At 47.4% G+C, this 282250-nt stretch overlaps 11 protein-coding genes, 7 long non-coding RNA genes and 2 pseudogenes across 19 annotated transcripts in view; 7 read left to right on the top strand and 13 right to left on the bottom strand.

The window, feature by feature from the left end:
* Positions 1-4287: 4287 nt before the first annotated feature.
* Positions 4288-8194, bottom strand: LOC150065304 (serine/threonine-protein kinase PAK 1-like). Its single transcript, XM_090329879.1, has 4 exons — positions 7993-8194; positions 7398-7493; positions 5731-5924; positions 4288-5471 (listed from the first exon to the last, which is right to left on the bottom strand). Exons 1-4 carry the CDS (start codon positions 8160-8162, stop codon positions 4432-4434), a joined length of 1500 nt encoding a protein of 499 aa, XP_090186005.1. The 5' UTR covers positions 8163-8194; the 3' UTR covers positions 4288-4431.
* Positions 8195-11058: 2864 nt separating this feature from the next.
* On the top strand, positions 11059-17969 carry LOC150065303 (uncharacterized). Its single transcript, XR_016534753.1, has 3 exons — positions 11059-11148; positions 15095-15220; positions 17891-17969. It is a non-coding gene; the product is annotated as an uncharacterized LOC150065303 (long non-coding RNA).
* Positions 17970-27103: 9134 nt separating this feature from the next.
* On the bottom strand, positions 27104-28925 carry LOC150065302 (serine/threonine-protein kinase PAK 1 pseudogene; annotated as a pseudogene).
* Positions 28926-30279: 1354 nt separating this feature from the next.
* On the bottom strand, positions 30280-31179 carry LOC150065301 (ral guanine nucleotide dissociation stimulator-like). Its single transcript, XM_090329878.1, has 2 exons — positions 30925-31179; positions 30280-30425 (listed from the first exon to the last, which is right to left on the bottom strand). The coding sequence occupies exons 1-2, from the start codon at positions 31092-31094 to the stop codon at positions 30326-30328; spliced, it is 270 nt and encodes an 89-aa protein (XP_090186004.1). The 5' UTR covers positions 31095-31179; the 3' UTR covers positions 30280-30325.
* Positions 31180-33979: 2800 nt separating this feature from the next.
* Positions 33980-40883, top strand: LOC150065300 (uncharacterized). Its single transcript, XR_016534752.1, has 3 exons — positions 33980-34069; positions 38021-38146; positions 40805-40883. It is a non-coding gene; the product is annotated as an uncharacterized LOC150065300 (long non-coding RNA).
* A 9113-nt stretch (positions 40884-49996) lies between these two features.
* On the bottom strand, positions 49997-54020 carry LOC150065299 (serine/threonine-protein kinase PAK 1-like). Its single transcript, XM_090329877.1, has 4 exons — positions 53818-54020; positions 53223-53318; positions 51566-51759; positions 49997-51306 (listed from the first exon to the last, which is right to left on the bottom strand). Exons 1-4 carry the CDS (start codon positions 53985-53987, stop codon positions 50267-50269), a joined length of 1500 nt encoding a protein of 499 aa, XP_090186003.1. The 5' UTR covers positions 53988-54020; the 3' UTR covers positions 49997-50266.
* An 18887-nt stretch (positions 54021-72907) lies between these two features.
* Positions 72908-74567, bottom strand: LOC150065298 (serine/threonine-protein kinase PAK 1-like). Its single transcript, XM_090329876.1, has 2 exons — positions 74477-74567; positions 72908-74217 (listed from the first exon to the last, which is right to left on the bottom strand). The coding sequence occupies exons 1-2, from the start codon at positions 74559-74561 to the stop codon at positions 73178-73180; spliced, it is 1125 nt and encodes a 374-aa protein (XP_090186002.1). The 5' UTR covers positions 74562-74567; the 3' UTR covers positions 72908-73177.
* Positions 74568-86628: 12061 nt separating this feature from the next.
* On the top strand, positions 86629-109519 carry LOC150065295 (uncharacterized). Its single transcript, XR_016534750.1, has 3 exons — positions 86629-86743; positions 106757-106882; positions 109495-109519. It is a non-coding gene; the product is annotated as an uncharacterized LOC150065295 (long non-coding RNA).
* Positions 95821-98778, bottom strand: LOC150065297 (serine/threonine-protein kinase PAK 1 pseudogene; annotated as a pseudogene).
* On the bottom strand, positions 98965-99840 carry LOC150065296 (ral guanine nucleotide dissociation stimulator-like). Its single transcript, XM_090329875.1, has 2 exons — positions 99652-99840; positions 98965-99152 (listed from the first exon to the last, which is right to left on the bottom strand). Exons 1-2 carry the CDS (start codon positions 99819-99821, stop codon positions 99053-99055), a joined length of 270 nt encoding a protein of 89 aa, XP_090186001.1. The 5' UTR covers positions 99822-99840; the 3' UTR covers positions 98965-99052.
* LOC150065293 (uncharacterized) lies at positions 109514-132405 on the top strand. The gene is made up of 3 exons (XR_016534751.1): positions 109514-109628; positions 129623-129748; positions 132381-132405. It is a non-coding gene; the product is annotated as an uncharacterized LOC150065293 (long non-coding RNA).
* On the bottom strand, positions 118707-122741 carry LOC150065294 (serine/threonine-protein kinase PAK 1-like). The gene is made up of 4 exons (XM_090329874.1): positions 122540-122741; positions 121945-122040; positions 120276-120469; positions 118707-120016 (listed from the first exon to the last, which is right to left on the bottom strand). Exons 1-4 carry the CDS (start codon positions 122707-122709, stop codon positions 118977-118979), a joined length of 1500 nt encoding a protein of 499 aa, XP_090186000.1. The 5' UTR covers positions 122710-122741; the 3' UTR covers positions 118707-118976.
* A 9190-nt stretch (positions 132406-141595) lies between the features above and the next one.
* Positions 141596-145630, bottom strand: LOC150065292 (serine/threonine-protein kinase PAK 1-like). The gene is made up of 4 exons (XM_090329873.1): positions 145429-145630; positions 144834-144929; positions 143165-143358; positions 141596-142905 (listed from the first exon to the last, which is right to left on the bottom strand). Exons 1-4 carry the CDS (start codon positions 145596-145598, stop codon positions 141866-141868), a joined length of 1500 nt encoding a protein of 499 aa, XP_090185999.1. The 5' UTR covers positions 145599-145630; the 3' UTR covers positions 141596-141865.
* Positions 145631-148495: 2865 nt separating this feature from the next.
* Positions 148496-155307, top strand: LOC150065291 (uncharacterized). The gene is made up of 3 exons (XR_016534749.1): positions 148496-148585; positions 152524-152649; positions 155283-155307. It is a non-coding gene; the product is annotated as an uncharacterized LOC150065291 (long non-coding RNA).
* On the top strand, positions 155302-178197 carry LOC150065289 (uncharacterized). 2 transcript variants are annotated; one of them, XR_016534747.1, is made up of 3 exons: positions 155302-155416; positions 175426-175551; positions 178173-178197. It is a non-coding gene; the product is annotated as an uncharacterized LOC150065289 (long non-coding RNA). The 2 variants fall into 2 exon arrangements; XR_016534748.1 differs by lacking the exon at positions 155302-155416 and adding an exon at positions 171396-171485.
* Positions 164499-168532, bottom strand: LOC150065290 (serine/threonine-protein kinase PAK 1-like). The gene is made up of 4 exons (XM_090329872.1): positions 168330-168532; positions 167735-167830; positions 166068-166261; positions 164499-165808 (listed from the first exon to the last, which is right to left on the bottom strand). Exons 1-4 carry the CDS (start codon positions 168497-168499, stop codon positions 164769-164771), a joined length of 1500 nt encoding a protein of 499 aa, XP_090185998.1. The 5' UTR covers positions 168500-168532; the 3' UTR covers positions 164499-164768.
* A 9189-nt stretch (positions 178198-187386) lies between the features above and the next one.
* On the bottom strand, positions 187387-191421 carry LOC150065288 (serine/threonine-protein kinase PAK 1-like). Its single transcript, XM_090329870.1, has 4 exons — positions 191220-191421; positions 190625-190720; positions 188956-189149; positions 187387-188696 (listed from the first exon to the last, which is right to left on the bottom strand). Exons 1-4 carry the CDS (start codon positions 191387-191389, stop codon positions 187657-187659), a joined length of 1500 nt encoding a protein of 499 aa, XP_090185996.1. The 5' UTR covers positions 191390-191421; the 3' UTR covers positions 187387-187656.
* Positions 191422-210288: 18867 nt separating this feature from the next.
* On the bottom strand, positions 210289-214322 carry LOC150065287 (serine/threonine-protein kinase PAK 1-like). The gene is made up of 4 exons (XM_090329869.1): positions 214120-214322; positions 213525-213620; positions 211858-212051; positions 210289-211598 (listed from the first exon to the last, which is right to left on the bottom strand). Exons 1-4 carry the CDS (start codon positions 214287-214289, stop codon positions 210559-210561), a joined length of 1500 nt encoding a protein of 499 aa, XP_090185995.1. The 5' UTR covers positions 214290-214322; the 3' UTR covers positions 210289-210558.
* A 40981-nt stretch (positions 214323-255303) lies between these two features.
* LOC150065286 (uncharacterized) lies at positions 255304-257274 on the top strand. The gene is made up of 3 exons (XR_016534938.1): positions 255304-255320; positions 255528-255759; positions 256077-257274. It is a non-coding gene; the product is annotated as an uncharacterized LOC150065286 (long non-coding RNA).
* A 23113-nt stretch (positions 257275-280387) lies between these two features.
* Positions 280388-282250, bottom strand: part of LOC150065285 (semaphorin-4D-like) — a 19705-nt gene continuing 17842 nt past the window's right edge. The window contains exons 14-15 of the mRNA XM_090329868.1: positions 281654-281928; positions 280388-280920 (exon numbers count right to left, since the gene is read on the bottom strand). Of these exons, the coding sequence (XP_090185994.1) occupies positions 280876-280920; positions 281654-281928 (320 nt within the window). The 3' untranslated portion in view covers positions 280388-280875. The remainder of the gene's footprint in view (positions 280921-281653; positions 281929-282250) is intronic.

The following is a 282250-nucleotide window of genomic DNA, read 5'->3' as shown; positions in this document are numbered from 1 at the left end:
ATAATTGGCCCAAGCAATGGCCCAAGAATCGCAATGGGCGAATAGCCAATCTTGTTGTTGTAAATTATATGGGACACAGATAAAATGAGGTTCCTGACCTAAATATTTACGGGAATCCACTCGGCACATATGTATCAGATTAGCTACCAATTCGTAGTAGGGGGTCAGCACTTTGCCGGGTGTTGATGGTAGATAAAGCCATAAATGTGGGCCATCCTGCCACAGTACAGCAGTTGGGGAGTGAGAAGTAGCTAAAATGTAAACTCCCCATGGTTTAGAGTAGTCACAATAGGTCACTTGTTGCTGGGAAATTGCCTTTTCTACGATTTGGATGGCCCTCCTGGCGTTGGGATTTAAATTGCGCAAGGATGTAGGGTTGGTATCTCCTTTTAAGAGATCAAAGAGGGGTTTTAACTCTCCTGTGGACAGCTTTAAATAAGGCCGAAGCCAATTTATATCTCCTAAAAATTGCTGAAAATCATGAAGAGTTCTTAAGTGTGAAGTTTTTAATTGTATTTTTTGGCTTTTAAAATAGTGTGGGCCTACTATATGGCCTAAATACGTAAAAGGGGGGTGTTCCTGAACCTTTTCAGCTGCTATTAGAAGGCCAAAGAGGCTCAGATCTTGCTTTAGTTGTCCAAAGGCTTGTCGTACGACGATAGGGTCAGAACAAGCCAACAAGATGCCGTCCATATAATGAACAATATAAACAGAAGAGAATTTTTCACGGGTGGAAGAAATGGCTCTAGCTACAAAACTTTGACATAAAGTTGGGCTATTTGCCATGCCCTGTGGGAGCACAAGCCAATGATATCGCTTCACGGGTTCTTTAAAATTAACAGAGGGGACGCTGAAGGCAAAGCGCTTACAGTCTTGAGGTGCCAGGGGTATAGTATAGAAACAATCCTTCAAATCTATAATAATCTTATAAGTATCCTTTGGGATTGCCATGGGGGAAGGCAAGCCGGGCTGTAAGGCCCCCATCAGTTCCATAGTTGCATTTACCTTTCTCAGATCCTGTAACAGCCTCCATTTACCTGACTTTTTCTTTATAACAAAAATTGGAGAATTCCATGGAGAGTTAGAAGGGGCCACATGCCCCAAGTCCAGCTGTTCCTGTACCAGGGGCTGTACTGCAATGATCTTTTCTAGAGAGAGAGGCCACTGTTCGACCCACACCGGTTCTTCAGAGAGCCAATTTATGGGATCAGCATGAGGGGCAGGACAAACAACAGCCTCCGTTAAAGAATACCCTAATCCTTGTCTCGGGGGGGTGAGACTGGGGTTGGAGTGGCTCTGGCTCCCCCTGTGCTGCTCGGCCTAGTCCCCTAAAGGGGAGGAGGCCTTGATCAAGTAACTGCTTAGTGACCGCAGCACTAGGACTAAACATATACACTCCCATTTTTTCCATGATATCACGACCCCATAAATTAATTGGCAGATGATCCAGGACAAATGGCTGAAAATGACCAGAGTGCCCTTCCTTATCTCTCCAAACAAGGATCGCACTGCTCTGCTGCGGGTCAGTTGCTTGCCCAATCCCCTGTAGGGAAGTCATAGAGGTTGTCAGGGGCCATTGGGCTGGCCAATGCTTTTTAGATATTACAGACACAACCGCTCCTATGTCTAATATTCCTTTAAAGGGTTTTTCTTGTATAAATATAGTCATCTCAGGCCTCTCTTGTTTTATGCTTTGTACTCAATAGATATCAGAGATCCAAATCCTCTCTGTCCGCATGGGGCAGAAGAATTAGCAGTCTCCCCGTGAGGTAAAGGCACAAGTATTGACCGGCTGGGATCGATACCACGTGTTTCGGGGCAGAGGCCATAACTTTGATTTCTCCAGTAAAATCCTGGTCAATTTTGCCAGGTGTAATCTGTATTCCTTTAAGGGCTGAGCTACTTCGCCCTAACAGCAATCCAGCCACTCCCAGGGGAAGGGGACCGAAGACCCTCGTGGGGAGAGCTTGTGTCCCCATCTCTGGGGTCAATACTGAGCAGGTGGAGGAACAGAGGTCCAATCCTGCGCTGCCTGGGGTGGCACGGAAGAGGCTGCAGACTGATTTTGGGGGGTTGTTAGAAGATGTACTTGTGGCCGAGAAGAGGGAGGGACTGCCCCATGGTTTTGCGGGGCCAGAGGCTGGCCCCTTCTCCAGTTTCCCGAAAACGGGCGGCCATTGTGATTTGTTGCGGACTTGCAATCTTTAGCCCAGTGCTTCCCTTTACCACAGCGTGGACATGTGCCAGGTGATTTTTCTCTCTTTAACCTGCTCTGGCGTGGGCATTGTGTCATCCAATGTCCTACTTGACCACAAGAGAAGCAACTCCCCGGGGGACTAGCAACCCGAGAATGCCGCTGACCTCTATAGTTTAGAAATTCAGTAATAGTCTTTCCTTGAGGAGCGGCGGCTAAAGTAAGGCCTGGTACATGGGAGGTTCCAATACCAGCACACAGTGAAATAAAGTCCGTGATTCCTCCCTTATTCCTATGGGGTCTGATAGCCGCCTGACAGGCGGCGTTGGCATTTTCATAGGTTATGTGTCTAACTATAATCTTCCTTGCGTTCTCATCTTGTACTAGGCGGTCTGCAGTCTCCATTAATCGAGACAAAAATTCTAGACAAGGTTCATTCGGTCCCTGTTTAATTTCTACTAAATTTTTTGTACGATTGGAATTACGTAATCTTTTCCAAGCCTCTTTCGCTGCAGCATTTATTTGTAAATAGGCTTCCTTTGCATAACCCAATTGATCTTCGGTGTTTTTATAGGTTCCCTCTCCTACCTCTCCGACCTCATCCAAGCTGCCTTCATTTATCCTGGAGTCCTACCTGGACACATTGCTCTTGGTTCCTTCCTGGTTTTCTTTACTGCCTCCATTTCTTCCTTGGCTATGATTGTAACTCGAAGAGAGATCTTAGGCCGAAGCTCAACCGTGGCCTGATGTGGCCCTGCGTGCAGAGAGCCCCAAGCACTCAACTAGCCGTGCCTCTACTGCTGACTCTTCTGCTCCCCAGTTACCTGTGTCCACGGGTGTCCTATCAACTAACTCTAGAGTGTACTCAGCTCTTGCCCACATTCTGGTTTCTCTTTCACATTCAGTCGCCTCCCCAAGGCTCTGAGTTGGTTTCTGGCAAGAAGGGAACGCATGCCACTGTGACATAGGAAAAAATTTTGGGGGGTGGGGTTCAGGACTCCTCCCAGAATATCGTTGAGGGGCAAAAGGATATTATTAGGCAATTTTAAATAAGGCCTGAGCCATTGAATATCTACTAGAAGATTTGGAAATCATTAAGGGTATGGAGGCAGTCAACACGAAATTGAATGTGAGGTGTTAAATCTAATTCCTGTTGTAGATTTAAACCCAAATAGGTCAAGGGATCTTGTCACTGGACTTTTATCAGGAGTTACTTGCAAGCCAAGGTTAAGGAAGGCTTTAGAAAGTTCCACAAAACAATTCTGTAGATCTGGCCTGTCCTGAGCCACCAACAAAATATCATCAGGGTGTAGGGGAATTGTATAAAAGCAGTCTTTGAGATCAATGATCACTTTAGCCACATAAAAACAATTCCTTGCAAACACATTTGGTAAAGGCTATTTACGCTGTACATGGCCAAGCGCAAGCGTGCACTATTTATAGTATCAAGCAGAAAATGTTCCTTATGTGACCACAATTGCAATCCTTACATGAAAATTCTTATAAAAACATGAATCTTCTTAATAAACAATCTCCAACTCTCTGCCAGTTAATCTTATTAATGGTTCCCTCCTTGGGGAACCAAGGATATAATTCTTCCCCATGATCAAAAAATGCCTTTAAATCTTTCCTTTTAACGCGAGTTCCTCGTGTCTTGAGGGCCTCTTAAACCTGAGATGAGCAATTCCTGTGACGATGATACCTGTGCCATGGCCAGTCACTTACCTTGCGCCGTCTTCACTGCTCAGCGTTGACCGAAACTGATGTCTTGGGTGGGTAGCTCCGAGCCGGTCACACAATCACTTGGATCCAAGTTTTCCTGGAAGACAGCGTTCCTCAGCCTCGCTGGCTCCCGGGCCCCACGTTGGGCGGCATTTGTCCCGTCCAGCGGGACGTCGACTAGGGCCAAGAACCTAGAGGGAGGAATGAAAGGGACAGGAGACACGAAGAAGGCAGCAAGACAAGCGTCCTGATTAAGCCGCAGATTTTATTTTTCACACAGGGGTTTATATGCCTCTTCAGGAGAGGCAGGAGGGGGTGGGGTATAGGAACTGCTTGGGGTAGGGGGTCGGGTAGTAGGATGTTTACTCGGGGTAGAGGCCAGGTGGTAGGATGTTTGCACATCAACGCAAGCAGGCACGTGTTGCTACGTGACGTAATCCCAAGATGCAGGCGCGTTCTTACACTAAGAATTCAGGGCGTGGGAGAATGTCCCCGACCCTGGGGTGGGCAGCATCTTAGGGCTTGTTCTTGGTTGCCTCCCTTGCTGCAGCAATCAATGGAATGAGGCAGGAGAGGGGCTTGGCAACCTCGAGGAATGGATGCTGCAGGAGCTCTTTAGCTGAGCCTCTCTTTTCCACATCCATCTCCAGACAGCGGTTTAAAAAGTCCCGGAAGATAGCCGACACCTTCTCTGGGTTCTGAAGTTCCGGAGTGCCACTGGTGGCAATGAGGCACAAGGCCCTCAGAGGGTTTTCATTGAAGTATGGGGGCTCTCCTTCCATCATTTCAATAGCCACGATGCCCAGGGACCAGATGTCAACCTCGGGTCCATAGGGCTTTCTTGTTACCACCTCGGGTGCCATCCAATATGGCGTTCCCACCATGGTGCTCCTTTTGCTCTGTTCTGGAGTTATCTGTGCACAGAATCCAAAATCGGTTAACTTGACAGAGCCATCCTTTCCCAACAGTATATTGTCGCTCTTGATGTCTCTGTGAATGACTTGATTCGAATGTAGGAACTCTAGGGCCTGCAGACACTCACGGCACACAGCAGCAATCTGTCCTTCATCCATACAGATTTTTGTTACCACATCTGACAAGGGACCTCCAGCCAAGTATTCCATGACAACCCATAGCTCATCTCCTACAAGGTAATTGTCCAAGTAGTTTGCAATATTTGGGTTCTTGTTTTCCCTCATGACCAGGATCTCATTAATAACCAGCCCTTTCTCCGGATGCTGCTGCAGATTCATCTGCTTAATGGCCACCTCCTGTCCTGTGGCTACATCCATGGCGGTATACACAGTTCCCAAAGCACCGTGTCCAATCTTCTCAAAGCGCGTATACTTCTTCTTAGGATCACCCACACTCACTATGCTCCGTAATTTCTCTAAGATCTCCTCATCAGACATGTTGGGTTTCTTCTGCTGCTTCTCAATATGCCGGGTCAATGGATCTGGTGGAGTGGTGGTATTCTCAGTAGGTGAAATGGGAGATGTAGCCACGTCCCGAGTTGGAGTGACAGGAAGTGGTTCAGTCACAGCTCCTGCTGGAGCTGCAGGACAGGACGACACAAGAGCTTCTCCGTGCCTGCTTGCTTGGGACTCTTGGAGAAGCGCCACCACCCCCTCCTCCCTGAGCTTTGCCCGCCTGGGAACTTCCACCTAGCCTATTGCTCAAGCAGCCAGCACCCACGCTAGGCTTCAGGCTTCTCTTGCTCCCAGCCCATGGCTACTTCCGGGGTCTCCACCACCCAGTGGTGCCCTGCGACCTCCACCCCTTCCCAGGCTGTGGGTCAGTCCCAGGCTGCGCACCCATAGCCTCTGCCTGGCTGGGCTCCCGGATCCCCAACTGTGCGAGCATGTGGGAGACCCGGCACTCCAGGTCAGAGCCACACATGTAGAGCCTCAGGTGTGCGCGCAGGCGCTGCAGGCAGGCATGCTGTGATGGTGCCAAGAAGTCCTGCGGGTGGTAGTCCAGCCAGGTGCTCAGGAGGCAGGAGATGGCCCTGGAGGCGAATGGGTGGGAAGCAGAGTGTGAATGAAGGCCAGCCCCTCCCGGGGTCATCCTCACACCCCTGTGATGTTGGCTGCCCTTTCAGAGAGCAGCACATCCCAACAGGGGCACCTTTGAGCTGTGCCATCCCTGGCCAGCCAACCTAAGCTAGGCTGGCAGAGAAACTCCAAGGAGGGATCCAAGACCAAATGCTGGGAGCAGTTCTGGCCCCTTCTGTTGGGGCCTAGCCTCCATCCCTGAAGCCTGATTCTGGCTCAGCTGCAATTAAAGGGCTTTGTCTAGGCATTCGGTCCTTTGCATACCTCTCTTAAGGCATCTCTGTGTACGTGACTCCATTGAACCCCCCGCAGTTTCGCGGGTCTCGCAGCAGCTCAAGTCTCGAGAGCTTTCCTGCACCTGTCCTGCCCAGTACCTGACAGCCCCACCCAGACCCTTAGTGGTAGCACAGAGGCCCTCTTTCTATTGGATAGCTTCCCAGTGCCCACCTTCTCCTACCCTAACAGTATATAACTAATTGTCTGACGCAATAAAGAGAGGAGAGCATCAGAGAGCATCAGAGATCAGCAGAGATCAGCAGAGATCAGCAGAGAGATCTGATGCGCTTTCATGGTTAACACTGCTTCTGACTCAGCGTGGTTCTTTCTTCCCCGGTGATTGGGGGAGGGCTGGGTCTTCGACACTTACCATCTCGCTCAGCTCCCGGGGGACTACAGGCTGGCCCTGTGTGTCCCTCCCTGTTCCCGTGTTGCTGCCCCGGAGAGGAGCAACACCCTTCTGCTCTTTCCAGTGCCTTCCTCCTCTCCCCCCTGGGCCACTCTCTCCATGCTAGACTCCAAGATGGCTTGCTATCCGGCCTGATATGTAGAGGGGTGTGACACACATCCTCAGGCGCTCTGCTGCCTCATTTCCTAGCATGCTCACCAGGGCTGTCTGCCTTCCAGAACACCCTTGAGCGTGGCGCTGAGCTCTCCCTCACACCTAGCAGCATGTCAGGCCCACTGACCAAGCAAAGATGTGTCTTGGCCTTTTGTGGAGCTCAAGGTGAGTTGAGCAAACCTGCTTGGTAAGGTGTGTGGGGAGCATGCCTTCTCGTGGGGCTCAGCCGTGGACCCAGCCTCTAGTGGTCCTCATATGAGTAGCCCTTGCCTGGGGTTTTCCCTCTGCTGCCGAGGATGCCCAGATCCCATGACTCCCTTGATAATCATAGGTGTTCAGAGCTCCTGATTGGGCCGTGTCTCACTCACAGCCCCAACTCCAGCACACACACACACAGAGGAGTGTGTGCGAGTGCGCCCACGCGCATGCGCAGACCTTCACACTCGAAATCAAGCACACACTCGCAACCATGCAGACACACATAAAGATGAGCACGAGAGTAACACACACATACACACAAACACACACCCATGGATTTTTCTCCAATGTGGAGCATGCCCTAGCTGGAGATCGAATCCCACTCACTCACTTGTAGAGCTTGTTTCCAGGGATGACATCCTCGCTGGAATGCGGGAGGATGTCAGTCTGTCCAGAGGAGCCCATGGGGGCTTCCAAACTCCTGAACCTGTTGAGGATTTGAAGCATCACTGGCTAGCCCAGGTCAGCCAGTCCATGTCTGCCCTTCTTGTACCACCAAGCACATTGCCTGCATATTGGCCCTCCATGAGCACTACTTCCCATTGGTGCCATGCATGAGGACAGTAGCCCCTGGGTGATGAGCTTAGGAGTACAGTGCCTTGGCACTTGCCCCAGCCAGCCCTGCTCTGTCTCTATCTAGGTGGACGAGGTCATGCAGAGAAAACGGGTTGCCTTCTTGTTGAAGAGAGACAGTGCTTTGTTGGAGGTCTCAGAGATACATAGCCCGAGAGGAGAGCCTGCGGGCCTAGACAGGACAGTGCAGCATGTGTGCCTGTGCCAGTGTAGCCGAGGACTTCCCTGCTTTGATCCCCAGGCAGTGGCAAGTGCCAAAGAGGAAGTCTGTGTGAGCAGCCCACGTTGCAGGCTCCACTGCCAAGGCTTCCACTGCAGCTCAGGAATCCTGTGCTATTGGAATTGGCACTCACCTTGTAAACAGCAGGTCCAGGACCTGAAGGGTGTCTGCACACCTTCTGTAGCTGTTGAAGAAGGTGTGGATGAAGGTGGAGTTGTCGAGCAGCTGGGCAAGCACCAGGTGGTCCACCTGCTCCTGCAGTGTGCCTGCCGTGGGGAACTCTGACCCGCAGGCATCGGGCATGCCTGGGGACAAGTCCCCTTCAGTCTGGAGGAGAACCACACAGGGACAGTTCAAGTGCCATGTGCAACACTACAGGAACATTCATGGACACACACAAATAACTGCAAACATTTGACCACTCACAGCAACACACACAGGGACACTCACAGGGACACACCCCCACACACACCCCTGCCCCCCCTCCACACACGTGGGAAGGAAAAGTGGTGATGCACAGGGAGATGAGGGTGGAAGGCGTCCTAGCCATTTCCTGCCCTGGTCTGTCCCATGTTACCCTAGAATTCCTCCGGAAAAATCTCCAGAGGCGTCGGTGGCGGAGGCCAGGGCGCACAAAGCATGGACACAGGCGCCCCAGGAACCCTCTCCGCCCATCACTCAGGCCTGAGCCTCGACCACTTTGCCAGCAACAACGAAACATCTTTGCAATGGACACGATCCACACAAGTGCACTCTCCGAGGCTTGTGTGGACTGTGAATTCCTGGGAGGACCCCGGGGTTCTGAGTCCTCTGAGCCATTGTGATGTCACCTCTGCACAGCTCTTCCCTTGAGCCCTTGATTATGACCCAAGCTTTGCAAGGTGCCCTGTTCAGGCCTTTTTCTGCCTTGCCCAGGCCGACCACTGGCCATTGTGACCCAAAGCCCCTGGACCAGTGGCCCCTCATAGAGCTAGGTCAGAGGCTCTGGCTGAAGGGGATCTATCAAGGTGGGGTCTTAAGCACACAGCCTTGCCCTATCCAGATGTGACCCTGGATAGGAGAGGATGACTCTCACCACTCCAAAGACTCCCAGAACTCTCAGGGATTCAACATCCTGATTCCTTGTCTCACCAAAGTCAGAAAGTGACACACATCTCTGAGGGACTGCCTTGACAGGGAACACTTGCTAGGAGATCAGATGCACTGAAACAAATGCAACTCCACCAACTCTTCTAGTCCTGCAGAAGGGTTCAGAAAATGCTACTTGATGGTTGACCACGTGCTCCTCTGCTCCACAGATAGATGCAGGTAACTGAGCCTCAGAGATCGTGCCCTGGGTCCTAGAACCTGCCGCAGCCCTCCCACGACCCACAGAACCAAGCCCTCTATGTCCTTTCTGTAGACAGCCATGGAGCTAGGGCTCAGACTCACTGGAGCCTGTAGGTGCCCAATTCTGAAAAGCCCTCCCCTGGACCTAGCCTGACCACAGCACCTGACTTCGGAAAAGTGAATCCCAGTGTGGGAGCTCCATTACCCAGTAGATTGAACTTGTGATTTGGGGTGACTCTGTGCATTCCACATTGCTCTCTTCTTCTAGCCGGCCTCCCCTCACAACTCCTAATGACTCATCTGACACAGTCATGGCTGTCCCCTGGGCCAGACTCTGGTTTAAAGATGCACCAATGCCATCCAACAGATAAGAGAAAGAAGAGAAAAGAGACTAAAGGAAATAATAGGACTGAGATTCAGCAAAGCGGGTCACTCTCATTGTCCCCCTTTCTGTCTCAGTACTATCAGTGCCACCATGAGTGCCTCCTCCAGCCAGGAAAGTTGAGGCCTGGTTACGGCATGCCCCAGTGTGGGAACACAGGTGATTGCACTTGCTCTTTGTGTGGTTCTGTATCGGGGTGGCTGAGAAAAAGGCTGTGTTGCCATATGGGCAGCTCCGGCCATCCCCAGACCCTGTGTCCTATCTTGACCGACCACATCCAAGCTGTCTTCATCTACCCTGACTCCTAGCTGGACAGAGAGCTCGTGGTTCCTTCTTGGATTTCTTTCCCGCCTCCATTTCTTCCTTGGCAGTGGTTGTAACTCCAAGAGAGATCTTAGGTGTGGTGACTGGATGGGGGGCCTCCTCCTTGTCCATGCACAGGACATGGGCCTGTTGCATGGAGGCAGTGTCAGGGTAGCCTAGATGTCAAGCACACCGGAACATAGCCAAGCTCCCTTTAAACACTGTATAGACAGCATTGGATAGCTACTTCTCATGCTTTCTTTGACGCTCAAGACTGCTGTGCCTTAGAGCTTAGGGGCCACCCCTCTTTTTCAGCACTAATGAATCTGGGAGATGTGTGTGCCTGTGCGTGCAGAGCAGAGATCATCCCCCTTCTGCTTCACTCATCGGCCAGGACACAAGCTGGGCCCACCCTTCTGAGCATCCACTTCTCCCTGCTTTACCACAAGCCCCACACTCATCATGAGCAATGAGGGCTCTCCCTGAGCCCATATCTAAGCCAGGAAACTGAGAGTCTGAGAAGTCCAGCAGAGGGTGCGGCCGTCCTTCCTGGATGGAGGGTGTGGGTCCTGCCCTAACCTCAGTGACTTGAACAGTTCCCTTGTCTCAGAAGGTGCCTCTGTTCACCAGTGGCCCACAGGGGCCAGCTGAAGGTCTAGGTTGATGCCATTGACTGGTGAGGCAGCTCAGGAAAATCTGCAGTGTGGCCTACTTGGTCACATCCTCAGTCCCCAGGGCTGTGAGGCGTTCACAAGGCAGTCTTCTGGCTGATGGGGCCTGGGTGTGTATGAGCAGGAACGCTTGGTCAATTTCAGACAGGCTGGCTTCGCGGGCCTGGAGCTGGTTTGCGGCATGATGTTCAACAATTTGGGGAAGATCCTTTTGTCAGGGCAAAAGGACAGTGAGCCCTGCTTTGGGACCTTCAACAGCCTCTTGCTGTTCTCCTTGTTCACTCACGCTTCTCCGATTCTAGATTTCTCGAACCCCAAGCACACAATGAGCTGTACCTCTACTCCTGACTCCTGCTCCCCAGTTAACCTCTGTCCACGAGTGTCGTGTCACCTAAGTGTAGAGTGTACTCCTGCCTAGATTCTGGTTTCTCTTTCACATTCATTAGCCTCCCCAGGGCTCTGAGTTATTTTCTGGCAAGATGAAAACACATGCCACTGTGACACAGAACTGGAGTCTGAAGATTTAACGGCTTACCCCAAAGGTACTGATACATTAGGTGGTGAGGCCAGGATTCTGACTGAGGCCATCTGATCTGAAGTTCAGGTGAGAGGACCAAAGGTTGGGGAATGCCCTGATGCAGAGACATCCCAGGCAGGAGTGAAAATACCTTCACCAGACTATTTGTCACCACTATTTAGGACCCCTATTGTGTACTCAGGAGGACTCATAGCTCCACCAGAACTGTTTACTATTTCGCATTTAACCAATGGAAAATGACTTAGTCTCCTTTGCTTCCTACTGAAAAAATTGAAGGAGGCTATTTGGTGAATAAAAAAAATTAGGCTTCTGTAATTAGTGTTTAAAATTAGTAGTAGTAGTATTATTTGATTGTGAGGATTGAACTCTGGGCTTGGGTATTGTCTCTGAACTCTAAAGCTCAGTGATAGTGCTCTATCACTTTGAGCCACAGCACTTCTGGTTTTCTGGTAGTTAATTGGATATATTTATCCCATAGTCTTTTGTGCCCCAGCTGTCTTTGAACATCAGTCCTCATATCTCAGCTTCCTGAGTAGCTGGATTACAGGTATGAGCCATTGTGCCTGGGAAAATGATTCTTAAAAACCTAAGCAGAGGGCCAAGACTGTGGCCTAGTGGCCCAATATGTACAAAACCCTTGGTACCACATATACAGAAAAGGCTGGAAGTGGTGGCTCAAGTGGTTGAATGATAGCTTGAGCAAAAAAAAACTCCAGGATAGTGCTCAGGCCCTTAGCTCAAGCCCCAATAGTGACAGTAAACAAAAACAAACAAACAAAAAACTAGACTGCTGGAGGCTCATGCCTGTAATCCTAACTACTCTGAAATCTGAGACCTGAAGCCTGAGGTTCAAAGCCAGCACAAGCAGGAAAGTCTATGAGACTCATATATCTAGTTACTCAGGAAAAGCTGAATGGCACTGTGGCTCCAGTGGGACAGTGCTAGCCTTGAACAAAAGTAGCTTAGGAACAGCACCTAGGCCAAGAGTTCAAGCCCCAGGATTGGGGGGGAAAAAAACAAAAAGAAAAACCCTAATGGGAAAGAAAAGTCCTTGGTTAGGGACACTGAATTTGATGTCAGAGCTTTTCCCTGTTTACCATTGCTGTCTGTTAGTAAAACTCCTGGCCCTATGTTCAGGGTTTTTTTTTTTTTTGGTTTTATTTTGGTGGGTCATGGGGCTCGAACTTGGCCTGGGTGCTGTCCCGAGCTCTTCAGCTCAATGTTACTACCGTACCCCTGTGCCTGCACAGTGTCCCTGAGCTCTTCAGCTCTAGGCTATCACACTATCTTTGAGCCAGACTGCACTTCCCTTTTTCTAGAGGTTAATTGGATCAGAATCTCTGGTCCTTTTGTGCTCTCAGCTGGCTTTGAATCTTGATCCTCAGATCTCAGCCTCCTGATTTGTTAGGATTACAGGCTTGAGCCACCTTGCCAGCTGGTTTTGTGCATTTCTTGCTTGATATTCAGTTTTTGGATCCATTCATCGGTGTAGGCCAACTTTTGGCTTTGAGATCCTCAGATCTCAGCCTCCTAAGTAGCTAGGATTCTAGGTACCACTGGTGCCTGGCAAGAGCTCTGGACCTGGGCAGTGTTCCTGAGCTCTTCAGCTCAAGGCTAACACCCTACTGCTTGAGCCATAGAGCCACTTCTTGCTTTCTAGTGGTTAATTGGAGATGAGTCTTAGAGTCTTTAGTGCCTGGGCTGACTTTGAACCTCGATCCTCAGATCTCCCGAGTAGCCAGGATTACAGGCATGAGCCACAGCCCCCAGCTGAGAATTGACTTTTATGTGCCATCTTAAAAAGGAATCCAAGCTTATTTTTCTCCCATGTGGATTCCCTCTACTCCTTCACTGAGTGCATCTTTGTTTAGCGTTGATGAGTGAATATATGTGGGTCTTCATCAGAGCCTTCTACTTTTTAATCTTTTTGCCTTTGCTTTCTCAGTACCATTTTTATTATCATTTGCTTAAATAATTGATGACACTTTTCTTTCTAACTACCCGATTTTTTTCCCATTTAGTACAGTCTCAGTCTGCAAGAAAAAGTGTCCCTGAATAGGGATGATGTCTGCTGGAGGGTTTTTAAAATGCCTTTAATCAGATAAACATTCCAATCAATACTAGTAAATTAACTCTTTTCTTTTTTTTCTTTTTTTTTTTGCAGTCCTGAGGCTTGAACTTAGAGCCTGAACACTGCCCTTGGACTTTTCTCAAGGCCATTGCTCTAACACTAGAGCCACAGCACCATTTCCAGCTTTTTTGTATGTATATGGTACCAAGGAATCGAACCTGGGTCTTCATGCATGCTAGGAAGCACTCTACCACTAAGCCAAGCTCCCAGCCCTGACACATAAATGAAATCTTAACTAAAATCAATAACATGCCAGGTGCAGTGACCACTGCTGTAATCCTAGCCACCTAGAAGACTGAGATCTGATGATCTTGGTTCAAAAGCCAGGCTCTTATCTCCAATTAGCCACTAGAAGTTGGGCTGTGGCTGGCTCATGGGCGCTAGGGCAGTAGTCATGAGCTGAAGAGCTCAGGGACAGTGCCTAGGCTCAGAGTTCAAGCCCCACAACAACAACAATCAAAAAACAGGTTTGGACTCAGGGCTTTTGCTTGCCTGCCAAGCTCTGTACCACTTGAACAATTCCTCTGTGCCTTTTTGCTTTAGGTTAATTTTCAGATCAAATGTTGTACTTCTTGCTTAGGTAGCTTTGGATTGTCATCCTACTTACACCTTCACATAGCTGGGATTATAAATGTGAATCCCCATGCTCAGCTTATTTGTTGAGATGGAATCTCACTTCTGTGTGTGTGTGTGTGTGTGTGTGTGTGTGTGTGTGTGTGTGTGTGTGTCAGTCATGGAGCTTAAACTCTGGCCTGGGCACTGTCCCTGAGGTTTTCAGCTCAAGGCTACCACCCTAACCCTGGGTCTTAGCCTTGTCCCTGAGCTCTTGAGTGCAACGCTACCACCCTACCCTTGAGCCAAACCCCACTTCCTGTTTTCTAGGGGTTCATAGGAGATAAGAGTCTCAGGTCCTTTAGTGCCAGGGCCAGCTTTGAACCTTGATCCTCAGATCTCAGCCTCCTGAGTAGCTAGGATTACAGGTATGAGCCACAACCTTGGCTCTCACTTCTTTTTTACCAGCTGCTTGAAACCATGATCCTCCCCGATAATTGGGATGAGCCATTGTGCCCGAAACAAAAAAAAAGTATTTTTTTGTCTTGATTTTGGTATAATGAAGTTTAAATATGAAAAATCACATTTCTTCTACTTTGCAACATGTGGAGAGACATTAAATTATAGGTATCTACAGACAGTTACGGCTGTGGCCTTGACTGGTTGAGGACATGGACACCAACAGCATCTGAAATGCTGTCAAGGCAGAACATTACCAATAGCAGTGAAAGCTTATAAGTGGCACTCTGACTCAGAATGTTACAGCAGTAGTGAAATAGTTCAGGGACAGCACCCAGGGTCTGAGTTCAAGTCCTAATATTGACCCCCCCACCAAAAAAAAGATGAAATATTTGACTGATGAGAAAGTTTGCTGGACACAGTGGCTGATGCCTGTAATCCTAGCTACTCAGGAAGCTGAGATCTGAGGATAGTTCAAAGCCAGCCCAGGCACTAAAGACCAGGAGACTCATCTCCCGTTCACCACCAGAAAACCAGAAGTGGCGCTGTGACTTCAGGGGTAGGGTGGTAGCCTTGAGCTGAAGAGCTCAGTGACAGCTCCCAGGCCCCCAAAAAGAAAGGATGTGGCTTAGTGTTAAGAATACTTGCCTAGCACACATGAGGCCCTGGGTTCGATTCCTCAGTACCGTATAAACAAAAACTGGATATGATGCTGTGTGTCAAGTGGCAGAGTGCTATCCTTGAGCAAAAACTGAAACTACATCACTCCAAAAGCCTATACTCTGCTGTATACAGTCATTAGGTGTAAGCCACCAGCGTGTGACAAATACTCTTAATGCTCTTTTTTTCCCCCCATATGCTTTGGTACAGATGGTCATCATGTCTGAATACTAAAAATAACACACACATATATATGACTGCGTTTGAAAATGGCAGAGGGAAATAACAATGAAGAGATAATTCACTTGAACAACTTTCACTGCCACAGGAGACAAGGTAAGTTGTTTATTCTACTTGGCCAAGAATCTAGCCTGCTTTAGAATCCAGAAGTATTTTATTTTTAGATCTGAGAACATCAGGCATAAAAAGCATTTGTTAGACTAGTAGTGTGCCAGCTTACACATATAGTCATGAATGAATTTTATCAATCCTCCCTCATACCGAGCATGGTGGCAAATGCCTAAATTCCCAGTTACTCAGGAAGCAGAGGTAGGAGACCAGTGCTTTGAGGCTAGCCTGGGAGAGGTTAGTTAGAACCCCAAGAGACAAAGCATGGTATTATATGCTTGTAGTTAGCTACTCAAGTGGTAAAGGTAAAATCATTACCCAGCTGGGCGAGCTGGCTCACACCTATAATCCTAGCTACTCAGGAGGCTGAGCTCTGAAAATCATGGTTCAGGAGTCAAAGCCAGCCCAGGGACTTTAGTTAGTGCCTCTTCAATTAACCACCCGAAAGGGAAGTGGTGTTGTGGCTTAAGGGGTAGGGCAGTAGCCTTCAGCTGAAGAGCTCAGGGATAACGTCCATGCCCAGAGTTCAAGTCCCATAACCACACACACACACACACACACACACACACACACACACACACACACACACACACACACACATACATAAAAAGCATGACCCCAGGCAGCCTGGACAAAAGTGTTAGATCCTTTCTATAAACAAACTAAAGCTAAAAGGGCTGAGGCATGGCTCATTGGTACTGCATTTGCCTAGGAAGGAAGAGTCCCTGTGTATACCAGCCAGAAAAGGAAGAAATGAAATCTTACATAAGTAGATTAATATGCTAGTAATCCAACCTGTGAGTAGACAGTCATTGGATCTATAGAGATGGGATTAGGAGTGCTCCTGTGAGCTTATTTTTCCTACAACAGTTATAGGTACTAGTAAGTTTGCTTGCCCTCACGTGATACTTCTTTTCTGTGTTTTTTGTTGTTGTTGTTGTTTCTCTCCCCTCCCCCCACTTTTCACACCTGCTTTCCCTCCCTCCCTCCCTCCCTTCCTCCCTTCCTCCCTCCCTTCTTTGCTTCTTCCTCCGTTTCCTTCTTTTCCCCATGCCAGGGCTTGAACTACAGGATTCTCCTTCTTGCTCAGCTTCTTCAAGCCTGGTGTTCTACCACTTGAGCCACATCTTTGTCCTGGCTTTTTTCTGTACATGGAATGCTATGGACTTTCTGGCCTGGAATGACATCAAATTTTGATCCTCCAGATCTCAAGTCACCTGAGTATCTAGAATTATAGGTTTGAGATCACTCAACTAGTTTCGATTTTTTTTCCAGCCCTGGCTTGAACTCAGGGCCGAAGCAATGTCCTTGGGCTTTCTCAAGGCCAGCACTTTAACACTTGAGCCTCAGCACCATTTCCAGCTTTTTCTATGTATGTGGTACCGAGGGATTGAACCCGGGTCTTCCTGCGTGCTAGGCAAGCACCCTACCACTAGGCCAAAGTCCCAGGTCCCAAGTTTGGTTTTTTTGAGACAGGGTCTCACTATGAAGCATTGATTAGCCTGGAGTTTGGCCTAGTGGTAGAGTGCTTTCCTAACATGCACGAAGATCTGGGTTCCATTCCTTGGTACCACATACATAGAAAAAGCCAGAAATGGACCTGTGGCTAAAGGGGTAGAGCTCTATCCTTGAGAAAATCCAAGGACAGTGCCCAGGCTCTGAGTTGAATCACTGGAACTGGCCAAACAACAAACAAAACAACAAAAACATTCTTAGCAGCTTTGTAATATGACATTCAGGGCAAGACTCAAAGCAAGACAGAACCTTCAACTGTTTTGTTGTTGTTGTTGTTGTTGTTGGTGGTGGTGGTGGTGGTGGTGGTGGTGGTGGTAGTTGTGGTGGTGGTGGTGGTGGTGATGGTGGTGTGTGTGTGTGTGTGTGTGTGTGTGTGTGTGTGTGTGTGATAATTGCTGTCCTTAGAATCTCTGCAGCTCAGTGAATGAGATCATTGATTTGGGGGGGTCTTTTTTTTGGTGTGGGGGGAGTCCTAGGGTTTGAACTCAGGGCTTGAACATGGATGGTCCTTGGGCCTTCTCAAGGCTAATGCTCTAACACTTGAGCCACTGTACCACTTCTGTCTTTTTCTATGTATATGGTACTGAGAAATCGAACTCAGGTCTTTGTACATGCTAGGCAAGCATTGTACCACTGGGTTAAACTCCTGCTCTTTTGCTTTTTTTTTGGTGGGTCATGGGTTGCTATGTCTAAACTCTTCAACTCAAGGCTACTGCGCTACCCCTTAAGCCACAGCCCTACTTTCTGCTTTCTAATGCTTAATTGGAGGTAAGAATCTCACATTCTTTAATGCCTGACTGGCTATGAACTTCAGTACTCAGATCTCAGCCTCCTGAGTAACTAGGATTACAGGTGTGAGCCACTGAGTTAAAGCCCTGGGACCAGCACCAAAAAAGAGAGGGAAAAAAAAGAAAAAGTTGATAATCTTTAGCATATACTCTAGCACAATTAAGGGAAAACAAAACAAAAGGAAACATGGAAACATAGCTGTTACTGCTTTAGTGTATGTGCTTTCAGTTGGTAAGTTAATAGTAGTTATGATAAAGGTTAGACTGTTAACACTCTTTGGGCCAAAATTGAATTTGCAAGAGTGAACGTGATTGTGTCAGTGTTCTAATAACAGTGTTGTTTGCCTCCTTTTAGACTGGATTAGTCTCAGAGAAGGGCCTATTACCATATCAGATTCTTCTGATGAAGAAGGGATTCCAATGCTGGTCACCCCAGCTCCTCAGCAACATGAAGAAGAGGACCTCGATGATGATGTCATCTTGACAGAAGTGAGTTTTGTTCTACTTTCCCTGACAGCTCCAGAGCAGCTCTAAGATCTCTTTAACCTGCCTCTGTGACTGCTTGCCCTTCACAGAGATAAGTCATTGAGTCCAACCTGCCTGCAGCAATGAGTATAGCTAACAATCTCCTATTCTCTTCCCTCAAAGTGAGGTGGGAACCTTTGCCCGCAGGGCAGGCAATGTCTTGCTCCTCACACAAAATGTGATTTAGAATTAGAGATGTGTACTGATTCATCAAAGATTTTCCATTCTATGACTAATTATCCTCCCTCAGTTAGAAGAGTGAGATATACCCTTATTCTATTCTTTTCAAAGGAGACATCCATTTCAGGTTTTGTAATTCATATGATTGTATTCTGCATAGAAATGGATGAGCAGGGGGCATGCCCCAGTGTGGGAGGACAGGTGATAGCACTTGCTCTTGTGTGGGTTCTTCATCAGGGGTGGCTGAGAAAAAGGCTGTGTTGTCACATGGGCAGCTCAGGCCATCCCCAGACTCTGTGTCCTGTCTTGACCAGCCACATCCAAACTGTCTTCATCTCCCCTGGACTCCTACCTGGACACATTGCTCCTGGTTTCTTCCTGGTTTTCTTGCCTGCCTCCATTTCTTCCTTGTCAGTGTTTGTAACTGGAAGGGAGATCTTAGGCCAAAGGTCAACCGTGGCCTGGTGTGGTGACTGGATAGGGAGCCTCCTCCTTGTCCATGCACAGGAAGCAGCTGGTGTGGGGACATGGGCCTCTTGCATGGAGGCAGTGACAGGGTAGCCTAGATGTCAAGCACACAGGAACAGAGCCAAGCTCCCTTTATACACTGTGTAGACTGCATTGGACACCTACTTCTCAAGAATGCTGTGCCTGAGAGCTTAGGGGCCACCCCTCTTTTTCAGCACTAATGAGTCTGAGAGATGTGTGTGCCTGTGCGTGCAGAGCAGAGATCATCCCCCTTCTGCTTCATTCATCGGCCAGGACACAAGCTGGGCCCACCCTTCTGAGCATCCACCCCTCCCTGCTTTACCACAAGCCCCACACTCATCATGAGCAATGAGGGCTCTCCCTGAGCCCATATCTAAGCCAGGAAACTGAGAGTCTGAGAAGTCCAGCGGAGGGTGCTGCCATCCCTGCCGGATGGAGGATGTGGGTCCTGCCCTAACTTCAGTGACTTGTCCAGTTCCCTTGTCTCAGAAGGTGCCTCTGTTCACCAGTGGCCCACAGGGGCCAGCTGAAGGTCTAGGTTGATGCCATTGACTGGTGAGGCAGCTCAGGAAAATCTGCAGTGTGGCCTTCTTGGTCACATCCTCAGTCCCCAGGGCTGTGAGGCCTTCACAAGGCAGTCTTCTGGCTGGTGGGGCCTGGGTGAGTATGAGCAGGAGGACTTGGTGAACTTCAGACAGGCTGGCCTCGCAGGCCTGGAGCTGGCTTCCGGCCTGATGTTCATTCAACTCTTTGGGGAGGATCATTTTGTCAGGGAGAAGCCACAGTGAGCCATGGGTTTGGGACCTTCAACAGCCTCATGCTGTTCTCCTTGTTCACTCACCCTTCTCCAATTCAAGATTTCTCGAACCCCAAGCCCACAACAAGCTGTGCCTCTACTCCTGACTCTTCTGCACCCCAGTTAACCTCTGTCCACGACTGTCGTGTCACCTAAGTGTAGAGTGTACACTTGCCCACATTCTGGTTTCTTTTTCACATTTATTAGTCTCCCCGGGCCTCTGATTTATTTTCTGGCAAGATGGGAACACGTGCCACTACACAGAAGAAAATTGCAAGAAGCAAATAATGGGTTCACACACCACGGGCAATCAATGCTCATCATTGAATCCAAGCACCCGTGTGGGTCTTGAGATCAAAGAAAAGACAAGTACATGGGCTGGGAGTTGGCCTAGTGGTAGAGTGCTTGCCTAGCATGCACGAAGACCCAGGTTCGATTCCTCAGTACCACATACATAGAAAAAAAAAGCTGGAAGTGGTGCTAAGGCTCAAGTAGTAGAGCTCTAGCCTTGAGAAAGTCCAAGGACAGTGCTCAGGCCCCGAGCTCAAGCCCAGGAATGGCAAAAAAAAAAAAAATAAGACAACTGCACATCCACAACTACACAACTGACTCCATGTATATTTCCCTTGTTGCCGGGGCTAGGCCGCAGCAAACCAGGGTTCGCAGATTGGGATTCCTGAAATAGGGGCAAGGACTAGGGAAAATTAATAGAGAGACAAACAGATGGAGTTCGGGAGGACTACAGCCCAAGTCAGCAGTCCAAGAGGGCTGTGAGCTCCAGACTGCTGCCTAAGACTGTCCTGTTTATTTTAAGTTCCGACCTTAAATACTCTTCTTAAAACTAGGGAACTGCCAGAGGCTACATTCATACAAAATAGTAAACAAGTCACATATAGGATAAATGAGAAAGGATTAACATTGCTTAAAGTCATCCTGATAAAAACTGATTAACATTGCTTAAAGTTATCCTGATAAGAACTGATTGACATTGCTTAAAGTTATCCTGATAAGAGTTACTTCCTTGTGTATACAGTTGTGTAGGTCCAAGGTCAGGTCCAAGGTCATTGACCCCACAGTCGGTCCCCAACATCTCCCCCGTCTTTCTTTTAAAAAATGCAGACTTGCTTGTCTTAGGTTGGGTGAATCGCTGACTCTGCCTTACCCGTCATGGGGAACTTCTTCAGATCAAGCTGAAGGCCCTGTCTTAGGTTGGTCAGAGAGCATCCCCTCTTATCCTGTCCTTGACTGCGATTCCTCTCGTGGGGGGGGGGGGAATTCATCCATCTGGGGCTTAGATCTGCGAGTTGTTCTATTGGTGACTGTTGAAGATGTGACCATTGGACGGGTACTGGCCATAGGCGTTGATTTGTTCCCAGCCATAGCTTCAGTTGTCACTTTACTTGGAGTAGAAACAACAGGAGTTGGCTTGATATTGGCTGTTGGTGGATCTGAAGTGCTGGCAATTCCTTGTTCTTCAGAAGCTGCAGTAGTTTTCAACGTGATCTGTCTCTGCTGTTCTGGGACCTTACTAGTAGGTTCTTGAGGCTCTTTCCTCTGCTCTAAGTGCCTCCCTTGATGCTCTCGGAGTTCTCTCTCCAATCTGCTGATTCGACCTTCTTAATGGGACTTAAGAGCTGTTATACGAACATCAAGTTCATTTTTTTTTTGCTGATCTAATGTTCCCTTCTTTAAAACAATGCAATAATTCAAACCTAAATGATTTTCTTCATTAAACCTTGAATATGTTCACTCACTCATTCACACACATCCATACTCAAAGATTTTAAAGTGCACAAAATTAATATTGGCCATTCATTTTCCGGAAGTTTGTGTCAAGAGAGCTTTGCCAATTTTACCCTTGCAGGTGAGAACCAGGTTCAAAACAAAACTTTAGAAAAACCATAAGGATCCATATTTAAAACTGGTACCAATTTCAAAGACAAAACTGGACAAGAAAAAATATGTAACACGAACAAGACAAAGAAACAGAGACTTTTACACTTAACACAAAAACATGAATTCAGGTCTTTTCCCCATTACTGGATGCATTACTGGAGGGTTGGGGGTGAAGGTCCAGTGAGTCGCTCCTTGGATGACCAGTCACTCTCCAGAATCCGAACATAGCGTTCGGGCAGCCAGCGGGCATCATTTTCTTCCTGTGAAAAAACACATACATGCCCTCTACCCCAGGTTAGAACAGGATCTGGTCCGTGCCAAGCACCAGTTAGGGGATCCTTCCATTTTACTAAGGCAAAAGCACGCTGCTCTCTTTTTTCCCAGAATCGCTGAGCAGCAGATAAATTATTTGAATCCAGATTCAAAAAATTTAAAACACATAAAGCATGATTAAGTATATTCACAGGGGTACCAGGATATGACTCTCCTTTCTGTATTTTAGCAATTTGACGTTTTAATAATCCATTAGCTCTCTCCACGATGCCTTGACCTTGAGGATTGTAAGGAATGCCTGTAATATGAGTGATATTATAAGAATGGCAGAAGGATTGAAATGCTCGGCCTGCATAGCCAGGGCCATTATCTGTTTTTATTTGCGAGGGAATCCCCATCACAGCAAAACATCGAATGCAGTGAGAAATACAATGTTTAGTAGCTTCCCCGGCAAGGGGGGTGGCCAGGATAAAATTAGAATAAGTATCTACAGTAACATGAACATATTTTAATCGGCCAAATGATGGAACATGTGTGACATCCATCTGCCAAATGTGATTAGAAAGCAGTCCTCGTGGATTTATACCTAAATGAGGAGCTGGTGAGAAGGGCACACAGTTGGAGCAGGTTTTAACTATTTGACGTGCCACTTGTCTAGGTAATTTAAACTGTCGGCGCAAGGCTCGGCTGTTTTGATGATGGATGGCATGTGACTGCTTAGCAAGTTCAACTTGAGTTAAATAAACTCTGGTGGCAGAATCAGTAACTGCGTTACCCTCACTTAAAGGGCCAGGAAGATTAGTGTGAGCTCGAACGAAGCCAAAAAAACAGGGGTGGTTGCGAGAACAAAACAAAGTTTGTACTTGGCGAAATTGGGTCTGGATATTGGAGTTAGTAGTTCCAATAAAGGGAACAGTTTCTATGACTTGAAGAGCACGAATTACATATTGACTGTCTGAGTATAAGTTAAAGGGCTCGTCTTGTAACAGGACGAGTGCTTGTAAAACAGCCTCTAATTCTATCTCTTGGGCGGAGGAAAAACCTGTAACCCAAGATTGAATTTTCCTATTAATGGTCAAAGCAGCCGTTCCATTGGAGGATCCATCTGTAAATACTAAAGCGGCAGAAGATAAAGGCAGGCGAGGCCCGTACTATGGAAGGAAATAGGAACTTATGACACGCAGCAAATTGGAGAAGTTTGTTAGACAGGTAGTGATGCAAAATTTTTCCCGTATAATTGGCCCAAGCAATGGCCCAAGAATCGCAATGGGCGAATAGCCAATCTTGTTGTTGTAAATTATATGGGACACAGATAAAATGAGGTTCCTGACCTAAATATTTACGGGAATCCACTCGGCACATATGTATCAGATTAGCTACCAATTCGTAGTAGGGGGTCAGCACTTTGCCGGGTGTTGATGGTAGATAAAGCCATAAATGTGGGCCATCCTGCCACAGTACAGCAGTTGGGGAGTGAGAAGTAGCTAAAATGTAAACTCCCCATGGTTTAGAGTAGTCACAATAGGTCACTTGTTGCTGGGAAATTGCCTTTTCTACGATTTGGATGGCCCTCCTGGCGTTGGGATTTAAATTGCGCAAGGATGTAGGGTTGGTATCTCCTTTTAAGAGATCAAAGAGGGGTTTTAACTCTCCTGTGGACATCTTTAAATAAGGTCGAAGCCAATTTATATCTCCTAAAAATTGCTGAAAATCATGAAGAGTTCTTAAGTGTGAAGTTTTTAATTGTATTTTTTGGCTTTTAAAATAGTGTGGGCCTACTATATGGCCTAAATACGTAAAAGGGGGGTGTTCCTGAACCTTTTCAGCTGCTATTATAAGGCCAAAGAGGCTCAGATCTTGCTTTAGTTGTCCAAAGGCTTGTCGTACGACGATAGGGTCAGAACAAGCCAACAAGATGCCGTCCATATAATGAACAATATAAACAGAAGAGAATTTTTCACGGGTGGAAGAAATGGCTCTAGCTACAAAACTTTGACATAAAGTTGGGCTATTTGCCATGCCCTGTGGGAGCACAAGCCAATGATATCGCTTCACGGGTTCTTTAAAATTAACAAAGGGGACGCTGAAGGCAAAGCGCTTACAGTCTTGAGGTGCCAGGGGTATAGTATAGAAACAATCCTTCAAATCTATAATAATCTTATAAGTATCCTTTGGGATTGCCATGGGGGAAGGCAAGCCGGGCTGTAAGGCCCCCATCAGTTCCATAGTTGCATTTACCTTTCTCAGATCCTGTAACAGCCTCCATTTACCTGACTTTTTCTTTATAACAAAAATTGGAGAATTCCATGGAGAGTTAGAAGGGTCACATGCCCCAAGTCCAGCTGTTCCTGTACCAGGGGCTGTACTGCAATGATCTTTTCTAGAGAGAGAGGCCACTGTTCGACCCACACCGGTTCTTCAGAGAGCCAATTTATGGGATCAGCATGAGGGGCAGGACAAACAACAGCCTCCGTTAAAGAATACCCTAATCCTTGTCTCGGGGGGGTGAGACTGGGGTTGGAGTGGCTCTGGCTCCCCCTGTGCTGCTCGGCCTAGTCCCCTAAAGGGGAGGAGGCCTTGATCAAGTAACTGCTTAGTGACCGCAGCACTAGGACTAAACATATACACTCCCATTTTTTCCATGATATCACGACCCCATAAATTAATTGGCAGATGATCCAGGACAAATGGCTGAAAATGACCAGAGTGCCCTTCCTTATCTCTCCAAACAAGGATCGCACTGCTCTGCTGCGGGTCAGTTGCTTGCCCAATCCCCTGTAGGGAAGTCATAGAGGTTGTCAGGGGCCATTGGGCTGGCCAATGCTTTTTAGATATTACAGACACATCCGCTCCTGTGTCTAATATTCCTTTAAAGGGTTTTTCTTGTATAAATATAGTCATCTCAGGCCTCTCTTGTTTTATGCTTTGTACTCAATAGATATCAGAGATCCAAATCCTCTCTGTCCGCATGGGGCAGAAGAATTAGCAGTCTCCCCGTGAGGTAAAGGCACAAGTATTAGTTGTGCTAATTTTTGACCGGCTGGAATCGATACCACGTGTTTCGGGGCAGAGGCCATAACTTTGATTTCTCCAGTAAAATCCTGGTCAATTTTGCCAGGTGTAATCTGTATTCCTTTAAGGGCTGAGCTACTTCGCCCTAACAGCAATCCAGCCACTCCCAGGGGAAGGGGACCGAAGACCCTCGTGGGGAGAGCTTGTGTCCCCATCTCTGGGGTCAATACTGAGCAGGTGGAGGAACAGAGGTCCAATCCTGCGCTGCCTGGGGTGGCACGGAAGAGGCTGCAGACTGATTTTGGGGGGTTGTTAGAAGATGTACTTGTGGCCGAGAAGAGGGAGGGACTGCCCCATGGTTTTGCGGGGCCAGAGGCTGGCCCCTTCTCCAGTTTCCCGAAAACGGGCGGCCATTGTGATTTGTTGCGGACTTGCAATCTTTAGCCCAGTGCTTCCCTTTACCACAGCGTGGACATGTGCCAGGTGATTTTTCTCTCTTTAACCTGCTCTGGCGTGGGCATTGTGTCATCCAATGTCCTACTTGACCACAAGAGAAGCAACTCCCCGGGGGACTAGCAACCCGAGAATGCCGCTGACCTCTATAGTTTAGAAATTCAGTAATAGTCTTTCCTTGAGGAGCGGCGGCTAAAGTAAGGCCTGGTACATGGGAGGTTCCAATACCAGCACACAGTGAAATAAAGTCCGTGATTCCTCCCTTATTCCTATGGGGTCTGATAGCCGCCTGACAGGCGGCGTTGGCATTTTCATAGGTTATGTGTCTAACTATAATCTTCCTTGCGTTCTCATCTTGTACTAGGCGGTCTGCAGTCTCCATTAATCGAGACAAAAATTCTAGACAAGGTTCATTCGGTCCCTGTTTAATTTCTACTAAATTTTTTGTACGATTGGAATTACGTAATCTTTTCCAAGCCTCTTTCGCTGCAGCATTTATTTGTAAATAGGCTTCCTTTGCATAACCCAATTGATCTTCGGTGTTTTTATAGGTTCCCTCTCCTACCTCTCCGACCTCATCCAAGCTGCCTTCATTTATCCTGGAGTCCTACCTGGACACATTGCTCTTGGTTCCTTCCTGGTTTTCTTTACTGCCTCCATTTCTTCCTTGGCTATGATTGTAACTCGAAGAGAGATCTTAGGCCGAAGCTCAACCGTGGCCTGATGTGGCCCTGCGTGCAGAGAGCCCCAAGCACTCAACTAGCCGTGCCTCTACTGCTGACTCTTCTGCTCCCCAGTTACCTGTGTCCACGGGTGTCCTATCAACTAACTCTAGAGTGTACTCAGCTCTTGCCCACATTCTGGTTTCTCTTTCACATTCAGTCGCCTCCCCAAGGCTCTGAGTTGGTTTCTGGCAAGAAGGGAACGCATGCCACTGTGACATAGGAAAAAATTTTGGGGGGTGGGGTTCAGGACTCCTCCCAGAATATCGTTGAGGGGCAAAAGGATATTATTAGGCAATTTTAAATAAGGCCTGAGCCATTGAATATCTACTAGAGGATTTGGAAATCATTAAGGGTATGGAGGCAGTCAACACGAAATTGAATGTGAGGTGTTAAATCTAATTCCTGTTGTAGATTTAAACCCAAATAGGTCAAGGGATCTTGTCACTGGACTTTTATCAGGAGTTACTTGCAAGCCAAGGTTAAGGAAGGCTTTAGAAAGTTCCACAAAACAATTCTGTAGATCTGGCCTGTCCTGAGCCACCAACAAAATATCATCAGGGTGTAGGGGAATTGTATAAAAGCAGTCTTTGAGATCAATGATCACTTTAGCCACATAAAAACAATTTCTTGCAAACACATTTGGTAAAGGCTATTTACGCTGTACATGGCCAAGCGCAAGCGTGCACTATTTATAGTTTCAAGCAGAAAATGTTCCTTATGTGACCACAATTGCAATCCTTACATGAAAATTCTTATAAAAACATGAATCTTCTTAATAAACAATCTCCAACTCTCTGCCAGTTAATCTTATTAATGGTTCCCTCCTTGGGGAACCAAGGATATAATTCTTCCCCATGATCAAAAAATGCCTTTAAATCTTTCCTTTTAACGCGAGTTCCTCGTGTCTTGAGGGCCTCTTAAACCTGAGATGAGCAATTCCTGTGACGATGATACCTGTGCCATGGCCAGTCACTTACCTTGCGCCGTCTTCACTGCTCAGCGTTGACCGAAACTGATGTCTTGGGTGGGTAGCTCCGAGCCGGTCACACAATCACTTGGATCCAAGTTTTCCTGGAAGACAGCGTTCCTCAGCCTCGCTGGCTCCCGGGCCCCACGTTGGGCGGCATTTGTCCCGTCCAGCGGGACGTCGACTAGGGCCAAGAACCTAGAGGGAGGAATGAAAGGGACAGGAGACACGAAGAAGGCAGCAAGACAAGCGTCCTGATTAAGCCGCAGATTTTATTTTTCACACAGGGGTTTATATGCCTCTTCAGGAGAGGCAGGAGGGGGTGGGGTATAGGAACTGCTTGGGGTAGGGGGTCGGGTAGTAGGATGTTTGCTCGGGGTAGAGGCCAGGTGGTAGGATGTTTGCACATCAACGCAAGCAGGCACGTGTTGCTACGTGACGTAATCCCAAGATGCAGGCGCGTTCTTACACTAAGAATTCAGGGCGTGGGAGAATGTCCCCGACCCTGGGGTGGGCAGCATCTTAGGGCTTGTTCTTGGTTGCCTCCCTTGCTGCAGCAATCAATGGAATGAGGCAGGAGAGGGGCTTGGCAACCTCGAGGAATGGATGCTGCAGGAGCTCTTTAGCTGAGCCTCTCTTTTCCACATCCATCTCCAGACAGCGGTTTAAAAAGTCCCGGAAGATAGCCGACACCTTCTCTGGGTTCTGAAGTTCCGGAGTGCCACTGGTGGCAATGAGGCACAAGGCCCTCAGAGGGTTTTCATTGAAGTATGGGGGCTCTCCTTCCATCATTTCAATAGCCACGATGCCCAGGGACCAGATGTCAACCTCGGGTCCATAGGGCTTTCTTGTTACCACCTCGGGTGCCATCCAATATGGCGTTCCCACCATGGTGCTCCTTTTGCTCTGTTCTGGAGTTATCTGTGCACAGAATCCAAAATCGGTTAACTTGACAGAGCCATCCTTTCCCAACAGTATATTGTCGCTCTTGATGTCTCTGTGAATGACTTGATTCGAATGTAGGAACTCTAGGGCCTGCAGACACTCACGGCACACAGCAGCAATCTGTCCTTCATCCATACAGATTTTTGTTACCACATCTGACAAGGGACCTCCAGCCAAGTATTCCATGACAACCCATAGCTCATCTCCTACAAGGTAATTGTCCAAGTAGTTTGCAATATTTGGGTTCTTGTTTTCCCTCATGACCAGGATCTCATTAATAACCAGCCCTTTCTCCGGATGCTGCTGCAGATTCATCTGCTTAATGGCCACCTCCTGTCCTGTGGCTACATCCATGGCGGTATACACAGTTCCCAAAGCACCGTGTCCAATCTTCTCAAAGCGCGTATACTTCTTCTTAGGATCACCCACACTCACTATGCTCCGTAATTTCTCTAAGATCTCCTCATCAGACATGTTGGGTTTCTTCTGCTGCTTCTCAATATGCCGGGTCAATGGATCTGGTGGAGTGGTGGTATTCTCAGTAGGTGAAATGGGAGATGTAGCCACGTCCCGAGTTGGAGTGACAGGAAGTGGTTCAGTCACAGCTCCTGCTGGAGCTGCAGGACAGGACGACACAAGAGCTTCTCCGTGCCTGCTTGCTTGGGACTCTTGGAGAAGCGCCACCACCCCCTCCTCCCTGAGCTTTGCCCGCCTGGGAACTTCCACCTAGCCTATTGCTCAAGCAGCCAGCACCCACGCTAGGCTTCAGGCTTCTCTTGCTCACAGCCCATGGCTACTTCCGGGGTCTCCACCACCCAGTGGTGCCCTGCGACCTCCACCCCTTCCCAGGCTGTGGGTCAGTCCCAGGCTGCGCACCCATAGCCTCTGCCTGGCTGGGCTCCCGGATCCCCAACTGTGCGAGCATGTGGGAGACCCGGCGCTCCAGGTCAGAGCCACACATGTAGAGCCTCAGGTGTGCGCGCAGGCGCTGCAGGCAGGCATGCTGCGATGGTGCCAAGAAGTCCTGCGGGTGGTAGTCCAGCCAGGTGCTCAGGAGGCAGCAGATGGCCCTGGAGGCGAATGGGTGGGAAGCAGAGTGTGAATGAAGGCCAGCCCCTCCCGGGGTCATCCTCACACCCCTGTGATGTTGGCTGCCCTTTCAGAGAGCAGCACATCCCAACAGGGGCACCTTTGAGCTGTGCCACCCCTGGCCAGCCAACCTAAGCTAGGCTGGCAGAGAAACTCCAAGGAGGGATCCAAGACCAAATGCTGGGAGCAGTTCTGGCCCCTTCTGTTGGGGCCTAGCCTCCATCCCTGAAGCCTGATTCTGGCTCAGCTGCAATTAAAGGGCTTTGTCTAGGCATTCGGTCCTTTGCATACCTCTCTTAAGGCATCTCTGTGTACGTGACTCCATTGAACCCCCCGCAGTTTCGCGGGTCTCGCAGCAGCTCAAGTCTCGAGAGCTTTCCTGCACCTGTCCTGCCCAGTACCTGACAGCCCCACCCAGACCCTTAGTGGTAGCACAGAGGCCCTCTTTCTATTGGGTAGCTTCCCAGTGCCCACCTTCTCCTACCCTAACAGTATATAACTAATTGTCTGATGCAATAAAGAGAGGAGAGCATCAGAGAGCATCAGAGATCAGCAGAGATCAGCAGAGAGATCTGAAGCGCTTTCATGGTTAACACTGCTTCTGACTCAGCGTGGTTCTTTCTTCCCCGGTGATTGGGGGAGGGCTGGGTCTTCGACACTTACCATCTCGCTCGGCTCCCCGGGGACTACAGGCTGGCCCTGTGTGTCCCTCCCCGTTCCCGTGTTGCTGCCCCGGAGAGGAGCAACACCCTTCTGCTCTTTCCAGTGCCTTCCTCCTCTCCCCCCTGGGCCACTCTCTCCATGCTAGACTCCAAGATGGCTTGCTATCTGGCCTGATATGTAGAGGGGTGTGACACACATCCTCAGGCGCTCTGCTGCCTCATTTCCTAGCATGCTCACCAGGGCTGTCTGCCTTCCAGAACACCCTTGAGCGTGGCGCTGAGCTCTCCCTCACACCTAGCAGCATGTCAGGCCCACTGACCAAGCAAAGATGTGTCTTGGCCTTTTTTGGAGCTCAAGGTGAGTTGAGCAAACCTGCTTGGTAAGGTGTGTGGGGAGCATGCCTTCTCGTGGGGCTCAGCCGTGGACCCAGCCTCTAGTGGTCCTCATATGAGTAGCCCTTGCCTGGGGTTTTCCCTCTGCTGCCGAGGATGCCCAGATCCCATGACTCCCTTGATAATCATAGGTGTTCAGAGCTCCTGATTGGGCCGTGTCTCACTCACAGCCCCAACTCCAGCACACACACACACAGAGGAGTGTGTGCGAGTGCGCCCACGCGCATGCGCAGACCTTCACACTCGAAATCAAGCACACACTCGCAACCATGCAGACACACATAAAGATGAGCACAAGAGTAACACACACATACACACAAACACACACCCATGGATTTTTCTCCAATGTGGAGCATGCCCTAGCTGGAGATCGAATCCCACTCACTCACTTGTAGAGCTTGTTTCCAGGGATGACATCCTCGCTGGAATGCGGGAGGATGTCAGTCTGTCCAGAGGAGCCCATGGGGGCTTCCAAACTCCTGAACCTGTTGAGGATTTGAAGCATCACTGGCTAGCCCAGGTCAGCCAGTCCATGTCTGCCCTTCTTGTACCACCAAGCACATTGCCTGCATATTGGCCCTCCATGAGCACTACTTCCCATTGGTGCCATGCATGAGGACAGTAGCCCCTGGGTGATGAGCTTAGGAGTACAGTGCCTTGGCACTTGCCCCAGCCAGCCCTGCTCTGTCTCTATCTAGGTGGACGAGGTCATGCAGAGAAAACGGGTTGCCTTCTTGTTGAAGAGAGACAGTGCTTTGTTGGAGGTCTCAGAGATACATAGCCCGAGAGGAGAGCCTGCAGGCCTAGACAGGACAGTGCAGCATGTGTGCCTGTGCCAGTGTAGCCGAGGACTTCCCTGCTTTGATCCCCAGGCAGTGGCAAGTGCCAAAGAGGAAGTCTGTGTGAGCAGCCCACGTTGCAGGCTCCACTGCCAAGGCTTCCACTGCAGCTCAGGAATCCTGTGCTATTGGAATTGGCACTCACCTTGTAAACAGCAGGTCCAGGACCTGAAGGGTGTCTGCACACCTTCTGTAGCTGTTGAAGAAGGTGTGGATGAAGGTGGAGTTGTCGAGCAGCTGGGCAAGCACCAGGTGGTCCACCTGCTCCTGCAGTGTGCCTGCCGTGGGGAACTCTGACCCGCAGGCATCGGGCATGCCTGGGGACAAGTCCCCTTCAGTCTGGAGGAGAACCACACAGGGACAGTTCAAGTGCCATGTGCAACACTACAGGAACATTCATGGACACACACAAATAACTGCAAACATTTGACCACTCACAGCAACACACACAGGGACACTCACAGGGACACACCCCCACACACACCCCTGCCCCCCCTCCACACACGTGGGAAGGAAAAGTGGTGATGCACAGGGAGATGAGGGTGGAAGGCGTCCTAGCCATTTCCTGCCCTGGTCTGTCCCATGTTACCCTAGAATTCCTCCGGAAAAATCTCCAGAGGCGTCGGTGGCGGAGGCCAGGGCGCACAAAGCATGGACACAGGCGCCCCAGGAACCCTCTCCGCCCATCACTCAGGCCTGAGCCTCGACCACTTTGCCAGCAACAACGAAACATCTTTGCAATGGACACGATCCACACAAGTGCACTCTCCGAGGCTTGTGTGGACTGTGAATTCCTGGGAGGACCCCGGGGTTCTGAGTCCTCTGAGCCATTGTGATGTCACCTCTGCACAGCTCTTCCCTTGAGCCCTTGATTATGACCCAAGCTTTGCAAGGTGCCCTGTTCAGGCCTTTTTCTGCCTTGCCCAGGCCGACCACTGGCCATTGTGACCCAAAGCCCCTGGACCAGTGGCCCCTCATAGAGCTAGGTCAGAGGCTCTGGCTGAAGGGGATCTATCAAGGTGGGGTCTTAAGCACACAGCCTTGCCCTATCCAGATGTGACCCTGGATAGGAGAGGATGACTCTCACCACTCCAAAGACTCCCAGAACTCTCAGGGATTCAACCTCCTCATTCCTTGTCTCACCAAAGTCAGAAAGTGACACACATCTCTGAGGGACTGCCTTGACAGGGAACACTTGCTAGGAGATCAGATGCACTGAAACAAATGCAACTCCACCAACTCTTCTAGTCCTGCAGAAGGGTTCAGAAAATGCTACTTGATGGTTGACCACGTGCTCCTCTGCTCCACAGATAGATGCAGGTAACTGAGCCTCAGAGATCGTGCCCTGGGTCCTAGAACCTGCCGCAGCCCTCCCACGACCCACAGAACCAAGCCCTCTATGTCCTTTCTGTAGACAGCCATGGAGCTAGGGCTCAGACTCACTGGAGCCTGTAGGTGCCCAATTCTGAAAAGCCCTCCCCTGGACCTAGCCTGACCACAGCACCTGACTTCGGAAAAGTGAATCCCAGTGTGGGAGCTCCATTACCCAGTAGATTGAACTTGTGATTTGGGGTGACTCTGTGCATTCCACATTGCTCTCTTCTTCTAGCCGGCCTCCCCTCACAACTCCTAATGACTCATCTGACACAATCATGGCTGTCCCCTGGGCCAGACTCTGGTTTAAAGATGCACCAATGCCATCCAACAGATAAGAGAAAGAAGAGAAAAGAGACTAAAGGAAATAATAGGACTGAGATTCAGCAAAGCGGGTCACTCTCATTGTCCCCCTTTCTGTCTCAGTACTATCAGTGCCACCATGAGTGCCTCCTCCAGCCAGGAAAGTTGAGGCCTGGTTACGGCATGCCCCAGTGTGGGAACACAGGTGATTGCACTTGCTCTTTGTGTGGTTCTGTATCGGGGTGGCTGAGAAAAAGGCTGCGTTGCCATATGGGCAGCTCCGGCCATCCCCAGACCCTGTGTCCTATCTTGACCGACCACATCCAAGCTGTCTTCATCTACCCTGACTCCTAGCTGGACAGAGAGCTCGTGGTTCCTTCTTGGATTTCTTTCCCGCCTCCATTTCTTCCTTGGCAGTGGTTGTAACTCCAAGAGAGATCTTAGGTGTGGTGACTGGATGGGGGGCCTCCTCCTTGTCCATGCACAGGACATGGGCCTGTTGCATGGAGGCAGTGTCAGGGTAGCCTAGATGTCAAGCACACCGGAACATAGCCAATCTCCCTTTAAACACTGTATAGACAGCATTGGATAGCTACTTCTCATGCTTTCTTTGACGCTCAAGACTGCTGTGCCTTAGAGCTTAGGGGCCACCCCTCTTTTTCAGCACTAATGAATCTGGGAGATGTGTGTGCCTGTGCGTGCAGAGCAGAGATCATCCCCCTTCTGCTTCACTCATCGGCCAGGACACAAGCTGGGCCCACCCTTCTGAGCATCCACTTCTCCCTGCTTTACCACAAGCCCCACACTCATCATGAGCAATGAGGGCTCTCCCTGAGCCCATATCTAAGCCAGGAAACTGAGAGTCTGAGAAGTCCAGCAGAGGGTGCGGCCGTCCTTCCTGGATGGAGGGTGTGGGTCCTGCCCTAACCTCAGTGACTTGAACAGTTCCCTTGTCTCAGAAGGTGCCTCTGTTCACCAGTGGCCCACAGGGGCCAGCTGAAGGTCTAGGTTGATGCCATTGACTGGTGAGGCAGCTCAGGAAAATCTGCAGTGTGGCCTACTTGGTCACATCCTCAGTCCCCAGGGCTGTGAGGCGTTCACAAGGCAGTCTTCTGGCTGATGGGGCCTGGGTGTGTATGAGCAGGAACGCTTGGTCAATTTCAGACAGGCTGGCTTCGCGGGCCTGGAGCTGGTTTGCGGCATGATGTTCAACAATTTGGGGAAGATCCTTTTGTCAGGGCAAAAGGACAGTGAGCCCTGCTTTGGGACCTTCAACAGCCTCTTGCTGTTCTCCTTGTTCTCCGATTCTAGATTTCTCGAACCCCAAGCACACAATGAGCTGTACCTCTACTCCTGACTCCTGCTCCCCAGTTAACCTCTGTCCACGAGTGTCGTGTCACCTAAGTGTAGAGTGTACTCCTGCCTAGATTCTGGTTTCTCTTTCACATTCATTAGCCTCCCCAGGGCTCTGAGTTATTTTCTGGCAAGATGAAAACACATGCCACTGTGACACAGAACTGGAGTCTGAAGATTTAACGGCTTACCCCAAAGGTACTGATACATTAGGTGGTGAGGCCAGGATTCTGACTGAGGCCATCTGATCTGAAGTTCAGGTGAGAGGACCAAAGGTTGGGGAATGCCCTGATGCAGAGACATCCCAGGCAGGAGTGAAAATACCTTCACCAGACTATTTGTCACCACTATTTAGGACCCCTATTGTGTACTCAGGAGGACTCATAGCTCCACCAGAACTGTTTACTATTTCGCATTTAACCAATGGGAAATGACTTAGTCTCCTTTGCTTCCTACTGAAAAAATTGAAGGAGGCTATTTGGTGAATAAAAAAAATTAGGCTTCTGTAATTAGTGTTTAAAATTAGTAGTAGTAGTAGTATTTGATTGTGAGGATTGAACTCTGGGCTTGGATATTGTCTCTGAACTCTAAAGCTCAGTGATAGTGCTCTATCACTTTGAGCCACAGCACTTCTGGTTTTCTGGTAGTTAATTGGATATATTTATCCCATAGTCTTTTGTGCCCCAGCTGTCTTTGAACATCAGTCCTCATATCTCAGTTTCCTGAGTAGCTGGATTACAGGTATGAGCCATTGTGCCTGGGAAAATGATTCTTAAAAACCTAAGCAGAGGGCCAAGACTGTGGCCTAGTGGCCCAATATGTACAAAACCCTTGGTACCACATATACAGAAAAGGCTGGAAGTGGTGGCTCAAGTGGTTGAATGATAGCTTGAGCAAAAAAAAACTCCAGGATAGTGCTCAGGCCCTTAGCTCAAGCCCCAATAGTGACAGTAAACAAAAACAAACAAACAAAAAACTAGACTGCTGGAGGCTCATGCCTGTAATCCTAACTACTCTGAAATCTGAGACCTGAAGCCTGAGGTTCAAAGCCAGCACAAGCAGGAAAGTCTATGAGACTCATATATCTAGTTACTCAGGAAAAGCTGAATGGCACTGTGGCTCCAGTGGGACAGTGCTAGCCTTGAACAAAAGTAGCTTAGGAACAGCACCTAGGCCAAGAGTTCAAGCCCCAGGATTGGGGGGGAAAAAAACAAAAAGAAAAACCCTAATGGGAAAGAAAAGTCCTTGGTTAGGGACACTGAATTTGATGTCAGAGCTTTTCCCTGTTTACCATTGCTGTCTGTTAGTAAAACTCCTGGCCCTATGTTCAGGGTTTTTTTTTTTTTTTTTTTTTGGTTTTATTTTGGTGGGTCATGGGGCTCGAACTTGGCCTGGGTGCTGTCCCGAGCTCTTCAGCTCAATGTTACTACCGTACCCCTGTGCCTGCACAGTGTCCCTGAGCTCTTCAGCTCTAGGCTATCACACTATCTTTGAGCCAGACTGCACTTCCCTTTTTCTAGAGGTTAATTGGATCAGAATCTCTGGTCCTTTTGTGCTCTCAGCTGGCTTTGAATCTTGATCCTCAGATCTCAGCCTCCTGATTTGTTAGGATTACAGGCTTGAGCCACCTTGCCAGCTGGTTTTGTGCATTTCTTGCTTGATATTCAGTTTTTGGATCCATTCATCGGTGTAGGCCAACTTTGGGCTTTGAGATCCTCAGATCTCAGCCTCCTAAGTAGCTAGGATTCTAGGTACCACTGGTGCCTGGCAAGAGCTCTGGACCTGGGCAGTGTTCCTGAGCTCTTCAGCTCAAGGCTAACACTCTACTGCTTGAGCCATAGAGCCACTTCTTGCTTTCTAGTGGTTAATTGGAGATGAGTCTCAGAGTCTTTAGTGCCTGGGCTGACTTTGAACCTCGATCCTCAGATCTCCCGAGTAGCCAGGATTACAGGCATGAGCCACAGCCCCCAGCTGAGAATTGACTTTTATGTGCCATCTTAAAAAGGAATCCAAGCTTATTTTTCTCCCATGTGGATTCCCTCTACTCCTTCACTGAGTGCATCTTTGTTTAGCGTTGATGAGTGAATATATGTGGGTCTTCATCAGAGCCTTCTACTTTTTAATCTTTTTGCCTTTGCTTTCTCAGTACCATTTTTTATTATCATTTGCTTAAATAATTGATGACACTTTTCTTTCTAACTACCCGATTTTTTTCCCATTTAGTACAGTCGCAGTCTGCAAGAAAAAGTGTCCCTGAATAGGGATGATGTCTGCTGGAGGGTTTTTAAAATGCCTTTAATCAGATAAACATTCCCATCAATACTAGTAAATTAACTCTTTTCTTTTTTTTCTTTTTTTTTTTGCAGTCCTGAGGCTTGAACTTAGAGCCTGAACACTGCCCTTGGACTTTCTCAAGGCCATTGCTCTAACACTAGAGCCACAGCACCATTTCCAGCTTTTTTGTATGTATATGGTACCAAGGAATCGAACCTGGGTCTTCATGCATGCTAGGAAGCACTCTACCACTAAGCCAAGCTCCCAGCCCTGACACATAAATGAAATCTTAACTAAAATCAATAACATGCCAGGTGCAGTGACCACTGCTGTAATCCTAGCCACCTAGAAGACTGAGATCTGATGATCTTGGTTCAAAAGCCAGGCTCTTATCTCCAATTAGCCACTAGAAGTTGGGCTGTGGCTGGCTCATGGGCGCTAGGGCAGTAGTCATGAGCTGAAGAGCTCAGGGACAGTGCCTAGGCTCAGAGTTCAAGCCCCACAACAACAACAATCAAAAAACAGGTTTGGACTCAGGGCTTTTGCTTGCCTGCCAAGCTCTGTACCACTTGAACAATTCCTCTGTGCCTTTTTGCTTTAGGTTAATTTTCAGATCAAATGTTGTACTTCTTGCTTAGGTAGCTTTGGATTGTCATCCTACTTACACCTTCACATAGCTGGGATTATAAATGTGAATCCCCATGCTCAGCTTATTTGTTGAGATGGAATCTCACTTCTGTGTGTGTGTGTGTGTGTGTGTGTGTGTGTGTGTGTGTGTGTGTGTCAGTCATGGAGCTTAAACTCTGGCCTGGGCACTGTCCCTGAGGTTTTCAGCTCAAGGCTACCACCCTAACCCTGGGTCTTAGCCTTGTCCCTGAGCTCTTGAGTGCAACGCTACCACCCTACCCTTGAGCCAAACCCCACTTCCTGTTTTCTAGGGGTTCATAGGAGATAAGAGTCTCAGGTCCTTTAGTGCCAGGGCCAGCTTTGAACCTTGATCCTCAGATCTCAGCCTCCTGAGTAGCTAGGATTACAGGTATGAGCCACAACCTTGGCTCTCACTTCTTTTTTACCAGCTGCTTGAAACCATGATCCTCCCAGATAATTGGGATGAGCCATTGTGCCCGAAACAAAAAAAAAGTATTTTTTTGTCTTGATTTTGGTATAATGAAGTTTAAATATGAAAAATCACATTTCTTCTACTTTGCAACATGTGGAGAGACATTAAATTATAGGTATATACAGACAGTTACGGCTGTGGCCTTGACTGGTTGAGGACATGGACACCAACAGCATCTGAAATGCTGTCAAGGCAGAACATTACCAATAGCAGTGAAAGCTTATAAGTGGCACTCTGACTCAGAATGTTACAGCAGTAGTGAAATAGTTCAGGGACAGCACCCAGGGTCTGAGTTCAAGTCCTAATATTGACCCCCCCACCAAAAAAAAGATGAAATATTTGACTGATGAGAAAGTTTGCTGGACACAGTGGCTGATGCCTGTAATCCTAGCTACTCAGGAAGCTGAGATCTGAGGATAGTTCAAAGCCAGCCCAGGCACTAAAGACCAGGAGACTCATCTCCCGTTCACCACCAGAAAACCAGAAGTGGCGCTGTGACTTCAGGGGTAGGGTGGTAGCCTTGAGCTGAAGAGCTCAGTGACAGCTCCCAGGCCCCCAAAAAGAAAGGATGTGGCTTAGTGTTAAGAATACTTGCCTAGCACACATGAGGCCCTGGGTTCGATTCCTCAGTACCGTATAAACAAAAACTGGATATGATGCTGTGTGTCAAGTGGCAGAGTGCTATCCTTGAGCAAAAACTGAAACTACATCACTCCAAAAGCCTATACTCTGCTGTATACAGTCATTAGGTGTAAGCCACCAGCGTGTGACAAATACTCTTAATGCTCTTTTTTTCCCCCCATATGCTTTGGTACAGATGGTCATCATGTCTGAATACTAAAAATAACACACACATATATATGACTGCGTTTGAAAATGGCAGAGGGAAATAACAATGAAGAGATAATTCACTTGAACAACTTTCACTGCCACAGGAGACAAGGTAAGTTGTTTATTCTACTTGGCCAAGAATCTAGCCTGCTTTAGAATCCAGAAGTATTTTATTTTTAGATCTGAGAACATCAGGCATAAAAAGCATTTGTTAGACTAGTAGTGTGCCAGCTTACACATATAGTCATGAATGAATTTTATCAATCCTCCCTCATACCGAGCATGGTGGCAAATGCCTAAATTCCCAGTTACTCAGGAAGCAGAGGTAGGAGACCAGTGCTTTGAGGCTAGCCTGGGAGAGGTTAGTTAGAACCCCAAGAGACAAAGCATGGTATTATATGCTTGTAGTTAGCTACTCAAGTGGTAAAGGTAAAATCATTACCCAGCTGGGCGAGCTGGCTCACACCTATAATCCTAGCTACTCAGGAGGCTGAGCTCTGAAAATCATGGTTCAGGAGTCAAAGCCAGCCCAGGGACTTTAGTTAGTGCCTCTTCAATTAACCACCAGAAAACAGGGGAAGTGGTGTTGTGGCTTAAGGGGTAGGGCAGTAGCCTTCAGCTGAAGAGCTCAGGGATAACGTCCATGCCCAGAGTTCAAGTCCCATAACCACACACACACACACACACACACACACACACACACACACACACACACACATACATAAAAAGCATGACCCCAGGCAGCCTGGACAAAAGTGTTAGATCCTTTCTATAAACAAACTAAAGCTAAAAGGGCTGAGGCATGGCTCATTGGTACTGCATTTGCCTAGGAAGGAAGAGTCCCTGTGTATACCAGCCAGAAAAGGAAGAAATGAAATCTTACATAAGTAGATTAATATGCTAGTAATCCAACCTGTGAGTAGACAGTCATTGGATCTATAGAGATGGGATTAGGAGTGCTCCTGTGAGCTTATTTTTCCTACAACAGTTATAGGTACTAGTAAGTTTGCTTGCCCTCACGTGATACTTCTTTTCTGTGTTTTTTGTTGTTGTTGTTGTTTCTCTCCCCTCCCCCCACTTTTCACACCTGCTTTCCCTCCCTCCCTCCCTCCCTCCCTTCCTCCCTTCCTCCCTCCCTTCTTTGCTTCTTCCTCCGTTTCCTTCTTTTCCCCATGCCAGGGCTTGAACTACAGGATTCTCCTTCTTGCTCAGCTTCTTCAAGCCTGGTGTTCTACCACTTGAGCCACATCTTTGTCCTGGCTTTTTTCTGTACATGGAATGCTATGGACTTTCTGGCCTGGAATGACATCAAATTTTGATCCTCCAGATCTCAAGTCACCTGAGTATCTAGAATTATAGGTTTGAGATCACTCAACTAGTTTCGATTTTTTTTCCAGCCCTGGCTTGAACTCAGGGCCGAAGCAATGTCCTTGGGCTTTCTCAAGGCCAGCACTTTAACACTTGAGCCTCAGCACCATTTCCAGCTTTTTCTATGTATGTGGTACCGAGGGATTGAACCCGGGTCTTCCTGCGTGCTAGGCAAGCACCCTACCACTAGGCCAAAGTCCCAGGTCCCAAGTTTGGTTTTTTTGAGACAGGGTCTCACTATGAAGCATTGATTAGCCTGGAGTTTGGCCTAGTGGTAGAGTGCTTTCCTAACATGCACGAAGATCTGGGTTCCATTCCTTGGTACCACATACATAGAAAAAGCCAGAAATGGACCTGTGGCTAAAGGGGTAGAGCTCTATCCTTGAGAAAATCCAAGGACAGTGCCCAGGCTCTGAGTTGAATCACTGGAACTGGCCAAACAACAAACAAAACAACAAAAACATTCTTAGCAGCTTTGTAATATGACATTCAGGGCAAGACTCAAAGCAAGACAGAACCTTCAACTGTTTTGTTGTTGTTGTTGTTGTTGGTGGTGGTGGTGGTGGTGGTGGTAGTTGTGGTGGTGGTGGTGGTGGTGATGGTGGTGTGTGTGTGTGTGTGTGTGTGTGTGTGTGTGTGTGTGTGTGATAATTGCTGTCCTTAGAATCTCTGCAGCTCAGTAAATGAGATCATTGATTTGGGGGGGGTTCTTTTTTTGGTGTGGGGGGAGTCCTAGGGCTTGAACTCAGGGCTTGAACATGGATGGTCCTTGGGCCTTCTCAAGGCTAATGCTCTAACACTTGAGCCACTGTACCACTTCTGTCTTTTTCTATGTATATGGTACTGAGAAATCGAACTCAGGTCTTTGTACATGCTAGGCAAGCATTGTACCACTGGGTTAAACTCCTGATCTTTTGCTTTTTTTTGGTGGGTCATGGGTTGCTATGTCTAAACTCTTCAACTCAAGGCTACTGCGCTACCCCTTAAGCCACAGCCCTACTTTCTGTTTTCTAATGCTTAATTGGAGGTAAGAATCTCACATCCTTTAATGCCTGGCTGGCTATGAACTTCAGTACTCAGATCTCAGCTTCCTGAGTAACTAGGATTACAGGTATGAGCCACTGAGTTAAAGCCCTGGGACCAGCACCAAAAAAGAGAGGGAAAAAAAAGAAAAAGTTGATAATCTTTAGCATATACTCTAGCACAATTAAGGGAAAACAAAACAAAAGGAAACATGGAAACATAGCTGTTACTGCTTTAGTGTATGTGCTTTCAGTTGGTAAGTTAATAGTAGTTATGATAAACGTTAGACTGTTAACACTCTTTGGGCCAAAATTGAATTTGCAAGAGTGAATGTGATTGTGTCAGTGTTCTAATAACAGTGTTGTTTGCCTCCTTTTAGACTGGATTAGTCTCAGAGAAGGGCCTATTACCATATCAGATTCTTCTGATGAAGAAGGGATTCCAATGCTGGTCACCCCAGCTCCTCAGCAACATGAAGAAGAGGACCTCGATGATGATGTCATCTTGACAGAAGTGAGTTTTGTTCTACTTTCCCTGACAGCTCCAGAGCAGCTCTAAGATCTCTTTAACCTGCCTCTGTGACTGCTTGCCCTTCACAGAGATAAGTCATTGAGTCCAACCTGCCTGCAGCAATGAGTATAGCTAACAATCTCCTATTCTCTTCCCTCAAAGTGAGGTGGGAACCTTTGCCCGCAGGGCAGGCAATGTCTTGCTCCTCACACAAAATGTGATTTAGAATTAGAGATGTGTACTGATTCATCAAAGATTTTCCATTCTATGACTAATTATCCTCCCTCAGTTAGAAGAGTGAGATATACCCTTATTCTATTCTTTTCAAAGGAGACATCCATTTCAGGTTTTGTAATTCATATGATTGTATTCTGCATAGAAATGGATGAGCAGGGGGCATGCCCCAGTGTGGGAGGACAGGTGATAGCACTTGCTCTTGTGTGGGTTCTTCATCAGGGGTGGCTGAGAAAAAGGCTGTGTTGTCACATGGGCAGCTCAGGCCATCCCCAGACTCTGTGTCCTGTCTTGACCAGCCACATCCAAACTGTCTTCATCTCCCCTGGACTCCTACCTGGACACATTGCTCCTGGTTTCTTCCTGGTTTTCTTGCCTGCCTCCATTTCTTCCTTGTCAGTGTTTGTAACTGGAAGGGAGATCTTAGGCCAAAGGTCAACCGTGGCCTGGTGTGGTGACTGGATAGGGAGCCTCCTCCTTGTCCATGCACAGGAAGCAGCTGGTGTGGGGACATGGGCCTCTTGCATGGAGGCAGTGACAGGGTAGCCTAGATGTCAAGCACACAGGAACAGAGCCAAGCTCCCTTTATACACTGTGTAGACTGCATTGGACACCTACTTCTCAAGAATGCTGTGCCTGAGAGCTTAGGGGCCACCCCTCTTTTTCAGCACTAATGAGTCTGAGAGATGTGTGTGCCTGTGCGTGCAGAGCAGAGATCATCCCCCTTCTGCTTCATTCATCGGCCAGGACACAAGCTGGGCCCACCCTTCTGAGCATCCACCCCTCCCTGCTTTACCACAAGCCCCACACTCATCATGAGCAATGAGGGCTCTCCCTGAGCCCATATCTAAGCCAGGAAACTGAGAGTCTGAGAAGTCCAGCGGAGGGTGCTGCCATCCCTGCCGGATGGAGGGTATGGGTCCTGCCCTAACTTCAGTGACTTGTCCAGTTCCCTTGTCTCAGAAGGTGCCTCTGTTCACCAGTGTCCCACAGGGGCCAGCTGAAGGTCTAGGTTGATGCCATTGACTGGTGAGGCAGCTCAGGAAAATCGGCAGTGTGGCCTTCTTGGTCACATCCTCAGTCCCCAGGGCTGTGAGGCCTTCACAAGGCAGTCTTCTGGCTGGTGGGGCCTGGGTGAGTATGAGCAGGAGGACTTGGTGAACTTCAGACAGGCTGGCCTCGCAGGCCTGGAGCTGGCTTCCGGCCTGATGTTCATTCAACTCTTTGGGGAGGATCATTTTGTCAGGGAGAAGCCACAGTGAGCCATGGGTTTGGGACCTTCTACAGCCTCATGCTGTTCTCCTTGTTCACTCACCCTTCTCCAATTCAAGATTTCTCGAACCCCAAGCCCACAACAAGCTGTGCCTCTACTCCTGACTCTTCTGCACCCCAGTTAACCTCTGTCCACGACTGTCGTGTCACCTAAGTGTAGAGTGTACACTTGCCCACATTCTGGTTTCTTTTTCACATTTATTAGTCTCCCCGGGCCTCTGATTTATTTTCTGGCAAGATGGGAACACGTGCCACTACACAGAAGAAAATTGCAAGAAGCAAATAATGGGTTCACACACCACGGGCAATCAATGCTCATCATTGAATCCAAGCACCCGTGTGGGTCTTGAGATCAAAGAAAAGACAAGTACATGGGCTGGGAGTTGGCCTAGTGGTAGAGTGCTTGCCTAGCATGCACGAAGACCCAGGTTCGATTCCTCAGTACCACATACATAGAAAAAAAAAGCTGGAAGTGGTGCTAAGGCTCAAGTAGTAGAGCTCTAGCCTTGAGAAAGTCCAAGGACAGTGCTCAGGCCCCGAGCTCAAGCCCAGGAATGGCAAAAAAAAAAAAATAAGACAACTGCACATCCACAACTACACAACTGACTCCATGTACATTTCCCTTGTTGCCGGGGCTAGGCCGCAGCAAACCAGGGTTCGCAGATTGGGATTCCTGAAATAGGGGCAAGGACTAGGGAAAATTAATAGAGAGACAAACAGATGGAGTTCGGGAGGACTACAGCCCAAGTCAGCAGTCCAAGAGGGCTGTGAGCTCCAGACTGCTGCCTAAGACTGTCCTGTTTATTTTAAGTTCCGACCTTAAATACTCTTCTTAAAACTAGGGAACTGCCAGAGGCTACATTCATACAAAATAGTAAACAAGTCACATATAGGATAAATGAGAAAGGATTAACATTGCTTAAAGTCATCCTGATAAAAACTGATTAACATTGCTTAAAGTTATCCTGATAAGAACTGATTGACATTGCTTAAAGTTATCCTGATAAGAGTTACTATCTTGTGTATACAGTTGTGTAGGTCCAAGGTCAGGTCCAAGGTCATTGACCCCACAGTCGGTCCCCAACATCTCCCCTGTCTTTCTTTTAAAAAATGCAGACTTGCTTGTCTTAGGTTGGGTGAATCGCTGACTCTGCCTTACCCGTCATGGGGAACTTCTTCAGATCAAGCTGAAGGCCCTGTCTTAGGTTGGTCAGAGAGCATCCCCTCTTATCCTGTCCTTGACTGCGATTCCTCTCGTGGGGGGGGGGGAATTCATCCATCTGGGGCTTAGATCTGCGAGTTGTTCTATTGGTGACTGTTGAAGATGTGACCATTGGACGGGTACTGGCCATAGGCGTTGATTTGTTCCCAGCCATAGCTTCAGTTGTCACTTTACTTGGAGTAGAAACAACAGGAGTTGGCTTGATATTGGCTGTTGGTGGATCTGAAGTGCTGGCAATTCCTTGTTCTTCAGAAGCTGCAGTAGTTTTCAACGTGATCTGTCTCTGCTGTTCTGGGACCTTACTAGTAGGTTCTTGAGGCTCTTTCCTCTGCTCTAAGTGCCTCCCTTGATGCTCTCGGAGTTCTCTCTCCAATCTGCTGATTCGACCTTCTTAATAGGACTTAAGAGCTGTTATACGAACATCAAGTTCATTTTTTTTTTTGCTGATCTAATGTTCCCTTCTTTAAAACAATGCAATAATTCAAACCTAAATGATTTTCTTGATTAAACCTTGAATATGTTCACTCACTCATTCACACACATCCATACTCAAAGATTTTAAAGTGCACAAAATTAATATTGGCCATTCATTTTCCGGAAGTTTGTGTCAAGAGAGCTTTGCCAATTTTACCCTTGCAGGTGAGAACCAGGTTCAAAACAAAACTTTAGAAAAACCATAAGGATCCATATTTAAAACTGGTACCAATTTCAAAGACAAAACTGGACAAGAAAAAATATGTAACATGAACAAGACAAAGAAACAGAGACTTTTACACTTAACACAAAAACATGAATTCAGGTCTTTTCCCCATTACTGGATGCATTACTGGAGGGTTGGGGGTGAAGGTCCAGTGAGTCGCTCCTTGGATGACCAGTCACTCTCCAGAATCCGAACATAGCGTTCGGGCAGCCAGCGGGCATCATTTTCTTCCTGTGAAAAAACACATACATGCCCTCTACCCCAGGTTAGAACAGGATCTGGTCCGTGCCAAGCACCAGTTAGGGGATCCTTCCATTTTACTAAGGCAAAAGCACGCTGCTCTCTTTTTTCCCAGAATCGCTGAGCAGCAGATAAATTATTTGAATCCAGATTCAAAAAATTTAAAACAAATAAAGCATGATTAAGTATATTCACAGGGGTAGCGGGATATGACTCTCCTTTCTGTATTTTAGCAATTTGATGTTTTAATAATCCATTAGCTCTCTCCACGATGCCTTGACCTTGAGGATTGTAAGGAATGCCTGTAATATGAGTGATATTATAAGAATGGCAGAAGGATTGAAATGCTCGGCCTGCATAGCCAGGGCCATTATCTGTTTTTATTTGCGAGGGAATCCCCATCACAGCAAAACATCCAATGCAGTGAGAAATACAATGTTTAGTAGCCAGGATAAAATTAGAATAAGTATCTACAGTAACATGAACATATTTTAATCGGCCAAATGATGGAACATGTGTGACATCCATCTGCCAAATGTGATTAGAAAGCAGTCCTCGTGGATTTATACCTAAATGAGGAGCTGGTGAGAAGGGCACACAGTTGGAGCAGGTTTTAACTTTTTGACGTGCCACTTGTCTAGGTAATTTAAACTGTCGGCGCAAGGCTCGGGTGTTTTGATGATGGATGGCATGTGACTGCTTAGCAAGTTCAACTTGAGTTAAATAAACTCTGGTGGCAGAATCAGTAACTGCGTTACCCTCACTTAAAGGGCCAGGAAGATTAGTGTGAGCTCGAACGAAGCCAAAAAAACAGGGGTGGTTGCGAGAACAAAACAAAGTTTGTACTTGGCGAAATTAGGTCTGGATATTGGAGTTAGTAGTTCCAATAAAGGGAACAGTTTCTATGACTTGAAGAGCACGAATTACATATTGACTGTCTGAGTATAAGTTAAAGGGCTCGTCTTGTAACAGGACGAGTGCTTGTAAAACAGCCTCTAATTCTATCTCTTGGGCGGAGGAAAAACCCGTAACCCAAGATTGAATTTTCCTATTAATGGTCAAAGCAGCCGTTCCATTGGAGGATCCATCTGTAAATACTAAAGCGGCAGAAGATAAAGGCAGGCGAGGCCCGTACTATGGAAGGAAATAGGAACTTATGACACGCAGCAAATTGGAGAAGTTTGTTAGACAGGTAGTGATGCAAAATTTTTCCCGTATAATTGGCCCAAGCAATGGCCCAAGAATCGCAATGGGCGAATAGCCAATCTTGTTGTTGTAAATTATATGGGACACAGATAAAATGAGGTTCCTGACCTAAATATTTACGGGAATCCACTCGGCACATATGTATCAGATTAGCTACCAATTCGTAGTAGGGGGTCAGCACTTTGCTGGGTGTTGATGGTAGATAAAGCCATAAATGTGGGCCATCCTGCCACAATACAGCAGTTGGGGAGTGAGAAGTAGCTAAAATGTAAACTCCCCATGGTTTAGAGTAGTCACAATAGGTCACTTGTTGCTGGGAAATTGCCTTTTCTACGATTTGGATGGCCCTCCTGGCGTCGGGATTTAAATTGCGCAAGGATGTAGGGTTGGTATCTCCTTTTAAGAGATCAAAGAGGGGTTTTAACTCTCCTGTGGACAGCTTTAAATAAGGCCGAAGCCAATTTATATCTCCTAAAAATTGCTGAAAATCATGAAGAGTTCTTAAGTGTGAAGTTTTTAATTGTATTTTTTGGCTTTTAAAATAGTGTGGGCCTACTATATGGCCTAAATACGTAAAAGGGGGGTGTTCCTGAACCTTTTCAGCTGCTATTATAAGGCCAAAGAGGCTCAGATCTTGCTTTAGTTGTCCAAAGGCTTGTCGTACGACGATAGGGTCAGAACAAGCCAACAAGATGCCGTCCATATAATGAACAATATAAACAGAAGAGAATTTTTCACGGGTGGAAGAAATGGCTCTAGCTACAAAACTTTGACATAAAGTTGGGCTATTTGCCATGCCCTGTGGGAGCACAAGCCAATGATATCGCTTCACGGGTTCTTTAAAATTAACAGAGGGGACGCTGAAGGCAAAGCGCTTACAGTCTTGAGGTGCCAGGGGTATAGTATAGAAACAATCCTTCAAATCTATAATAATCTTATAAGTATCCTTTGGGATTGCCATGGGGGAAGGCAAGCCGGGCTGTAAGGCCCCCATCAGTTCCATAGTTGCATTTACCTTTCTCAGATCCTGTAACAGCCTCCATTTACCTGACTTTTTCTTTATAACAAAAATTGGAGAATTCCATGGAGAGTTAGAAGGGGCCACATGCCCCAAGTCCAGCTGTTCCTGTACCAGCTGCTGTACTGCAATGATCTTTTCTAGAGAGAGAGGCCACTGTTCGACCCACACCGGTTCTTCAGAGAGCCAATTTATGGGATCAGCATGAGGGGCAGGACAAACAACAGCCTCCGTTAAAGAATACCCTAATCCTTGTCTCGGGGGGGTGAGACTGGGGTTGGAGTGGCTCTGGCTCCCCCTGTGCTGCTCGGCCTAGTCCCCTAAAGGGGAGGAGGCCTTGATCAAGTAACTGCTTAGTGACCGCAGCACTAGGACTAAACATATACACTCCCATTTTTTCCATGATATCACGACCCCATAAATTAATTGGCAGATGATCCAGGACAAATGGCTGAAAATGACCAGAGTGCCCTTCCTTATCTCTCCAAACAAGGATCGCACTGCTCTGCTGCGGGTCAGTTGCTTGCCCAATCCCCTGTAAGGAAGTCATAGAGGTTGTCAGGGGCCATTGGGCTGGCCAATGCTTTTTAGATATTACAGACACATCCGCTCCTGTGTCTAATATTCCTTTAAAGGGTTTTTCTTGTATAAATATAGTCATCTCAGGCCTCTCTTGTTTTATGCTTTGTACTCAATAGATATCAGAGATCCAAATCCTCTCTGTCCGCATGGGGCAGAAGAATTAGCAGTCTCCCCATGAGGTAAAGGCACAAGTATTAGTTGTGCTAATTTTTGACCGGCTGGGATCGATACCACGTGTTTCGGGGCAGAGGCCATAACTTTGATTTCTCCAGTAAAATCCTGGTCAATTTTGCCAGGTGTAATCTGTATTCCTTTAAGGGCTGAGCTACTTCGCCCTAACAGCAATCCAGCCACTCCCAGGGGAAGGGGACCGAAGACCCTCGTGGGGAGAGCTTGTGTCCCCATCTCTGGGGTCAATACTGAGCAGGTGGAGGAACAGAGGTCCAATCCTGCGCTGCCTGGGGTGGCACGGAAGAGGCTGCAGACTGATTTTGGGGGGTTGTTAGAAGATGTACTTGTGGCCGAGAAGAGGGAGGGACTGCCCCATGGTTTTGCGGGGCCAGAGGCTGGCCCCTTCTCCAGTTTCCCGAAAACGGGCGGCCATTGTGATTTGTTGCGGACTTGCAATCTTTAGCCCAGTGCTTCCCTTTACCACAGCGTGGACATGTGCCAGGTGATTTTTCTCTCTTTAACCTGCTCTGGCGTGGGCATTGTGTCATCCAATGTCCTACTTGACCACAAGAGAAGCAACTCCCCGGGGGACTAGCAACCCGAGAATGCCGCTGACCTCTATATTTTAGAAATTCAGTAATAGTCTTTCCTTGAGGAGCGGCGGCTAAAGTAAGGCCTGGTACATGGGAGGGTCCAATACCAGCACACAGTGAAATAAAGTCCGTGATTCCTCCCTTATTCCTATGGGGTCTGATAGCCGCCTGACAGGCGGCGTTGGCATTTTCATAGGTTATGTGTCTAACTATAATCTTCCTTGCGTTCTCATCTTGTACTAGGCGGTCTGCAGTCTCCATTAATCGAGACAAAAATTCTAGACAAGGTTCATTCGGTCCCTGTTTAATTTCTACTAAATTTTTTGTACGATTGGAATTACGTAATCTTTTCCAAGCCTCTTTCGCTGCAGCATTTATTTGTAAATAGGCTTCCTTTGCATAACCCAATTGATCTTCGGTGTTTTTATAGGTTCCCTCTCCTACCTCTCCGACCTCATCCAAGCTGCCTTCATTTATCCTGGAGTCCTACCTGGACACATTGCTCTTGGTTCCTTCCTGGTTTTCTTTACTGCCTCCATTTCTTCCTTGGCTATGATTGTAACTCGAAGAGAGATCTTAGGCCGAAGCTCAACCGTGGCCTGATGTGGCCCTGCGTGCAGAGAGCCCCAAGCACTCAACTAGCCGTGCCTCTACTGCTGACTCTTCTGCTCCCCAGTTACCTGTGTCCACGGGTGTCCTATCAACTAACTCTAGAGTGTACTCAGCTCTTGCCCACATTCTGGTTTCTCTTTCACATTCAGTCGCCTCCCCAAGGCTCTGAGTTGGTTTCTGGCAAGAAGGGAACGCATGCCACTGTGACATAGGAAAAAATTTTGGGGGGTGGGGTTCAGGACTCCTCCCAGAATATCGTTGAGGGGCAAAAGGATATTATTAGGCAATTTTAAATAAGGCCTGAGCCATTGAATATCTACTAGAGGATTTGGAAATCATTAAGGGTATGGAGGCAGTCAACACGAAATTGAATGTGAGGTGTTAAATCTAATTCCTGTTGTAGATTTAAACCCAAATAGGTCAAGGGATCTTGTCACTGGACTTTTATCAGGAGTTACTTGCAAGCCAAGGTTAAGGAAGGCTTTAGAAAGTTCCACAAAACAATTCTGTAGATCTGGCCTGTCCTGAGCCACCAACAAAATATCATCAGGGTGTAGGGGAATTGTATAAAAGCAGTCTTTGAGATCAATGATCACTTTAGCCACATAAAAACAATTTCTTGCAAACACATTTGGTAAAGGCTATTTACGCTGTACATGGCCAAGCGCAAGCGTGCACTATTTATAGTTTCAAGCAGAAAATGTTCCTTATGTGACCACAATTGCAATCCTTACATGAAAATTCTTATAAAAACATGAATCTTCTTAATAAACAATCTCCAACTCTCTGCCAGTTAATCTTATTAATGGTTCCCTCCTTGGGGAACCAAGGATATAATTCTTCCCCATGATCAAAAAATGCCTTTAAATCTTTCCTTTTAACGCGAGTTCCTCGTGTCTTGAGGGCCTCTTAAACCTGAGATGAGCAATTCCTGTGACGATGATACCTGTACCATGGCCAGTCACTTACCTTGCGCCGTCTTCACTGCTCAGCGTTGACCGAAACTGATGTCTTGGGTGGGTAGCTCCGAGCCGGTCACACAATCACTTGGATCCAAGTTTTCCTGGAAGACAGCGTTCCTCAGCCTCGCTGGCTCCCGGGCCCCACGTTGGGCGGCATTTGTCCCGTCCAGCGGGACGTCGACTAGGGCCAAGAACCTAGAGGGAGGAATGAAAGGGACAGGAGACACGAAGAAGGCAGCAAGACAAGCGTCCTGATTAAGCCGCAGATTTTATTTTTCACACAGGGGTTTATATGCCTCTTCAGGAGAGGCAGGAGGGGGTGGGGTATAGGAACTGCTTGGGGTAGGGGGTCGGGTAGTAGGATGTTTGCTCGGGGTAGAGGCCAGGTGGTAGGATGTTTGCACATCAACGCAAGCAGGCACGTGTTGCTACGTGACGTAATCCCAAGATGCAGGCGCGTTCTTACACTAAGAATTCAGGGCGTGGGAGAATGTCCCCGACCCTGGGGTGGGCAGCATCTTAGGGCTTGTTCTTGGTTGCCTCCCTTGCTGCAGCAATCAATGGAATGAGGCAGGAGAGGGGCTTGGCAACCTCGAGGAATGGATGCTGCAGGAGCTCTTTAGCTGAGCCTCTCTTTTCCACATCCATCTCCAGACAGCGGTTTAAAAAGTCCCGGAAGATAGCCGACACCTTCTCTGGGTTCTGAAGTTCCGGAGTGCCACTGGTGGCAATGAGGCACAAGGCCCTCAGAGGGTTTTCATTGAAGTATGGGGGCTCTCCTTCCATCATTTCAATAGCCACGATGCCCAGGGACCAGATGTCAACCTCGGGTCCATAGGGCTTTCTTGTTACCACCTCGGGTGCCATCCAATATGGCGTTCCCACCATGGTGCTCCTTTTGCTCTGTTCTGGAGTTATCTGTGCACAGAATCCAAAATCGGTTAACTTGACAGAGCCATCCTTTCCCAACAGTATATTGTCGCTCTTGATGTCTCTGTGAATGACTTGATTCGAATGTAGGAACTCTAGGGCCTGCAGACACTCACGGCACACAGCAGCAATCTGTCCTTCATCCATACAGATTTTTGTTACCACATCTGACAAGGGACCTCCAGCCAAGTATTCCATGACAACCCATAGCTCATCTCCTACAAGGTAATTGTCCAAGTAGTTTGCAATATTTGGGTTCTTGTTTTCCCTCATGACCAGGATCTCATTAATAACCAGCCCTTTCTCCGGATGCTGCTGCAGATTCATCTGCTTAATGGCCACCTCCTGTCCTGTGGCTACATCCATGGCGGTATACACAGTTCCCAAAGCACCGTGTCCAATCTTCTCAAAGCGCGTATACTTCTTCTTAGGATCACCCACACTCACTATGCTCCGTAATTTCTCTAAGATCTCCTCATCAGACATGTTGGGTTTCTTCTGCTGCTTCTCAATATGCCGGGTCAATGGATCTGGTGGAGTGGTGGTATTCTCAGTAGGTGAAATGGGAGATGTAGCCACGTCCCGAGTTGGAGTGACAGGAAGTGGTTCAGTCACAGCTCCTGCTGGAGCTGCAGGACAGGACGACACAAGAGCTTCTCCGTGCCTGCTTGCTTGGGACTCTTGGAGAAGCGCCACCACCCCCTCCTCCCTGAGCTTTGCCCGCCTGGGAACTTCCACCTAGCCTATTGCTCAAGCAGCCAGCACCCACGCTAGGCTTCAGGCTTCTCTTGCTCCCAGCCCATGGCTACTTCCGGGGTCTCCACCAGCCAGTGGTGCCCTGCGACCTCCACCCCTTCCCAGGCTGTGGGTCAGTCCCAGGCTGCGCACCCATAGCCTCTGCCTGGCTGGGCTCCCGGATCCCCAACTGTGCGAGCATGTGGGAGACCCGGCGCTCCAGGTCAGAGCCACACATGTAGAGCCTCAGGTGTGCGCGCAGGCGCTGCAGGCAGGCATGCTGCGATGGTGCCAAGAAGTCCTGCGGGTGGTAGTCCAGCCAGGTGCTCAGGAGGCAGGAGATGGCCCTGGAGGCGAATGGGTGGGAAGCAGAGTGTGAATGAAGGCCAGCCCCTCCCGGGGTCATCCTCACACCCCTGTGATGTTGGCTGCCCTTTCAGAGAGCAGCACATCCCAACAGGGGCACCTTTGAGCTGTGCCATCCCTGGCCAGCCAACCTAAGCTAGGCTGGCAGAGAAACTCCAAGGAGGGATCCAAGACCAAATGCTGGGAGCAGTTCTGGCCCCTTCTGTTGGGGCCTAGCCTCCATCCCTGAAGCCTGATTCTGGCTCAGCTGCAATTAAAGGGCTTTGTCTAGGCATTCGGTCCTTTGCATACCTCTCTTAAGGCATCTCTGTGTACGTGACTCCATTGAACCCCCCGCAGTTTCGCGGGTCTCGCAGCAGCTCAAGTCTCGAGAGCTTTCCTGCACCTGTCCTGCCCAGTACCTGACAGCCCCACCCAGACCCTTAGTGGTAGCACAGAGGCCCTCTTTCTATTGGGTAGCTTCCCAGTGCCCACCTTCTCCTACCCTAACAGTATATAACTAATTGTCTGATGCAATAAAGAGAGGAGAGCATCAGAGAGCATCAGAGATCAGCAGAGATCAGCAGAGAGATCTGAAGCGCTTTCATGGTTAACACTGCTTCTGACTCAGCGTGGTTCTTTCTTCCCCGGTGATTGGGGGAGGGCTGGGTCTTCGACACTTACCATCTCGCTCGGCTCCCGGGGGACTACAGGCTGGCCCTGTGTGTCCCTCCCCGTTCCCGTGTTGCTGCCCCGGAGAGGAGCAACACCCTTCTGCTCTTTCCAGTGCCTTCCTCCTCTCCCCCCTGGGCCACTCTCTCCATGCTAGACTCCAAGATGGCTTGCTATCTGGCCTGATATGTAGAGGGGTGTGACACACATCCTCAGGCGCTCTGCTGCCTCATTTCCTAGCATGCTCACCAGGGCTGTCTGCCTTCCAGAACACCCTTGAGCGTGGCGCTGAGCTCTCCCTCACACCTAGCAGCATGTCAGGCCCACTGACCAAGCAAAGATGTGTCTTGGCCTTTTTTGGAGCTCAAGGTGAGTTGAGCAAACCTGCTTGGTAAGGTGTGTGGGGAGCATGCCTTCTCGTGGGGCTCAGCCGTGGACCCAGCCTCTAGTGGTCCTCATATGAGTAGCCCTTGCCTGGGGTTTTCCCTCTGCTGCCGAGGATGCCCAGATCCCATGACTCCCTTGATAATCATAGGTGTTCAGAGCTCCTGATTGGGCCGTGTCTCACTCACAGCCCCAACTCCAGCACACACACACACAGAGGAGTGTGTGCGAGTGCGCCCACGCGCATGCGCAGACCTTCACACTCGAAATCAAGCACACACTCGCAACCATGCAGACACACATAAAGATGAGCACAAGAGTAACACACACATACACACAAACACACACCCATGGATTTTTCTCCAATGTGGAGCATGCCCTAGCTGGAGATCGAATCCCACTCACTCACTTGTAGAGCTTGTTTCCAGGGATGACATCCTCGCTGGAATGCGGGAGGATGTCAGTCTGTCCAGAGGAGCCCATGGGGGCTTCCAAACTCCTGAACCTGTTGAGGATTTGAAGCATCACTGGCTAGCCCAGGTCAGCCAGTCCATGTCTGCCCTTCTTGTACCACCAAGCACATTGCCTGCATATTGGCCCTCCATGAGCACTACTTCCCATTGGTGCCATGCATGAGGACAGTAGCCCCTGGGTGATGAGCTTAGGAGTACAGTGCCTTGGCACTTGCCCCAGCCAGCCCTGCTCTGTCTCTATCTAGGTGGACGAGGTCATGCAGAGAAAACGGGTTGCCTTCTTGTTGAAGAGAGACAGTGCTTTGTTGGAGGTCTCAGAGATACATAGCCCGAGAGGAGAGCCTGCAGGCCTAGACAGGACAGTGCAGCATGTGTGCCTGTGCCAGTGTAGCCGAGGACTTCCCTGCTTTGATCCCCAGGCAGTGGCAAGTGCCAAAGAGGAAGTCTGTGTGAGCAGCCCACGTTGCAGGCTCCACTGCCAAGGCTTCCACTGCAGCTCAGGAATCCTGTGCTATTGGAATTGGCACTCACCTTGTAAACAGCAGGTCCAGGACCTGAAGGGTGTCTGCACACCTTCTGTAGCTGTTGAAGAAGGTGTGGATGAAGGTGGAGTTGTCGAGCAGCTGGGCAAGCACCAGGTGGTCCACCTGCTCCTGCAGTGTGCCTGCCGTGGGGAACTCTGACCCGCAGGCATCGGGCATGCCTGGGGACAAGTCCCCTTCAGTCTGGAGGAGAACCACACAGGGACAGTTCAAGTGCCATGTGCAACACTACAGGAACATTCATGGACACACACAAATAACTGCAAACATTTGACCACTCACAGCAACACACACAGGGACACTCACAGGGACACACCCCCACACACACCCCTGCCCCCCCTCCACACACGTGGGAAGGAAAAGTGGTGATGCACAGGGAGATGAGGGTGGAAGGCGTCCTAGCCATTTCCTGCCCTGGTCTGTCCCATGTTACCCTAGAATTCCTCCGGAAAAATCTCCAGAGGCGTCGGTGGCGGAGGCCAGGGCGCACAAAGCATGGACACAGGCGCCCCAGGAACCCTCTCCGCCCATCACTCAGGCCTGAGCCTCGACCACTTTGCCAGCAACAACGAAACATCTTTGCAATGGACACGATCCACACAAGTGCACTCTCCGAGGCTTGTGTGGACTGTGAATTCCTGGGAGGACCCCGGGGTTCTGAGTCCTCTGAGCCATTGTGATGTCACCTCTGCACAGCTCTTCCCTTGAGCCCTTGATTATGACCCAAGCTTTGCAAGGTGCCCTGTTCAGGCCTTTTTCTGCCTTGCCCAGGCCGACCACTGGCCATTGTGACCCAAAGCCCCTGGACCAGTGGCCCCTCATAGAGCTAGGTCAGAGGCTCTGGCTGAAGGGGATCTATCAAGGTGGGGTCTTAAGCACACAGCCTTGCCCTATCCAGATGTGACCCTGGATAGGAGAGGATGACTCTCACCACTCCAAAGACTCCCAGAACTCTCAGGGATTCAACGTCCTGATTCCTTATCTCACCAAAGTCAGAAAGTGACACACATCTCTGAGGGACTGCCTTGACAGGGAACACTTGCTAGGAGATCAGATGCACTGAAACAAATGCAACTCCACCAACTCTTCTAGTCCTGCAGAAGGGTTCAGAAAATGCTACTTGATGGTTGACCACGTGCTCCTCTGCTCCACAGATAGATGCAGGTAACTGAGCCTCAGAGATCGTGCCCTGGGTCCTAGAACCTGCCGCAGCCCTCCCACGACCCACAGAACCAAGCCCTCTATGTCCTTTCTGTAGACAGCCATGGAGCTAGGGCTCAGACTCACTGGAGCCTGTAGGTGCCCAATTCTGAAAAGCCCTCCCCTGGACCTAGCCTGACCACAGCACCTGACTTCGGAAAAGTGAATCCCAGTGTGGGAGCTCCATTACCCAGTAGATTGAACTTGTGATTTGGGGTGACTCTGTGCATTCCACATTGCTCTCTTCTTCTAGCCGGCCTCCCCTCACAACTCCTAATGACTCATCTGACACAATCATGGCTGTCCCCTGGGCCAGACTCTGGTTTAAAGATGCACCAATGCCATCCAACAGATAAGAGAAAGAAGAGAAAAGAGACTAAAGGAAATAATAGGACTGAGATTCAGCAAAGCGGGTCACTCTCATTGTCCCCCTTTCTGTCTCAGTACTATCAGTGCCACCATGAGTGCCTCCTCCAGCCAGGAAAGTTGAGGCCTGGTTACGGCATGCCCCAGTGTGGGAACACAGGTGATTGCACTTGCTCTTTGTGTGGTTCTGTATCGGGGTGGCTGAGAAAAAGGCTGCGTTGCCATATGGGCAGCTCCGGCCATCCCCAGACCCTGTGTCCTATCTTGACCGACCACATCCAAGCTGTCTTCATCTACCCTGACTCCTAGCTGGACAGAGAGCTCGTGGTTCCTTCTTGGATTTCTTTCCCGCCTCCATTTCTTCCTTGGCAGTGGTTGTAACTCCAAGAGAGATCTTAGGTGTGGTGACTGGATGGGGGGCCTCCTCCTTGTCCATGCACAGGACATGGGCCTGTTGCATGGAGGCAGTGTCAGGGTAGCCTAGATGTCAAGCACACCGGAACATAGCCAAGCTCCCTTTAAACACTGTATAGACAGCATTGGATAGCTACTTCTCATGCTTTCTTTGACGCTCAAGACTGCTGTGCCTTAGAGCTTAGGGGCCACCCCTCTTTTTCAGCACTAATGAATCTGGGAGATGTGTGTGCCTGTGCGTGCAGAGCAGAGATCATCCCCCTTCTGCTTCACTCATCGGCCAGGACACAAGCTGGGCCCACCCTTCTGAGCATCCACTTCTCCCTGCTTTACCACAAGCCCCACACTCATCATGAGCAATGAGGGCTCTCCCTGAGCCCATATCTAAGCCAGGAAACTGAGAGTCTGAGAAGTCCAGCAGAGGGTGCGGCCGTCCTTCCTGGATGGAGGGTGTGGGTCCTGCCCTAACCTCAGTGACTTGAACAGTTCCCTTGTCTCAGAAGGTGCCTCTGTTCACCAGTGGCCCACAGGGGCCAGCTGAAGGTCTAGGTTGATGCCATTGACTGGTGAGGCAGCTCAGGAAAATCTGCAGTGTGGCCTACTTGGTCACATCCTCAGTCCCCAGGGCTGTGAGGCGTTCACAAGGCAGTCTTCTGGCTGATGGGGCCTGGGTGTGTATGAGCAGGAACGCTTGGTCAATTTCAGACAGGCTGGCTTCGCGGGCCTGGAGCTGGTTTGCGGCATGATGTTCAACAATTTGGGGAAGATCCTTTTGTCAGGGCAAAAGGACAGTGAGCCCTGCTTTGGGACCTTCAACAGCCTCTTGCTGTTCTCCTTGTTCTCCGATTCTAGATTTCTCGAACCCCAAGCACACAATGAGCTGTACCTCTACTCCTGACTCCTGCTCCCCAGTTAACCTCTGTCCACGAGTGTCGTGTCACCTAAGTGTAGAGTGTACTCCTGCCTAGATTCTGGTTTCTCTTTCACATTCATTAGCCTCCCCAGGGCTCTGAGTTATTTTCTGGCAAGATGAAAACACATGCCACTGTGACACAGAACTGGAGTCTGAAGATTTAACGGCTTACCCCAAAGGTACTGATACATTAGGTGGTGAGGCCAGGATTCTGACTGAGGCCATCTGATCTGAAGTTCAGGTGAGAGGACCAAAGGTTGGGGAATGCCCTGATGCAGAGACATCCCAGGCAGGAGTGAAAATACCTTCACCAGACTATTTGTCACCACTATTTAGGACCCCTATTGTGTACTCAGGAGGACTCATAGCTCCACCAGAACTGTTTACTATTTCGCATTTAACCAATGGGAAATGACTTAGTCTCCTTTGCTTCCTACTGAAAAAATTGAAGGAGGCTATTTGGTGAATAAAAAAAATTAGGCTTCTGTAATTAGTGTTTAAAATTAGTAGTAGTAGTAGTATTTGATTGTGAGGATTGAACTCTGGGCTTGGATATTGTCTCTGAACTCTAAAGCTCAGTGATAGTGCTCTATCACTTTGAGCCACAGCACTTCTGGTTTTCTGGTAGTTAATTGGATATATTTATCCCATAGTCTTTTGTGCCCCAGCTGTCTTTGAACATCAGTCCTCATATCTCAGTTTCCTGAGTAGCTGGATTACAGGTATGAGCCATTGTGCCTGGGAAAATGATTCTTAAAAACCTAAGCAGAGGGCCAAGACTGTGGCCTAGTGGCCCAATATGTACAAAACCCTTGGTACCACATATACAGAAAAGGCTGGAAGTGGTGGCTCAAGTGGTTGAATGATAGCTTGAGCAAAAAAAAACTCCAGGATAGTGCTCAGGCCCTTAGCTCAAGCCCCAATAGTGACAGTAAACAAAAACAAACAAACAAAAAACTAGACTGCTGGAGGCTCATGCCTGTAATCCTAACTACTCTGAAATCTGAGACCTGAAGCCTGAGGTTCAAAGCCAGCACAAGCAGGAAAGTCTATGAGACTCATATATCTAGTTACTCAGGAAAAGCTGAATGGCACTGTGGCTCCAGTGGGACAGTGCTAGCCTTGAACAAAAGTAGCTTAGGAACAGCACCTAGGCCAAGAGTTCAAGCCCCAGGATTGGGGGGGAAAAAAACAAAAAGAAAAACCCTAATGGGAAAGAAAAGTCCTTGGTTAGGGACACTGAATTTGATGTCAGAGCTTTTCCCTGTTTACCATTGCTGTCTGTTAGTAAAACTCCTGGCCCTATGTTCAGGGTTTTTTTTTTTTTTTTTTTTTTGGTTTTATTTTGGTGGGTCATGGGGCTCGAACTTGGCCTGGGTGCTGTCCCGAGCTCTTCAGCTCAATGTTACTACCGTACCCCTGTGCCTGCACAGTGTCCCTGAGCTCTTCAGCTCTAGGCTATCACACTATCTTTGAGCCAGACTGCACTTCCCTTTTTCTAGAGGTTAATTGGATCAGAATCTCTGGTCCTTTTGTGCTCTCAGCTGGCTTTGAATCTTGATCCTCAGATCTCAGCCTCCTGATTTGTTAGGATTACAGGCTTGAGCCACCTTGCCAGCTGGTTTTGTGCATTTCTTGCTTGATATTCAGTTTTTGGATCCATTCATCGGTGTAGGCCAACTTTGGGCTTTGAGATCCTCAGATCTCAGCCTCCTAAGTAGCTAGGATTCTAGGTACCACTGGTGCCTGGCAAGAGCTCTGGACCTGGGCAGTGTTCCTGAGCTCTTCAGCTCAAGGCTAACACTCTACTGCTTGAGCCATAGAGCCACTTCTTGCTTTCTAGTGGTTAATTGGAGATGAGTCTCAGAGTCTTTAGTGCCTGGGCTGACTTTGAACCTCGATCCTCAGATCTCCCGAGTAGCCAGGATTACAGGCATGAGCCACAGCCCCCAGCTGAGAATTGACTTTTATGTGCCATCTTAAAAAGGAATCCAAGCTTATTTTTCTCCCATGTGGATTCCCTCTACTCCTTCACTGAGTGCATCTTTGTTTAGCGTTGATGAGTGAATATATGTGGGTCTTCATCAGAGCCTTCTACTTTTTAATCTTTTTGCCTTTGCTTTCTCAGTACCATTTTTTATTATCATTTGCTTAAATAATTGATGACACTTTTCTTTCTAACTACCCGATTTTTTTCCCATTTAGTACAGTCGCAGTCTGCAAGAAAAAGTGTCCCTGAATAGGGATGATGTCTGCTGGAGGGTTTTTAAAATGCCTTTAATCAGATAAACATTCCCATCAATACTAGTAAATTAACTCTTTTCTTTTTTTTCTTTTTTTTTTTTGCAGTCCTGAGGCTTGAACTTAGAGCCTGAACACTGCCCTTGGACTTTCTCAAGGCCATTGCTCTAACACTAGAGCCACAGCACCATTTCCAGCTTTTTTGTATGTATATGGTACCAAGGAATCGAACCTGGGTCTTCATGCATGCTAGGAAGCACTCTACCACTAAGCCAAGCTCCCAGCCCTGACACATAAATGAAATCTTAACTAAAATCAATAACATGCCAGGTGCAGTGACCACTGCTGTAATCCTAGCCACCTAGAAGACTGAGATCTGATGATCTTGGTTCAAAAGCCAGGCTCTTATCTCCAATTAGCCACTAGAAGTTGGGCTGTGGCTGGCTCATGGGCGCTAGGGCAGTAGTCATGAGCTGAAGAGCTCAGGGACAGTGCCTAGGCTCAGAGTTCAAGCCCCACAACAACAACAATCAAAAAACAGGTTTGGACTCAGGGCTTTTGCTTGCCTGCCAAGCTCTGTACCACTTGAACAATTCCTCTGTGCCTTTTTGCTTTAGGTTAATTTTCAGATCAAATGTTGTACTTCTTGCTTAGGTAGCTTTGGATTGTCATCCTACTTACACCTTCACATAGCTGGGATTATAAATGTGAATCCCCATGCTCAGCTTATTTGTTGAGATGGAATCTCACTTCTGTGTGTGTGTGTGTGTGTGTGTGTGTGTGTGTGTGTGTGTGTGTGTCAGTCATGGAGCTTAAACTCTGGCCTGGGCACTGTCCCTGAGGTTTTCAGCTCAAGGCTACCACCCTAACCCTGGGTCTTAGCCTTGTCCCTGAGCTCTTGAGTGCAACGCTACCACCCTACCCTTGAGCCAAACCCCACTTCCTGTTTTCTAGGGGTTCATAGGAGATAAGAGTCTCAGGTCCTTTAGTGCCAGGGCCAGCTTTGAACCTTGATCCTCAGATCTCAGCCTCCTGAGTAGCTAGGATTACAGGTATGAGCCACAACCTTGGCTCTCACTTCTTTTTTACCAGCTGCTTGAAACCATGATCCTCCCAGATAATTGGGATGAGCCATTGTGCCCGAAACAAAAAAAAAGTATTTTTTTGTCTTGATTTTGGTATAATGAAGTTTAAATATGAAAAATCACATTTCTTCTACTTTGCAACATGTGGAGAGACATTAAATTATAGGTATATACAGACAGTTACGGCTGTGGCCTTGACTGGTTGAGGACATGGACACCAACAGCATCTGAAATGCTGTCAAGGCAGAACATTACCAATAGCAGTGAAAGCTTATAAGTGGCACTCTGACTCAGAATGTTACAGCAGTAGTGAAATAGTTCAGGGACAGCACCCAGGGTCTGAGTTCAAGTCCTAATATTGACCCCCCCACCAAAAAAAAGATGAAATATTTGACTGATGAGAAAGTTTGCTGGACACAGTGGCTGATGCCTGTAATCCTAGCTACTCAGGAAGCTGAGATCTGAGGATAGTTCAAAGCCAGCCCAGGCACTAAAGACCAGGAGACTCATCTCCCGTTCACCACCAGAAAACCAGAAGTGGCGCTGTGACTTCAGGGGTAGGGTGGTAGCCTTGAGCTGAAGAGCTCAGTGACAGCTCCCAGGCCCCCAAAAAGAAAGGATGTGGCTTAGTGTTAAGAATACTTGCCTAGCACACATGAGGCCCTGGGTTCGATTCCTCAGTACCGTATAAACAAAAACTGGATATGATGCTGTGTGTCAAGTGGCAGAGTGCTATCCTTGAGCAAAAACTGAAACTACATCACTCCAAAAGCCTATACTCTGCTGTATACAGTCATTAGGTGTAAGCCACCAGCGTGTGACAAATACTCTTAATGCTCTTTTTTTCCCCCCATATGCTTTGGTACAGATGGTCATCATGTCTGAATACTAAAAATAACACACACACATATATATGACTGCGTTTGAAAATGGCAGAGGGAAATAACAATGAAGAGATAATTCACTTGAACAACTTTCACTGCCACAGGAGACAAGGTAAGTTGTTTATTCTACTTGGCCAAGAATCTAGCCTGCTTTAGAATCCAGAAGTATTTTATTTTTAGATCTGAGAACATCAGGCATAAAAAGCATTTGTTAGACTAGTAGTGTGCCAGCTTACACATATAGTCATGAATGAATTTTATCAATCCTCCCTCATACCGAGCATGGTGGCAAATGCCTAAATTCCCAGTTACTCAGGAAGCAGAGGTAGGAGACCAGTGCTTTGAGGCTAGCCTGGGAGAGGTTAGTTAGAACCCCAAGAGACAAAGCATGGTATTATATGCTTGTAGTTAGCTACTCAAGTGGTAAAGGTAAAATCATTACCCAGCTGGGCGAGCTGGCTCACACCTATAATCCTAGCTACTCAGGAGGCTGAGCTCTGAAAATCATGGTTCAGGAGTCAAAGCCAGCCCAGGGACTTTAGTTAGTGCCTCTTCAATTAACCACCAGAAAACAGGGGAAGTGGTGTTGTGGCTTAAGGGGTAGGGCAGTAGCCTTCAGCTGAAGAGCTCAGGGATAACGTCCATGCCCAGAGTTCAAGTCCCATAACCACACACACACACACACACACACACACACACACACACACACACACACACACACACACACACACATACATAAAAAGCATGACCCCAGGCAGCCTGGACAAAAGTGTTAGATCCTTTCTATAAACAAACTAAAGCTAAAAGGGCTGAGGCATGGCTCATTGGTACTGCATTTGCCTAGGAAGGAAGAGTCCCTGTGTATACCAGCCAGAAAAGGAAGAAATGAAATCTTACATAAGTAGATTAATATGCTAGTAATCCAACCTGTGAGTAGACAGTCATTGGATCTATAGAGATGGGATTAGGAGTGCTCCTGTGAGCTTATTTTTCCTACAACAGTTATAGGTACTAGTAAGTTTGCTTGCCCTCACGTGATACTTCTTTTCTGTGTTTTTTGTTGTTGTTGTTGTTTCTCTCCCCTCCCCCCACTTTTCACACCTGCTTTCCCTCCCTCCCTCCCTCCCTCCCTTCCTCCCTTCCTCCCTCCCTTCTTTGCTTCTTCCTCCGTTTCCTTCTTTTCCCCATGCCAGGGCTTGAACTACAGGATTCTCCTTCTTGCTCAGCTTCTTCAAGCCTGGTGTTCTACCACTTGAGCCACATCTTTGTCCTGGCTTTTTTCTGTACATGGAATGCTATGGACTTTCTGGCCTGGAATGACATCAAATTTTGATCCTCCAGATCTCAAGTCACCTGAGTATCTAGAATTATAGGTTTGAGATCACTCAACTAGTTTCGATTTTTTTTCCAGCCCTGGCTTGAACTCAGGGCCGAAGCAATGTCCTTGGGCTTTCTCAAGGCCAGCACTTTAACACTTGAGCCTCAGCACCATTTCCAGCTTTTTCTATGTATGTGGTACCGAGGGATTGAACCCGGGTCTTCCTGCGTGCTAGGCAAGCACCCTACCACTAGGCCAAAGTCCCAGGTCCCAAGTTTGGTTTTTTTGAGACAGGGTCTCACTATGAAGCATTGATTAGCCTGGAGTTTGGCCTAGTGGTAGAGTGCTTTCCTAACATGCACGAAGATCTGGGTTCCATTCCTTGGTACCACATACATAGAAAAAGCCAGAAATGGACCTGTGGCTAAAGGGGTAGAGCTCTATCCTTGAGAAAATCCAAGGACAGTGCCCAGGCTCTGAGTTGAATCACTGGAACTGGCCAAACAACAAACAAAACAACAAAAACATTCTTAGCAGCTTTGTAATATGACATTCAGGGCAAGACTCAAAGCAAGACAGAACCTTCAACTGTTTTGTTGTTGTTGTTGTTGTTGTTGGTGGTGGTGGTGGTGGTGGTAGTTGTGGTGGTGGTGGTGGTGGTGATGGTGGTGTGTGTGTGTGTGTGTGTGTGTGTGTGTGTGTGTGTGTGTGATAATTGCTGTCCTTAGAATCTCTGCAGCTCAGTAAATGAGATCATTGATTTGGGGGGGGGTTCTTTTTTTGGTGTGGGGGGAGTCCTAGGGCTTGAACTCAGGGCTTGAACATGGATGGTCCTTGGGCCTTCTCAAGGCTAATGCTCTAACACTTGAGCCACTGTACCACTTCTGTCTTTTTCTATGTATATGGTACTGAGAAATCGAACTCAGGTCTTTGTACATGCTAGGCAAGCATTGTACCACTGGGTTAAACTCCTGATCTTTTGCTTTTTTTTGGTGGGTCATGGGTTGCTATGTCTAAACTCTTCAACTCAAGGCTACTGCGCTACCCCTTAAGCCACAGCCCTACTTTCTGTTTTCTAATGCTTAATTGGAGGTAAGAATCTCACATCCTTTAATGCCTGGCTGGCTATGAACTTCAGTACTCAGATCTCAGCTTCCTGAGTAACTAGGATTACAGGTATGAGCCACTGAGTTAAAGCCCTGGGACCAGCACCAAAAAAGAGAGGGAAAAAAAAGAAAAAGTTGATAATCTTTAGCATATACTCTAGCACAATTAAGGGAAAACAAAACAAAAGGAAACATGGAAACATAGCTGTTACTGCTTTAGTGTATGTGCTTTCAGTTGGTAAGTTAATAGTAGTTATGATAAACGTTAGACTGTTAACACTCTTTGGGCCAAAATTGAATTTGCAAGAGTGAACGTGATTGTGTCAGTGTTCTAATAACAGTGTTGTTTGCCTCCTTTTAGACTGGATTAGTCTCAGAGAAGGGCCTATTACCATATCAGATTCTTCTGATGAAGAAGGGATTCCAATGCTGGTCACCCCAGCTCCTCAGCAACATGAAGAAGAGGACCTCGATGATGATGTCATCTTGACAGAAGTGAGTTTTGTTCTACTTTCCCTGACAGCTCCAGAGCAGCTCTAAGATCTCTTTAACCTGCCTCTGTGACTGCTTGCCCTTCACAGAGATAAGTCATTGAGTCCAACCTGCCTGCAGCAATGAGTATAGCTAACAATCTCCTATTCTCTTCCCTCAAAGTGAGGTGGGAACCTTTGCCCGCAGGGCAGGCAATGTCTTGCTCCTCACACAAAATGTGATTTAGAATTAGAGATGTGTACTGATTCATCAAAGATTTTCCATTCTATGACTAATTATCCTCCCTCAGTTAGAAGAGTGAGATATACCCTTATTCTATTCTTTTCAAAGGAGACATCCATTTCAGGTTTTGTAATTCATATGATTGTATTCTGCATAGAAATGGATGAGCAGGGGGCATGCCCCAGTGTGGGAGGACAGGTGATAGCACTTGCTCTTGTGTGGGTTCTTCATCAGGGGTGGCTGAGAAAAAGGCTGTGTTGTCACATGGGCAGCTCAGGCCATCCCCAGACTCTGTGTCCTGTCTTGACCAGCCACATCCAAACTGTCTTCATCTCCCCTGGACTCCTACCTGGACACATTGCTCCTGGTTTCTTCCTGGTTTTCTTGCCTGCCTCCATTTCTTCCTTGTCAGTGTTTGTAACTGGAAGGGAGATCTTAGGCCAAAGGTCAACCGTGGCCTGGTGTGGTGACTGGATAGGGAGCCTCCTCCTTGTCCATGCACAGGAAGCAGCTGGTGTGGGGACATGGGCCTCTTGCATGGAGGCAGTGACAGGGTAGCCTAGATGTCAAGCACACAGGAACAGAGCCAAGCTCCCTTTATACACTGTGTAGACTGCATTGGACACCTACTTCTCAAGAATGCTGTGCCTGAGAGCTTAGGGGCCACCCCTCTTTTTCAGCACTAATGAGTCTGAGAGATGTGTGTGCCTGTGCGTGCAGAGCAGAGATCATCCCCCTTCTGCTTCATTCATCGGCCAGGACACAAGCTGGGCCCACCCTTCTGAGCATCCACCCCTCCCTGCTTTACCACAAGCCCCACACTCATCATGAGCAATGAGGGCTCTCCCTGAGCCCATATCTAAGCCAGGAAACTGAGAGTCTGAGAAGTCCAGCGGAGGGTGCTGCCATCCCTGCCGGATGGAGGGTATGGGTCCTGCCCTAACTTCAGTGACTTGTCCAGTTCCCTTGTCTCAGAAGGTGCCTCTGTTCACCAGTGTCCCACAGGGGCCAGCTGAAGGTCTAGGTTGATGCCATTGACTGGTGAGGCAGCTCAGGAAAATCGGCAGTGTGGCCTTCTTGGTCACATCCTCAGTCCCCAGGGCTGTGAGGCCTTCACAAGGCAGTCTTCTGGCTGGTGGGGCCTGGGTGAGTATGAGCAGGAGGACTTGGTGAACTTCAGACAGGCTGGCCTCGCAGGCCTGGAGCTGGCTTCCGGCCTGATGTTCATTCAACTCTTTGGGGAGGATCATTTTGTCAGGGAGAAGCCACAGTGAGCCATGGGTTTGGGACCTTCTACAGCCTCATGCTGTTCTCCTTGTTCACTCACCCTTCTCCAATTCAAGATTTCTCGAACCCCAAGCCCACAACAAGCTGTGCCTCTACTCCTGACTCTTCTGCACCCCAGTTAACCTCTGTCCACGACTGTCGTGTCACCTAAGTGTAGAGTGTACACTTGCCCACATTCTGGTTTCTTTTTCACATTTATTAGTCTCCCCGGGCCTCTGATTTATTTTCTGGCAAGATGGGAACACGTGCCACTACACAGAAGAAAATTGCAAGAAGCAAATAATGGGTTCACACACCACGGGCAATCAATGCTCATCATTGAATCCAAGCACCCGTGTGGGTCTTGAGATCAAAGAAAAGACAAGTACATGGGCTGGGAGTTGGCCTAGTGGTAGAGTGCTTGCCTAGCATGCACGAAGACCCAGGTTCGATTCCTCAGTACCACATACATAGAAAAAAAAAGCTGGAAGTGGTGCTAAGGCTCAAGTAGTAGAGCTCTAGCCTTGAGAAAGTCCAAGGACAGTGCTCAGGCCCCGAGCTCAAGCCCAGGAATGGCAAAAAAAAAAAAATAAGACAACTGCACATCCACAACTACACAACTGACTCCATGTACATTTCCCTTGTTGCCGGGGCTAGGCCGCAGCAAACCAGGGTTCGCAGATTGGGATTCCTGAAATAGGGGCAAGGACTAGGGAAAATTAATAGAGAGACAAACAGATGGAGTTCGGGAGGACTACAGCCCAAGTCAGCAGTCCAAGAGGGCTGTGAGCTCCAGACTGCTGCCTAAGACTGTCCTGTTTATTTTAAGTTCCGACCTTAAATACTCTTCTTAAAACTAGGGAACTGCCAGAGGCTACATTCATACAAAATAGTAAACAAGTCACATATAGGATAAATGAGAAAGGATTAACATTGCTTAAAGTCATCCTGATAAAAACTGATTAACATTGCTTAAAGTTATCCTGATAAGAACTGATTGACATTGCTTAAAGTTATCCTGATAAGAGGTACTATCTTGTGTATACAGTTGTGTAGGTCCAAGGTCAGGTCCAAGGTCATTGACCCCACAGTCGGTCCCCAACATCTCCCCTGTCTTTCTTTTAAAAAATGCAGACTTGCTTGTCTTAGGTTGGGTGAATCGCTGACTCTGCCTTACCCGTCATGGGGAACTTCTTCAGATCAAGCTGAAGGCCCTGTCTTAGGTTGGTCAGAGAGCATCCCCTCTTATCCTGTCCTTGACTGCGATTCCTCTCGTGGGGGGGGGGAATTCATCCATCTGGGGCTTAGATCTGCGAGTTGTTCTATTGGTGACTGTTGAAGATGTGACCATTGGACGGGTACTGGCCATAGGCGTTGATTTGTTCCCAGCCATAGCTTCAGTTGTCACTTTACTTGGAGTAGAAACAACAGGAGTTGGCTTGATATTGGCTGTTGGTGGATCTGAAGTGCTGGCAATTCCTTGTTCTTCAGAAGCTGCAGTAGTTTTCAACGTGATCTGTCTCTGCTGTTCTGGGACCTTACTAGTAGGTTCTTGAGGCTCTTTCCTCTGCTCTAAGTGCCTCCCTTGATGCTCTTGGAGTTCTCTCTCCAATCTGCTGATTCGACCTTCTTAATAGGACTTAAGAGCTGTTATACGAACATCAAGTTCATTTTTTTTTTTGCTGATCTAATGTTCCCTTCTTTAAAACAATGCAATAATTCAAACCTAAATGATTTTCTTGATTAAACCTTGAATATGTTCACTCACTCATTCACACACATCCATACTCAAAGATTTTAAAGTGCACAAAATTAATATTGGCCATTCATTTTCCGGAAGTTTGTGTCAAGAGAGCTTTGCCAATTTTACCCTTGCAGGTGAGAACCAGGTTCAAAACAAAACTTTAGAAAAACCATAAGGATCCATATTTAAAACTGGTACCAATTTCAAAGACAAAACTGGACAAGAAAAAATATGTAACATGAACAAGACAAAGAAACAGAGACTTTTACACTTAACACAAAAACATGAATTCAGGTCTTTTCCCCATTACTGGATGCATTACTGGAGGGTTGGGGGTGAAGGTCCAGTGAGTCGCTCCTTGGATGACCAGTCACTCTCCAGAATCCGAACATAGCGTTCGGGCAGCCAGCGGGCATCATTTTCTTCCTGTGAAAAAACACATACATGCCCTCTACCCCAGGTTAGAACAGGATCTGGTCCGTGCCAAGCACCAGTTAGGGGATCCTTCCATTTTACTAAGGCAAAAGCACGCTGCTCTCTTTTTTCCCAGAATCGCTGAGCAGCAGATAAATTATTTGAATCCAGATTCAAAAAATTTAAAACAAATAAAGCATGATTAAGTATATTCACAGGGGTAGCGGGATATGACTCTCCTTTCTGTATTTTAGCAATTTGATGTTTTAATAATCCATTAGCTCTCTCCACGATGCCTTGACCTTGAGGATTGTAAGGAATGCCTGTAATATGAGTGATATTATAAGAATGGCAGAAGGATTGAAATGCTCGGCCTGCATAGCCAGGGCCATTATCTGTTTTTATTTGCGAGGGAATCCCCATCACAGCAAAACATCCAATGCAGTGAGAAATACAATGTTTAGTAGCCAGGATAAAATTAGAATAAGTATCTACAGTAACATGAACATATTTTAATCGGCCAAATGATGGAACATGTGTGACATCCATCTGCCAAATGTGATTAGAAAGCAGTCCTCGTGGATTTATACCTAAATGAGGAGCTGGTGAGAAGGGCACACAGTTGGAGCAGGTTTTAACTATTTGACGTGCCACTTGTCTAGGTAATTTAAACTGTCGGCGCAAGGCTCGGGTGTTTTGATGATGGATGGCATGTGACTGCTTAGCAAGTTCAACTTGAGTTAAATAAACTCTGGTGGCAGAATCAGTAACTGCGTTACCCTCACTTAAAGGGCCAGGAAGATTAGTGTGAGCTCGAACGAAGCCAAAAAAACAGGGGTGGTTGCGAGAACAAAACAAAGTTTGTACTTGGCGAAATTAGGTCTGGATATTGGAGTTAGTAGTTCCAATAAAGGGAACAGTTTCTATGACTTGAAGAGCACGAATTACATATTGACTGTCTGAGTATAAGTTAAAGGGCTCGTCTTGTAACAGGACGAGTGCTTGTAAAACAGCCTCTAATTCTATCTCTTGGGCGGAGGAAAAACCCGTAACCCAAGATTGAATTTTCCTATTAATGGTCAAAGCAGCCGTTCCATTGGAGGATCCATCTGTAAATACTAAAGCGGCAGAAGATAAAGGCAGGCGAGGCCCGTACTATGGAAGGAAATAGGAACTTATGACACGCAGCAAATTGGAGAAGTTTGTTAGACAGGTAGTGATGCAAAATTTTTCCCGTATAATTGGCCCAAGCAATGGCCCAAGAATCGCAATGGGCGAATAGCCAATCTTGTTGTTGTAAATTATATGGGACACAGATAAAATGAGGTTCCTGACCTAAATATTTACGGGAATCCACTCGGCACATATGTATCAGATTAGCTACCAATTCGTAGTAGGGGGTCAGCACTTTGCTGGGTGTTGATGGTAGATAAAGCCATAAATGTGGGCCATCCTGCCACAATACAGCAGTTGGGGAGTGAGAAGTAGCTAAAATGTAAACTCCCCATGGTTTAGAGTAGTCACAATAGGTCACTTGTTGCTGGGAAATTGCCTTTTCTACGATTTGGATGGCCCTCCTGGCGTCGGGATTTAAATTGCGCAAGGATGTAGGGTTGGTATCTCCTTTTAAGAGATCAAAGAGGGGTTTTAACTCTCCTGTGGACAGCTTTAAATAAGGCCGAAGCCAATTTATATCTCCTAAAAATTGCTGAAAATCATGAAGAGTTCTTAAGTGTGAAGTTTTTAATTGTATTTTTTGGCTTTTAAAATAGTGTGGGCCTACTATATGGCCTAAATACGTAAAAGGGGGGTGTTCCTGAACCTTTTCAGCTGCTATTATAAGGCCAAAGAGGCTCAGATCTTGCTTTAGTTGTCCAAAGGCTTGTCGTACGACGATAGGGTCAGAACAAGCCAACAAGATGCCGTCCATATAATGAACAATATAAACAGAAGAGAATTTTTCACGGGTGGAAGAAATGGCTCTAGCTACAAAACTTTGACATAAAGTTGGGCTATTTGCCATGCCCTGTGGGAGCACAAGCCAATGATATCGCTTCACGGGTTCTTTAAAATTAACAGAGGGGACGCTGAAGGCAAAGCGCTTACAGTCTTGAGGTGCCAGGGGTATAGTATAGAAACAATCCTTCAAATCTATAATAATCTTATAAGTATCCTTTGGGATTGCCATGGGGGAAGGCAAGCCGGGCTGTAAGGCCCCCATCAGTTCCATAGTTGCATTTACCTTTCTCAGATCCTGTAACAGCCTCCATTTACCTGACTTTTTCTTTATAACAAAAATTGGAGAATTCCATGGAGAGTTAGAAGGGGCCACATGCCCCAAGTCCAGCTGTTCCTGTACCAGCTGCTGTACTGCAATGATCTTTTCTAGAGAGAGAGGCCACTGTTCGACCCACACCGGTTCTTCAGAGAGCCAATTTATGGGATCAGCATGAGGGGCAGGACAAACAACAGCCTCCGTTAAAGAATACCCTAATCCTTGTCTCGGGGGGGTGAGACTGGGGTTGGAGTGGCTCTGGCTCCCCCTGTGCTGCTCGGCCTAGTCCCCTAAAGGGGAGGAGGCCTTGATCAAGTAACTGCTTAGTGACCGCAGCACTAGGACTAAACATATACACTCCCATTTTTTCCATGATATCACGACCCCATAAATTAATTGGCAGATGATCCAGGACAAATGGCTGAAAATGACCAGAGTGCCCTTCCTTATCTCTCCAAACAAGGATCGCACTGCTCTGCTGCGGGTCAGTTGCTTGCCCAATCCCCTGTAAGGAAGTCATAGAGGTTGTCAGGGGCCATTGGGCTGGCCAATGCTTTTTAGATATTACAGACACATCCGCTCCTGTGTCTAATATTCCTTTAAAGGGTTTTTCTTGTATAAATATAGTCATCTCAGGCCTCTCTTGTTTTATGCTTTGTACTCAATAGATATCAGAGATCCAAATCCTCTCTGTCCGCATGGGGCAGAAGAATTAGCAGTCTCCCCATGAGGTAAAGGCACAAGTATTAGTTGTGCTAATTTTTGACCGGCTGGGATCGATACCACGTGTTTCGGGGCAGAGGCCATAACTTTGATTTCTCCAGTAAAATCCTGGTCAATTTTGCCAGGTGTAATCTGTATTCCTTTAAGGGCTGAGCTACTTCGCCCTAACAGCAATCCAGCCACTCCCAGGGGAAGGGGACCGAAGACCCTCGTGGGGAGAGCTTGTGTCCCCATCTCTGGGGTCAATACTGAGCAGGTGGAGGAACAGAGGTCCAATCCTGCGCTGCCTGGGGTGGCACGGAAGAGGCTGCAGACTGATTTTGGGGGGTTGTTAGAAGATGTACTTGTGGCCGAGAAGAGGGAGGGACTGCCCCATGGTTTTGCGGGGCCAGAGGCTGGCCCCTTCTCCAGTTTCCCGAAAACGGGCGGCCATTGTGATTTGTTGCGGACTTGCAATCTTTAGCCCAGTGCTTCCCTTTACCACAGCGTGGACATGTGCCAGGTGATTTTTCTCTCTTTAACCTGCTCTGGCGTGGGCATTGTGTCATCCAATGTCCTACTTGACCACAAGAGAAGCAACTCCCCGGGGGACTAGCAACCCGAGAATGCCGCTGACCTCTATATTTTAGAAATTCAGTAATAGTCTTTCCTTGAGGAGCGGCGGCTAAAGTAAGGCCTGGTTCATGGGAGGGTCCAATACCAGCACACAGTGAAATAAAGTCCGTGATTCCTCCCTTATTCCTATGGGGTCTGATAGCCGCCTGACAGGCGGCGTTGGCATTTTCATAGGTTATGTGTCTAACTATAATCTTCCTTGCGTTCTCATCTTGTACTAGGCGGTCTGCAGTCTCCATTAATCGAGACAAAAATTCTAGACAAGGTTCATTCGGTCCCTGTTTAATTTCTACTAAATTTTTTGTACGATTGGAATTACGTAATCTTTTCCAAGCCTCTTTCGCTGCAGCATTTATTTGTAAATAGGCTTCCTTTGCATAACCCAATTGATCTTCGGTGTTTTTATAGGTTCCCTCTCCTACCTCTCCGACCTCATCCAAGCTGCCTTCATTTATCCTGGAGTCCTACCTGGACACATTGCTCTTGGTTCCTTCCTGGTTTTCTTTACTGCCTCCATTTCTTCCTTGGCTATGATTGTAACTCGAAGAGAGATCTTAGGCCGAAGCTCAACCGTGGCCTGATGTGGCCCTGCGTGCAGAGAGCCCCAAGCACTCAACTAGCCGTGCCTCTACTGCTGACTCTTCTGCTCCCCAGTTACCTGTGTCCACGGGTGTCCTATCAACTAACTCTAGAGTGTACTCAGCTCTTGCCCACATTCTGGTTTCTCTTTCACATTCAGTCGCCTCCCCAAGGCTCTGAGTTGGTTTCTGGCAAGAAGGGAACGCATGCCACTGTGACATAGGAAAAAATTTTGGGGGGTGGGGTTCAGGACTCCTCCCAGAATATCGTTGAGGGGCAAAAGGATATTATTAGGCAATTTTAAATAAGGCCTGAGCCATTGAATATCTACTAGAAGATTTGGAAATCATTAAGGGTATGGAGGCAGTCAACACGAAATTGAATGTGAGGTGTTAAATCTAATTCCTGTTGTAGATTTAAACCCAAATAGGTCAAGGGATCTTGTCACTGGACTTTTATCAGGAGTTACTTGCAAGCCAAGGTTAAGGAAGGCTTTAGAAAGTTCCACAAAACAATTCTGTAGATCTGGCCTGTCCTGAGCCACCAACAAAATATCATCAGGGTGTAGGGGAATTGTATAAAAGCAGTCTTTGAGATCAATGATCACTTTAGCCACATAAAAACAATTCCTTGCAAACACATTTGGTAAAGGCTATTTACGCTGTACATGGCCAAGCGCAAGCGTGCACTATTTATAGTTTCAAGCAGAAAATGTTCCTTATGTGACCACAATTGCAATCCTTACATGAAAATTCTTATAAAAACATGAATCTTCTTAATAAACAATCTCCAACTCTCTGCCAGTTAATCTTATTAATGGTTCCCTCCTTGGGGAACCAAGGATATAATTCTTCCCCATGATCAAAAAATGCCTTTAAATCTTTCCTTTTAACGCGAGTTCCTCGTGTCTTGAGGGCCTCTTAAACCTGAGATGAGCAATTCCTGTGACGATGATACCTGTGCCATGGCCAGTCACTTACCTTGCGCCGTCTTCACTGCTCAGCGTTGACCGAAACTGATGTCTTGGGTGGGTAGCTCCGAGCCGGTCACACAATCACTTGGATCCAAGTTTTCCTGGAAGACAGCGTTCCTCAGCCTCGCTGGCTCCCGGGCCCCACGTTGGGCGGCATTTGTCCCGTCCAGCGGGACGTCGACTAGGGCCAAGAACCTAGAGGGAGGAATGAAAGGGACAGGAGACACGAAGAAGGCAGCAAGACAAGCGTCCTGATTAAGCCGCAGATTTTATTTTTCACACAGGGGTTTATATGCCTCTTCAGGAGAGGCAGGAGGGGGTGGGGTATAGGAACTGCTTGGGGTAGGGGGTCGGGTAGTAGGATGTTTGCTCGGGGTAGAGGCCAGGTGGTAGGATGTTTGCACATCAACGCAAGCAGGCACGTGTTGCTACGTGACGTAATCCCAAGATGCAGGCGCGTTCTTACACTAAGAATTCAGGGCGTGGGAGAATGTCCCCGACCCTGGGGTGGGCAGCATCTTAGGGCTTGTTCTTGGTTGCCTCCCTTGCTGCAGCAATCAATGGAATGAGGCAGGAGAGGGGCTTGGCAACCTCGAGGAATGGATGCTGCAGGAGCTCTTTAGCTGAGCCTCTCTTTTCCACATCCATCTCCAGACAGCGGTTTAAAAAGTCCCGGAAGATAGCCGACACCTTCTCTGGGTTCTGAAGTTCCGGAGTGCCACTGGTGGCAATGAGGCACAAGGCCCTCAGAGGGTTTTCATTGAAGTATGGGGGCTCTCCTTCCATCATTTCAATAGCCACGATGCCCAGGGACCAGATGTCAACCTCGGGTCCATAGGGCTTTCTTGTTACCACCTCGGGTGCCATCCAATATGGCGTTCCCACCATGGTGCTCCTTTTGCTCTGTTCTGGAGTTATCTGTGCACAGAATCCAAAATCGGTTAACTTGACAGAGCCATCCTTTCCCAACAGTATATTGTCGCTCTTGATGTCTCTGTGAATGACTTGATTCGAATGTAGGAACTCTAGGGCCTGCAGACACTCACGGCACACAGCAGCAATCTGTCCTTCATCCATACAGATTTTTGTTACCACATCTGACAAGGGACCTCCAGCCAAGTATTCCATGACAACCCATAGCTCATCTCCTACAAGGTAATTGTCCAAGTAGTTTGCAATATTTGGGTTCTTGTTTTCCCTCATGACCAGGATCTCATTAATAACCAGCCCTTTCTCCGGATGCTGCTGCAGATTCATCTGCTTAATGGCCACCTCCTGTCCTGTGGCTACATCCATGGCGGTATACACAGTTCCCAAAGCACCGTGTCCAATCTTCTCAAAGCGCGTATACTTCTTCTTAGGATCACCCACACTCACTATGCTCCGTAATTTCTCTAAGATCTCCTCATCAGACATGTTGGGTTTCTTCTGCTGCTTCTCAATATGCCGGGTCAATGGATCTGGTGGAGTGGTGGTATTCTCAGTAGGTGAAATGGGAGATGTAGCCACGTCCCGAGTTGGAGTGACAGGAAGTGGTTCAGTCACAGCTCCTGCTGGAGCTGCAGGACAGGACGACACAAGAGCTTCTCCGTGCCTGCTTGCTTGGGACTCTTGGAGAAGCGCCACCACCCCCTCCTCCCTGAGCTTTGCCCGCCTGGGAACTTCCACCTAGCCTATTGCTCAAGCAGCCAGCACCCACGCTAGGCTTCAGGCTTCTCTTGCTCCCAGCCTATGGCTACTTCCGGGGTCTCCACCACCCAGTGGTGCCCTGCGACCTCCACCCCTTCCCAGGCTGTGGGTCAGTCCCAGGCTGCGCACCCATAGCCTCTGCCTGGCTGGGCTCCCGGATCCCCAACTGTGCGAGCATGTGGGAGACCCGGCGCTCCAGGTCAGAGCCACACATGTAGAGCCTCAGGTGTGCGCGCAGGCGCTGCAGGCAGGCATGCTGTGATGGTGCCAAGAAGTCCTGCGGGTGGTAGTCCAGCCAGGTGCTCAGGAGGCAGGAGATGGCCCTGGAGGCGAATGGGTGGGAAGCAGAGTGTGAATGAAGGCCAGCCCCTCCCGGGGTCATCCTCACACCCCTGTGATGTTGGCTGCCCTTTCAGAGAGCAGCACATCCCAACAGGGGCACCTTTGAGCTGTGCCACCCCTGGCCAGCCAACCTAAGCTAGGCTGGCAGAGAAACTCCAAGGAGGGATCCAAGACCAAATGCTGGGAGCAGTTCTGGCCCCTTCTGTTGGGGCCTAGCCTCCATCCCTGAAGCCTGATTCTGGCTCAGCTGCAATTAAAGGGCTTTGTCTAGGCATTCGGTCCTTTGCATACCTCTCTTAAGGCATCTCTGTGTACGTGACTCCATTGAACCCCCCGCAGTTTCGCGGGTCTCGCAGCAGCTCAAGTCTCGAGAGCTTTCCTGCACCTGTCCTGCCCAGTACCTGACAGCCCCACCCAGACCCTTAGTGGTAGCACAGAGGCCCTCTTTCTATTGGATAGCTTCCCAGTGCCCACCTTCTCCTACCCTAACAGTATATAACTAATTGTCTGACGCAATAAAGAGAGGAGAGCATCAGAGAGCATCAGAGATCAGCAGAGATCAGCAGAGATCAGCAGAGAGATCTGATGCGCTTTCATGGTTAACACTGCTTCTGACTCAGCGTGGTTCTTTCTTCCCCGGTGATTGGGGGAGGGCTGGGTCTTCGACACTTACCATCTCGCTCGGCTCCCGGGGGACTACAGGCTGGCCCTGTGTGTCCCTCCCTGTTCCCGTGTTGCTGCCCCGGAGAGGAGCAACACCCTTCTGCTCTTTCCAGTGCCTTCCTCCTCTCCCCCCTGGGCCACTCTCTCCATGCTAGACTCCAAGATGGCTTGCTATCCGGCCTGATATGTAGAGGGGTGTGACACACATCCTCAGGCGCTCTGCTGCCTCATTTCCTAGCATGCTCACCAGGGCTGTCTGCCTTCCAGAACACCCTTGAGCGTGGCGCTGAGCTCTCCCTCACACCTAGCAGCATGTCAGGCCCACTGACCAAGCAAAGATGTGTCTTGGCCTTTTTTGGAGCTCAAGGTGAGTTGAGCAAACCTGCTTGGTAAGGTGTGTGGGGAGCATGCCTTCTCGTGGGGCTCAGCCGTGGACCCAGCCTCTAGTGGTCCTCATATGAGTAGCCCTTGCCTGGGGTTTTCCCTCTGCTGCCGAGGATGCCCAGATCCCATGACTCCCTTGATAATCATAGGTGTTCAGAGCTCCTGATTGGGCCGTGTCTCACTCACAGCCCCAACTCCAGCACACACACACACAGAGGAGTGTGTGCGAGTGCGCCCACGCGCATGCGCAGACCTTCACACTCGAAATCAAGCACACACTCGCAACCATGCAGACACACATAAAGATGAGCACGAGAGTAACACACACATACACACAAACACACACCCATGGATTTTTCTCCAATGTGGAGCATGCCCTAGCTGGAGATCGAATCCCACTCACTCACTTGTAGAGCTTGTTTCCAGGGATGACATCCTCGCTGGAATGCGGGAGGATGTCAGTCTGTCCAGAGGAGCCCATGGGGGCTTCCAAACTCCTGAACCTGTTGAGGATTTGAAGCATCACTGGCTAGCCCAGGTCAGCCAGTCCATGTCTGCCCTTCTTGTACCACCAAGCACATTGCCTGCATATTGGCCCTCCATGAGCACTACTTCCCATTGGTGCCATGCATGAGGACAGTAGCCCCTGGGTGATGAGCTTAGGAGTACAGTGCCTTGGCACTTGCCCCAGCCAGCCCTGCTCTGTCTCTATCTAGGTGGACGAGGTCATGCAGAGAAAACGGGTTGCCTTCTTGTTGAAGAGAGACAGTGCTTTGTTGGAGGTCTCAGAGATACATAGCCCGAGAGGAGAGCCTGCAGGCCTAGACAGGACAGTGCAGCATGTGTGCCTGTGCCAGTGTAGCCGAGGACTTCCCTGCTTTGATCCCCAGGCAGTGGCAAGTGCCAAAGAGGAAGTCTGTGTGAGCAGCCCACGTTGCAGGCTCCACTGCCAAGGCTTCCACTGCAGCTCAGGAATCCTGTGCTATTGGAATTGGCACTCACCTTGTAAACAGCAGGTCCAGGACCTGAAGGGTGTCTGCACACCTTCTGTAGCTGTTGAAGAAGGTGTGGATGAAGGTGGAGTTGTCGAGCAGCTGGGCAAGCACCAGGTGGTCCACCTGCTCCTGCAGTGTGCCTGCCGTGGGGAACTCTGACCCGCAGGCATCGGGCATGCCTGGGGACAAGTCCCCTTCAGTCTGGAGGAGAACCACACAGGGACAGTTCAAGTGCCATGTGCAACACTACAGGAACATTCATGGACACACACAAATAACTGCAAACATTTGACCACTCACAGCAACACACACAGGGACACTCACAGGGACACACCCCCACACACACCCCTGCCCCCCCTCCACACACGTGGGAAGGAAAAGTGGTGATGCACAGGGAGATGAGGGTGGAAGGCGTCCTAGCCATTTCCTGCCCTGGTCTGTCCCATGTTACCCTAGAATTCCTCCGGAAAAATCTCCAGAGGCGTCGGTGGCGGAGGCCAGGGCGCACAAAGCATGGACACAGGCGCCCCAGGAACCCTCTCCGCCCATCACTCAGGCCTGAGCCTCGACCACTTTGCCAGCAACAACGAAACATCTTTGCAATGGACACGATCCACACAAGTGCACTCTCCGAGGCTTGTGTGGACTGTGAATTCCTGGGAGGACCCCGGGGTTCTGAGTCCTCTGAGCCATTGTGATGTCACCTCTGCACAGCTCTTCCCTTGAGCCCTTGATTATGACCCAAGCTTTGCAAGGTGCCCTGTTCAGGCCTTTTTCTGCCTTGCCCAGGCCGACCACTGGCCATTGTGACCCAAAGCCCCTGGACCAGTGGCCCCTCATAGAGCTAGGTCAGAGGCTCTGGCTAAAGGGGATCTATCAAGGTGGGGTCTTAAGCACACAGCCTTGCCCTATCCAGATGTGACCCTGGATAGGAGAGGATGACTCTCACCACTCCAAAGACTCCCAGAACTCTCAGGGATTCAACCTCCTGATTCAACCTCCTGTGTGTCAGAAAGTGACACACATCTCTGAGGGACTGCCTTGACAGGGAACACTTGCTAGGAGATCAGATGCACTGAAACAAACGCAGCTCCACCAACTCTTCTAGTCCTGCAGAAGGGTTCAGAAAATGCTACTTGATGGTTGACCACGTGCTCCTCTGCTCCACAGATAGATGCAGGTAACTGAGCCTCAGAGATCGTGCCCTGGGTCCTAGAACCTGCCGCAGCCCTCCCACGACCCACAGAACCAAGCCCTCTATGTCCTTTCTGTAGACAGCCATGGAGCTAGGGCTCAGACTCACTGGAGCCTGTAGGTGCCCAATTCTGAAAAGCCCTCCCCTGGACCTAGCCTGACCACAGCACCTGACTTCGGAAAAGTGAATCCCAGTGTGGGAGCTCCATTACCCAGTAGATTGAACTTGTGATTTGGGGTGACTCTGTGCATTCCACATTGCTCTCTTCTTCTAGCCGGCCTCCCCTCACAACTCCTAATGACTCATCTGACACAGTCATGGCTGTCCCCTGGGCCAGACTCTGGTTTAAAGATGCACCAATGCCATCCAACAGATAAGAGAAAGAAGAGAAAAGAGACTAAAGGAAATAATAGGACTGAGATTCAGCAAAGCGGGTCACTCTCATTGTCCCCCTTTCTGTCTCAGTACTATCAGTGCCACCATGAGTGCCTCCTCCAGCCAGGAAAGTTGAGGCCTGGTTACGGCATGCCCCAGTGTGGGAACACAGGTGATTGCACTTGCTCTTTGTGTGGTTCTGTATCGGGGTGGCTGAGAAAAAGGCTGCGTTGCCATATGGGCAGCTCCGGCCATCCCCAGACCCTGTGTCCTATCTTGACCGAGCACATCCAAGCTGTCTTCATCTACCCTGACTCCTAGCTGGGACAGAGAGCTCGTGGTTCCTTCTTGGATTTCTTTCCCGCCTCCATTACTTCCTTGGCAGTGGTTGTAACTCCAAGAGAGATCTTAGGTGTGGTGACTGGATGGGGGGCCTCCTCCTTGTCCATGCACAGGACATGGGCCTCTTGCATGGAGGCAGTGTCAGGGTAGCCTAGATGTCAAGCACACCGGAACATAGCCAAGCTCCCTTTAAACACTGTATAGACAGCATTGGATAGCTACTTCTCATGCTTTCTTTGACGCTCAAGACTGCTGTGCCTTAGAGCTTAGGGGCCACCCCTCTTTTTCAGCACTAATGAATCTGGGAGATGTGTGTGCCTGTGCGTGCAGAGCAGAGATCATCCCCCTTCTGCTTCACTCATCGGCCAGGACACAAGCTGGGCCCACCCTTCTGAGCATCCACTTCTCCCTGCTTTACCACAAGCCCCACACTCATCATGAGCAATGAGGGCTCTCCCTGAGCCCATATCTAAGCCAGGAAACTGAGAGTCTGAGAAGTCCAGCAGAGGGTGCGGCCGTCCTTCCTGGATGGAGGGTGTGGGTCCTGCCCTAACCTCAGTGACTTGAACAGTTCCCTTGTCTCAGAAGGTGCCTCTGTTCACCAGTGGCCCACAGGACCCAGCTGAAGGTCTAGGTTGATGCCATTGACTGGTGAGGCAGCTCAGGAAAATCTGCAGTGTGGCCTACTTGGTCACATCCTCAGTCCCCAGGGCTGTGAGGCGTTCACAAGGCAGTCTTCTGGCTGATGGGGCCTGGGTGTGTATGAGCAGGAACGCTTGGTCAATTTCAGACAGGCTGGCTTCGCGGGCCTGGAGCTGGTTTGCGGCATGATGTTCAACAATTTGGGGAAGATCCTTTTGTCAGGGCAAAAGGACAGTGAGCCCTGCTTTGGGACCTTCAACAGCCTCTTGCTGTTCTCCTTGTTCACTCACGCTTCTCCGATTCTAGATTTCTCGAACCCCAAGCACACAATGAGCTGTACCTCTACTCCTGACTCCTGCTCCCCAGTTAACCTCTGTCCACGAGTGTCGTGTCACCTAAGTGTAGAGTGTACTCCTGCCTAGATTCTGGTTTCTCTTTCACATTCATTAGCCTCCCCAGGGCTCTGAGTTATTTTCTGGCAAGATGAAAACACATGCCACTGTGACACAGAACTGGAGTCTGAAGATTTAACGGCTTACCCCAAAGGTACTGATACATTAGGTGGTGAGGCCAGGATTCTGACTGAGGCCATCTGATCTGAAGTTCAGGTGAGAGGACCAAAGGTTGGGGAATGCCCTGATGCAGAGACATCCCAGGCAGGAGTGAAAATACCTTCACCAGACTATTTGTCACCACTATTTAGGACCCCTATTGTGTACTCAGGAGGACTCATAGCTCCACCAGAACTGTTTACTATTTGGCATTTAACCAATGGAAAATGACTTAGTCTCCTTTGCTTCCTACTGAAAAAATTGAAGGAGGCTATTTGGTGAATAAAAAAAATTAGGCTTCTGTAATTAGTGTTTAAAATTAGTAGTAGTAGTAGTATTTGATTGTGAGGATTGAACTCTGGGCTTGGGTATTGTCTCTGAACTCTAAAGCTCAGTGATAGTGCTCTATCACTTTGAGCCACAGCACTTCTGGTTTTCTGGTAGTTAATTGGATATATTTATCCCATAGTCTTTTGTGCCCCAGCTGTCTTTGAACATCAGTCCTCATATCTCAGTTTCCTGAGTAGCTGGATTACAGGTATGAGCCATTGTGCCTGGGAAAATGATTCTTAAAAACCTAAGCAGAGGGCCAAGACTGTGGCCTAGTGGCCCAATATGTACAAAACCCTTGGTACCACATATACAGAAAAGGCTGGAAGTGGTGGCTCAAGTGGTTGAATGATAGCTTGAGCAAAAAAAAACTCCAGGATAGTGCTCAGGCCCTTAGCTCAAGCCCCAATAGTGACAGTAAACAAAAACAAACAAACAAAAAACTAGACTGCTGGAGGCTCATGCCTGTAATCCTAACTACTCTGAAATCTGAGACCTGAAGCCTGAGGTTCAAAGCCAGCACAAGCAGGGAAAGTCTATGAGACTCATATATCTAGTTACTCAGGAAAAGCTGAATGGCACTGTGGCTCCAGTGGGACAGTGCTAGCCTTGAACAAAAGTAGCTTAGGAACAGCACCTAGGCCAAGAGTTCAAGCCCCAGGATTGGGGGGGGGAAAAACCAAAACAAAAACCCTAATGGGAAAGAAAAGTCCTTGATTAGGGACACTGAATTTGATGTCAGAGCTTTTCCCGGTTTACCATTGCTGTCTGTTAGTAAAACTCCTGGCCCTATGTTCAGGGTTTTTTTTTTTTTTGGTTTTATTTTGGTGGGTCATGGGGCTCGAACTTGGCCTGGGTGCTGTCCCGAGCTCTTCAGCTCAATGTTACTACCGTACCCCTGTGCCTGCACAGTGTCCCTGAGCTCTTCAGCTCTAGGCTATCACACTATCTTTGAGCCAGACTGCACTTCCCTTTTTCTAGAGGTTAATTGGATCAGAATCTCTGGTCCTTTTGTGCTCTCAGCTGGCTTTGAATCTTGATCCTCAGATCTCAGCCTCCTGATTTGTTAGGATTACAGGCTTGAGCCACCTTGCCAGCTGGTTTTGTGCATTTCTTGCTTGATATTCAGTTTTTGGATCCATTCATCGGTGTAGGCCAACTTTGGGCTTTGAGATCCTCAGATCTCAGCCTCCTAAGTAGCTAGGATTCTAGGTACCACTGGTGCCTGGCAAGAGCTCTGGACCTGGGCAGTGTTCCTGAGCTCTTCAGCTCAAGGCTAACACCCTACTGCTTGAGCCATAGAGCCACTTCTTGCTTTCTAGTGGTTAATTGGAGATGAGTCTCAGAGTCTTTAGTGCCTGGGCTGACTTTGAACCTCGATCCTCAGATCTCCCGAGTAGCCAGGATTACAGGCATGAGCCACAGCCCCCAGCTGAGAATTGACTTTTATGTGCCATCTTAAAAAGGAATCCAAGCTTATTTTTCTCCCATGTGGATTCCCTCTACTCCTTCACTGACTGCATCTTTGTTTAGCGTTGATGAGTGAATATATGTGGGTCTTCATCAGAGCCTTCTACTTTTTAATCTTTTTGCCTTTGCTTTCTTAGTACCATTTTTATTATTATTTGCTTAAATAATTGATGACACTTTTCTTTCTAACTACCCGATTTTTTTCCCATTTAGTACAGTCTCAATCTGCAAGAAAAAGTGTCCCTGAATAGGGATGATGTCTGCTGGAGGGTTTTTAAAATGCCTTTAATCAGATAAACATTCCCATCAATACTAGTAAATTAACTCTTTTCTTTTTTTTCTTTTTTTTTTTTTGCAGTCCTGAGGCTTGAACTTAGAGCCTGAACACTGCCCTTGGACTTTCTCAAGGCCATTGCTCTAACACTAGAGCCACAGCACCATTTCCAGCTTTTTTGTATGTATATGGTACCAAGGAATCGAACCTGGGTCTTCATGCATGCTAGGAAGCACTCTACCACTAAGCCAAGCTCCCAGCCCTGACACATAAATGAAATCTTAACTAAAATCAATAACATGCCAGGTGCAGTGACCACTGCTGTAATCCTAGCCACCTAGAAGACTGAGATCTGATGATCTTGGTTCAAAAGCCAGGCTCTTATCTCCAATTAGCCACTAGAAGTTGGGCTGTGGCTGGCTCATGGGCGCTAGGGCAGTAGTCATGAGCTGAAGAGCTCAGGGACAGTGCCTAGGCTCAGAGTTCAAGCCCCACAACAACAACAATCAAAAAACAGGTTTGGACTCAGGGCTTTTGCTTGCCTGCCAAGCTCTGTACCACTTGAACAATTCCTCTGTACCTTTTTGCTTTAGGTTAATTTTCAGATCAAATGTTGTACTTCTTGCTTAGGTAGCTTTGGATTGTCATCCTACTTACACCTTCACATAGCTGGGATTATAGATGTGAATCCCCATGCTCAGCTTATTTGTTGAGATGGAATCTCACTTGTGTGTGTGTGTGTGTGTGTGTGTGTGTGTGTGTGTGTGTGTGTGTGTGTGTGTGTGTGTGTGAGTCATGGAGCTTAAACTCTGGCCTGGGCACTGTCCCTGAGGTTTTCAGCTCAAGGCTACCACCCTAACCCTGGGTCTTAGCCTTGTCCCTGAGCTCTTGAGTGCAACGCTACCACCCTACCCTTGAGCCAAACCCCACTTCCTGTTTTCTAGGGGTTCATAGGAGATAAGAGTCTCAGGTCCTTTAGTGCCAGGGCCAGCTTTGAACCTTGATCCTCAGATCTCAGCCTCCTGAGTAGCTAGGATTACAGGTATGAGCCACAACCTTGGCTCTCACTTCTTTTTTACCAGCTGCTTGAAACCATGATCCTCCCCGATAATTGGGATGAGCCATTGTGCCCGAAACAAAAAAAAAGTATTTTTTGTCTTGATTTTGGTATAATGAAGTTTAAATATGAAAAATCACATTTCTTCTACTTTGCAACATGTTTAGAGACATTAAATTATAGGTATATACAGACAGTTACGGCTGTGGCCTTGACTGGTTGAGGACATGGACACCAACAGCATCTGAAATGCTGTCAAGGCAGAACATTACCAATAGCAGTGAAAGCTTATAAGTGGCACTCTGACTCAGAATGTTACAGCAGTAGTGAAATAGTTCAGGGACAGCACCCAGGGTCTGAGTTCAAGTCCTAATATTGACCCCCCCACCAAAAAAAAGATGAAATATTTGACTGATGAGAAAGTTTGCTGGACACAGTGGCTGATGCCTGTAATCCTAGCTACTCAGGAGGCTGAGATCTGAGGATAGTTCAAAGCCAGCCCAGGCACTAAAGACCAGGAGACTCATCTCCCGTTCACCACCAGAAAACCAGAAGTGGCGCTGTGACTTCAGGGGTAGGGTGGTAGCCTTGAGCTGAAGAGCTCAGTGACAGCTCCCAGGCCCCCAAAAAGAAAGGATGTGGCTTAGTGTTAAGAATACTTGCCTAGCACACATGAGGCCCTGGGTTCGATTCCTCAGTACCGTATAAACAAAAACTGGATATGATGCTGTGTGTCAAGTGGCAGAGTGCTATCCTTGAGCAAAAACTGAAACTACATCACTCCAAAAGCCTATACTCTGCTGTATACAGTCATTAGGTGTAAGCCACCAGCGTGTGACAAATACTCTTAATGCTCTTTTTTTCCCCCCATATGCTTTGGTACAGATGGTCATCATGTCTGAATACTAAAAATAACACACACACATATATATGACTGCGTTTGAAAATGGCAGAGGGAAATAACAATGAAGAGATAATTCACTTGAACAACTTTCACTGCCACAGGAGACAAGGTAAGTTGTTTATTCTACTTGGCCAAGAATCTAGCCTGCTTTAGAATCCAGAAGTATTTTATTTTTAGATCTGAGAACATCAGGCATAAAAAGCATTTGTTAGACTAGTAGTGTGCCAGCTTACACATATAGTCATGAATGAATTTTATCAATCCTCCCTCATACCGAGCATGGTGGCAAATGCCTAAATTCCCAGTTACTCAGGAAGCAGAGGTAGGAGACCAGTGCTTTGAGGCTAGCCTGGGAGAGGTTAGTTAGAACCCCAAGAGACAAAGCATGGTATTATATGCTTGTAGTTAGCTACTCAAGTGGTAAAGGTAAAATCATTACCCAGCTGGGCGAGCTGGCTCACACCTATAATCCTAGCTACTCAGGAGGCTGAGCTCTGAAAATCATGGTTCAGGAGTCAAAGCCAGCCCAGGGACTTTAGTTAGTGCCTCTTCAATTAACCACCAGAAAACAGGGGAAGTGGTGTTGTGGCTTAAGGGGTAGGGCAGTAGCCTTCAGCTGAAGAGCTCAGGGATAACGTCCAGGCCCAGAGTTCAAGTCCCATAACCACACACACACACATACATAAAAAGCATGACCCCAGGCAGCCTGGACAAAAGTGTTAGATCCTTTCTATAAACAAACTAAAGCTAAAAGGGCTGAGGCATGGCTCATTGGTACTGCATTTGCCTAGGAAGGAAGAGTCCCTGTGTATACCAGCCAGAAAAGGAAGAAATGAAATCTTACATAAGTAGATTAATATGCTAGTAATCCAACCTGTGAGTAGACAGTCATTGGATCTATAGAGATGGGATTAGGAGTGCTCCTGTGAGCTTATTTTTCCTACAACAGTTATAGGTACTAGTAAGTTTGCTTGCCCTCACGTGATACTTCTTTTCTGTGTTTTTTGTTGTTGTTGTTGTTTCTCTCCCCTCCCCCCACTTTTCACACCTGCTTTCCCTCCCTCCCTCCCTCCCTCCCTTCCTCCCTTCCTCCCTCCCTTCTTTGCATCTTCCTCCGTTTCCTTCTTTTCCCCATGCCAGGGCTTGAACTACAGGATTCTCCTTCTTGCTCAGCTTCTTTAAGCCTGGTGTTCTACCACTTGAGCCACATCTTTGTCCTGGCTTTTTTCTGTACATGGAATGCTATGGACTTTCTGGCCTGGAATGACATCAAATTTTGATCCTCCAGATCTCAAGTCACCTGAGTATCTAGAATTATAGGTTTGAGATCACTCAACTAGTTTCGATTTTTTTTCCAGCCCTGGCTTGAACTCAGGGCCGAAGCAATGTCCTTGGGCTTTCTCAAGGCCAGCACTTTAACACTTGAGCCTCAGCACCATTTCCAGCTTTTTCTATGTATGTGGTACCGAGGGATTGAACCCGGGTCTTCCTGCGTGGTAGGCAAGCACCCTACCACTAGGCCAAAGTCCCAGGTCCCAAGTTTGGTTTTTTTGAGACAGGGTCTCACTATGAAGCATTGATTAGCCTGGAGTTTGGCCTAGTGGCAGAGTGCTTTCCTAACATGCACGAAGATCTGGGTTCCATTCCTTGGTACCACATACATAGAAAAAGCCAGAAATGGACCTGTGGCTAAAGTGGTAGAGCTCTATCCTTGAGAAAATCCAAGGACAGTGCCCAGGCTCTGAGTTGAATCACTGGAACTGGCCAAACAACAAACAAAACAACAAAAACATTCTTAGCAGCTTTGTAATATGACATTCAGGGCAAGACTCAAAGCAAGACAGAACCTTCAACTGTTTTGTTGTTGTTGTTGTTGTTGTTGTTGTTGTTGGTGGTGGTGGTGGTGGTAGTTGTGGTGGTGGTGGTGGTGGTGATGGTGGTGTGTGTGTGTGTGTGTGTGTGTGTGTGTGTGTGTGTGTGTGTGATAATTGCTGTCCTTAGAATCTCTGCAGCTCAGTAAATGAGATCATTGATTTGGGGGGGGTTCTTTTTTGGTGTGGGGGGAGTCCTAGGGCTTGAACTCAGGGCTTGAACATGGATGGTCCTTGGGCCTTCTCAAGGCTAATGCTCTAACACTTGAGCCACTGTACCACTTCTGTCTTTTTCTATGTATATGGTACTGAGAAATCGAACTCAGGTCTTTGTACATGCTAGGCAAGCATTGTACCACTGGGTTAAACTCCTGATCTTTTTCTTTTTTCTGGTGGGTCATGGGTTGCTATGTCTGAACTCTTCAACTCAAGGCTACTGCGCCACCCCTTAAGCCACAGCCCTACTTTCTGTTTTCTAATGCTTAATTGGAGGTAAGGATCTCACATTCTTTAATGCCTGGCTGGCTATGAACTTCAGTACTCAGATCTCAGCCTCCTGAGTAACTAGGATTACAGGTGTGAGCCACTGAGTTAAAGCCCTGGGACCAGCACCAAAAAAGAGAGGGAAAAAAAAGAAAAAGCTGATAATCTTTAGCATATACTCTAGCACTATTAAGGGAAAACAAAACAAAAAGAAACATGGAAACATAGCTGTTACTGCTTTAGTGTATGTGCTTTCAGTTGGTAAGTTAATAGTAGTTATGATAAAGGTTAGACTGTTAACACTCTTTGGGCCAAAATTGAATTTGCAAGAGTGAACGTGATTGTGTCAGCGTTCTAATAACAGTGTTGTTTGCCTCCTTTTAGACTGGATTAGTCTCAGAGAAGGGCGTATTACCATATCAGATTCTTCTGATGAAGAAGGGATTCCAATGCTGGTCACCCCAGCTCCTCAGCAACATGAAGAAGAGGACCTGGATGATGATGTCATCGTGACAGAAGTGAGTTTTGTTCTACTTTCCCTGACAGCTCCAGAGCAGCTCTAAGATCTCTTTAACCTGCCTCTGTGACTGCTTGCCCTTCACAGAGATAAGTCATTGAGTCCAACCTGCCTGCAGCAATGAGTATAGCTAACAATCTCCTATTCTCTTCCCTCAAAGTGAGGTGGGAACCTTTGCCCGCAGGGCAGGCAATGTCTTGCTCCTCACACAAAATGTGATTTAGAATTAGAGATGTGTACTGATTCATCAAAGATTTTCCATTCTATGACTAATTATCCTCCCTCAGTTAGAAGAGTGAGATATACCCTTATTCTATTCTTTTCAAAGGAGACATCCATTTCAGGTTTTGTAATTCATATGATTGTATTCTGCATAGAAATGGATGAGCAGGGGGCATGCCCCAGTGTGGGAGGACAGGTGATAGCACTTGCTCTTGTGTGGGTTCTTCATCAGGGGTGGCTGAGTAAAAGGCTGTGTTGTCACATGGGCAGCTCAGGCCATCCCCAGACTCTGTGTCCTGTCTTGACCAGCCACATCCAAACTGTCTTCATCTCCCCTGGACTCCTACCTGGACACATTGCTCCTGGTTTCTTCCTGGTTTTCTTGCCTGCCTCCATTTCTTCCTTGTCAGTGTTTGTAACTGGAAGGGAGATCTTAGGCCAAAGGTCAACCGTGGCCTGGTGTGGTGACTGGATAGGGAGCCTCCTCCTTGTCCATGCACAGGAAGCAGCTGGTGTGGGGACATGGGCCTCTTGCATGGAGGCAGTGACAGGGTAGCCTAGATGTCAAGCACACAGGAACAGAGCCAAGCTCCCTTTATACACTGTGTAGACTGCATTGGACACCTACTTCTCAAGAATGCTGTGCCTGAGAGCTTAGGGGCCACCCCTCTTTTTCAGCACTAATGAGTCTGAGAGATGTGTGTGCCTGTGCGTGCAGAGCAGAGATCATCCCCCTTCTGCTTCATTCATCGGCCAGGACACAAGCTGGGCCCACCCTTCTGAGCATCCACCCCTCCCTGCTTTACCACAAGCCCCACACTCATCATGAGCAATGAGGGCTCTCCCTGAGCCCATATCTAAGCCAGGAAACTGAGAGTCTGAGAAGTCCAGCGGAGGGTGCTGCCATCCCTGCCGGATGGAGGGTGTGGGTCCTGCCCTAACTTCAGTGACTTGTCCAGTTCCCTTGTCTCAGAAGGTGCCTCTGTTCACCAGTGGCCCACAGGGGCCAGCTGAAGGTCTAGGTTGATGCCATTGACTGGTGAGGCAGCTCAGGAAAATCTGCAGTGTGGCCTTCTTGGTCACATCCTCAGTCCCCAGGGCTGTGAGGCCTTTACAAGGCAGTCTTCTGGCTGGTGGGGCCTGGGTGAGTATGAGCAGGAGGACTTGGTGAACTTCAGACAGGCTGGCCTCGCAGGCCTGGAGCTGGCTTCCGGCCTGATGTTCATTCAACTCTTTGGGGAGGATCATTTTGTCAGGGAGAAGCCACAGTGAGCCATGGGTTTGGGACCTTCTACAGCCTCATGCTGTTCTCCTTGTTCACTCACCCTTCTCCAATTCAAGATTTCTCGAACCCCAAGCTCACAACAAGCTGTGCCTCTACTCCTGACTCTTCTGCACCCCAGTTAACCTCTGTCCACGACTGTCGTGTCACCTAAGTGTAGAGTGTACACTTGCCCACATTCTGGTTTCTTTTTCACATTTATTAGTCTCCCCGGGCCTCTGATTTATTTTCTGGCAAGATGGGAACACGTGCCACTACACAGAAGAAAATTGCAAGAAGCAAATAATGGGTTCACACACCACGGGCAATCAATGCTCATCATTGAATCCAAGCACCCGTGTGGGTCTTGAGATCAAAGAAAAGACAAGTACATGGGCTGGGAGTTGGCCTAGTGGTAGAGTGCTTGCCTAGCATGCACGAAGACCCAGGTTCGATTCCTCAGTACCACATACATAGAAAAAAAAAGCTGGAAGTGGTGCTAAGGCTCAAGTAGTAGAGCTCTAGCCTTGGGAAAGTCCAAGGACAGTGATCAGGCCCCGAGCTCAAGCCCAGGAATGGCAAAAAAAAAAATGAGACAACTGCACATCCACAACTACACAACTGACTCCATGTACATTTCCCTTGTTGCCGGGGCTAGGCCGCAGCAAACCAGGGTTCGCAGATTGGGATTCCTGAAATAGGGGCAAGGACTAGGGAAAATTAATAGAGAGACAAACAGATGGAGTTCGGGAGGACTACAGCCCAAGTCAGCAGTCCAAGAGGGCTGTGAGCTCCAGACTGCTGCCTAAGACTGTCCTGTTTATTTTAAGTTCCGACCTTAAATACTCTTCTTAAAACTAGGGAACTGCCAGAGGCTACATTCATACAAAATAGTAAACAAGTCACATATAGGATAAATGAGAAAGGATTAACATTGCTTAAAGTCATCCTGATAAAAACTGATTAACATTGCTTAAAGTTATCCTGATAAGAACTGATTGACATTGCTTAAAGTTATCCTGATAAGAGTTACTATCTTGTGTATACAGTTGTGTAGGTCCAAGGTCAGGTCCAAGGTCATTGACCCCACAGTCGGTCCCCAACATCTCCCCCGTCTTTCTTTTAAAAAATGCAGACTTGCTTGTCTTAGGTTGGGTGAATCGCTGACTCTGCCTTACCCGTCATGGGGAACTTCTTCAGATCAAGCTGAAGGCCCTGTCTTAGGTTGGTCAGAGAGCATCCCCTCTTATCCTGTCCTTGACTGCGATTCCTCTCGTGGGGGGAGGGGGGAATTCATCCATCTGGGGCTTAGATCTGCGAGTTGTTCTATTGGTGACTGTTGAAGATGTGACCATTGGACGGGTACTGGCCATAGGCGTTGATTTGTTCCCAGCCATAGCTTCAGTTGTCACTTTACTTGGAGTAGAAACAACAGGAGTTGGCTTGATATTGGCTGTTGGTGGATCTGAAGTGCTGGCAATTCCTCATTCTTCAGAAGCTGCAGTAGTTTTCAACGTGATCTGTCTCTGCTGTTCTGGGACCTTACTAGTAGGTTCTTGAGGCTCTTTCCTCTGCTCTAAGTGCCTCCCTTGATGCTCTTGGAGTTCTCTCTCCAATCTGCTGATTCGACCTTCTTAATGGGACTTAAGAGCTGTTATACGAACAGCAAGTTCATTTTTTTTTGCTGATCTAATGTTCCCTTCTTTAAAACAATGCAATAATTCAAACCTAAATGATTTTCTTCATTAAACCTTGAATATGTTCACTCACTCATTCACACACATCCATACTCAAAGATTTTAAAGTGCACAAAATTAATATTGGCCATTCATTTTCCGGAAGTTTGTGTCAAGAGAGCTTTGCCAATTTTACTCTTGCAGGTGAGAACCAGGTTCAAAACAAAACTTTAGAAAAACCATAAGGATCCATATTTAAAACTGGTACCAATTTCAAAGACAAAACTGGACAAGAAAAAATATGTAACACGAACAAGACAAAGAAACAGAGACTTTTACACTTAACACATAAACATGAATTCAGGTCTTTTCCCCATTACTGGATGCATTACTGGAGGGTTGGGGGTGAAGGTCCAGTGAGTCGCTCCTTGGATGACCAGTCACTCTCCAGAATCCGAACATAGCGTTCGGGCAGCCAGCGGGCATCATTTTCTTCCTGTGAAAAAACACATACATGCCCTCTACCCCAGGTTAGAACAGGATCTGGTCCGTGCCAAGCACCAGTTAGGGGATCCTTCCATTTTACTAAGGCAAAAGCACGCTGCTCTCTTTTTTTCCCAGAATCGCTGAGCAGCAGATAAATTATTTGAATCCAGATTCAAAAAATTTAAAACAAATAAAGCATGATTAAGTATATTCACAGGGGTAGCGGGATATGACTCTCCTTTCTGTATTTTAGCAATTTGATGTTTTAATAATCCATTAGCTCTCTCCACGATGCCTTGACCTTGAGGATTGTAAGGAATGCCTGTAATATGAGTGATATTATAAGAATGGCAGAAGGATTGAAATGCTCGGCCTGCATAGCCAGGGCCATTATCTGTTTTTATTTGCGAGGGAATCCCCATCACAGCAAAACATCCAATGCAGTGAGAAATACAATGTTTAGTAGCTTCCCCAGCAAGGGGGGTGGCCAGGATAAAATTAGAATAAGTATCTACAGTAACATGAACATATTTTAATCGGCCAAATGATGGAACATGTCTGACATCCATCTGCCAAATGTGATTAGAAAGCAGTCCTCGTGGATTTATACCTAAATGAGGAGCTGGTGAGAAGGGCACACAGTTGGAGCAGGTTTTAACTATTTGACGTGCCACTTGTCTAGGTAATTTAAACTGTCGGCGCAAGGCTCGGCTGTTTTGATGATGGATGGCATGTGACTGCTTAGCAAGTTCAACTTGAGTTAAATAAACTCTGGTGGCAGAATCAGTAACTGCGTTACCCTCACTTAAAGGGCCAGGAAGATTAGTGTGAGCTCGAACGAAGCCAAAAAAACAGGGGTGGTTGCGAGAACAAAACAAAGTTTGTACTTGGCGAAATTGGGTCTGGATATTGGAGTTAGTAGTTCCAATAAAGGGAACAGTTTCTATGACTTGAAGAGCACGAATTACATATTGACTGTCTGAGTATAAGTTAAAGGGCTCGTCTTGTAACAGGACGAGTGCTTGTAAAACAGCCTCTAATTCTATCTCTTGGGCGGAGGAAAAACCCGTAACCCAAGATTGAATTTTCCTATTAATGGTCAAAGCAGCCGTTCCATTGGAGGATCCATCTGTAAATACTAAAGCGGCAGAAGATAAAGGCAGGCGAGGCCCGTACTATGGAAGGAAATAGGAACTTATGACACGCAGCAAATTGGAGAAGTTTGTTAGACAGGTAGTGATGCAAAATTTTTCCCGTATAATTGGCCCAAGCAATGGCCCAAGAATCGCAATGGGCGAATAGCCAATCTTGTTGTTGTAAATTATATGGGACACAGATAAAATGAGGTTCCTGACCTAAATATTTACGGGAATCCACTCGGCACATATGTATCAGATTAGCTACCAATTCGTAGTAGGGGGTCAGCACTTTGCCGGGTGTTGATGGTAGATAAAGCCATAAATGTGGGCCATCCTGCCACAGTACAGCAGTTGGGGAGTGAGAAGTAGCTAAAATGTAAACTCCCCATGGTTTAGAGTAGTCACAATAGGTCACTTGTTGCTGGGAAATTGCCTTTTCTACGATTTGGATGACCCTCCTGGCGTCGGGATTTAAATTGCGCAAGGATGTAGGGTTGGTATCTCCTTTTAAGAGATCAAAGAGGGGTTTTAACTCTCCTGTGGACATCTTTAAATAAGGCCGAAGCCAATTTATATCTCCTAAAAATTGCTGAAAATCATGAAGAGTTCTTAAGTGTGAAGTTTTTAATTGTATTTTTTGGCTTTTAAAATAGTGTGGGCCTACTATATGGCCTAAATACGTAAAAGGGGGGTGTTCCTGAACCTTTTCAGCTGCTATTATAAGGCCAAAGAGGCTCAGATCTTGCTTTAGTTGTCCAAAGGCTTGTCGTACGACGATAGGGTCAGAACAAGCCAACAAGATGCCATCCATATAATGAACAATATAAACAGAAGAGAATTTTTCACGGGTGGAAGAAATGGCTCTAGCTACAAAACTTTGACATAAAGTTGGGCTATTTGCCATGCCCTGTGGGAGCACAAGCCAATGATATCGCTTCATGGGTTCTTTAAAATTAACAGAGGGGACGCTGAAGGCAAAGCGCTTACAGTCTTGAGGTGCCAGGGGTATAGTATAGAAACAATCCTTCAAATCTATAATAATCTTATAAGTATCCTTTGGGATTGCCATGGGGGAAGGCAAGCCGGGCTGTAAGGCCCCCATCAGTTCCATAGATGCATTTACCTTTCTCAGATCCTGTAACAGCCTCCATTTACCTGACTTTTTCTTTATAACAAAAATTGGAGAATTCCATGGAGAGTTAGAAGGGGCCACATGCCCCAAGTCCAGCTGTTCCTGTACCAGCTGCTGTACTGCAATGATCTTTTCTAGAGAGAGAGGCCACTGTTCGACCCACACCGGTTCTTCAGAGAGCCAATTTATGGGATCAGCATGAGGGGCAGGACAAACAACAGCCTCCGTTAAAGAATACCCTAATCCTTGTCTCGTAGGGTGAGACTGGGGTTGGAGTGGCTCTGGCTCCCCCTGTGCTGCTCGGCCTAGTCCCCTAAAGGGGAGGAGGCCTTGATCAAGTAACTGCTTAGTGACCGCAGCACTAGGACTAAACATATACACTCCCATTTTTTCCATGATATCACGACCCCATAAATTAATTGGCAGATGATCCAGGACAAATGGCTGAAAATGACCAGAGTGCCCTTCCTTATCTCTCCAAACAAGGATCGCACTGCTCTGCTGCGGGTCAGTTGCTTGCCCAATCCCCTGTAAGGAAGTCATAGAGGTTGTCAGGGGCCATTGGGCTGGCCAATGCTTTTTAGATATTACAGACACATCCGCTCCTGTGTCTAATATTCCTTTAAAGGGTTTTTCTTGTATAAATATAGTCATCTCAGGCCTCTCTTGTTTTATGCTTTGTACTCAATAGATATCAGAGATCCAAATCCTCTCTGTCCGCATGGGGCAGAAGAATTAGCAGTCTCCCCGTGAGGTAAAGGCACAAGTATTAGTTGTGCTAATTTTTGACCGGCTGGGATCGATACCACGTGTTTCGGGGCAGAGGCCATAACTTTGATTTCTCCAGTAAAATCCTGGTCAATTTTGCCAGGTGTAATCTGTATTCCTTTAAGGGCTGAGCTACTTCGCCCTAACAGCAATCCAGCCACTCCCAGGGGAAGGGGACCGAAGACCCTCGTGGGGAGAGCTTGTGTCCCCATCTCTGGGGTCAATACTGAGCAGGTGGAGGAACAGAGGTCCAATCCTGCGCTGCCTGGGGTGGCACGGAAGAGGCTGCAGACTGATTTTGGGGGGTTGTTAGAAGATGTACTTGTGGCCGAGAAGAGGGAGGGACTGCCCCATGGTTTTGCGGGGCCAGAGGCTGGCCCCTTCTCCAGTTTCCCGAAAACGGGCGGCCATTGTGATTTGTTGCGGACTTGCAATCTTTAGCCCAGTGCTTCCCTTTACCACAGCGTGGACATGTGCCAGGTGATTTTTCTCTCTTTAACCTGCTCTGGCGTGGGCATTGTGTCATCCAATGTCCTACTTGATCACAAGAGAAGCAACTCCCCGGGGGACTAGCAACCCGAGAATGCCGCTGACCTCTATATTTTAGAAATTCAGTAATAGTCTTTCCTTGAGGAGCGGCGGCTAAAGTAAGGCCTGGTACATGGGAGGGTCCAATACCAGCACACAGTGAAATAAAGTCCGTGATTCCTCCCTTATTCCTATGGGGTCTGATAGCCGCCTGACAGGCGGCGTTGGCATTTTCATAGGTTATGTGTCTAACTATAATCTTCCTTGCGTTCTCATCTTGTACTAGGCGGTCTGCAGTCTCCATTAATCGAGACAAAAATTCTAGACAAGGTTCATTCGGTCCCTGTTTAATTTCTACTAAATTTTTTGTACGATTGGAATTACGTAATCTTTTCCAAGCCTCTTTCGCTGCAGCATTTATTTGTAAATAGGCTTCCTTTGCATAACCCAATTGATCTTCGGTGTTTTTATAGGTTCCCTCTCCTACCTCTCCGACCTCATCCAAGCTGCCTTCATTTATCCTGGAGTCCTACCTGGACACATTGCTCTTGGTTCCTTCCTGGTTTTCTTTACTGCCTCCATTTCTTCCTTGGCTATGATTGTAACTCGAAGAGAGATCTTAGGCCGAAGCTCAACCGTGGCCTGATGTGGCCCTGCGTGCAGAGAGCCCCAAGCACTCAACTAGCCATGCCTCCACTGCTGACTCTTCTGCTCCCCAGTTACCTGTGTCCACGGGTGTCCTATCAACTAACTCTAGAGTGTACTCAGCTCTTGCCCACATTCTGGTTTCTCTTTCACATTCAGTCGCCTCCCCAAGGCTCTGAGTTGGTTTCTGGCAAGAAGGGAACGCATGCCACTGTGACATAGGAAAAAATTTTGGGGGGTGGGGTTCAGGACTCCTCCCAGAATATCGTTGAGGGGCAAAAGGATATTATTAGGCAATTTTAAATAAGGCCTGAGCCATTGAATATCTACTAGAGGATTTGGAAATCATTAAGGGTATGGAGGCAGTCAACACGAAATTGAATGTGAGGTGTTAAATCTAATTCCTGTTGTAGATTTAAACCCAAATAGGTCAAGGGATCTTGTCACTGGACTTTTATCAGGAGTTACTTGCAAGCCAAGGTTAAGGAAGGCTTTAGAAAGTTCCACAAAACAATTCTGTAGATCTGGCCTGTCCTGAGCCACCAACAAAATATCATCAGGGTGTAGGGGAATTGTATAAAAGCAGTCTTTGAGATCAATGATCACTTTAGCCACATAAAAACAATTTCTTGCAAACACATTTGGTAAAGGCTATTTACGCTGTACATGGCCAAGCGCAAGCGTGTACTATTTATAGTTTCAAGCAGAAAATGTTCCTTATGTGACCACAATTGCAATCCTTACATGAAAATTCTTATAAAAACATGAATCTTCTTAATAAACAATCTCCAACTCTCTGCCAGTTAATCTTATTAATGGTTCCCTCCTTGGGGAACCAAGGATATAATTCTTCCCCATGATCAAAAAATGCCTTTAAATCTTTCCTTTTAACGCGAGTTCCTCGTGTCTTGAGGGCCTCTTAAACCTGAGATGAGCAATTCCTGTGACGATGATACCTGTGCCATGGCCAGTCACTTACCTTGCGCCGTCTTCACTGCTCAGCGTTGACCGAAACTGATGTCTTGGGTGGGTAGCTCCGAGCCGGTCACACAATCACTTGGATCCAAGTTTTCCTGGAAGACAGCGTTCCTCAGCCTCGCTGGCTCCCGGGCCCCACGTTGGGCGGCATTTGTCCCGTCCAGCGGGACGTCGACTAGGGCCAAGAACCTAGAGGGAGGAATGAAAGGGACAGGAGACACGAAGAAGGCAGCAAGACAAGCGTCCTGATTAAGCCGCAGATTTTATTTTTCACACAGGGGTTTATATGCCTCTTCAGGAGAGGCAGGAGGGGGTGGGGTATAGGAACTGCTTGGGGTAGGGGGTCGGGTAGTAGGATGTTTGCTCGGGGTAGAGGCCAGGTGGTAGGATGTTTGCACATCAACGCAAGCAGGCACGTGTTGCTACGTGACGTAATCCCAAGATGCAGGCGCGTTCTTACACTAAGAATTCAGGGCGTGGGAGAATGTCCCCGACCCTGGGGTGGGCAGCATCTTAGGGCTTGTTCTTGGTTGCCTCCCTTGCTGCAGCAATCAATGGAATGAGGCAGGAGAGGGGCTTGGCAACCTCGAGGAATGGATGCTGCAGGAGCTCTTTAGCTGAGCCTCTCTTTTCCACATCCATCTCCAGACAGCGGTTTAAAAAGTCCCGGAAGATAGCCGACACCTTCTCTGGGTTCTGAAGTTCCGGAGTGCCACTGGTGGCAATGAGGCACAAGGCCCTCAGAGGGTTTTCATTGAAGTATGGGGGCTCTCCTTCCATCATTTCAATAGCCACGATGCCCAGGGACCAGATGTCAACCTCGGGTCCATAGGGCTTTCTTGTTACCACCTCGGGTGCCATCCAATATGGCGTTCCCACCATGGTGCTCCTTTTGCTCTGTTCTGGAGTTATCTGTGCACAGAATCCAAAATCGGTTAACTTGACAGAGCCATCCTTTCCCAACAGTATATTGTCGCTCTTGATGTCTCTGTGAATGACTTGATTCGAATGTAGGAACTCTAGGGCCTGCAGACACTCACGGCACACAGCAGCAATCTGTCCTTCATCCATACAGATTTTTGTTACCACATCTGACAAGGGACCTCCAGCCAAGTATTCCATGACAACCCATAGCTCATCTCCTACAAGGTAATTGTCCAAGTAGTTTGCAATATTTGGGTTCTTGTTTTCCCTCATGACCAGGATCTCATTAATAACCAGCCCTTTCTCCGGATGCTGCTGCAGATTCATCTGCTTAATGGCCACCTCCTGTCCTGTGGCTACATCCATGGCGGTATACACAGTTCCCAAAGCACCGTGTCCAATCTTCTCAAAGCGCGTATACTTCTTCTTAGGATCACCCACACTCACTATGCTCCGTAATTTCTCTAAGATCTCCTCATCAGACATGTTGGGTTTCTTCTGCTGCTTCTCAATATGCCGGGTCAATGGATCTGGTGGAGTGGTGGTATTCTCAGTAGGTGAAATGGGAGATGTAGCCACGTCCCGAGTTGGAGTGACAGGAAGTGGTTCAGTCACAGCTCCTGCTGGAGCTGCAGGACAGGACGACACAAGAGCTTCTCCGTGCCTGCTTGCTTGGGACTCTTGGAGAAGCGCCACCACCCCCTCCTCCCTGAGCTTTGCCCGCCTGGGAACTTCCACCTAGCCTATTGCTCAAGCAGCCAGCACCCACGCTAGGCTTCAGGCTTCTCTTGCTCCCAGCCCATGGCTACTTCCGGGGTCTCCACCACCCAGTGGTGCCCTGCGACCTCCACCCCTTCCCAGGCTGTGGGTCAGTCCCAGGCTGCGCACCCATAGCCTCTGCCTGGCTGGGCTCCCGGATCCCCAACTGTGCGAGCATGTGGGAGACCCGGCGCTCCAGGTCAGAGCCACACATGTAGAGCCTCAGGTGTGCGCGCAGGCGCTGCAGGCAGGCATGCTGCGATGGTGCCAAGAAGTCCTGCGGGTGGTAGTCCAGCCAGGTGCTCAGGAGGCAGCAGATGGCCCTGGAGGCGAATGGGTGGGAAGCAGAGTGTGAATGAAGGCCAGTCCCTCCCGGGGTCATCCTCACACCCCTGTGATGTTGGCTGCCCTTTCAGAGAGCAGCACATCCCAACAGGGGCACCTTTGAGCTGTGCCACCCCTGGCCAGCCAAACTAAGCTAGGCTGGCAGAGAAACTCCAAGGAGGGATCCAAGACCAAATGCTGGGAGCAGTTCTGGCCCCTTCTGTTGGGGCCTAGCCTCCATCCCTGAAGCCTGATTCTGGCTCAGCTGCAATTAAAGGGCTTTGTCTAGGCATTCGGTCCTTTGCATACCTCTCTTAAGGCATCTCTGTGTACGTGACTCCATTGAACCCCCCGCAGTTTCGCGGGTCTCGCAGCAGCTCAAGTCTCCAGAGCTTTCCTGCACCTGTCCTGCCCAGTACCTGACAGCCCCACCCAGACCCTTAGTGGTAGCACAGAGGCCCTCTTTCTATTGGGTAGCTTCCCAGTGCCCACCTTCTCCTACCCTAACAGTATATAACTAATTGTCTGACGCAATAAAGAGAGGAGAGCATCAGAGAGCATCAGAGATCAGCAGAGATCAGCAGAGATCAGCAGAGAGATCTGATGCGCTTTCATGGTTAACACTGCTTCTGACTCAGCGTGGTTCTTTCTTCCCCGGTGATTGGGGGAGGGCTGGGTCTTCGACACTTACCATCTCGCTCGGCTCCCGGGGGACTACAGGCTGGCCCTGTGTGTCCCTCCCCGTTCCCGTGTTGCTGCCCCGGAGAGGAGCAACACCCTTCTGCTCTTTCCAGTGCCTTCCTCCTCTCCCCCCTGGGCCACTCTCTCCATGCTAGACTCCAAGATGGCTTGCTATCCGGCCTGATATGTAGAGGGGTGTGACACACATCCTCAGGCGCTCTGCTGCCTCATTTCCTAGCATGCTCACCAGGGCTGTCTACCTTCCAGAACACTCTTGAGCGTGGCGCTGAGCTCTCCCTCACACCTAGCAGCATGTCAGGCCCACTGACCAAGCAAAGATGTGTCTTGGCCTTTTTTGGAGCTCAAGGTGAGTTGAGCAAACCTGCTTGGTAAGGTGTGTGGGGAGCATGCCTTCTCGTGGGGCTCAGCCGTGGACCCAGCCTCTAGTGGTCCTCATATGAGTAGCCCTTGCCTGGGGTTTTCCCTCTGCTGCCGAGGATGCCCAGATCCCATGACTCCCTTGATAATCATAGGTGTTCAGAGCTCCTGATTGGGCCGTGTCTCACTCACAGCCCCAACTCCAGCACACACACACACAGAGGAGTGTGTGCGAGTGCGCCCACGCACATGCGCAGACCTTCACACTCGAAATCAAGCACACACTCGCAACCATGCAGACACACATAAAGATGAGCACGAGAGTAACACACACATACACACAAACACACACCCATGGATTTTTCTCCAATGTGGAGCATGCCCTAGCTGGAGATCGAATCCCACTCACTCACTTGTAGAGCTTGTTTCCAGGGATGACATCCTCGCTGGAATGCGGGAGGATGTCAGTCTGTCCAGAGGAGCCCATGGGGGCTTCCAAACTCCTGAACCTGTTGAGGATTTGAAGCATCACTGGCTAGCCCAGGTCAGCCAGTCCATGTCTGCCCTTCTTGTACCACCAAGCACATTGCCTGCATATTGGCCCTCCATGAGCACTACTTCCCATTGGTGCCATGCATGAGGACAGTAGCCCCTGGGTGATGAGCTTAGGAGTACAGTGCCTTGGCACTTGCCCCAGCCAGCCCTGCTCTGTCTCTATCTAGGTGGACGAGGTCATGCAGAGAAAATGGGTTGCCTTCTTGTTGAAGAGAGACAGTGCTTTGTTGGAGGTCTCAGAGATACATAGCCCGAGAGGAGAGCCTGCAGGCCTAGACAGGACAGTGCAGCATGTGTGCCTGTGCCAGTGTAGCCGAGGACTTCCCTGCTTTGATCCCCAGGCAGTGGCAAGTGCCAAAGAGGAAGTCTGTGTGAGCAGCCCACGTTGCAGGCTCCACTGCCAAGGCTTCCACTGCAGCTCAGGAATCCTGTGCTATTGGAATTGGCACTCACCTTGTAAACAGCAGGTCCAGGACCTGAAGGGTGTCTGCACACCTTCTGTAGCTGTTGAAGAAGGTGTGGATGAAGGTGGAGTTGTCGAGCAGCTGGGCAAGCACCAGGTGGTCCACCTGCTCCTGCAGTGTGCCTGCCGTGGGGAACTCTGACCCGCAGGCATCGGGCATGCCTGGGGACAAGTCCCCTTCAGTCTGGAGGAGAACCACACAGGGACAGTTCAAGTGCCATGTGCAACACTACAGGAACATTCATGGACACACACAAATAACTGCAAACATTTGACCACTCACAGCAACACACACAGGGACACTCACAGGGACACACCCCCACACACACCCCTGCCCCCCCTCCACACACGTGGGAAGGAAAAGTGGTGATGCACAGGGAGTTGAGGGTGGAAGGCGTCCTAGCCATTTCCTGCCCTGGTCTGTCCCATGTTACCCTAGAATTCCTCCGGAAAAATCTCCAGAGGCGTCGGTGGCGGAGGCCAGGGCGCACAAAGCATGGACACAGGCGCCCCAGGAACCCTCTCCGCCCATCACTCAGGCCTGAGCCTCGACCACTTTGCCAGCAACAACGAAACATCTTTGCAATGGACACGATCCACACAAGTGCACTCTCCGAGGCTTGTGTGGACTGTGAATTCCTGGGAGGACCCCGGGGTTCTGAGTCCTCTGAGCCATTGTGATGTCACCTCTGCACAGCTCTTCCCTTGAGCCCTTGATTATGACCCAAGCTTTGCAAGGTGCCCTGTTCAGGCCTTTTTCTGCCTTGCCCAGGCCGACCACTGGCCATTGTGACCCAAAGCCCCTGGACCAGTGGCCCCTCATAGAGCTAGGTCAGAGGCTCTGGCTGAAGGGGATCTATCAAGGTGGGGTCTTAAGCACACAGCCTTGCCCTATCCAGATGTGACCCTGGATAGGAGAGGATGACTCTCACCACTCCAAAGACTCCCAGAACTCTCAGGGATTCAACGTCCTGATTCCTTATCTCACCAAAGTCAGAAAGTGACACACTTCTCTGAGGGACTGCCTTGACAGGGAACACTTGCTAGGAGATCAGATGCACTGAAACAAATGCAACTCCACCAACTCTTCTAGTCCTGCAGAAGGGTTCAGAAAATGCTACTTGATGGTTGACCACGTGCTCCTCTGCTCCACAGATAGATGCAGGTAACTGAGCCTCAGAGATCGTGCCCTGGGTCCTAGAACCTGCCACAGCCCTCCCACGACCCACAGAACCAAGCCCTCTATGTCCTTTCTGTAGACAGCCATGGAGCTAGGGCTCAGACTCACTGGAGCCTGTAGGTGCCCAATTCTGAAAAGCCCTCCCCTGGACCTAGCCTGACCACAGCACCTGACTTCGGAAAAGTGAATCCCAGTGTGGGAGCTCCATTACCCAGTAGATTGAACTTGTGATTTGGGGTGACTCTGTGCATTCCACATTGCTCTCTTCTTCTAGCCGGCCTCCCCTCACAACTCCTAATGACTCATCTGACACAGTCATGGCTGTCCCCTGGGCCAGACTCTGGTTTAAAGATGCACCAATGCCATCCAACAGATAAGAGAAAGAAGAGAAAAGAGACTAAAGGAAATAATAGGACTGAGATTCAGCAAAGCGGGTCACTCTCATTGTCCCCCTTTCTGTCTCAGTACTATCAGTGCCACCATGAGTGCCTCCTCCAGCCAGGAAAGTTGAGGCCTGGTTACGGCATGCCCCAGTGTGGGAACACAGGTGATTGCACTTGCTCTTTGTGTGGTTCTGTATCGGGGTGGCTGAGAAAAAGGCTGCGTTGCCATATGGGCAGCTCCGGCCATCCCCAGACCCTGTGTCCTATCTTGACCGACCACATCCAAGCTGTCTTCATCTACCCTGACTCCTAGCTGGGACAGAGAGCTCGTGGTTCCTTCTTGGATTTCTTTCCCGCCTCCATTTCTTCCTTGGCAGTGGTTGTAACTCCAAGAGAGATCTTAGGTGTGGTGACTGGATGGGGGGCCTCCTCCTTGTCCATGCACAGGACATGGGCCTCTTGCATGGAGGCAGTGTCAGGGTAGCCTAGATGTCAAGCACACCGGAACATAGCCAAGCTCCCTTTAAACACTGTATAGACAGCATTGGATAGCTACTTCTCATGCTTTCTTTGACGCTCAAGACTGCTGTGCCTTAGAGCTTAGGGGCCACCCCTCTTTTTCAGCACTAATGAATCTGGGAGATGTGTGTGCCTGTGCGTGCAGAGCAGAGATCATCCCCCTTCTGCTTCACTCATCGGCCAGGACACAAGCTGGGCCCACCCTTCTGAGCATCCACTTCTCCCTGCTTTACCACAAGCCCCACACTCATCATGAGCAATGAGGGCTCTCCCTGAGCCCATATCTAAGCCAGGAAACTGAGAGTCTGAGAAGTCCAGCAGAGGGTGCGGCCGTCCTTCCTGGATGGAGGGTGTGGGTCCTGCCCTAACCTCAGTGACTTGAACAGTTCCCTTGTCTCAGAAGGTGCCTCTGTTCACCAGTGGCCCACAGGACCCAGCTGAAGGTCTAGGTTGATGCCATTGACTGGTGAGGCAGCTCAGGAAAATCTGCAGTGTGGCCTACTTGGTCACATCCTCAGTCCCCAGGGCTGTGAGGCGTTCACAAGGCAGTCTTCTGGCTGATGGGGCCTGGGTGTGTATGAGCAGGAACGCTTGGTCAATTTCAGACAGGCTGGCTTCGCGGGCCTGGAGCTGGTTTGCGGCATGATGTTCAACAATTTGGGGAAGATCCTTTTGTCAGGGCAAAAGGACAGTGAGCCCTGCTTTGGGACCTTCAACAGCCTCTTGCTGTTCTCCTTGTTCACTCACGCTTCTCCGATTCTAGATTTCTCGAACCCCAAGCACACAATGAGCTGTACCTCTACTCCTGACTCCTGCTCCCCAGTTAACCTCTGTCCACGAGTGTCGTGTCACCTAAGTGTAGAGTGTACTCCTGCCTAGATTCTGGTTTCTCTTTCACATTCATTAGCCTCCCCAGGGCTCTGAGTTATTTTCTGGCAAGATGAAAACACATGCCACTGTGACACAGAACTGGAGTCTGAAGATTTAACGGCTTACCCCAAAGGTACTGATACATTAGGTGGTGAGGCCAGGATTCTGACTGAGGCCATCTGATCTGAAGTTCAGGTGAGAGGACCAAAGGTTGGGGAATGCCCTGATGCAGAGACATCCCAGGCAGGAGTGAAAATACCTTCACCAGACTATTTGTCACCACTATTTAGGACCCCTATTGTGTACTCAGGAGGACTCATAGCTCCACCAGAACTGTTTACTATTTGGCATTTAACCAATGGAAAATGACTTAGTCTCCTTTGCTTCCTACTGAAAAAATTGAAGGAGGCTATTTGGTGAATAAAAAAAAATTAGGCTTCTGTAATTAGTGTTTAAAATTAGTAGTAGTAGTATTATTTGATTGTGAGGATTGAACTCTGGGCTTGGGTATTGTCTCTGAACTCTAAAGCTCAGTGATAGTGCTCTATCACTTTGAGCCACAGCACTTCTGGTTTTCTGGTAGTTAATTGGATATATTTATCCCATAGTCTTTTGTGCCCCAGCTGTCTTTGAACATCAGTCCTCATATCTCAGCTTCCTGAGTAGCTGGATTACAGGTATGAGCCATTGTGCCTGGGAAAATGATTCTTAAAAACCTAAGCAGAGGGCCAAGACTGTGGCCTAGTGGCCCAATATGTACAAAACCCTTGGTACCACATATACAGAAAAGGCTGGAAGTGGTGGCTCAAGTGGTTGAATGATAGCTTGAGCAAAAAAAAACTCCAGGATAGTGCTCAGGCCCTTAGCTCAAGCCCCAATAGTGACAGTAAACAAAAACAAACAAACAAAAAACTAGACTGCTGGAGGCTCATGCCTGTAATCCTAACTACTCTGAAATCTGAGACCTGAAGCCTGAGGTTCAAAGCCAGCACAAGCAGGGAAAGTCTATGAGACTCATATATCTAGTTACTCAGGAAAAGCTGAATGGCACTGTGGCTCCAGTGGGACAGTGCTAGCCTTGAACAAAAGTAGCTTAGGAACAGCACCTAGGCCAAGAGTTCAAGCCCCAGGATTGGGGGGGGGAAAAAACCAAAACAAAAACCCTAATGGGAAAGAAAAGTCCTTGATTAGGGACACTGAATTTGATGTCAGAGCTTTTCCCGGTTTACCATTGCTGTCTGTTAGTAAAACTCCTGGCCCTATGTTCAGGGTTTTTTTTTTTGGTTTTATTTTGGTGGGTCATGGGGCTCGAACTTGGCCTGGGTGCTGTCCCGAGCTCTTCAGCTCAATGTTACTACCGTACCCCTGTGCCTGCACAGTGTCCCTGAGCTCTTCAGCTCTAGGCTATCACACTATCTTTGAGCCAGACTGCACTTCCCTTTTTCTAGAGGTTAATTGGATCAGAATCTCTGGTCCTTTTGTGCTCTCAGCTGGCTTTGAATCTTGATCCTCAGATCTCAGCCTCCTGATTTGTTAGGATTACAGGCTTGAGCCACCTTGCCAGCTGGTTTTGTGCATTTCTTGCTTGATATTCAGTTTTTGGATCCATTCATCGATGTAGGCCAACTTTGGGCTTTGAGATCCTCAGATCTCAGCCTCCTAAGTAGCTAGGATTCTAGGTACCACTGGTGCCTGGCAAGAGCTCTGGACCTGGGCAGTGTTCCTGAGCTCTTCAGCTCAAGGCTAACACCCTACTGCTTGAGCCATAGAGCCACTTCTGGCTTTCTAGTGGTTAATTGGAGATGAGTCTCAGAGTCTTTAGTGCCTGGGCTGACTTTGAACCTCGATCCTCAGATCTCCCGAGTAGCCAGGATTACAGGCATGAGCCACAGCCCCCAGCTGAGAATTGACTTTTATGTGCCATCTTAAAAAGGAATCCAAGCTTATTTTTCTCCCATGTGGATTCCCTCTACTCCTTCACTGAGTGCAACTTTGTTTAGCGTTGATGAGTGAATATATGTGGGTCTTCATCAGAGCCTTCTACTTTTTAATCTTTTTGCCTTTGCTTTCTCAGTACCATTTTTATTATCATTTGCTTAAATAATTGATGACACTTTTCTTTCTAACTACCCGATTTTTTTCCCATTTAGTACAGTCTCAGTCCCTGAATAGGGATGATGTCTGCTGGAGGGTTTTTAAAATGCCTTTAATCAGATAAACATTCCCATCAATACTAGTAAATTAACTCTTTTCTTTTTTTTCTTTTTTTTTTTTGCAGTCCTGAGGCTTGAACTTAGAGCCTGAACACTGCCCTTGGACTTTCTCAAGGCCATTGCTCTAACACTAGAGCCACAGCATCATTTCCAGCTTTTTTGTATGTATATGGTACCAAGGAATCGAACCTGGGTCTTCATGCATGCTAGGAAGCACTCTACCACTAAGCCAAGCTCCCAGCCCTGACACATAAATAAAATCTTAACTAAAATCAATAACATGCCAGGTGCAGTGACCACTGCTGTAATCCTAGCCACCTAGAAGACTGAGATCTGATGATCTTGGTTCAAAAGCCAGGCTCTTATCTCCAATTAGCCACTAGAAGTTGGGCTGTGGCTGGCTCATGGGCGCTAGGGCAGTAGTCATGAGCTGAAGAGCTCAGGGACAGTGCCTAGGCTCAGAGTTCAAGCCCCACAACAACAACAATCAAAAAACAGGTTTGGACTCAGGGCTTTTGCTTGCCTGCCAAGCTCTGTACCACTTGAACAATTCCTCTGTGCCTTTTTGCTTTAGGTTAATTTTCAGATCAAATGTTGTACTTCTTGCTTAGGTAGCTTTGGATTGTCATCCTACTTACGCCTTCACATAGCTGGGATTATAAATGTGAATCCCCATGCTCAGCTTATTTGTTGAGATGGAATCTCACTTCTGTGTGTGTGTGTGTGTGTGTGTGTGTGTGTGTGTGTGTGTGTGTGTGTGTGTGTGTGTGTGTGTGTCAGTCATGGAGCTTAAACTCTGGCCTGGGCACTGTCCCTGAGGTTTTCAGCTCAAGGCTACCACCCTAACCCTGGGTCTTAGCCTTGTCCCTGAGCTCTTGAGTGCAACGCTACCACCCTACCCTTGAGCCAAACCCCACTTCCTGTTTTCTAGGGGTTCATAGGAGATAAGAGTCTCAGGTCCTTTAGTGCCAGGGCCAGCTTTGAACCTTGATCCTCAGATCTCAGCCTCCTGAGTAGATAGGATTACAGGTATGAGCCACAACCTTGGCTCTCACTTCTTTTTACCAGCTGCTTGAAACCATGATCCTCCCCGATAATTGGGATGAGCCATTGTGCCCGGAACAAAAAAAAAGTAATTTTTTGTCTTGATTTTGGTATAATGAAGTTTAAATATGAAAAATCACATTTCTTCTACTTTGCAACATGTGGAGAGACATTAAATTATAGGTATATACAGACAGTTACGGCTGTGGCCTTGACTGGTTGAAGATATGGACACCAACAGCATCTGAAATGCTGTCAAGGCAGAACATTACCAATAGCAGTGAAAGCTTATAAGTGGCACTCTGACTCAGAATGTTACAGCAGTAGTGAAATAGTTCAGGGACAGCACCCAGGGTCTGAGTTCAAGTCCTAATATTGACCCCCCCACCAAAAAAAAGATGAAATATTTGACTGATGAGAAAGTTTGCTGGACACAGTGGCTGATGCCTGTAATCCTAGCTACTCAGGAAGCTGAGATCTGAGGATAGTTCAAAGCCAGCCCAGGCACTAAAGACCAGGAGACTCATCTCCCGTTCACCACCAGAAAACCAGAAGTGGCGCTGTGACTTCAGGGGTAGGGTGGTAGCCTTGAGCTGAAGAGCTCAGTGACAGCTCCCAGGCCCCCAAAAAGAAAGGATGTGGCTTAGTGTTAAGAATACTTGCCTAGCACACATGAGGCCCTGGGTTCGATTCCTCAGTACCGTATAAACAAAAACTGGATATGATGCTGTGTGTCAAGTGGCAGAGTGCTATCCTTGAGCAAAAACTGAAACTACATCACTCCAAAAGCCTATACTCTGCTGTATACAGTCATTAGGTGTAAGCCACCAGCGTGTGACAAATACTCTTAATGCTCTTTTTTCCCCCCCCATATCCTTTGGTACAGATGGTCATCATGTCTGAATACTAAAAATAACACACACATATATATGACTGCGTTTGAAAATGGCAGAGGGAAATAACAATGAAGAGATAATTCACTTGAACAACTTTCACTGCCACAGGAGACAAGGTAAGTTGTTTATTCTACTTGGCCAAGAATCTAGCCTGCTTTAGAATCCAGAAGTATTTTATTTTTAGATCTGAGAACATCAGGCATAAAAAGCATTTGTTAGACTAGTAGTGTGCCAGCTTACACATATAGTCATGAATGAATTTTATCAATCCTCCCTCATACCGAGCATGGTGGCAAATGCCTAAATTCCCAGTTACTCAGGAAGCAGAGGTAGGAGACCAGTGCTTTGAGGCTAGCCTGGGAGAGGTTAGTTAGAACCCCAAGAGACAAAGCATGGTATTATATGCTTGTAGTTAGCTACTCAAGTGGTAAAGGTAAAATCATTACCCAGCTGGGCGAGCTGGCTCACACCTATAATCCTAGCTACTCAGGAGGCTGAGCTCTGAAAATCATGGTTCAGGAGTCAAAGCCAGCCCAGGGACTTTAGTTACTGCCTCTTCAATTAACCACCAGAAAACAAGGGAAGTGGTGTTGTGGCTTAAGGGGTAGGGCAGTAGCCTTCAGCTGAAGAGCTCAGGGATAACGTCCAGGCCCAGAGTTCAAGTCCCATAACCACACACACACACATACATAAAAAGCATGATCCCAGGCAGCCTGGACAAAAGTGTTAGATCCTTTCTATAAACAAACTAAAGCTAAAAGGGCTGAGGCATGGCTCATTGGTACTGCATTTGCCTAGGAAGGAAGAGTCCCTGTGTATACCAGCCAGAAAAGGAAGAAATGAAATCTTACATAAGTAGATTAATATGCTAGTAATCCAACCTGTGAGTAGACAGTCATTGGATCTATAGAGATGGGATTAGGAGTGCTCCTGTGAGCTTATTTTTCCTACAACAGTTATAGGTACTAGTAAGTTTGCTTGCCCTCACATGATATTTCTTTTCTGTGTTTTTTGTTGTTGTTGTTGTTTCTCTCCCCTCCCCCCACTTTTCACACCTTCTTTCCCTCCCTCCCTCCCTCCCTCCCTCCCTCCCTTCCTCCCTCCCTTCTTTGCTTCTTCCTCCGTTTCCTTCTTTTCCCCATGCCAGGGCTTGAACTACAGGATTCTCCTTCTTGCTCAGCTTCTTCAAGCCTGGTGTTCTACCACTTGAGCCACATCTTTGTCCTGGCTTTTTTCTGTACATGGAATGCTATGGACTTTCTGGCCTGGAATGACATCAAATTTTGATCCTCCAGATCTCAAGTCACCTGAGTATCTAGAATTATAGGTTTGAGATCACTCAACTAGTTTCGATTTTTTTTCCAGCCCTGGCTTGAACTCAGGGCCGAAGCAATGTCCTTGGGCTTTCTCAAGGCCAGCACTTTAACACTTGAGCCTCAGCACCATTTCCAGCTTTTTCTATGTATGTGGTACCGAGGGATTGAACCCGGGTCTTCCTGCGTGGTAGGCAAGCACCCTACCACTAGGCCAAAGTCCCAGGTCCCAAGTTTGGTTTTTTTGAGACAGGGTCTCACTATGAAGCATTGATTAGCCTGGAGTTTGGCCTAGTGGTAGAGTGCTTTCCTAACATGCACGAAGATCTGGGTTCCATTCCTTGGTACCACATACATAGAAAAAGCCAGAAATGGACCTGTGGCTAAAGTGGTAGAGCTCTATCCTTGAGAAAATCCAAGGACAGTGCCCAGGCTCTGAGTTGAATCACTGGAACTGGCCAAACAACAAACAAAACAACAAAAACATTCTTAGCAGCTTTGTAATATGACATTCAGGGCAAGACTCAAAGCAAGACAGAACCTTCAACTGTTTTGTTGTTGTTGTTGGTGGTGGTGGTGGTGGTGGTGGTGGTGGTAGTTGTGGTGGTGGTGGTGGTGGTGATGGTGGTGTGTGTGTGTGTGTGTGTGTGTGTGTGTGATAATTGCTGTCCTTAGAATCTCTGCAGCTCAGTGAATGAGATCATTGATTTGGGGGGGGTTCTTTTTTTGGTGTGGGGGGAGTCCTAGGGCTTGAACTCAGGGCTTGAACATGGATGGTCCTTGGGCCTTCTCAAGGCTAATGCTCTAACACTTGAGCCACTGTACCACTTCTGTCTTTTTCTATGTATATGGTACTGAGAAATCGAACTCAGGTCTTTGTACATGCTAGGCAAGCATTGTACCACTGGGTTAAACTCCTGATCTTTTTCTTTTTTCTGGTGGGTCATGGGTTGCTATGTCTGAACTCTTCAACTCAAGGCTACTGCGCCACCCCTTAAGCCACAGCCCTACTTTCTGTTTTCTAATGCTTAATTGGAGGTAAGGATCTCACATTCTTTAATGCCTGGCTGGCTATGAACTTCAGTACTCAGATCTCAGCCTCCTGAGTAACTAGGATTACAGGTGTGAGCCACTGAGTTAAAGCCCTGGGACCAGCACCAAAAAAGAGAGGGAAAAAAAAAAGAAAAAGTTGATAATCTTTAGCATATACTCTAGCACTATTAAGGGAAAACAAAACAAAAGGAAACATGGAAACATAGCTGTTACTGCTTTAGTGTATGTGCTTTCAGTTGGTAAGTTAATAGTAGTTATGATAAAGGTTAGACTGTTAACACTCTTTGGGCCAAAATTGAATTTGCAAGAGTGAACGTGATTGTGTCAGCGTTCTAATAACAGTGTTGTTTGCCTCCTTTTAGACTGGATTAGTCTCAGAGAAGGGCGTATTACCATATCAGATTCTTCTGATGAAGAAGGGATTCCAATGCTGGTCACCCCAGCTCCTCAGCAACATGAAGAAGAGGACCTGGATGATGATGTCATCGTGACAGAAGTGAGTTTTGTTCTACTTTCCCTGACAGCTCCAGAGCAGCTCTAAGATCTCTTTAACCTGCCTCTGTGACTGCTTGCCCTTCACAGAGATAAGTCATTGAGTCCAACCTGCCTGCAGCAATGAGTATAGCTAACAATCTCCTATTCTCTTCCCTCAAAGTGAGGTGGGAACCTTTGCCCGCAGGGCAGGCAATGTCTTGCTCCTCACACAAAATGTGATTTAGAATTAGAGATGTGTACTGATTCATCAAAGATTTTCCATTCTATGACTAATTATCCTCCCTCAGTTAGAAGAGTGAGATATACCCTTATTCTATTCTTTTCAAAGGAGACATCCATTTCAGGTTTTGTAATTCATATGATTGTATTCTGCATAGAAATGGATGAGCAGGGGGCATGCCCCAGTGTGGGAGGACAGGTGATAGCACTTGCTCTTGTGTGGGTTCTTCATCAGGGGTGGCTGAGAAAAAGGCTGTGTTGTCACATGGGCAGCTCAGGCCATCCCCAGACTCTGTGTCCTGTCTTGACCAGCCACATCCAAACTGTCTTCATCTCCCCTGGACTCCTACCTGGACACATTGCTCCTGGTTTCTTCCTGGTTTTCTTGCCTGCCTCCATTTCTTCCTTGTCAGTGTTTGTAACTGGAAGGGAGATCTTAGGCCAAAGGTCAACCGTGGCCTGGTGTGGTGACTGGATAGGGAGCCTCCTCCTTGTCCATGCACAGGAAGCAGCTGGTGTGGGGACATGGGCCTCTTGCATGGAGGCAGTGACAGGGTAGCCTAGATGTCAAGCACACAGGAACAGAGCCAAGCTCCCTTTATACACTGTGTAGACTGCATTGGACACCTACTTCTCAAGAATGCTGTGCCTGAGAGCTTAGGGGCCACCCCTCTTTTTCAGCACTAATGAGTCTGAGAGATGTGTGTGCCTGTGCGTGCAGAGCAGAGATCATCCCCCTTCTGCTTCATTCATCGGCCAGGACACAAGCTGGGCCCACCCTTCTGAGCATCCACCCCTCCCTGCTTTACCACAAGCCCCACACTCATCATGAGCAATGAGGGCTCTCCCTGAGCCCATATCTAAGCCAGGAAACTGAGAGTCTGAGAAGTCCAGCGGAGGGTGCTGCCATCCCTGCCGGATGGAGGGTGTGGGTCCTGCCCTAACTTCAGTGACTTGTCCAGTTCCCTTGTCTCAGAAGGTGCCTCTGTTCACCAGTGGCCCACAGGGGCCAGCTGAAGGTCTAGGTTGATGCCATTGTCTGGTGAGGCAGCTCAGGAAAATCTGCAGTGTGGCCTTCTTGGTCACATCCTCAGTCCCCAGGGCTGTGAGGCCTTCACAAGGCAGTCTTCTGGCTGGTGGGGCCTGGGTGAGTATGAGCAGGAGGACTTGGTGAACTTCAGACAGGCTGGCCTCGCAGGCCTGGAGCTGGCTTCCGGCCTGATGTTCATTCAACTCTTTGGGGAGGATCATTTTGTCAGGGAGAAGCCACAGTGAGCCATGGGTTTGGGACCTTCTACAGCCTCATGCTGTTCTCCTTGTTCACTCACCCTTCTCCAATTCAAGATTTCTCGAACCCCAAGCTCACAACAAGCTGTGCCTCTACTCCTGACTCTTCTGCACCCCAGTTAACCTCTGTCCACGACTGTCGTGTCACCTAAGTGTAGAGTGTACACTTGCCCACATTCTGGTTTCTTTTTCACATTTATTAGTCTCCCCGGGCCTCTGATTTATTTTCTGGCAAGATGGGAACACGTGCCACTACACAGAAGAAAATTGCAAGAAGCAAATAATGGGTTCACACACCACGGGCAATCAATGCTCATCATTGAATCCAAGCACCCGTGTGGGTCTTGAGATCAAAGAAAAGACAAGTACATGGGCTGGGAGTTGGCCTAGTGGTAGAGTGCTTGCCTAGCATGCACGAAGACCCAGGTTCGATTCCTCAGTACCACATACATAGAAAAAAAAAGCTGGAAGTGGTGCTAAGGCTCAAGTAGTAGAGCTCTAGCCTTGGGAAAGTCCAAGGACAGTGATCAGGCCCCGAGCTCAAGCCCAGGAATGGCAAAAAAAAAAAAATGAGACAACTGCACATCCACAACTACACAACTGACTCCATGTACATTTCCCTTGTTGCCGGGGCTAGGCCGCAGCAAACCAGGGTTCGCAGATTGGGATTCCTGAAATAGGGGCAAGGACTAGGGAAAATTAATAGAGAGACAAACAGATGGAGTTCGGGAGGACTACAGCCCAAGTCAGCAGTCCAAGAGGGCTGTGAGCTCCAGACTGCTGCCTAAGACTGTCCTGTTTATTTTAAGTTCCGACCTTAAATACTCTTCTTAAAACTAGGGAACTGCCAGAGGCTACATTCATACAAAATAGTAAACAAGTCACATATAGGATAAATGAGAAAGGATTAACATTGCTTAAAGTCATCCTGATAAAAACTGATTAACATTGCTTAAAGTTATCCTGATAAGAACTGATTGACATTGCTTAAAGTTATCCTGATAAGAGTTACTATCTTGTGTATACAGTTGTGTAGGTCCAAGGTCAGGTCCAAGGTCATTGACCCCACAGTCGGTCCCCAACATCTCCCCCGTCTTTCTTTTAAAAAATGCAGACTTGCTTGTCTTAGGTTGGGTGAATCGCTGACTCTGCCTTACCCGTCATGGGGAACTTCTTCAGATCAAGCTGAAGGCCCTGTCTTAGGTTGGTCAGAGAGCATCCCCTCTTATCCTGTCCTTGACTGCGATTCCTCTCGTGGGGGGAGGGGGGAATTCATCCATCTGGGGCTTAGATCTGCGAGTTGTTCTATTGGTGACTGTTGAAGATGTGACCATTGGACGGGTACTGGCCATAGGCGTTGATTTGTTCCCAGCCATAGCTTCAGTTGTCACTTTACTTGGAGTAGAAACAACAGGAGTTGGCTTGATATTGGCTGTTGGTGGATCTGAAGTGCTGGCAATTCCTCATTCTTCAGAAGCTGCAGTAGTTTTCAACGTGATCTGTCTCTGCTGTTCTGGGACCTTACTAGTAGGTTCTTGAGGCTCTTTCCTCTGCTCTAAGTGCCTCCCTTGATGCTCTTGGAGTTCTCTCTCCAATCTGCTGATTCGACCTTCTTAATGGGACTTAAGAGCTGTTATACGAACAGCAAGTTCATTTTTTTTTGCTGATCTAATGTTCCCTTCTTTAAAACAATGCAATAATTCAAACCTAAATGATTTTCTTCATTAAACCTTGAATATGTTCACTCACTCATTCACACACATCCATACTCAAAGATTTTAAAGTGCACAAAATTAATATTGGCCATTCATTTTCCGGAAGTTTGTGTCAAGAGAGCTTTGCCAATTTTACTCTTGCAGGTGAGAACCAGGTTCAAAACAAAACTTTAGAAAAACCATAAGGATCCATATTTAAAACTGGTACCAATTTCAAAGACAAAACTGGACAAGAAAAAATATGTAACACGAACAAGACAAAGAAACAGAGACTTTTACACTTAACACATAAACATGAATTCAGGTCTTTTCCCCATTACTGGATGCATTACTGGAGGGTTGGGGGTGAAGGTCCAGTGAGTCGCTCCTTGGATGACCAGTCACTCTCCAGAATCCGAACATAGCGTTCGGGCAGCCAGCGGGCATCATTTTCTTCCTGTGAAAAAACACATACATGCCCTCTACCCCAGGTTAGAACAGGATCTGGTCCGTGCCAAGCACCAGTTAGGGGATCCTTCCATTTTACTAAGGCAAAAGCACGCTGCTCTCTTTTTTTCCCAGAATCGCTGAGCAGCAGATAAATTATTTGAATCCAGATTCAAAAAATTTAAAACAAATAAAGCATGATTAAGTATATTCACAGGGGTAGCGGGATATGACTCTCCTTTCTGTATTTTAGCAATTTGATGTTTTAATAATCCATTAGCTCTCTCCACGATGCCTTGACCTTGAGGATTGTAAGGAATGCCTGTAATATGAGTGATATTATAAGAATGGCAGAAGGATTGAAATGCTCGGCCTGCATAGCCAGGGCCATTATCTGTTTTTATTTGCGAGGGAATCCCCATCACAGCAAAACATCCAATGCAGTGAGAAATACAATGTTTAGTAGCTTCCCCAGCAAGGGGGTGGCCAGGATAAAATTAGAATAAGTATCTACAGTAACATGAACATATTTTAATCGGCCAAATGATGGAACATGTGTGACATCCATCTGCCAAATGTGATTAGAAAGCAGTCCTCGTGGATTTATACCTAAATGAGGAGCTGGTGAGAAGGGCACACAGTTGGAGCAGGTTTTAACTATTTGACGTGCCACTTGTCTAGGTAATTTAAACTGTCGGCGCAAGGCTCGGCTGTTTTGATGATGGATGGCATGTGACTGCTTAGCAAGTTCAACTTGAGTTAAATAAACTCTGGTGGCAGAATCAGTAACTGCGTTACCCTCACTTAAAGGGCCAGGAAGATTAGTGTGAGCTCGAACGAAGCCAAAAAAACAGGGGTGGTTGCGAGAACAAAACAAAGTTTGTACTTGGCGAAATTGGGTCTGGATATTGGAGTTAGTAGTTCCAATAAAGGGAACAGTTTCTATGACTTGAAGAGCACGAATTACATATTGACTGTCTGAGTATAAGTTAAAGGGCTCGTCTTGTAACAGGACGAGTGCTTGTAAAACAGCCTCTAATTCTATCTCTTGGGAGGAGGAAAAACCCGTAACCCAAGATTGAATTTTCCTATTAATGGTCAAAGCAGCCGTTCCATTGGAGGATCCATCTGTAAATACTAAAGCGGCAGAAGATAAAGGCAGGCGAGGCCCGTACTATGGAAGGAAATAGGAACTTATGACACGCAGCAAATTGGAGAAGTTTGTTAGACAGGTAGTGATGCAAAATTTTTCCCGTATAATTGGCCCAAGCAATGGCCCAAGAATCGCAATGGGCGAATAGCCAATCTTGTTGTTGTAAATTATATGGGACACAGATAAAATGAGGTTCCTGACCTAAATATTTACGGGAATCCACTCGGCACATATGTATCAGATTAGCTACCAATTCGTAGTAGGGGGTCAGCACTTTGCCGGGTGTTGATGGTAGATAAAGCCATAAATGTGGGCCATCCTGCCACAGTACAGCAGTTGGGGAGTGAGAAGTAGCTAAAATGTAAACTCCCCATGGTTTAGAGTAGTCACAATAGGTCACTTGTTGCTGGGAAATTGCCTTTTCTACGATTTGGATGACCCTCCTGGCGTCGGGATTTAAATTGCGCAAGGATGTAGGGTTGGTATCTCCTTTTAAGAGATCAAAGAGGGGTTTTAACTCTCCTGTGGACATCTTTAAATAAGGCCGAAGCCAATTTATATCTCCTAAAAATTGCTGAAAATCATGAAGAGTTCTTAAGTGTGAAGTTTTTAATTGTATTTTTTGGCTTTTAAAATAGTGTGGGCCTACTATATGGCCTAAATACGTAAAACGGGGGTGTTCCTGAACCTTTTCAGCTGCTATTATAAGGCCAAAGAGGCTCAGATCTTGCTTTAGTTGTCCAAAGGCTTGTCGTACGACGATAGGGTCAGAACAAGCCAACAAGATGCCATCCATATAATGAACAATATAAACAGAAGAGAATTTTTCACGGGTGGAAGAAATGGCTCTAGCTACAAAACTTTGACATAAAGTTGGGCTATTTGCCATGCCCTGTGGGAGCACAAGCCAATGATATCGCTTCATGGGTTCTTTAAAATTAACAGAGGGGACGCTGAAGGCAAAGCGCTTACAGTCTTGAGGTGCCAGGGGTATAGTATAGAAACAATCCTTCAAATCTATAATAATCTTATAAGTATCCTTTGGGATTGCCATGGGGGAAGGCAAGCCGGGCTGTAAGGCCCCCATCAGTTCCATAGATGCATTTACCTTTCTCAGATCCTGTAACAGCCTCCATTTACCTGACTTTTTCTTTATAACAAAAATTGGAGAATTCCATGGAGAGTTAGAAGGGGCCACATGCCCCAAGTCCAGCTGTTCCTGTACCAGCTGCTGTACTGCAATGATCTTTTCTAGAGAGAGAGGCCACTGTTCGACCCACACCGGTTCTTCAGAGAGCCAATTTATGGGATCAGCATGAGGGGCAGGACAAACAACAGCCTCCGTTAAAGAATACCCTAATCCTTGTCTCGTAGGGTGAGACTGGGGTTGGAGTGGCTCTGGCTCCCCCTGTGCTGCTCGGCCTAGTCCCCTAAAGGGGAGGAGGCCTTGATCAAGTAACTGCTTAGTGACCGCAGCACTAGGACTAAACATATACACTCCCATTTTTTCCATGATATCACGACCCCATAAATTAATTGGCAGATGATCCAGGACAAATGGCTGAAAATGACCAGAGTGCCCTTCCTTATCTCTCCAAACAAGGATCGCACTGCTCTGCTGCGGGTCAGTTGCTTGCCCAATCCCCTGTAAGGAAGTCATAGAGGTTGTCAGGGGCCATTGGGCTGGCCAATGCTTTTTAGATATTACAGACACATCCGCTCCTGTGTCTAATATTCCTTTAAAGGGTTTTTCTTGTATAAATATAGTCATCTCAGGCCTCTCTTGTTTTATGCTTTGTACTCAATAGATATCAGAGATCCAAATCCTCTCTGTCCGCATGGGGCAGAAGAATTAGCAGTCTCCCCGTGAGGTAAAGGCACAAGTATTAGTTGTGCTAATTTTTGACCGGCTGGGATCGATACCACGTGTTTCGGGGCAGAGGCCATAACTTTGATTTCTCCAGTAAAATCCTGGTCAATTTTGCCAGGTGTAATCTGTATTCCTTTAAGGGCTGAGCTACTTCGCCCTAACAGCAATCCAGCCACTCCCAGGGGAAGGGGACCGAAGACCCTCGTGGGGAGAGCTTGTGTCCCCATCTCTGGGGTCAATACTGAGCAGGTGGAGGAACAGAGGTCCAATCCTGCGCTGCCTGGGGTGGCACGGAAGAGGCTGCAGACTGATTTTGGGGGGTTGTTAGAAGATGTACTTGTGGCCGAGAAGAGGGAGGGACTGCCCCATGGTTTTGCGGGGCCAGAGGCTGGCCCCTTCTCCAGTTTCCCGAAAACGGGCGGCCATTGTGATTTGTTGCGGACTTGCAATCTTTAGCCCAGTGCTTCCCTTTACCACAGCGTGGACATGTGCCAGGTGATTTTTCTCTCTTTAACCTGCTCTGGCGTGGGCATTGTGTCATCCAATGTCCTACTTGACCACAAGAGAAGCAACTCCCCGGGGGACTAGCAACCCGAGAATGCCGCTGACCTCTATAGTTTAGAAATTCAGTAATAGTCTTTCCTTGAGGAGCGGCGGCTAAAGTAAGGCCTGGTACATGGGAGGGTCCAATACCAGCACACAGTGAAATAAAGTCCGTGATTCCTCCCTTATTCCTATGGGGTCTGATAGCCGCCTGACAGGCGGCGTTGGCATTTTCATAGGTTATGTGTCTAACTATAATCTTCCTTGCGTTCTCATCTTGTACTAGGCGGTCTGCAGTCTCCATTAATCGAGACAAAAATTCTAGACAAGGTTCATTCGGTCCCTGTTTAATTTCTACTAAATTTTTTGTACGATTGGAATTACGTAATCTTTTCCAAGCCTCTTTCGCTGCAGCATTTATTTGTAAATAGGCTTCCTTTGCATAACCCAATTGATCTTCGGTGTTTTTATAGGTTCCCTCTCCTACCTCTCCGACCTCATCCAAGCTGCCTTCATTTATCCTGGAGTCCTACCTGGACACATTGCTCTTGGTTCCTTCCTGGTTTTCTTTACTGCCTCCATTTCTTCCTTGGCTATGATTGTAACTCGAAGAGAGATCTTAGGCCGAAGCTCAACCGTGGCCTGATGTGGCCCTGCGTGCAGAGAGCCCCAAGCACTCAACTAGCCGTGCCTCTACTGCTGACTCTTCTGCTCCCCAGTTACCTGTGTCCACGGGTGTCCTATCAACTAACTCTAGAGTGTACTCAGCTCTTGCCCACATTCTGGTTTCTCTTTCACATTCAGTCGCCTCCCCAAGGCTCTGAGTTGGTTTCTGGCAAGAAGGGAACGCATGCCACTGTGACATAGGAAAAAATTTTGGGGGGTGGGGTTCAGGACTCCTCCCAGAATATCGTTGAGGGGCAAAAGGATATTATTAGGCAATTTTAAATAAGGCCTGAGCCATTGAATATCTACTAGAAGATTTGGAAATCATTAAGGGTATGGAGGCAGTCAACACGAAATTGAATGTGAGGTGTTAAATCTAATTCCTGTTGTAGATTTAAACCCAAATAGGTCAAGGGATCTTGTCACTGGACTTTTATCAGGAGTTACTTGCAAGCCAAGGTTAAGGAAGGCTTTAGAAAGTTCCACAAAACAATTCTGTAGATCTGGCCTGTCCTGAGCCACCAACAAAATATCATCAGGGTGTAGGGGAATTGTATAAAAGCAGTCTTTGAGATCAATGATCACTTTAGCCACATAAAAACAATTCCTTGCAAACACATTTGGTAAAGGCTATTTACGCTGTACATGGCCAAGCGCAAGCGTGCACTATTTATAGTTTCAAGCAGAAAATGTTCCTTATGTGACCACAATTGCAATCCTTACATGAAAATTCTTATAAAAACATGAATCTTCTTAATAAACAATCTCCAACTCTCTGCCAGTTAATCTTATTAATGGTTCCCTCCTTGGGGAACCAAGGATATAATTCTTCCCCATGATCAAAAAATGCCTTTAAATCTTTCCTTTTAACGCGAGTTCCTCGTGTCTTGAGGGCCTCTTAAACCTGAGATGAGCAATTCCTGTGACGATGATACCTGTGCCATGGCCAGTCACTTACCTTGCGCCGTCTTCACTGCTCAGCGTTGACCGAAACTGATGTCTTGGGTGGGTAGCTCCGAGCCGGTCACACAATCACTTGGATCCAAGTTTTCCTGGAAGACAGCGTTCCTCAGCCTCGCTGGCTCCCGGGCCCCACGTTGGGCGGCATTTGTCCCGTCCAGCGGGACGTCGACTAGGGCCAAGAACCTAGAGGGAGGAATGAAAGGGACAGGAGACACGAAGAAGGCAGCAAGACAAGCGTCCTGATTAAGCCGCAGATTTTATTTTTCACACAGGGGTTTATATGCCTCTTCAGGAGAGGCAGGAGGGGGTGGGGTATAGGAACTGCTTGGGGTAGGGGGTCGGGTAGTAGGATGTTTGCTCGGGGTAGAGGCCAGGTGGTAGGATGTTTGCACATCAACGCAAGCAGGCACGTGTTGCTACGTGACGTAATCCCAAGATGCAGGCGCGTTCTTACACTAAGAATTCAGGGCGTGGGAGAATGTCCCCGACCCTGGGGTGGGCAGCATCTTAGGGCTTGTTCTTGGTTGCCTCCCTTGCTGCAGCAATCAATGGAATGAGGCAGGAGAGGGGCTTGGCAACCTCGAGGAATGGATGCTGCAGGAGCTCTTTAGCTGAGCCTCTCTTTTCCACATCCATCTCCAGACAGCGGTTTAAAAAGTCCCGGAAGATAGCCGACACCTTCTCTGGGTTCTGAAGTTCCGGAGTGCCACTGGTGGCAATGAGGCACAAGGCCCTCAGAGGGTTTTCATTGAAGTATGGGGGCTCTCCTTCCATCATTTCAATAGCCACGATGCCCAGGGACCAGATGTCAACCTCGGGTCCATAGGGCTTTCTTGTTACCACCTCGGGTGCCATCCAATATGGCGTTCCCACCATGGTGCTCCTTTTGCTCTGTTCTGGAGTTATCTGTGCACAGAATCCAAAATCGGTTAACTTGACAGAGCCATCCTTTCCCAACAGTATATTGTCGCTCTTGATGTCTCTGTGAATGACTTGATTCGAATGTAGGAACTCTAGGGCCTGCAGACACTCACGGCACACAGCAGCAATCTGTCCTTCATCCATACAGATTTTTGTTACCACATCTGACAAGGGACCTCCAGCCAAGTATTCCATGACAACCCATAGCTCATCTCCTACAAGGTAATTGTCCAAGTAGTTTGCAATATTTGGGTTCTTGTTTTCCCTCATGACCAGGATCTCATTAATAACCAGCCCTTTCTCCGGATGCTGCTGCAGATTCATCTGCTTAATGGCCACCTCCTGTCCTGTGGCTACATCCATGGCGGTATACACAGTTCCCAAAGCACCGTGTCCAATCTTCTCAAAGCGCGTATACTTCTTCTTAGGATCACCCACACTCACTATGCTCCGTAATTTCTCTAAGATCTCCTCATCAGACATGTTGGGTTTCTTCTGCTGCTTCTCAATATGCCGGGTCAATGGATCTGGTGGAGTGGTGGTATTCTCAGTAGGTGAAATGGGAGATGTAGCCACGTCCCGAGTTGGAGTGACAGGAAGTGGTTCAGTCACAGCTCCTGCTGGAGCTGCAGGACAGGACGACACAAGAGCTTCTCCGTGCCTGCTTGCTTGGGACTCTTGGAGAAGCGCCACCACCCCCTCCTCCCTGAGCTTTGCCCGCCTGGGAACTTCCACCTAGCCTATTGCTCAAGCAGCCAGCACCCACGCTAGGCTTCAGGCTTCTCTTGCTCCCAGCCCATGGCTACTTCCGGGGTCTCCACCACCCAGTGGTGCCCTGCGACCTCCACCCCTTCCCAGGCTGTGGGTCAGTCCCAGGCTGCGCACCCATAGCCTCTGCCTGGCTGGGCTCCCGGATCCCCAACTGTGCGAGCATGTGGGAGACCCGGCGCTCCAGGTCAGAGCCACACATGTAGAGCCTCAGGTGTGCGCGCAGGCGCTGCAGGCAGGCATGCTGCGATGGTGCCAAGAAGTCCTGCGGGTGGTAGTCCAGCCAGGTGCTCAGGAGGCAGGAGATGGCCCTGGAGGCGAATGGGTGGGAAGCAGAGTGTGAATGAAGGCCAGCCCCTCCCGGGGTCATCCTCACACCCCTGTGATGTTGGCTGCCCTTTCAGAGAGCAGCACATCCCAACAGGGGCACCTTTGAGCTGTGCCATCCCTGGCCAGCCAACCTAAGCTAGGCTGGCAGAGAAACTCCAAGGAGGGATCCAAGACCAAATGCTGGGAGCAGTTCTGGCCCCTTCTGTTGGGGCCTAGCCTCCATCCCTGAAGCCTGATTCTGGCTCAGCTGCAATTAAAGGGCTTTGTCTAGGCATTCGGTCCTTTGCATACCTCTCTTAAGGCATCTCTGTGTACGTGACTCCATTGAACCCCCCGCAGTTTCGCGGGTCTCGCAGCAGCTCAAGTCTCGAGAGCTTTCCTGCACCTGTCCTGCCCAGTACCTGACAGCCCCACCCAGACCCTTAGTGGTAGCACAGAGGCCCTCTTTCTATTGGGTAGCTTCCCAGTGCCCACCTTCTCCTACCCTAACAGTATATAACTAATTGTCTGACGCAATAAAGAGAGGAGAGCATCAGAGAGCATCAGAGATCAGCAGAGATCAGCAGAGATCAGCAGAGAGATCTGATGCGCTTTCATGGTTAACACTGCTTCTGACTCAGCGTGGTTCTTTCTTCCCCGGTGATTGGGGGAGGGCTGGGTCTTCGACACTTACCATCTCGCTCGGCTCCCGGGGGACTACAGGCTGGCCCTGTGTGTCCCTCCCCGTTCCCGTGTTGCTGCCCCGGAGAGGAGCAACACCCTTCTGCTCTTTCCAGTGCCTTCCTCCTCTCCCCCCTGGGCCACTCTCTCCATGCTAGACTCCAAGATGGCTTGCTATCCGGCCTGATATGTAGAGGGGTGTGACACACATCCTCAGGCGCTCTGCTGCCTCATTTCCTAGCATGCTCACCAGGGCTGTCTGCCTTCCAGAACACCCTTGAGCGTGGTGCTGAGCTCTCCCTCACACCTAGCAGCATGTCAGGCCCACTGACCAAGCAAAGATGTGTCTTGGCCTTTTGTGGAGCTCAAGGTGAGTTGAGCAAACCTGCTTGGTAAGGTGTGTGGGGAGCATGCCTTCTCGTGGGGCTCAGCCGTGGACCCAGCCTCTAGTGGTCCTCATATGAGTAGCCCTTGCCTGGGGTTTTCCCTCTGCTGCCGAGGATGCCCAGATCCCATGACTCCCTTGATAATCATAGGTGTTCAGAGCTGCTGATTGGGCCGTGTCTCACTCACAGCCCCAACTCCAACACACACACACACACAGAGGAGTGTGTGCGAGTGCGCCCACGCACATGCGCAGACCTTCACACTCGAAATCAAGCACACACTCGCAACCATGCAGACACACATAAAGATGAGCACGAGAGTAACACACACATACACACAAACACACACCCATGGATTTTTCTCCAATGTGGAGCATGCCCTAGCTGGAGATCGAATCCCACTCACTCACTTGTAGAGCTTGTTTCCAGGGATGACATCCTCGCTGGAATGCGGGAGGATGTCAGTCTGTCCAGAGGAGCCCATGGGGGCTTCCAAACTCCTGAACCTGTTGAGGATTTGAAGCATCACTGGCTAGCCCAGGTCAGCCAGTCCATGTCTGCCCTTCTTGTACCACCAAGCACATTGCCTGCATATTGGCCCTCCATGAGCACTACTTCCCATTGGTGCCATGCATGAGGACAGTAGCCCCTGGGTGATGAGCTTAGGAGTACAGTGCCTTGGCACTTGCCCCAGCCAGCCCTGCTCTGTCTCTATCTAGGTGGACGAGGTCATGCAGAGAAAACGGGTTGCCTTCTTGTTGAAGAGAGACAGTGCTTTGTTGGAGGTCTCAGAGATACATAGCCCGAGAGGAGAGCCTGCGGGCCTAGACAGGACAGTGCAGCATGTGTGCCTGTGCCAGTGTAGCCGAGGACTTCCCTGCTTTGATCCCCAGGCAGTGGCAAGTGCCAAAGAGGAAGTCTGTGTGAGCAGCCCACGTTGCAGGCTCCACTGCCAAGGCTTCCACTGCAGCTCAGGAATCCTGTGCTATTGGAATTGGCACTCACCTTGTAAACAGCAGGTCCAGGACCTGAAGGGTGTCTGCACACCTTCTGTAGCTGTTGAAGAAGGTGTGGATGAAGGTGGAGTTGTCGAGCAGCTGGGCAAGCACCAGGTGGTCCACCTGCTCCTGCAGTGTGCCTGCCGTGGGGAACTCTGACCCGCAGGCATCGGGCATGCCTGGGGACAAGTCCCCTTCAGTCTGGAGGAGAACCACACAGGGACAGTTCAAGTGCCATGTGCAACACTACAGGAACATTCATGGACACACACAAATAACTGCAAACATTTGACCACTCACAGCAACACACACAGGGACACTCACAGGGACACACCCCCACACACACCCCTGCCCCCCCTCCACACACGTGGGAAGGAAAAGTGGTGATGCACAGGGAGATGAGGGTGGAAGGCGTCCTAGCCATTTCCTGCCCTGGTCTGTCCCATGTTACCCTAGAATTCCTCCGGAAAAATCTCCAGAGGCGTTGGTGGCGGAGGCCAGGGCGCACAAAGCATGGACACAGGCGCCCCAGGAACCCTCTCCGCCCATCACTCAGGCCTGAGCCTCGACCACTTTGCCAGCAACAACGAAACATCTTTGCAATGGACACGATCCACACAAGTGCACTCTCCGAGGCTTGTGTGGACTGTGAATTCCTGGGAGGACCCCGGGGTTCTGAGTCCTCTGAGCCATTGTGATGTCACCTCTGCACAGCTCTTCCCTTGAGCCCTTGATTATGACCCAAGCTTTGCAAGGTGCCCTGTTCAGGCCTTTTTCTGCCTTGCCCAGGCCGACCACTGGCCATTGTGACCCAAAGCCCCTGGACCAGTGGCCCCTCATAGAGCTAGGTCAGAGGCTCTGGCTAAAGGGGATCTATCAAGGTGGGGTCTTAAGCACACAGCCTTGCCCTATCCAGATGTGACCCTGGATAGGAGAGGATGACTCTCACCACTCCAAAGACTCCCAGAACTCTCAGGGATTCAACGTCCTGATTCCTTATCTCACCAAAGTCAGAAAGTGACACACATCTCTGAGGGACTGCCTTGACAGGGAACACTTGCTAGGAGATCAGATGCACTGAAACAAATGCAACTCCACCAACTCTTCTAGTCCTGCAGAAGGGTTCAGAAAATGCTACTTGATGGTTGACCACGTGCTCCTCTGCTCCACAGATAGATGCAGGTAACTGAGCCTCAGAGATCGTGCCCTGGGTCCTAGAACCTGCCACAGCCCTCCCACGACCCACAGAACCAAGCCCTCTATGTCCTTTCTGTAGACAGCCATGGAGCTAGGGCTCAGACTCACTGGAGCCTGTAGGTGCCCAATTCTGAAAAGCCCTCCCCTGGACCTAGCCTGACCACAGCACCTGACTTCGGAAAAGTGAATCCCAGTGTGGGAGCTCCATTACCCAGTAGATTGAACTTGTGATTTGGGGTGACTCTGTGCATTCCACATTGCTCTCTTCTTCTAGCCGGCCTCCCCTCACAACTCCTAATGACTCATCTGACACAGTCATGGCTGTCCCCTGGGCCAGACTCTGGTTTAAAGATGCACCAATGCCATCCAACAGATAAGAGAAAGAAGAGAAAAGAGACTAAAGGAAATAATAGGACTGAGATTCAGCAAAGCGGGTCACTCTCATTGTCCCCCTTTCTGTCTCAGTACTATCAGTGCCACCATGAGTGCCTCCTCCAGCCAGGAAAGTTGAGGCCTGGTTACGGCATGCCCCAGTGTGGGAACACAGGTGATTGCACTTGCTCTTTGTGTGGTTCTGTATCGGGGTGGCTGAGAAAAAGGCTGCGTTGCCATATGGGCAGCTCCGGCCATCCCCAGACCCTGTGTCCTATCTTGACCGACCACATCCAAGCTGTCTTCATCTACCCTGACTCCTAGCTGGACAGAGAGCTCGTGGTTCCTTCTTGGATTTCTTTCCCGCCTCCATTTCTTCCTTGGCAGTGGTTGTAACTCCAAGAGAGATCTTAGGTGTGGTGACTGGATGGGGGGCCTCCTCCTTGTCCATGCACAGGACATGGGCCTCTTGCATGGAGGCAGTGTCAGGGTAGCCTAGATGTCAAGCACACCGGAACATAGCCAAGCTCCCTTTAAACACTGTATAGACAGCATTGGATAGCTACTTCTCATGCTTTCTTTGACGCTCAAGACTGCTGTGCCTTAGAGCTTAGGGGCCACCCCTCTTTTTCAGCACTAATGAATCTGGGAGATGTGTGTGCCTGTGCGTGCAGAGCAGAGATCATCCCCCTTCTGCTTCACTCATCGGCCAGGACACAAGCTGGGCCCACCCTTCTGAGCATCCACTTCTCCCTGCTTTACCACAAGCCCCACACTCATCATGAGCAATGAGGGCTCTCCCTGAGCCCATATCTAAGCCAGGAAATTGAGAGTCTGAGAAGTCCAGCAGAGGGTGCGGCCGTCCTTCCTGGATGGAGGGTGTGGGTCCTGCCCTAACCTCAGTGACTTGAACAGTTCCCTTGTCTCAGAAGGTGCCTCTGTTCACCAGTGGCCCACAGGACCCAGCTGAAGGTCTAGGTTGATGCCATTGACTGGTGAGGCAGCTCAGGAAAATCTGCAGTGTGGCCTACTTGGTCACATCCTCAGTCCCCAGGGCTGTGAGGCGTTCACAAGGCAGTCTTCTGGCTGATGGGGCCTGGGTGTGTATGAGCAGGAACGCTTGGTCAATTTCAGACAGGCTGGCTTCGCGGGCCTGGAGCTGGTTTGCGGCATGATGTTCAACAATTTGGGGAAGATCCTTTTGTCAGGGCAAAAGGACAGTGAGCCCTGCTTTGGGACCTTCAACAGCCTCTTGCTGTTCTCCTTGTTCACTCACGCTTCTCCGATTCTAGATTTCTCGAACCCCAAGCACACAATGAGCTGTACCTCTACTCCTGACTCCTGCTCCCCAGTTAACCTCTGTCCACGAGTGTCGTGTCACCTAAGTGTAGAGTGTACTCCTGCCTAGATTCTGGTTTCTCTTTCACATTCATTAGCCTCCCCAGGGCTCTGAGTTATTTTCTGGCAAGATGAAAACACATGCCACTGTGACACAGAACTGGAGTCTGAAGATTTAACGGCTTACCCCAAAGGTACTGATACATTAGGTGGTGAGGCCAGGATTCTGACTGAGGCCATCTGATCTGAAGTTCAGGTGAGAGGACCAAAGGTTGGGGAATGCCCTGATGCAGAGACATCCCAGGCAGGAGTGAAAATACCTTCACCAGACTATTTGTCACCACTATTTAGGACCCCTATTGTGTACTCAGGAGGACTCATAGCTCCACCAGAACTGTTTACTATTTGGCATTTAACCAATGGAAAATGACTTAGTCTCCTTTGCTTCCTACTGAAAAAATTGAAGGAGGCTATTTGGTGAATAAAAAAAAATTAGGCTTCTGTAATTAGTGTTTAAAATTAGTAGTAGTAGTAGTATTTGATTGTGAGGATTGAACTCTGGGCTTGGGTATTGTCTCTGAACTCTAAAGCTCAGTGATAGTGCTCTATCACTTTGAGCCACAGCACTTCTGGTTTTCTGGTAGTTAATTGGATATATTTATCCCATAGTCTTTTGTGCCCCAGCTGTCTTTGAACATCAGTCCTCATATCTCAGCTTCCTGAGTAGCTGGATTACAGGTATGAGCCATTGTGCCTGGGAAAATGATTCTTAAAAACCTAAGCAGAGGGCCAAGACTGTGGCCTAGTGGCCCAATATGTACAAAACCCTTGGTACCACATATACAGAAAAGGCTGGAAGTGGTGGCTCAAGTGGTTGAATGATAGCTTGAGCAAAAAAAAACTCCAGGATAGTGCTCAGGCCCTTAGCTCAAGCCCCAATAGTGACAGTAAACAAAAACAAACAAACAAAAAACTAGACTGCTGGAGGCTCATGCCTGTAATCCTAACTACTCTGAAATCTGAGACCTGAAGCCTGAGGTTCAAAGCCAGCACAAGCAGGGAAAGTCTATGAGACTCATATATCTAGTTACTCAGGAAAAGCTGAATGGCACTGTGGCTCCAGTGGGACAGTGCTAGCCTTGAACAAAAGTAGCTTAGGAACAGCACCTAGGCCAAGAGTTCAAGCCCCAGGATTGGGGGGGGGAAAAACCAAAACAAAAACCCTAATGGGAAAGAAAAGTCCTTGATTAGGGACACTGAATTTGATGTCAGAGCTTTTCCCGGTTTACCATTGCTGTCTGTTAGTAAAACTCCTGGCCCTATGTTCAGGGTTTTTTTTTTTGGTTTTATTTTGGTGGGTCATGGGGCTCGAACTTGGCCTGGGTGCTGTCCCGAGCTCTTCAGCTCAATGTTACTACCGTACCCCTGTGCCTGCACAGTGTCCCTGAGCTCTTCAGCTCTAGGCTATCACACTATCTTTGAGCCAGACTGCACTTCCCTTTTTCTAGAGGTTAATTGGATCAGAATCTCTGGTCCTTTTGTGCTCTCAGCTGGCTTTGAATCTTGATCCTCAGATCTCAGCCTCCTGATTTGTTAGGATTACAGGCTTGAGCCACCTTGCCAGCTGGTTTTGTGCATTTCTTGCTTGATATTCAGTTTTTGGATCCATTCATCGATGTAGGCCAACTTTGGGCTTTGAGATCCTCAGATCTCAGCCTCCTAAGTAGCTAGGATTCTAGGTACCACTGGTGCCTGGCAAGAGCTCTGGACCTGGGCAGTGTTCCTGAGCTCTTCAGCTCAAGGCTAACACCCTACTGCTTGAGCCATAGAGCCACTTCTTGCTTTCTAGTGGTTAATTGGAGATGAGTCTCAGAGTCTTTAGTGCCTGGGCTGACTTTGAACCTCGATCCTCAGATCTCCCGAGTAGCCAGGATTACAGGCATGAGCCACAGCCCCCAGCTGAGAATTGACTTTTATGTGCCATCTTAAAAAGGAATCCAAGCTTATTTTTCTCCCATGTGGATTCCCTCTACTCCTTCACTGACTGCATCTTTGTTTAGCGTTGATGAGTGAATATATGTGGGTCTTCATCAGAGCCTTCTACTTTTTAATCTTTTTGCCTTTGCTTTCTCAGTACCATTTTTATTATCATTTGCTTAAATAATTGATGACACTTTTCTTTCTAACTACCCGATTTTTTTCCCATTTAGTACAGTCTCAGTCCCTGAATAGGGATGATGTCTGCTGGAGGGTTTTTAAAATGCCTTTAATCAGATAAACATTCCCATCAATACTAGTAAATTAACTCTTTTCTTTTTTTTCTTTTTTTTTTTGCAGTCCTGAGGCTTGAACTTAGAGCCTGAACACTGCCCTTGGACTTTCTCAAGGCCATTGCTCTAACACTAGAGCCACAGCATCATTTCCAGCTTTTTTGTATGTATATGGTACCAAGGAATCGAACCTGGGTCTTCATGCATGCTAGGAAGCACTCTACCACTAAGCCAAGCTCCCAGCCCTGACACATAAATGAAATCTTAACTAAAATCAATAACATGCCAGGTGCAGTGACCACTGCTGTAATCCTAGCCACCTAGAAGACTGAGATCTGATGATCTTGGTTCAAAAGCCAGGCTCTTATCTCCAATTAGCCACTAGAAGTTGGGCTGTGGCTGGCTCATGGGCGCTAGGGCAGTAGTCATGAGCTGAAGAGCTCAGGGACAGTGCCTAGGCTCAGAGTTCAAGCCCCACAACAACAACAATCAAAAAACAGGTTTGGACTCAGGGCTTTTGCTTGCCTGCCAAGCTCTGTACCACTTGAACAATTCCTCTGTGCCTTTTTGCTTTAGGTTAATTTTCAGATCAAATGTTGTACTTCTTGCTTAGGTAGCTTTGGATTGTCATCCTACTTACGCCTTCACATAGCTGGGATTATAAATGTGAATCCCCATGCTCAGCTTATTTGTTGAGATGGAATCTCACTTCTGTGTGTGTGTGTGTGTGTGTGTGTGTGTGTGTGTGTGTGTGTGTGTGTCAGTCATGGAGCTTAAACTCTGGCCTGGGCACTGTCCCTGAGGTTTTCAGCTCAAGGCTACCACCCTAACCCTGGGTCTTAGCCTTGTCCCTGAGCTCTTGAGTGCAACGCTACCACCCTACCCTTGAGCCAAACCCCACTTCCTGTTTTCTAGGGGTTCATAGGAGATAAGAGTCTCAGGTCCTTTAGTGCCAGGGCCAGCTTTGAACCTTGATCCTCAGATCTCAGCCTCCTGAGTAGATAGGATTACAGGTATGAGCCACAACCTTGGCTCTCACTTCTTTTTACCAGCTGCTTGAAACCATGATCCTCCCCGATAATTGGGATGAGCCATTGTGCCCGGAACAAAAAAAAAGTAATTTTTTGTCTTGATTTTGGTATAATGAAGTTTAAATATGAAAAATCACATTTCTTCTACTTTGCAACATGTGGAGAGACATTAAATTATAGGTATATACAGACAGTTACGGCTGTGGCCTTGACTGGTTGAGGATATGGACACCAACAGCATCTGAAATGCTGTCAAGGCAGAACATTACCAATAGCAGTGAAAGCTTATAAGTGGCACTCTGACTCAGAATGTTACAGCAGTAGTGAAATAGTTCAGGGACAGCACCCAGGGTCTGAGTTCAAGTCCTAATATTGACCCCCCCACCAAAAAAAAGATGAAATATTTGACTGATGAGAAAGTTTGCTGGACACAGTGGCTGATGCCTGTAATCCTAGCTACTCAGGAAGCTGAGATCTGAGGATAGTTCAAAGCCAGCCCAGGCACTAAAGACCAGGAGACTCATCTCCCGTTCACCACCAGAAAACCAGAAGTGGCGCTGTGACTTCAGGGGTAGGGTGGTAGCCTTGAGCTGAAGAGCTCAGTGACAGCTCCCAGGCCCCCAAAAAGAAAGGATGTGGCTTAGTGTTAAGAATACTTGCCTAGCACACATGAGGCCCTGGGTTCGATTCCTCAGTACCGTATAAACAAAAACTGGATATGATGCTGTGTGTCAAGTGGCAGAGTGCTATCCTTGAGCAAAAACTGAAACTACATCACTCCAAAAGCCTATACTCTGCTGTATACAGTCATTAGGTGTAAGCCACCAGCGTGTGACAAATACTCTTAATGCTCTTTTTTTCCCCCCATATGCTTTGGTACAGATGGTCATCATGTCTGAATACTAAAAATAACACACACATATATATGACTGCGTTTGAAAATGGCAGAGGGAAATAACAATGAAGAGATAATTCACTTGAACAACTTTCACTGCCACAGGAGACAAGGTAAGTTGTTTATTCTACTTGGCCAAGAATCTAGCCTGCTTTAGAATCCAGAAGTATTTTATTTTTAGATCTGAGAACATCAGGCATAAAAAGCATTTGTTAGACTAGTAGTGTGCCAGCTTACACATATAGTCATGAATGAATTTTATCAATCCTCCCTCATACCGAGCATGGTGGCAAATGCCTAAATTCCCAGTTACTCAGGAAGCAGAGGTAGGAGACCAGTGCTTTGAGGCTAGCCTGGGAGAGGTTAGTTAGAACCCCAAGAGACAAAGCATGGTATTATATGCTTGTAGTTAGCTACTCAAGTGGTAAAGGTAAAATCATTACCCAGCTGGGCGAGCTGGCTCACACCTATAATCCTAGCTACTCAGGAGGCTGAGCTCTGAAAATCATGGTTCAGGAGTCAAAGCCAGCCCAGGGACTTTAGTTACTGCCTCTTCAATTAACCACCAGAAAACAAGGGAAGTGGTGTTGTGGCTTAAGGGGTAGGGCAGTAGCCTTCAGCTGAAGAGCTCAGGGATAACGTCCAGGCCCAGAGTTCAAGTCCCATAACCACACACACACACATACATAAAAAGCATGATCCCAGGCAGCCTGGACAAAAGTGTTAGATCCTTTCTATAAACAAACTAAAGCTAAAAGGGCTGAGGCATGGCTCATTGGTACTGCATTTGCCTAGGAAGGAAGAGTCCCTGTGTATACCAGCCAGAAAAGGAAGAAATGAAATCTTACATAAGTAGATTAATATGCTAGTAATCCAACCTGTGAGTAGACAGTCATTGGATCTATAGAGATGGGATTAGGAGTGCTCCTGTGAGCTTATTTTTCCTACAACAGTTATAGGTACTAGTAAGTTTGCTTGCCCTCACATGATATTTCTTTTCTGTGTTTTTTGTTGTTGTTGTTGTTTCTCTCCCCTCCCCCCACTTTTCACACCTTCTTTCCCTCCCTCCCTCCCTCCCTCCCTCCCTCCCTCCCTTCCTCCCTCCCTTCTTTGCTTCTTCCTCCGTTTCCTTCTTTTCCCCATGCCAGGGCTTGAACTACAGGATTCTCCTTCTTGCTCAGCTTCTTCAAGCCTGGTGTTCTACCACTTGAGCCACATCTTTGTCCTGGCTTTTTTCTGTACATGGAATGCTATGGACTTTCTGGCCTGGAATGACATCAAATTTTGATCCTCCAGATCTCAAGTCACCTGAGTATCTAGAATTATAGGTTTGAGATCACTCAACTAGTTTCGATTTTTTTTCCAGCCCTGGCTTGAACTCAGGGCCGAAGCAATGTCCTTGGGCTTTCTCAAGGCCAGAACTTTAACACTTGAGCCTCAGCACCATTTCCAGCTTTTTCTATGTATGTGGTACTGAGGGATTGAACCCGGGTCTTCCTGCGTGCTAGGCAAGCACCCTACCACTAGGCCAAAGTCCCAGGTCCCAAGTTTGGTTTTTTTGAGACAGGGTCTCACTATGAAGCATTGATTAGCCTGGAGTTTGGCCTAGTGGTAGAGTGCTTTCCTAACATGCACGAAGATCTGGGTTCCATTCCTTGGTACCACATACATAGAAAAAGCCAGAAATGGACCTGTGGCTAAAGTGGTAGAGCTCTATCCTTGAGAAAATCCAAGGACAGTGCCCAGGCTCTGAGTTGAATCACTGGAACTGGCCAAACAACAAACAAAACAACAAAAACATTCTTAGCAGCTTTGTAATATGACATTCAGGGCAAGACTCAAAGCAAGACAGAACCTTCAACTGTTTTGTTGTTGTTGTTGTTGTTGTTGTTGGTGGTGGTGGTGGTGGTGGTGGTAGTTGTGGTGGTGGTGGTGGTGGTGATGGTGGTGTGTGTGTGTGTGTGTGTGTGTGTGTGTGTGTGTGTGTGTGATAATTGCTGTCCTTAGAATCTCTGCAGCTCAGTAAATGAGATCATTGATTTGGGGGGGGTTCTTTTTTTGGTGTGGGGGGAGTCCTAGGGCTTGAACTCAGGGCTTGAACATGGATGGTCCTTGGGCCTTCTCAAGGCTAATGCTCTAACACTTGAGCCACTGTACCACTTCTGTCTTTTTCTATGTATATGGTACTGAGAAATCGAACTCAGGTCTTTGTACATGCTAGGCAAGCATTGTACCACTGGGTTAAACTCCTGATCTTTTTCTTTTTTTTGGTGGGTCATGGGGTTATATGTCTGAACTCTTCAACTCAAGGCTACTGCGCTACCCCTTAAGCCACAGCCCTACTTTCTGTTTTCTAATGCTTAATTGGAGGTAAGAATCTCACATTCTTTAATGCCTGGCTGGCTATGAACTTCAGTACTCAGATCTCAGCTTCCTGAGTAACTAGGATTACAGGTGTGAGCCACTGAGTTAAAGCCCTGGGACCAGCACCAAAAAAGAGAGGGAAAAAAAAGAAAAAGTTGATAATCTTTAGCATATACTCTAGCACAATTAAGGGAAAACAAAACAAAAGGAAACATGGAAACATAGCTGTTACTGCTTTAGTGTATGTGCTTTCAGTTGGTAAGTTAATAGTAGTTATGATAAACGTTAGACTGTTAACACTCTTTGGGCCAAAATTGAATTTGCAAGAGTGAACGTGATTGTGTCAGTGTTCTAATAACAGTGTTGTTTGCCTCCTTTTAGACTGGATTAGTCTCAGAGAAGGGCCTATTACCAAATCAGATTCTTCTGATGAAGAAGGGATTCCAATGCTGGTCACCCCAGCTCCTCAGCAACATGAAGAAGAGGACCTCGATGATGATGTCATCTTGACAGAAGTGAGTTTTGTTCTACTTTCCCTGACAGCTCCAGAGCAGCTCTAAGATCTCTTTAACCTGCCTCTGTGACTGCTTGCCCTTCACAGAGATAAGTCATTGAGTCCAACCTGCCTGCAGCAATGAGTATAGCTAACAATCTCTTATTCTCTTCCCTCAAACTGAGGTGGGAACCTTTGCCCGCAGGGCAGGCAATGTCTTGCTCCTCACACAAAATGTGATTTAGAATTAGAGATGTGTACTGATTCATCAAAGATTTTCCATTCTATGACTAATTATCCTCCCTCAGTTAGAAGAGTGAGATATACCCTTATTCTATTCTTTTCAAAGGAGACATCCATTTCAGGTTTTGTAATTCATATGATTGTATTCTGCATAGAAATGGATGAGCAGGGGGCATGCCCCAGTGTGGGAGGACAGGTGATAGCACTTGCTCTTGTGTGGGTTCTTCATCAGGGGTGGCTGAGAAAAAGGCTGTGTTGTCACATGGGCAGCTCAGGCCATCCCCAGACTCTGTGTCCTGTCTTGACCAGCCACATCCAAACTGTCTTCATCTCCCCTGGACTCCTACCTGGACACATTGCTCCTGGTTTCTTCCTGGTTTTCTTGCCTGCCTCCATTTCTTCCTTGTCAGTGTTTGTAACTGGAAGGGAGATCTTAGGCCAAAGGTCAACTGTGGCCTGGTGTGGTGACTGGATAGGGAGCCTCCTCCTTGTCCATGCACAGGAAGCAGCTGGTGTGGGGACATGGGCCTCTTGCATGGAGGCAGTGACAGGGTAGCCTAGATGTCAAGCACACAGGAACAGAGCCAAGCTCCCTTTATACACTGTGTAGACTGCATTGGACACCTACTTCTCAAGAATGCTGTGCCTGAGAGCTTAGGGGCCACCCCTCTTTTTCAGCACTAATGAGTCTGAGAGATGTGTGTGCCTGTGCGTGCAGAGCAGAGATCATCCCCCTTCTGCTTCATTCATCGGCCAGGACACAAGCTGGGCCCACCCTTCTGAGCATCCACCCCTCCCTGCTTTACCACAAGCCCCACACTCATCATGAGCAATGAGGGCTCTCCCTGAGCCCATATCTAAGCCAGGAAACTGAGAGTCTGAGAAGTCCAGCGGAGGGTGCTGCCATCCCTGCCGGATGGAGGGTGTGGGTCCTGCCCTAACTTCAGTGACTTGTCCAGTTCCCTTGTCTCAGAAGGTGCCTCTGTTCACCAGTGGCCCACAGGGGCCAGCTGAAGGTCTAGGTTGATGCCATTGACTGGTGAGGCAGCTCAGGAAAATCTGCAGTGTGGCCTTCTTGGTCACATCCTCAGTCCCCAGGGCTGTGAGGCCTTCACAAGGCAGTCTTCTGGCTGGTGGGGCCTGGGTGAGTATGAGCAGGAGGACTTGGTGAACTTCAGACAGGCTGGCCTCGCAGGCCTGGAGCTGGCTTCCGGCCTGATGTTCATTCAACTCTTTGGGGAGGATCATTTTGTCAGGGAGAAGCCACAGTGAGCCATGGGTTTGGGACCTTCAACAGCCTCATGCTGTTCTCCTTGTTCACTCACCCTTCTCCAATTCAAGATTTCTCGAACCCCAAGCTCACAACAAGCTGTGCCTCTACTCCTGGCTCTTCTGCTCCCCAGTTAACCTCTGTCCACGACTGTCGTGTCATCTAAGTGTAGAGTGTACACTTGCCCACATTCTGGTTTCTTTTTCACATTTATTAGTCTCCACGGGCCTCTGATTTATTTTCTGGCAAGATGGGAACACGTGCCACAACACAGAAGAAAATTGCAAGAAGCAAATAATGGGTTCACACACCACGGGCAATCAATGCTCATCATTGAATCCAAGCACCCGTGTGGGTCTTGAGATCAAAGAAAAGACAAGTACATGGGCTGGGAGTTGGCCTAGTGGTAGAGTGCTTGCCTAGCATGCACGAAGACCCAGGTTCGATTCCTCAGTACCACATACATAGAAAAAAAAAAAGCTGGAAGTGGTGCTAAGGCTCAAGTAGTAGAGCTCTAGCCTTGAGAAAGTCCAAGGACAGTGCTCAGGCCCCGAACTCAAGCCCAGGAATGGCAAAAAAAAAAAAATAAGACAACTGCACATCCACAACTACACAACTGACTCCATGTACATTTCCCTTGTTGCCGGGGCTAGGCCGCAGCAAACCAGGGTTCGCAGATTGGGATTCCTGAAATAGGGGCAAGTACTAGGGAAAATTAATAGAGAGACAAACAGATGGAGTTCGGGAGGACTACAGCCCAAGTCAGCAGTCCAAGAGGGCTGTGAGCTCCAGACTGCTGCCTAAGACTGTCCTGTTTATTTTAAGTTCTGACCTTAAATACTCTTCTTAAAACTAGGGAACTGCCAGAGGCTACATTCATACAAAATAGTAAACAAGTCACATATAGGATAAATGAGAAAGGATTAACATTGCTTAAAGTCATCCTGATAAAAACTGATTAACATTGCTTAAAGTTATCCTGATAAGAACTGATTGACATTGCTTAAAGTTATCCTGATAAAAGTTACTTCCTTGTGTATACAGTTGTGTAGGTCCAAGGTCAGGTCCAAGGTCATTGACCCCACAGTCGGTCCCCAACATCTCCCCTGTCTTTCTTTTAAAAAATGCAGACTTGCTTGTCTTAGGTTGGGTGAATCGCTGACTCTGCCTTACCCGTCATGGGGAACTTCTTCAGATCAAGCTGAAGGCCCTGTCTTAGGTTGGTCAGAGAGCATCCCCTCTTATCCTGTCCTTGACTGCGATTCCTCTCGTGGGGGGAGGGGGGAATTCATCCATCTGGGGCTTAGATCTGCGAGTTGTTCTATTGGTGACTGTTGAAGATGTGACCATTGGACGGGTACTGGCCATAGGCGTTGATTTGTTCCCAGCCATAGCTTCAGTTGTCACTTTACTTGGAGTAGAAACAACAGGAGTTGGCTTGATATTGGCTGTTGGTGGATCTGAAGTGCTGGCAATTCCTCATTCTTCAGAAGCTGCAGTAGTTTTCAACGTGATCTGTCTCTGCTGTTCTGGGACCTTACTAGTAGGTTCTTGAGGCTCTTTCCTCTGCTCTAAGTGCCTCCCTTGATGCTCTTGGAGTTCTCTCTCCAATCTGCTGATTCGACCTTCTTAATGGGACTTAAGAGCTGTTATACGAACAGCAAGTTCATTTTTTTTTGCTGATCTAATGTTCCCTTCTTTAAAACAATGCAATAATTCAAACCTAAATGATTTTCTTCATTAAACCTTGAATATGTTCACTCACTCATTCACACACATCCATACTCAAAGATTTTAAAGTGCACAAAATTAATATTGGCCATTCATTTTCCGGAAGTTTGTGTCAAGAGAGCTTTGCCAATTTTACTCTTGCAGGTGAGAACCAGGTTCAAAACAAAACTTTAGAAAAACCATAAGGATCCATATTTAAAACTGGTACCAATTTCAAAGACAAAACTGGACAAGAAAAAATATGTAACACGAACAAGAGAAAGAAACAGAGACTTTTACACTTAACACATAAACATGAATTCAGGTCTTTTCCCCATTACTGGATGCATTACTGGAGGGTTGGGGGTGAAGGTCCAGTGAGTCGCTCCTTGGATGACCAGTCACTCTCCAGAATCCGAACATAGCGTTCGGGCAGCCAGCGGGCATCATTTTCTTCCTGTGAAAAAACACATACATGCCCTCTACCCCAGGTTAGAACAGGATCTGGTCCGTGCCAAGCACCAGTTAGGGGATCCTTCCATTTTACTAAGGCAAAAGCACGCTGCTCTCTTTTTTTCCCAGAATCGCTGAGCAGCAGATAAATTATTTGAATCCAGATTCAAAAAATTTAAAACAAATAAAGCATGATTAAGTATATTCACAGGGGTAGCGGGATATGACTCTCCTTTCTGTATTTTAGCAATTTGATGTTTTAATAATCCATTAGCTCTCTCCACGATGCCTTGACCTTGAGGATTGTAAGGAATGCCTGTAATATGAGTGATATTATAAGAATGGCAGAAGGATTGAAATGCTCGGCCTGCATAGCCAGGGCCATTATCTGTTTTTATTTGCGAGGGAATCCCCATCACAGCAAAACATCCAATGCAGTGAGAAATACAATGTTTAGTAGCTTCCCCAGCAAGGGGGGTGGCCAGGATAAAATTAGAATAAGTATCTACAGTAACATGAACATATTTTAATCGGCCAAATGATGGAACATGTGTGACATCCATCTGCCAAATGTGATTAGAAAGCAGTCCTCGTGGATTTATACCTAAATGAGGAGCTGGTGAGAAGGGCACACAGTTGGAGCAGGTTTTAACTATTTGACGTGCCACTTGTCTAGGTAATTTAAACTGTCGGCGCAAGGCTCGGCTGTTTTGATGATGGATGGCATGTGACTGCTTAGCAAGTTCAACTTGAGTTAAATAAACTCTGGTGGCAGAATCAGTAACTGCGTTACCCTCACTTAAAGGGCCAGGAAGATTAGTGTGAGCTCAAACGAAGCCAAAAAAACAGGGGTGGTTGCGAGAACAAAACAAAGTTTGTACTTGGCGAAATTGGGTCTGGATATTGGAGTTAGTAGTTCCAATAAAGGGAACAGTTTCTATGACTTGAAGAGCACGAATTACATATTGACTGTCTGAGTATAAGTTAAAGGGCTCGTCTTGTAACAGGACGAGTGCTTGTAAAACAGCCTCTAATTCTATCTCTTGGGCGGAGGAAAAACCCGTAACCCAAGATTGAATTTTCCTATTAATGGTCAAAGCAGCCGTTCCATTGGAGGATCCATCTGTAAATACTAAAGCGGCAGAAGATAAAGGCAGGCGAGGCCCGTACTATGGAAGGAAATAGGAACTTATGACACGCAGCAAATTGGAGAAGTTTGTTAGACAGGTAGTGATGCAAAATTTTTCCCGTATAATTGGCCCAAGCAATGGCCCAAGAATCGCAATGGGCGAATAGCCAATCTTGTTGTTGTAAATTATATGGGACACAGATAAAATGAGGTTCCTGACCTAAATATTTACGGGAATCCACTCGGCACATATGTATCAGATTAGCTACCAATTCGTAGTAGGGGGTCAGCACTTTGCCGGGTGTTGATGGTAGATAAAGCCATAAATGTGGGCCATCCTGCCACAGTACAGCAGTTGGGGAGTGAGAAGTAGCTAAAATGTAAACTCCCCATGGTTTAGAGTAGTCACAATAGGTCACTTGTTGCTGGGAAATTGCCTTTTCTACGATTTGGATGACCCTCCTGGCGTCGGGATTTAAATTGCGCAAGGATGTAGGGTTGGTATCTCCTTTTAAGAGATCAAAGAGGGGTTTTAACTCTCCTGTGGACATCTTTAAATAAGGCCGAAGCCAATTTATATCTCCTAAAAATTGCTGAAAATCATGAAGAGTTCTTAAGTGTGAAGTTTTTAATTGTATTTTTTGGCTTTTAAAATAGTGTGGGCCTACTATATGGCCTAAATACGTAAAAGGGGGGTGTTCCTGAACCTTTTCAGCTGCTATTATAAGGCCAAAGAGGCTCAGATCTTGCTTTAGTTGTCCAAAGGCTTGTCGTACGACGATAGGGTCAGAACAAGCCAACAAGATGCCATCCATATAATGAACAATATAAACAGAAGAGAATTTTTCACGGGTGGAAGAAATGGCTCTAGCTACAAAACTTTGACATAAAGTTGGGCTATTTGCCATGCCCTGTGGGAGCACAAGCCAATGATATCGCTTCATGGGTTCTTTAAAATTAACAGAGGGGACGCTGAAGGCAAAGCGCTTACAGTCTTGAGGTGCCAGGGGTATAGTATAGAAACAATCCTTCAAATCTATAATAATCTTATAAGTATCCTTTGGGATTGCCATGGGGGAAGGCAAGCCGGGCTGTAAGGCCCCCATCAGTTCCATAGATGCATTTACCTTTCTCAGATCCTGTAACAGCCTCCATTTACCTGACTTTTTCTTTATAACAAAAATTGGAGAATTCCATGGAGAGTTAGAAGGGGCCACATGCCCCAAGTCCAGCTGTTCCTGTACCAGCTGCTGTACTGCAATGATCTTTTCTAGAGAGAGAGGCCACTGTTCGACCCACACCGGTTCTTCAGAGAGCCAATTTATGGGATCAGCATGAGGGGCAGGACAAACAACAGCCTCCGTTAAAGAATACCCTAATCCTTGTCTCGTAGGGTGAGACTGGGGTTGGAGTGGCTCTGGCTCCCCCTGTGCTGCTCGGCCTAGTCCCCTAAAGGGGAGGAGGCCTTGATCAAGTAACTGCTTAGTGACCGCAGCACTAGGACTAAACATATACACTCCCATTTTTTCCATGATATCACGACCCCATAAATTAATTGGCAGATGATCCAGGACAAATGGCTGAAAATGACCAGAGTGCCCTTCCTTATCTCTCCAAACAAGGATCGCACTGCTCTGCTGCGGGTCAGTTGCTTGCCCAATCCCCTATAAGGAAGTCATAGAGGTTGTCAGGGGCCATTGGGCTGGCCAATGCTTTTTAGATATTACAGACACATCCGCTCCTGTGTCTAATATTCCTTTAAAGGGTTTTTCTTGTATAAATATAGTCATCTCAGGCCTCTCTTGTTTTATGCTTTGTACTCAATAGATATCAGAGATCCAAATCCTCTCTGTCCGCATGGGGCAGAAGAATTAGCAGTCTCCCCGTGAGGTAAAGGCACAAGTATTAGTTGTGCTAATTTTTGACCGGCTGGGATCGATACCACGTGTTTCGGGGCAGAGGCCATAACTTTGATTTCTCCAGTAAAATCCTGGTCAATTTTGCCAGGTGTAATCTGTATTCCTTTAAGGGCTGAGCTACTTCGCCCTAACAGCAATCCAGCCACTCCCAGGGGAAGGGGACCGAAGACCCTCGTGGGGAGAGCTTGTGTCCCCATCTCTGGGGTCAATACTGAGCAGGTGGAGGAACAGAGGTCCAATCCTGCGCTGCCTGGGGTGGCACGGAAGAGGCTGCAGACTGATTTTGGGGGGTTGTTAGAAGATGTACTTGTGGCCGAGAAGAGGGAGGGACTGCCCCATGGTTTTGCGGGGCCAGAGGCTGGCCCCTTCTCCAGTTTCCCGAAAACGGGCGGCCATTGTGATTTGTTGCGGACTTGCAATCTTTAGCCCAGTGCTTCCCTTTACCACAGCGTGGACATGTGCCAGGTGATTTTTCTCTCTTTAACCTGCTCTGGCGTGGGCATTGTGTCATCCAATGTCCTACTTGACCACAAGAGAAGCAACTCCCCGGGGGACTAGCAACCCGAGAATGCCGCTGACCTCTATATTTTAGAAATTCAGTAATAGTCTTTCCTTGAGGAGCGGCGGCTAAAGTAAGGCCTGGTACATGGGAGGGTCCAATACCAGCACACAGTGAAATAAAGTCCGTGATTCCTCCCTTATTCCTATGGGGTCTGATAGCCGCCTGACAGGCGGCGTTGGCATTTTCATAGGTTATGTGTCTAACTATAATCTTCCTTGCGTTCTCATCTTGTACTAGGCGGTCTGCAGTCTCCATTAATCGAGACAAAAATTCTAGACAAGGTTCATTCGGTCCCTGTTTAATTTCTACTAAATTTTTTGTACGATTGGAATTACGTAATCTTTTCCAAGCCTCTTTCGCTGCAGCATTTATTTGTAAATAGGCTTCCTTTGCATAACCCAATTGATCTTCGGTGTTTTTATAGGTTCCCTCTCCTACCTCTCCGACCTCATCCAAGCTGCCTTCATTTATCCTGGAGTCCTACCTGGACACATTGCTCTTGGTTCCTTCCTGGTTTTCTTTACTGCCTCCATTTCTTCCTTGGCTATGATTGTAACTCGAAGAGAGATCTTAGGCCGAAGCTCAACCGTGGCCTGATGTGGCCCTGCGTGCAGAGAGCCCCAAGCACTCAACTAGCCGTGCCTCTACTGCTGACTCTTCTGCTCCCCAGTTACCTGTGTCCACGGGTGTCCTATCAACTAACTCTAGAGTGTACTCAGCTCTTGCCCACATTCTGGTTTCTCTTTCACATTCAGTCGCCTCCCCAAGGCTCTGAGTTGGTTTCTGGCAAGAAGGGAACGCATGCCACTGTGACATAGGAAAAAATTTTGGGGGGTGGGGTTCAGGACTCCTCCCAGAATATCGTTGAGGGGCAAAAGGATATTATTAGGCAATTTTAAATAAGGCCTGAGCCATTGAATATCTACTAGAGGATTTGGAAATCATTAAGGGTATGGAGGCAGTCAACACGAAATTGAATGTGAGGTGTTAAATCTAATTCCTGTTGTAGATTTAAACCCAAATAGGTCAAGGGATCTTGTCACTGGACTTTTATCAGGAGTTACTTGCAAGCCAAGGTTAAGGAAGGCTTTAGAAAGTTCCACAAAACAATTCTGTAGATCTGGCCTGTCCTGAGCCACCAACAAAATATCATCAGGGTGTAGGGGAATTGTATAAAAGCAGTCTTTGAGATCAATGATCACTTTAGCCACATAAAAACAATTTCTTGCAAACACATTTGGTAAAGGCTATTTACGCTGTACATGGCCAAGCGCAAGCGTGCACTATTTATAGTTTCAAGCAGAAAATGTTCCTTATGTGACCACAATTGCAATCCTTACATGAAAATTCTTATAAAAACATGAATCTTCTTAATAAACAATCTCCAACTCTCTGCCAGTTAATCTTATTAATGGTTCCCTCCTTGGGGAACCAAGGATATAATTCTTCCCCATGATCAAAAAATGCCTTTAAATCTTTCCTTTTAACGCGAGTTCCTCGTGTCTTGAGGGCCTCTTAAACCTGAGATGAGCAATTCCTGTGACGATGATACCTGTACCATGGCCAGTCACTTACCTTGCGCCGTCTTCACTGCTCAGCGTTGACCGAAACTGATGTCTTGGGTGGGTAGCTCCGAGCCGGTCACACAATCACTTGGATCCAAGTTTTCCTGGAAGACAGCGTTTCTCAGCCTCGCTGGCTCCCGGGCCCCACGTTGGGCGGCATTTGTCCCGTCCAGCGGGACGTCGACTAGGGCCAAGAACCTAGAGGGAGGAATGAAAGGGACAGGAGACACGAAGAAGGCAGCAAGACAAGCGTCCTGATTAAGCCGCAGATTTTATTTTTCACACAGGGGTTTATATGCCTCTTCAGGAGAGGCAGGAGGGGGTGGGGTATAGGAACTGCTTGGGGTAGGGGGTCGGGTAGTAGGATGTTTGCTCGGGGTAGAGGCCAGGTGGTAGGATGTTTGCACATCAACGCAAGCAGGCACGTGTTGCTACGTGACGTAATCCCAAGATGCAGGCGCGTTCTTACACTAAGAATTCAGGGCGTGGGAGAATGTCCCCGACCCTGGGGTGGGCAGCATCTTAGGGCTTGTTCTTGGTTGCCTCCCTTGCTGCAGCAATCAATGGAATGAGGCAGGAGAGGGGCTTGGCAACCTCGAGGAATGGATGCTGCAGGAGCTCTTTAGCTGAGCCTCTCTTTTCCACATCCATCTCCAGACAGCGGTTTAAAAAGTCCCGGAAGATAGCCGACACCTTCTCTGGGTTCTGAAGTTCCGGAGTGCCACTGGTGGCAATGAGGCACAAGGCCCTCAGAGGGTTTTCATTGAAGTATGGGGGCTCTCCTTCCATCATTTCAATAGCCACGATGCCCAGGGACCAGATGTCAACCTCGGGTCCATAGGGCTTTCTTGTTACCACCTCGGGTGCCATCCAATATGGCGTTCCCACCATGGTGCTCCTTTTGCTCTGTTCTGGAGTTATCTGTGCACAGAATCCAAAATCGGTTAACTTGACAGAGCCATCCTTTCCCAACAGTATATTGTCGCTCTTGATGTCTCTGTGAATGACTTGATTCGAATGTAGGAACTCTAGGGCCTGCAGACACTCACGGCACACAGCAGCAATCTGTCCTTCATCCATACAGATTTTTGTTACCACATCTGACAAGGGACCTCCAGCCAAGTATTCCATGACAACCCATAGCTCATCTCCTACAAGGTAATTGTCCAAGTAGTTTGCAATATTTGGGTTCTTGTTTTCCCTCATGACCAGGATCTCATTAATAACCAGCCCTTTCTCCGGATGCTGCTGCAGATTCATCTGCTTAATGGCCACCTCCTGTCCTGTGGCTACATCCATGGCGGTATACACAGTTCCCAAAGCACCGTGTCCAATCTTCTCAAAGCGCGTATACTTCTTCTTAGGATCACCCACACTCACTATGCTCCGTAATTTCTCTAAGATCTCCTCATCAGACATGTTGGGTTTCTTCTGCTGCTTCTCAATATGCCGGGTCAATGGATCTGGTGGAGTGGTGGTATTCTCAGTAGGTGAAATGGGAGATGTAGCCACGTCCCGAGTTGGAGTGACAGGAAGTGGTTCAGTCACAGCTCCTGCTGGAGCTGCAGGACAGGACGACACAAGAGCTTCTCCGTGCCTGCTTGCTTGGGACTCTTGGAGAAGCGCCACCACCCCCTCCTCCCTGAGCTTTGCCCGCCTGGGAACTTCCACCTAGCCTATTGCTCAAGCAGCCAGCACCCACGCTAGGCTTCAGGCTTCTCTTGCTCCCAGCCCATGGCTACTTCCGGGGTCTCCACCAGCCAGTGGTGCCCTGCGACCTCCACCCCTTCCCAGGCTGTGGGTCAGTCCCAGGCTGCGCACCCATAGCCTCTGCCTGGCTGGGCTCCCGGATCCCCAACTGTGCGAGCATGTGGGAGACCCGGCGCTCCAGGTCAGAGCCACACATGTAGAGCCTCAGGTGTGCGCGCAGGCGCTGCAGGCAGGCATGCTGCGATGGTGCCAAGAAGTCCTGCGGGTGGTAGTCCAGCCAGGTGCTCAGGAGGCAGGAGATGGCCCTGGAGGCGAATGGGTGGGAAGCAGAGTGTGAATGAAGGCCAGCCCCTCCCGGGGTCATCCTCACACCCCTGTGATGTTGGCTGCCCTTTCAGAGAGCAGCACATCCCAACAGGGGCACCTTTGAGCTGTGCCATCCCTGGCCAGCCAACCTAAGCTAGGCTGGCAGAGAAACTCCAAGGAGGGATCCAAGACCAAATGCTGGGAGCAGTTCTGGCCCCTTCTGTTGGGGCCTAGCCTCCATCCCTGAAGCCTGATTCTGGCTCAGCTGCAATTAAAGGGCTTTGTCTAGGCATTCGGTCCTTTGCATACCTCTCTTAAGGCATCTCTGTGTACGTGACTCCATTGAACCCCCCGCAGTTTCGCGGGTCTCGCAGCAGCTCAAGTCTCGAGAGCTTTCCTGCACCTGTCCTGCCCAGTACCTGACAGCCCCACCCAGACCCTTAGTGGTAGCACAGAGGCCCTCTTTCTATTGGGTAGCTTCCCAGTGCCCACCTTCTCCTACCCTAACAGTATATAACTAATTGTCTGACGCAATAAAGAGAGGAGAGCATCAGAGAGCATCAGAGATCAGCAGAGATCAGCAGAGATCAGCAGAGAGATCTGATGCGCTTTCATGGTTAACACTGCTTCTGACTCAGCGTGGTTCTTTCTTCCCCGGTGATTGGGGGAGGGCTGGGTCTTCGACACTTACCATCTCGCTCGGCTCCCGGGGGACTACAGGCTGGCCCTGTGTGTCCCTCCCCGTTCCCGTGTTGCTGCCCCGGAGAGGAGCAACACCCTTCTGCTCTTTCCAGTGCCTTCCTCCTCTCCCCCCTGGGCCACTCTCTCCATGCTAGACTCCAAGATGGCTTGCTATCCGGCCTGATATGTAGAGGGGTGTGACACACATCCTCAGGCGCTCTGCTGCCTCATTTCCTAGCATGCTCACCAGGGCTGTCTGCCTTCCAGAACACCCTTGAGCGTGGTGCTGAGCTCTCCCTCACACCTAGCAGCATGTCAGGCCCACTGACCAAGCAAAGATGTGTCTTGGCCTTTTGTGGAGCTCAAGGTGAGTTGAGCAAACCTGCTTGGTAAGGTGTGTGGGGAGCATGCCTTCTCGTGGGGCTCAGCCGTGGACCCAGCCTCTAGTGGTCCTCATATGAGTAGCCCTTGCCTGGGGTTTTCCCTCTGCTGCCGAGGATGCCCAGATCCCATGACTCCCTTGATAATCATAGGTGTTCAGAGCTGCTGATTGGGCCGTGTCTCACTCACAGCCCCAACTCCAACACACACACACACACAGAGGAGTGTGTGCGAGTGCGCCCACGCACATGCGCAGACCTTCACACTCGAAATCAAGCACACACTCGCAACCATGCAGACACACATAAAGATGAGCACGAGAGTAACACACACATACACACAAACACACACCCATGGATTTTTCTCCAATGTGGAGCATGCCCTAGCTGGAGATCGAATCCCACTCACTCACTTGTAGAGCTTGTTTCCAGGGATGACATCCTCGCTGGAATGCGGGAGGATGTCAGTCTGTCCAGAGGAGCCCATGGGGGCTTCCAAACTCCTGAACCTGTTGAGGATTTGAAGCATCACTGGCTAGCCCAGGTCAGCCAGTCCATGTCTGCCCTTCTTGTACCACCAAGCACATTGCCTGCATATTGGCCCTCCATGAGCACTACTTCCCATTGGTGCCATGCATGAGGACAGTAGCCCCTGGGTGATGAGCTTAGGAGTACAGTGCCTTGGCACTTGCCCCAGCCAGCCCTGCTCTGTCTCTATCTAGGTGGACGAGGTCATGCAGAGAAAACGGGTTGCCTTCTTGTTGAAGAGAGACAGTGCTTTGTTGGAGGTCTCAGAGATACATAGCCCGAGAGGAGAGCCTGCGGGCCTAGACAGGACAGTGCAGCATGTGTGCCTGTGCCAGTGTAGCCGAGGACTTCCCTGCTTTGATCCCCAGGCAGTGGCAAGTGCCAAAGAGGAAGTCTATGTGAGCAGCCCACGTTGCAGGCTCCACTGCCAAGGCTTCCACTGCAGCTCAGGAATCCTGTGCTATTGGAATTGGCACTCACCTTGTAAACAGCAGGTCCAGGACCTGAAGGGTGTCTGCACACCTTCTGTAGCTGTTGAAGAAGGTGTGGATGAAGGTGGAGTTGTCGAGCAGCTGGGCAAGCACCAGGTGGTCCACCTGCTCCTGCAGTGTGCCTGCCGTGGGGAACTCTGACCCGCAGGCATCGGGCATGCCTGGGGACAAGTCCCCTTCAGTCTGGAGGAGAACCACACAGGGACAGTTCAAGTGCCATGTGCAACACTACAGGAACATTCATGGACACACACAAATAACTGCAAACATTTGACCACTCACAGCAACACACACAGGGACACTCACAGGGACACACCCCCACACACACCCCTGCCCCCCCTCCACACACGTGGGAAGGAAAAGTGGTGATGCACAGGGAGATGAGGGTGGAAGGCGTCCTAGCCATTTCCTGCCCTGGTCTGTCCCATGTTACCCTAGAATTCCTCCGGAAAAATCTCCAGAGGCGTTGGTGGCGGAGGCCAGGGCGCACAAAGCATGGACACAGGCGCCCCAGGAACCCTCTCCGCCCATCACTCAGGCCTGAGCCTCGACCACTTTGCCAGCAACAACGAAACATCTTTGCAATGGACACGATCCACACAAGTGCACTCTCCGAGGCTTGTGTGGACTGTGAATTCCTGGGAGGACCCCGGGGTTCTGAGTCCTCTGAGCCATTGTGATGTCACCTCTGCACAGCTCTTCCCTTGAGCCCTTGATTATGACCCAAGCTTTGCAAGGTGCCCTGTTCAGGCCTTTTTCTGCCTTGCCCAGGCCGACCACTGGCCATTGTGACCCAAAGCCCCTGGACCAGTGGCCCCTCATAGAGCTAGGTCAGAGGCTCTGGCTAAAGGGGATCTATCAAGGTGGGGTCTTAAGCACACAGCCTTGCCCTATCCAGATGTGACCCTGGATAGGAGAGGATGACTCTCACCACTCCAAAGACTCCCAGAACTCTCAGGGATTCAACGTCCTGATTCCTTATCTCACCAAAGTCAGAAAGTGACACACATCTCTGAGGGACTGCCTTGACAGGGAACACTTGCTAGGAGATCAGATGCACTGAAACAAATGCAACTCCACCAACTCTTCTAGTCCTGCAGAAGGGTTCAGAAAATGCTACTTGATGGTTGACCACGTGCTCCTCTGCTCCACAGATAGATGCAGGTAACTGAGCCTCAGAGATCGTGCCCTGGGTCCTAGAACCTGCCACAGCCCTCCCACGACCCACAGAACCAAGCCCTCTATGTCCTTTCTGTAGACAGCCATGGAGCTAGGGCTCAGACTCACTGGAGCCTGTAGGTGCCCAATTCTGAAAAGCCCTCCCCTGGACCTAGCCTGACCACAGCACCTGACTTCGGAAAAGTGAATCCCAGTGTGGGAGCTCCATTACCCAGTAGATTGAACTTGTGATTTGGGGTGACTCTGTGCATTCCACATTGCTCTCTTCTTCTAGCCGGCCTCCCCTCACAACTCCTAATGACTCATCTGACACAGTCATGGCTGTCCCCTGGGCCAGACTCTGGTTTAAAGATGCACCAATGCCATCCAACAGATAAGAGAAAGAAGAGAAAAGAGACTAAAGGAAATAATAGGACTGAGATTCAGCAAAGCGGGTCACTCTCATTGTCCCCCTTTCTGTCTCAGTACTATCAGTGCCACCATGAGTGCCTCCTCCAGCCAGGAAAGTTGAGGCCTGGTTACGGCATGCCCCAGTGTGGGAACACAGGTGATTGCACTTGCTCTTTGTGTGGTTCTGTATCGGGGTGGCTGAGAAAAAGGCTGCGTTGCCATATGGGCAGCTCCGGCCATCCCCAGACCCTGTGTCCTATCTTGACCGACCACATCCAAGCTGTCTTCATCTACCCTGACTCCTAGCTGGGACAGAGAGCTCGTGGTTCCTTCTTGGATTTCTTTCCCGCCTCCATTTCTTCCTTGGCAGTGGTTGTAACTCCAAGAGAGATCTTAGGTGTGGTGACTGGATGGGGGGCCTCCTCCTTGTCCATGCACAGGACATGGGCCTCTTGCATGGAGGCAGTGTCAGGGTAGCCTAGATGTCAAGCACACCGGAACATAGCCAAGCTCCCTTTAAACACTGTATAGACAGCATTGGATAGCTACTTCTCATGCTTTCTTTGACGCTCAAGACTGCTGTGCCTTAGAGCTTAGGGGCCACCCCTCTTTTTCAGCACTAATGAATCTGGGAGATGTGTGTGCCTGTGCGTGCAGAGCAGAGATCATCCCCCTTCTGCTTCACTCATCGGCCAGGACACAAGCTGGGCCCACCCTTCTGAGCATCCACTTCTCCCTGCTTTACCACAAGCCCCACACTCATCATGAGCAATGAGGGCTCTCCCTGAGCCCATATCTAAGCCAGGAAACTGAGAGTCTGAGAAGTCCAGCAGAGGGTGCGGCCGTCCTTCCTGGATGGAGGGTGTGGGTCCTGCCCTAACCTCAGTGACTTGAACAGTTCCCTTGTCTCAGAAGGTGCCTCTGTTCACCAGTGGCCCACAGGACCCAGCTGAAGGTCTAGGTTGATGCCATTGACTGGTGAGGCAGCTCAGGAAAATCTGCAGTGTGGCCTACTTGGTCACATCCTCAGTCCCCAGGGCTGTGAGGCGTTCACAAGGCAGTCTTCTGGCTGATGGGGCCTGGGTGTGTATGAGCAGGAACGCTTGGTCAATTTCAGACAGGCTGGCTTCGCGGGCCTGGAGCTGGTTTGCGGCATGATGTTCAACAATTTGGGGAAGATCCTTTTGTCAGGGCAAAAGGACAGTGAGCCCTGCTTTGGGACCTTCAACAGCCTCTTGCTGTTCTCCTTGTTCACTCACGCTTCTCCGATTCTAGATTTCTCGAACCCCAAGCACACAATGAGCTGTACCTCTACTCCTGACTCCTGCTCCCCAGTTAACCTCTGTCCACGAGTGTCGTGTCACCTAAGTGTAGAGTGTACTCCTGCCTAGATTCTGGTTTCTCTTTCACATTCATTAGCCTCCCCAGGGCTCTGAGTTATTTTCTGGCAAGATGAAAACACATGCCACTGTGACACAGAACTGGAGTCTGAAGATTTAACGGCTTACCCCAAAGGTACTGATACATTAGGTGGTGAGGCCAGGATTCTGACTGAGGCCATCTGATCTGAAGTTCAGGTGAGAGGACCAAAGGTTGGGGAATGCCCTGATGCAGAGACATCCCAGGCAGGAGTGAAAATACCTTCACCAGACTATTTGTCACCACTATTTAGGACCCCTATTGTGTACTCAGGAGGACTCATAGCTCCACCAGAACTGTTTACTATTTGGCATTTAACCAATGGAAAATGACTTAGTCTCCTTTGCTTCCTACTGAAAAAATTGAAGGAGGCTATTTGGTGAATAAAAAAAAATTAGGCTTCTGTAATTAGTGTTTAAAATTAGTAGTAGTAGTATTATTTGATTGTGAGGATTGAACTCTGGGCTTGGGTATTGTCTCTGAACTCTAAAGCTCAGTGATAGTGCTCTATCACTTTGAGCCACAGCACTTCTGGTTTTCTGGTAGTTAATTGGATATATTTATCCCATAGTCTTTTGTGCCCCAGCTGTCTTTGAACATCAGTCCTCATATCTCAGCTTCCTGAGTAGCTGGATTACAGGTATGAGCCATTGTGCCTGGGAAAATGATTCTTAAAAACCTAAGCAGAGGGCCAAGACTGTGGCCTAGTGGCCCAATATGTACAAAACCCTTGGTACCACATATACAGAAAAGGCTGGAAGTGGTGGCTCAAGTGGTTGAATGATAGCTTGAGCAAAAAAAAACTCCAGGATAGTGCTCAGGCCCTTAGCTCAAGCCCCAATAGTGACAGTAAACAAAAACAAACAAACAAAAAACTAGACTGCTGGAGGCTCATGCCTGTAATCCTAACTACTCTGAAATCTGAGACCTGAAGCCTGAGGTTCAAAGCCAGCACAAGCAGGGAAAGTCTATGAGACTCATATATCTAGTTACTCAGGAAAAGCTGAATGGCACTGTGGCTCCAGTGGGACAGTGCTAGCCTTGAACAAAAGTAGCTTAGGAACAGCACCTAGGCCAAGAGTTCAAGCCCCAGGATTGGGGGGGGAAAAAACCAAAACAAAAACCCTAATGGGAAAGAAAAGTCCTTGATTAGGGACACTGAATTTGATGTCAGAGCTTTTCCCGGTTTACCATTGCTGTCTGTTAGTAAAACTCCTGGCCCTATGTTCAGGGTTTTTTTTTTTGGTTTTATTTTGGTGGGTCATGGGGCTCGAACTTGGCCTGGGTGCTGTCCCGAGCTCTTCAGCTCAATGTTACTACCGTACCCCTGTGCCTGCACAGTGTCCCTGAGCTCTTCAGCTCTAGGCTATCACACTATCTTTGAGCCAGACTGCACTTCCCTTTTTCTAGAGGTTAATTGGATCAGAATCTCTGGTCCTTTTGTGCTCTCAGCTGGCTTTGAATCTTGATCCTCAGATCTCAGCCTCCTGATTTGTTAGGATTACAGGCTTGAGCCACCTTGCCAGCTGGTTTTGTGCATTTCTTGCTTGATATTCAGTTTTTGGATCCATTCATCGATGTAGGCCAACTTTGGGCTTTGAGATCCTCAGATCTCAGCCTCCTAAGTAGCTAGGATTCTAGGTACCACTGGTGCCTGGCAAGAGCTCTGGACCTGGGCAGTGTTCCTGAGCTCTTCAGCTCAAGGCTAACACCCTACTGCTTGAGCCATAGAGCCACTTCTGGCTTTCTAGTGGTTAATTGGAGATGAGTCTCAGAGTCTTTAGTGCCTGGGCTGACTTTGAACCTCGATCCTCAGATCTCCCGAGTAGCCAGGATTACAGGCATGAGCCACAGCCCCCAGCTGAGAATTGACTTTTATGTGCCATCTTAAAAAGGAATCCAAGCTTATTTTTCTCCCATGTGGATTCCCTCTACTCCTTCACTGAGTGCAACTTTGTTTAGCGTTGATGAGTGAATATATGTGGGTCTTCATCAGAGCCTTCTACTTTTTAATCTTTTTGCCTTTGCTTTCTCAGTACCATTTTTATTATCATTTGCTTAAATAATTGATGACACTTTTCTTTCTAACTACCCGATTTTTTTCCCATTTAGTACAGTCTCAGTCCCTGAATAGGGATGATGTCTGCTGGAGGGTTTTTAAAATGCCTTTAATCAGATAAACATTCCCATCAATACTAGTAAATTAACTCTTTTCTTTTTTTTCTTTTTTTTTTTTGCAGTCCTGAGGCTTGAACTTAGAGCCTGAACACTGCCCTTGGACTTTCTCAAGGCCATTGCTCTAACACTAGAGCCACAGCATCATTTCCAGCTTTTTTGTATGTATATGGTACCAAGGAATCGAACCTGGGTCTTCATGCATGCTAGGAAGCACTCTACCACTAAGCCAAGCTCCCAGCCCTGACACATAAATGAAATCTTAACTAAAATCAATAACATGCCAGGTGCAGTGACCACTGCTGTAATCCTAGCCACCTAGAAGACTGAGATCTGATGATCTTGGTTCAAAAGCCAGGCTCTTATCTCCAATTAGCCACTAGAAGTTGGGCTGTGGCTGGCTCATGGGCGCTAGGGCAGTAGTCATGAGCTGAAGAGCTCAGGGACAGTGCCTAGGCTCAGAGTTCAAGCCCCACAACAACAACAATCAAAAAACAGGTTTGGACTCAGGGCTTTTGCTTGCCTGCCAAGCTCTGTACCACTTGAACAATTCCTCTGTGCCTTTTTGCTTTAGGTTAATTTTCAGATCAAATGTTGTACTTCTTGCTTAGGTAGCTTTGGATTGTCATCCTACTTACGCCTTCACATAGCTGGGATTATAAATGTGAATCCCCATGCTCAGCTTATTTGTTGAGATGGAATCTCACTTCTGTGTGTGTGTGTGTGTGTGTGTGTGTGTGTGTGTGTGTGTGTGTGTGTGTGTGTGTCAGTCATGGAGCTTAAACTCTGGCCTGGGCACTGTCCCTGAGGTTTTCAGCTCAAGGCTACCACCCTAACCCTGGGTCTTAGCCTTGTCCCTGAGCTCTTGAGTGCAACGCTACCACCCTACCCTTGAGCCAAACCCCACTTCCTGTTTTCTAGGGGTTCATAGGAGATAAGAGTCTCAGGTCCTTTAGTGCCAGGGCCAGCTTTGAACCTTGATCCTCAGATCTCAGCCTCCTGAGTAGATAGGATTACAGGTATGAGCCACAACCTTGGCTCTCACTTCTTTTTACCAGCTGCTTGAAACCATGATCCTCCCCGATAATTGGGATGAGCCATTGTGCCCGGAACAAAAAAAAAGTAATTTTTTGTCTTGATTTTGGTATAATGAAGTTTAAATATGAAAAATCACATTTCTTCTACTTTGCAACATGTGGAGAGACATTAAATTATAGGTATATACAGACAGTTACGGCTGTGGCCTTGACTGGTTGAGGATATGGACACCAACAGCATCTGAAATGCTGTCAAGGCAGAACATTACCAATAGCAGTGAAAGCTTATAAGTGGCACTCTGACTCAGAATGTTACAGCAGTAGTGAAATAGTTCAGGGACAGCACCCAGGGTCTGAGTTCAAGTCCTAATATTGACCCCCCCACCAAAAAAAAGATGAAATATTTGACTGATGAGAAAGTTTGCTGGACACAGTGGCTGATGCCTGTAATCCTAGCTACTCAGGAAGCTGAGATCTGAGGATAGTTCAAAGCCAGCCCAGGCACTAAAGACCAGGAGACTCATCTCCCGTTCACCACCAGAAAACCAGAAGTGGCGCTGTGACTTCAGGGGTAGGGTGGTAGCCTTGAGCTGAAGAGCTCAGTGACAGCTCCCAGGCCCCCAAAAAGAAAGGATGTGGCTTAGTGTTAAGAATACTTGCCTAGCACACATGAGGCCCTGGGTTCGATTCCTCAGTACCGTATAAACAAAAACTGGATATGATGCTGTGTGTCAAGTGGCAGAGTGCTATCCTTGAGCAAAAACTGAAACTACATCACTCCAAAAGCCTATACTCTGCTGTATACAGTCATTAGGTGTAAGCCACCAGCGTGTGACAAATACTCTTAATGCTCTTTTTTTCCCCCCCCATATCCTTTGGTACAGATGGTCATCATGTCTGAATACTAAAAATAACACACACATATATATGACTGCGTTTGAAAATGGCAGAGGGAAATAACAATGAAGAGATAATTCACTTGAACAACTTTCACTGCCACAGGAGACAAGGTAAGTTGTTTATTCTACTTGGCCAAGAATCTAGCCTGCTTTAGAATCCAGAAGTATTTTATTTTTAGATCTGAGAACATCAGGCATAAAAAGCATTTGTTAGACTAGTAGTGTGCCAGCTTACACATATAGTCATGAATGAATTTTATCAATCCTCCCTCATACCGAGCATGGTGGCAAATGCCTAAATTCCCAGTTACTCAGGAAGCAGAGGTAGGAGACCAGTGCTTTGAGGCTAGCCTGGGAGAGGTTAGTTAGAACCCCAAGAGACAAAGCATGGTATTATATGCTTGTAGTTAGCTACTCAAGTGGTAAAGGTAAAATCATTACCCAGCTGGGCGAGCTGGCTCACACCTATAATCCTAGCTACTCAGGAGGCTGAGCTCTGAAAATCATGGTTCAGGAGTCAAAGCCAGCCCAGGGACTTTAGTTACTGCCTCTTCAATTAACCACCAGAAAACAAGGGAAGTGGTGTTGTGGCTTAAGGGGTAGGGCAGTAGCCTTCAGCTGAAGAGCTCAGGGATAACGTCCAGGCCCAGAGTTCAAGTCCCATAACCACACACACACACATACATAAAAAGCATGATCCCAGGCAGCCTGGACAAAAGTGTTAGATCCTTTCTATAAACAAACTAAAGCTAAAAGGGCTGAGGCATGGCTCATTGGTACTGCATTTGCCTAGGAAGGAAGAGTCCCTGTGTATACCAGCCAGAAAAGGAAGAAATGAAATCTTACATAAGTAGATTAATATGCTAGTAATCCAACCTGTGAGTAGACAGTCATTGGATCTATAGAGATGGGATTAGGAGTGCTCCTGTGAGCTTATTTTTCCTACAACAGTTATAGGTACTAGTAAGTTTGCTTGCCCTCACATGATATTTCTTTTCTGTGTTTTTTGTTGTTGTTGTTGTTTCTCTCCCCTCCCCCCACTTTTCACACCTTCTTTCCCTCCCTCCCTCCCTCCCTCCCTCCCTCCCTCCCTCCCTTCCTCCCTCCCTTCTTTGCTTCTTCCTCCGTTTCCTTCTTTTCCCCATGCCAGGGCTTGAACTACAGGATTCTCCTTCTTGCTCAGCTTCTTCAAGCCTGGTGTTCTACCACTTGAGCCACATCTTTGTCCTGGCTTTTTTCTGTACATGGAATGCTATGGACTTTCTGGCCTGGAATGACATCAAATTTTGATCCTCCAGATCTCAAGTCACCTGAGTATCTAGAATTATAGGTTTGAGATCACTCAACTAGTTTCGATTTTTTTTTCCAGACCTCCCTTGAACTCAGGGCCGAAGCAATGTCCTTGGGCTTTCTCAAGGCCAGCACTTTAACACTTGAGCCTCAGCACCATTTCCAGCTTTTTCTATGTATGTGGTACTGAGGGATTGAACCCGGGTCTTCCTGCGTGCTAGGCAAGCACCCTACCACTAGGCCAAAGTCCCAGGTCCCAAGTTTGGTTTTTTTGAGACAGGGTCTCACTATGAAGCATTGATTAGCCTGGAGTTTGGCCTAGTGGTAGAGTGCTTTCCTAACATGCACGAAGATCTGGGTTCCATTCCTTGGTACCACATACATAGAAAAAGCCAGAAATGGACCTGTGGCTAAAGTGGTAGAGCTCTATCCTTGAGAAAATCCAAGGACAGTGCCCAGGCTCTGAGTTGAATCACTGGAACTGGCCAAACAACAAACAAAACAACAAAAACATTCTTAGCAGCTTTGTAATATGACATTCAGGGCAAGACTCAAAGCAAGACAGAACCTTCAACTGTTTTGTTGTTGTTGTTGTTGTTGGTGGTGGTGGTGGTGGTGGTGGTAGTTGTGGTGGTGGTGGTGGTGGTGATGGTGGTGTGTGTGTGTGTGTGTGTGTGTGTGTGTGTGTGTGTGTGTGTGATAATTGCTGTCCTTAGAATCTCTGCAGCTCAGTAAATGAGATCATTGATTTGGGGGGGGTTCTTTTTTTGGTGTGGGGGGAGTCCTAGGGCTTGAACTCAGGGCTTGAACATGGATGGTCCTTGGGCCTTCTCAAGGCTAATGCTCTAACACTTGAGCCACTGTACCACTTCTGTCTTTTTCTATGTATATGGTACTGAGAAATCGAACTCAGGTCTTTGTACATGCTAGGCAAGCATTGTACCACTGGGTTAAACTCCTGATCTTTTTCTTTTTTTTGGTGGGTCATGGGGTTATATGTCTGAACTCTTCAACTCAAGGCTACTGCGCTACCCCTTAAGCCACAGCCCTACTTTCTGTTTTCTAATGCTTAATTGGAGGTAAGAATCTCACATTCTTTAATGCCTGGCTGGCTATGAACTTCAGTACTCAGATCTCAGCTTCCTGAGTAACTAGGATTACAGGTGTGAGCCACTGAGTTAAAGCCCTGGGACCAGCACCAAAAAAGAGAGGGAAAAAAAAGAAAAAGTTGATAATCTTTAGCATATACTCTAGCACAATTAAGGGAAAACAAAACAAAAGGAAACATGGAAACATAGCTGTTACTGCTTTAGTGTATGTGCTTTCAGTTGGTAAGTTAATAGTAGTTATGATAAACGTTAGACTGTTAACACTCTTTGGGCCAAAATTGAATTTGCAAGAGTGAACGTGATTGTGTCAGTGTTCTAATAACAGTGTTGTTTGCCTCCTTTTAGACTGGATTAGTCTCAGAGAAGGGCCTATTACCAAATCAGATTCTTCTGATGAAGAAGGGATTCCAATGCTGGTCACCCCAGCTCCTCAGCAACATGAAGAAGAGGACCTGGATGATGATGTCATCGTGACAGAAGTGAGTTTTGTTCTACTTTCCCTGACAGCTCCAGAGCAGCTCTAAGATCTCTTTAACCTGCCTCTGTGACTGCTTGCCCTTCACTGAGATAAGTCATTGAGTCCAACCTGCCTGCAGCAATGAGTATAGCTAACAATCTCTTATTCTCTTCCCTCAAACTGAGGTGGGAACCTTTGCCCGCAGGGCAGGCAATGTCTTGCTCCTCACACAAAATGTGATTTAGAATTAGAGATGTGTACTGATTCATCAAAGATTTTCCATTCTATGACTAATTATCCTCCCTCAGTTAGAAGAGTGAGATATACCCTTATTCTATTCTTTTCAAAGGAGACATCCATTTCAGGTTTTGTAATTCATATGATTGTATTCTGCATAGAAATGGATGAGCAGGGGGCATGCCCCAGTGTGGGAGGACAGGTGATAGCACTTGCTCTTGTGTGGGTTCTTCATCAGGGGTGGCTGAGAAAAAGGCTGTGTTGTCACATGGGCAGCTCAGGCCATCCCCAGACTCTGTGTCCTGTCTTGACCAGCCACATCCAAACTGTCTTCATCTCCCCTGGACTCCTACCTGGACACATTGCTCCTGGTTTCTTCCTGGTTTTCTTGCCTGCCTCCATTTCTTCCTTGTCAGTGTTTGTAACTGGAAGGGAGATCTTAGGCCAAAGGTCAACCGTGGCCTGGTGTGGTGACTGGATAGGGAGCCTCCTCCTTGTCCATGCACAGGAAGCAGCTGGTGTGGGGACATGGGCCTCTTGCATGGAGGCAGTGACAGGGTAGCCTAGATGTCAAGCACACAGGAACAGAGCCAAGCTCCCTTTATACACTGTGTAGACTGCATTGGACACCTACTTCTCAAGAATGCTGTGCCTGAGAGCTTAGGGGCCACCCCTCTTTTTCAGCACTAATGAGTCTGAGAGATGTGTGTGCCTGTGCGTGCAGAGCAGAGATCATCCCCCTTCTGCTTCATTCATCGGCCAGGACACAAGCTGGGCCCACCCTTCTGAGCATCCACCCCTCCCTGCTTTACCACAAGCCCCACACTCATCATGAGCAATGAGGGCTCTCCCTGAGCCCATATCTAAGCCAGGAAACTGAGAGTCTGAGAAGTCCAGCGGAGGGTGCTGCCATCCCTGCCGGATGGAGGGTGTGGGTGCTGCCCTAACTTCAGTGACTTGTCCAGTTCCCTTGTCTCAGAAGGTGCCTCTGTTCACCAGTGGCCCACAGGGGCCAGCTGAAGGTCTAGGTTGATGCCATTGACTGGTGAGGCAGCTCAGGAAAATCTGCAGTGTGGCCTTTTTGGTCACATCCTCAGTCCCCAGGGCTGTGAGGCCTTCACAAGGCAGTCTTCTGGCTGGTGGGGCCTGGGTGAGTATGAGCAGGAGGACTTGGTGAACTTCAGACAGGCTGGCCTCGCAGGCCTGGAGCTGGCTTCCGGCCTGATGTTCATTCAACTCTTTGGGGAGGATCATTTTGTCAGGGAGAAGCCACAGTGAGCCATGGGTTTGGGACCTTCAACAGCCTCATGCTGTTCTCCTTGTTCACTCACCCTTCTCCAATTCAAGATTTCTCGAACCCCAAGCTCACAACAAGCTGTGCCTCTACTCCTGGCTCTTCTGCTCCCCAGTTAACCTCTGTCCACGACTGTCGTGTCATCTAAGTGTAGAGTGTACACTTGCCCACATTCTGGTTTCTTTTTCACATTTATTAGTCTCCACGGGCCTCTGATTTATTTTCTGGCAAGATGGGAACACGTGCCACAACACAGAAGAAAATTGCAAGAAGCAAATAATGGGTTCACACACCACGGGCAATCAATGCTCATCATTGAATCCAAGCACCCGTGTGGGTCTTGAGATCAAAGAAAAGACAAGTACATGGGCTGGGAGTTGGCCTAGTGGTAGAGTGCTTGCCTAGCATGCACGAAGACCCAGGTTCGATTCCTCAGTACCACATACATAGAAAAAAAAAAAGCTGGAAGTGGTGCTAAGGCTCAAGTAGTAGAGCTCTAGCCTTGAGAAAGTCCAAGGACAGTGCTCAGGCCCCGAACTCAAGCCCAGGAATGGCAAAAAAAAAAAAAATAAGACAACTGCACATCCACAACTACACAACTGACTCCATGTACATTTCCCTTGTTGCCGGGGCTAGGCCGCAGCAAACCAGGGTTCGCAGATTGGGATTCCTGAAATAGGGGCAAGTACTAGGGAAAATTAATAGAGAGACAAACAGATGGAGTTCGGGAGGACTACAGCCCAAGTCAGCAGTCCAAGAGGGCTGTGAGCTCCAGACTGCTGCCTAAGACTGTCCTGTTTATTTTAAGTTCTGACCTTAAATACTCTTCTTAAAACTAGGGAACTGCCAGAGGCTACATTCATACAAAATAGTAAACAAGTCACATATAGGATAAATGAGAAAGGATTAACATTGCTTAAAGTCATCCTGATAAAAACTGATTAACATTGCTTAAAGTTATCCTGATAAGAACTGATTGACATTGCTTAAAGTTATCCTGATAAAAGTTACTTCCTTGTGTATACAGTTGTGTAGGTCCAAGGTCAGGTCCAAGGTCATTGACCCCACAGTCGGTCCCCAACATCTCCCCTGTCTTTCTTTTAAAAAATGCAGACTTGCTTGTCTTAGGTTGGGTGAATCGCTGACTCTGCCTTACCCGTCATGGGGAACTTCTTCAGATCAAGCTGAAGGCCCTGTCTTAGGTTGGTCAGAGAGCATCCCCTCTTATCCTGTCCTTGACTGCGATTCCTCTCGTGGGGGGAGGGGGGAATTCATCCATCTGGGGCTTAGATCTGCGAGTTGTTCTATTGGTGACTGTTGAAGATGTGACCATTGGACGGGTACTGGCCATAGGCGTTGATTTGTTCCCAGCCATAGCTTCAGTTGTCACTTTACTTGGAGTAGAAACAACAGGAGTTGGCTTGATATTGGCTGTTGGTGGATCTGAAGTGCTGGCAATTCCTCATTCTTCAGAAGCTGCAGTAGTTTTCAACGTGATCTGTCTCTGCTGTTCTGGGACCTTACTAGTAGGTTCTTGAGGCTCTTTCCTCTGCTCTAAGTGCCTCCCTTGATGCTCTTGGAGTTCTCTCTCCAATCTGCTGATTCGACCTTCTTAATGGGACTTAAGAGCTGTTATACGAACAGCAAGTTCATTTTTTTTTGCTGATCTAATGTTCCCTTCTTTAAAACAATGCAATAATTCAAACCTAAATGATTTTCTTCATTAAACCTTGAATATGTTCACTCACTCATTCACACACATCCATACTCAAAGATTTTAAAGTGCACAAAATTAATATTGGCCATTCATTTTCCGGAAGTTTGTGTCAAGAGAGCTTTGCCAATTTTACTCTTGCAGGTGAGAACCAGGTTCAAAACAAAACTTTAGAAAAACCATAAGGATCCATATTTAAAACTGGTACCAATTTCAAAGACAAAACTGGACAAGAAAAAATATGTAACACGAACAAGAGAAAGAAACAGAGACTTTTACACTTAACACATAAACATGAATTCAGGTCTTTTCCCCATTACTGGATGCATTACTGGAGGGTTGGGGGTGAAGGTCCAGTGAGTCGCTCCTTGGATGACCAGTCACTCTCCAGAATCCGAACATAGCGTTCGGGCAGCCAGCGGGCATCATTTTCTTCCTGTGAAAAAACACATACATGCCCTCTACCCCAGGTTAGAACAGGATCTGGTCCGTGCCAAGCACCAGTTAGGGGATCCTTCCATTTTACTAAGGCAAAAGCACGCTGCTCTCTTTTTTTCCCAGAATCGCTGAGCAGCAGATAAATTATTTGAATCCAGATTCAAAAAATTTAAAACAAATAAAGCATGATTAAGTATATTCACAGGGGTAGCGGGATATGACTCTCCTTTCTGTATTTTAGCAATTTGATGTTTTAATAATCCATTAGCTCTCTCCACGATGCCTTGACCTTGAGGATTGTAAGGAATGCCTGTAATATGAGTGATATTATAAGAATGGCAGAAGGATTGAAATGCTCGGCCTGCATAGCCAGGGCCATTATCTGTTTTTATTTGCGAGGGAATCCCCATCACAGCAAAACATCCAATGCAGTGAGAAATACAATGTTTAGTAGCTTCCCCAGCAAGGGGGGTGGCCAGGATAAAATTAGAATAAGTATCTACAGTAACATGAACATATTTTAATCGGCCAAATGATGGAACATGTGTGACATCCATCTGCCAAATGTGATTAGAAAGCAGTCCTCGTGGATTTATACCTAAATGAGGAGCTGGTGAGAAGGGCACACAGTTGGAGCAGGTTTTAACTATTTGACGTGCCACTTGTCTAGGTAATTTAAACTGTCGGCGCAAGGCTCGGCTGTTTTGATGATGGATGGCATGTGACTGCTTAGCAAGTTCAACTTGAGTTAAATAAACTCTGGTGGCAGAATCAGTAACTGCGTTACCCTCACTTAAAGGGCCAGGAAGATTAGTGTGAGCTCGAACGAAGCCAAAAAAACAGGGGTGGTTGCGAGAACAAAACAAAGTTTGTACTTGGCGAAATTGGGTCTGGATATTGGAGTTAGTAGTTCCAATAAAGGGAACAGTTTCTATGACTTGAAGAGCACGAATTACATATTGACTGTCTGAGTATAAGTTAAAGGGCTCGTCTTGTAACAGGACGAGTGCTTGTAAAACAGCCTCTAATTCTATCTCTTGGGCGGAGGAAAAACCCGTAACCCAAGATTGAATTTTCCTATTAATGGTCAAAGCAGCCGTTCCATTGGAGGATCCATCTGTAAATACTAAAGCGGCAGAAGATAAAGGCAGGCGAGGCCCGTACTATGGAAGGAAATAGGAACTTATGACACGCAGCAAATTGGAGAAGTTTGTTAGACAGGTAGTGATGCAAAATTTTTCCCGTATAATTGGCCCAAGCAATGGCCCAAGAATCGCAATGGGCGAATAGCCAATCTTGTTGTTGTAAATTATATGGGACACAGATAAAATGAGGTTCCTGACCTAAATATTTACGGGAATCCACTCGGCACATATGTATCAGATTAGCTACCAATTCGTAGTAGGGGGTCAGCACTTTGCCGGGTGTTGATGGTAGATAAAGCCATAAATGTGGGCCATCCTGCCACAGTACAGCAGTTGGGGAGTGAGAAGTAGCTAAAATGTAAACTCCCCATGGTTTAGAGTAGTCACAATAGGTCACTTGTTGCTGGGAAATTGCCTTTTCTACGATTTGGATGACCCTCCTGGCGTCGGGATTTAAATTGCGCAAGGATGTAGGGTTGGTATCTCCTTTTAAGAGATCAAAGAGGGGTTTTAACTCTCCTGTGGACATCTTTAAATAAGGCCGAAGCCAATTTATATCTCCTAAAAATTGCTGAAAATCATGAAGAGTTCTTAAGTGTGAAGTTTTTAATTGTATTTTTTGGCTTTTAAAATAGTGTGGGCCTACTATATGGCCTAAATACGTAAAACGGGGGTGTTCCTGAACCTTTTCAGCTGCTATTATAAGGCCAAAGAGGCTCAGATCTTGCTTTAGTTGTCCAAAGGCTTGTCGTACGACGATAGGGTCAGAACAAGCCAACAAGATGCCATCCATATAATGAACAATATAAACAGAAGAGAATTTTTCACGGGTGGAAGAAATGGCTCTAGCTACAAAACTTTGACATAAAGTTGGGCTATTTGCCATGCCCTGTGGGAGCACAAGCCAATGATATCACTTCATGGGTTCTTTAAAATTAACAGAGGGGACGCTGAAGGCAAAGCGCTTACAGTCTTGAGGTGCCAGGGGTATAGTATAGAAACAATCCTTCAAATCTATAATAATCTTATAAGTATCCTTTGGGATTGCCATGGGGGAAGGCAAGCCGGGCTGTAAGGCCCCCATCAGTTCCATAGATGCATTTACCTTTCTCAGATCCTGTAACAGCCTCCATTTACCTGACTTTTTCTTTATAACAAAAATTGGAGAATTCCATGGAGAGTTAGAAGGGGCCACATGCCCCAAGTCCAGCTGTTCCTGTACCAGCTGCTGTACTGCAATGATCTTTTCTAGAGAGAGAGGCCACTGTTCGACCCACACCGGTTCTTCAGAGAGCCAATTTATGGGATCAGCATGAGGGGCAGGACAAACAACAGCCTCCGTTAAAGAATACCCTAATCCTTGTCTCGTAGGGTGAGACTGGGGTTGGAGTGGCTCTGGCTCCCCCTGTGCTGCTCGGCCTAGTCCCCTAAAGGGGAGGAGGCCTTGATCAAGTAACTGCTTAGTGACCGCAGCACTAGGACTAAACATATACACTCCCATTTTTTCCATGATATCACGACCCCATAAATTAATTGGCAGATGATCCAGGACAAATGGCTGAAAATGACCAGAGTGCCCTTCCTTATCTCTCCAAACAAGGATCGCACTGCTCTGCTGCGGGTCAGTTGCTTGCCCAATCCCCTGTAAGGAAGTCATAGAGGTTGTCAGGGGCCATTGGGCTGGCCAATGCTTTTTAGATATTACAGACACATCCGCTCCTGTGTCTAATATTCCTTTAAAGGGTTTTTCTTGTATAAATATAGTCATCTCAGGCCTCTCTTGTTTTATGCTTTGTACTCAATAGATATCAGAGATCCAAATCCTCTCTGTCCGCATGGGGCAGAAGAATTAGCAGTCTCCCCGTGAGGTAAAGGCACAAGTATTAGTTGTGCTAATTTTTGACCGGCTGGGATCGATACCACGTGTTTCGGGGCAGAGGCCATAACTTTGATTTCTCCAGTAAAATCCTGGTCAATTTTGCCAGGTGTAATCTGTATTCCTTTAAGGGCTGAGCTACTTCGCCCTAACAGCAATCCAGCCACTCCCAGGGGAAGGGGACCGAAGACCCTCGTGGGGAGAGCTTGTGTCCCCATCTCTGGGGTCAATACTGAGCAGGTGGAGGAACAGAGGTCCAATCCTGCGCTGCCTGGGGTGGCACGGAAGAGGCTGCAGACTGATTTTGGGGGGTTGTTAGAAGATGTACTTGTGGCCGAGAAGAGGGAGGGACTGCCCCATGGTTTTGCGGGGCCAGAGGCTGGCCCCTTCTCCAGTTTCCCGAAAACGGGCGGCCATTGTGATTTGTTGCGGACTTGCAATCTTTAGCCCAGTGCTTCCCTTTACCACAGCGTGGACATGTGCCAGGTGATTTTTCTCTCTTTAACCTGCTCTGGCGTGGGCATTGTGTCATCCAATGTCCTACTTGACCACAAGAGAAGCAACTCCCCGGGGGACTAGCAACCCGAGAATGCCGCTGACCTCTATATTTTAGAAATTCAGTAATAGTCTTTCCTTGAGGAGCGGCGGCTAAAGTAAGGCCTGGTACATGGGAGGGTCCAATACCAGCACACAGTGAAATAAAGTCCGTGATTCCTCCCTTATTCCTATGGGGTCTGATAGCCGCCTGACAGGCGGCGTTGGCATTTTCATAGGTTATGTGTCTAACTATAATCTTCCTTGCGTTCTCATCTTGTACTAGGCGGTCTGCAGTCTCCATTAATCGAGACAAAAATTCTAGACAAGGTTCATTCGGTCCCTGTTTAATTTCTACTAAATTTTTTGTACGATTGGAATTACGTAATCTTTTCCAAGCCTCTTTCGCTGCAGCATTTATTTGTAAATAGGCTTCCTTTGCATAACCCAATTGATCTTCGGTGTTTTTATAGGTTCCCTCTCCTACCTCTCCGACCTCATCCAAGCTGCCTTCATTTATCCTGGAGTCCTACCTGGACACATTGCTCTTGGTTCCTTCCTGGTTTTCTTTACTGCCTCCATTTCTTCCTTGGCTATGATTGTAACTCGAAGAGAGATCTTAGGCCGAAGCTCAACCGTGGCCTGATGTGGCCCTGCGTGCAGAGAGCCCCAAGCACTCAACTAGCCGTGCCTCTACTGCTGACTCTTCTGCTCCCCAGTTACCTGTGTCCACGGGTGTCCTATCAACTAACTCTAGAGTGTACTCAGCTCTTGCCCACATTCTGGTTTCTCTTTCACATTCAGTCGCCTCCCCAAGGCTCTGAGTTGGTTTCTGGCAAGAAGGGAACGCATGCCACTGTGACATAGGAAAAAATTTTGGGGGGTGGGGTTCAGGACTCCTCCCAGAATATCGTTGAGGGGCAAAAGGATATTATTAGGCAATTTTAAATAAGGCCTGAGCCATTGAATATCTACTAGAGGATTTGGAAATCATTAAGGGTATGGAGGCAGTCAACACGAAATTGAATGTGAGGTGTTAAATCTAATTCCTGTTGTAGATTTAAACCCAAATAGGTCAAGGGATCTTGTCACTGGACTTTTATCAGGAGTTACTTGCAAGCCAAGGTTAAGGAAGGCTTTAGAAAGTTCCACAAAACAATTCTGTAGATCTGGCCTGTCCTGAGCCACCAACAAAATATCATCAGGGTGTAGGGGAATTGTATAAAAGCAGTCTTTGAGATCAATGATCACTTTAGCCACATAAAAACAATTTCTTGCAAACACATTTGGTAAAGGCTATTTACGCTGTACATGGCCAAGCGCAAGCGTGCACTATTTATAGTTTCAAGCAGAAAATGTTCCTTATGTGACCACAATTGCAATCCTTACATGAAAATTCTTATAAAAACATGAATCTTCTTAATAAACAATCTCCAACTCTCTGCCAGTTAATCTTATTAATGGTTCCCTCCTTGGGGAACCAAGGATATAATTCTTCCCCATGATCAAAAAATGCCTTTAAATCTTTCCTTTTAACGCGAGTTCCTCGTGTCTTGAGGGCCTCTTAAACCTGAGATGAGCAATTCCTGTGACGATGATACCTGTGCCATGGCCAGTCACTTACCTTGCGCCGTCTTCACTGCTCAGCGTTGACCGAAACTGATGTCTTGGGTGGGTAGCTCCGAGCCGGTCACACAATCACTTGGATCCAAGTTTTCCTGGAAGACAGCGTTCCTCAGCCTCGCTGGCTCCCGGGCCCCACGTTGGGCGGCATTTGTCCCATCCAGCGGGACGTCGACTAGGGCCAAGAACCTAGAGGGAGGAATGAAAGGGACAGGAGACACGAAGAAGGCAGCAAGACAAGCCTCCTGATTAAGCCGCAGATTTTATTTTTCACACAGGGGTTTATATGCCTCTTCAGGAGAGGCAGGAGGGGGTGGGGTATAGGAACTGCTTGGGGTAGGGGGTCGGGTAGTAGGATGTTTGCTCGGGGTAGAGGCCAGGTGGTAGGATGTTTGCACATCAACGCAAGCAGGCACGTGTTGCTACGTGACGTAATCCCAAGATGCAGGCGCGTTCTTACACTAAGAATTCAGGGCGTGGGAGAATGTCCCCGACCCTGGGGTGGGCAGCATCTTAGGGCTTGTTCTTGGTTGCCTCCCTTGCTGCAGCAATCAATGGAATGAGGCAGGAGAGGGGCTTGGCAACCTCGAGGAATGGATGCTGCAGGAGCTCTTTAGCTGAGCCTCTCTTTTCCACATCCATCTCCAGACAGCGGTTTAAAAAGTCCCGGAAGATAGCCGACACCTTCTCTGGGTTCTGAAGTTCCGGAGTGCCACTGGTGGCAATGAGGCACAAGGCCCTCAGAGGGTTTTCATTGAAGTATGGGGGCTCTCCTTCCATCATTTCAATAGCCACGATGCCCAGGGACCAGATGTCAACCTCGGGTCCATAGGGCTTTCTTGTTACCACCTCGGGTGCCATCCAATATGGCGTTCCCACCATGGTGCTCCTTTTGCTCTGTTCTGGAGTTATCTGTGCACAGAATCCAAAATCGGTTAACTTGACAGAGCCATCCTTTCCCAACAGTATATTGTCGCTCTTGATGTCTCTGTGAATGACTTGATTCGAATGTAGGAACTCTAGGGCCTGCAGACACTCACGGCACACAGCAGCAATCTGTCCTTCATCCATACAGATTTTTGTTACCACATCTGACAAGGGACCTCCAGCCAAGTATTCCATGACAACCCATAGCTCATCTCCTACAAGGTAATTGTCCAAGTAGTTTGCAATATTTGGGTTCTTGTTTTCCCTCATGACCAGGATCTCATTAATAACCAGCCCTTTCTCCGGATGCTGCTGCAGATTCATCTGCTTAATGGCCACCTCCTGTCCTGTGGCTACATCCATGGCGGTATACACAGTTCCCAAAGCACCGTGTCCAATCTTCTCAAAGCGCGTATACTTCTTCTTAGGATCACCCACACTCACTATGCTCCGTAATTTCTCTAAGATCTCCTCATCAGACATGTTGGGTTTCTTCTGCTGCTTCTCAATATGCCGGGTCAATGGATCTGGTGGAGTGGTGGTATTCTCAGTAGGTGAAATGGGAGATGTAGCCACGTCCCGAGTTGGAGTGACAGGAAGTGGTTCAGTCACAGCTCCTGCTGGAGCTGCAGGACAGGACGACACAAGAGCTTCTCCGTGCCTGCTTGCTTGGGACTCTTGGAGAAGCGCCACCACCCCCTCCTCCCTGAGCTTTGCCCGCCTGGGAACTTCCACCTAGCCTATTGCTCAAGCAGCCAGCACCCACGCTAGGCTTCAGGCTTCTCTTGCTCCCAGCCCATGGCTACTTCCGGGGTCTCCACCACCCAGTGGTGCCCTGCGACCTCCACCCCTTCCCAGGCTGTGGGTCAGTCCCAGGCTGCGCACCCATAGCCTCTGCCTGGCTGGGCTCCCGGATCCCCAACTGTGCGAGCATGTGGGAGACCCGGCGCTCCAGGTCAGAGCCACACATGTAGAGCCTCAGGTGTGCGCGCAGGCGCTGCAGGCAGGCATGCTGCGATGGTGCCAAGAAGTCCTGCGGGTGGTAGTCCAGCCAGGTGCTCAGGAGGCAGGAGATGGCCCTGGAGGCGAATGGGTGGGAAGCAGAGTGTGAATGAAGGCCAGCCCCTCCTGGGGTCATCCTCACACCCCTGTGATGTTGGCTGCCCTTTCAGAGAGCAGCACATCCCAACAGGGGCACCTTTGAGCTGTGCCACCCCTGGCCAGCCAACCTAAGCTAGGCTGGCAGAGAAACTCCAAGGAGGGATCCAAGACCAAATGCTGGGAGCAGTTCTGGCCCCTTCTGTTGGGGCCTAGCCTCCATCCCTGAAGCCTGATTCTGGCTCAGCCGCAATTAAAGGGCTTTGTCTAGGCATTTGGTCCTTTGCATACCTCTCTTAAGGCATCTCTGTGTACGTGACTCCATTGAACCCCCCGCAGTTTCGCGGGTCTCACAGCAGCTCAAGTCTCGAGAGCTTTCCTGCACCTGTCCTGCCCAGTACCTGACAGCCCCACCCAGACCCTTAGTGGTAGCACAGAGGCCCTCTTTCTATTGGGTAGCTTCCCAGTGCCCACCTTCTCCTACCCTAACAGTATATAACTAATTGTCTGACGCAATAAAGAGAGGAGAGCATCAGAGAGCATCAGAGATCAGCAGAGATCAGCAGAGATCAGCAGAGAGATCTGAAGCGCTTTCATGGTTAACACTGCTTCTGACTCAGCGTGGTTCTTTCTTCCCCGGTGATTGGGGGAGGGCTGGGTCTTCGACACTTACCATCTCGCTCGGCTCCCGGGGGACTACAGGCTGGCCCTGTGTGTCCCTCCCCATTCCCGTGTTGCTGCCCCGGAGAGGAGCAACACCCTTCTGCTCTTTCCAGTGCCTTCCTCCTCTCCCCCCTGGGCCACTCTCTCCATGCTAGACTCCAAGATGGCTTGCTATCCGGCCTGATATGTAGAGGGGTGTGACACACATCCTCAGGCGCTCTGCTGCCTCATTTCCTAGCATGCTCACCAGGGCTGTCTGCCTTCCAGAACACCCTTGAGCGTGGTGCTGAGCTCTCCCTCACACCTAGCAGCATGTCAGGCCCACTGACCAAGCAAAGATGTGTCTTGGCCTTTTGTGGAGCTCAAGGTGAGTTGAGCAAACCTGCTTGGTAAGGTGTGTGGGGAGCATGCCTTCTCGTGGGGCTCAGCCGTGGACCCAGCCTCTAGTGGTCCTCATATGAGTAGCCCTTGCCTGGGGTTTTCCCTCTGCTGCCGAGGATGCCCAGATCCCATGACTCCCTTGATAATCATAGGTGTTCAGAGCTGCTGATTGGGCCGTGTCTCACTCAGAGCCCCAACTCCAACACACACACACACAGAGGAGTGTGTGCGAGTGCGCCCACGCACATGCGCAGACCTTCACACTCGAAATCAAGCACACACTCGCAACCATGCAGACACACATAAAGATGAGCACGAGAGTAACACACACATACACACAAACACACACCCATGGATTTTTCTCCAATGTGGAGCATGCCCTAGCTGGAGATCGAATCCCACTCACTCACTTGTAGAGCTTGTTTCCAGGGATGACATCCTCGCTGGAATGCGGGAGGATGTCAGTCTGTCCAGAGGAGCCCATGGGGGCTTCCAAACTCCTGAACCTGTTGAGGATTTGAAGCATCACTGGCTAGCCCAGGTCAGCCAGTCCATGTCTGCCCTTCTTGTACCACCAAGCACATTGCCTGCATATTGGCCCTCCATGAGCACTACTTCCCATTGGTGCCATGCATGAGGACAGTAGCCCCTGGGTGATGAGCTTAGGAGTACAGTGCCTTGGCACTTGCCCCAGCCAGCCCTGCTCTGTCTCTATCTAGGTGGACGAGGTCATGCAGAGAAAACGGGTTGCCTTCTTGTTGAAGAGAGACAGTGCTTTGTTGGAGGTCTCAGAGATACATAGCCCGAGAGGAGAGCCTGCAGGCCTAGACAGGACAGTGCAGCATGTGTGCCTGTGCCAGTGTAGCCGAGGACTTCCCTGCTTTGATCCCCAGGCAGTGGCAAGTGCCAAAGAGGAAGTCTGTGTGAGCAGCCCACGTTGCAGGCTCCACTGCCAAGGCTTCCACTGCAGCTCAGGAATCCTGTGCTATTGGAATTGGCACTCACCTTGTAAACAGCAGGTCCAGGACCTGAAGGGTGTCTGCACACCTTCTGTAGCTGTTGAAGAAGGTGTGGATGAAGGTGGAGTTGTCGAGCAGCTGGGCAAGCACCAGGTGGTCCACCTGCTCCTGCAGTGTGCCTGCCGTGGGGAACTCTGACCCGCAGGCATCGGGCATGCCTGGGGACAAGTCCCCTTCAGTCTGGAGGAGAACCACACAGGGACAGTTCAAGTGCCATGTGCAACACTACAGGAACATTCATGGACACACACAAATAACTGCAAACATTTGACCACTCACAGCAACACACACAGGGACACTCACAGGGACACACCCCCACACACACCCCTGCCCCCCCTCCACACACGTGGGAAGGAAAAGTGGTGATGCACAGGGAGATGAGGGTGGAAGGCGTCCTAGCCATTTCCTGCCCTGGTCTGTCCCATGTTACCCTAGAATTCCTCCGGAAAAATCTCCAGAGGCGTTGGTGGCGGAGGCCAGGGCGCACAAAGCATGGACACAGGCGCCCCAGGAACCCTCTCCGCCCATCACTCAGGCCTGAGCCTCGACCACTTTGCCAGCAACAACGAAACATCTTTGCAATGGACACGATCCACACAAGTGCACTCTCCGAGGCTTGTGTGGACTGTGAATTCCTGGGAGGACCCCGGGGTTCTGAGTCCTCTGAGCCATTGTGATGTCACCTCTGCACAGCTCTTCCCTTGAGCCCTTGATTATGACCCAAGCTTTGCAAGGTGCCCTGTTCAGGCCTTTTTCTGCCTTGCCCAGGCCGACCACTGGCCATTGTGACCCAAAGCCCCTGGACCAGTGGCCCCTCATAGAGCTAGGTCAGAGGCTCTGGCTAAAGGGGATCTATCAAGGTGGGGTCTTAAGCACACAGCCTTGCCCTATCCAGATGTGACCCTGGATAGGAGAGGATGACTCTCACCACTCCAAAGACTCCCAGAACTCTCAGGGATTCAACGTCCTGATTCCTTATCTCACCAAAGTCAGAAAGTGACACACATCTCTGAGGGACTGCCTTGACAGGGAACACTTGCTAGGAGATCAGATGCACTGAAACAAATGCAACTCCACCAACTCTTCTAGTCCTGCAGAAGGGTTCAGAAAATGCTACTTGATGGTTGACCACGTGCTCCTCTGCTCCACAGATAGATGCAGGTAACTGAGCCTCAGAGATCGTGCCCTGGGTCCTAGAACCTGCCACAGCCCTCCCACGACCCACAGAACCAAGCCCTCTATGTCCTTTCTGTAGACAGCCATGGAGCTAGGGCTCAGACTCACTGGAGCCTGTAGGTGCCCAATTCTGAAAAGCCCTCCCCTGGACCTAGCCTGACCACAGCACCTGACTTCGGAAAAGTGAATCCCAGTGTGGGAGCTCCATTACCCAGTAGATTGAACTTGTGATTTGGGGTGACTCTGTGCATTCCACATTGCTCTCTTCTTCTAGCCGGCCTCCCCTCACAACTCCTAATGACTCATCTGACACAGTCATGGCTGTCCCCTGGGCCAGACTCTGGTTTAAAGATGCACCAATGCCATCCAACAGATAAGAGAAAGAAGAGAAAAGAGACTAAAGGAAATAATAGGACTGAGATTCAGCAAAGCGGGTCACTCTCATTGTCCCCCTTTCTGTCTCAGTACTATCAGTGCCACCATGAGTGCCTCCTCCAGCCAGGAAAGTTGAGGCCTGGTTACGGCATGCCCCAGTGTGGGAACACAGGTGATTGCACTTGCTCTTTGTGTGGTTCTGTATCGGGGTGGCTGAGAAAAAGGCTGCGTTGCCATATGGGCAGCTCCGGCCATCCCCAGACCCTGTGTCCTATCTTGACCGACCACATCCAAGCTGTCTTCATCTACCCTGACTCCTAGCTGGACAGAGAGCTCGTGGTTCCTTCTTGGATTTCTTTCCCGCCTCCATTTCTTCCTTGGCAGTGGTTGTAACTCCAAGAGAGATCTTAGGTGTGGTGACTGGATGGGGGGCCTCCTCCTTGTCCATGCACAGGACATGGGCCTCTTGCATGGAGGCAGTGTCAGGGTAGCCTAGATGTCAAGCACACCGGAACATAGCCAAGCTCCCTTTAAACACTGTATAGACAGCATTGGATAGCTACTTCTCATGCTTTCTTTGACGCTCAAGACTGCTGTGCCTTAGAGCTTAGGGGCCACCCCTCTTTTTCAGCACTAATGAATCTGGGAGATGTGTGTGCCTGTGCGTGCAGAGCAGAGATCATCCCCCTTCTGCTTCACTCATCGGCCAGGACACAAGCTGGGCCCACCCTTCTGAGCATCCACTTCTCCCTGCTTTACCACAAGCCCCACACTCATCATGAGCAATGAGGGCTCTCCCTGAGCCCATATCTAAGCCAGGAAACTGAGAGTCTGAGAAGTCCAGCAGAGGGTGCGGCCGTCCTTCCTGGATGGAGGGTGTGGGTCCTGCCCTAACCTCAGTGACTTGAACAGTTCCCTTGTCTCAGAAGGTGCCTCTGTTCACCAGTGGCCCACAGGACCCAGCTGAAGGTCTAGGTTGATGCCATTGACTGGTGAGGCAGCTCAGGAAAATCTGCAGTGTGGCCTACTTGGTCACATCCTCAGTCCCCAGGGCTGTGAGGCGTTCACAAGGCAGTCTTCTGGCTGATGGGGCCTGGGTGTGTATGAGCAGGAACGCTTGGTCAATTTCAGACAGGCTGGCTTCGCGGGCCTGGAGCTGGTTTGCGGCATGATGTTCAACAATTTGGGGAAGATCCTTTTGTCAGGGCAAAAGGACAGTGAGCCCTGCTTTGGGACCTTCAACAGCCTCTTGCTGTTCTCCTTGTTCACTCACGCTTCTCCGATTCTAGATTTCTCGAACCCCAAGCACACAATGAGCTGTACCTCTACTCCTGACTCCTGCTCCCCAGTTAACCTCTGTCCACGAGTGTCGTGTCACCTAAGTGTAGAGTGTACTCCTGCCTAGATTCTGGTTTCTCTTTCACATTCATTAGCCTCCCCAGGGCTCTGAGTTATTTTCTGGCAAGATGAAAACACATGCCACTGTGACACAGAACTGGAGTCTGAAGATTTAACGGCTTACCCCAAAGGTACTGATACATTAGGTGGTGAGGCCAGGATTCTGACTGAGGCCATCTGATCTGAAGTTCAGGTGAGAGGACCAAAGGTTGGGGAATGCCCTGATGCAGAGACATCCCAGGCAGGAGTGAAAATACCTTCACCAGACTATTTGTCACCACTATTTAGGACCCCTATTGTGTACTCAGGAGGACTCATAGCTCCACCAGAACTGTTTACTATTTGGCATTTAACCAATGGAAAATGACTTAGTCTCCTTTGCTTCCTACTGAAAAAATTGAAGGAGGCTATTTGGTGAATAAAAAAAAATTAGGCTTCTGTAATTAGTGTTTAAAATTAGTAGTAGTAGTATTATTTGATTGTGAGGATTGAACTCTGGGCTTGGGTATTGTCTCTGAACTCTAAAGCTCAGTGATAGTGCTCTATCACTTTGAGCCACAGCACTTCTGGTTTTCTGGTAGTTAATTGGATATATTTATCCCATAGTCTTTTGTGCCCCAGCTGTCTTTGAACATCAGTCCTCATATCTCAGCTTCCTGAGTAGCTGGATTACAGGTATGAGCCATTGTGCCTGGGAAAATGATTCTTAAAAACCTAAGCAGAGGGCCAAGACTGTGGCCTAGTGGCCCAATATGTACAAAACCCTTGGTACCACATATACAGAAAAGGCTGGAAGTGGTGGCTCAAGTGGTTGAATGATAGCTTGAGCAAAAAAAAACTCCAGGATAGTGCTCAGGCCCTTAGCTCAAGCCCCAATAGTGACAGTAAACAAAAACAAACAAACAAAAAACTAGACTGCTGGAGGCTCATGCCTGTAATCCTAACTACTCTGAAATCTGAGACCTGAAGCCTGAGGTTCAAAGCCAGCACAAGCAGGGAAAGTCTATGAGACTCATATATCTAGTTACTCAGGAAAAGCTGAATGGCACTGTGGCTCCAGTGGGACAGTGCTAGCCTTGAACAAAAGTAGCTTAGGAACAGCACCTAGGCCAAGAGTTCAAGCCCCAGGATTGGGGGGGGGAAAAACCAAAACAAAAACCCTAATGGGAAAGAAAAGTCCTTGATTAGGGACACTGAATTTGATGTCAGAGCTTTTCCCGGTTTACCATTGCTGTCTGTTAGTAAAACTCCTGGCCCTATGTTCAGGGTTTTTTTTTTTGGTTTTATTTTGGTGGGTCATGGGGCTCGAACTTGGCCTGGGTGCTGTCCCGAGCTCTTCAGCTCAATGTTACTACCGTACCCCTGTGCCTGCACAGTGTCCCTGAGCTCTTCAGCTCTAGGCTATCACACTATCTTTGAGCCAGACTGCACTTCCCTTTTTCTAGAGGTTAATTGGATCAGAATCTCTGGTCCTTTTGTGCTCTCAGCTGGCTTTGAATCTTGATCCTCAGATCTCAGCCTCCTGATTTGTTAGGATTACAGGCTTGAGCCACCTTGCCAGCTGGTTTTGTGCATTTCTTGCTTGATATTCAGTTTTTGGATCCATTCATCGATGTAGGCCAACTTTGGGCTTTGAGATCCTCAGATCTCAGCCTCCTAAGTAGCTAGGATTCTAGGTACCACTGGTGCCTGGCAAGAGCTCTGGACCTGGGCAGTGTTCCTGAGCTCTTCAGCTCAAGGCTAACACCCTACTGCTTGAGCCATAGAGCCACTTCTGGCTTTCTAGTGGTTAATTGGAGATGAGTCTCAGAGTCTTTAGTGCCTGGGCTGACTTTGAACCTCGATCCTCAGATCTCCCGAGTAGCCAGGATTACAGGCATGAGCCACAGCCCCCAGCTGAGAATTGACTTTTATGTGCCATCTTAAAAAGGAATCCAAGCTTATTTTTCTCCCATGTGGATTCCCCCTACTCCTTCACTGAGTGCAACTTTGTTTAGCGTTGATGAGTGAATATATGTGGGTCTTCATCAGAGCCTTCTACTTTTTAATCTTTTTGCCTTTGCTTTCTCAGTACCATTTTTATTATCATTTGCTTAAATAATTGATGACACTTTTCTTTCTAACTACCCGATTTTTTTCCCATTTAGTACAGTCTCAGTCCCTGAATAGGGATGATGTCTGCTGGAGGGTTTTTAAAATGCCTTTAATCAGATAAACATTCCCATCAATACTAGTAAATTAACTCTTTTCTTTTTTTTCTTTTTTTTTTGCAGTCCTGAGGCTTGAACTTAGAGCCTGAACACTGCCCTTGGACTTTCTCAAGGCCATTGCTCTAACACTAGAGCCACAGCATCATTTCCAGCTTTTTTGTATGTATATGGTACCAAGGAATCGAACCTGGGTCTTCATGCATGCTAGGAAGCACTCTACCACTAAGCCAAGCTCCCAGCCCTGACACATAAATGAAATCTTAACTAAAATCAATAACATGCCAGGTGCAGTGACCACTGCTGTAATCCTAGCCACCTAGAAGACTGAGATCTGATGATCTTGGTTCAAAAGCCAGGCTCTTATCTCCAATTAGCCACTAGAAGTTGGGCTGTGGCTGGCTCATGGGCGCTAGGGCAGTAGTCATGAGCTGAAGAGCTCAGGGACAGTGCCTAGGCTCAGAGTTCAAGCCCCACAACAACAACAATCAAAAAACAGGTTTGGACTCAGGGCTTTTGCTTGCCTGCCAAGCTCTGTACCACTTGAACAATTCCTCTGTGCCTTTTTGCTTTAGGTTAATTTTCAGATCAAATGTTGTACTTCTTGCTTAGGTAGCTTTGGATTGTCATCCTACTTACGCCTTCACATAGCTGGGATTATAAATGTGAATCCCCATGCTCAGCTTATTTGTTGAGATGGAATCTCACTTCTGTGTGTGTGTGTGTGTGTGTGTGTGTGTGTGTGTGTGTGTGTGTGTGTGTGTGTGTGTGTCAGTCATGGAGCTTAAACTCTGGCCTGGGCACTGTCCCTGAGGTTTTCAGCTCAAGGCTACCACCCTAACCCTGGGTCTTAGCCTTGTCCCTGAGCTCTTGAGTGCAACGCTACCACCCTACCCTTGAGCCAAACCCCACTTCCTGTTTTCTAGGGGTTCATAGGAGATAAGAGTCTCAGGTCCTTTAGTGCCAGGGCCAGCTTTGAACCTTGATCCTCAGATCTCAGCCTCCTGAGTAGATAGGATTACAGGTATGAGCCACAACCTTGGCTCTCACTTCTTTTTACCAGCTGCTTGAAACCATGATCCTCCCCGATAATTGGGATGAGCCATTGTGCCCGGAACAAAAAAAAAGTAATTTTTTGTCTTGATTTTGGTATAATGAAGTTTAAATATGAAAAATCACATTTCTTCTACTTTGCAACATGTGGAGAGACATTAAATTATAGGTATATACAGACAGTTACGGCTGTGGCCTTGACTGGTTGAGGATATGGACACCAACAGCATCTGAAATGCTGTCAAGGCAGAACATTACCAATAGCAGTGAAAGCTTATAAGTGGCACTCTGACTCAGAATGTTACAGCAGTAGTGAAATAGTTCAGGGACAGCACCCAGGGTCTGAGTTCAAGTCCTAATATTGACCCCCCCACCAAAAAAAAGATGAAATATTTGACTGATGAGAAAGTTTGCTGGACACAGTGGCTGATGCCTGTAATCCTAGCTACTCAGGAAGCTGAGATCTGAGGATAGTTCAAAGCCAGCCCAGGCACTAAAGACCAGGAGACTCATCTCCCGTTCACCACCAGAAAACCAGAAGTGGCGCTGTGACTTCAGGGGTAGGGTGGTAGCCTTGAGCTGAAGAGCTCAGTGACAGCTCCCAGGCCCCCAAAAAGAAAGGATGTGGCTTAGTGTTAAGAATACTTGCCTAGCACACATGAGGCCCTGGGTTCGATTCCTCAGTACCGTATAAACAAAAACTGGATATGATGCTGTGTGTCAAGTGGCAGAGTGCTATCCTTGAGCAAAAACTGAAACTACATCACTCCAAAAGCCTATACTCTGCTGTATACAGTCATTAGGTGTAAGCCACCAGCGTGTGACAAATACTCTTAATGCTCTTTTTTTCCCCCCCCATATCCTTTGGTACAGATGGTCATCATGTCTGAATACTAAAAATAACACACACATATATATGACTGCGTTTGAAAATGGCAGAGGGAAATAACAATGAAGAGATAATTCACTTGAACAACTTTCACTGCCACAGGAGACAAGGTAAGTTGTTTATTCTACTTGGCCAAGAATCTAGCCTGCTTTAGAATCCAGAAGTATTTTATTTTTAGATCTGAGAACATCAGGCATAAAAAGCATTTGTTAGACTAGTAGTGTGCCAGCTTACACATATAGTCATGAATGAATTTTATCAATCCTCCCTCATACCGAGCATGGTGGCAAATGCCTAAATTCCCAGTTACTCAGGAAGCAGAGGTAGGAGACCAGTGCTTTGAGGCTAGCCTGGGAGAGGTTAGTTAGAACCCCAAGAGACAAAGCATGGTATTATATGCTTGTAGTTAGCTACTCAAGTGGTAAAGGTAAAATCATTACCCAGCTGGGCGAGCTGGCTCACACCTATAATCCTAGCTACTCAGGAGGCTGAGCTCTGAAAATCATGGTTCAGGAGTCAAAGCCAGCCCAGGGACTTTAGTTACTGCCTCTTCAATTAACCACCAGAAAACAAGGGAAGTGGTGTTGTGGCTTAAGGGGTAGGGCAGTAGCCTTCAGCTGAAGAGCTCAGGGATAACGTCCAGGCCCAGAGTTCAAGTCCCATAACCACACACACACACATACATAAAAAGCATGATCCCAGGCAGCCTGGACAAAAGTGTTAGATCCTTTCTATAAACAAACTAAAGCTAAAAGGGCTGAGGCATGGCTCATTGGTACTGCATTTGCCTAGGAAGGAAGAGTCCCTGTGTATACCAGCCAGAAAAGGAAGAAATGAAATCTTACATAAGTAGATTAATATGCTAGTAATCCAACCTGTGAGTAGACAGTCATTGGATCTATAGAGATGGGATTAGGAGTGCTCCTGTGAGCTTATTTTTCCTACAACAGTTATAGGTACTAGTAAGTTTGCTTGCCCTCACATGATATTTCTTTTCTGTGTTTTTTGTTGTTGTTGTTGTTTCTCTCCCCTCCCCCCACTTTTCACACCTTCTTTCCCTCCCTCCCTCCCTCCCTCCCTCCCTCCCTCCCTCCCTTCCTCCCTCCCTTCTTTGCTTCTTCCTCCGTTTCCTTCTTTTCCCCATGCCAGGGCTTGAACTACAGGATTCTCCTTCTTGCTCAGCTTCTTCAAGCCTGGTGTTCTACCACTTGAGCCACATCTTTGTCCTGGCTTTTTTCTGTACATGGAATGCTATGGACTTTCTGGCCTGGAATGACATCAAATTTTGATCCTCCAGATCTCAAGTCACCTGAGTATCTAGAATTATAGGTTTGAGATCACTCAACTAGTTTCGATTTTTTTTCCAGACCTCCCTTGAACTCAGGGCCGAAGCAATGTCCTTGGGCTTTCTCAAGGCCAGCACTTTAACACTTGAGCCTCAGCACCATTTCCAGCTTTTTCTATGTATGTGGTACTGAGGGATTGAACCCGGGTCTTCCTGCGTGCTAGGCAAGCACCCTACCACTAGGCCAAAGTCCCAGGTCCCAAGTTTGGTTTTTTTGAGACAGGGTCTCACTATGAAGCATTGATTAGCCTGGAGTTTGGCCTAGTGGTAGAGTGCTTTCCTAACATGCACGAAGATCTGGGTTCCATTCCTTGGTACCACATACATAGAAAAAGCCAGAAATGGACCTGTGGCTAAAGTGGTAGAGCTCGATCCTTGAGAAAATCCAAGGACAGTGCCCAGGCTCTGAGTTGAATCACTGGAACTGGCCAAACAACAAACAAAACAACAAAAACATTCTTAGCAGCTTTGTAATATGACATTCAGGGCAAGACTCAAAGCAAGACAGAACCTTCAACTGTTTTGTTGTTGTTGTTGTTGGTGGTGGTGGTGGTGGTGGTGGTAGTTGTGGTGGTGGTGGTGGTGGTGATGGTGGTGTGTGTGTGTGTGTGTGTGTGTGTGTGTGTGTGTGATAATTGCTGTCCTTAGAATCTCTGCAGCTCAGTAAATGAGATCATTGATTTGGGGGGGGTTCTTTTTTTGGTGTGGGGGGAGTCCTAGGGCTTGAACTCAGGGCTTGAACATGGATGGTCCTTGGGCCTTCTCAAGGCTAATGCTCTAACACTTGAGCCACTGTACCACTTCTGTCTTTTTCTATGTATATGGTACTGAGAAATCGAACTCAGGTCTTTGTACATGCTAGGCAAGCATTGTACCACTGGGTTAAACTCCTGATCTTTTTCTTTTTTTTGGTGGGTCATGGGGTTATATGTCTGAACTCTTCAACTCAAGGCTACTGCGCTACCCCTTAAGCCACAGCCCTACTTTCTGTTTTCTAATGCTTAATTGGAGGTAAGAATCTCACATTCTTTAATGCCTGGCTGGCTATGAACTTCAGTACTCAGATCTCAGCTTCCTGAGTAACTAGGATTACAGGTGTGAGCCACTGAGTTAAAGCCCTGGGACCAGCACCAAAAAAGAGAGGGAAAAAAAAGAAAAAGTTGATAATCTTTAGCATATACTCTAGCACAATTAAGGGAAAACAAAACAAAAGGAAACATGGAAACATAGCTGTTACTGCTTTAGTGTATGTGCTTTCAGTTGGTAAGTTAATAGTAGTTATGATAAACGTTAGACTGTTAACACTCTTTGGGCCAAAATTGAATTTGCAAGAGTGAACGTGATTGTGTCAGTGTTCTAATAACAGTGTTGTTTGCCTCCTTTTAGACTGGATTAGTCTCAGAGAAGGGCCTATTACCAAATCAGATTCTTCTGATGAAGAAGGGATTCCAATGCTGGTCACCCCAGCTCCTCAGCAACATGAAGAAGAGGACCTGGATGATGATGTCATCGTGACAGAAGTGAGTTTTGTTCTACTTTCCCTGACAGCTCCAGAGCAGCTCTAAGATCTCTTTAACCTGCCTCTGTGACTGCTTGCCCTTCACAGAGATAAGTCATTGAGTCCAACCTGCCTGCAGCAATGAGTATAGCTAACAATCTCTTATTCTCTTCCCTCAAACTGAGGTGGGAACCTTTGCCCGCAGGGCAGGCAATGTCTTGCTCCTCACACAAAATGTGATTTAGAATTAGAGATGTGTACTGATTCATCAAAGATTTTCCATTCTATGACTAATTATCCTCCCTCAGTTAGAAGAGTGAGATATACCCTTATTCTATTCTTTTCAAAGGAGACATCCATTTCAGGTTTTGTAATTCATATGATTGTATTCTGCATAGAAATGGATGAGCAGGGGGCATGCCCCAGTGTGGGAGGACAGGTGATAGCACTTGCTCTTGTGTGGGTTCTTCATCAGGGGTGGCTGAGAAAAAGGCTGTGTTGTCACATGGGCAGCTCAGGCCATCCCCAGACTCTGTGTCCTGTCTTGACCAGCCACATCCAAACTGTCTTCATCTCCCCTGGACTCCTACCTGGACACATTGCTCCTGGTTTCTTCCTGGTTTTCTTGCCTGCCTCCATTTCTTCCTTGTCAGTGTTTGTAACTGGAAGGGAGATCTTAGGCCAAAGGTCAACCGTGGCCTGGTGTGGTGACTGGATAGGGAGCCTCCTCCTTGTCCATGCACAGGAAGCAGCTGGTGTGGGGACATGGGCCTCTTGCATGGAGGCAGTGACAGGGTAGCCTAGATGTCAAGCACACAGGAACAGAGCCAAGCTCCCTTTATACACTGTGTAGACTGCATTGGACACCTACTTCTCAAGAATGCTGTGCCTGAGAGCTTAGGGGCCACCCCTCTTTTTCAGCACTAATGAGTCTGAGAGATGTGTGTGCCTGTGCGTGCAGAGCAGAGATCATCCCCCTTCTGCTTCATTCATCGGCCAGGACACAAGCTGGGCCCACCCTTCTGAGCATCCACCCCTCCCTGCTTTACCACAAGCCCCACACTCATCATGAGCAATGAGGGCTCTCCCTGAGCCCATATCTAAGCCAGGAAACTGAGAGTCTGAGAAGTCCAGCGGAGGGTGCTGCCATCCCTGCCGGATGGAGGGTGTGGGTGCTGCCCTAACTTCAGTGACTTGTCCAGTTCCCTTGTCTCAGAAGGTGCCTCTGTTCACCAGTGGCCCACAGGGGCCAGCTGAAGGTCTAGGTTGATGCCATTGACTGGTGAGGCAGCTCAGGAAAATCTGCAGTGTGGCCTTCTTGGTCACATCCTCAGTCCCCAGGGCTGTGAGGCCTTCACAAGGCAGTCTTCTGGCTGGTGGGGCCTGGGTGAGTATGAGCAGGAGGACTTGGTGAACTTCAGACAGGCTGGCCTCGCAGGCCTGGAGCTGGCTTCCGGCCTGATGTTCATTCAACTCTTTGGGGAGGATCATTTTGTCAGGGAGAAGCCACAGTGAGCCATGGGTTTGGGACCTTCAACAGCCTCATGCTGTTCTCCTTGTTCACTCACCCTTCTCCAATTCAAGATTTCTCGAACCCCAAGCTCACAACAAGCTGTGCCTCTACTCCTGGCTCTTCTGCTCCCCAGTTAACCTCTGTCCACGACTGTCGTGTCATCTAAGTGTAGAGTGTACACTTGCCCACATTCTGGTTTCTTTTTCACATTTATTAGTCTCCACGGGCCTCTGATTTATTTTCTGGCAAGATGGGAACACGTGCCACAACACAGAAGAAAATTGCAAGAAGCAAATAATGGGTTCACACACCACGGGCAATCAATGCTCATCATTGAATCCAAGCACCCGTGTGGGTCTTGAGATCAAAGAAAAGACAAGTACATGGGCTGGGAGTTGGCCTAGTGGTAGAGTGCTTGCCTAGCATGCACGAAGACCCAGGTTCGATTCCTCAGTACCACATACATAGAAAAAAAAAAAGCTGGAAGTGGTGCTAAGGCTCAAGTAGTAGAGCTCTAGCCTTGAGAAAGTCCAAGGACAGTGCTCAGGCCCCGAACTCAAGCCCAGGAATGGCAAAAAAAAAAAATAAGACAACTGCACATCCACAACTACACAACTGACTCCATGTACATTTCCCTTGTTGCCGGGGCTAGGCCGCAGCAAACCAGGGTTCGCAGATTGGGATTCCTGAAATAGGGGCAAGTACTAGGGAAAATTAATAGAGAGACAAACAGATGGAGTTCGGGAGGACTACAGCCCAAGTCAGCAGTCCAAGAGGGCTGTGAGCTCCAGACTGCTGCCTAAGACTGTCCTGTTTATTTTAAGTTCTGACCTTAAATACTCTTCTTAAAACTAGGGAACTGCCAGAGGCTACATTCATACAAAATAGTAAACAAGTCACATATAGGATAAATGAGAAAGGATTAACATTGCTTAAAGTCATCCTGATAAAAACTGATTAACATTGCTTAAAGTTATCCTGATAAGAACTGATTGACATTGCTTAAAGTTATCCTGATAAAAGTTACTTCCTTGTGTATACAGTTGTGTAGGTCCAAGGTCAGGTCCAAGGTCATTGACCCCACAGTCGGTCCCCAACATCTCCCCTGTCTTTCTTTTAAAAAATGCAGACTTGCTTGTCTTAGGTTGGGTGAATCGCTGACTCTGCCTTACCCGTCATGGGGAACTTCTTCAGATCAAGCTGAAGGCCCTGTCTTAGGTTGGTCAGAGAGCATCCCCTCTTATCCTGTCCTTGACTGCGATTCCTCTCGTGGGGGGAGGGGGGAATTCATCCATCTGGGGCTTAGATCTGCGAGTTGTTCTATTGGTGACTGTTGAAGATGTGACCATTGGACGGGTACTGGCCATAGGCGTTGATTTGTTCCCAGCCATAGCTTCAGTTGTCACTTTACTTGGAGTAGAAACAACAGGAGTTGGCTTGATATTGGCTGTTGGTGGATCTGAAGTGCTGGCAATTCCTCATTCTTCAGAAGCTGCAGTAGTTTTCAACGTGATCTGTCTCTGCTGTTCTGGGACCTTACTAGTAGGTTCTTGAGGCTCTTTCCTCTGCTCTAAGTGCCTCCCTTGATGCTCTTGGAGTTCTCTCTCCAATCTGCTGATTCGACCTTCTTAATGGGACTTAAGAGCTGTTATACGAACAGCAAGTTCATTTTTTTTTGCTGATCTAATGTTCCCTTCTTTAAAACAATGCAATAATTCAAACCTAAATGATTTTCTTCATTAAACCTTGAATATGTTCACTCACTCATTCACACACATCCATACTCAAAGATTTTAAAGTGCACAAAATTAATATTGGCCATTCATTTTCCGGAAGTTTGTGTCAAGAGAGCTTTGCCAATTTTACTCTTGCAGGTGAGAACCAGGTTCAAAACAAAACTTTAGAAAAACCATAAGGATCCATATTTAAAACTGGTACCAATTTCAAAGACAAAACTGGACAAGAAAAAATATGTAACACGAACAAGAGAAAGAAACAGAGACTTTTACACTTAACACATAAACATGAATTCAGGTCTTTTCCCCATTACTGGATGCATTACTGGAGGGTTGGGGGTGAAGGTCCAGTGAGTCGCTCCTTGGATGACCAGTCACTCTCCAGAATCCGAACATAGCGTTCGGGCAGCCAGCGGGCATCATTTTCTTCCTGTGAAAAAACACATACATGCCCTCTACCCCAGGTTAGAACAGGATCTGGTCCGTGCCAAGCACCAGTTAGGGGATCCTTCCATTTTACTAAGGCAAAAGCACGCTGCTCTCTTTTTTTCCCAGAATCGCTGAGCAGCAGATAAATTATTTGAATCCAGATTCAAAAAATTTAAAACAAATAAAGCATGATTAAGTATATTCACAGGGGTAGCGGGATATGACTCTCCTTTCTGTATTTTAGCAATTTGATGTTTTAATAATCCATTAGCTCTCTCCACGATGCCTTGACCTTGAGGATTGTAAGGAATGCCTGTAATATGAGTGATATTATAAGAATGGCAGAAGGATTGAAATGCTCGGCCTGCATAGCCAGGGCCATTATCTGTTTTTATTTGCGAGGGAATCCCCATCACAGCAAAACATCCAATGCAGTGAGAAATACAATGTTTAGTAGCTTCCCCAGCAAGGGGGGTGGCCAGGATAAAATTAGAATAAGTATCTACAGTAACATGAACATATTTTAATCGGCCAAATGATGGAACATGTGTGACATCCATCTGCCAAATGTGATTAGAAAGCAGTCCTCGTGGATTTATACCTAAATGAGGAGCTGGTGAGAAGGGCACACAGTTGGAGCAGGTTTTAACTATTTGACGTGCCACTTGTCTAGGTAATTTAAACTGTCGGCGCAAGGCTCGGCTGTTTTGATGATGGATGGCATGTGACTGCTTAGCAAGTTCAACTTGAGTTAAATAAACTCTGGTGGCAGAATCAGTAACTGCGTTACCCTCACTTAAAGGGCCAGGAAGATTAGTGTGAGCTCGAACGAAGCCAAAAAAACAGGGGTGGTTGCGAGAACAAAACAAAGTTTGTACTTGGCGAAATTGGGTCTGGATATTGGAGTTAGTAGTTCCAATAAAGGGAACAGTTTCTATGACTTGAAGAGCACGAATTACATATTGACTGTCTGAGTATAAGTTAAAGGGCTCGTCTTGTAACAGGACGAGTGCTTGTAAAACAGCCTCTAATTCTATCTCTTGGGCGGAGGAAAAACCCGTAACCCAAGATTGAATTTTCCTATTAATGGTCAAAGCAGCCGTTCCATTGGAGGATCCATCTGTAAATACTAAAGCGGCAGAAGATAAAGGCAGGCGAGGCCCGTACTATGGAAGGAAATAGGAACTTATGACACGCAGCAAATTGGAGAAGTTTGTTAGACAGGTAGTGATGCAAAATTTTTCCCGTATAATTGGCCCAAGCAATGGCCCAAGAATCGCAATGGGCGAATAGCCAATCTTGTTGTTGTAAATTATATGGGACACAGATAAAATGAGGTTCCTGACCTAAATATTTACGGGAATCCACTCGGCACATATGTATCAGATTAGCTACCAATTCGTAGTAGGGGGTCAGCACTTTGCCGGGTGTTGATGGTAGATAAAGCCATAAATGTGGGCCATCCTGCCACAGTACAGCAGTTGGGGAGTGAGAAGTAGCTAAAATGTAAACTCCCCATGGTTTAGAGTAGTCACAATAGGTCACTTGTTGCTGGGAAATTGCCTTTTCTACGATTTGGATGACCCTCCTGGCGTCGGGATTTAAATTGCGCAAGGATGTAGGGTTGGTATCTCCTTTTAAGAGATCAAAGAGGGGTTTTAACTCTCCTGTGGACATCTTTAAATAAGGCCGAAGCCAATTTATATCTCCTAAAAATTGCTGAAAATCATGAAGAGTTCTTAAGTGTGAAGTTTTTAATTGTATTTTTTGGCTTTTAAAATAGTGTGGGCCTACTATATGGCCTAAATACGTAAAACGGGGGTGTTCCTGAACCTTTTCAGCTGCTATTATAAGGCCAAAGAGGCTCAGATCTTGCTTTAGTTGTCCAAAGGCTTGTCGTACGACGATAGGGTCAGAACAAGCCAACAAGATGCCATCCATATAATGAACAATATAAACAGAAGAGAATTTTTCACGGGTGGAAGAAATGGCTCTAGCTACAAAACTTTGACATAAAGTTGGGCTATTTGCCATGCCCTGTGGGAGCACAAGCCAATGATATCGCTTCATGGGTTCTTTAAAATTAACAGAGGGGACGCTGAAGGCAAAGCGCTTACAGTCTTGAGGTGCCAGGGGTATAGTATAGAAACAATCCTTCAAATCTATAATAATCTTATAAGTATCCTTTGGGATTGCCATGGGGGAAGGCAAGCCGGGCTGTAAGGCCCCCATCAGTTCCATAGATGCATTTACCTTTCTCAGATCCTGTAACAGCCTCCATTTACCTGACTTTTTCTTTATAACAAAAATTGGAGAATTCCATGGAGAGTTAGAAGGGGCCACATGCCCCAAGTCCAGCTGTTCCTGTACCAGCTGCTGTACTGCAATGATCTTTTCTAGAGAGAGAGGCCACTGTTCGACCCACACCGGTTCTTCAGAGAGCCAATTTATGGGATCAGCATGAGGGGCAGGACAAACAACAGCCTCCGTTAAAGAATACCCTAATCCTTGTCTCGTAGGGTGAGACTGGGGTTGGAGTGGCTCTGGCTCCCCCTGTGCTGCTCGGCCTAGTCCCCTAAAGGGGAGGAGGCCTTGATCAAGTAACTGCTTAGTGACCGCAGCACTAGGACTAAACATATACACTCCCATTTTTTCCATGATATCACGACCCCATAAATTAATTGGCAGATGATCCAGGACAAATGGCTGAAAATGACCAGAGTGCCCTTCCTTATCTCTCCAAACAAGGATCGCACTGCTCTGCTGCGGGTCAGTTGCTTGCCCAATCCCCTGTAAGGAAGTCATAGAGGTTGTCAGGGGCCATTGGGCTGGCCAATGCTTTTTAGATATTACAGACACATCCGCTCCTGTGTCTAATATTCCTTTAAAGGGTTTTTCTTGTATAAATATAGTCATCTCAGGCCTCTCTTGTTTTATGCTTTGTACTCAATAGATATCAGAGATCCAAATCCTCTCTGTCCGCATGGGGCAGAAGAATTAGCAGTCTCCCCGTGAGGTAAAGGCACAAGTATTAGTTGTGCTAATTTTTGACCGGCTGGGATCGATACCACGTGTTTCGGGGCAGAGGCCATAACTTTGATTTCTCCAGTAAAATCCTGGTCAATTTTGCCAGGTGTAATCTGTATTCCTTTAAGGGCTGAGCTACTTCGCCCTAACAGCAATCCAGCCACTCCCAGGGGAAGGGGACCGAAGACCCTCGTGGGGAGAGCTTGTGTCCCCATCTCTGGGGTCAATACTGAGCAGGTGGAGGAACAGAGGTCCAATCCTGCGCTGCCTGGGGTGGCACGGAAGAGGCTGCAGACTGATTTTGGGGGGTTGTTAGAAGATGTACTTGTGGCCGAGAAGAGGGAGGGACTGCCCCATGGTTTTGCGGGGCCAGAGGCTGGCCCCTTCTCCAGTTTCCCGAAAACGGGCGGCCATTGTGATTTGTTGCGGACTTGCAATCTTTAGCCCAGTGCTTCCCTTTACCACAGCGTGGACATGTGCCAGGTGATTTTTCTCTCTTTAACCTGCTCTGGCGTGGGCATTGTGTCATCCAATGTCCTACTTGACCACAAGAGAAGCAACTCCCCGGGGGACTAGCAACCCGAGAATGCCGCTGACCTCTATAGTTTAGAAATTCAGTAATAGTCTTTCCTTGAGGAGCGGCGGCTAAAGTAAGGCCTGGTACATGGGAGGGTCCAATACCAGCACACAGTGAAATAAAGTCCGTGATTCCTCCCTTATTCCTATGGGGTCTGATAGCCGCCTGACAGGCGGCGTTGGCATTTTCATAGGTTATGTGTCTAACTATAATCTTCCTTGCGTTCTCATCTTGTACTAGGCGGTCTGCAGTCTCCATTAATCGAGACAAAAATTCTAGACAAGGTTCATTCGGTCCCTGTTTAATTTCTACTAAATTTTTTGTACGATTGGAATTACGTAATCTTTTCCAAGCCTCTTTCGCTGCAGCATTTATTTGTAAATAGGCTTCCTTTGCATAACCCAATTGATCTTCGGTGTTTTTATAGGTTCCCTCTCCTACCTCTCCGACCTCATCCAAGCTGCCTTCATTTATCCTGGAGTCCTACCTGGACACATTGCTCTTGGTTCCTTCCTGGTTTTCTTTACTGCCTCCATTTCTTCCTTGGCTATGATTGTAACTCGAAGAGAGATCTTAGGCCGAAGCTCAACCGTGGCCTGATGTGGCCCTGCGTGCAGAGAGCCCCAAGCACTCAACTAGCCGTGCCTCTACTGCTGACTCTTCTGCTCCCCAGTTACCTGTGTCCACGGGTGTCCTATCAACTAACTCTAGAGTGTACTCAGCTCTTGCCCACATTCTGGTTTCTCTTTCACATTCAGTCGCCTCCCCAAGGCTCTGAGTTGGTTTCTGGCAAGAAGGGAACGCATGCCACTGTGACATAGGAAAAAATTTTGGGGGGTGGGGTTCAGGACTCCTCCCAGAATATCGTTGAGGGGCAAAAGGATATTATTAGGCAATTTTAAATAAGGCCTGAGCCATTGAATATCTACTAGAGGATTTGGAAATCATTAAGGGTATGGAGGCAGTCAACACGAAATTGAATGTGAGGTGTTAAATCTAATTCCTGTTGTAGATTTAAACCCAAATAGGTCAAGGGATCTTGTCACTGGACTTTTATCAGGAGTTACTTGCAAGCCAAGGTTAAGGAAGGCTTTAGAAAGTTCCACAAAACAATTCTGTAGATCTGGCCTGTCCTGAGCCACCAACAAAATATCATCAGGGTGTAGGGGAATTGTATAAAAGCAGTCTTTGAGATCAATGATCACTTTAGCCACATAAAAACAATTTCTTGCAAACACATTTGGTAAAGGCTATTTACGCTGTACATGGCCAAGCGCAAGCGTGCACTATTTATAGTTTCAAGCAGAAAATGTTCCTTATGTGACCACAATTGCAATCCTTACATGAAAATTCTTATAAAAACATGAATCTTCTTAATAAACAATCTCCAACTCTCTGCCAGTTAATCTTATTAATGGTTCCCTCCTTGGGGAACCAAGGATATAATTCTTCCCCATGATCAAAAAATGCCTTTAAATCTTTCCTTTTAATGCGAGTTCCTCGTGTCTTGAGGGCCTCTTAAACCTGAGATGAGCAATTCCTGTGACGATGATACCTGTGCCATGGCCAGTCACTTACCTTGCGCCGTCTTCACTGCTCAGCGTTGACCGAAACTGATGTCTTGGGTGGGTAGCTCCGAGCCGGTCACACAATCACTTGGATCCAAGTTTTCCTGGAAGACAGCGTTCCTCAGCCTCGCTGGCTCCCGGGCCCCACGTTGGGCGGCATTTGTCCCATCCAGCGGGACGTCGACTAGGGCCAAGAACCTAGAGGGAGGAATGAAAGGGACAGGAGACACGAAGAAGGCAGCAAGACAAGCCTCCTGATTAAGCCGCAGATTTTATTTTTCACACAGGGGTTTATATGCCTCTTCAGGAGAGGCAGGAGGGGGTGGGGTATAGGAACTGCTTGGGGTAGGGGGTCGGGTAGTAGGATGTTTGCTCGGGGTAGAGGCCAGGTGGTAGGATGTTTGCACATCAACGCAAGCAGGCACGTGTTGCTACGTGACGTAATCCCAAGATGCAGGCGCGTTCTTACACTAAGAATTCAGGGCGTGGGAGAATGTCCCCGACCCTGGGGTGGGCAGCATCTTAGGGCTTGTTCTTGGTTGCCTCCCTTGCTGCAGCAATCAATGGAATGAGGCAGGAGAGGGGCTTGGCAACCTCGAGGAATGGATGCTGCAGGAGCTCTTTAGCTGAGCCTCTCTTTTCCACATCCATCTCCAGACAGCGGTTTAAAAAGTCCCGGAAGATAGCCGACACCTTCTCTGGGTTCTGAAGTTCCGGAGTGCCACTGGTGGCAATGAGGCACAAGGCCCTCAGAGGGTTTTCATTGAAGTATGGGGGCTCTCCTTCCATCATTTCAATAGCCACGATGCCCAGGGACCAGATGTCAACCTCGGGTCCATAGGGCTTTCTTGTTACCACCTCGGGTGCCATCCAATATGGCGTTCCCACCATGGTGCTCCTTTTGCTCTGTTCTGGAGTTATCTGTGCACAGAATCCAAAATCGGTTAACTTGACAGAGCCATCCTTTCCCAACAGTATATTGTCGCTCTTGATGTCTCTGTGAATGACTTGATTCGAATGTAGGAACTCTAGGGCCTGCAGACACTCACGGCACACAGCAGCAATCTGTCCTTCATCCATACAGATTTTTGTTACCACATCTGACAAGGGACCTCCAGCCAAGTATTCCATGACAACCCATAGCTCATCTCCTACAAGGTAATTGTCCAAGTAGTTTGCAATATTTGGGTTCTTGTTTTCCCTCATGACCAGGATCTCATTAATAACCAGCCCTTTCTCCGGATGCTGCTGCAGATTCATCTGCTTAATGGCCACCTCCTGTCCTGTGGCTACATCCATGGCGGTATACACAGTTCCCAAAGCACCGTGTCCAATCTTCTCAAAGCGCGTATACTTCTTCTTAGGATCACCCACACTCACTATGCTCCGTAATTTCTCTAAGATCTCCTCATCAGACATGTTGGGTTTCTTCTGCTGCTTCTCAATATGCCGGGTCAATGGATCTGGTGGAGTGGTGGTATTCTCAGTAGGTGAAATGGGAGATGTAGCCACGTCCCGAGTTGGAGTGACAGGAAGTGGTTCAGTCACAGCTCCTGCTGGAGCTGCAGGACAGGACGACACAAGAGCTTCTCCGTGCCTGCTTGCTTGGGACTCTTGGAGAAGCGCCACCACCCCCTCCTCCCTGAGCTTTGCCCGCCTGGGAACTTCCACCTAGCCTATTGCTCAAGCAGCCAGCACCCACGCTAGGCTTCAGGCTTCTCTTGCTCCCAGCCCATGGCTACTTCCGGAGTCTCCACCACCCAGTGGTGCCCTGCGACCTCCACCCCTTCCCAGGCTGTGGGTCAGTCCCAGGCTGCGCACCCATAGCCTCTGCCTGGCTGGGCTCCCGGATCCCCAACTGTGCGAGCATGTGGGAGACCCGGCGCTCCAGGTCAGAGCCACACATGTAGAGCCTCAGGTGTGCGCGCAGGCGCTGCAGGCAGGCATGCTGCGATGGTGCCAAGAAGTCCTGCGGGTGGTAGTCCAGCCAGGTGCTCAGGAGGCAGGAGATGGCCCTGGAGGCGAATGGGTGGGAAGCAGAGTGTGAATGAAGGCCAGCCCCTCCTGGGGTCATCCTCACACCCCTGTGATGTTGGCTGCCCTTTCAGAGAGCAGCACATCCCAACAGGGGCACCTTTGAGCTGTGCCACCCCTGGCCAGCCAACCTAAGCTAGGCTGGCAGAGAAACTCCAAGGAGGGATCCAAGACCAAATGCTGGGAGCAGTTCTGGCCCCTTCTGTTGGGGCCTAGCCTCCATCCCTGAAGCCTGATTCTGGCTCAGCCGCAATTAAAGGGCTTTGTCTAGGCATTTGGTCCTTTGCATACCTCTCTTAAGGCATCTCTGTGTACGTGACTCCATTGAACCCCCCGCAGTTTCGCGGGTCTCACAGCAGCTCAAGTCTCGAGAGCTTTCCTGCACCTGTCCTGCCCAGTACCTGACAGCCCCACCCAGACCCTTAGTGGTAGCACAGAGGCCCTCTTTCTATTGGGTAGCTTCCCAGTGCCCACCTTCTCCTACCCTAACAGTATATAACTAATTGTCTGACGCAATAAAGAGAGGAGAGCATCAGAGAGCATCAGAGATCAGCAGAGATCAGCAGAGATCAGCAGAGAGATCTGAAGCGCTTTCATGGTTAACACTGCTTCTGACTCAGCGTGGTTCTTTCTTCCCCGGTGATTGGGGGAGGGCTGGGTCTTCGACACTTACCATCTCGCTCGGCTCCCGGGGGACTACAGGCTGGCCCTGTGTGTCCCTCCCCATTCCCGTGTTGCTGCCCCGGAGAGGAGCAACACCCTTCTGCTCTTTCCAGTGCCTTCCTCCTCTCCCCCCTGGGCCACTCTCTCCATGCTAGACTCCAAGATGGCTTGCTATCCGGCCTGATATGTAGAGGGGTGTGACACACATCCTCAGGCGCTCTGCTGCCTCATTTCCTAGCATGCTCACCAGGGCTGTCTGCCTTCCAGAACACCCTTGAGCGTGGTGCTGAGCTCTCCCTCACACCTAGCAGCATGTCAGGCCCACTGACCAAGCAAAGATGTGTCTTGGCCTTTTGTGGAGCTCAAGGTGAGTTGAGCAAACCTGCTTGGTAAGGTGTGTGGGGAGCATGCCTTCTCGTGGGGCTCAGCCGTGGACCCAGCCTCTAGTGGTCCTCATATGAGTAGCCCTTGCCTGGGGTTTTCCCTCTGCTGCCGAGGATGCCCAGATCCCATGACTCCCTTGATAATCATAGGTGTTCAGAGCTGCTGATTGGGCCGTGTCTCACTCACAGCCCCAACTCCAACACACACACACACACAGAGGAGTGTGTGCGAGTGCGCCCACGCACATGCGCAGACCTTCACACTCGAAATCAAGCACACACTCGCAACCATGCAGACACACATAAAGATGAGCACGAGAGTAACACACACATACACACAAACACACACCCATGGATTTTTCTCCAATGTGGAGCATGCCCTAGCTGGAGATCGAATCCCACTCACTCACTTGTAGAGCTTGTTTCCAGGGATGACATCCTCGCTGGAATGCGGGAGGATGTCAGTCTGTCCAGAGGAGCCCATGGGGGCTTCCAAACTCCTGAACCTGTTGAGGATTTGAAGCATCACTGGCTAGCCCAGGTCAGCCAGTCCATGTCTGCCCTTCTTGTACCACCAAGCACATTGCCTGCATATTGGCCCTCCATGAGCACTACTTCCCATTGGTGCCATGCATGAGGACAGTAGCCCCTGGGTGATGAGCTTAGGAGTACAGTGCCTTGGCACTTGCCCCAGCCAGCCCTGCTCTGTCTCTATCTAGGTGGACGAGGTCATGCAGAGAAAACGGGTTGCCTTCTTGTTGAAGAGAGACAGTGCTTTGTTGGAGGTCTCAGAGATACATAGCCCGAGAGGAGAGCCTGCGGGCCTAGACAGGACAGTGCAGCATGTGTGCCTGTGCCAGTGTAGCCGAGGACTTCCCTGCTTTGATCCCCAGGCAGTGGCAAGTGCCAAAGAGGAAGTCTGTGTGAGCAGCCCACGTTGCAGGCTCCACTGCCAAGGCTTCCACTGCAGCTCAGGAATCCTGTGCTATTGGAATTGGCACTCACCTTGTAAACAGCAGGTCCAGGACCTGAAGGGTGTCTGCACACCTTCTGTAGCTGTTGAAGAAGGTGTGGATGAAGGTGGAGTTGTCGAGCAGCTGGGCAAGCACCAGGTGGTCCACCTGCTCCTGCAGTGTGCCTGCCGTGGGGAACTCTGACCCGCAGGCATCGGGCATGCCTGGGGACAAGTCCCCTTCAGTCTGGAGGAGAACCACACAGGGACAGTTCAAGTGCCATGTGCAACACTACAGGAACATTCATGGACACACACAAATAACTGCAAACATTTGACCACTCACAGCAACACACACAGGGACACTCACAGGGACACACCCCCACACACACCCCTGCCCCCCCTCCACACACGTGGGAAGGAAAAGTGGTGATGCACAGGGAGATGAGGGTGGAAGGCGTCCTAGCCATTTCCTGCCCTGGTCTGTCCCATGTTACCCTAGAATTCCTCCGGAAAAATCTCCAGAGGCGTTGGTGGCGGAGGCCAGGGCGCACAAAGCATGGACACAGGCGCCCCAGGAACCCTCTCCGCCCATCACTCAGGCCTGAGCCTCGACCACTTTGCCAGCAACAACGAAACATCTTTGCAATGGACACGATCCACACAAGTGCACTCTCCGAGGCTTGTGTGGACTGTGAATTCCTGGGAGGACCCCGGGGTTCTGAGTCCTCTGAGCCATTGTGATGTCACCTCTGCACAGCTCTTCCCTTGAGCCCTTGATTATGACCCAAGCTTTGCAAGGTGCCCTGTTCAGGCCTTTTTCTGCCTTGCCCAGGCCGACCACTGGCCATTGTGACCCAAAGCCCCTGGACCAGTGGCCCCTCATAGAGCTAGGTCAGAGGCTCTGGCTAAAGGGGATCTATCAAGGTGGGGTCTTAAGCACACAGCCTTGCCCTATCCAGATGTGACCCTGGATAGGAGAGGATGACTCTCACCACTCCAAAGACTCCCAGAACTCTCAGGGATTCAACGTCCTGATTCCTTATCTCACCAAAGTCAGAAAGTGACACACATCTCTGAGGGACTGCCTTGACAGGGAACACTTGCTAGGAGATCAGATGCACTGAAACAAATGCAACTCCACCAACTCTTCTAGTCCTGCAGAAGGGTTCAGAAAATGCTACTTGATGGTTGACCACGTGCTCCTCTGCTCCACAGATAGATGCAGGTAACTGAGCCTCAGAGATCGTGCCCTGGGTCCTAGAACCTGCCACAGCCCTCCCACGACCCACAGAACCAAGCCCTCTATGTCCTTTCTGTAGACAGCCATGGAGCTAGGGCTCAGACTCACTGGAGCCTGTAGGTGCCCAATTCTGAAAAGCCCTCCCCTGGACCTAGCCTGACCACAGCACCTGACTTCGGAAAAGTGAATCCCAGTGTGGGAGCTCCATTACCCAGTAGATTGAACTTGTGATTTGGGGTGACTCTGTGCATTCCACATTGCTCTCTTCTTCTAGCCGGCCTCCCCTCACAACTCCTAATGACTCATCTGACACAGTCATGGCTGTCCCCTGGGCCAGACTCTGGTTTAAAGATGCACCAATGCCATCCAACAGATAAGAGAAAGAAGAGAAAAGAGACTAAAGGAAATAATAGGACTGAGATTCAGCAAAGCGGGTCACTCTCATTGTCCCCCTTTCTGTCTCAGTACTATCAGTGCCACCATGAGTGCCTCCTCCAGCCAGGAAAGTTGAGGCCTGGTTACGGCATGCCCCAGTGTGGGAACACAGGTGATTGCACTTGCTCTTTGTGTGGTTCTGTATCGGGGTGGCTGAGAAAAAGGCTGCGTTGCCATATGGGCAGCTCCGGCCATCCCCAGACCCTGTGTCCTATCTTGACCGACCACATCCAAGCTGTCTTCATCTACCCTGACTCCTAGCTGGACAGAGAGCTCGTGGTTCCTTCTTGGATTTCTTTCCCGCCTCCATTTCTTCCTTGGCAGTGGTTGTAACTCCAAGAGAGATCTTAGGTGTGGTGACTGGATGGGGGGCCTCCTCCTTGTCCATGCACAGGACATGGGCCTCTTGCATGGAGGCAGTGTCAGGGTAGCCTAGATGTCAAGCACACGGGAACATAGCCAAGCTCCCTTTAAACACTGTATAGACAGCATTGGATAGCTACTTCTCATGCTTTCTTTGACGCTCAAGACTGCTGTGCCTTAGAGCTTAGGGGCCACCCCTCTTTTTCAGCACTAATGAATCTGGGAGATGTGTGTGCCTGTGCGTGCAGAGCAGAGATCATCCCCCTTCTGCTTCACTCATCGGCCAGGACACAAGCTGGGCCCACCCTTCTGAGCATCCACTTCTCCCTGCTTTACCACAAGCCCCACACTCATCATGAGCAATGAGGGCTCTCCCTGAGCCCATATCTAAGCCAGGAAACTGAGAGTCTGAGAAGTCCAGCAGAGGGTGCGGCCGTCCTTCCTGGATGGAGGGTGTGGGTCCTGCCCTAACCTCAGTGACTTGAACAGTTCCCTTGTCTCAGAAGGTGCCTCTGTTCACCAGTGGCCCACAGGACCCAGCTGAAGGTCTAGGTTGATGCCATTGACTGGTGAGGCAGCTCAGGAAAATCTGCAGTGTGGCCTACTTGGTCACATCCTCAGTCCCCAGGGCTGTGAGGCGTTCACAAGGCAGTCTTCTGGCTGATGGGGCCTGGGTGTGTATGAGCAGGAACGCTTGGTCAATTTCAGACAGGCTGGCTTCGCGGGCCTGGAGCTGGTTTGCGGCATGATGTTCAACAATTTGGGGAAGATCCTTTTGTCAGGGCAAAAGGACAGTGAGCCCTGCTTTGGGACCTTCAACAGCCTCTTGCTGTTCTCCTTGTTCACTCACGCTTCTCCGATTCTAGATTTCTCGAACCCCAAGCACACAATGAGCTGTACCTCTACTCCTGACTCCTGCTCCCCAGTTAACCTCTGTCCACGAGTGTCGTGTCACCTAAGTGTAGAGTGTACTCCTGCCTAGATTCTGGTTTCTCTTTCACATTCATTAGCCTCCCCAGGGCTCTGAGTTATTTTCTGGCAAGATGAAAACACATGCCACTGTGACACAGAACTGGAGTCTGAAGATTTAACGGCTTACCCCAAAGGTACTGATACATTAGGTGGTGAGGCCAGGATTCTGACTGAGGCCATCTGATCTGAAGTTCAGGTGAGAGGACCAAAGGTTGGGGAATGCCCTGATGCAGAGACATCCCAGGCAGGAGTGAAAATACCTTCACCAGACTATTTGTCACCACTATTTAGGACCCCTATTGTGTACTCAGGAGGACTCATAGCTCCACCAGAACTGTTTACTATTTGGCATTTAACCAATGGAAAATGACTTAGTCTCCTTTGCTTCCTACTGAAAAAATTGAAGGAGGCTATTTGGTGAATAAAAAAAAATTAGGCTTCTGTAATTAGTGTTTAAAATTAGTAGTAGTAGTATTATTTGATTGTGAGGATTGAACTCTGGGCTTGGGTATTGTCTCTGAACTCTAAAGCTCAGTGATAGTGCTCTATCACTTTGAGCCACAGCACTTCTGGTTTTCTGGTAGTTAATTGGATATATTTATCCCATAGTCTTTTGTGCCCCAGCTGTCTTTGAACATCAGTCCTCATATCTCAGCTTCCTGAGTAGCTGGATTACAGGTATAAGCCATTGTGCCTGGGAAAATGATTCTTAAAAACCTAAGCAGAGGGCCAAGACTGTGGCCTAGTGGCCCAATATGTACAAAACCCTTGGTACCACATATACAGAAAAGGCTGGAAGTGGTGGCTCAAGTGGTTGAATGATAGCTTGAGCAAAAAAAAACTCCAGGATAGTGCTCAGGCCCTTAGCTCAAGCCCCAATAGTGACAGTAAACAAAAACAAACAAACAAAAAACTAGACTGCTGGAGGCTCATGCCTGTAATCCTAACTACTCTGAAATCTGAGACCTGAAGCCTGAGGTTCAAAGCCAGCACAAGCAGGGAAAGTCTATGAGACTCATATATCTAGTTACTCAGGAAAAGCTGAATGGCACTGTGGCTCCAGTGGGACAGTGCTAGCCTTGAACAAAAGTAGCTTAGGAACAGCACCTAGGCCAAGAGTTCAAGCCCCAGGATTGGGGGGGGAAAAAACCAAAACAAAAACCCTAATGGGAAAGAAAAGTCCTTGATTAGGGACACTGAATTTGATGTCAGAGCTTTTCCCGGTTTACCATTGCTGTCTGTTAGTAAAACTCCTGGCCCTATGTTCAGGGTTTTTTTTTTTGGTTTTATTTTGGTGGGTCATGGGGCTCGAACTTGGCCTGGGTGCTGTCCCGAGCTCTTCAGCTCAATGTTACTACCGTACCCCTGTGCCTGCACAGTGTCCCTGAGCTCTTCAGCTCTAGGCTATCACACTATCTTTGAGCCAGACTGCACTTCCCTTTTTCTAGAGGTTAATTGGATCAGAATCTCTGGTCCTTTTGTGCTCTCAGCTGGCTTTGAATCTTGATCCTCAGATCTCAGCCTCCTGATTTGTTAGGATTACAGGCTTGAGCCACCTTGCCAGCTGGTTTTGTGCATTTCTTGCTTGATATTCAGTTTTTGGATCCATTCATCGATGTAGGCCAACTTTGGGCTTTGAGATCCTCAGATCTCAGCCTCCTAAGTAGCTAGGATTCTAGGTACCACTGGTGCCTGGCAAGAGCTCTGGACCTGGGCAGTGTTCCTGAGCTCTTCAGCTCAAGGCTAACACCCTACTGCTTGAGCCATAGAGCCACTTCTGGCTTTCTAGTGGTTAATTGGAGATGAGTCTCAGAGTCTTTAGTGCCTGGGCTGACTTTGAACCTCGATCCTCAGATCTCCCGAGTAGCCAGGATTACAGGCATGAGCCACAGCCCCCAGCTGAGAATTGACTTTTATGTGCCATCTTAAAAAGGAATCCAAGCTTATTTTTCTCCCATGTGGATTCCCTCTACTCCTTCACTGAGTGCAACTTTGTTTAGCGTTGATGAGTGAATATATGTGGGTCTTCATCAGAGCCTTCTACTTTTTAATCTTTTTGCCTTTGCTTTCTCAGTACCATTTTTATTATCATTTGCTTAAATAATTGATGACACTTTTCTTTCTAACTACCCGATTTTTTCCCATTTAGTACAGTCTCAGTCCCTGAATAGGGATGATGTCTGCTGGAGGGTTTTTAAAATGCCTTTAATCAGATAAACATTCCCATCAATACTAGTAAATTAACTCTTTTCTTTTTTTTTCTTTTTTTTTGCAGTCCTGAGGCTTGAACTTAGAGCCTGAACACTGCCCTTGGACTTTCTCAAGGCCATTGCTCTAACACTAGAGCCACAGCATCATTTCCAGCTTTTTTGTATGTATATGGTACCAAGGAATCGAACCTGGGTCTTCATGCATGCTAGGAAGCACTCTACCACTAAGCCAAGCTCCCAGCCCTGACACATAAATGAAATCTTAACTAAAATCAATAACATGCCAGGTGCAGTGACCACTGCTGTAATCCTAGCCACCTAGAAGACTGAGATCTGATGATCTTGGTTCAAAAGCCAGGCTCTTATCTCCAATTAGCCACTAGAAGTTGGGCTGTGGCTGGCTCATGGGCGCTAGGGCAGTAGTCATGAGCTGAAGAGCTCAGGGACAGTGCCTAGGCTCAGAGTTCAAGCCCCACAACAACAACAATCAAAAAACAGGTTTGGACTCAGGGCTTTTGCTTGCCTGCCAAGCTCTGTACCACTTGAACAATTCCTCTGTGCCTTTTTGCTTTAGGTTAATTTTCAGATCAAATGTTGTACTTCTTGCTTAGGTAGCTGTGGATTGTCATCCTACTTACGCCTTCACATAGCTGGGATTATAAATGTGAATCCCCATGCTCAGCTTATTTGTTGAGATGGAATCTCACTTCTGTGTGTGTGTGTGTGTGTGTGTGTGTGTGTGTGTGTGTGTGTGTGTGTGTGTGTGTCAGTCATGGAGCTTAAACTCTGGCCTGGGCACTGTCCCTGAGGTTTTCAGCTCAAGGCTACCACCCTAACCCTGGGTCTTAGCCTTGTCCCTGAGCTCTTGAGTGCAACGCTACCACCCTACCCTTGAGCCAAACCCCACTTCCTGTTTTCTAGGGGTTCATAGGAGATAAGAGTCTCAGGTCCTTTAGTGCCAGGGCCAGCTTTGAACCTTGATCCTCAGATCTCAGCCTCCTGAGTAGATAGGATTACAGGTATGAGCCACAACCTTGGCTCTCACTTCTTTTTACCAGCTGCTTGAAACCATGATCCTCCCCGATAATTGGGATGAGCCATTGTGCCCGGAACAAAAAAAAAGTAATTTTTTGTCTTGATTTTGGTATAATGAAGTTTAAATATGAAAAATCACATTTCTTCTACTTTGCAACATGTGGAGAGACATTAAATTATAGGTATATACAGACAGTTACGGCTGTGGCCTTGACTGGTTGAGGATATGGACACCAACAGCATCTGAAATGCTGTCAAGGCAGAACATTACCAATAGCAGTGAAAGCTTATAAGTGGCACTCTGACTCAGAATGTTACAGCAGTAGTGAAATAGTTCAGGGACAGCACCCAGGGTCTGAGTTCAAGTCCTAATATTGACCCCCCCACCAAAAAAAAGATGAAATATTTGACTGATGAGAAAGTTTGCTGGACACAGTGGCTGATGCCTGTAATCCTAGCTACTCAGGAAGCTGAGATCTGAGGATAGTTCAAAGCCAGCCCAGGCACTAAAGACCAGGAGACTCATCTCCCGTTCACCACCAGAAAACCAGAAGTGGCGCTGTGACTTCAGGGGTAGGGTGGTAGCCTTGAGCTGAAGAGCTCAGTGACAGCTCCCAGGCCCCCAAAAAGAAAGGATGTGGCTTAGTGTTAAGAATACTTGCCTAGCACACATGAGGCCCTGGGTTCGATTCCTCAGTACCGTATAAACAAAAACTGGATATGATGCTGTGTGTCAAGTGGCAGAGTGCTATCCTTGAGCAAAAACTGAAACTACATCACTCCAAAAGCCTATACTCTGCTGTATACAGTCATTAGGTGTAAGCCACCAGCGTGTGACAAATACTCTTAATGCTCTTTTTTCCCCCCCCATTATCCTTTGGTACAGATGGTCATCATGTCTGAATACTAAAAATAACACACACATATATATGACTGCGTTTGAAAATGGCAGAGGGAAATAACAATGAAGAGATAATTCACTTGAACAACTTTCACTGCCACAGGAGACAGGTAAGTTGTTTATTCTACTTGGCCAAGAATCTAGCCTGCTTTAGAATCCAGAAGTATTTTATTTTTAGATCTGAGAACATCAGGCATAAAAAGCATTTGTTAGACTAGTAGTGTGCCAGCTTACACATATAGTCATGAATGAATTTTATCAATCCTCCCTCATACCGAGCATGGTGGCAAATGCCTAAATTCCCAGTTACTCAGGAAGCAGAGGTAGGAGACCAGTGCTTTGAGGCTAGCCTGGGAGAGGTTAGTTAGAACCCCAAGAGACAAAGCATGGTATTATATGCTTGTAGTTAGCTACTCAAGTGGTAAAGGTAAAATCATTACCCAGCTGGGCGAGCTGGCTCACACCTATAATCCTAGCTACTCAGGAGGCTGAGCTCTGAAAATCATGGTTCAGGAGTCAAAGCCAGCCCAGGGACTTTAGTTACTGCCTCTTCAATTAACCACCAGAAAACAAGGGAAGTGGTGTTGTGGCTTAAGGGGTAGGGCAGTAGCCTTCAGCTGAAGAGCTCAGGGATAACGTCCAGGCCCAGAGTTCAAGTCCCATAACCACACACACACACATACATAAAAAGCATGATCCCAGGCAGCCTGGACAAAAGTGTTAGATCCTTTCTATAAACAAACTAAAGCTAAAAGGGCTGAGGCATGGCTCATTGGTACTGCATTTGCCTAGGAAGGAAGAGTCCCTGTGTATACCAGCCAGAAAAGGAAGAAATGAAATCTTACATAAGTAGATTAATATGCTAGTAATCCAACCTGTGAGTAGACAGTCATTGGATCTATAGAGATGGGATTAGGAGTGCTCCTGTGAGCTTATTTTTCCTACAACAGTTATAGGTACTAGTAAGTTTGCTTGCCCTCACATGATATTTCTTTTCTGTGTTTTTTGTTGTTGTTGTTGTTTCTCTCCCCTCCCCCCACTTTTCACACCTTCTTTCCCTCCCTCCCTCCCTCCCTCCCTCCCTCCCTCCCTCCCTCCCTCCCTTCCTCCCTCCCTTCTTTGCTTCTTCCTCCGTTTCCTTCTTTTCCCCATGCCAGGGCTTGAACTACAGGATTCTCCTTCTTGCTCAGCTTCTTCAAGCCTGGTGTTCTACCACTTGAGCCACATCTTTGTCCTGGCTTTTTTCTGTACATGGAATGCTATGGACTTTCTGGCCTGGAATGACATCAAATTTTGATCCTCCAGATCTCAAGTCACCTGAGTATCTAGAATTATAGGTTTGAGATCACTCAACTAGTTTCGATTTTTTTTCCAGCCCTGGCTTGAACTCAGGGCCGAAGCAATGTCCTTGGGCTTTCTCAAGGCCAGAACTTTAACACTTGAGCCTCAGCACCATTTTCAGCTTTTTCTATGTATGTGGTACTGAGGGATTGAACCCGGGTCTTCCTGCGTGCTAGGCAAGCACCCTACCACTAGGCCAAAGTCCCAGGTCCCAAGTTTGGTTTTTTTGAGACAGGGTCTCACTATGAAGCATTGATTAGCCTGGAGTTTGGCCTAGTGGTAGAGTGCTTTCCTAACATGCACGAAGATCTGGGTTCCATTCCTTGGTACCACATACATAGAAAAAGCCAGAAATGGACCTGTGGCTAAAGTGGTAGAGCTCTATCCTTGAGAAAATCCAAGGACAGAGCCCAGGCTCTGAGTTGAATCACTGGAACTGGCCAAACAACAAACAAAACAACAAAAACATTCTTAGCAGCTTTGTAATATGACATTCAGGGCAAGACTCAAAGCAAGACAGAACCTTCAACTGTTTTGTTGTTGTTGTTGTTGGTGGTGGTGGTGGTGGTGGTGGTGGTGGTAGTTGTGGTGGTGGTGGTGGTGGTGATGGTGGTGTGTGTGTGTGTGTGTGTGTGTGTGTGTGTGTGTGTGTGATAATTGCTGTCCTTAGAATCTCTGCAGCTCAGTAAATGAGATCATTGATTTGGGGGGGGTTCTTTTTTTGGTGTGGGGGGAGTCCTAGGGCTTGAACTCAGGGCTTGAACATGGATGGTCCTTGGGCCTTCTCAAGGCTAATGCTCTAACACTTGAGCCACTGTACCACTTCTGTCTTTTTCTATGTATATGGTACTGAGAAATCGAACTCAGGTCTTTGTACATGCTAGGCAAGCATTGTACCACTGGGTTAAACTCCTGATCTTTTTCTTTTTTTTGGTGGGTCATGGGGTTATATGTCTGAACTCTTCAACTCAAGGCTACTGCGCTACCCCTTAAGCCACAGCCCTACTTTCTGTTTTCTAATGCTTAATTGGAGGTAAGAATCTCACATTCTTTAATGCCTGGCTGGCTATGAACTTCAGTACTCAGATCTCAGCTTCCTGAGTAACTAGGATTACAGGTGTGAGCCACTGAGTTAAAGCCCTGGGACCAGCACCAAAAAAGAGAGGGAAAAAAAAGAAAAAGTTGATAATCTTTAGCATATACTCTAGCACAATTAAGGGAAAACAAAACAAAAGGAAACATGGAAACATAGCTGTTACTGCTTTAGTGTATGTGCTTTCAGTTGGTAAGTTAATAGTAGTTATGATAAACGTTAGACTGTTAACACTCTTTGGGCCAAAATTGAATTTGCAAGAGTGAACGTGATTGTGTCAGTGTTCTAATAACAGTGTTGTTTGCCTCCTTTTAGACTGGATTAGTCTCAGAGAAGGGCCTATTACCAAATCAGATTCTTCTGATGAAGAAGGGATTCCAATGCTGGTCACCCCAGCTCCTCAGCAACATGAAGAAGAGGACCTGGATGATGATGTCATCTTGACAGAAGTGAGTTTTGTTCTACTTTCCCTGACAGCTCCAGAGCAGCTCTAAGATCTCTTTAACCTGCCTCTGTGACTGCTTGCCCTTCACAGAGATAAGTCATTGAGTCCAACCTGCCTGCAGCAATGAGTATAGCTAACAATCTCCTATTCTCTTCCCTCAAAGTGAGGTGGGAACCTTTGCCCGCAGGGTAGGCAATGTCTTGCTCCTCACACAAAATGTGATTTAGAATTAGAGATGTGTACTGATTCATCAAAGATTTTCCATTCTATGACTAATTATCCTCCCTCAGTTAGAAGAGTGAGATATACCCTTATTCTATTCTTTTCAAAGGAGACATCCATTTCAGGTTTTGTAATTCATATGATTGTATTCTGCATAGAAATGGATGAGCAGGGGGCATGCCCCAGTGTGGGAGGACAGGTGATAGCACTTGCTCTTGTGTGGGTTCTTCATCAGGGGTGGCTGAGAAAAAGGCTGTGTTGTCACATGGGCAGCTCAGGCCATCCCCAGACTCTGTGTCCTGTCTTGACCAGCCACATCCAAACTGTCTTCATCTCCCCTGGACTCCTACCTGGACACATTGCTCCTGGTTTCTTCCTGGTTTTCTTGCCTGCCTCCATTTCTTCCTTGTCAGTGTTTGTAACTGGAAGGGAGATCTTAGGCCAAAGGTCAACCGTGGCCTGGTGTGGTGACTGGATAGGGAGCCTCCTCCTTGTCCATGCACAGGAAGCAGCTGGTGTGGGGACATGGGCCTCTTGCATGGAGGCAGTGACAGGGTAGCCTAGATGTCAAGCACACAGGAACAGAGCCAAGCTCCCTTTATACACTGTGTAGACTGCATTGGACACCTACTTCTCAAGAATGCTGTGCCTGAGAGCTTAGGGGCCACCCCTCTTTTTCAGCACTAATGAGTCTGAGAGATGTGTGTGCCTGTGCGTGCAGAGCAGAGATCATCCCCCTTCTGCTTCATTCATCGGCCAGGACACAAGCTGGGCCCACCCTTCTGAGCATCCACCCCTCCCTGCTTTACCACAAGCCCCACACTCATCATGAGCAATGAGGGCTCTCCCTGAGCCCATATCTAAGCCAGGAAACTGAGAGTCTGAGAAGTCCAGCGGAGGGTGCTGCCATCCCTGCCGGATGGAGGGTGTGGGTGCTGCCCTAACTTCAGTGACTTGTCCAGTTCCCTTGTCTCAGAAGGTGCCTCTGTTCACCAGTGGCCCACAGGGGCCAGCTGAAGGTCTAGGTTGATGCCATTGACTGGTGAGGCAGCTCAGGAAAATCTGCAGTGTGGCCTTCTTGGTCACATCCTCAGTCCCCAGGGCTGTGAGGCCTTCACAAGGCAGTCTTCTGGCTGGTGGGGCCTGGGTGAGTATGAGCAGGAGGACTTGGTGAACTTCAGACAGGCTGGCCTCGCAGGCCTGGAGCTGGCTTCCGGCCTGATGTTCATTCAACTCTTTGGGGAGGATCATTTTGTCAGGGAGAAGCCACAGTGAGCCATGGGTTTGGGACCTTCAACAGCCTCATGCTGTTCTCCTTGTTCACTCACCCTTCTCCAATTCAAGATTTCTCGAACCCCAAGCTCACAACAAGCTGTGCCTCTACTCCTGGCTCTTCTGCTCCCCAGTTAACCTCTGTCCACGACTGTCGTGTCATCTAAGTGTAGAGTGTACACTTGCCCACATTCTGGTTTCTTTTTCACATTTATTAGTCTCCACGGGCCTCTGATTTATTTTCTGGCAAGATGGGAACACGTGCCACAACACAGAAGAAAATTGCAAGAAGCAAATAATGGGTTCACACACCACGGGCAATCAATGCTCATCATTGAATCCAAGCACCCGTGTGGGTCTTGAGATCAAAGAAAAGACAAGTACATGGGCTGGGAGTTGGCCTAGTGGTAGAGTGCTTGCCTAGCATGCACGAAGACCCAGGTTCGATTCCTCAGTACCACATACATAGAAAAAAAAAAAGCTGGAAGTGGTGCTAAGGCTCAAGTAGTAGAGCTCTAGCCTTGAGAAAGTCCAAGGACAGTGCTCAGGCCCCGAACTCAAGCCCAGGAATGGCAAAAAAAAAAAATAAGACAACTGCACATCCACAACTACACAACTGACTCCATGTACATTTCCCTTGTTGCCGGGGCTAGGCCGCAGCAAACGAGGGTTCGCAGATTGGGATTCCTGAAATAGGGGCAAGTACTAGGGAAAATTAATAGAGAGACAAACAGATGGAGTTCGGGAGGACTACAGCCCAAGTCAGCAGTCCAAGAGGGCTGTGAGCTCCAGACTGCTGCCTAAGACTGTCCTGTTTATTTTAAGTTCTGACCTTAAATACTCTTCTTAAAACTAGGGAACTGCCAGAGGCTACATTCATACAAAATAGTAAACAAGTCACATATAGGATAAATGAGAAAGGATTAACATTGCTTAAAGTCATCCTGATAAAAACTGATTAACATTGCTTAAAGTTATCCTGATAAGAACTGATTGACATTGCTTAAAGTTATCCTGATAAAAGTTACTTCCTTGTGTATACAGTTGTGTAGGTCCAAGGTCAGGTCCAAGGTCATTGACCCCACAGTCGGTCCCCAACATCTCCCCTGTCTTTCTTTTAAAAAATGCAGACTTGCTTGTCTTAGGTTGGGTGAATCGCTGACTCTGCCTTACCCGTCATGGGGAACTTCTTCAGATCAAGCTGAAGGCCCTGTCTTAGGTTGGTCAGAGAGCATCCCCTCTTATCCTGTCCTTGACTGCGATTCCTCTCGTGGGGGGAGGGGGGAATTCATCCATCTGGGGCTTAGATCTGCGAGTTGTTCTATTGGTGACTGTTGAAGATGTGACCATTGGACGGGTACTGGCCATAGGCGTTGATTTGTTCCCAGCCATAGCTTCAGTTGTCACTTTACTTGGAGTAGAAACAACAGGAGTTGGCTTGATATTGGCTGTTGGTGGATCTGAAGTGCTGGCAATTCCTCATTCTTCAGAAGCTGCAGTAGTTTTCAACGTGATCTGTCTCTGCTGTTCTGGGACCTTACTAGTAGGTTCTTGAGGCTCTTTCCTCTGCTCTAAGTGCCTCCCTTGATGCTCTTGGAGTTCTCTCTCCAATCTGCTGATTCGACCTTCTTAATGGGACTTAAGAGCTGTTATACGAACAGCAAGTTCATTTTTTTTTGCTGATCTAATGTTCCCTTCTTTAAAACAATGCAATAATTCAAACCTAAATGATTTTCTTCATTAAACCTTGAATATGTTCACTCACTCATTCACACACATCCATACTCAAAGATTTTAAAGTGCACAAAATTAATATTGGCCATTCATTTTCCGGAAGTTTGTGTCAAGAGAGCTTTGCCAATTTTACTCTTGCAGGTGAGAACCAGGTTCAAAACAAAACTTTAGAAAAACCATAAGGATCCATATTTAAAACTGGTACCAATTTCAAAGACAAAACTGGACAAGAAAAAATATGTAACACGAACAAGAGAAAGAAACAGAGACTTTTACACTTAACACATAAACATGAATTCAGGTCTTTTCCCCATTACTGGATGCATTACTGGAGGGTTGGGGGTGAAGGTCCAGTGAGTCGCTCCTTGGATGACCAGTCACTCTCCAGAATCCGAACATAGCGTTCGGGCAGCCAGCGGGCATCATTTTCTTCCTGTGAAAAAACACATACATGCCCTCTACCCCAGGTTAGAACAGGATCTGGTCCGTGCCAAGCACCAGTTAGGGGATCCTTCCATTTTACTAAGGCAAAAGCACGCTGCTCTCTTTTTTTCCCAGAATCGCTGAGCAGCAGATAAATTATTTGAATCCAGATTCAAAAAATTTAAAACAAATAAAGCATGATTAAGTATATTCACAGGGGTAGCGGGATATGACTCTCCTTTCTGTATTTTAGCAATTTGATGTTTTAATAATCCATTAGCTCTCTCCACGATGCCTTGACCTTGAGGATTGTAAGGAATGCCTGTAATATGAGTGATATTATAAGAATGGCAGAAGGATTGAAATGCTCGGCCTGCATAGCCAGGGCCATTATCTGTTTTTATTTGCGAGGGAATCCCCATCACAGCAAAACATCCAATGCAGTGAGAAATACAATGTTTAGTAGCTTCCCCAGCAAGGGGGGTGGCCAGGATAAAATTAGAATAAGTATCTACAGTAACATGAACATATTTTAATCGGCCAAATGATGGAACATGTGTGACATCCATCTGCCAAATGTGATTAGAAAGCAGTCCTCGTGGATTTATACCTAAATGAGGAGCTGGTGAGAAGGGCACACAGTTGGAGCAGGTTTTAACTATTTGACGTGCCACTTGTCTAGGTAATTTAAACTGTCGGCGCAAGGCTCGGCTGTTTTGATGATGGATGGCATGTGACTGCTTAGCAAGTTCAACTTGAGTTAAATAAACTCTGGTGGCAGAATCAGTAACTGCGTTACCCTCACTTAAAGGGCCAGGAAGATTAGTGTGAGCTCAAACGAAGCCAAAAAAACAGGGGTGGTTGCGAGAACAAAACAAAGTTTGTACTTGGCGAAATTGGGTCTGGATATTGGAGTTAGTAGTTCCAATAAAGGGAACAGTTTCTATGACTTGAAGAGCACGAATTACATATTGACTGTCTGAGTATAAGTTAAAGGGCTCGTCTTGTAACAGGACGAGTGCTTGTAAAACAGCCTCTAATTCTATCTCTTGGGCGGAGGAAAAACCCGTAACCCAAGATTGAATTTTCCTATTAATGGTCAAAGCAGCCGTTCCATTGGAGGATCCATCTGTAAATACTAAAGCGGCAGAAGATAAAGGCAGGCGAGGCCCGTACTATGGAAGGAAATAGGAACTTATGACACGCAGCAAATTGGAGAAGTTTGTTAGACAGGTAGTGATGCAAAATTTTTCCCGTATAATTGGCCCAAGCAATGGCCCAAGAATCGCAATGGGCGAATAGCCAATCTTGTTGTTGTAAATTATATGGGACACAGATAAAATGAGGTTCCTGACCTAAATATTTACGGGAATCCACTCGGCACATATGTATCAGATTAGCTACCAATTCGTAGTAGGGGGTCAGCACTTTGCCGGGTGTTGATGGTAGATAAAGCCATAAATGTGGGCCATCCTGCCACAGTACAGCAGTTGGGGAGTGAGAAGTAGCTAAAATGTAAACTCCCCATGGTTTAGAGTAGTCACAATAGGTCACTTGTTGCTGGGAAATTGCCTTTTCTACGATTTGGATGACCCTCCTGGCGTCGGGATTTAAATTGCGCAAGGATGTAGGGTTGGTATCTCCTTTTAAGAGATCAAAGAGGGGTTTTAACTCTCCTGTGGACATCTTTAAATAAGGCCGAAGCCAATTTATATCTCCTAAAAATTGCTGAAAATCATGAAGAGTTCTTAAGTGTGAAGTTTTTAATTGTATTTTTTGGCTTTTAAAATAGTGTGGGCCTACTATATGGCCTAAATACGTAAAAGGGGGGTGTTCCTGAACCTTTTCAGCTGCTATTATAAGGCCAAAGAGGCTCAGATCTTGCTTTAGTTGTCCAAAGGCTTGTCGTACGACGATAGGGTCAGAACAAGCCAACAAGATGCCATCCATATAATGAACAATATAAACAGAAGAGAATTTTTCACGGGTGGAAGAAATGGCTCTAGCTACAAAACTTTGACATAAAGTTGGGCTATTTGCCATGCCCTGTGGGAGCACAAGCCAATGATATCGCTTCATGGGTTCTTTAAAATTAACAGAGGGGACGCTGAAGGCAAAGCGCTTACAGTCTTGAGGTGCCAGGGGTATAGTATAGAAACAATCCTTCAAATCTATAATAATCTTATAAGTATCCTTTGGGATTGCCATGGGGGAAGGCAAGCCGGGCTGTAAGGCCCCCATCAGTTCCATAGATGCATTTACCTTTCTCAGATCCTGTAACAGCCTCCATTTACCTGACTTTTTCTTTATAACAAAAATTGGAGAATTCCATGGAGAGTTAGAAGGGGCCACATGCCCCAAGTCCAGCTGTTCCTGTACCAGCTGCTGTACTGCAATGATCTTTTCTAGAGAGAGAGGCCACTGTTCGACCCACACCGGTTCTTCAGAGAGCCAATTTATGGGATCAGCATGAGGGGCAGGACAAACAACAGCCTCCGTTAAAGAATACCCTAATCCTTGTCTCGTAGGGTGAGACTGGGGTTGGAGTGGCTCTGGCTCCCCCTGTGCTGCTCGGCCTAGTCCCCTAAAGGGGAGGAGGCCTTGATCAAGTAACTGCTTAGTGACCGCAGCACTAGGACTAAACATATACACTCCCATTTTTTCCATGATATCACGACCCCATAAATTAATTGGCAGATGATCCAGGACAAATGGCTGAAAATGACCAGAGTGCCCTTCCTTATCTCTCCAAACAAGGATCGCACTGCTCTGCTGCGGGTCAGTTGCTTGCCCAATCCCCTGTAAGGAAGTCATAGAGGTTGTCAGGGGCCATTGGGCTGGCCAATGCTTTTTAGATATTACAGACACATCCGCTCCTGTGTCTAATATTCCTTTAAAGGGTTTTTCTTGTATAAATATAGTCATCTCAGGCCTCTCTTGTTTTATGCTTTGTACTCAATAGATATCAGAGATCCAAATCCTCTCTGTCCGCATGGGGCAGAAGAATTAGCAGTCTCCCCGTGAGGTAAAGGCACAAGTATTAGTTGTGCTAATTTTTGACCGGCTGGGATCGATACCACGTGTTTCGGGGCAGAGGCCATAACTTTGATTTCTCCAGTAAAATCCTGGTCAATTTTGCCAGGTGTAATCTGTATTCCTTTAAGGGCTGAGCTACTTCGCCCTAACAGCAATCCAGCCACTCCCAGGGGAAGGGGACCGAAGACCCTCGTGGGGAGAGCTTGTGTCCCCATCTCTGGGGTCAATACTGAGCAGGTGGAGGAACAGAGGTCCAATCCTGCGCTGCCTGGGGTGGCACGGAAGAGGCTGCAGACTGATTTTGGGGGGTTGTTAGAAGATGTACTTGTGGCCGAGAAGAGGGAGGGACTGCCCCATGGTTTTGCGGGGCCAGAGGCTGGCCCCTTCTCCAGTTTCCCGAAAACGGGCGGCCATTGTGATTTGTTGCGGACTTGCAATCTTTAGCCCAGTGCTTCCCTTTACCACAGCGTGGACATGTGCCAGGTGATTTTTCTCTCTTTAACCTGCTCTGGCGTGGGCATTGTGTCATCCAATGTCCTACTTGACCACAAGAGAAGCAACTCCCCGGGGGACTAGCAACCCGAGAATGCCGCTGACCTCTATATTTTAGAAATTCAGTAATAGTCTTTCCTTGAGGAGCGGCGGCTAAAGTAAGGCCTGGTACATGGGAGGGTCCAATACCAGCACACAGTGAAATAAAGTCCGTGATTCCTCCCTTATTCCTATGGGGTCTGATAGCCGCCTGACAGGCGGCGTTGGCATTTTCATAGGTTATGTGTCTAACTATAATCTTCCTTGCGTTCTCATCTTGTACTAGGCGGTCTGCAGTCTCCATTAATCGAGACAAAAATTCTAGACAAGGTTCATTCGGTCCCTGTTTAATTTCTACTAAATTTTTTGTACGATTGGAATTACGTAATCTTTTCCAAGCCTCTTTCGCTGCAGCATTTATTTGTAAATAGGCTTCCTTTGCATAACCCAATTGATCTTCGGTGTTTTTATAGGTTCCCTCTCCTACCTCTCCGACCTCATCCAAGCTGCCTTCATTTATCCTGGAGTCCTACCTGGACACATTGCTCTTGGTTCCTTCCTGGTTTTCTTTACTGCCTCCATTTCTTCCTTGGCTATGATTGTAACTCGAAGAGAGATCTTAGGCCGAAGCTCAACCGTGGCCTGATGTGGCCCTGCGTGCAGAGAGCCCCAAGCACTCAACTAGCCGTGCCTCTACTGCTGACTCTTCTGCTCCCCAGTTACCTGTGTCCACGGGTGTCCTATCAACTAACTCTAGAGTGTACTCAGCTCTTGCCCACATTCTGGTTTCTCTTTCACATTCAGTCGCCTCCCCAAGGCTCTGAGTTGGTTTCTGGCAAGAAGGGAACGCATGCCACTGTGACATAGGAAAAAATTTTGGGGGGTGGGGTTCAGGACTCCTCCCAGAATATCGTTGAGGGGCAAAAGGATATTATTAGGCAATTTTAAATAAGGCCTGAGCCATTGAATATCTACTAGAGGATTTGGAAATCATTAAGGGTATGGAGGCAGTCAACACGAAATTGAATGTGAGGTGTTAAATCTAATTCCTGTTGTAGATTTAAACCCAAATAGGTCAAGGGATCTTGTCACTGGACTTTTATCAGGAGTTACTTGCAAGCCAAGGTTAAGGAAGGCTTTAGAAAGTTCCACAAAACAATTCTGTAGATCTGGCCTGTCCTGAGCCACCAACAAAATATCATCAGGGTGTAGGGGAATTGTATAAAAGCAGTCTTTGAGATCAATGATCACTTTAGCCACATAAAAACAATTTCTTGCAAACACATTTGGTAAAGGCTATTTACGCTGTACATGGCCAAGCGCAAGCGTGCACTATTTATAGTTTCAAGCAGAAAATGTTCCTTATGTGACCACAATTGCAATCCTTACATGAAAATTCTTATAAAAACATGAATCTTCTTAATAAACAATCTCCAACTCTCTGCCAGTTAATCTTATTAATGGTTCCCTCCTTGGGGAACCAAGGATATAATTCTTCCCCATGATCAAAAAATGCCTTTAAATCTTTCCTTTTAACGCGAGTTCCTCGTGTCTTGAGGGCCTCTTAAACCTGAGATGAGCAATTCCTGTGACGATGATACCTGTGCCATGGCCAGTCACTTACCTTGCGCCGTCTTCACTGCTCAGCGTTGACCGAAACTGATGTCTTGGGTGGGTAGCTCCGAGCCGGTCACACAATCACTTGGATCCAAGTTTTCCTGGAAGACAGCGTTCCTCAGCCTCGCTGGCTCCCGGGCCCCACGTTGGGCGGCATTTGTCCCATCCAGCGGGACGTCGACTAGGGCCAAGAACCTAGAGGGAGGAATGAAAGGGACAGGAGACACGAAGAAGGCAGCAAGACAAGCCTCCTGATTAAGCCGCAGATTTTATTTTTCACACAGGGGTTTATATGCCTCTTCAGGAGAGGCAGGAGGGGGTGGGGTATAGGAACTGCTTGGGGTAGGGGGTCGGGTAGTAGGATGTTTGCTCGGGGTAGAGGCCAGGTGGTAGGATGTTTGCACATCAACGCAAGCAGGCACGTGTTGCTACGTGACGTAATCCCAAGATGCAGGCGCGTTCTTACACTAAGAATTCAGGGCGTGGGAGAATGTCCCCGACCCTGGGGTGGGCAGCATCTTAGGGCTTGTTCTTGGTTGCCTCCCTTGCTGCAGCAATCAATGGAATGAGGCAGGAGAGGGGCTTGGCAACCTCGAGGAATGGATGCTGCAGGAGCTCTTTAGCTGAGCCTCTCTTTTCCACATCCATCTCCAGACAGCGGTTTAAAAAGTCCCGGAAGATAGCCGACACCTTCTCTGGGTTCTGAAGTTCCGGAGTGCCACTGGTGGCAATGAGGCACAAGGCCCTCAGAGGGTTTTCATTGAAGTATGGGGGCTCTCCTTCCATCATTTCAATAGCCACGATGCCCAGGGACCAGATGTCAACCTCGGGTCCATAGGGCTTTCTTGTTACCACCTCGGGTGCCATCCAATATGGCGTTCCCACCATGGTGCTCCTTTTGCTCTGTTCTGGAGTTATCTGTGCACAGAATCCAAAATCGGTTAACTTGACAGAGCCATCCTTTCCCAACAGTATATTGTCGCTCTTGATGTCTCTGTGAATGACTTGATTCGAATGTAGGAACTCTAGGGCCTGCAGACACTCACGGCACACAGCAGCAATCTGTCCTTCATCCATACAGATTTTTGTTACCACATCTGACAAGGGACCTCCAGCCAAGTATTCCATGACAACCCATAGCTCATCTCCTACAAGGTAATTGTCCAAGTAGTTTGCAATATTTGGGTTCTTGTTTTCCCTCATGACCAGGATCTCATTAATAACCAGCCCTTTCTCCGGATGCTGCTGCAGATTCATCTGCTTAATGGCCACCTCCTGTCCTGTGGCTACATCCATGGCGGTATACACAGTTCCCAAAGCACCGTGTCCAATCTTCTCAAAGCGCGTATACTTCTTCTTAGGATCACCCACACTCACTATGCTCCGTAATTTCTCTAAGATCTCCTCATCAGACATGTTGGGTTTCTTCTGCTGCTTCTCAATATGCCGGGTCAATGGATCTGGTGGAGTGGTGGTATTCTCAGTAGGTGAAATGGGAGATGTAGCCACGTCCCGAGTTGGAGTGACAGGAAGTGGTTCAGTCACAGCTCCTGCTGGAGCTGCAGGACAGGACGACACAAGAGCTTCTCCGTGCCTGCTTGCTTGGGACTCTTGGAGAAGCGCCACCACCCCCTCCTCCCTGAGCTTTGCCCGCCTGGGAACTTCCACCTAGCCTATTGCTCAAGCAGCCAGCACCCACGCTAGGCTTCAGGCTTCTCTTGCTCCCAGCCCATGGCTACTTCCGGAGTCTCCACCACCCAGTGGTGCCCTGCGACCTCCACCCCTTCCCAGGCTGTGGGTCAGTCCCAGGCTGCGCACCCATAGCCTCTGCCTGGCTGGGCTCCCGGATCCCCAACTGTGCGAGCATGTGGGAGACCCGGCGCTCCAGGTCAGAGCCACACATGTAGAGCCTCAGGTGTGCGCGCAGGCGCTGCAGGCAGGCATGCTGCGATGGTGCCAAGAAGTCCTGCGGGTGGTAGTCCAGCCAGGTGCTCAGGAGGCAGGAGATGGCCCTGGAGGCGAATGGGTGGGAAGCAGAGTGTGAATGAAGGCCAGCCCCTCCTGGGGTCATCCTCACACCCCTGTGATGTTGGCTGCCCTTTCAGAGAGCAGCACATCCCAACAGGGGCACCTTTGAGCTGTGCCACCCCTGGCCAGCCAACCTAAGCTAGGCTGGCAGAGAAACTCCAAGGAGGGATCCAAGACCAAATGCTGGGAGCAGTTCTGGCCCCTTCTGTTGGGGCCTAGCCTCCATCCCTGAAGCCTGATTCTGGCTCAGCCGCAATTAAAGGGCTTTGTCTAGGCATTTGGTCCTTTGCATACCTCTCTTAAGGCATCTCTGTGTACGTGACTCCATTGAACCCCCCGCAGTTTCGCGGGTCTCACAGCAGCTCAAGTCTCGAGAGCTTTCCTGCACCTGTCCTGCCCAGTACCTGACAGCCCCACCCAGACCCTTAGTGGTAGCACAGAGGCCCTCTTTCTATTGGGTAGCTTCCCAGTGCCCACCTTCTCCTACCCTAACAGTATATAACTAATTGTCTGACGCAATAAAGAGAGGAGAGCATCAGAGAGCATCAGAGATCAGCAGAGATCAGCAGAGATCAGCAGAGAGATCTGAAGCGCTTTCATGGTTAACACTGCTTCTGACTCAGCGTGGTTCTTTCTTCCCCGGTGATTGGGGGAGGGCTGGGTCTTCGACACTTACCATCTCGCTCGGCTCCCGGGGGACTACAGGCTGGCCCTGTGTGTCCCTCCCCATTCCCGTGTTGCTGCCCCGGAGAGGAGCAACACCCTTCTGCTCTTTCCAGTGCCTTCCTCCTCTCCCCCCTGGGCCACTCTCTCCATGCTAGACTCCAAGATGGCTTGCTATCCGGCCTGATATGTAGAGGGGTGTGACACACATCCTCAGGCGCTCTGCTGCCTCATTTCCTAGCATGCTCACCAGGGCTGTCTGCCTTCCAGAACACCCTTGAGCGTGGTGCTGAGCTCTCCCTCACACCTAGCAGCATGTCAGGCCCACTGACCAAGCAAAGATGTGTCTTGGCCTTTTGTGGAGCTCAAGGTGAGTTGAGCAAACCTGCTTGGTAAGGTGTGTGGGGAGCATGCCTTCTCGTGGGGCTCAGCCGTGGACCCAGCCTCTAGTGGTCCTCATATGAGTAGCCCTTGCCTGGGGTTTTCCCTCTGCTGCCGAGGATGCCCAGATCCCATGACTCCCTTGATAATCATAGGTGTTCAGAGCTGCTGATTGGGCCGTGTCTCACTCACAGCCCCAACTCCAACACACACACACACAGAGGAGTGTGTGCGAGTGCGCCCACGCACATGCGCAGACCTTCACACTCGAAATCAAGCACACACTCGCAACCATGCAGACACACATAAAGATGAGCACGAGAGTAACACACACATACACACAAACACACACCCATGGATTTTTCTCCAATGTGGAGCATGCCCTAGCTGGAGATCGAATCCCACTGACTCACTTGTAGAGCTTGTTTCCAGGGATGACATCCTCGCTGGAATGCGGGAGGATGTCAGTCTGTCCAGAGGAGCCCATGGGGGCTTCCAAACTCCTGAACCTGTTGAGGATTTGAAGCATCACTGGCTAGCCCAGGTCAGCCAGTCCATGTCTGCCCTTCTTGTACCACCAAGCACATTGCCTGCATATTGGCCCTCCATGAGCACTACTTCCCATTGGTGCCATGCATGAGGACAGTAGCCCCTGGGTGATGAGCTTAGGAGTACAGTGCCTTGGCACTTGCCCCAGCCAGCCCTGCTCTGTCTCTATCTAGGTAGACGAGGTCATGCAGAGAAAACGGGTTGCCTTCTTGTTGAAGAGAGACAGTGCTTTGTTGGAGGTCTCAGAGATACATAGCCCGAGAGGAGAGCCTGCAGGCCTAGACAGGACAGTGCAGCATGTGTGCCTGTGCCAGTGTAGCCGAGGACTTCCCTGCTTTGATCCCCAGGCAGTGGCAAGTGCCAAAGAGGAAGTCTGTGTGAGCAGCCCACGTTGCAGGCTCCACTGCCAAGGCTTCCACTGCAGCTCAGGAATCCTGTGCTATTGGAATTGGCACTCACCTTGTAAACAGCAGGTCCAGGACCTGAAGGGTGTCTGCACACCTTCTGTAGCTGTTGAAGAAGGTGTGGATGAAGGTGGAGTTGTCGAGCAGCTGGGCAAGCACCAGGTGGTCCACCTGCTCCTGCAGTGTGCCTGCCGTGGGGAACTCTGACCCGCAGGCATCGGGCATGCCTGGGGACAAGTCCCCTTCAGTCTGGAGGAGAACCACACAGGGACAGTTCAAGTGCCATGTGCAACACTACAGGAACATTCATGGACACACACAAATAACTGCAAACATTTGACCACTCACAGCAACACACACAGGGACACTCACAGGGACACACCCCCACACACACCCCTGCCCCCCCTCCACACACGTGGGAAGGAAAAGTGGTGATGCACAGGGAGATGAGGGTGGAAGGCGTCCTAGCCATTTCCTGCCCTGGTCTGTCCCATGTTACCCTAGAATTCCTCCGGAAAAATCTCCAGAGGCGTTGGTGGCGGAGGCCAGGGCGCACAAAGCATGGACACAGGCGCCCCAGGAACCCTCTCCGCCCATCACTCAGGCCTGAGCCTCGACCACTTTGCCAGCAACAACGAAACATCTTTGCAATGGACACGATCCACACAAGTGCACTCTCCGAGGCTTGTGTGGACTGTGAATTCCTGGGAGGACCCCGGGGTTCTGAGTCCTCTGAGCCATTGTGATGTCACCTCTGCACAGCTCTTCCCTTGAGCCCTTGATTATGACCCAAGCTTTGCAAGGTGCCCTGTTCAGGCCTTTTTCTGCCTTGCCCAGGCCGACCACTGGCCATTGTGACCCAAAGCCCCTGGACCAGTGGCCCCTCATAGAGCTAGGTCAGAGGCTCTGGCTAAAGGGGATCTATCAAGGTGGGGTCTTAAGCACACAGCCTTGCCCTATCCAGATGTGACCCTGGATAGGAGAGGATGACTCTCACCACTCCAAAGACTCCCAGAACTCTCAGGGATTCAACCTCCTGATTCAACCTCCTGTGTGTCAGAAAGTGACACACATCTCTGAGGGACTGCCTTGACAGGGAACACTTGCTAGGAGATCAGATGCACTGAAACAAATGCAACTCCACCAACTCTTCTAGTCCTGCAGAAGGGTTCAGAAAATGCTACTTGATGGTTGACCACGTGCTCCTCTGCTCCACAGATAGATGCAGGTAACTGAGCCTCAGAGATCGTGCCCTGGGTCCTAGAACCTGCCGCAGCCCTCCCACGACCCACAGAACCAAGCCCTCTATGTCCTTTCTGTAGACAGCCATGGAGCTAGGGCTCAGACTCACTGGAGCCTGTAGGTGCCCAATTCTGAAAAGCCCTCCCCTGGACCTAGCCTGACCACAGCACCTGACTTCGGAAAAGTGAATCCCAGTGTGGGAGCTCCATTACCCAGTAGATTGAACTTGTGATTTGGGGTGACTCTGTGCATTCCACATTGCTCTCTTCTTCTAGCCGGCCTCCCCTCACAACTCCTAATGACTCATCTGACACAGTCATGGCTGTCCCCTGGGCCAGACTCTGGTTTAAAGATGCACCAATGCCATCCAACAGATAAGAGAAAGAAGAGAAAAGAGACTAAAGGAAATAATAGGACTGAGATTCAGCAAAGCGGGTCACTCTCATTGTCCCCCTTTCTGTCTCAGTACTATCAGTGCCACCATGAGTGCCTCCTCCAGCCAGGAAAGTTGAGGCCTGGTTACGGCATGCCCCAGTGTGGGAACACAGGTGATTGCACTTGCTCTTTGTGTGGTTCTGTATCTGGGTGGCTGAGAAAAAGGCTGTGTTGCCATATGGGCAGCTCCGGCCATCCCCAGACCCTGTGTCCTATCTTGACCGACCACATCCAAGCTGTCTTCATCTACCCTGACTCCTAGCTGGACAGAGAGCTCGTGGTTCCTTCTTGGATTTCTTTCCCGCCTCCATTTCTTCCTTGGCAGTGGTTGTAACTCCAAGAGAGATCTTAGGTGTGGTGACTGGATGGGGGGCCTCCTCCTTGTCCATGCACAGGACATGGGCCTCTTGCATGGAGGCAGTGTCAGGGTAGCCTAGATGTCAAGCACACGGGAACATAGCCAAGCTCCCTTTAAACACTGTATAGACAGCATTGGATAGCTACTTCTCATGCTTTCTTTGACGCTCAAGACTGCTGTGCCTTAGAGCTTAGGGGCCACCCCTCTTTTTCAGCACTAATGAATCTGGGAGATGTGTGTGCCTGTGCGTGCAGAGCAGAGATCATCCCCCTTCTGCTTCACTCATCGGCCAGGACACAAGCTGGGCCCACCCTTCTGAGCATCCACTTCTCCCTGCTTTACCACAAGCCCCACACTCATCATGAGCAATGAGGGCTCTCCCTGAGCCCATATCTAAGCCAGGAAACTGAGAGTCTGAGAAGTCCAGCAGAGGGTGCGGCCGTCCTTCCCGGATGGAGGGTGTGGGTCCTGCCCTAACCTCAGTGACTTGAACAGTTCCCTTGTCTCAGAAGGTGCCTCTGTTCACCAGTGGCCCACAGGGGCCAGCTGAAGGTCTTGGTTGATGCCATTGACTGGTGAGGCAGCTCAGGAAAATCTGCAGTGTGGCCTACTTGGTCACATCCTCAGTCCCCAGGGCTGTGAGGCGTTCACAAGGCAGTCTTCTGGCTGATGGGGCCTCGGTGTGTATGAGCAGGAACGCTTGGTCAATTTCAGACAGGCTGGCTTCGCGGGCCTGGAGCTGGTTTGCGGCATGATGTTCAACAATTTGGGGAAGATCCTTTTGTCAGGGCAAAAGGACAGTGAGCCCTGCTTTGGGACCTTCAACAGCCTCTTGCTGTTCTCCTTGTTCACTCACGCTTCTCCAATTCTAGATTTCTCGAACCCCAAGCACACAATGAGCTGTACCTCTACTCCTGACTCCTGCTCCCCAGTTAACCTCTGTCCACGAGTGTCGTGTCACCTAAGTGTAGAGTGTACTCCTGCCTAGATTCTGGTTTCTCTTTCACATTCATTAGCCTCCCCAGGGCTCTGAGTTATTTTCTGGCAAGATGAAAACACATGCCACTGTGACACAGAACTGGAGTCTGAAGATTTAACGGCTTACCCCAAAGGTACTGATACATTAGGTGGTGAGGCCAGGATTCTGACTGAGGCCATCTGATCTGAAGTTCAGGTGAGAGGACCAAAGGTTGGGGAATGCCCTGATGCAGAGACATCCCAGGCAGGAGTGAAAATACCTTCACCAGACTATTTGTCACCACTATTTAGGACCCCTAATGTGTACTCAGGAGGACTCATAGCTCCACCAGAACTGTTTACTATTTCGCATTTAACCAATGGAAAATGACTTAGTCTCCTTTGCTTCCTACTGAAAAAATTGAAGGAGGCTATTTGGTGAATAAAAAAAAATTAGGCTTCTGTAATTAGTGTTTAAAATTAGTAGTAGTAGTAGTAGTAGTAGTAGTAGTAGTATTTGATTGTGAGGATTGAACTCTGGGCTTGGGTATTGTCTCTGAACTCTAAAGCTCAGTGATAGTGCTCTATCACTTTGAGCCACAGCACTTCTGGTTTTCTGGTAGTTAATTGGATATATTTATCCCATAGTCTTTTGTGCCCCAGCTGTCTTTGAACATCAGTCCTCATATCTCAGCTTCCTGAGTAGCTGGATTACAGGTATGAGCCATTGTGCCTGGGAAAATGATTCTTAAAAACCTAAGCAGAGGGCCAAGACTGTGGCCTAGTGGCCCAATATGTACAAAACCCTTGGTACCACATATACAGAAAAGGCTGGAAGTGGTGGCTCAAGTGGTTGAATGATAGCTTGAGCAAAAAAAAACTCCAGGATAGTGCTCAGGCCCTTAGCTCAAGCCCCAATAGTGACAGTAAACAAAAACAAACAAACAAAAAACTAGACTGCTGGAGGCTCATGCCTGTAATCCTAACTACTCTGAAATCTGAGACCTGAAGCCTGAGGTTCAAAGCCAGCACAAGCAGGAAAGTCTATGAGACTCATATATCTAGTTACTCAGGAAAAGCTGAATGGCACTGTGGCTCCAGTGGGACAGTACTACCCTTGAACAAAAGTAGCTTAGGAACAGCACCTAGGCCAAGAGTTCAAGCCCCAGGATTGGGGGGGGGGGGGAAACAAAAAGAAAAACCCTAATGGGAAAGAAAAGTCCTTGATTAGGGACACTGAATTTGATGTCAGAGCTTTTCCCTGTTTACCATTGCTGTCTGTTAGTAAAACTCCTGGCCCTATGTTCAGGGTTTTTTTTTTTGGTTTTATTTTGGTGGGTCATGGGGCTCGAACTTGGCCTGGGTGCTGTCCCGAGCTCTTCAGCTCAATGTTACTACCGTACCCCTGTGCCTGCACAGTGTCCCTGAGCTCTTCAGCTCTAGGCTATCACACTATCTTTGAGCCAGACTGCACTTCCCTTTTTCTAGAGGTTAATTGGATCAGAATCTCTGGTCCTTTTGTGCTCTCAGCTGGCTTTGAATCTTGATCCTCAGATCTCAGCCTCCTGATTTGTTAGGATTACAGGCTTGAGCCACCTTGCCAGCTGGTTTTGTGCATTTCTTGCTTGATATTCAGTTTTTGGATCCATTCATCGGTGTAGGCCAACTTTGGGCTTTGAGATCCTCAGATCTCAGCCTCCTAAGTAGCTAGGATTCTAGGTACCACTGGTGCCTGGCAAGAGCTCTGGACCTGGGCAGTGTTCCTGAGCTCTTCAGCTCAAGGCTAACACCCTACTGCTTGAGCCATAGAGCCACTTCTTGCTTTCTAGTGGTTAATTGGAGATGAGTCTCAGAGTCTTTAGTGCCTGGGCTGACTTTGAACCTCGATCCTCAGATCTCCCGAGTAGCCAGGATTACAGGCATGAGCCACAGCCCCCAGCTGAGAATTGACTTTTATGTGCCATCTTAAAAAGGAATCCAAGCTTATTTTTCTCCCATGTGGATTCCCTCTACTCCTTCACTGACTGCATCTTTGTTTAGCGTTGATGAGTGAATATATGTGGGTCTTCATCAGAGCCTTCTACTTTTTAATCTTTTTGCCTTTGCTTTCTCAGTACCATTTTTATTATCATCTGCTTAAATAATTGATGACACTTTTCTTTCTAACTACCCAATTTTTTTCCCATTTAGTACAGTCTCAGTCTGCAAGAAAAAGTGTCCCTGAATAGGGATGATGTCTGCTGGAGGGTTTTTAAAATGCCTTTAATCAGATAAACATTCCCATCAATACTAGTAAATTAACTCTTTTCTTTTTTTTCTTTTTTTTTTGCAGTCCTGAGGCTTGAACTTAGAGCCTGAACACTGCCCTTGGACTTTCTCAAGGCCATTGCTCTAACACTAGAGCCACAGCACCATTTCCAGCTTTTTTGTATGTATATGGTACCAAGGAATCGAACCTGGGTCTTCATGCATGCTAGGAAGCACTCTACCACTAAGCCAAGCTCCCAGCCCTGACACATAAATGAAATCTTAACTAAAATCAATAACATGCCAGGTGCAGTGACCACTGCTGTAATCCTAGCCACCTAGAAGACTGAGATCTGATGATCTTGGTTCAAAAGCCAGGCTCTTATCTCCAATTAGCCACTAGAAGTTGGGCTGTGGCTGGCTCATGGGCGCTAGGGCAGTAGTCATGAGCTGAAGAGCTCAGGGACAGTGCCTAGGCTCAGAGTTCAAGCCCCACAACAACAACAATCAAAAAACAGGTTTGGACTCAGGGCATTTGCTTGCCTGCCAAGCTCTGTACCACTTGAACAATTCCTCTGTGCCTTTTTGCTTTAGGTTAATTTTCAGATCAAATGTTGTACTTCTTGCTTAGGTAGCTTTGGATTGTCATCCTACTTACACCTTCACATAGCTGGGATTATAGATGTGAATCCCCATGCTCAGCTTATTTGTTGAGATGGAATCTCACTTCTGTGTGTGTGTGTGTGTGTGTGTGTGTGTGTGTCAGTCATGGAGCTTAAACTCTGGCCTGGGCACTGTCCCTGAGGTTTTCGGCTCAAGGCTACCACCCTAACCCTGGGTCTTAGCCTTGTCCCTGAGCTCTTGAGTGCAGCGCTACCACCCTACCCTTGAGCCAAACCCCACTTCCTGTTTTCTAGGGGTTCATAGGAGATAAGAGTCTCAGGTCCTTTAGTGCCAGGGCCAGCTTTGAACCTTGATCCTCAGATCTCAGCCTCCTGAGTAGCTAGGATTACAGGTATGAGCCACAACCTTGGCTCTCACTTCTTTTTTACCAGCTGCTTGAAACCATGATCCTCCCCGATAATTGGGATGAGCCATTGTGCCCGGAACAAAAAAAAAGTAATTTTTTGTCTTGATTTTGGTATAATGAAGTTTAAATATGAAAAATCACATTTCTTCTACTTTGCAACATGTGGAGAGACATTAAATTATAGGTATATACAGACAGTTACGGCCGTGGCCTTGACTGGTTGAGGACATAGAGACCAACAGCATCTGAAATGCTGTCAAGGCAGAACATTACCAATAGCAGTGAAAGCTTATAAGTGGCACTCTGACTCAAAATGTTACAGCAGTAGTGAAATAGTTCAGGGACAGCACCCAGGGTCTGAGTTCAAGTCCTAATACTGACCCCCCCACCAAAAAAAGATGAAATATTTGACTGATGAGAAAGTTTGCTGGACACAGTGGCTGATGCCTGTAATCCTAGCTACTCAGGAGGCTGAGATCTGAGGATAGTTCAAAGCCAGCCCAGGCACTAAAGACCAGGCGACTCATCTCCTGTTCACCACCAGAAAACCAGAAGTGGCACTGTGACTTCAGGGGTAGGGTGGTAGCCTTGAGCTGAAGAGCTCAGTGACAGCTCCCAGGCCCCCAAAAAGAAAGGATGTGGCTTAGTGTTAAGAACACTTGCCTAGCACACATGAGGCCCTGGGTTCGATTCCTCAGTACTGTATAAAAAAAAACTGGATATGATGCTGTGTGTCAAGTGGCAGAGTGCTATCCTTGAGCAAAAACTGAAACTACATCACTCCAAAAGCCTATACTCTGCTGTATACAGTCATTAGCGTGTGACAAATACTCTTAATGCTCTTTTTCCCCCCATATGCTTTTGTACAGATGGTCATCATGTCTGAATACTAAAAATAACACACACATATATATGACTGTGTTTGAAAATGGCAGAGGGAAATAACAATGAAGAGATAATTCACTTGAACAACTTTCACTGCCACAGGAGACAAGGTAAGTTGTTTATTCTACTTGGCCAAGAATCTAGCCTGCTTTAGAATCCAGAAGTATTTTATTTTTAGATCTGAGAACATCAGGCATAAAAAGCATTTGTTAGACTAGTAGTGTGCCAGATTACACATATAGTCATGAATGAATTTTATCAATCCTCCCTCATACCGAGCATGGTGGCAAATGCCTAAATTCCCAGTTACTCAGGAAGCAGAGGTAGGAGAACAGTGCTTTGAGGCTAGCCTGGGAGAGGTTAGTTAGAACCCCAAGAGACAAAGCATGGTATTATATGCTTGTAGTTAGCTACTCAAGTGGTAAAGGTAAAATCATTACCCAGCTGGGCGAGCTGGCTCACACCTATAATCCTAGCTACTCAGGAGGCTGAGCTCTGAAAATCATGGTTCAGGAGTCAAAGCCAGCCCAGGGACTTTAGTTACTGCCTCTTCAATTAACCACCAGAAAACAGGGGAAGTGGTGTTGTGGCTTAAGGGGTAGGGCAGTAGCCTTCAGCTGAAGAGCTCAGGGATAACGTCCAGGCCTAGAGTTCAAGTCCCATAACCACACACACACACACACACACACACACACACACACACACACACACACACATACACATAAAAAGCATGACCCCAGGCAGCCTGGACAAAAGTGTTAGATCCTTCCTATAAACAAACTAAAGCAAAAAGGGCTGAGGCATGGCTCATTGGTACTGCACTTGCCTAGGAAGGAAGAGTCCCTGTGTATACCAGCCAGAAAAGGAAGAAATGAAATCTTACATAAGTAGATTAATATGCTAGTAATCCAACCTGTGAGTAGACAGTCATTGGATCTATAGAGATGGGATTAGGAGTGCTCCTGTGAGCTTATTTTTCCTACAACAGTTATAGGTACTAGTAAGTTTGCTTGCTCTCACATGATACTTCTTTTCTGTGTTTTTTTTTCTGTTGTTGTTTCTCTCCCCTCCCCCCACTTTTCACACCTTCTTTCCCTCCCTCCCTCCCTCCAACCTTTCCTACCTCCCTTCTTTGCTTCTTCCTCCGTTTCCTTCTTTTCCCCATGCCAGGGCTTGAACTTCAGGCTTCTCCTTCTTGCTCAGCTTCTTCAAGCCTGGTGTTGTACCACTTGAGCCACATCTTTGTCCTGGCTTTTTTCTGTACATGGAATGCTATGGACTTTCTGGCCTGGAATGACATCAAATTTAATCCTCCAGATCTCAAGTCACCTGAGTATCTAGAATTATAGGTTTGAGATCACTCAACTAGTTTCGATTTTTTTTTCCAGCCCTGGCTTGAACTCAGGGCCTAAGCAATGTCCTTGGGCTTTCTCAAGGCCAGCGCTTTAACACTTGAGCCTCAGCACCATTTCCAGCTTTTTCTATGTATGTAGTACCGAGGGATTGAACCCGGGTCTTCCTGCGTGGTAGGCAAGCACCCTACCACTAGGCCAAAGTCCCAGGTCCCAAGTTTGGTTTTTTTGAGACAGGGTCTCACTATGAAGCATTGATTGGCCTGGAGTTTGGCCTAGTGGTAGAGTGCTTTCCTAACATGCACGAAGATCTGGGTTCCATTCCTTGGTACCACATACATAGAAAAAGCCAGAAATGGACCTGTGGCTAAAGTGGTAGAGCTCTATCCTTGAGAAAATCCAAGGACAGTGCCTAGGCTCTGAGTTGAATCACTGGAACTGGCCAAACAACAAACAAAAGAACAATAACATTCTTAGCAACTTTGTAATATGACATTCAGGGCAAGACTCAAAGCAAGACAGAACCTTCAACTGTTTTGTTGTTGTTGGTGGTGGTGGTGGTGGTGGTGGTGATAGTTGTGGTGGAGGTGGTGGTGGTGGTGTGTGTGTGTGTGTGTGTGTGTGTGTGTGTGTGTGTGTGTGTGATAATTGCTGTCCTTAGAATCTCTGCAGCTCAGTAAATGAGATCATTGATTTGGGGGGGGTTCTTTTTTTTGGTGTGTGGGGAGTCCTAGGGCTTAAACTCAGGGCTTGAACATGGATGGTCCTTGGGCCTTCTCAAGGCTAATGCTCTAACACTTGAGCCACTGTACCACTTCTGTCTTTTTCTATGTATATGGTACTGAGAAATCAAACTCAGGTCTTTGTGCATGCTAGGCAAGCATTGTACCACTGGGCTAAACTCCTGATCTTTTTCTTTTTTTTTCGTGGGTCATGGGTTGCTATGTCTGAACTCTTCAACTCAAGGCTACTGCGCTACCCCTTAAGCCACAGTCCTACTTTCTGTTTTCTAATGCTTAATTGGAGGTAAGAATCTCACATCCTTTAATGCCTGGCTGGCTATGAACTTCAGTACTCAGATCTCAGCCTCCTGAGTAACTAGGATTACAGGTGTGAGCCACTGAGTTAAAGCCCTGGGACAAGCACCAAAAAAGAGAGGGAAAAAAAAAGAAAAAGTTGATAATCTTTAGCATATACTCTAGCACTATTAAGGGAAAACAAAACAAAAGGAAACATGGAAACATAGCTGTTACTGCTTCAGTGTATGTGCTTTCAGGTGGTAAGTTAACAGTAGTTATGATAAACGTTAGACTGTTAACACTCTTTGGGCCAAAATTGAATTTGCAAGAGTGAACGTGATTGTGTCAGTCTTCTCGTAACAGTGTTGTTTGCCTCCTTTTAGACTGGATTAGTCTCAGAGAAGGGCCTATCACCATATCAGATTCTTCTGATGAAGAAGGGATTCCAATGCTGGTCACCCCAGCTCCTCAGCAACATGAAGAAGAGGACCTGGATGATGATGTCATCGTGACAGAAGTGAGTTTTGTTCTACTTTCCCTGACAGCTCCAGAGCAGCTCTAAGATCTCTTTAACCTGCCTCTGTGACTGCTTGCCCTTCACAGAGATAAGTCATTGAGTCCAACCTGCCTGCAGCAATGAGTATAGCTAACAATCTCCTATTCTCTTCCCTCAAAGTGAGGTGGGAACCTTTGCCCGCAGGGCAGGCAATGTCTTGCTCCTCACACAAAATGTGATTTAGAATTAGAGATGTGTACTGATTCATCAAAGATTTTCCATTCTATGACTAATTATCCTCCCTCAGTTAGAAGAGTGAGATATACCCTTATTCTATTCTTTTCAAAGGAGACATCCATTTCAGGTTTTGTAATTCATATGATTGTATTCTGCATAGAAATGGATGAGCAGGGGGCATGCCCCAGTGTGGGAGGACAGGTGATAGCACTTGCTCTTGTGTGGGTTCTTCATCAGGGGTGGCTGAGAAAAAGGCTGTGTTGTCACATGGGCAGCTCAGGCCATCCCCAGACTCTGTGTCCTGTCTTGACCAGCCACATCCAAACTGTCTTCATCTCCCCTGGACTCCTACCTGGACACATTGCTCCTGGTTTCTTCCTGGTTTTCTTGCCTGCCTCCATTTCTTCCTTGTCAGTGTTTGTAACTGGAAGGGAGATCTTAGGCCAAAGGTCAACCGTGGCCTGGTGTGGTGACTGGATAGGGAGCCTCCTCCTTGTCCATGCACAGGAAGCAGCTGGTGTGGGGACATGGGCCTCTTGCATGGAGGCAGTGACAGGGTAGCCTAGATGTCAAGCACACAGGAACAGAGCCAAGCTCCCTTTATACACTGTGTAGACTGCATTGGACACCTACTTCAAGAATGCTGTGCCTGAGAGCTTAGGGGCCACCCCTCTTTTTCAGCACTAATGAGTCTGAGAGATGTGTGTGCCTGTGCGTGCAGAGCAGAGATCATCCCCCTTCTGCTTCATTCATCGGCCAGGACACAAGCTGGGCCCACCCTTCTGAGCATCCACCCCTCCCTGCTTTACCACAAGCCCCACACTCATCATGAGCAATGAGGGCTCTCCCTGAGCCCATATCTAAGCCAGGAAACTGAAAGTCTGAGAAGTCCAGCGGAGGGTGCTGCCATCCTTCCTGGATGGAGGGTGTGGGTCCTGCCCTAACTTCAGTGACTTGAACAGTTCCCTTGTCTCAGAAGGTGCCTCTGTTCACCAGTGTCCCACAGGGGCCAGCTGAAGGTCTAGGTTGATGCCATTGACTGGTGAGGCAGCTCAGGAAAATCTGCAGTGTGGCCTACTTGGTCACATCCTCAGTCCCCAGGGCTGTGAGGCGTTCACAAGGCAGTCTTCTGGCTGATGGGGCCTGGGTGTGTATGAGCAGGAACGCTTGGTCAATTTCAGACACGCTGCTTCGCGGGCCTGGAGCTGGTTTCCGGCATGATGTTCAACAATTTGGGGAAGATCCTTTTGTCAGGGCAAAAGGACAGTGAGCCGTGGCTTTGGGACCTTCAACAGCCTCTTGCTGTTCTCCTTGTTCACTCACGCTTCTCCAATTCTAGATTTCTCCAACCCCAAGCACACAATGAGCTGTGCCTCTACTCCTGACTCTTCTGCTCCCCAGTTAACCTCTGGCCACGAGTGTCGTGTCACCTAAGTGTAGAGTGTACTCCTGCCCACATTCTCGTTTGTCTTTCACATTCATTAGCCTCCCCAGGGCTCTGAGTTATTTTCTGGCAAGATGAAAACACATGCCACTGTGACACAGGAGAAAATTGCAGGACGCTAACAAAGAGTTCACGACACACCACGGACAATCAATGCTCATCATTGAATCCAAGCACCCGTGTGGGTCTTGAGATCAGAGAAAAGACAACTGCACGTTGACTCCCATGTACATTTACCTTGTACTCCTCAAACCCATGATTTGTTCCTTTGCCTGTCTCTCGTTCTCCATTTGGCTGCCCATTCATTTTGGCCTTTTTGAAACAGTGAATTTGAGGGACGAGCCCGCACCTTTGCCCGTGTGCCTGTCTGAACCTGCTTTTGTGCATGCCATAGCGGTGCTGGGCTCAGGTGCCATCAAGACTAGCACCTGATCTACAGATCCATTTTGGCCGTTTTCAAAGACTTAATTAGAGATAAAAGCAAGCATTTGCCCACATGCCTTTGAGCATACTCCTTTGGGCACCCGCCATGAAGGCCTTTTTCACAGAGTTAATTGGACATAAGAGTACACAAGCACGTTTGCAAACAGCCTTGCAGTGTTCGTGTTGGGTGCTGTCCCTGTTCTTGTTGTTGTCAAAACTACCACTGCAGATCGATTTGGCCTTTTTCCAATAGGTAATGTTAGGGTCCAGTCCCCCAACCTTAGGGTCCATGATCAAAGGGACGAGTCTGACACAACAGCAGAAGTTTACAGAGTTTTATTCTGCGCCTAGCATAGAGAATCCTACTGACTGGTCAGGGCCGTCTCTAAGATGTGAGTGAGCAAGCGACCCCGCTTAATCTTGCAGGCTACTTTTCTAGACCACCGGCCATGTGGTTGGGCTGGGCCACACACAGGTGGCCAATAGAATTCAACATAGTTGAGTGATGGCTGGGACAACCACTGACACCTTTGCTATTTGAATGGACCTATCATCTTGGTGGGCTTCTGGAGCACTGCTCTGAAGACAATGGTAAGGGAGGGATTTTCCTGGCAGGTCAAGGGGGTTGGGGGGGGGGGGGATTCTCGTAACTCCACCTGGTTTAACTGCTCTTGTAATCTGAGTTGTTATCAGGGCTTTTACAGCCCCAGCCTTAACTACTCCTTTGTCATGAAGATGGGAAATGCCCATTGGGGATGGATTTGGGGGGAAATCAAGAAAGGGGTCCCTTCAGGTACCTGGAGATAATTGCTGTTGTGGTACAGGGTCTGGGAACTCTGCTAAGTGTTCTTGTTGTCTTTCGAGTCTACCCCTTGAGCTTTCTATGCATTTTGGCCTTCTTCAACTTCTTAATTGGAGATAAGAGCACACAGATTTCTGCAGGAGCATTTACACAAAGCCCGGGCAGTTGAGGGTCTGGGTGCTGTCCCTGAATGTAATTTCTTGCTGTGGTTCAAGACTAGCCCTTGAGCTTCTGATCCATGTTGGCCTTTTTCAGATAGTTAATTGGAGAAAAGAGCCCGCACCTTTGTGCACGCACATTGGTGTGTTCGCATTTGCGCATACAATATGCAGTACGGGGTCTGGGAACTGTGCTGAATGTCTGTTCTTGTTGTTCAAGAGTACCACTTGAGGTACGGATCTATTGTGGCCTTCTTCATATACTTGATTGGAGATAAGAGCACACACCTTTCTGCAAGAGCCTTTGCACAAAGCTGGACAGGAGTGGGCCTGAGTGCTGTCCCTAAACATGTTTTCTTGTTGTTGCTCTAGACTACCACTTGAGCTCTAGATCCGTTTTGGCCAATTTCAAAGAGTGAACTGGAGATAAGGGCGCATGACCTTGTGCATGCACCTTTGTGCACGTGTCAAGCAATACTTGGCGTGGATGCTGTCCCTGAATATTTGTTCTTGTTGATGTTCAAGACTACCACTTGAGCTACAGACTAATGGTGGCCTTTTTTCAAATACTTAATTGGAGATAAGAACATGTGCCTTTGCCCACGCACCTTTGTGCATCTGCTATGCAGCACTGAGCCTGGGCCCTGCTCCTCTCTGGCCCAATCTCCTTTCTTGATTTAGATTGGTTAGGGCCCAGAAAAGTGTCTTTCAGATTGGTTGTGTCTTACTCTGTCTCCTATGGCCAGGTGTCTGGACTCTTAGTCATTTACAATTACTCTATCCCGTGTGCCTGGGTGCTGGTCGTTTCTATCAGAACTGCTGTGCGCCTTGTTCTAGGGGTTTTATCTCCTATGGCCACATGCCCTTTAGCTATAAGTTGGTAAGGACAATATACTTCTTTAAGTATTTTAGCTATATTTCATCTCATTGTTTTGCATTCTAATCATATTCATTATATTAGTATTTTCACATTATATTCATCTAGTATTTTCATATCATATTCATTATTTTAGTATTTCACATCATATTTATTATGTTAGTATTTTCACATCATTACCCTGTTCTACCTTCACGTCTTTATGCTCATAACACCATGCAAGGCCCAAGTAATTAATGTTAATTCTCTTTTGATGAATAGATCCATCTGATGTGTCTTACTTCTGTCTTCTCTCCCTTCCTCTTTGTATTTTAATTGTTGGAGAACTGAAGAATTTGCTATGGTCTACAATTTGCATGGTGTCTCACTATGGGTTTATTTCTTTACTTAATTGCCAGTCCTGGGGCTTGAACTCAGGGCCTGAGCACTGTCCTTGGAGCGTTTTCAAGGCTAGCACTCTACTGCTTGAATCTCTGCCCCACTTCTGGCTTTTTCTATGTATGTGGTACTGAAGAATTGAACCCAGGTCTTCGTGTATGCTAGGTAAGCACTCTAGCACTAGGCCAAATTTCCGGACCCAGGGGTTCTTTTTAAAGGGTGCAGTGGTATGTGGCTGTGGTCCCAGCTCCTCGGGAGATGGAGACAGGAGGATCACTTTGCAACCCAACATATAGAGTTTGCCCTCAGGTGCAAAACGTTGTAGAATGTCATAGCCAAACAGAAATAATAAAGAAGAGCTGGATGTAGCGCAGTGGCAATGTACTTGCCTACCAAGTGCAAATCCTGGGTTTGAACCCCAGTATGTATATATAAAAAAGAAATACAATTCAAAAGAAAAAAAGAGTAAAGAAATATTTATTGCCTGAAGCAAGAAAGAGATAGGCACACAGGAACCAACTCCAAAGGGACTTTCATTGGGGACATTTATCCAGAGTTTTCTTGGAATGACTTAGTGTCACTAACTAAGCTGGGCAGATTCTTGAGTTTACTCAGTTGGGGATCCTGCTGCCTACACTTTCAGTTCAAAACTGTGGCTGGGAATGGAGCCCTCTGTGTGAAAAAACTTAGTATTACAAAGAACAAAATGGATTCTAGTCCAACCTAGAAGTGAGTCAAATGTTGACCTTGCCTTTTTAGGTGGTTTCTCCCAAAAGCCAGTATCTGAAACAAAAATGAAACAATGTAGAGGAAACTCACCAGTCATTCAAAGGGTCAACAGCAGGCTGTTCTCTATGTCTTTCTCCCTCCCTCCCTCCCTCCCTCTCACCTTTTCTCTGTCTGTCTGTCTGTCTGTCTGTCTGTCTTCTTCCTTCCCTCCCTACTACCTTCTTTTTCCCCCTTCCCCCTCTCCCTCCCTTCCTCCCTCCCCCCTGCTTCCCCCACTTTTGTGTGCAGGTGTAAATATACCTGAAAGTGTTTGTCTTTTGGTACTACAATGCAATGAAAAAAAAAGAAATTAGCATGTTAGAATAAATTCAGTGAATAGTAGAGTGGCAAACTTGTATATCATTCCTCACCCAAGTGAGAAAGCCTTTAGAATTCCTCCCGTAATCCTAGATATTCAGAAAGCTGAGATCTGAGGATCAAAGTTCAAAGCCAGCCCAGGCACTAAAGATCCTAAGAATCTTCAATTAATCACTAAAAAAACCTGCGAGTGGGGCTGTGGTTCAAGGAGTACCCTATGTGCTGAAGAACTCAGGAACAGTACAATGCCCAGGCTCAGAGTTCAAGCTCCATGATTGACAAAAAAAAAAAGAAAAGAAAAGAAAAGAAAAGAAAGAAGAATTTCTCAGTAAACGACATGTTGACTTTGGGCAGACACATGTACATACTTCCTCTTCTCAAGGAAGTAGCCATTAACCTTATTTACATGGTCTTTTAAAAACTGGAATGTTATTAGCAGGCTGTGGTGGCTCACGCCTATAATCCTTGGCTACTTGGAAGTTGAGATCTGAGAATCTGGGTTCTAAGCCATCCTGGGCACTAAAGTCCATGAGACTCTTATCTCCAATTAATCACAAGAAAACAGAAAGTGGGAAAGTGGCGCAGTGGCTCCAGGGGTAAAGCGGTAGCCTTGAGCTGAGGATCTCAGGGATGGCACCCAGGCCAAGTTCAAACCCCAACCAACCAGCCAACCAACAAACAAAAAACCCCTGGAATGTTAAGCCAGGAATAGGTAGCTCACGCCTGTATTCCTAGCTACACAGGAGGCTGAGATCTGAAGATTGCGGTTCAAAGCCAGCCCGGGCAAGGCAAAGCATGAGACACTTATCTCCAGTTAATCTCTAGAAAATTGGAAGTGGAGCTGGGGCTGAAGGGGTAGGGCAGAAGCGCTGTGAGATAGCACCCAGCTCTATCACTCACACACACACACACACACACAAACACACACACACACACACACACACACACACACACAAAGAAGTCGTACTAGCTTTATCCAAATTCAATTCAGGGACGGTGCCTAAGCACTGAGTCAAGCCACAGAATCAGAAAAAAAGTAAATAATAAAATATAAATTAAAAAAATTAAGTATGTAGTCTTTTTTTTGTCTCGAGATTAAGAGCCACTGAACTCAAACTCTGTACCTGATGCTTTTTCTCATTGGCTGGGGTGCTACCAACTGTGGCATGCCTCCAATCCCACCCATTTTCCTTATTTATGTTCACTTGCTGCGTCATATTAATGACTTGCCCAATATTTAGCCAACCCAAGGAAACTCAGCTTGGTCACAATGTCTTACGTTTAAAATAGGATTTTGTTGACTAATGCCTTGAGAATTTTGTAGAAATAACCTTATATGGTAAAATCTGAAAGCTTCCTGTTTTGTGCTTGTTTTGTAGCTTGAACTCAGTGCCTCATACTTTTGCTTAGCTTGATTCCTCACAGCTGGTGCTCTACACTTGCATCATGCTTCTAGTCCAGGATTTTTGTTTGTTTGTTTGTTTGATTTTGCAGATCTGGGGCTTTAACTCAGGGCCTGGGCACTGTCCCTAGACAGTTGAGCTACAGCACTGCCACTTGTGTTACAGCACTACTTGTGACTTTTTCTGTGTATGTGGTACCGGGTAAACGAACCTAGGGCTTCATGCATGCTGGGCAAGCACTCTACCAGTAGGCTACACTCCTGGACCCCAGCTTTTTTTGGGGGGGGGAGTCACAGGGCTTGAACTCCATGCCTGGGTGCTGTGCCTAAGCTCTTCAGCTCAAGGCTACCACCCTACCTCTGGGCCTGGGTGTTGTCTCAGAGCTCTTGAGCTCAAGGCTACTTCCCTACCCTTGGAGCCACAACTTCACTTCTTGCTTTCTAGTGATTAACTGGAGATGAATCTCACCTTCTTTAGTGCCTGGGCTGGCTTGGAACTGTGATCCTCAGACCTCAGCCTCTGAGTAGCTAGGAATACAGGTATGAACCACCATGCTCTGCTCTAGTTCAGCTTTTTTTTTTAAATAGCTTAAAATGAATTTTAATGGGACACACCATTAATAAAACATCACAGTTTTTCTTTTGTAATTTACACCAATTACATTAATTCTAATACTGTAGAAAACTCTTAGAAAGACAGCATATAACAAGTTTGGCTTAAACTATTTCAAAGAAAACCATTTAAATCTATTTTCCACAAAATTCATCACTCAATTTAAAAAGAAAAAAAAAGGTTTGCCTGTGAGAAGCTGGAATGCATGTACTTCCCAGCCTCCAAAGACCTGAAATTAATTTAATCAGCACCTTGTAAAACCAAAGCCTCATTCCAAAGTACAGACTGGTTCTTCCTGCACTTACAGCCAATCTTCTACTTCTTCTTCCTCTTCTTCCTCTTCTTCTTCTTCGTATAAACTGTTTTGCTATGGGACGTGTACACACATACACATGTACACACACACATATTACTTTTTGAATGCCAATAAACTGATATGCTACATGAGTACAGCTGCTTCTTTAATCAAAGTGAGGCCACAAGACTAGGGGAGACAGAAATTAGCACACCGAATGATTTACTTGAAAGTAAAATTTGTAAAAATGTCATCCATCCTGGTTTCATATTAAATTAACAATCAAAAGATGAGTATCATTTCAGACATATATATCAAGATGCCAGTTCTTATAAAAATGTTTAGTTGTAAATGTTAGATTATGCAAACATAATTTCATATTGATTTCAATGTAAATGAATTCCCCACAACTCTTAATATTAACAACATTAAAGGAACTTAAAATTTCAATGGTAACAGTTTCTATTTTCCCGTCTATTAAAAAAGGTTTTGTTTTCCTTTATTAACATACAATGCCCTATTATTAAGGCACAACATTTTAAAAAGTGAAATCACAGATTAGGTTTATTTTACACAGTTCTATTTGTAGATTATAATTAAATATATCATAAACTCAATCTACAAAACAAAAATGACTATACTGAGAAGCAAATGATACACAGCCACAATAGGCCAAGTGTAGCTAGTCTTCTCCAAAGACGCTGCTTTACAGTCAGGCTGCCTCAGAAAGGCAGTCATCAAGGTGTCAACCAGGAAAACGGAATACTTTCTCTGGAATGGCATGGGACTGAATGTATTGAAGCCTGGATATGAGGCAGCTGTTGCCCCATAGTCTTAGAGAAATCCAACTTGCCTTGCATATCCCCCCTCAGCTTGCCTCCCCCTGCCTCCACCTCTTCCCTCCCTCCACCTTCTTTTCCACTGTCTTCTCAGCTATGGCTTCATCCCATGTCCTCTGGCACGATCTACAAAATGCTTAGAGAATATCCAACAATCAAGAAGAATTTGCACAACTGTTACTTAAAACATAAAAATCATCATTATTTCATTGTATATTACATACAATTCATCTCAAGTTAACCCAAAATTTAAAAAAATGTTACAATTGGGGGAAGAGGACAATCACAAAGATAATTATGATCACCTGGTAGGATCTTGCAAACTCAACTGAAATGGGGGTTACAAGATTGAAAACAAACAGGAAACAGGATATTTATCCAAACTTACATTTCCTACATTTACATTCTCAAGATGGCTGGGAAGAAATGCTTTGAACTATGATCTTCAGATTTCAGCCTCCTGAGTAGCTAGAATTACAGGTGTGAGCCACCAGCACTTGGCAAATGACTTTCTTAAAATCTGATGCCAGCATGAAGTGATAAGACATTTGTGCTCCAGCTGTGTTGTACTTTGTCACCTTTGAGATCCAGAGCACAAGGACAGAATCAGCAACTATGAGCCCCAAATCAACATTTCCCCCTTTTTAAGTTCTGTTATCTTAGGTGTTTTGTTTTTTTCCCCTTTTAAGTTTCGTTATTTAGGTATTTTGCTGCTGCTGCTGGTGGTAGTGGGGTTTGAACTCTGGGTACTGGTGGCTCACACCTGTAATCCTAGCTATTCGGGCTGAGATCTGAGGATCACAATTCAAAGCCAGTCAAAGGCAACCTGGGCGGGAAAGTACGTCCAGTTAATGGAAGAAGCCAAAAGGGGAGCTGTGGCTCAAGTACAGTGCTAGCTTTGAGCAGAGAAGTTTAGGGTCAGTGCCCAGGCCTAGAGTTCAAGCCCCAGGACAAGGAAAAAGAAAAGGCATAAGATTTCTTCCTCATTTGACTGCTGATCACTTGTAACAAAACTCTTTATTATGATGGCATTTACCATACACAAAGGGGTTTCTCAAATTTAGTCACCAACGTAACTAAACAAGGTAAGAAGACTGCTTACATTTCAATGAGGGTCATAGTCATGATGTTTTGCCATGTGCCAAGCACTTTACTAGGCACTTATGTAACAATTATATTTAAACAACCATGTTGTTCTTGTTTTATAGGTGAGGGAACTGGAGTCTGAAGATTTAACGGCTTACCCCAAAGGTACTGATACATTAGGTGGTGAGGCCAGGATTCTGACTGAGGCCATCTGATCTGAAGTTCAGGTGAGAGGACCAAAGGTTGGGGAATGCCCTGATGCAGAGACATCCCAGGCAGGAGTGAAAATACCTTCACCAGACTATTTGTCACCACTATTTAGGACCCCTAATGCGTACTCAGGAGGACTCATAGCTCCACCAGAACTGTTTACTATTTGGCATTTAACCAATGGAAAATGACTTAGTCTCCTTTGCTTCCTACTGAAAAACTGAAGGAGGCTATTTGGTGAATAAAAAAAAATTAGGCTTCTGTAATTAGTGTTGAAAATTATTATTAGTAGTAGTATTATTTGATTGTGAGGATTGAACTCTGGGCTTGGGTATTGTCTCTGAACTCTAAAGCTCAGTGATAGTGCTCTATCACTTTGAGCCACAGCACTTCTGGTTTTCTGGTAGTTAATTGGATATATTTATCTCATAGTCTTTTGTGCCCCAGCTGTCTTTGAACATCAGTCCTCATATCTCAGCTTCCTGAGTAGCTGGATTACAGGTATGAGCCATTGTGCCTGGGAAAATGATTCTTAGAAACCTAAGCAGAGGGCCAAGACTGTGGCCTAGTGGCCCAATATGTACAAAACCCTTGGTACCACATATACAGAAAAGGCTGGAAGTGGTGGCTCAAGTGGTTGAATGATAGCTTGAGCAAAAAAAAACTCCAGGATAGTGCTCAGGCCCTTAGCTCAAGCCCCAATAGTGACAGTAAACAAAAACAAACAAACAAAAAACTAGACTGCTGGAGGCTCATGCCTATAATCCTAACTACTCTGAAATCTGAGACCTGAAGCCTGAGGTTCAAAGCCAGCACAAGCAGGAAAGTCTATGAGACTCATATATCCAGTTACTCAGGAAAAGCTGAATGGCACTGTGGCTCCAGTGGGACAGTGCTAGCCTTGAACAAAAGTAGCTTAGGAACAGCACCTAGGCCAAGAGTTCAAGCCCCAGGATTGGGGGGGACAAAAAACAAAAACAAAAACCCTAATGGGAAAGAAAAGTCCTTGATTAGGGACACTGAATTTGATGTCAGAGCTTTTCCCTGTTTACCATTGCTGTCTGTAATTAAAACTCCTGGCCCTATGTTCAGTGTTTTTTTTTTGTTTTTTTTTTTTTGGTGGGTCATGGGGCTCGAACTTGGCCTGGGTGCTGTCCCGAGCTCTTCAGCTCAATGTTACTACCGTACCCCTGTGCCTGCACAGTGTCCCTGAGCTCTTCAGCTCTAGGCTATCACACTATCTTTGAGCCAGACTGCACTTCCCTTTTTCTAGAGGTTAATTGGATCAGAATCTCTGGTCCTTTTGTGCTCTCAGCTGGCTTTGAATCTTGATCCTCAGATCTCAGCCTCCTGATTTGTTAGGATTACAGGCTTGAGCCACCTTGCCAGCTGGTTTTGTGCATTTCTTGCTTGATATTCAGTTTTTGGATCCATTCATCGGTGTAGGCCAACTTTGGGCTTTGAGATCCTCAGATCTCAGCCTCCTAAGTAGCTAGGATTCTAGGTACCACTGGTGCCTGGCAAGAGCTCTGGACCTGGGCAGTGTTCCTGAGCTCTTCAGCTCAAGGCTAACACCCTACTGCTTGAGCCATAGAGCCACTTCTGGCTTTCTAGTGGTTAATTGGAGATGAGTCTCAGAGTCTTTAGTGCCTGGGCTGACTTTGAACCTCGATCCTCAGATCTCCCGAGTAGCCAGGATTACAGGCATGAGCCACAGCCCCCAGCTGAGAATTGACTTTTATGTGCCATCTTAAAAAGGAATCCAAGCTTATTTTTCTCCCATGTGGATTCCCCCTACTCCTTCACTGAGTGCATCTTTGTTTAGCGTTGATGAGTGAATATATGTGGGTCTTCATCAGAGCCTTCTACTTTTTAATCTTTTTGCCTTTACTTTCTCAGTACCATTTTTATTATCATTTGCTTAAATAATTGATGATACTTTTCTTTCTAACTACCCGATTTTTTTCCCATTTAGTACAGTCTCAGTCTGCAAGAAAAAGTGTCCCTGAATAGGGATGATGTCTGCTGGAGGGTTTTTGAAATGCCTTTAATCAGATAAAACATATTCCTGTCAATACTAGTAAATTAACTCTTTTTTTTTTTGCAGTCCTGGGGCTTGAACTTAGAGCCTGAAGAGTACCCTTGGGCTTTCTCAAGGCCAATGCTCTAGCACTAGAGCCACAGCACCATTTCCAGCTTTTTTCTATGTATATGGTACCAAGGAATCGAACCCGGGTCTTCATGCATGCTAGGAAGCACTCTACCACTAAGACAAGCTCCCAGACCTGACACATAAATGAAATCTTAACTAAAAAACAATAACATGCCAGGTGCAGTGACCCACTGCTGTAATCCTAGCCACCTAGAAGACTGAGATCTGGTGATCTTGATTCAAAAGCCAGGCTCTTATCTCCAACTAGCCACTAGAAGTTGGGCTGTGGCTGGCTCATGGGTGCTAGGGCAGTAGTCTTGAGCTGAAGAGCTCAGGGATAGTGCCTAGGCTCAGAGTTCAAGCCTCATGATTTACAAAAACAAACAACAACAATCAAAAAACAGGTTTGGACTCAGGGCTTTTGCTTGCCTGCCAAGCTCTGTACCACTTGAACAATTCCTCTGTGCCTTTTTGCTTTAGGTTAATTTTCAGATCAAATGTTGTACTTCTTGCTTAGGTAGCTTTGGATTGTCATCCTACTTACACCTTCCACATAGCTGGGATTACAGATGTGAATCCCCATGCTCAGCTTATTTGTTGAGATGGAATCTCACTTCTGTGTGTGTGTGTGTGTGTATGTGTGTGTCAGTCATGGAGCTTAAACTCTGGTACCTGGTTTGTGGATTGCCCAGACCTGAGTATCAGTCTTCTCCCCTCACTGACCAGCTAGCTCATGCTTTGCTATCAGGGAAAAAAAGAGGAAGAGAAGACACACTTCTTACAGTTTGGACTCTTGCTAGCTTTTCTGATGGGAGGTTCAATGGGAAAAGGCATTGCAACCATTAGCTAAAATGAATTTTCAGGAATTTCATTTCACCCATGCTTTCTTTGTCTGCCATGTCCATGAATAATTGAGCGTGTTCTGTGTGATTCCTTAATACCTGTGGTGGTGATTGATGTTCCTCTTTTTTTTTCCTGTTATATTTTCCAAGCTGTTTTCCTAAGTTACCACCTTGAATGTAATCCTAAGGTAAAATTAGCGCTGAGCCTGGGTTTCAAGGAGGGTGGGTGAAGGATGAGGAGAAGAAACTTTGTACAGTTGCGATATTTGTACAGTTTCTTCTCTCTTGCTCTTGACATCCTTATAATTGCTTTAAATTTTTTTAACAGTTCCACATGCCAAGTGCAGACTATAAAAGATGGAAAATGAAGAGCTTTAAAGACAGTATTAGGGGCGTGCAACATGTCTGTGATATCTTTAAGAATTATTTTGCATATAGGTAAATAGGACAAATTAAAGTAAGAGTCTGTTGCCAAGTAATTAGAAGTTGGACAAAGTCATTTCACTGAAATTGTTCATGAACTACTTAGGCAGAAAATAAGTATATGTGTACATATATAGATATATCCTATGAAACCAGAATATTTGTTACTCTACTTAAAGAATTTCAGTTCATGTTGAGTATTTACCCTTTGGCATAAGAGAATAAGGTTAGAATGTGAATATCTGAGACCTTGAGTCCTGAGGTAGTCTTTATAGTGAAGTGCCATTAGAAATACCTGTGTCTAAAGGTTATTGAGAGCTGGCAGTGAGATAATGCATGTATAAAAGCATTTTAATTAAGTTCCCATAAGTGTTACATACTATTATTTCTTGTGTAATTAACATGTAAGGAAAGAAACACACTGTAAGAAAACACATTGGAAGGTTTTAATTTTTTTCTTCTGGTGAGCATGGTGGTTGCATGCCTTGATCTCAGCCACTTAGGAGGCTGAGGTAGAAGATCTAGAGTCAAGGCAAGATTTTGCTACATAGACAAAAATGAAAACAAAAGGAAGAAATCTATATAACTGATGTCCCCCAAAGGCTGCATTTGTGATAGGCCACAGACGTGGGGAGACTGGAACCCGAGCAGAATTAAAACTGTCTTGGGTAATCCATGAACTGGGTACTTCACACACAGATGATCAAAAATTGACTCTGCTGGTGTTAGGCGTCTTAACACCTACGCATGTCCCACATGCGTAGGAGGTGGGCCCTGAGCACAGCAGACACGAGTTTACAACATTTAGCAAGTGCAAGTTGTGCAAATTCCAGTGTTGTACTCAGCTCAAACACAGTATCTAGTGTTGCATTGTTCCTTTGCAAGCTGTTTCTCCTAAATATTTAGATAATTTGATTGATAAGTGGCTATCTGGGATATCAATGTATATAAACCATAAATTGTTTTCAGAATGAAAACAGTTATTTTTTAAATGACTGCCTGAAGAGTACATTCCTTTTTGACTGCTCTTTATGTCAGCCACAGCCTGCGTTCAGAGCTGAAGTGGGAAGTGTTTCATGAAGCAATTGTGGAGCTCTGGGCTTCTGAGGATACCCTTTGTGACATTCAGCCTTAATACAGTATGATCCACGCTTTGTAACAATTTATGAATGCAAACTAGAGTATTGCAATATGTTCATAAAACATGCTCTTAAATTTAAATATGTCAAATTACCTCAGTCAGTAAGAACAGGTCTAGGTGAGGCTCAAGTGGCGATACTTAGTCATGCCTACTTCAAGTTTTGTGCTCTTTTACCTTGTGGGGAATTTGACTGGGACACTTGGGAGAGTTAGATACTGTAGTACTCTTCTGCCATAGAAATTACTCTTTTCAATTTCAAGATTGAGAACCTAGATCCCCGAGGAATTCAGCTGTCAGCCCTCTTCATGAGTGGAGTAGACATGGCATTGTTTGCCAACGATGCATGGGGGATAGCCCATCCCCTGGGAACATTGTTGTCCTTGGATGTATTTTGATGGGAAGCTCTTCCAGTCCCAACTCCTCAAAGTCACCCGGGAAAAGACTCCACTCATCGACCTCTGTGACGGTCAGGTATGTTAGGAAGTCAGGGTGGCCATCTCTAACTATAATTAAATCTTTTGTCTTTTATATCATATTTGTCATGAAACCTATGAGAGAAGGCCCAGCCCTGTGTTACCAAATATAACCTCATGGCTCCCACTGAGCCACTTCCGGGAGACCATTGGTTCTCAACACTTGTGGTAGTTAGGCTCTGACTTTGCTTTGGAAACCGAGTTAATGAGCATGGACCATTGTTCCTGAGAAATGCAGTGTTGGTACTTGCAAATTTCTGTTTGCCTATACTCACGTATACTTTATTCTGAATGAGGTTCTATTTATAGATACTCATTTAATTAATATATGTGGATTATTCATATTGAACTCATTGCCAATCCCACTGTAACTTATACCAATGGAAGATTCTCTGAAACACGGGTTTCTCTATGGGTATATTAGGCACATTTGTGTTTGCTGGCTCTGGACGGTGCTTCAGCACAAGGAAACCACCTTTTAACCAAATCACTGAAGCAAAACAAAGCAAACAAAACCATAGAAAACAAACACAAAAACCTCAAGAACCATTAGTGTTGTTGCATATGATCTCAGCTAGGATTGCAAGTGAAAGTATCAGCAAGGAGACATATGTGCAGATAGAGAGCATTTACAATAGTCAATAGATCTTAGTTTGTTAGTGCTCATTCAGCTGTAGTTAGAATGACATTTTACCTGTACTGTTTTTTGTGTGTGTGGTGGGGGTGGGAAGATCATGGAGGTTGAACTCAGTCAAGGCCCTGTCTCTGAACTCTTCAGCTCAAGGCTATAGCCCTGCCCCTGAGCTTGGGCATTGTTCCTGAGCTATTCAACTCAAGGCTACCACCCTACCCTTGAGCCAAGCCTCACTTCCCATTTTCTAGTAGTTAATTGGAGATAAGAATCTCACAGTCTTTGGAGCCCGAGTTGGCTTTGAACCTTGATCCTCAGATCTCAGCCTCCTTAGTAGCTAGAATTACAGGCGTGAGCCACCATGTCCAGCTTTACCTGTACTGTTCTTGACTTCTAGGCTCCCAAGGTGGAAAAGATGCAGCAGAGTGTCCTAGAGGGGCTCAACTTCTCTCAGCAGAACCACCCGCTCCCCTTCCCACCACCTCCTGCTCTGCCTTTCTATCCCACATTGGTGTACCCACGGCACTTTGGGCCCATCCCTCCTGCACAGGGCAGGGGTAGGGGCTTTGCAGGTAAGTTGTATGTCAAGACTTAGGTGGGGACAGAAAGTGGTCCTTGTAGTATAGCCATGGTTTACATGGCTAAGACTTGTTAATTGTGGGCAGCTCACATTAGTAGTTCTCGAGATTAGAGAGGCATGAGCCTCTCACACACTGGAAATGGCATGAAAGAGAAAGGAAGCTATCAGCTCTGATGTAAGGACTGCATACTGAAGTCTTTCAATACAACTAACCAGTGTGTGTGTGTGTGTGTGTGTGTGTGTGTGTGTGTGTGTGTGTGTGTGTGTGTGTGTGTGTTATCAGTCTTGGTTTGAACTCAGGGCCTGAGCACTGTCGCTGGGCTTTCCCAAGCTAGAGCTCTACCACTTGAGCCATACCACCACCTCCAGCTTTTTCTGTGTATGTGGTACCAAGGAATTGAACTTGGGTCTTCATGCATGCTAGACTCGCACTTTACCACTAAGCTAAACTCCCGGCCAACTGTTATTTGTTGTTGTTGTGGGTCATGGGGCTTGAACTTGGCCTATGGGCTGCCCTTGAGCTCTTCAGCTCAGGCTACTGCCCTATCCCTGGGCCTGGGCATTGTCCCTGAGCTTTTTCTCTAGGCTATTGCCCTACTCTTGAGCCAAGCTCCACTTCCCATTTTCTAGAGGTTAATTAGAGATAAAAGTCTCAGGTCCTTTTGTGCCTGGGCTGGCTTTGAACCTTGATCCTCAGATCTCAGCCTCTTAAATAGCTAGGATTACAGCTGTGAGTCAACACGCCCAGCAACTGTTTTTTGTTTTGTTTTTGCCAATCACAGGCTGGAGCTCAGGGGCTGAGCACTGTCCTTGGACTTTCTCAAGGCTAGAGCTCTACCACTTGAGCCTCAGCACCCCTTCTGGCTTTTTTCTATGGATGTGGTACCGAGGAATCAAACCTAGTTCTTCATGCATGCTAGACAAGCACTCTACCACTAGGCCAAACTCCCAGCCCCAACTGTTCATATTTTTAAATGTTTTTCTTCCTCTTGAACGAGAAAATAAGTCCACGTGAGTCAAAAAGATCCATTTTCCAGTACTGATGTCACAGGGTACCCAATGGCCTTATTGAACGTCTGCTAAGCGAGGATGGCTAGCAGTACTGACCCTTGAAGATGATAGATACATAGTGATATGATGCCAAGAGGGGCTAGGAGACCCCTCTTCAGCAGCTCAGGAGATGGAGGTTGCTTTCCTTTGTCTGATATCTGTAGAAGGCCCTAAGCCACATTCCTCATGTTTCTCCCCTTTATCTTTCTAACCCAAATCCTATAGGAGTTTTGGCTTTGGAGACCCCTATGGGGAAACAGTAGCAACAGGCCCTTACCGTGCCTTCCGGGTGGCAGCAGCATCAGGACACTGCGGAGCCTTTTCAGGCAGTGACAGCAGCAGGACTAGCAAGTCCCAGGGCGGTAATGATACCCACACCCCTTCCACAGCTTCTACCTGTTGGTACCTCTTCTGCTCAAGTAGCACCCTGTCTTCCTTGACTGACCTTGAGAGCCACCTTCTCCACCACAGTGCCCCTGCTCATGGGTTCCTGACTGGCCTTCTGCCTGCAGGTCTCTGCAGTGGCCTGGCTATACCTGTCTCTCTTTTCAGGCTAGGCCACTGAATATTCTCCTAGAACAAAACCCATCCTGTAAAACTATTGGGTCACCTGACCAGCACCTCGTGCTCACAGGCTGAGCTTCAGGCTTACTGAATTACATTGCAGGTCTGATCTGACACATCTGGAGTAATGGCACAGCTTACCTGTAGCCCCAGAAAGTCCATCTCCTTCCTCTGTTTCCTAGCTTCTAGGGCTTTTCTGCCCTAGAGTTGGTCCAAGAAGTCTTCTGTTTCTCGGTGTACTTTAGCTCCAAGACATGCCAGGGTGCTGACAGTGGTCTGTGGTAGGGATTCACAAAGAGAGGGGAGGGCACAGGAGCTTCCCAACTTACCTACTGTGCTGCCTGAATCTCCACCTGTGCTGTCCCAAGCATCCACCACTGGCTACACATACACAAATAACTTCCGTCATACAAACAAACGGAAGGAACTTGTGAGGTATTTTTGTTTTTGTTTGTGGTCAGTCATAGGACCTGAACTCAGGGTTTGGGCACCATCCCTGAGCTGTTTTGCTCAAGACTAGCATTCTACCACTAGAGCTACAGTGCCACTTCCAGTTATCTAATGTTTAATTGGAAATAAGAGTTTCACAGACTTCCATGCCTGAGCAGGCTTTGAACCATGACCCTCAGATCTTGGCCTCCTGAGTAGTCAGGATTGTAGGCGTAAGCCACCAGCACCCAGATCAACTTGTTAGTTTCTTATCTTCATTACATGATGAAATAATATTGTTGTGTAAAATAGATACATTATTAAAGCATTTCTCCTTTTTCCTTGTACTTTTTCATGTGACTATCAGAAAAGGTAAGGCTCATTTTAGGTTTTTGTTGGCCAGTGCTGACATAGCTGCTGCATACCCCACCCACACCAGAACTGGATAGAGCCTATGGGACTCTGTTTCCCTGCCAGAACATGAGATGCTAGGAGCTCTGTTTGATCTGTTTTGCTGTTATTTATTGATTTAAGAATTTTCTTAGATCATAAAACTTTAGAATATGCAAACTACTATCAGAAATTACTAGATCAGTGAATATAATTTAGATCCCGCTTAAAAAAATCCTAATTGAAACAAAACAAGAAGGATTGAACCGAGCCTGGTGGTTCATGCCTGCAATCTAGCATTGAGGAGCCAGAAGCAGGAAGTTAAAGGCCAGCCTGGGTTTACATAGTGAGACTTTGTTTCAAAAGAGCCACAGGCTTATAATACAGCTCAGCTGTAAGGGCTTTGCCTGGTATCAACAAGACCCTGAGTTTAACTGAGAAAAAGAGAAAAAAATGCTACCAAATAACCATAAGTATTTATTAGTTTCTGTAATGTTTTACTGATTGTAGAAACCTAGACTGAAGTGTTTTGCTTGCTTCTGTTTGCCACTCAAGATACGTTGTAAAGATTTTGTTTTCTCAGTCCTCCACTTGTGGCCCACACCTCTAACCCTAGCTGCTCAAGAGGCTGAGACCCAAGAATTGGGGTTTAAAGCCAGCCTGGGCCAGAAAGTCTGTGAGATCCTTATCTGCACTTAACCACCAGAAAACTAGAAGTGGTGCTGCACCTCAAAGTTGTACAGCACTAGCCTTAAGCAAAAAATGTTCAGGGACAGCCCCTAGGCCCTGAGTTCAGGTGACATGGCTGACCAAAAGGTGTTTTCTCATGGTTTTTGTTTTTGTCTGTGTGAGGCCAGGGGCCCTTTCCACTGCAAGTGGTCTCCGTGGGAGGACCAGCAAGAGGGTAAGCTCCAGACTGGTAAAATGAATCTTTTGTAACACTTGGAGTTGCTTCTTTACTTAACAGAAATGTTTTTATATCATTAGATGCAGCCTTCTTTACATTATTAGTTGACCATTATCAAATGCTTAGCTACATGTTAAATTTACCAGCTGTCTTCTAAAAGGTGTTTTCAAGTAATATGTTTCAAATCAAGGACTTTTTGCTGGATACCATTGGCTCATATCTATGATTCTAGCTACTCAGGAGCCTGCAAGACTTGGAGGATCCCTGTTCAGAGCCAGCACTGGTAGAAAAGTCTGTGAAACATTTATCTCCATCTAACCAAAACTAAATGCTAGACTGCAAGAGTTGGCTTAATTGCTAGAGCGTCAGGTATGAGCAAGAAAGCTTAGTGAGAGTACCAAACCCTAGTTCCAGCACACGCATACACACGCATACACAATGTGGGCTGAGGTGTTAGTGGCTAATGCCTGTAATCCTAGCTACAAAGGAGGCTGCGATCTGAGGATCTCTGTTCTCAGTCAGCCCGGGCAGAGAGACTTTATCTCCAGTTAATCACAGAAAATGCTAGAAGTGTTGCTGTGGCTCCCATGGTAGAATAGGGTGCTAGCCTTGAGCAGAAGGAGCATGGGGACAATGCCCAGTCCCAGAGTTCAAGCCCCAGGACTTGCTAGCTAGTAATTGACTAATTAATTAATTTAAAATGTTTGAAGTAGAAAAATAATATCAATTCCTTTGAATACATCTTTAGTATGACCATAAATAAGCTCAATGCCTCATATAGCAGACTAGCTCCCTTCATATCTATTTGATATTATTTTTTATTTTAAATGTGATCTTTAAGTCATGTCTATTTGCTCTTTTTTTTCCCTTATTGATCTAGATGTCCAAGGGGAGTTATTTCTACCCCAGTGATTAGAACATTTGGAAGAGGTGGAAGGTACTATGGCAGAGGCTATAAAAGCCAGGGAATGATTCAGGTAATGTCCCTGCAATATCACAGGGTTACTCTACCATTTTCTATCTGTGTCTTCTTTCTGAACTCTGCTGAAGGGTGGGGATTGTGTTCTGTAACTGTCAGGCCTCTTAACACGGTGTACTGATCCAAGACTCAACAGTCTTAAGTCCCTTCAAGCCCTAGTCCCTGCTGTCATTTGGGAGCCATTCCAGATTGTTTGCTAATAATACACAAAGGCCCAGGCTCTTGGACATCCTTCACCCAGGATAGCTGCTGCTTGGTATTTTCCAGAAGTGGCATTTCAACACCACAGATTAGGAATCAATAGGTAATTAATTTTTATCAGATTTTTTTGCCAGTCCTTGAACTCAGGGCCTGAGCACTGTCCTTGGGCTTTCTCAAGGCTAGAGCTCTACCGCTTGAGCCACAGCACCACTTCCAGCTCTTTCTATGTATGTGGTCCAGAGGAGTAGAACCTGGGTCTTTTTGCATGCTAGGCAAGGACTCTACCACTAGGCTACACTCCCAGCCTTCTGTCAGATTTATTTTAGTCACAAAACCTTTTTGTTGGTTCACACCCAAAAATGCACACATATGCAGGATGTGGTGGCTCACACTCGTAATACTAGCCACTCAGGAGGCTGAGATCTGAGAATTATGGTTCAAAACCAGCCTGGGCACTAAAGACTGTGATACTCTTATCTACAATTAATCACTAGAAAGTGGGAAATGGAGCTGAGGCTCACGGGTAGAGCTGCAGTCTTGAGCTGAAGAGCTCAGGGACAGCGCCAGACCCAGAGTTCAAGCCCCATGACCCCTGCCCCCCCCAAAATGCATACACAAATATTCTAAGCTGTTTTGAGATGATACCCTCATGTATTATTACTTTTTCTCGTATTTCATCATACCTCTTTTGTCTGATATTCATGTGCTCTTTCTTCTGGATGAGCCATTTGTAGACTCATTTTATTTTATTTTATTTTATTTTTTTTGGCTAGTCCTGGGCCTTGGTCTCAGGCCTGAGCACTGTCCTTGGGCTTTTCCTCAAGGCTAGTGCTCCACCGCTTGAGCCCCAGCACCTCTTCCGGCTTTTCTATGTATGTGGTACCGAGGAATCAAACCCAGGTCTTCGTGCATGTTAGGCATGCACTCTACCACTAGGCCAAACGCCCAGCCCATTTGCAGACTTTCTTTGTGGAAGTACACACTAAGAAAAAGTTCACACATATAAGTGTGCTTTGCCCACCCTGTAAAATAAGTCATCCGGCTGTATTATGTCTTTTAGTTCTATCAAAAGACTTAGCAATTTTGCCCACCCTGTACTATAACATTGAATTTTCTGTCCTGAGTCTCTCAAGAATCTCAAGCTTTGCCAATTGCCAGTCCTGGGGCTTGAACTCAGGGGCTGAGCACTATCCTTGGACTTTCTCAAGGCCAGCGCTCTACTACTTGAGCCATAGCATCACTTCCAGCTTTTTCTATGTATGTGGTACGGAGGAATCAAAACTCAGTATTGGTGCATGTTAGGCCAAACTCAGGGCAAGAGTACATTTCTTTTTGGACAATGTTACCCCTGTCCCTGACTCTCTCCCATTTTCCCTCAGTACGCACCCCACAAGTCACATATTTGATGTTTAACCTAAGTTTGGTTTTCTTAAAACCTTAATTTTTAGAATACTTTTCAGCACTAAGAAAAAGACATGGGGCTACATATACCTGTGTAAGCTTCTCATTTTTCTCTCTCCCTCCCTCACACCAAATCTCCCTACTGTAACATCTCTCACCAAAGTGAAAATTGTATTACACTTGATCAACCTTTGTGACAGAATTATCCAAAGTCTGTGGTTTGTGTTAGACTTTGTTTTTGTGTATTATTCAAGTTTGGCCAAATACAATATTAACATGTTTCTCTCCCGTTGTAGGATCATTCAGAGCATTCAGAGTAGAGTACTGCCCAATTTTTCTGTCCTCTGCCTATTCATCCCTTCTTCTCTTGGCTTTGTCTTTTCCAGAATGTCAAATACTTTCAATTGCACAGTATATTATGTTTTCAGACCAGGATCTTTTACTTTGTAGTATGCATTTTGAGTTCCTCCTTTTTTTTTTTTTTTGGCCAGTCCTGAGGCTTGAACTCAGGGCCTGGGCGCTGTCTTTGAACACTTTCTACTAAATGGTAGTACTCTACCACTTAAGCCACAGCACCACTTCTAGCTTTTTCTGTGTGTGTGCTACTGAGGAATACATCCCAGGGCTTTGTGCATGCCAGGGGAGCACTCCACCACTCGGCCACACTCCTGGCCCCTCCAGTTTTATATTATCGTTCTGAGGGATATCTTGATAGTTTGGTTTGGACAGTTGAAAAACATTATACTGTCTTCCTGTGTTTGATTGCTTGTTAGCATGTATGCAAGACCCTGGGCTTGATACCTAGCACTACAGATGAAAACCAGAAAAAAATATCTTTATGAAGAATCTGCCTGCCTGCCTGCCTTCCTTCCTTCCTTCTTTCCTTCCTTCCTTCCTTCCTTCCTTCTGTCCTCCTTGCCTCCCTTCCTTCCTCCTTCCCTCCCTCCCTTCTTTCCTTCCCTTCTTTCTTTTGTGCTAGTCCTGAGGCTTGAATTTGGGGCCTGGGCACACCATCTGTACTTCTTTGGCTCAAGGCTAGCACTCTACCACACGAACTACAGGTCTACTTCTGACTTTTTTGGTGGTTAATTGCAGGTAAGAGTCTCATAGAGGGCCAGGAATTTGGCCTAGTGGTAGATTGCTTGCCTAGAATGCATGAAAACCAGGTTCAGTTCTTTAGTACCACATACATAGAAAAAGCTGGAAATGGTGATGTGGCTCAGGTGATAGAGTTTTAGCCTTGAGAAAGCCCCAGGAGAGTGCTCAGGCCATGAGGTCAAGCCCAGGACTGGGATGAGGGGATGAAAGAAAAGAAAAGAAACTACTCAGTAGCAATCATTCCCCAATCCTCTCTTCCTCCCCCAGCAATGGGCACTGTTGATCTATATTATTCCTCTGGATTTGTTCCAAGGACTGGAATAAATGTACATGTTTTAATACCTGTGGCAGCATTTTCCTTTTTCATTACTAAATTATGTTACAGGAAACACATCCCACATTTATTAATCTGCTGATGGACCCATGTTGTTTCCATGTCTTTGCCACTTCAAATGCTATTTGTATGATTATTCATCTACAAATTTGTGTGTGGACATTTCTTTTCAGTTCTCCTAGACATATAGCTAGGAATAGGATTGCTGTCCCTGAGCTCTTCATCTCAAGGATGCCACCCTACCCTTGAGCCAAGCCCCACCATATACCTAATCAACACTTAAGAGTTAGGACCTCAGTGAGGCCTAGTGGTAGAGTGCTTGCCTAGCATGTATGAAGCCCTGGGTTCAATTCCTCAGTACTACATGCATGCCCAATGGTAGAGTTCAAGCCCTGAGTTCAAGCCTCAGGACTGGCAAAAAGAAAACAAAAGTTTCCATCTTAGCTGGGTGCTGGTGGCTCAGGCCTATAATCCTAGTTTCTCAGGAGGCAGAGATCTGAGGATCACAGTTCACAGCCATCCAGGAAAGTATGTGAGAGAGTCTTACCTCCAATTAAACACCAAAACACCTAACATAGAGCTGTGGCTCAAGTGGTAGAGTGCTAGCTTTTTTTTTTTTTTGTCAGTTGTTGGGCTTGAACTCTGGGCCTGGACATTGTCCCTGAGCTCCTCAGCTCAAGACCACTGCCTTACCCCTTGAGCCACAGCACCACTTCTGGTTTTCTTGTGGTTAAGTTGGCCATAGGAGTTTCACAGACTTTAGTGCCTGAGTTGGCTTTGAACCACAATCCTTAGATCTCAGCCTCCTGAGTAGCTAGGATTACAAGCGTGAGCCACCGATCCCGGCAGAGTGCTAGCTTTAATCAACGAAGTTTAAGGACAGTATCTGGGCACTGGATTCAGGCCTCAGTACTGGTATGCATGCATGTCCTCTTGCACACACACACTTTCCATCTTTATTCTGGCCATCCTAGTATGAATGACCTATTATAATGAGTTTGATTTGTATTTCATATGCTCATTTCCTTCAAATTTTTTTAAATCTTCGATTTCCTCCTTCAGGCATGATGGTATTTATTCTTGTTTTTGTTTGTTTTAAATTAGGCTTCATTTCTGGCTTCCCACCCCCACTCCACCCCCATTTATTTTTGTTTTATTTTAACTAGTCCTGGGCCTTGAACTCAGGACCTGGCACTGTCCTTGGACACTTTTTGCTCAAGGCTTGCATGCTAGGCAAACACTCTACCACTATGCCACACTCCTGCTACCCCCTCCTCCTATTTTTTTATTTTCTATTTGAATTCTTGAAATTTCTTTCTGTGTCATTTACAAGGGTTCTTTCAGTTTATGATCCTACCCCCTTTCCCACCTTCAGTGTGAACTTAGGCCTTGCATTTTGGATTTGTGGATTTCTGTTATGTAGCATACCACTTTAAAATCTTTTATTTGGACTCAGGGCTTTGCACTTGCTGGGCAGGAGTGCTACCACTTAAGACACATCCCCCAGCCCTCGTCTCATTTCAGTCACTGGTTTTGATCAGAGGAGACATTCTCAATCCTCTTCCTCCACAGCAGGTTTTGAACTCAGAATTTCATACTTGCTCAGCTGGCATTCTGCCATTTGAGCCATCCCTCCTGTTCAGCTTTTAGCTTCTTGTTTCAAAATGGAATCTTTCACACTTTTCTGCTCAGCTGTCTTCCAACCTGATCCTTCAGATTTCAGTCTCCTGAGTACTGGTATTATCAGTGTGAGCCCCCAGTGCATACCTAGCTCTTGGTGTCTCCACCCGCTAAAGCTGGGGATTTATTTAACTCAGTCCTCATACTTTCTCACTATACTATCTGAATCTAGGCATGTGTTCTTGAGCTGGACCCTCAGCATTATTTTTCTTCTTTTCTCTCCTCCTCCCATCCCTGTCCTCCACTTTAGTTGCTTTACTTTTTTTTTTTTTTTTTTTTTGTGAGTCATGAGACTTGGCTCAGCCTGGGTGCTATCGCTGAGCTATTCAGCTCAAGGCTACTCTACACCCCTACACTTGAGTCTCAGGTCTTTTTGTGTCCAGGCTGGCTTTGAACCTTGATCCTTAGATCTCAGCCTTCTGTGTAGCTAGGCTTACAGGAGTGAGCCACTGCACCCATCTTTTTTGTTTGTTTGTTTTGTTTTTTGTGCCAGTCCCTGGGCTTCAGCTCAGGGCATGAGCACTGTCCTTGGGCTTTCTCAAGGCCAGAGCTCTACCACTTGAGCCACAGCACCACTTCTTGCTTTTTTTTCTATGTATCTGGGACTGAAGAATCAATCCTGGGTCTTCGTGCATGCTAGGCAAGCACTTTACCACTAGGCCAAACTCCCAGCCCCCCCCATCTTTATTTTTTTATATAAGGTTCTCATTTGTGTCTTGTCTGACCTCTACAGGAATCCTCCTATTTAGTTTCCTATTTAGGTCAGATGACCAGTGTGTGCCATCGTGCTCAGCCTTTTCTTATTAATTGAGATGGGGTCTTGAAAATTTTGCAGTTTCACCTCAGACTACAGTCTTCCTAATCTCTGCCTTCTACATAGCTAGGATTATAAGCCTCACCCACCCCCTTGTAAACTTTTGAGGTAAGGGTCTCACTAAGTTCTTTTGGCAGCTTTTGAATTTGGGGAGCTTTTTTATGTGGCATTGGTGCTCTTCGTGGTGTTAGTGGTAGTGTAGTGTCAGTGCTTGAGCTACAACTCCAACCTAGAACTGCTGGGTGACTGGAGATAGAGTCTTGCAGACTTTTGTGTCTGTGTTTAGACTGTTCTTGAATTGTGGTCCTATAGCTCTCTACCTTCTGAGTAGCGAGGATTGTACGCAGTGCTCTGCTGGCTTCAGACTTGTGATCTTCCTGCCTCATCTGGGATCACAGATGTGTACCAACATACCTCGCTACTTTTGATCTTGTCTTTGGGGCATATCTTACTGGGGTGCTTTGAGGTCGGTGAGGTATGAATCTACTCATGTGTACACCTCCCATGGTCCTTTCTCTTGCACACTTGGCCTCTGAGTGGCCAGGGGGCTTCACACAGCTTCATGGTCCCCAGCACAGAGGGGAGGGGCCCCCCTCCTGCACACCTGGTCTCTCTTGTTCTCATACTGGGATTGATCTCAGGGCCCAGGCACTCTCCATGAACTTTTTCACTGAAGGCTCATGCTACACCATTTCAACCACAGCTCCACTTCTGGCTTTTTGGTGGCTGCTTGGAGATGAGAGTCTCATAGTCTTTCCTGGTCAGGTTGGCTTTGAACCTTGATCCTCAGATCTCAGCTTCATGAACAGCTAGGATTAAAGGTGTGAGCTACAGGTACTTAATGGTCTCTTTTCGAGAATGGCTCAGCCCTTCCCCACTAAGTACAAAAGTTAAGTTCTTGCTACATTGTGTCTTTTATGCTATATAGAACATCAAAATCTGACTGGGAGTTTTGCCAAGTGGTAGAGTGCTTGCCGAGCATGCACAAAGGCCCGGGTTGGATTCCTTGGTACCACATACATAGAAAAAAGTCAGCGTGGTTCAAGTGGTAGGGCTCTAGCCTTGAGAAATCCCACGGACAGTGCTTAGGCTCCAACTTCAAGCCTTAGGACTAGCAAAACAAACAAACACCAAGGTATTCAGTAACTTTGTTTGGAATGCTTTTTTGGGGGTGTTGGTTATGAGTCTTGAACTGAGGACCTAGGCGCTACCCCTGTGATTTTGTACTTTAAAAAAAAAATTCTGTTTTGTAGGTCATGAGGTTTGAACTTGGCCTGGGCGCTGCCCTTAACTCTTCTCAAGGCTTCTGCCCTACCCTTGATCCAAGCCCACTTCCCATTTTCTAAAAGGTAATTGGAGATAAGAGTCCTAGGTCCTTTTGTGCTCTGGTAGGCTTTGAACCTTGATCCTCAGATTTCAGCCTCCTGAGTTGCTAGGATTGCAGGTATGAGCCACAGGCACCTGGCCTGATTAATTGTTTTTGAGACAGGAGTCTCACTTCTTGCTTGGGATAGTCTGGACTTTGGTCTTCTGGGTTTTTTGATTTTTGTCGGTTGTGGGACTTGAACTCTGGGCCTGGACACTGTGCCTGAGCTCTTCAGCTCTTCAGCCCTACCCCTTCAGCCACGGCACCACTTCTGGTTTTCTAGTGGTTAATTGGAGATAAAAGTCTCATGTTCTTTAGTGCCGGGGCTGGCTTTGAGCCACGATCCTCAGATCTCAACCTCCTGAGTAGCTAGGATGACAGGCATGAGCCACCGTGCCCTGCTAGCCTTCCTTTTATACTGGTGGCCATAGCTGGAATGGCATGTGTGCACCACTATGTTGATATGGGATCTCCTCTTTTATTGCCTATGCTGGTTTTGAACCTGGATCCTCTTATCCTCTTGATTCCAGCCTCACATAGCTAGGACTGCAGGAATGGGACAGCTTGGCCTGGCTTCCTTGTGGTGTTTTTGCTGTTTGGTATCCAGGACGCTTGTTAAGGGGGGTGGCAGTGCCCGCCAGCTGCCTGTATTCCTGCTGGTGCCCAGGGAGCCTTCTGAGATCAAGCAGGGGCTGTTGTCCAAACTCCAGGAAAGCCTCAGCTGATAGATGGGGAAATTGAGGCTCCAACAGGTGAGAAATGGAGTCCCCAATAGTCAGTGGGAAAGACAAGATTCCTATCAGAAAGGAGAAAGGACCAAGCCTGCGATCCCAGCACTTGGAAAGCTAAGGCAGGAGGATCATGGGTTTGAGGCCAGCCTGAGCTATAGTGTAAAAACCCTAAAAACATAAAGAAGAATAGAGTAAGTGCAGGCCCTGAGATTGGTGAGTGGGCTTTCCAGGGCCAAGTGCCATGGGCCTGGACCTTGAGTCTGCTGAAGATTTTCTTTGTCTCCCTGGTTCCCAGGTCTCAGGAATCCAGCAGGGCCAGGTGCTATTCCATAGGTCCCCAGCAGATGGCACCATGGCCCTCAGCCGCCCCATTGTGGCCAGCTCCTCCCCAGACCCACCTTCCACATGGAGGGTGTGAGAAGCAGCTTTAAATTTCTTGTCCTTTCTTCCCCTCACTCCTTTTCTGCCTTGGAAGTAACACAGAACTGCCAAATTTAGGATTCCCCTGGCCGCAGGCCTTCTGCTGGCTACCTACATGGGTCCTGCCTGGTTTCCTGTGGCCAAGCCAGTGGAGCCTGGTCCCTCTGCCCTGTCACTGGCAAAAGTCCTGTTTTCTCCAGGTGACACCTGAAAAAAAAAACAACCTGACCCTCTACACACCCGACTTCTTCTTTCCTTTTTTTGTAATAGTAAGATTTGAATTCAGAGGTCTATGCTTGTTAGGCAGGTGTTTTACTACTTTAGCCATACGTTCCCCCCCTTCACTTTGCTGATTCTCTTTAATTCCATTTTCTTTTGGAGGGGGGGCTTAAGCTAGGCCTGAGTGCTATCCTGGAGCTCTTCAGCTCAAGGCTATGGCCATACAACACCCTACCCTTGAACAAACCCCACTTCCCATTTTGTAGAGGTTAATTGGAGATAAGAGTCTCAGCTCCTTTTGTGCCTGGGCTGGCTTTGAACCTTGAACTTAAGATCTCAGCCTTCTGAGTAGCTAGGACTATAGGCATCAGCCACCATGTCCAGCTTGTTGTTTTTGTTGTTTTAAAGTGTTACTGGGGGTTGAGCTCAGAGCTCAGGGCCTCATGCTTGCTAGCAGATGCTAATCACTTGAACTACCCCTGTAGTCCTTTCTGTACTGGTAATTTTCCACATAGGGTCTGCTTCGAAGCCTTGATTGGCTGGAGTGACAGGCATAATTCATGATACCTCTCCACTGGTGGAGATAGGGGATCTCAAACTTTTTTTGCCCCAGCTCATCCTGTCAAATAGTTGGGATTATAGTCTGTGCCACTGTGCCCAACCCTGCTCTGCTTATGTTATTTGTTTTTGGCCAGTCCTAGGGCTTGAACTTAGGGCCTGGGTAGGGTCCCTGAGCTTCTTTTGCTCAAGACTAGCACTCTGCCTGGTGAGCCACAGTACCACTTCTGGCTTTTTCTGCTTTTGATTTTCCTTCCAGTTGTGAGTCTGGCTTTCTCTGTTTTTGATTTTTTTGTGTGTGTGTTTTTTCTCTTTTGGTCGTGAGGCCTGGGGGATGTCCCAGAGCTTTTCAGCTCCAGGCTGATGCTTTACCCCTTGAGACACAAAGCCACTTCCAGTTTTCTGCTGGTTAATTGGAGATAAGAGTCTCCTGGTCTAGTGCCTGGGCTGGCTTTGAACCTCAGTCCTCAGATCTCAGCCTCCTGTGAAGCTAGGATTGTAGGCAAGAGCCACCGCACCTGGCTTTCTGCCTATCTTGGTGCTGCTTCTGCTCCGTGGCCATCCTAGCCAGTTCTACTATCTGTCCTAGAAAACCAGGCTAGTACATGAGCTGCCTTCTGCACTGGCCCCACCCACCACACCATGGAGTTGAGCCTGGGCACACCCTGGCTCTTCCTCTGCTGCCAGCTTTGCCCCTGTGTTTTGGGTCCTGCCCTGCATGGAGATCCCAAGGGGATGGTTATGGCTCCCTTGAAATGTCTTTGTGTGTGACCATTTCCTCCCAAGCTCATGGCTGCTGGGCTGAAGAGGGCCCTATGTCCAGTCCCTGGGGTCCCTGTAATGACTCCTGGAGACCATATTTTCTGTGACTGCTGAGAGTAACAGCCTTGCATCCTCAAAGCCTGTGAGTGGAGGCACAGCTGTTTCCACCCCTGTCACCCTGAGTCCATGCAGGGTGAACAGGGTGCAGGTGGTTCCATGGGTCAAGATGGGGGTCCTTTAATAGAGGCCTTCCCCGGCCTGTCCAACCCTCTTGGGGTCCCTCATGTCCAGGGTCACATCTGGATAGGGCAAGGCAGTGTGCTTAAGACCCCACCTAGATAGATCTCCCTCACCCAGAGCCTTTGACTTAGCTCTATGAGGGGCCACTGGTCCAGGGGCTTTGGGTCACAATGGCCAGTGGTCGGCCTGGGCAAGGCACAAAAAGGCCTGAACAGGGCACCTTGCAAAGCTTGGGTCATAATCAAGGGCTCAAGGGAAGAGCTGTGCAGAGGTGACATCACAATGGCTCAGAGGACTCAGAACCCCGGGGTCCTCCCAGGAATTCACAGTCCACACAAGCCTCGGAGAGTGCACTTGTGTGGATCGTGTCCATTGCAAAGATGTTTAGTTGTTGCTGGCAAAGTGGTCGAGGCTCAGGCCTGAGTGATGGGCGGAGAGGGTTCCTGGGGCGCCTGTGTCCATGCTTTGTGCGCCCTGGCCTCCGCCACCGACGCCTCTGGAGATTCTTCCGGAGGAATTCTAGGGTAACATGGGACAGACCAGGGCAGGAAACGCCTCAAGCACCCAAGCACCCCCACCTTCATCTCCCTGTTCACCAGTTCTCCTTGCCCTGTGTGTTTGTGTGTGTCTCCGTGTGTCTGTGTGGGTGTTTGCATGTATGTGAATGTGTGTGTGTGTCCATGAGTTATTCAGATTTCCTAGGATGTGTTTGCCTGTTTGGAGATATTTCACAGGATGTGGACAAGAATCTTCCCCTAGTTTTGCACATGATATTTAATCTATCCTTTCATGGTTCTCCTCCAGAATGAACGTGACTTGTCCCCCAGCATTCCTGATGCCAGCAAATCAGAGTTCCAAATGGCAGACACACTGGAGGAGCAGATGGATAACATGGTGCTTGATGAGCTGATGGAGAACTCCCTGGCACTTGCAATTTCTCTACTCTGCACCTGGGAATTGAGCTCACAGCACTCAGTGGAGCCCAGGTCCTCCCTGCCTAGTATGTGCTTCCAGGAGCAGCTAACCCCAGGTCACTCACTGCCTATTCTTTGTACTGTCTTGCTCTCACGTGGTAGGGAAGCCCAAAGAATCCTCACTGGGTATGCCAGGGCCCTGTCCAAGCCTTGCCTTTCCCAGTAGCCCTCTCCTGTTCAGGGCAAGAGGTGGCAGCAGTGCCAAGAAACACTCACACAATCTTCATCTCCAGGGTTGCTGAGTCCTGAGGAACTTCTCCATACTCCATACCATCATCTCTGCCCGGCAGAGTGCTGTCAACTTCCATCTGCAGATGATATGGCAACTGGTCTCCAGGTGAGTCGGTACCACATAGGAGAAGCCCTGTGAACACAGGATGGATTATAAACTCACTGCCTTCCAGCCCCCAATGTCCAGGCTTTGGATGGGAGATGCCTAGGCTACCCCCAGCTAAGGCAAACAAGGTCAGGCCTCAGGAAATGCCTGTCTGCCTTCATTGACTACACACATACACACAGGTTCACCAGGCTTTCTGTGGTAGACACACACACCTGTATCCAGTAGAAATGAAAGCAGCGTTGTCTATTGGGAGTGGGATGTCACAGCACTGTGCCATCAAGAAAACCAGCTCTTGTCCCATGAGCCATTGAGCCTCAATGAAACCATTTTTAATCCTCTAATGGGGACACAGGAGAGGCTTGCTTCCTAAACAAAATGGAATACACATACTGCTACCCACCCCTGTCTCCCAACTGTCACCTTCTCTCTCCCCTTCCTGCAGAGTCTGCTTGCTGATATTCCAGAAGCTGAAAACCATCACTTCTCAAGTTCTTTCCTGAGCAATATACAAGAGATCTGAGGAGACTCAGCTCCCAGGCAGGAGTCCCAGGTCCTGAGAGCTCCTGGCACTGGACTGAGATGATGGCGACATCAGGGTTATGCCTTCCCTGGAGGAGCTTCTCACATTTAGTGTATGGAAGTCACCGACAGGACTGCTAACCATCTCTCTGTCCCTCCCCCAACAGAGGTGAGAATTCCTGAAGTCGCCAAAGTGTTAGACGCAAGCAAGTCTTTGGATCAATGGGATTTGGTCTTTCAGAATGGACCTCCCCACTGAGTACCAAGAACAAGTGTCCAATCCAAGAGTCATCTTCCTTGGATTTTAAATCCAGGACCCCATCAGATCTTTCCTAGCTGATCCCCGCTTGTGGCAATATGTCCAGGCCACATGTTACCTTCGCTTGTCCTTCCATCCAGGATTACCTCACCATCCTTCCTAGAAAACCCGCCCCAGATGACAGAAGACACTTATCATGCATTCCTTTCATCCCATATCAAATCTAGGATCCAAATAAGGATCTTTCAATCCACAAGATTGATCCTGGACATACTGTCCAGCCCTCCAGGGACTCCCTCTCAGTGCTTGAAGTGTCCTCTGTACTTGACTGGAGATGAACAGGGGCCATTTATTTGACACATTGTGTATGTCGCCCTCCCTTGTCCTGCCTCTACCCATCCATCATTTCTGACTGGGATTTGGGTCAAAGAGCCCTTCCTGTCAGCCCCCAAATTCATGCCTCACCAAGCCACTCTAACCACTCTAGGTTGCCTTCCTGTTGAGAGTCTGTCAGCTCTGCCCTTCCTTCCTTCCATTTCTGCTATTCCGAAGTTTAACAAGGTGCATTAGATAATCCCAAGAGGGTTGACAGAGAAGCAGTGAGTGTTGGCCACTCAAAGTGCAGTGCTCCAAACATCTTAGAGGAAATGCCTCTGCTAGACTTCTCGCTCCATTCTGTGAACACAGGGCTTCCATCATGAAACCTTCACACAAGATTTTCCACTCAACTCAGAGATAGCATCCTGGACACTGGAGACCAAAGAGGTCTTCAATAATTCAATGCTGCTTGGCTGCATAAGACTGAACACAAATTGAACACAAACGAGTTGTCTTGACTATCGATAAGATAATGTAATAATAAAAAAAACAACCTCTTTCTACTAGACTCTGCTAATTGTGGTCTTCTTCCTGGATCTTGACTGTGAATGAGAAGCAGACATGTGTGCTGTAAAATAGGAACTAGATGGGATTTCAAAGCATTTTAGACACATGTAGGGAATGGAATGCACAACGCTGTCCACCCGCTGAAGGTGGAGCACGTCCACCCTTCTCTGAGCACCTGGGATTTGCTTCACATTCACTACATTGCATGTCTCAAGAAATCACAATTTCACACTTATTGGCACTCTAACCTCTCTAGGTTGACTTCTTGTTGAGAGTCTGTCAGCTCTGCCTTTCCCTCCCTACATTTCTGCTATTCCCAACTTTGGCAGGGTGCACTAGATATTCCCAAGAGGGTTGATGGAGAAGCAAGTGCCAGCCGTCCAAACCTCCTAGAAGAAAGGTCTCTGCAACACTTCTGTCCTCACCCTCCATTCAGTGAACACAGTGCTTCCAGCACGGTGCCTTCACACAGGACTTTATACTCAACTCAGAGACAGCATCCTGGACCCAGGAGACCAAAAGAGATGTTCAGTGTTTCAATAGTGGCTGCCTTCACAGGACTGAACACAACCCGACCACAAAATAGTAGTCTTGACTACCGATGGGATAATGTAAAACAAAAAAACAAAAAACCCAAAGGTGTTTCTACAAGACTCTGCTTATTGTGGTCTTCTTCCTGGATCCTGAGTGTGAATGAGAAGCATGCATGTGTGCTGTGAAACAGGAACTGCACAGGATGACACTGGACTTTAGGCAGGTGTAGGGAATGGAATGCACCATGCTTCTCTACCCCCTGAAGGGGGAGCATGTCCACCCTCTCTGAGCACCTAGAGTTTGCTTCACTTTCACTACACTGCATGTCTCAAGAAATCACAATTTCACACCTATTAGTATAGGAAGAAGGATTAAATCACAATTATACCGGGGAAACCAGCAGCAGCATCCTGAGGGCAGGCCAGGGAGGCGAGGGAATGTCAGAGTCCACAGTTGGTGGACTCCTCAAGGAGATGAGACTTAGTCACCACAGGAGGGCTTCATGAGGGTAATGCTGCTACTGCTGCCTCTACTGCAGCTAAGGGACAGAGTTGAGGAATTGCTTCTTGCTCACTGTTGGTCAATGGGAAAACAGCTAGGCATGGAGGTTCAGTCCTGAAATTCTAGCTATTCTGAAGAGGAAGATCTGAAAGTGGTGGTTCCTAGTGAAGACAGTCAGCAAGGTCCCTAAGACTAATCTCAGACTATATAACAACCAGAACCATCTCTAGGGCTCCAAGCGACAAAGACTGTCCTTGGGCATTTGAGCTCAGGTGAGTAACCAGGCCCCAAGTCATGCCCCTAAAACAACACACAAAGTGTGTGTGTGTGTGTGTGTGTGTGTGTGTGTGTGTGTGTGTGTGATTCAGTGTGAGTGTACACATGAATGAAAGAGAATAAGATAGACACAGAAAAGCACACAAAGGGAGAGATAGGAAAACAAAAAAGGTTTGTGCCAGGGTTTTCCGTGCCACAGTGTCATAAAGTGACCTTGGACAGGTGACAATGGCCATACTTCAGAGACTTGTCCGTGACATGTTCTGGATTTCAAGAAAGACATAGTGCATACATGGAGTTCTTGTCTTAGTCCCCAGATACAAAATGGCAGCTTTTCTCACCTAGTAGTGCATGAGGAAAAACTAGTCACATAGTTGAGAGTGCAGAGGAAATGTCAATGAGAACTCTCAATACCCTGCAGAATATCAAATCCTGTCTGTGAGCCTCGCCCTAAGATCTCTCTTTGAGTTACAACCATAGCCAAGGAAGAAATGGAGGCAGGAAAGAAAACCAGGAAGGAACCAAGAGCAATGTGTCCAGGTAGGACTCCAGGATAAATGAAGGCAGCTTGGATGAGGTCGGTCATTACAGGACACAGGGTCTGGGGATGGCCTGAACTGCCCATGTGGCAACACAGCCTTTTTCTCAGCCACCCCCATACAGAATCACACACAGAGCAAGTGCCATCACCTGTGCTCCCACACTGGGGCATGCTGTAACCAGGCCTCAACTTTCCTGGCTGTACAAGGCACTCATGGTGGCACTGATAGTACTGAGACAGAAAGGGGGACAATGAGAGGGACCCGCTTCAATAAATCTCAGTCCTATTATTGCCTTTATTCTCTTTTCTGTTCCTTCTATTTTGTTGGATGGAATTGGTGCATCTTTAAATCAGAGTCCGGTCCACAGGCCAGCCATGACTGTGTCTGATGAGTCAGGAGTTGTGAGTGCAGGCCGGCAGGAAGGAGACAGGAATTTGGAAGGCACACTGTCACCCAAATCACAAGTTAAATCCTTTTTTTTTTTTTCTGGCCAGTTTAGGCTTCCACTGAGCACTGTCCTTTCGTTCTTTTTCTCAAGGTCCAGATCTACCACTTGAGCCTCAGCACCTTTTTTGGCTTTTTTCTATGTATGTGGTACCGAGGAATCAAACCCGGGTCTTTGTGCATGGTAGGCAAACACTCTACCACGAGGCCAAACTCCCGGACCCACAAGTTCAATCTTCTGGGTAATGGAGCGCTCACACAGGGATTCACTTTTCAGAAATCAGGTGCAGTGTTCGGGCTAGGTCCAGGGGAGGGCCTCAGAATTGGGCACCTAGAGGCTCCAGTGAGTATGACCCCTAGCTCCATGGCTGTCTACAGAAAGGACATAGAGGGCTCAATTCTATGGGTCGTGGGAGGGCATGGACAGGTCCTAGGCCCCAGGGCATATTCTCTGAGGCATGTTCTCAGTCATCTGCATCTATCTGTGGAGAAGAGGAGCACTTGCTGAACAATCAAGTAGCATTTTCTGAACCCTTCTGCAGGACTAGAAGAGTTGATGGAGTTGCATTTGTTTCCATGGTCCAGATCTCCAGCAAGTGTCCCCTGTCAAGGCAGTCCTTTAGAGATGTGTGTCATTTTCTGACTTTTGTGAGACAAGGAATCACGAGGCTGAAACAATGAGAGTTCTGGGAGCCTTCAGAGTGGTAAGAGTCACCCTCTCCTATCCAGGGTCACATCTGGATAGGGAAAGGCAGTGTGCTTAAGACCCCATCTTGACAGATCTCCCTCAACCAGGCGCCTCTGCACCTAGATCTACCAGGGGTCAGGGGTTTTATGTCACAATGCAAAGACAAGTGTATGCAAATGTCCAAGGCCAAAATGCATAGAAAGCTCAAGGGGTAGAATCCAACCACAACAAGAACAAACACTTGGCACAGTTCCCAGACCCTGTACCACAACAGCAATTATCTCCAGTTACCTGAAGGGACCCCTTTCTTGATTTCCCCCCAAATCCATCCCCTATAGGAATTTCTCATCTTCATGACAAAGGAGTAGTTAAGGCTGGGGCTCTAAAAGCCCTGATAACAGCTCAGATTACAAGAGCAGTTAAACCAGGTGGAGTTACCAGAATTCCTCCCCCTTGACCTGCCAGGAAAATCCCTCCCTTCCACTGTCTTCAGAGCAGTGCTCCAGAAGCCCACCAAGATGATAGGTCCATTCAAACAGCAAAGGTGTCAGTGGTTGTCCCAGCCATCACTCAACTATGTTGAATTCCATTGGCCACTGCCAGGGCCAGCCGGCAGCAAACCAGGTTTCGCAGATTGGGATTCCTGAAATAGGGAGCAAGGACTAGGAAAAAATAGAAGAGAGACAAACAGATGGGGTTCAGGAGGGCTACAGCCCAAATCAGGAGCCACAGCTTAAGAAGCCTGTAGCCCAGGACCATAGCTCAGCTTATTTCCAGTTCCGACCTTAAATACACTTCTTTAAACTAGGGAACTGCCAGGGGCTACATTCGTACAAACAGTATCAAGTCTCAAATAGGTTGAATGAGAAGCTATCAAGTCCCAAACAGGTTAAATGAGAAGCTATTGACACAGTCCAAAATCATGATAAGAGCTTACTTCCTTGTGTACTCAATTGTGCGGGTCCAAGGTCACTGACCCCACAGTCAGTCCCCAACAGACTATGGCCACATATCCTGTTAAAGAGAACCCTCTTTAAATGGTGCTATTCCAGAGGCCAAAACTGACACAGCAATGATAAGAAGATAAAGCTTGAGACTGGGCACCACACTCTGTAAAGATACAAGTGTTTTAAAAGCCATATCATGAGTGATTGTTGTTCTTAATGTACTATGTTATCTCTCATCTCTTTTGCTGTCCCTTGGTTATCTCATATTGTTACAGTATTTCACCTTGTTAACTGATACAGTATTTGGTTGTTTGAAATAGGATAGGGAAGGGAGGGGAACAAGATGAGGGGTGAGGGTGGGGGGAGGGAAATGGGGACCATGACATGAGAAAGGGTATCAATGTTTGTGAAGTAACACACCTTCTCTCTGGTGAATATAATGTAACCCTTCTATTAATTACAATAAAATATATGGAAAAAAGAATACAAGTGTTTACAGGATTTGGAAGTCTGCACATTGTACTCACTGACCTGGTTGTGTTTGTTCGGGTAGGAAAGAAAATGTGCCTTCCTTTCCATAAGGAGCATCTCTCCATCAAAATGCTAAAGAGTGGTGTCCCTCTCACATGACTCACCTCACACACCTCCCTGCAGGGAGGACTGAAGAGCATATCATACAGGCAGTTCAAAGCATCTCGGTGCGCAGCAGGAGACCATTTGTCACGATGCTGCCTAGGCCTGCCGCCTGGAGTCAAGACAAATAGGCAACACTTTCCTAGGCAGAGGAAGAAGCCAGCAGAGACTCATGGCTCACCAAGAAAGGAAGAAACTGATGCTGGCTGCAGAAGGAGCCTGCTGGGCTCTACCTGGTTTACATCCTCAGCCCAAGGAAGTAAACAAGTGGACAAAACTCTACAAGGAGGGACCAAAAGCTACTTTCACTCAGTTACTAGACTTGGAATTGGAAGCCCATGTCCCAGTATTGTCTGCAGAATCAATTTTATTTTTTCAATAATATCAGCCACCCTCCTTCTCTCTTCCAATGGTCGGGCCACCAGGTGTCTCACAGAGTAGGAGCAATGGCCTTGAATCCACAGCACAATTTCCACAAAGGCACATGTCCAACCTTCCCTCAGCCTAACAAGATCTACACCCTCAAACCCCAGTGTGAGCTCGAGTCCACTTCCAAAGTCCTTTACGCTCTTGGGCCTGCACCTTGTCTACCTGCTGTCCTGAGCTGCTCCACTCTGCTAAGCTCTTCTCCACATTAAAGTAATTCATTAGACCACAACCCAGGGGTCCACACACTCAGTTCACATGTTGCCAGCTCTAGCCAAGGTCCAGCTCAGTGTCTTTCTATAATTGAGTTCGTGTCCCAACATGCCCACTTGTGAAAATGTTAAGATTTACCACCATGGGCTTGTTAAGATAAATCTCATCGACTAAGCCTTCAAATGGAGCACCTAACCCTTTCAAGAGCAAGCACTTAAGAAACACCTCTCATAAGGATGCCTGTAATCCTACCTACTTGACAGGCCTAGATTAGGAGAACTATACCTTATCAACCTGCGGAAATCTCAGATGAACTGCAAGTGTGTGCTTGTTACCACAGATACAGATGACACGTAAGTGGGAGATCCTGGCATAGACCACCAAAAATGTGAGGTCCTGTCTGGTGAGTAAAGGAAAATGGGGTAGGTGCATGGCTCAAGTGTCAGAGTGCCTGCCTAACAAGCACAGACTTAAGAACAGACTTTGGTACTATAAAAAAAAAACCTCTTCCAAATGATAATTTTACCTATTCTAAATGACTTTTCCTTCAAAGAAACTGATGAGCAACAGGAAGATATTGCATTGGGGCCTAAGAAAACCCAACTTCATGTTACCGCTCCTGGCCCTGAGCACTTCCAGTCACTTCATGGAGCTGCTGCCGATATCCCACCCAACGGCTTTTGACCACACAGACACCTGTGCTTTGTGGTTACTTCATGGGTTTAGCTATAAAATATTCAGGAATGAGGGAGAGCCAGTACTTGTTATCTATACGATTGCTCATTCTTTCCCAGAGAGTATCAGGGGAGAAGGCTATCTCCAAGCCATTATGGAGGCATTTGTCTGTGGTCCCATTGACTCTGAAGATGGAAGGAGGAGTGGAGTCTAGGAGTTCAAAGCCAGAGTGGGGAACATTGTAAGACTGTCAATAGAAAAGGCCTGCTCCAATATTAGTTTGGTTCATATTTGACATCTAGATTACTTACTTGTGTAGGGTGAACTTCAAATAAAGCAAAAAATAAATACAACCATCAGAGTTCACTGAATGGAAGGGAACAAGAGCAACAAGCCAGACACTAGGACTTCTGAGCGGGAGCTCAGAACTCATGTCATGCTCAGGTTTATCCCAGTCCTGATGCGGGCCAAGCACTGGGAGCTCAGTGTGGGGAAGCAGAACTAGAGATAGACTGCCATGATTTCTAGGAGGTTTTCCCAGGTGTGCCCAGAGACACAGATAACACAACCAGAGACACGTGCATTCCCAGGATACAAAAACAGCAGGTACAGGCACCCAAGAGAAGCTGTCCCAATGTCCTGCTCATATTCCATCTTCATGAGAACCTAGAAGGCCCTATGTGACCATCAGATCTTACAGCACCTCCGCACAGGTGGTAGGTAGCCTTGTTTGGAGGAGACATCTCCAAAAGGCAAGACCGTCTGGCCCGTCTACAGGCCCCTTACACTAGCAAGGCAGCCAATGCCCAGTTGTCTTATGATTCTTCAGGAGCCTGTTCAGCACCACACTGCAGGATAGCAGGGGTACACCTCAGACCCTTTCTACACCTTCTGGGGAGTCCCAGATTCCTGCCTATGACTGAATAGGAGCTCATGACACCCGTATCACCATCTTCCTGAGAGTAGAATGTACATTAGGCAAGACTCCAGGCAGTAACTAGGCATGAGTCTGATGAGTGGCCCATGGGATAAGAAGAGATAACTCAGCCCCAGAGGCCCTCATGACTGCGGAAGGAGCATGGTTCTGGCTCACCTTAGGGCAGTGTCAGGGAGAAAGAGCATGTCAGGTGGTCTCCTGGAGGGGAAAGAGCATGCTTCTAGCTCACCTGGGGCAGTGTCAGATGGTCTCTTAAGAAGTCATCATCCTTGAGCTTGTCCTTATATTAACCCTTGCCTGCCTGAGTGAAGAGTCAGATCCCTCCACAGACAGGGACTGTAGGAACTGAGGCTCATCCTTCAGGAACAGGCATCCTACACCCTCCCCCACAATTCCAGGGTGGGTCTCACTCAAGCTGAATGTGCCCATGGAGGAGAGAAGCTACTGCCTCAGCACACAGCAAACCTGCTATAGATGGAACCTATTACCACTGGCCTTAGGCCATGATGCCAAGCCTGTTAGAAACACAGATCGGGAAAGATGAACCTGAGCCCCCAGTGAATGGTTCCTTGAGGTAGAAGATGGACATGGGAATGGCAGAGGTGGGAGACACTGAGATACTCTGGACTCTTGGGGCCTGAGAAGGGAAGGACAGCAGATAATTCAGCAGTAGCAGCTGTAGGACATCTTGGACCAGGGCACCAGCCCAAAAATCCAAACTACACTAAGCCAGCAATGGTCATGCAAATCAATCTCCTTTCTCTTATAATTCTTTGCAAAGAGACCTAAGGAAAACATATTTCTGCCAGTACTTACTGGTACTCTGTCACAGCATCTTGAGCACTCTGCCCCTCAATCTATTCTAACCCAGGGAGCACTGGAAAACGGCCAGAATCCAGACTCCGGGCAAATGTTCAGGTTGCTAGTTTCTTCAGTCTCTTAGACTAGCCCAACCCAACCATGAGGGAAAGGTTTCCTTTAGCACCCTGTTCATTCCCATCATTGTGAAAGCCCAGGAAGTAGGCTTAGAAACACAGAGGACTCATGCCCATTGCAAGTTCTGAGAACAGACATGATGTTAGATAGAGGGAAAGGAGACAAACCCAGTCTTTGGCCCCTCTTTTATCTTGCCAATGTAGTTTCACCTTTTGAGGGTAGAGGGTATCCTTATGCTGCCCAGCCTGTCCATGGACTCATGTGTTCAAAAAATTCTTCTTCCCTAATTTCCAGAGTAGCTGAGACAATCAGTGGACATTACTAAAGGGAACTCCTTGCATCGCTGGATTTGAATGTGCCTTCCTCCTGCAGGGTCTCCATTAGGAAGATATTGTCCTGCCATGCTGTTCTCATATACCTACCCCTCCCAGTTGTGCCACATCCTCCTGTCCTTAACTCTTGATCCCTTTGACTAGCTGAGGAATGCCAATCCACTGAGCTCTCCTCTTCCTACACTCTCCAGTGCCTAAAGTACACAAGTTGTGACTTAGAGCTGCCTTGGACGTTCAGTAATGGCATTTTCCCGATCATGGGACGCTTAGGCAACTTTTAAACCTTGATGTTTCCATCTTCTCTCTGGGCTTTAAGGCAGATTCTAACCTTTCTGGTTTGTTTCTGGACCTTCTCTCTTCCCCCTTATTCCTGGCCAATGTGCCTGCCCCACAGTGCTCTGACGTGCCCATACATGAGCCATCAAGACAAGATACCAGGTGTATACGTCTATTTCCAGAGTCAGCTGCAATGAGGCCATCCCAGCTGCATGTCACTCAGGACACACAACGGCCTCACCCATGGCTTCAGGGGTGGCAAGTCACATGGCTTCTAAAGTCTGTCTGCCTTATTCTCTGGACCTTCCAAACTGAGCGGATACCTGCCAGGCTTCCCAGAAAACACAGAAAGACAAGAAGGTATTTTGTCTTGCCTATTTGGCCTACAGTTTGCTGTCACTGCAACTCATGGCCCTGCATAGCTCAGAATCTTCATCCCCCTGCACTTTGCTCTGTAAAAAGGATTTCCAAACCTCTCTGCCTTTATAAAACTCTCTCTCTCTCTCCTATCTCCCTCTCTCTCTCACTCTCATTGCTTATAAATCACTCTTTGATTTAAAGTTCAAGATGATTCAGATTTAGGTGCAGTGAAGCCCCAGGACTGACAAAAAAATAATAAATGTGGTTGTTTTCTGTTTACCTCTACCTCCTAAGATAAGAACATCACTCATCCTGAGATTGTTTGACTTGCCTTTATCTGTAACTTCAAAGAGATTGCTACTTTACCTCCTGCATGACTCCCTGTCTGATACTCAATAAATACCTTGTTAGTGGGACCTTGGGCAGTCTGTTGCTGGCAAGAGACACAGGCCCCCTGGTGCCCTGAAAACCAATTCCATGGTCCAGTTTCCATCCCTGTGTTGCACCTAGTTAAGGTGGGAAAAGGCAGCCGTGGCAGTTTGCAACATCTGTTGGGCTCGAGGAGAGGTGAAGAAAAGGGGAACCGAAGGACTTGGGAGGTCAGCCTCGGAACACTGAAGAGTTCATGGTCCAGGAACCCACGCCAGGACATGCTTCAGGACGGCCAGGGTAACCAATGGGGTTAACGCAGAGCAAAAGGACCGGCTATCTTGAGCATGTTGTTGACAAAGTCAGGGATGAAATTAAAGAAAAGGGATATGGAGAAATTGAGAAATTGACCTGGAACGTAGGAAAGCATGGTCGGTCATCTGCTGCCTCCGCAAGGAGTGCTGGCTGTGTGTGCAGCAGTAGAGGGAGATTGTATGATCATTTTGTATGGCCCAAAGCCTCTGGAGGAAAATCCCATTCAAAGTTTAGTTTTCAGGCAATTTAAGTACAACGGAGTTGGAGTCTTTTCAGGTTCCTCAGCCCACAGAGTATGGGCCTGTGCAGGAGGCTCCTGTGCAACCAAAAAAGATGTAGCTAAAAGCTCTGAATCTTGTGAAAAAGAGCAGGGAGATGTGACCAGGAACTGTGAGTCTTGTGGCAAAGAGCAAAAAGATGTGACTTAAAACCTCTGAGCCTTGGGGAAAGGGCAGGAAAATGTGACAGAAGGCTCTAGATCTGATAACAAGGAACCTGGGAAATGTGAACCCTTGGAGGATAATGAGAAAAAAAAATCTTCCTCCTGCCACTCTAGTGATGAGAGACCCCTCAGCGCCCTCCAGTGCTGCCATCTGCCCAACTGTCGTAGGCCAAGCAGGTTCCTTGTTTCTCACTGAATCTGGTGGGCTCAACTGCAAGGGGAATTGGAAGCTTTTGTTTCTACGCCTTTGGTGGTGCCGATTAGATTACAAACAACTAACCCAGGGGAGTGTGGCATTGCCAGGAAGGCTGGTTCCATATCGTGTATGATGCACTATCTTATAAGAACCTTTGAGAGTTTAAACAGGCCATAAGCACCCATGGAGCCACCTCTACTTACACTATGGGCATTTTCAGGGGACTAGCAGAGAATGAGCATCTAATTCCCCAAAACTGGGAAAACTTGGTCAAAATCTGTCTAGAATCCAATCAATATCTATAATTTAAAAATATGGTGGAGTGAAGAAGCTCATAGCCAAGGCCTAAAAAACCAACATACCCAGCCTTTCATAAAAACTGAGGCAGATCAGCTAACTGGACAAGGGTTGTGACTGCAGGTGGCTGAACAACTCCGAACTATGATATTAAGTCCTACCATGACATGGGCTCCTCGGCTTATAATGCTAACCTACCGGCCACAGCCATAAGCTGATTTTGTTGATAGGTTAATTTGTCCTTTACTCATTCAAGCTACAGAGGAGCACAATTCAATGTATGCCTGTGCTTTAAAGACCAAATATCATTTAACTTGTAATGAGGCTAATCTATTATTGCAGCCTACTCTACCTGTGCTCCTATTAGCCAGTCCTCATTTTCCCTGGAACCAGTTCCAGAGGTTTAAACACCAGAGATATCTGGCAAAAGGCCCCCAAAGGGCATTATATACCCTTAATACTGAACATTTAAATTTTCCATCCAATACTTCAGCAGCAGATAAACATCGGAAGGATCTGAGAAAATGTCAGTTCTCATGTCAATCTGTATAGTGGAAGGATGACACTGATAATGACAGGAAACCTGGGACTGTCAAAGTGTGGGGTCATGGTTATGCTTGTGTGTCCACAGGTTCTGCAGACATCTGGATGCCAGCCTGAAAATGAAAACCCAGAGATGAAGAGAAAATCACCCAACACCGAGGAGCACCTGGATCAAACATTCAAGAAGATGAGGATACCAAAAAGCCTGGGGAGAACTGCAAGAACCAGCTCTGTGGCCATTCCCACCTGGGGACAAGTGAACAGGCTTTCTCAAGAAGCTGAGAGACACTTAGAGGAAAATGGACAAAAGATTAATACAATCGCTTTGTTTGTAATGATGATGGCTCTTATCCACACTGCCAGTGCCTCTTGTTCAATACAAGCCTCCGTTTGGGGGGTCCCTATGCTGGATAGACCTTTGTACTTAAATTGTACTGTGATATGTAACAACTCAGAAATGGGACCTGTCCATTGGTATAAAGATGGAGTTCAAATATTTAGTCAAAAAGAGCCTGGGGGACCCTGGATAAACACCTCTGATCAGTCTAAGACAGAGAATGTCCAGTTTGGTATAGTTAAACGCGTGGCTTCTCCCAGTGATGAAGGAAAATATAATTGTTCCAAAATACAGAAGGGTTACCCACAAGATAAAGTTCTTACAGGAAAAAATGTCACTGTGCATTTGGCCCCTGAGTCAGAATTGACCAGTTCTCCAAACTTATGGCTTCAATTGGCTGTTAATACCATGAATAAGACTTCCTTTTGTGTCAAGGAAGGCACTTCTGTGCAAAATATTCTCACACAGAATTTAGTAGGACTAGCTATTAGTCTAAATGGGTACAAAAATATAACCCAAGATGAAATTAGTCAGCAAGAAGAAGAGATCTTAGAAAATGAATTAACTTTAGATCTTGAGTTTATAGTCCACCACGAGTGCTTGTGTTTTAACTGTGTGCATGACCTTAGCGACTGCTCATCTGTAACAAGACTTAGTTTACCTAAAGGAAAACGACTTGGCATTGGTTGGTCTTTCTTCTGTGAAGGAAAAGCATACCGTGCCCTAAAGAGAGATTATTCAGGACTCTGTTATGTTGGGAGAATAGTACCTCTTTTACTTAGTAACTTGATCCATCAGAATAAGAGACGTGTGAGGCGTGATCTTCCTGCAGACTGCGATGACAACCTTGTGCTGTTAAATACTGCTGATATGGCTGTAGCTGCAGCTTTTATTCTGCCTGTCCCTGGACTTGTAGTCGGTGTCCAAAAAGAACTCAGCAGGCTGGCTTGTGTTTTCAGCAAGGTGACAAATGTCACAGCTATAATTTTGGAAGAAATAAATCAGGAAATGAAGGAGTTAAGAACAGGAATTTTACAAAATCGAGCTGCCATTGATTATTTGCTGTTAAAAAACCACTTAGGCTGTGAACAGTTTGAAGGATTGTGTTGCTTTAATATTACTGACAATTCTCAAAAAATCCAAAACCAGCTAGAGCAGCTCAAAAAGGAGTTGGGAAAGTTAAACATCAGTAATAACTGGGGTCTTACAGAATGGTTTTCCTGGCTTTGGCCCCTTCTAAGCCCAGTAGTTTCCATAATAGGAATCATTCTGCTGGCTCCTTGCCTATTTAAATGTTTATCTTCTAGCATCCAGCATATGATAGTTCAGAGAGAAACCAAAATCATGCTGTCACAAATAATAAGAAAGGAGGAATGACAGGGACCTGTAAATGCTGAGAAATGAGGCCCAATAAATGCCCTTCTTTGACTCTTAGGAAGATAAATCATTCTTAGCATTATAGAGACCAAAGATTCTTCCCTAAATGTGAATGAATCCAAATCCAAACTTCCTTGGACATGAGTACACTCAGTTACTAGACATGGAATTGTAGAACCATTTTTCACTATTGTCTTCAAAATGAATTCTATTTTTTTCCCACCATATCACTCATCTTCATTCTCTCTGTCATTGTTCACACCACCTCATGTCCCACAGGACAGGGGTCTTGAATCCCCAGTCTATCAAAAGGCATATGTACAGACTTCCCACATCCTAATCAGATTTGTACCCTCAAACCCTAGTGTGAGCTTTAGGTCACTTCCAAGGTCATTATCACCTTTAGGACTGTGTCTTGCTCTCATGCTGCTCACTCTAATAAGTTCTGTCTCTCTGTTCCACCTTAAAGAGAATCACAGACCACAGAACTTCAGTGTACATACTTATACATCCAGCTCACCTGTTCCAGCTGCATCAAGAAACCAGCTTGGCTTCTGTCTATATTTTGGAGCTGTGCTCCTAACATGCCTAACTGTAATTAATATTTAGTAACATGAAATAACAAATGTCTTTTAACCTACCTTCCTGATAGACCATCTAATAAACCTTTTAAGAGCAGGCACTTAAAAAACAGCTCTCCCAGGAATGCGTGATGGCTCATGCCTGTGATTCAACCACTTGAGAGGCCTAGACGGGGAGAACCACATAGTTTGAATCCGTCCGGGGAAAATGTTGTGGAGACGCTCTGGCAAATGGTGTGTGCTTGTTATTCCAGCCACATGGGACATATAAGCAGGAGGATCCTGGCATAGGCCAGCAAGCATGTGAGATCCTATCTGATGAGAAATTAAACCAAAATGGACTAAGGGCATGGCTCGGAGTGCCTGTCTAAGAAGCACAATCCCTTGAGTTCAAACCTCAGAACTATAAAATAAACTCTAGCAAATGGAAATTTTTATTGTTTTGCCCTTTTTTAACTTTTATATTTTATTGGAAAGGTAATGAGTTGGGGGGATCACAGTTATACAAATAAGGTAATAAAAGCATTTGTTTTTTAAACACTGTTACCTCATCCCTCATTTTTCCCTTACCCCTGACTATTTTCTCCCATACAAATTGTTCATATCTAACATGTTATCAAGTAGTATCCATGTTACATTAGTTCATCCTTTATCCTGTTTTTTCTGTGGTTCCCATTCCCTTCCACATATCGAATCATCTTATTTACAAGTAATTTTTCCTTTCTTACAATGATTTTCCTTAAAAGAAACTGATGAGATACAGGAAGAGATCATCCTCAGAGCCTAAGGAAATGCAAGGTCATGTTCAAGCTGCTGGTGCGGGTTTTACCCTTCCTCACCCAGACTGTTCTCCAGGCCAGCTCTGGACCCTTTGACTAGGTACTGCTGTTTCTCAAGCCCAGACTCATGTATGTAGATCAACTGACTATGGAACTCTGCTTGCCACTATCTCTGAAAGATCTAAGTTCAAATTCCCAATCAGAGAGAGGAAGAAGATGCTCACAAAACAGACTGAGAATCAGGATCCCACAGAGCCAGTCTGTGGAAGGTTGAAAAGTCCTACAGGCCCATGTGGGCATACAAGGAGCTGAACTTTCTTCCTGAATTTTGCACCCAATTTCACTGAGCACTTCCAGACAACTTAGGGAGCTACTGCCACTATATCACAATGACAATGACAGCTGTTGACTACCCCCCCTCTCTCTCTCTCCTTTCTCTCTCCCTTTCTTCCTCTCTCGCCCCCTCTTTCTCTGAATTTCAAGACAGAAAGCTGTCTCCAGCCATTATAGAGGCATTTGTCTGTGGTCCCAGCATCTGTAGATTGAGTGTAGGAGTTCAAAGTCATTTCAGAAAACACAGTATGACTGCCAACAACAACAGAAAAAGCCTTTTCCAGTATTAGCTGTGTTTGTGTTTGGCATCTGGATTGGCTACATTTTAGGAGTGGACTTAAAGTGAAAAAAAGCCATGAGAGTCCACAAACTGAAAAGGAACAACAAGAGCAATGAGCCAGATGATAGCGCTTCTGAGCAGGAGCTCAGAGCTCATGCATGCCCAGATGAGTCTCATTGCCAACAGTGGGCCAGGCACTGGGAGTTCCAGGCTAGACATAGACTGCCATGAGGTCACTAAGGTCATTCACACAGGTGCCCAGAAACACAGAGCACACAGCTAGAGACATTTGCAGTCTGAGTCTACAATAATATCAGGCACAGGAACCAAAGAGCCACGGTCTCAATGTCTCACTCAGAATCCATCTTTATGGGACCCTGGAAGGCTTTACACAGCCCTCAGATCCTAGAGCGCCTCAGCACAGATGGTAGAGCCTTGTTAGTAGGAGATCTCACCAAAAGGCAGAGGACTCCATGACCAGTGCCCACCTGGAAGTCACTTGCACTGTCAAGACAGCCAGTACCCTGTGCTGTTGCCTTCTGATTCAGGCGGGGGAGGAGCTCTCCAGGACCACACTGCAGGGTGGTAAGGCTTTCCCTAAGCACTTGCAGCACTCTTCACACCCCCTGGGGAGCCCCAGATCCCTGCCTATGACCGAATAGGAGCTCATGACACCCGTATCACCATCTTCCTGAAAGTAGAATGTACATTAGGCAAGACTCCAGGCAGTAACTAGGCATGAGTCTGATGAGTGGCCCATGGGATAAGAAGAGATAACTCAGCCCCAGAGGCCCTCATGACTGCGGAAGGAGCATGGTTCTGGCTCACCTTAGGGCAACGTCAGGGAGAAAGAGCATGTCAGGTGGTCTCCTGGAAGGGAAAGAGCATGCTTCTAGCTCACCTGGGGCAGTGTCAGATGGTCTCTTGAGAAGTCATCATCCTTGAGCTTGTCCTTATATTAACCCTTGCCTGCCTGAGTGAAGAGTCAGATCCCTCCACAGACAGGGACTGTAGGAACTGAGGCTCATCCTTCAGGAACAGGCATCCTACACCCTCCCCCACAATTCCAGGGTGGGTCTCACTCAAGCTGAATGTGTCCATGGAGGAGAGAAGCTACTGCCTCAGCACACAGCAAACCTGCTATAGATGGAACCTATTACCACTGGCCTTAGGCCATGATGCCAAGCCTGTTAGAAACACAGATCGGGAAAGATAAACCTGAGCCCCCAGTGAATGGCCTGGAGTTCCTTGAGGTAGAAGGGGGACATGGCAGTGAGATGCTGTGGAGTTTGGGGTCAGAGGCAGGATGGGGCAGCAGGTAATTCAGGAGTAGCAACAGTAGTGACCTTGAGCCTGGCACCAGTCCAAAGATCAAGTCACAGCAGGCCAGAATATGTTCACGTAAATCAAGACAGAGAGCCCTCGGTCTTCTTTCTCTTGTAATCCTTTGCAAAGAGGCCCAGGAAAACTCCTCCCTGCTGTGCTTACCAGTGCCCTATCACAGCACCTTGGGCACTCTGCCCCTGATATCATCCCAATTCAGGGAGGACCGGTAAATGGCCAGAATCCAGACTATAGGCAAGTGTTTAGACTGATAGTTCATTCACCTCAAACAGGCCCAACACAAGCCCTAGAAAAGAGTTTCCTCTTATATCATGTCACCATAACCATTATGAAGAATCAGACAGCGTCCTTCCTGAGAGGGCTCCCTGACAGAAGAGAGAGGGTTCCTTGGAGGTCATAGGGGACATAGAATATTGAAATATGGTATAAACCACTGCCTGGTGTGAATGTGTAAAAAGTTCAGCAGACATTTTGGTCCCCTGATCTGCTTTATTGATTCCCATCAAGATTGTGTCTGTTGTTGGCCTCTATACTATGTGGCTTTTATAAGTTGTAGAAGAGAAGAACAGCTAATGGTAAATTGTTTGAGAGGCAAGAAGACTCTGTTTCCAGATGGCAGCATGGGAATGTAGGACATAATATGCATATTTTGAGTCAGCATTAATATTCGGTCTCTGATGGTCATATTTGGGGCTTGGGGGAGGGCAATCACGCTTTGGGTAGTATACCATAGCCTACAAATCTTTTTTTTTTCATTAGGCCTAAAACTACTGTCTTTTAAAAGCCAAACACTGTCCGGTCAAGGTGGAGAATGTCTAATAAGTCAGATGTCTATCACCTCTCTGGAGAGCTCAAAGGTTTCTCTGAAGGAGTGTTAGAAAGTAAATGATGATGGATTCGGGAATTGATCGAGCAGCTGTGGCATATGACCATCAGAACAGCTTGACGCTACATGATGCAGTTATTAGAAAATGCCGTATTGTTTAGACCCTCTATCCCCTGGTAATGAGTTTGACACATAGATAGCTTGGTTTTCCGGCTTCTGAAGAAAGGAGAGTGAGAGCTGGCAGAGGTCTGAGGCAAAGGGCCCATCCCCAGGTGGTATAGTCTCCTGTGTTGGATTATTATGACCTAAGAAGGAGACAGGAAGTGTCCTTTAGGCTAGTAGGTACAGGTGGAAATGAGCATCTGCCTAGGAATTCTTCATCCCATTCCTCAGGGGGAAATAGCTGAACCATGAAAGGTGGAAGAAGAGAGGAAGTCTTGGTATGGAGAGGGCTATACAGGCAAGTAAGTTGGGAGATTTAGAGGTCAGGGATACATCATCGATGCCTAGTTTTGTAACAATAGCCCTGCTCAAGAGCAGAATTCAGCAACTGGAGATAACTGAAAATGAGTGGGTAAAGACATCTCACATGTTAATATAAGGCTTTGGGGGTTCTTAAAAAGTGTCCTCTTACTCTTGTTATGATAGTATATAATGAAGAACGATAGTATATAATCCAGAGAGGGCAGAGTAAAAGTATCGATGAAAATATTATCTGGTTTATTTGCTGTAGACAGCCTTAAGTGAGGTTAGCACATGCAGATGGTGAGGTTTGGAGCTTGGTACAGCTTCGGAACCTGTGCTCTCTCAGGTCCACATGTCCTGGGAACTATGAGATAACTCTGGACGTTTCCATGGAGGAGCCATTCGACCTTCAGAGAGATGTGTTCCTTCCTTCATTAAGATAAAGACAAGTCACCTCGTTTGTACTGAGGACAGAATCCAGCTGCGGACCATGGTCGGGAAGATTGCTCAGTCTAGTGACCAAGTGTCGACAGTCATGAGAGAGATGGGGATCAAAAGTGGCAGACATACCTGTGGCAGACAGCATGTCCCCATGCTTCTCATTCCTAAAGTGCCTTGAGCTGCTCCTGTTCCAGTTTGTCTCGCCATAACTCTGTGAGTTTCTCTCACACACTTCTTCCCATAATGCTCTCGGTGCCAAGGAAAAGAGCCAGTGTGGTGCATCCATAACCATCAAACAATCAGTACAAAGCCTAAGGGAGGATCCCTATACTATAAAACACTCACCGAGAGGACTACATTGGACTCCTCTTTGGGCCCTTCTCCAGATGAAGAGTCTCACTACGTTCACAGCTTTCCGTTCACTTTCGAATAATTTTACTCTGTTAACTTTAAACACTTTCCTGCCTTTTAATTCTTTAACAGGTGGAGCAAACAAATCAGTACCAATAGGCATCAGTAAAAGCAAGTTCCATCCTTGGCCCCCTAACCAGATAGATTAGGTTGTCCTGCTGGCCCGGGGGAAGTCTGCCCTCTAATGGAATTGCCAATAACAGCAGCCATACACTAGATTGATTCAGTCTGAGCCTTCTTTGTGAATTTATATGGTTACATCTCAGTCACTTTTTGTTCTTCATTCCCGATACTGTTGAAGATTTTAAAAAACCATACCAATCACTTCTGAAAAGGATATGCCTGGTTCCTTATCAAGTTCTTGGAGTTTGTACAGAATATCAGGACTATCTACAGATGAAGTTCTCTGGCTGAAATAAGTTTCCTTTTGCTAAGTTAAGGTCTCAATTGGTGAGATGACTGAACTTGTCAGATAACCAGGAAAAGAACAATATGGGGTTTTCATCTGTGCCTTGAGTAATCGCCCTGGCTAAAAGCCATATGTTTAATAATGAATCTTTTTGCTCTTTCCTGAATCATATAAACATGTGATCTCAGTCTCAGTGGTCAGAAGAAATGGAGCCACTAGTACCTGGTAGTCCCAATTGGGATCTTAAAAGCATCTATGTCATCTGTCTATTCACCAGGTTGGAAGAGCTTAAAGTAATTGACTTATTCTTTGGCTTTTGTTTTAATCCTATTTGATTCTTACCCAGTCAGGCAGGTTGTTAAAAGGAGGTGAACATCTCATCAAGTCATAAATGAAAGGACATACTCAAATTCCTTAATTAAATGAGTGGAGTTCTTGGACAAATTGTCCAATTAAATTTCCATTTGTGACAATTCAGAGATGAAACAAGTAACAGCTTCTTCCATTGTTGCCACTTATTGAGAGGGCAGAAGGAGAGTGGAATTATCTCTGAGGTCTAAGGAAATATGTCATCCTGGTGAAATTTACAAGGATAGAAGAGGGTCTGGGAGAGGATGAAGAAGAATGCGGCCAAGGGACCTGCTTAGGGTTAGGAGTTGGAGGGAGTCCCAGAGAAAAGCCTAGGGTTAGTAAAATTAATAATCTCTAAAGAGGTGAAGAGAAGGATGCAGAGCAGAACAAAGAGAAGATGAAGATGGGAAGGAGGAAGAGAAATTCAAAGGTACCTAAGGGGCAGTGATAATTTGGGAGGGGATCAAGAAGCACATATCTATGGATTTAAAAGAAGGGAGAGAAGACTGCAAAGTAGCGAGTGATCGATCTTAAAAGTGGGACAGAACTCAGAAAAGTCCAGGTGAGACTTATTTTGAATTCATCACTCAAAAATCAGAAGTGGCACCGTAGCTCAAGTGGTAGAGTGCTAGCCTTGAGCAATAAAGGGGCTCAGGGATAACACCCAAGCCCTGAGTTCAAGCCTCACAACTGACAGAAACAAAACAAAAGGACAGTAAAAAAAATACAAAATGTCTTTGCCCAGATCCCACATAGAGAGTCTTCAGTCATATTTGATCCCGGAAGTATCTGGCTGGAACGAATATGACAGCATCATAGGAAGGATGTTGTTACCAGATTCATTCAGGTGCAGAAAAAAGGAAGTAATGTAGACTATGGTCATAGGACCAAAGAGATATGCACCCTGATTCAGAAGATGGCTTGCTCTTAGCTCTTATGTTAGTAGCCAAGGAAGCTATCATTTCACAGACAAGTGGGGCTGAAGGCATAGCTCAGCAGACTCTGGGTCGCCACTGACACCTACTGGCAACTGAGTCCTTTGACAGGTCACATGCAGGTGAAGATCAGCTCTGACCTGCCCCTATCCCATGTCTCACTGGGCTGGCACCTCACTTGGATAAGCAGGGCCACAGCAGATCTCCAGGTAACACGAGGTCTTGCTTTCCTAATCTACACTACTCTGAACATTCACCAACCACTGCTACCTTGGCCACTCCCTAAGGCAGCTACTCTCCAAGACCCACATCCCATTACAACTTCATATTTTTCTGGACAAGGGGGTACAGAACTCAGGTCTCAGTGCATGAGCCCTGTGGCATCCTCATTCCCTACAGAGTGAGAGGAACAGAGCCTGGGAGACTATCCCAGCTCTTTCAGAAACTTGTGCTATCTCAGGAAGCTAGTATGGCTGTGGGGCTTGGAGACATCGCGCCTCTTGCCAGATCTACTAAACATGTTCTGAAAGCATTCTAGAGCTGTCCTGACACAAATCTCACAGCATGCAAAAGTGATGTGTATCAGGACACCGTGACTTCAGAAGCAGGTTCCATGAAGCAGGGCTCTTCTTCGGGCATGAAGCTGTCCAGAGCCAGGCAGGACCCGGAGGGCTGGTATGAGCTCTATATACTCATTCCATCCTGTAATCTAGGCCTCTAGAGTGTGAGGCAAGAATACATGTACCCACTTCAGTGGTTCTCAGGGGCTCTGCAAGGTACTCACGTGAGGTGAGCAGGGTAGGAGATCCTTTGTCAGTAGAAAATCATTTTGCTTTGTGATCACATTCTGTTTCAACATTGCTCATGCCATCAACATGATCATGAACTAGAAAGAAAACACTGAGCTGTTGAAACAATGAACTTGTTTGCGGAGCCCCTGCCTGGGTTTAGAAGGACTGCACAGTTATTCTATATGCTCTAGATAACCACTATTCAGTTACCTGTGTTTCAAGTCGGGTCCTGCTCTTTCCTTGGTACTTTCTGGGATCCCATTACCTCATTTGTAAGCAGAATAAGAGTGGGACCCACCTTCTCAGACAAGGACACAAGATGTAGTGAAGAAGGAGGGGGCTTCATGGTGTCCTCCTGCCTCTTATGAAGGCATCACACTCACTGCCTGGCAGTGGGGCTTCTAACTCCCAGGTAAGTGTTCCCCATTTTCAAATCCTTTTCCCCTGCTTGTCATTCTGATGCCAAGCTAGGGGGTGGGAGATGGGAAGAGAAGCCAGGGTGATCCAGGCATGGAGACAGCTAGAACTCTAAGAGGGAATTCTTTTTTCTCTCAAATTCACTGAAGAACATTAAAGGGATCTTGTATATGTAGAGAGAGAAATGAAATAACTCAATCATTGAATTTGGAAGTTTCAACTGAAAAAAAAACTAAGAAGCAGTAGGAAAAGTTAAACAGATTATAAGAAAAGGTTAACTAGTAAAGGAATGTGGTGAGCCAATGTAGACAGCCTTCCACCTTAGAAAAACTTCCAGAAAATGAACAGAAGTTGGAATGAAGAACTGTGAACAAAAACTGTTCCAGAATTAGAGGGTTGGGGGTGTCACATTTAATGAGTCCATTCAAGGCATGTAAAGAGAAAGTGATGATGAGATTTCACTGTGCTCAAGACAAAACAAAACAAAATGAGGATATCACAGAATCTCTCAGGGAAAGAAAACAGGCCATGGGCAAAATATCTGGTACCAGAAGAGAATGAAACAGTAGCTCACACGTGGCAGGGAGGTGACTGTCAGGGAAGTTTGGATACCCAGAAAAAGCTGTCACTAAAGGATTTATAGTTCACAGAACATCACTTCTCTATACCCTTGTGAGGCATGCTAGAAGACACACCCCATCACACACCCCGTCACAGTTGTGCTCAAGAAGAGCACAGCTGGAAAACCAAGTGATTCAACAGGAAAGCTATCATCAGCTTCAAGGTAAAAGGCAAGCTCAGGAAAGCACCTGGGTGCCTGGTTCAGGATAAGAACTGACCAGCAAGTTCTAGGCAGGCCAGTGACACTGCTGTATCAGCAGGGACAAAGTGGTTTGGACTGCTATAGAATTGCAGTTATGGACTCAATAATTGAGGAATCAACTACGGTAAAACAAGCAAATGCAAGTTAGCACAGTGTGAGGTCATGCCAGAAACAGGACAAGTAACAGGCCTAGTGAATCAGCAGTCCTAATGACATAAACCCAAGTTCCTGTGCTGGAAAGTGAAAGAGACTGGCAGCAAGATAGTATGCATGACAACTGATTTGATGTGTGATGTCGATGTAACATGTGTGTGTCTAAGCGATTGTATATGTTTATGTTTAGTGTATAATCTTGTGTCCAATACACATATATGTGTGTATGATGTACAGAAATGCATGTGAGTAGCATGTACAGGCATATGACACAGGTAAACATGGTGTACATGCAGATGTGCCTTTTATGACAGGTGTAGGCAGGTGTATTCATATGTCAATGTGTATATAAGTAGACCCATATGCGTGTCCAGACTTGTATATGGGGTGTGTACAAGTGGATGTGTGTAGTTGGTACAGCAAACTGAATTGTAAACTGTATAGTATAGAATAGTTTTTACTATATAGTAAAATATGGCGCAAGTGCTCAGATGGGCCTTTATGATATGTGAAGGCATGTGTGTTGGTATATGTATACAAGTGTACATGTATGTTTGCATGTGGTCCATGCAATTATATACGTGTAGTTCGTGTAAGCAACTGTGTGATACATGCAAAAGTGTGGGTCGTGTGCAGGCATGTGTGTGGCATGTATTCAGGGCAGTAGTATGTGATGTGTGGAGTTATACATGTGTGGTACCCATGCATGCAGACATGCATGTTGTGTTTAGTGATGTGCATGCATGGGTGTGATGTATGTAGGCATGCAGTATGGAATGTATGCCATGTATCCCCATGCATGTAACATGCTGGATGTGCGTATAAGGGTGTGATGAATGTACAAATATGTATGTGGAGTCTGGTATTGTCCAGGATGGTCCTGAACTGCTGAGCTTCAAGAATTCTCTTGCCTCAGCCTCTCAAGTAGCTGAAGTCTCTGTGGGTCAGCGATCCAAGCTCTACTCAGTGCTGAGAACCAGCCCTACACCTAGACTCGCATACATTGCCGTTTGGTAAGGTGTTTTACATCAGGCAGCAGGATGCAAAGGTCTTTCATGTTGCCATAGGGCCTGAATCCTGCATGCAGTGGAAACCTTCACAAACACACTCAGAAACTTTCTCAGAACTGAGAAAAGTTCTTGCTGTTGAGTCCAAATGACATGTCAAAGAGCCCAGGATGCCTTCACTGGCAGACAACAGCAAGCCAGGAGGGCAAGAGCCATCATATCGATAAACCAGGTCTTCTCAATTGTATGTTACCAGTTAGGTAGATGCTACTCACACAAACTGCTGGTCTTGAAGGAGAATGAGAAAATGATGGCTTGGGAAAGTCTCACTTTATTGTCCTATGCACAGGAATGGTTCCAGGAATTGGAGAAGGGTTTAGGGTTTTAATTTCAATGCTGATGAAAGGATCAAGAACCAAACAGGAAGGTAAATTACCCAAAGACATAAGAGTTGCAGGAAGCTACTGCGGTCAGTGTGGACAGGAATAAAGGTTCAAACCAAGCATTTGGTCTCACCTTGCATCTGAAGCTGGGGTCTGGGGACCTGTGGCCACCTCTAGTGGTCATAAAGTCCTCTCCACACTTGGAGATCCCACAACAGGCTGGAGCAATATTTCTCAGGTTTTCCTGTCTCTGTCAGTCTCTCCCAGTCAGAAATACCAGGCTACTATTGGCCAGAGTCTGAAAAAAGAAGCAGTGTGTTTACACCTGTGTCCAGAAGTACAGCATGTGGATAGCAGCTGGGCCTGGAGGACTAGCCCTCTGCTGGCCTTTGGTATTACTCCCTATATAAACATTTAGCTTCACCTTGGATTTTTTTTTCTATTCCTTTGTTTGGTTGAAGTCATCTATGAGTCTGCTGGGGAAGGGGCAAGGCTTCTTCATGGATAACGTGTCAGTTTTCTGTGAATCCTCCCCTGCCTTGGGAACTTTGGTGGTGATTGGTGTCCCTGTCAGACACCAGAGGTGGTTTGGGCCAAATTCCATTTTGCTGGAAGAAGATCTGAGGCTCCACCAGTGTCTCCTTTATGCTCTGCTCTAGAGCAGAAAAATCTGACTTGAGCTTCTTCTTCCCAAGAAGCAGGACTGAGAAGAATTTCAAGCACTGTCTGGGCAGGTCATACTTGGGGCCATTGTAGGTCAAGAAGATAAAGAGGAAAAAGGACACTAGAAGGCCATTGTCATGAGACCTGAGATACGTTGTCTTCTCTGAGTGGAGCTGGAGCGCTATGATAATGATCACATTTGGCTCTTAAGAGGTGAGATGATGGCCCAGAGGCGGCAACTGGTATACCAGGAGCTGAGGGGAAAGACCCATGGGTCCAGGCTGATGACACTTTAAAGGTTACATTATTATCTTCTATCTGTGTAGCATACATAGCTTATGAATCCGAAACCGAGGGAACACCTTCACCTCTAGGACATAGGTGGCCAGCAGGTATGAAACAGTACTGTTGTCAATCTTCTCCTTTGACAGACACTGGTACTCGCCTCTGTCTTTTTCTGACAGGTGGAAGATGAGCAAGTTTTTCCGAGCCGCAAGACCATACTTAAGTTTCTTGACTTTCAATGTTTGATTCTGGAACTTCCAGACCACCTGAGCCATGTTGGATTTTAGGTCACATTGAAGTGCCGCCATACCACCACGCCAAGCAACACGATGACGCTGGATGCTTCTTTGACTTTTTTCTGAAACATCAAGAGAAATGTTCACAGTAACAACAATCCTCAACTGATTTCTGAAATAGCTCATTTCCTATGGATAGAGTGTTACCCACTGGAGCAAGATGGCTGTTCAGAACTGAGGGGATAAAACATAGGGCCAAAAAGCAAAATGAGCCCCAGCTAGCAGCCCTCAGGGATAAGAAAACTACACAGCTCAGTAACAGAAACCCCACTTCTTAAAATTATTTTAAGCAAAAAAACAAAAAACAAAAAAAAACATAGCTTGGATACTTTCTCTCATTTAGAATGTACCTATAAATCTATAAGAGAACACACTGAATGATAG

This window comes from Megascapheus bottae, chromosome 3, assembly GCF_031878675.1.
Source record: "Megascapheus bottae isolate mThoBot1 chromosome 3, mThoBot2.hap1, whole genome shotgun sequence".
Classification (NCBI taxonomy): domain Eukaryota; kingdom Metazoa; phylum Chordata; class Mammalia; order Rodentia; family Geomyidae; genus Megascapheus; species Megascapheus bottae.
The sequence above is the reverse complement of the archived record's forward strand: the minus strand, read 5'-3'. Positions and strand labels throughout refer to the sequence as shown.

Bases quoted from the DNA above. Each gene is read 5' to 3' on its own strand.
- LOC150065288 (XM_090329870.1), bottom strand. From the start codon at position 191,389: ATGCCCGATGCCTGCGGGTCAGAGTTCCCCACGGCAGGCACACTGCAG. The intron at 190,721-191,219 runs GTGAGTGCCAAT...AATCCTCAACAG, and splicing joins CTGGACCTGCTGTTTACAAG to GTTCAGGAGTTTGGAAGCCC. The intron at 188,697-188,955 runs GTGCGCAGCCTG...CCTGTCCTGCAG, and splicing joins CAGCCAGGCAGAGGCTATGG to CTCCAGCAGGAGCTGTGACT.
- LOC150065304 (XM_090329879.1), bottom strand. From the start codon at position 8,162: ATGCCCGATGCCTGCGGGTCAGAGTTCCCCACGGCAGGCACACTGCAG. The intron at 7,494-7,992 runs GTGAGTGCCAAT...AATCCTCAACAG, and splicing joins CTGGACCTGCTGTTTACAAG to GTTCAGGAGTTTGGAAGCCC. The intron at 5,472-5,730 runs GTGCGCAGCCTG...CCTGTCCTGCAG, and splicing joins CAGCCAGGCAGAGGCTATGG to CTCCAGCAGGAGCTGTGACT.
- LOC150065301 (XM_090329878.1), bottom strand. From the start codon at position 31,094: ATGCCCGATGCCTGCGGGTCAGAGTTCCCCACGGCAGGCACACTGCAG. The intron at 30,426-30,924 runs GTGAGTGCCAAT...AATCCTCAACAG, and splicing joins CTGGACCTGCTGTTTACAAG to GTTCAGGAGTTTGGAAGCCC.
- LOC150065299 (XM_090329877.1), bottom strand. From the start codon at position 53,987: ATGCCCGATGCCTGCGGGTCAGAGTTCCCCACGGCAGGCACACTGCAG. The intron at 51,760-53,222 runs GTGAGTGAGTGG...ATTCGCCTCCAG, and splicing joins CCTGGAAACAAGCTCTACAA to GGCCATCTCCTGCCTCCTGA. The intron at 51,307-51,565 runs GTGCGCAGCCTG...CCTGTCCTGCAG, and splicing joins CAGCCAGGCAGAGGCTATGG to CTCCAGCAGGAGCTGTGACT.
- LOC150065294 (XM_090329874.1), bottom strand. From the start codon at position 122,709: ATGCCCGATGCCTGCGGGTCAGAGTTCCCCACGGCAGGCACACTGCAG. The intron at 122,041-122,539 runs GTGAGTGCCAAT...AATCCTCAACAG, and splicing joins CTGGACCTGCTGTTTACAAG to GTTCAGGAGTTTGGAAGCCC. The intron at 120,470-121,944 runs GTGAGTGAGTGG...ATTCGCCTCCAG, and splicing joins CCTGGAAACAAGCTCTACAA to GGCCATCTCCTGCCTCCTGA.
- LOC150065290 (XM_090329872.1), bottom strand. From the start codon at position 168,499: ATGCCCGATGCCTGCGGGTCAGAGTTCCCCACGGCAGGCACACTGCAG. The intron at 167,831-168,329 runs GTGAGTGCCAAT...AATCCTCAACAG, and splicing joins CTGGACCTGCTGTTTACAAG to GTTCAGGAGTTTGGAAGCCC. The intron at 165,809-166,067 runs GTGCGCAGCCTG...CCTGTCCTGCAG, and splicing joins CAGCCAGGCAGAGGCTATGG to CTCCAGCAGGAGCTGTGACT.
- LOC150065296 (XM_090329875.1), bottom strand. From the start codon at position 99,821: ATGCCCGATGCCTGCGGGTCAGAGTTCCCCACGGCAGGCACACTGCAG. The intron at 99,153-99,651 runs GTGAGTGCCAAT...AATCCTCAACAG, and splicing joins CTGGACCTGCTGTTTACAAG to GTTCAGGAGTTTGGAAGCCC.
- LOC150065287 (XM_090329869.1), bottom strand. From the start codon at position 214,289: ATGCCCGATGCCTGCGGGTCAGAGTTCCCCACGGCAGGCACACTGCAG. The intron at 213,621-214,119 runs GTGAGTGCCAAT...AATCCTCAACAG, and splicing joins CTGGACCTGCTGTTTACAAG to GTTCAGGAGTTTGGAAGCCC. The intron at 211,599-211,857 runs GTGCGCAGCCTG...CCTGTCCTGCAG, and splicing joins CAGCCAGGCAGAGGCTATGG to CTCCAGCAGGAGCTGTGACT.
- LOC150065292 (XM_090329873.1), bottom strand. From the start codon at position 145,598: ATGCCCGATGCCTGCGGGTCAGAGTTCCCCACGGCAGGCACACTGCAG. The intron at 143,359-144,833 runs GTGAGTGAGTGG...ATTCGCCTCCAG, and splicing joins CCTGGAAACAAGCTCTACAA to GGCCATCTCCTGCCTCCTGA. The intron at 142,906-143,164 runs GTGCGCAGCCTG...CCTGTCCTGCAG, and splicing joins CAGCCAGGCAGAGGCTATGG to CTCCAGCAGGAGCTGTGACT.
- LOC150065298 (XM_090329876.1), bottom strand. From the start codon at position 74,561: ATGTGTGGCTCTGACCTGGAGCGCCGGGTCTCCCACATGCTCGCACAG. The intron at 74,218-74,476 runs GTGCGCAGCCTG...CCTGTCCTGCAG, and splicing joins CAGCCAGGCAGAGGCTATGG to CTCCAGCAGGAGCTGTGACT.